General features: G+C 43.5%; 8 protein-coding genes across 23 annotated transcripts in view; 2 read left to right on the top strand and 6 right to left on the bottom strand.

Moving 5' to 3' along the window:
- sh3glb2b (SH3-domain GRB2-like endophilin B2b) overlaps positions 1–35,575 on the bottom strand; it is a 69,837-nt gene extending 34,262 nt beyond the window's left edge. For 2 of the 8 annotated variants that reach the window (XM_065017279.1, XM_065017280.1), the window contains exons 1-8: positions 35,437–35,575; positions 29,880–30,021; positions 26,971–27,099; positions 20,746–20,879; positions 11,054–11,146; positions 9,004–9,066; positions 6,635–6,709; positions 4,692–4,715 (exon numbers count right to left, since the gene is read on the bottom strand). In XM_065017279.1, coding sequence (XP_064873351.1) covers positions 4,692–4,715; positions 6,635–6,709; positions 9,004–9,066; positions 11,054–11,146; positions 20,746–20,879; positions 26,971–27,099; positions 29,880–30,021; positions 35,437–35,499 — 723 coding nt within the window. In that variant the 5' untranslated portion in view covers positions 35,500–35,575. The remainder of the gene's footprint in view (positions 1–4,691; positions 4,716–6,634; positions 6,710–9,003; positions 9,067–11,053; positions 11,147–20,745; positions 20,880–26,970; positions 27,100–29,879; positions 30,022–35,436) is intronic. The other 6 variants (XM_065017281.1, XM_065017282.1, XM_065017285.1 and 3 more) reach the window with 4 other exon arrangements.
- A 15,139-nt stretch (positions 35,576–50,714) lies between these two features.
- pip5kl1 (phosphatidylinositol-4-phosphate 5-kinase-like 1) lies at positions 50,715–60,763 on the bottom strand. Its single transcript, XM_029648215.2, has 10 exons — positions 60,665–60,763; positions 58,621–58,821; positions 55,935–55,985; positions 55,525–55,679; positions 54,393–54,517; positions 54,249–54,283; positions 54,104–54,159; positions 53,882–53,994; positions 53,485–53,647; positions 50,715–52,741 (listed from the first exon to the last, which is right to left on the bottom strand). Exons 1-10 carry the CDS (start codon positions 60,677–60,679, stop codon positions 52,279–52,281), a joined length of 1,377 nt encoding a protein of 458 aa, XP_029504075.1. The 5' UTR covers positions 60,680–60,763; the 3' UTR covers positions 50,715–52,278.
- A 312-nt stretch (positions 60,764–61,075) lies between these two features.
- dpm2 (dolichyl-phosphate mannosyltransferase subunit 2, regulatory) lies at positions 61,076–66,990 on the bottom strand. Of its 2 annotated transcripts, none has more exons than XM_029648204.2 (4): positions 66,884–66,990; positions 65,696–65,785; positions 64,388–64,490; positions 61,076–62,695 (listed from the first exon to the last, which is right to left on the bottom strand). In XM_029648204.2, exons 1-4 carry the CDS (start codon positions 66,884–66,886, stop codon positions 62,643–62,645), a joined length of 249 nt encoding a protein of 82 aa, XP_029504064.1. In that variant the 5' UTR covers positions 66,887–66,990; the 3' UTR covers positions 61,076–62,642. The 2 variants fall into 2 exon arrangements, with proteins under 2 accessions (XP_029504064.1, XP_029504055.1); XM_029648195.2 differs by lacking the exon at positions 66,884–66,990 and adding an exon at positions 66,569–66,865.
- Positions 66,991–73,296: 6,306 nt separating this feature from the next.
- On the bottom strand, positions 73,297–98,915 carry LOC115119384 (uncharacterized). Of its 4 annotated transcripts, none has more exons than XM_029648161.2 (20): positions 98,653–98,908; positions 92,451–92,872; positions 90,405–92,070; positions 89,904–90,182; positions 89,358–89,792; positions 88,769–89,218; positions 88,072–88,677; positions 87,711–87,965; positions 87,368–87,613; positions 86,983–87,240; positions 85,939–86,238; positions 84,920–85,189; positions 84,739–84,822; positions 81,980–82,124; positions 81,706–81,767; positions 80,698–80,909; positions 80,360–80,610; positions 74,871–74,990; positions 74,589–74,745; positions 73,297–74,428 (listed from the first exon to the last, which is right to left on the bottom strand). In XM_029648161.2, the coding sequence occupies exons 2-20, from the start codon at positions 92,818–92,820 to the stop codon at positions 74,100–74,102; spliced, it is 6,495 nt and encodes a 2,164-aa protein (XP_029504021.1). In that variant the 5' UTR covers positions 92,821–92,872; positions 98,653–98,908; the 3' UTR covers positions 73,297–74,099. The 4 variants fall into 4 exon arrangements, with proteins under 4 accessions (XP_029504021.1, XP_029504027.1, XP_064873349.1 ...); XM_029648167.2 differs by having other exon boundaries at positions 73,297–74,395; positions 98,653–98,907; XM_065017277.1 differs by lacking the exon at positions 98,653–98,908 and having other exon boundaries at positions 92,451–94,755.
- Positions 98,916–106,172: 7,257 nt separating this feature from the next.
- On the bottom strand, positions 106,173–183,256 carry eeig1b (estrogen-induced osteoclastogenesis regulator 1b). Its single transcript, XM_029648154.2, has 12 exons — positions 183,169–183,256; positions 182,255–182,597; positions 126,187–126,307; positions 125,244–125,273; positions 115,351–115,467; positions 114,860–114,906; positions 114,350–114,522; positions 114,036–114,140; positions 113,379–113,631; positions 110,790–110,914; positions 110,571–110,640; positions 106,173–110,453 (listed from the first exon to the last, which is right to left on the bottom strand). The coding sequence occupies exons 2-12, from the start codon at positions 182,398–182,400 to the stop codon at positions 110,408–110,410; spliced, it is 1,233 nt and encodes a 410-aa protein (XP_029504014.1). The 5' UTR covers positions 182,401–182,597; positions 183,169–183,256; the 3' UTR covers positions 106,173–110,407.
- Positions 183,257–186,601: 3,345 nt separating this feature from the next.
- Positions 186,602–188,900, bottom strand: naif1 (nuclear apoptosis inducing factor 1). The gene is made up of 3 exons (XM_029658977.2): positions 188,317–188,900; positions 188,006–188,050; positions 186,602–187,597 (listed from the first exon to the last, which is right to left on the bottom strand). The coding sequence occupies exons 1-3, from the start codon at positions 188,759–188,761 to the stop codon at positions 187,086–187,088; spliced, it is 1,002 nt and encodes a 333-aa protein (XP_029514837.1). The 5' UTR covers positions 188,762–188,900; the 3' UTR covers positions 186,602–187,085.
- Positions 188,901–196,847: 7,947 nt separating this feature from the next.
- slc25a25b (solute carrier family 25 member 25b) lies at positions 196,848–252,802 on the top strand. Of its 5 annotated transcripts, none has more exons than XM_029648145.2 (10): positions 196,848–196,932; positions 234,247–234,373; positions 234,711–234,798; positions 239,175–239,210; positions 239,636–239,747; positions 243,606–243,764; positions 245,101–245,253; positions 246,580–246,855; positions 247,004–247,154; positions 249,876–252,802. In XM_029648145.2, exons 3-10 carry the CDS (start codon positions 234,734–234,736, stop codon positions 250,058–250,060), a joined length of 1,137 nt encoding a protein of 378 aa, XP_029504005.1. In that variant the 5' UTR covers positions 196,848–196,932; positions 234,247–234,373; positions 234,711–234,733; the 3' UTR covers positions 250,061–252,802. The 5 variants fall into 5 exon arrangements, with proteins under 5 accessions (XP_029504005.1, XP_029503974.1, XP_029503980.1 ...); XM_029648114.2 differs by having other exon boundaries at positions 196,848–197,688; XM_029648131.2 differs by lacking the exon at positions 196,848–196,932 and adding an exon at positions 230,704–230,952.
- Positions 252,803–258,829: 6,027 nt separating this feature from the next.
- pkn3 (protein kinase N3) lies at positions 258,830–279,345 on the top strand. The gene is given in 23 exon segments (XM_029648102.2): positions 258,830–259,142; positions 259,973–260,252; positions 260,590–260,744; positions 262,794–262,923; positions 264,252–264,403; positions 264,841–265,063; positions 265,363–265,545; positions 269,335–269,444; positions 270,357–270,500; positions 271,246–271,321; positions 271,412–271,598; positions 271,867–271,966; positions 272,257–272,324; positions 272,504–272,579; positions 272,775–272,866; positions 273,022–273,198; positions 274,483–274,545; positions 275,014–275,090; positions 275,338–275,480; positions 275,780–275,887; positions 277,803–277,883; positions 277,981–278,157; positions 278,159–279,345. Coding segments are annotated over 23 exon segments (2,847 nt in total). The 5' UTR covers positions 258,830–259,121; the 3' UTR covers positions 278,183–279,345.
- The last annotated feature ends 9,013 nt before the right edge of the window (positions 279,346–288,358 follow it).

Here is a 288,358-nt window from a genome sequence, read left to right as displayed (position 1 = left end):
TATTACGTTTGCAATCACAACAAATAATCTGCTCAGACCCCCACCAAGGATCATCAAAAGTCGTAATATAAATTCTCGGACAACCCAAAGATTCCAAGATGCCCTTCCAGACACCCTCTGTCTACCCAAGGACGTCAGAAGACAAAAATCAGTTAACCACCTAACTGAGCAACTCAATTTAACCTTGCGTAATACCCTAGATGTAGTCGCACTGCTAAAAACAAAAAAACATTTGTCATAAGAAACTAGCTCCCTGGTATACAGAAAATACCCGAGCTCTGAAGCAAGCTTCCAGAAAATTGGAACGGCAATGGCGCCACACCAAACTGGAAGTCTTCCGACTAACTTGGAAAGACAATACCGTGCAGTATCGAAGAGCCCTCACTGCTGCTCGATCATCCTATTTTTCCAACTTAATTGAGGAAAATAAGAACAATCCAAAAATGTATTTTTGATACTGTTGTAAAGCTAACTAAAATGCAGCATTCCCCAAGAGAGGATGGCTTTCACTTCAGCAGTGATAAATTCATGAACTTCTTTGAGGAAAAGATCATGATCATTAGAAAGCAAATTACGGACAACTCTTTAAATCTGCGTATTCCTCCAAAGCTCAGTTGTCCTGAGTCTGCACAACTCTGCTAGGACCTAGGATCAAGAGAGACACTCAAGTGTTTTAGTACTATATCTCTTGACACATTGATGAAAATAATTGGCCTCTAAACCTTCAAGCTGCATACTGGACCCTATTCCAACTAAACTACTTTAAGAGCTGCTTCCTGTGCTTGGCCCTCCTATGTTGAACATAATAAACGGCTCTCTATCCACCGGATGTGTACCAAACTCACTAAAAGTGGATGTAATAAAGCCTCTTGAAAAAGCCAAACCTTGACGCAGAAAATATAAAAAACTATCAGCCTATATCGAATCTCCCATTCTTCTACAAAAAGGTTAGAAAAGGCTGTTGCGCAGCAACTCACTGCCTTACTGAAGACAAACAATGTATACGAAACGCTTCAGTCTGGTTTTAGACCCCATCATAGCACCGAGACTGCACTTGAAGGTTAAATGACCTTTTAATAGTGTCAGTCTGAGGGTCTGCATCTGTCCTCATGCTCCTAGACCTTAGTGCTGCTTTTGATACCATCGATGACCACATTCTTTTGGAGAGATTGGAAACCCAAATTGGTCTACACGGACAAGTTCTGGCCTGGTTTAGATCTTATCTGTCGGAAAGATATCAGTTTGTCTTTGTGGATGGTTTGTCCTCTGACAAATCAACTGTACATTTCGGTGTTCCTCAAGGTTCCATTTTAGGACCACTATTGTTTTCACTATATATTTTACCTCTTGGTGATGTCATTCGGGAACATAATGTTAACTTTCACTGCTATGCAGATGACACACAGCTGTACATTTCGATGAAACATGGTGAAGCCCCAAAATTGCCTTCCCTGTAAGTGTTTCAGACATAAGGAAGTGGATGGCTGCAAATTCTCTACTTTTAAACTCGCCAAAACAGAGATGCTTGTTCTAGGTCCCAAGAAACAAAAGGATCTTCTGTTGAATCTGACAATTAATCTTGATGGTTGTACAGTCGTCTCAAATAAAACTGAAGGACCTCGGCATTACTCTGGACCCTGATCTCTCTTTTGATGAACATATCAAGACTGTTTCAAGGACAGCTTTTTTCCCATCTACGTAACATTGCAAAAATCAGAAACTTTCTCTGCAAAAATGATGCAGAAAAATGAATCCATGTTTTTGTCACTTCTAGGTTAGACTACTGTAATGCTCTACTTTCCGGCTACCCGTATAAAGCACTAAATAAACACGGCTGCTAGAATCTTGACTAGAAGCAAAAAATGTGATCATATTACTCCAGTGCTAGCCTCTCTACACTGGCTTCCTGTTAAGGAAAGGGCTGATTTCAAGTTTTTTTTTACTGCTAACCTACAAAGCATTAAATGGGCTTGCTCCTACCCAACTTTCCAATTTGGTCCTGCCGTACATACCTACATGTACGCTACGGTCACAAGACGCAGGCCTCCTTACTGTCCCTAGAATTTCTAAGCAAACAGCTGGAGGCAGGGCTTTCTCCTATAGAGCTCAATTTTTATGGAATGGTCTGCCTACCCATGTGAAAGACGCAGACTCGGTCTCAACCTTTAAGTCTTTATTGAAGACTCATCTCTTCAGTAGGTCCTATGATTGAGTGTAGTCTAGCCCAGGAGTATGACGGTGAACGGAAAGGCTCTGGAGCAACGAACCGCCCTTGCCGTCTCTGCCTGGCCGGTTCCCCTCTCTCCACTGGGATTCTCTGCCTCTAACCCTATTACAGGGGATGAGTCACTGGCTTACTGGTGCTCTTCCATGCCATCCCTAGGAGGGGTGCGTCACTTGAGTGGGTTGAGTCATTGACGTGATATTCCTGTCCGGGTTGGTGCCACCCCCTTGGGTTGTGCCATGGCGGAGATCTGTGTGGGCTATACTCGGCCTTGTCTCAGGATGGTAAGTTGGTGGTTGAAGATATCCCTCTGGTGGTGTGGGGGCTGTGCTTTGGCAAAGTGGGTGGGGTTATATCCTGCCTGTTTGGCCCTGTCTGGGCGTATCGTCGGACAGGGGCCACAGTGTCTCCCGACCCCTCCGGTCTCAACCTCCAGTATTTATGCTGCAGTAGTTTATGTGTCGGAGGACTAGGGTCAGTCTGTTATATCTGGAGTACTTATCCTGTCTTATCGGGTGTCCTGTGTGAATTTAAGTATGCTCGCTCTAATACTCTTTCTTTCTTTCTCTCTCTTGGAGGACCTGAGCCCTAGGACCATGCCTCAGGACTACCTGGCACGATGACTCCTTGCTGTTCCCAGTCCACCTGGCCGTGCTGCTGCTCCAGTTTCAACTGTTCTGCCTGCGGCTATGGAACTCTAACCTGTTCACCGGATGCGCTACCTGTCCCAGACCTGCTGTTTTCAACTCTCTAGAGACAGCAGGAGCGGTAGAGATACTCTGAATGATCAGCTATGAACTGACATTTACTCCTGATGCGCTGACCTGCTGCACCCTCGACAACCACTATGATTATTATTATTTGACCCTGCTGGTCATCTATGAACATTTGAACATCTTGGCCATGTTCTGTTATAATCTCCAACCGGCACAGCCAGAAGAGGACTGGCCACCCCTCATAACCTGGTTCCTCTCTAGGTTTCTTCCTAGGTTCTGGCCTTTCTAGGGAGTTTTCCCTAGCCACCATGCTTCTACACCTGCATTGCTTGCTGTTTGGGGTTTTAGGCTGGGTTTCTGTACAGCACTTTGTGACATCAGCTGATGTAAGAAGGGCTTCATAAATAAATTTGATTGATTGAAATAAATTTGACCTAATATCATTACCCGTTCAAAGGCACTTAACATCTTTTGTCTTACCCATTCACCCTCTGAATGGCACACATACACAATCCATATATCAATTGTCTCAAGGCTTAAAATCCTTCTTTAACCTGTCTCCTACCCTTCATCTACCGATTGAAGTAGATTTAACAAGATACTTCAATAAGGGACCATAGTTTTTTACCTGGATTCAGTCTATGACATGAAAAGAGCAGGTGTTCTTAATGTTTTGTACACTCAGTGTATATGCACACATGCATGTACAGTGAGCTCCAAAAGTGTTGGAACAATTACATTTATTTAGTTTTTGGGGCTGTACTCCAGCTTTAATTTGAGGGTGTTTTCATCCATATCAGGTGAACAGTTTAGAAATTACAGCACTTTTTGTACATAGTCCCCCCATTTTAGGGGACCAAATGTCACACCCTGACCTTAGAGAGCCTTTTTATGTCTCTATTTGGTTTGGTCTGGGTGTGATTTGGGTGGGCATTCTATGTTCTTTATTTCTAGGTTTTGTGTTTCTATGTTTTGGCCGGGTATGGTTTTCAATCAGGGACAGCTGTCTATCGTTGTCTCTGATTGGGAATCATACTTAGGCAGGCTGTTTTGCCACCTTAGGTCGTGGGATGTTGTTTTTGTTAGCTCTGAGTAGCCTTCAGAACGTGACGATCGTTGTTCTTTTGTTTGGTGTTCAAATTAAATAAAGAATCATGAACATGTACTGCGCTGCAACTTGGTCCACTTCTTCCGACGGGCGTTACACGAAAACCATTGGGACAAATTCACTAATGTGTATTAAAGTAGTAAAAAGTTATGTATTTGGTCCCATATTCATAGCACGCAATGGCTACATCAAGCTTGTGACTTCACATATTTGTTGGATGCATTTGCTGTTTGTTTTGGTTGTGTTTCAGATTTTGTGCCCAATATTAATTAAATGGTAGATAATGCATTAGTCACTTTTATTGTAAATAAAAATATTCATGTTTCTAAACACTCTATTCTGATTTACAATAAAAGTGACTCCAAAATGACCCAATACATTATTTACCATTCATTTAAACCTATATGGATGATAATACCCTCATATTTAAGCTGACAGTCTGTACTTTAACCTCATAGTCATTGTATCATTTCAAATCCAAAGTGTTTTAGTTGACAGAGCCAAAACAAACCCAAAAAATTTTTCACTGTCCAAATACTTTGAGGTCACTGGGGACACGGACACACACACACACACCTCTAAAGCAGTCTATGACCTTTTTAGTCTGTGTTGTTGAACACCAATCTTACTAAGTGATACTTACTTTGTCCACTTCCTCACTCCACAGCTAGAATAAGCAGCATGACAACAAGGGAGATAAGAGCAATTCTCAGACCAACAATGACAGCACACAACAGACCTTGTGGGGTTCTACATCCACATAATAATGTCTCCCCAGAGCAGTCTCATGAGTCTGTCTCAGGAGCAATGGCCCCATTCCCTTTCTGACTCATTGATATGTTGAAAGACTAGCTGTGTAGTAAGATGGGAGGAATCCTCCTATAACAATAAAAGTCTAGTCATGTCTGGAAGAGGCCAATGATTTGAAAACATGAGTAAGTAATCAGATTATTTTGTTGAAACCATTATTAGGTATGTGATGCAAGTAAAGAGTCACTTTTAAATGTAGGGCAGCAGTTCACACTGGACACAGGCATTAGTAATTAGCTATTCCATAACTGCATGTACTTATCAACTGTAATAGCCCTGTTACAAAGGTATTTATTACACATGTTATTAGACCGCTCCTTACTCTACTATACGTTACGATAAGTATAGCCAAATGACATTTCTGTGGGACTAGCAGAATTAAAATGACAGGAGGACACGTAGTTTGTGTGGACAGTACACAGACGGCACGACAAAGCCCAGGGAGCCCAGTGAAGTGCTCTATTGAGGTTTCCCATCAGTGTGGCTGAACCATCATAGGAATATCATTTATTACATTATATTTCTATGGGAAACATGCCCCTGGAATTCTAAGCAGCTAAGGAATTGATTCTCGAAGGAGAAATACAACCTCATTGAAAATAAGAATTTGTTCTTAACTGACTTGCCTAGTTAAATAAAGGTACATTTTTAAAATAAGGGAAAACGTGAGAGGATGTGAACACACACAGGGTTTTGGTCACGAAGGGGATTCAAATTTTTCGGTTTTTCAACAACGGCCTACTATACACAACCATCTGTTTGACAATTACAACGACAGAATCTCTCATTATAGACAAAGACACACAACACCGTGACACAACAACTGACAAAACAAATAATTTGGTCCAACGCGTTGGACTGAAAAGAAAATGGCCAGGCACGTCTTCGTCACTGGCATTCATCATAAACACGACTACCATGAACAAACCCTTCTCCTCCAATACAGACTGACGAATGTGACAGAGTTACCTAAACAGTAGCGATAACAAAGACAGTGACAACATCAGGAGCAAAACAGATATATGAAAGTGGAACGTAGGACCATTCTTGTTTGGCTAACTGCATGGTGGCAAAAATTAGGTAGATAAGAGATCTTAACACCTGCAATCTTCTGGCCAGTTGTCCACCAAAGGGCTATCTGCTATCCCGATATCTGTCTCCGGGGGTCATCCCCCAATTATAATTTAATAAACCTTCGTATTTGCATTCAGTCTATTGTTCATTCAGTAAGTCTCTCCATGATTGAACTAATTCATCAAGTCTGTGGTCAGTAAAATCAGGTGCTGAACTTTGGCTGGATTCCATCAGAGCGTTGAGGCGATGGGGGGGGTCACATTGTGGAGGGGGGGGGGCTCCAATACATACACACCCTCTAAGGGCCTCGAGAACAGGCGATGGGGAAAGTAACACCCTACTATACCACAGTACCATTGAGCTAGTACCTACACTGCTGAAAATAAAAAGGTGCTTCATTGCAATTTTATATAGCCATATATAATAAGCCATTTAGCAGACGCTTTTATCCAAAGTGACTTACAGTCATGCGTGCATACATTTTATGTATGGGTGGCTCCAGCAGGGATTAAACCCAATACCCTTGGTGTTGCAAGTGCCAAGCTATGCCAACTGAACCACACTGATCTGTATGAAGCAAGCCATGGAACGCTTGTTGGTTCTGTATAGCACCATTTCTTCTAGCAGTGTAGGGCGGGGGTTACATCCCATCTAGTATTGTTGATAATATGCTATGAACAGTGTAAACCTATTTATATATACCTTCCTCTGATCCATCACATTGGCCGACTCTTTGGAATCTTCCAGATCCCAACTATCCCAGCCACCACTGCTTTGCTGTTTTTAAGTTTAAATTTAAGGTTTAATTTATTTGCACCAAAGAAAATAAGTGATAGACAACAATATAGATAAAAACAATATCACAAAAAAATATATACAAGTATAAAAAAAATGTTTTAAGTTTGTTAAAACAGACAAAACCTTCTAAACCAAAAATGTACAAATTAACTGGTCAGAAATGACAAAAAATAATAAACAGTATATGTTTTGTTTGGATGTGTTGTGTGGATGTGAGTGAGAGAGATGGGCTATATTTAAAAAATATATATATACACACTGCTCAAAAAAATAAAGGGAACACAAACAACACAATGTAACTTCAAGTCAATCCCACTTCTGTGAAATCAAACTGTCCACTTAGGAAGCAACACTGATTGACAATACATTTCACATGCTGTTGTGCAAATGGAATAGACAACAGGTGGAAATTATAGGCAATTAGCAAGACACCCCCAATAAAGGAGTGGTTCTGCAGGTGGGGACCACAGACCACTTCTCAGTTCCTATGCTTCCTGGCTGATGTTTTGGTCACTTTTGAATGCTGGCGGTGCTTTCACTCTAGTGGTAGCGTGAGACGGAGTCTACAGCCCACACAAGTGGCTCAGGTAGTGCAGCTCATCCAGGATGGCACATCAATGCGAGCTGTGGCAAGAAGGTTTGCTGTGTCTGTCAGCATAGTGTCCAGAGCATGGAGGTGCTACCAGGAGACAGGCCAGTACATCAGGAGACGTGGAGGAGGCCGTAGGAGGGCAACAACCCAGCAGCAGGACCGCTACCTCCGCCTTTGTGCAAGGAGGAGCAGGAGGAGCACTGCCAGAGCCCTGCATAATGACCTCCAGCAGGCCACAAATGTGCATGTGTCTGCTAAAATGGTCAGAAACAGACTCCACGAGGGTGGTAATGAGGGCCCGACGTCCACAGGTGGGGGTTGTGCTTACAGCCCAACACCGTGCAGGATGTTTGGCATTTGTCAGAGAACACCAAGATTGGCAAATTCGCCACTGGCGCCCTGAGCTCTTCACAGATGAAAGCAGGTTCACATTGAGCACGTGACAGACGAGACAGAGTCTGGAGACGCGGTGGAGAACGTTCTGCTGCCTGCAACATCCTCCAGCATGACCGGTTTGGCGGTGGGTCAGTCATGGTGTGGGGTGGCATTTCTTTGGAGGGCCGCACAGCCCTCCATGTGCTCGCCAGAGGTAGCCTGACTGCCATTAGGTACCGAGATGAGATCCTCAGACCCCTTGTGAGACCATATGCTGGTGTGGTTGGCCCTGGGTTCCTCCTAATGCAAGACAATGCTAGACCTCATGTGGCTGGAGTGTGTCAGCAGTTCCTGCAAGAGGAAGGCATTGATGATATGGACTGGCCCGCCCATTCCCCAGACCTGAATCCAATTGAGCACATCTGGGACATCCATCCACCAACGCCACGTTGCACCACAGACTGTCCAGGAGTTGGCGGATGCTTTAGTCCAGGTATGGGAGGAGATCCTTCAGGAGACCATCCGCAACCTCATCAGGAGCATGCCCAGGCATTGTAGGGAGGTCATACAGGCACGTGGAGGCCACACACACTACTGAGCCTCATTTTGACTTGTTTTAAGGACATTACATCAAAGTTGGATCAGCCTGTAGTGTGGTTTTCCACTTTAATTTTGAGTGTCACTCCAAATCCAGACCTCCATGGGTTGATAAATTTGATTTCCATTGATCATTTGTGTGATTTTGTTGTCAGCACATTCAACTATATAAAGAAAAAAGTATTTAATAAGAATATTTCATTCATTCAGATCTAGGATGTGTTATTTTAGTGTTCCCTTTATTTTTTTGAGCAGTGTATATATAACCTTTATTTAACTATATGGAGGAGATTATTGAATAGTTTGGTTCATCAGGCGGACCCCCAGTCTTTGCTTGAAGTTATTGAGGGACGATGGGGTTTGGGCAATGTGAAGATAAGAATTCCAGAGTATGGTACCTCTGTATCTGATAGAGAATTAGGTTGAGGATAGCTTAGTCTCTGTCTCCTTCTACATGTCTGTCTCTTCCCTAACAGTCTCACCCAAGTTATTATCCACAAAGACTAGTTATATTCAGAAAAGCTAACCTGTGACATAGGCCATGAAGTGCACTAAACTTGTGTTGAAAGACTCAAATAAACCAGAATTTGTACATCTAATGCTGTGTGTTTGTGTGCGCGCGCCATTGTACATATTCTATGGAGTATAGCCTGTGTGTTTTTGTGTGTATGCATCTCTCAACATGAGTCTCCGTCTGTGGGCGTCTTACCGCAGATGCGCTCGCAGACAGAACATAATTTCGAGGCCTAGTCTCCTGAAAATCGGGCTCGGCCTACAGGCAGAGGAGGGGGTAACAAAGTCATACAGTCATGCATCGCATCAAAACAAGCAGCTCCAACAAACAGCACACTGAGGAAGAAGAATGAAAGGGAGAAGAAATGAGAAGAAGAAGCAAACGGTCAGTTCCCACAAGAGTCTGGGATGGAGAAGCAAAGCTGCAGTTCATGGAATATGGGGGGCTCCAATGTGTCCTCTATACAGACAGAAGCTGCCTTAGCATGCTAAGCTAATTATGGCTACATACAGAGGCTCCGAGAGTTCTACAGACCTGGTTGACAGTAGCAGCCTTATAATGCTAAGCTAATTATGGCTATATACAGCTGCTCCCAGAGTTCTACAGACCTGGCTCTGACAGTAGCAGCGACTCAAGGGCATGAGCATTCTCCCATACAGAAGGCCTCAGCTCAGGGCCTATATTCATAAAGTGTCTCAGAGTAGGAGTGCTGATCTAGGATCAGTTTTCCCTGTAGATCATAATGAATATGATTATATGGACAGATCCTAGATCATCACCTCTACTCTGAGATGCTTTGTGGATATTGGCCCAGGACTGTGCAGTGCAAGTAGCAGTGCGGTGCGCAGCCTATTTGTGTTTTGTGATGTTAAGAAGAACTTGGATGGCATGAGTAACTTGTCTTTTGTCACGCAGAGCCAGTGATGAGAATTAAATACTACCTCCACACCATGAGGCATGAATGGATTAGAAGAGTTTACACAAATATTTATTTGCATCATGCGCCATGCACATTTTCAAAGTCAAGGTCCAATTTTCAGGTATCATTATAATGGTGGCAGACATCTTGGTTTTGCATTGTCTTCTGTTCAAACCTGACCATTGTACCTGTGGAATGGACAGCAGACTGGCTGGATACCCCCCCATCACTCCCATCAGTCTTCAGGATGTGTGAGTGTGGGAATGAGCAGGGCTTTCCAACTGAGGGGACAATGGAGTATTGTTCAAAGGGTCCTCATTGTCCAGACAATGAGGCGGGTAGACCTTGGAGATGGTAGTGGAAACACTGAGGCCACATAAAACAAAAGTCTAAAAATGTACAGTCTCAGTTCCACATCATCAAATTTGTTGCGCCAGTGTACCATCCAAAACATTTTGTTCGGTGAAGTCAACTAGAAAAAAAAAGAAAAAAAAATGTTCCACCTCTCATATGACCATCTCTAGGTGTCATTACTGAAATAATCCCATTCAACTTTTCTTTGGGACTATACTACTGTATAGTTGTGGTGCATGGATGGTCTGAAAGAAGAGAGGGAGGATGCCCCAAACAGCACTCAATGAAAAAAATAAAAATGGGAGAAAAAGAGGCAAGCGAGATCGCTGGAAATACAACACTCGTCAATACTTACATCTCCCTCACACTGCGCAAATGATAACAGAGAAACATGTTAGTCCAAAGTTAGTCAACAGAGGGCACCGTTGGCCTCCACGTGCAAAACTGAAGAGAATGAGCGAGGGTGAAGGGGGATGTTAGTTTGGGAGAGACAATTGTCATGCCCCATGTAAGGTTTGCAGAGAAGATGAGTCAAAGGTAGACCCCTAGACATTGATGAAAATCCTCCACCCCTGCCCACCCCTATGGCCATTTCTATTGGTGTAGCTGGCTTAATGGTCTATGGATTTCTGTTGATGTCCCAGTTGGAGTTGATCTAAGTTGACAACACATTTAAGAAAGCTTTGGGGAAGGACAAGCAGTGCGCTCGTATTATGTGAGTTAAACTGTGTTGTGTTCATTCTCCACTTATAGACCAGAGCATCTAATCAAAAGCATACAGTGATTGGAGGTAGCAGCTGTTGAATAACTAAACTGCTTTACAATCACCTTTGAGCCAAGAGAACTCAAATCATTTTCATCAACTCTAGAACTGTATGTCAGGAATTGTATGTTCCATGTCAGGCCTGAAATCAATCAAACTGGGACCGCCAGTCATAAGGGAAGGGGTGTCTGAGGATGAGGAAGACTCACTGCTGCTTTAGCCTCGGCTTGCTTGGCTTTCTTGACACGTGCTTTACAGATGTCCAGGTCCAACCGCCGGTTCTCTAGGAGACGTCTCTCTTTCTGCACAGGGGAGGAAGACAAGGAGGAAGTGAGTGACACAAAACCAGACCACCACCACTCCTCCCACTACTTCTCCACTGTGCTACCCCAGAGCCACTTGTATCCACTTGGTAACAGCTCCACATTGCCCTCTGATATTGCTGGGTGGCATTTTTTGCCATGTTGCTTATATTACGGACGTCATGTTGCTTGCTTAGCGAGTACCCCCCCCCCATTGAGCTCATGCCCGGCTTGAACTCAGCACGTGACCGCCCTCCTTGACAACGTTCCAACAGTTTGAGCCTATAAAATAACACAAATGGAATCATATATTAACCAAAAAAGTGTTAAATCAAAATATATTTTAGATTCTTCAAAGTTGCCACCCTTCTTTACCGTGATGACACCTTTGCACGCTCTTGGCATTCTCTTAACCAGCTTCACCTGGAATGCTTTTCCAAGAGTCTTGAAGGAGTTCCCACATACGCTGAGCAGTTGTTGGCTCCTTTTCCTTCACTCCGCGGTCCAACTCATCCCAAACCATCTCAATTGGGTTGAGGTCGGGTGATTGTGGAGGCCAGGACATCTGATGCAGCACTCCATCACTCTCCTTCTTGGTCAAATAGCCCTTACACAGCCTGGAGGTGTGTTTTGGGTACTGTTGAAAAACAAATGATAGTCCCACAAGCGCAAACCAGATGGGATGACATATCGCTGCAGAATTCTGTGGTAGCTATGCTGGTTAAGTGTGTCTTGAATTCTAAATAAATCAGTGTCAGTGTCACCAGCAAAGCAACACCATATCACACCCCCTCCTCCACACATGCAGAGATCATCCGTTCACTTACTCTGCGTCTCATATAGACACGGCGGATGGAACCAACAACCTCAAATTTGGACTCATCAGACCAAAGAACAGATTTCCACCAGTCTAATGTCCATTGCTTGTGTTTCTTTGCCCAAGCAAGTCTCTTCTTCCTATTGGAGTCCTTAAGTAGTGGTTTCTTTGCAGCAGTTCGACCATGAAGGCCTGATTTATGTTGTCTCCTCCGAACAGTTGATGTCAAGATGTGTCTGTTACTTGAACTCTGACACATTTATTTGTGCTGCAATTTGTGCTGCAATTCCACAAATGAACTTTTAACAAGGCACACCTGTTAATTGAAATGCATTCCAGATGACTTCCTCGTAAAGCTGGTTGAGAGAATGCCAAGAGTGTGCAAAGCTGTCATCAAGGCAAAGGGTGGCTACTTTGAAGAATCTCAAATATATTTTGATTTGTTTGACACTTTGTTGGTTATACTACATGATTCCATATGTGTTATTTCATAGTTTTGATGTCTTCACTATTATTCTACAATGTAGAAAATAGTAAAACATTAAGAAAATCCCTTGAATGAGAGTAGGTGTGTCCAAACCTTTGACTGGTACTGTACATTAAGGCCGTCACAACAAAAAGACAGTAACAGCAGCGGAATAAATTTAACTACACATACGTTTGTATCATCACAAACTCGAGAGCAACATCTGTCCCGTGAAAACCTCAAATCAAATAGTTATATGACATGCAGCATGATCAAGCAAGTTAATATTTGACAGTTTACCCAACAACTATTGATTCTGAACAATAATATAAATGCAATATGTAAAGTGTTGGTTCCATGTTTTATGATCTGAAATAAGAGCGTCTGCTAAATGACTTAAATGTAATGTAATGATAAAATATGTCAGAAATGTTCCATATGCACAAAAAGCTTATTTCTCTCAAATGTTACATCGCTGTTAGTGAGCATTTCTCCTTTGCCAAGATAATCCATCCACCTGGCAGGTGTGGCATATCAAGAAGCTGATTAAACGGCATGATCATTACACAGGCACACTTTGTGCTGGGGACAATAAAAGGCCACCCTAAAATGTACAGTTTTGTCACAACACAATGACACAGATGTCTCAAGTTGAGACATCTTCATTTCTCTACCATAAGCTACCTCCCAACGTTATTTTAGAGAATAACTGTAGACTAGTTGAACGCCAATGCCACCCTCCACTCTTTCATGTTGGCAAAACAGTATATGGCCCTGTCATACAGTACGCTTATAGTTTTTGTTTTCATAGGCTCCCTAGCTAAAATGCTTCCTCGTATGGGCAACAATGAACCAATTGAGTTCGCTAGCTAGCTAACGTTAGTTAATGTGAGCTTACTAGGCTACATACTGAACTTCAATCATCTGAGACCAGTGGCACAACATAACACTGTTTTGCTAACACAGACTGGAATATGTTCCGGGATTCTTCCGATGGCATTGAGGAGTACACCACATCAGTCACTGGCTTCATCAATGACGTCGTCCCCACAGTGACTGTACGTACATACCCCAACCAGCAGCCATGGATTACAGGCAACATTCACACTGAGCTAAAGGGTAGAGCTGCCACTTTCAAGGAGCGGGACTCTAACCTGGAAGCTAATAAGAAATCCCGCTATGCCCTCCGACGAACCATCAAACAGGCAAAGCATCAATACAGGACTAAGATCGAATCATACTACACCGGCTCTGACGCTCGTCGGATGTGGCAGGGCTTGCAAACAATTACAGACTACAACGGGAAGCACAGCCGAGAGCTGCCCAGTGACACGAGCCTACCAGTCGAGCTAAATCCCTTCTATGCTCGCTTCAGGGCAAGTAACACTGAAACATGCATCAGCTGTTCAGGACGACTGTGTGATCACGCTCCACTCAGCCGTTGTGAGTAAGACCTTGAAACTGGTCAACATTCACAAGGCCGCAGGGCCAGCCGGATTACCAGGACGTGTACTCCGAGCATGCGCTGTCCAACTGGCAAGTGTCTTCACTGATATTTTCATCATGTCCCTGATTGAGTCTGTAATACCAACATGTTTCAAGCAGACCACCGTCCCTGTGCCCAAGAACACCATGTAACCTGTGTGGTATCCCAGGAGGTCTACCCTGGGGGATGGTAATAGAGGGGAGGTACGTGAGGCGACATTGGCTCCCTCTGCTGGGAATACGGGAGCTTGGCACCCCGACACGGACAGCTAAGTGGAGGTAATTAGAGGAAAGTGCCAACCAGCGGTGGAGGCTAAATAAAAGGAGCTCGATGGCACACCGCGGGAGAGAAGGGAGAGAGATGGATACCAGTTAAGAGAGAGAAGGAAGACAGAGCAAAACCTAAGTTATTTCTTTGATATATTTATTTTCTGTCTTAATAAGTAAAGTTGTTTTTCGTACTAAAGCCTCCCTGTCTCTGTCAATCTCTGCACGCTCAACCCAACACCCCACGGTTTACCACATATGGTGGAGAATGCAGGCAACTCAATAGATTTGGGTGCCGTGGGGTCGAGTGTGCGGAGATTACCATGGAGGAGCTAGTGGCTCAGTTCATCCTCAGCCAGCAGAAGCAACAGGCTCTCCAGGAGCAAGCGCTGGAGGAGCATCCGCAACAAAACCGTAGACTGGTAGCGGAGGTAGCCCAGTTGAAGGTTGGGAGGGCTCAGGAGTCTGGCCCGAATCAGTTGTTGGTTCAGTTAAGGGAGGAAGATGACGTGGAGTAGTATCTGTGCACCTTCGAGAGGACGGCACAGCGGGAAGGATGGCCCAAGCCCCAGTGGGCCAGCCTGTTGGCACCCTACCTCTCTATGAAGGCCCAGAAGGTCTACTTTGATTTGAACACTGACCAGGCCGCAAATTATGAGGGACTCAAACGAGAGATACTAAGCCGTTATGGGTTCAATCTCGCACGCCATGCACAACTGGTCCACGACTAGGCCTTTGACCCCACCCTGTCCCCCGGTGCACAGATGAGCGACCTGGTGCGGCTGACCACGGGCTGGCTACTGACGGAAGTACTGTCCCTCCCGATGCTCGACAAACTTGTCCTGGATAAATACCTTCGGGCCCTGCCCTAAGAGATGAAGAAGACTGTGAGCATGCAGAACCCCCAGAGCCTGGAGGAATTGCTGACAGCGGTGGAAATTCACCAAAACACCCAGGACCTGCTGAGAGGGGCCTGTACAGAGAGAGGAGACGCAGCGAGGGGGGCGACCAACACAAAGAGAGGCGAGGACTGACGGGGGCCCGGACGGAACCAGCCGAGGCTGGACCCCGATCAGAGACGCTGTCCTAGACGGACCTCCCGACACGGGAATCCTCACGGGTCAGTTCGGGAGGGCCCAATTAGAAGACCCAAATCTCCAGAGCGCTAGGGGCCAGGTGATTGCGGTGGATGGCGTACTGTTACCTGGGGTAAGTGCTTGGCGCTACCCCCACTTCGCAATCAAGCATAATTTATTGTATCAGGTAGTAAAGCATAATGGGGAGAAAAAAGATTTGTTACTGATACCCAGCCAGTATGTTAGGACTGTGTTGCAGCTTACCCACACCCACCTGCTTGGGGCACACCTGGGGATGGAGAAAACCAGAGAGTGGATCGGGAACCGATTCTACTGGCCTGGAGTCAAGCACGCCGTGGAGGACTACTGCCGTAGTTGCCCGGAGTGCCAGATCACAGCTCCGAGGGTGCAGTATCGAAACCCTTTGGTTCCCTTGCCCATTATAGGAGTGCCATTCAAGCGGGTGGCAATGGATCTGGTGGGTCCGTTGGTGAAGACCGCAAGGGGACACCAATACATCCTGGTAATCATGGATTACACCACCCGGTAGCCTGAGACAATCCAGCTACGCACGGCGGCAGCAAAAGTTATAGTATGGGAGCTCTTCCATTTATTTAGCCGGGTGGGTATTCCGCGGGAAATCCTGACGGACCAGGGCACCGCGTTCATGTCTCGGGTGATGAAGGATGTCTGCAATCTGTTACGAATCAAACAGGTGAAGACCAGTGTGTACCATCCACAAACCGACGGGCTGGTGGAACGCTTCAATAAGACCCCGAAACAGATGCTGAAGAAGGTCATCGAGAGAGATGGGAGGAACTGGGACCAGATGCTGCCCCACCAAATGTTTTCAGTGCGCGAGGTACCCCAAGCATCCACGGGGTTCTCCCCCTTTGAGCTCCTGTATGGCAGTCAGCCCCGCAGGCTGCTGGACCTAGCCAAGGAGGTCTGGGAAGAGCAGCTGAACCCCTTCGCAGGGTAGTAGAACATGTGGAGGAGATGAGGGAGAGGATGACAGTGATTTGGCCAGTGGTGAGAGAGCGGATGGCCCAGGCGCAACGTGCCCAGGAGCGTGTCTACAACCGGGGGGCCCAACCACGAGGGTTCCAATCCAGTGAGAAGGTCTTGGTGCTGATCCCTACCACGTAGAGTAAATTCCTGGCTACGTGGCATGGGCCCTACGACATCGTTGAGCGGGTATGTGACGTCAACTATAAGGACCGCCAAACCTGGACGGCGAAAACCCCTCCAGCTTTACCATGTGAATTTACTGAAGAAATGGCATGCACGCGAAGCGCTGTGCGTAACGTGGACCCGGCCACAGCAGGGCCCGCCCTCGGTCGAAGTGGCAATGGGGAAGATCTCAGCCCGACCCAACGACAGGAGCTCAGAGAGCTGGTCCAGCCGAATACGGCCGTGTTCTCCAAGGTGCCGGGGCGCACGGACCTCGTGGAACATCAGATCCACACCCTTCCGGGAGAAAAAGTGCGTAGACGGCAATACCGGATTCCAGAAGCCCGGAGGGTGGCTGTCCAACGGCAAGTGACGACAATGTTAGAAATGGGGGTACTGGAGGAGTCACACAGTGAGTGGTCTAGCCCCATAGTGCTGGTTCCGAAACCGGACGGAACCGTCCACTTCTGTAATGACTTCCGGGGCCTGAACGAGGTCAGTAAGTTTGAAGCCTACCCCATGCCCCGGGTGGACGAACTGATCGACCGCTTGGGGATGGCAAGATACGTCAGCACCTTGGACCTGACGAAGGGGTACGTATCTCGTGCCACTGGCAGCGGCCTCCCAGGAGAAGACTGCCTTCTCCACCCCGGGGGGGCTATACCACTACCGGGTTTGCCTTTCGGGCTCCACGGGGCACCAGCGACATTTCAGCGAATCATGGACCGAGTCCTGCGGCCGCACAGTAAGTACGCAGCGGCTTATCAGGATGACATCATTGTGCACAGTGACAATTGGGAGTCACATCTGTGTAAGTTACAGGCCGTGGTTGATGCGCTAAGGGATGCAGGTCTGACCACGAACTCCCACAAGTGCAAGCTGGGCTACGCTGAAGTGGAGTACCTGTGATATCAGATCGGGAGGGGAAATGTGAAAACCCAAGAAAGAAAAAAAATCGCTGCCATTAGGGGATGGCCGTTACCCCGAACAGAGAGGCACATAAAATAATTCCTGGGGTTAGCAGGCTACTACAGTAGACCCAAACGGTATGATAGACGGAGGACACAGAGGTGGCGTTCCAGGCCCTGAAGGATGCGCTGTGTTCGTACCCGGTACTTGTCACCCCGGAGTTCTCAAAAAACCTCCTGGTCCAGACAGACGCGTCTGACACTGGGGTAGGGGCCGTTTTGTCCCAAGAGCAAGAAGGCGAGGAGCACCCCATCATGTATGTCAGCAGGAAGCTCCTCCCGAGGGAGAAGAAATACTCAAGGAGTGCCTCGCCATGAAGTGGGTCCTCGACACCCTCAAGTATTACCTCCTCGGGAGGAAGTTCACCCTGATTACTGACCATGCCCCCCTTGTGTGGATGGCAGGAGGTAAGGACACAAATGACAGTGTCACCCGCTGGTTCCGCGATTCTCTTTCTCTGTCACCGACAGGTCAGGGGCGCAGCACGGCAATGCAGACGCCCTATCCAGAAGGGATGCAAACCTAGCCATGAGCATGCCTCCCTCCCAGTCAGGGCTAAGGAGCGGGAGGGGGGTGGTATCCCAGGAGGTCTACCCCGGGGGATGGTAACAGGGGAGGTATGTGGGGCGACGTTGGCTCCCTCTGCTGGGAATACGGGAGCTGGGCACCCCGACACTGACAGCTAAGTGGAGGTAATTAGAGGAAAGTGCCAACCAGCCGTGGAGGCTAAATAAAAGGAGCACGATGGCACACCGCGGGAGAGAAGGGAAGACCGAGCAAAACCTAAGTTATTTCTTTGATATATATATTTTCTGTCTTAAGTAAAGTTGTTTTTCGGACTAAAGCCTCCCTGTCTCTGTGTCAATCTCTGCACGCTCCACCCAACACCCCACGGTTTACCACACCTGCCTAAATGACTACCGATCCATAGCACTCACGTCTGTAGCCATGAATTGCTTTGAAAGGCTGGTCATGGCTCACATCAACACAATTATCCCAGAAACCCTAGACCCACTCCAATTTGCATACCGCCCAAACAGATCTACAGATGATGCCATCTCTATTGCACTCCACACTGCCCTTTCCCACCTGGACAAAAGGAACACCTATGTGAGAATGCTATTCATTGACTACAGCTCAGCATTCAACACCTTAGTGCCCTCAAAGGTCATCACTAAGCTAAGGACCCTCTGCAACTGGCTCCTGAACTTCCTGATGGGCCACCCCCAGGGGTGCGTTCTCAGTCCCCTCCTGTACTCCCTGTTCACTCATGACTGCACGGCCAGGCACGACTCCAACACCGTCACTAAGTTTACCGATAACACAACAGTGGTATGTCTGATCACCGACAACAATGAGACCGCCTATAGGGAGGAGGTCAGACACCTGGCAGTGTGGTGCAAGGACAACATCTCCCTCAACGTGATAAAGACAAAGGAGATGATTGTGGACTACAGGAAAAGAAGAACTGAGCACGGCCCCATTCTCATCGACGGGCTGTAGTGGAGTAGGTTGAGAGCTTCAAGTTCCTTGGCGTCCACATCACCATCAAACTAACATGGTCCAAGCACACCAAGACAGTCGTGAAGAGGGCACGACAAAACCTATTCCCCCTCAGGAGACTGAAAAGATTTGGCATGGGTCCTCAGATCCTCAAAAGGTTTTACAACTGCACCATCGAGAGCATCCTGACGGGTTGCATCACTGCCTGGTATGGCAACTGCTCGGCCTCCGACCGCAAGGCACTACAGAGGGTAGTGCGTACGGCCCAGTACATCACCGGAGCCAAGCCTCCTGCCATCCAGGACCTCGATACCAGGCGGTGTCAGGGGAAGGCCCTAAAAATTGTCAGAGACTCCAGCCACCCCAGTCATAGACTGTTCTCTCTAATCAAATGGCTACCCAGACTATTTGCATTGCTACCCCCACCCCGCTCTTCAACGCTGCTACTACTCTGTTATTGTCTGTGTCGTCACTTTAATAACTCTGCCTACATGTACATATTATCTCAATTACCTCGACACCGGTGACCCCCACACATTGACTCTGTACAGGTAACCCTTGTATATAGCCCCGCTATTGTTATTTACTGCTGCTCATTAATTATTTGTTATCCTTATCGTTTACTTTTTGGGGGGTATTTTTTTAAACTGCATTGTTGGTTAAGGGCTTGTAAGTAAGCATTTCACTGTAAGGTGTAATACCTGTTGAATTAGGCACATGTGACAAATAAAATCTGATTTGATTTGAAATGCTTGCTGGCATCAATCAATCAAATGCTACGGCCCCAACATGTAATACTCTTTTGTTCCAGACAGCATCAGATACATGGGCTCCATATACTGAGACAGAGGGGCGCTGTTTCTCTCGCTCGGATGATTTCTCTGGTGAGATTCAGCCCATTGCGAATTGACAGAAAAGTACAAAAACACAGAGACGAAAGCGAAATGATTTTATATATTATAATTTTTTATTGGTCAAATATTTGGGGAAGCCTGGCTTCCTTGAATACACGCCACTGTCCATCCTCAATATTTCAAGCTAGCTGTGGCGTGAGCTTAACCATCTAGACTCTAAGCCCTGTCTAAGCCAGGTGGGGGGGCTAACATATGGAATGGGGGGTTGCTAACATATGGAATTGTTTAAGATGATCACATACCAAGGATTATTTAGCTATTTGACTTTGAATTTTAAGACCCCTTACTGCTATTAGCCAACAGAATTGCATTGAATAACAGATTTTGTCCCCAAAAAAATCTAAAGAAACTTTGTCTGAAGTGTCTGTCCTATATCTGAGAGATATAAGAAAGATCAGTAAAATATATATATATTTTTACATGTATTTATCCCCTTATTTTAGACACGAAACTATCTCCATACATACTTCCATTCATTTTTAAAACTGCTACCGGGAACCCTCAGATGAGTCTTGTGAGCGTCCTAAAGCAAAACGTAAAACACAAATCGTGTTCGTGAGTGTCTCAGCTTTCCTCTTGGTTCATATTAGTGTGTAGCCCAAACCGTTCGGACGCGACATACGATTTTGTGAGAAGACCCATTTTTGGGATGTCTCATAGTCTGACAAACACCGCTCTAGCTCTGCTGCATTTCACCTCAAATGGGGACGATATCGGCAGATGACGTTGATTGAGACGCAGTCAAAAAACATATCTCGAGCTTAAACAGGGGATTTTTTTTATTATGTTAATTACATTTCCCCGGGGGACGACCACTGTAGGCTAAGGTACGTTCTTAACTACACGAACACTTACATTTATCTTCAGCTTGAAGTGCCTAAGGGGTAGAGTCTAGGGATGAGGGGCTAGGAGTTTCACAGTATACTCACAGATATGGTTCTCCAGTCTCCCTCCAGGAAGTTGCGGAGAGGAGTGAGGAAGTTGATAGCCGAGGTCTGGAGGAACTCCCGCTCCGCCCCGCCCAGTCTACTCTGGTACTCCCCCACCGTGATCAGGGTACTGCCTGTCACACACACACACACAATTAGGTTCATGACAGAAGTGGATGAGTAGGTTGATGACAGAAGTGGATGAGTAGGTTGATGACAGTGAATATACATGACTGGGCATTCATAATATGGCCAATTCCTTTTTAGTTCCAGTCCATTCAGGAGACAAAGGGACATACCGGACCGGGACATTTAATTCCATGACATTCGTTCAGTTTCCTAAATTAGAATGTCACACCGGGAGTTAGAATGAAACTGAGCCCAATTCATCAGATCAGAACTGCCCAGCCATTGACCCAGTGGAAGGAGGAGCGAGCCAGGTCAGAGACTCCGTCCCCTCCACTCCCAGTGAAAAAAACCTTCCAGTACAATAGTCGAATTCAACAATGTCAATAACAACATTTTCAATTCAACTTTTGCTTTCAAAAGCAGCACAAACATACAACATGTAAGAATGAACAATAGCCATTGAATTCTACCCTGCTGATATACTGTACGTTATAGGGATGAAATGTTTACTCTAGAATGCCCTTGAAGCCAATCGGAAACAGTATTCAACAATGGTATAAACATAAATCGTTATAGCCATGCATTATATCAACCCTCTCCCTTGTTAGGTTCTAAATAAACAGAGTAAAAACTACTGGACAACTAAGGGCAAGCTCAAATCAAGTTTATTCACCCAATGGGTCAGACAGCTGAACAGACAAAGACATGATCTCACCATCACAAGTACACTGCTCAAAAAAATAAAGGGAACACTAAAATAACACATCCTAGATCTGAATGAATGAAATATTCTTATCTTTACATAGTTGAATGTGCTGACAACAAAATCACACAAAAATTTTGTGTCAATCAATGGAAATAAAATTTATCAACCTATGGAGGGTCTGGATTTGGAGTTACACTCAAAATTAAAGTGGAAAACCACACTACAGGCTGATCCAACTTTGATGTAATGTCCTTAAAACAAGTAAAAATGAGGCTCAGTAGTGTGTGTGGCCTCCACGTGCCTGTATGACCTCCCTACAATGCCTGGGCATGCTCCTGATGAGGTTGTGGATGGTCTCCTGAGGGATTTCCTCCCATACCTGGACAGTCAGTGGTGCAACGTGGCGTTGGTGGATGGAGCGAGACATGTTGTCCCAGATGTGCTTAATTGGATTCAGGTCTGGAGAACGGGCGGGCCAGTCCATAGCATCAATGCCTTCCTCTTGCAGGAACTGCTGACACACTCCAGCCACATGAGGTCTAGCATGGTCTTGTATTAGGAGGAACTCAGGGCCAACCGCACCAGCATATGGTCTCACAAGGGGTCTGAGGATCTCATCTCGGTACCTAATGGCAGTCAGGCTACCTCTGGCGAGCACATGGAGGGCTGTGCGGCCCCCCAAAGAAATGCCACACCATGACTGACCCACCGCCAAACCGGTCATGCTGGAGGATGTTGCAGGTAGCAGAACGTTCTCCACGGCGTCTCCAGACTCTGTCACGTCTGTCACATGTGCTCAGTGTAAACCTGCTTTCACGACGTCGGACCCTCATACCACCCTCATGGAGTCTGTTTCTGACCGTTTGAGCAGACACATGCACATTTGTGGCCTGCTGGAAGTAATTTTGCAGGGCTCTGGCAGTGCTCCTTGCACAAAGGCAGAGGTAGCGGTCCTGCTGCTGGGTTGTTGCCCTCCTACGGCCTCCTCCACGTCTCCTGATGTACTGGCCTGTCTCCTGGTAGCGCCTCCATGCTCTGGACACTACGCTGACAGACACAGCAAACCTTCTTGCCACAGCTCGTATTGATGTGCCATCCTGGATGAGCTGCACTACCTGAGCCACTTGTGTGGGTTGTAGACTCCGTCTCACGCTACCACTAGAGTGAAAGCACCGCCAGCATTCAAAAGTGACCAAAACATCAGCCAGGAAGCATAGGAACTGAGAAGTGGTCTGTGGTCCCCACCTGCAGAACCACTCCTTTATTGGGGGGTGTCTTGCTAATTGCCTATAATTTCCACCTGTTGTCTATTCCATTTGCACAACAGCATGTGACATGTATTGTCAATCAGTGTTGCTTCCTAAGTGGACAGTTTGATTTCACAGAAGTGTGATTGACTTGGAGTTACATTGTGTTGTTTAAGTGTTCGCTTTATTTTTTTGAGCAGTGTATATATACACCCCACTTAAGAACAAGTCTCCTCCTTTTCTCTAAACATGACATTTTTATTGCTAGGCAGGAAGTAGTAATAAATTGTTCCTTCTCCCTTAATGTGACCTGACCTCGGCCCCCATTCCTCACTAATCCACAGCTATCCACCCTTATCAGTGAACGCAACCATCTGATTGCCTTTGCCTTACTCAGTAACATTCCAAGCCCCTGGCTCATTTGCAACCTTAACTGACCACCAATTGTGCAAGTTCTCCCACTTAAAAAGATGAGAGGCCTGTAATTTTCATCATAGGTACACTTCAACTATGACAGACAAAATGAGAAAAAAAATCGAAAATCACATTTTAGGATTTTTAATGAATTAATTTGCAAATTATGGTGGAAAATAAGTATTGCAAATTACAGGCCTCTCATCTTTTTAAGTGGGAGAACTTGCACAATTGGTGGTTGACTAAATACTTTTTTGCCCCACTGTATACATTATACCTACAAAAAGCCATTAACTTCTGGTGTAGCAAGTATTTCAAATTACAACCCAACAACTGAAGCAAGACTGTGGCCCTTCTCCTTTCCTAAGGATACCTGATGTCTAACAATAACATGTTCTGACAGAATGTAAACGTTCTGCATTACCCTCTCTCCCTTAGTGACTTGATTAAGTATATTTATAAGTCAGAACTCATCACCCTCAACTCAGCATCTCTCCGTGCTTCACTGCATTAACCACTCTTTACTGCTGTTATAAAGGATTGATGGATGGATGGATGGATAGATAGATAGACATATAATCGTTTTGAGAGACTGGTGATTTTCAGTAAGAAACTGCCGCTGGAGAGAATTTCTTGGGACTACACACACACACACACACACACACACAGCGTGCTAAGCCAAGCTGCTAAGTTGTGAGGCATGGTATCATCAAACCGCTGTGTAAAGGGTCAGATTGTTTGTGAGAGGAGTGGGTATCCCGCCAGCTTCCAAGGTAATCAAAGTCAGCATCAGAGCGATAACTCCTAGACACAACTATCCATTATCACACTGGCTCACAGTCTATGGGAGACAAAACAGTCGCAAGCTGCATTTCTTGGGAATTTATATCATAACTGGCGAGTGTTGGCCATCCTTTTCATTCAAGTTGGATTACTCCTGGGCTGCAGCACCCAAAGATAATAATTGATATACTGGCCCACAATGCTCTGTCAGGGGTTCTTAAACCTTTTCAACTAAAGAGACAAATTACAAAATGAGCGTCCTTCCGTGACCAAATTCCTCCTCCAAAGTAGAGGTCGACCGATTAATCGGAACGGCTGATTAATTAAGGCCGATTTCAAGTTTTCATAACAAACGGGAATCTGTATTTTTTTAAATTTTAATTACACCTTTCTTTATCCTTTATTTAACTAGGCAAGTCAGTTAACACATCCTTATTTTCAATGACGGCCTAGGAACAGTTAACTGCCTTGTTCAGGGGTAGAATGACAGATTTTTACCTTGTCAGCTCGGGGATTCAATCTTGCAACCTTACAGTTAACTAGTCCAACGCTCTAACCACCTGATTACATTGCACTCCACGAGGAGACTGCCTGTTACACGAATGCAGTAACTACCAAGGGTAGTTGCTAGCTAGCATTAAACTTATCTTATAAAAAACAATCAATCATAATCACTAGTTAACTCCACATGGTTGATGATATTACTAGTTTATCTAGCGTGTCCTGCGTTGCATATAATCGATGCAGTGCGTATTCGCGAAAAAGGACTGTCTTGCTCCAATGTGTACCTAACCATAAACATCAATGCCTTTCTTAAAATCAATACACAAGTATATATTTTTAAACCTGCATATTTAGTTAACATTGCCTGCTAACCTGGCTCGTTGCGAACAAAGACAGCCAACTTCGCCAAATGGGGGATGATTTAAGAAAAGTGCATTTGCGAAAAAAGCACAATCGTTGCACGACTGTACCTAACCATAAACATCAATGCCTTTCTTAAAATCAATACACAGAAGTATACATTTTTAAACCTGCATATTTTGCTAAAAGAAATCCAGGTTAGCAGGCAATATTAACCAGGTGAAATTGTGTCACTTCTCTTGCATTCATTGCACGCAGATTCAGTGTATATGCAACAGTTTGGGCAGCCTAATTTGCCAGAATTTTACATAATTATGACATAACATTGAAGGTTGTGCAATGTAACAGGAATATTTAGACTTATGGATGCCACCCGTTAGATAAAATACGGTTCCGTATTTCACTAAAAGAATAAACGTCTTGTTTTCGAGATGATAGTTTCCGGATTCATCCATATTAATGACCTAAGGCTCGTATTTCTGTGTGTTATTATGTTATAACTAAGTCTATGATTTGATAGAGCAGTCTGACTGAGCAATGGTAGGCACCAGCAGGCTCGTAAGCATTCTTTCAAACAGCACTTTTGTGCGTTTTGCCAGCAGCTCGTCACTGTGCTTCAAGCATTGAGCTGTTTATGACTTCAAGCCTATCAACTCCCGAGATTAGGCTGGTGTAACCGATGTGAAATGGCTAGCTAGTTAGCGGGGTGCGCGCTAATAGCGTTTCAAACATCACTCGCTCTGAGACTTGGAGTAGTTGTTCCCCTTGCTCTGCATGGGTAACGCTGCTTCGAAGGGTGGCTGTTGTCGATGTGTTTCTGGTTCGAGCCCAGGTAGGGGCGAGGAGGGACGGAAGCTATACTGTTACACTGGCAATACTAAAGTGCCTATAAGAACATCCAATAGTCAAAGGTATATGAAATACAAATTGTACAGAGAGAAGTTGTCCTATAATAACTACAACCTAAAACTTCTTACCTAGGAATATTGAAGACTCATGTTAAAAGGAACCACCAGCTTTCATATGTTCTCATGTTCTGAGCAAGGAACTTAAACGTTTGCCTTTTTACATGGCACATGTTTACTTTCTTCTCCAACACTTTGTTTTTGCATTATTTAAACCAAATTGAACATGTTTCATTTTATTTGAGGCTAAATTGATTTTGATGTATTATATTAAGTTTGTTGTAATTGTCATTATTACAAATACACATATATATATATATATATTTTTTTTTTAATTCGGCTGATTTATCAGTATCGCCTTTTTTTGGTCCTCCAATCATCGGTATCGGCGTTGAAAAATAATAATTGGTCAACCTCTACTCCAAAGTCCCAAATGAAGAAGAAATAGTGTGTGATTATATTGTATTCTCATAACTCGCGACCCACATTTCACATGCCTAGAGCAGAGTTTAAGAAACCCTACTCTAACATACAGTACAATGTCTCCAACCATTACTTAGATAGTTGAGAGAAAATCCCTTAAAAATGTGCCTAGAAAGAGAACCATTAAGAGGTTCCACTTCAGTGCAAGAATGCTCATATCGTGTTCAGGTTGAACACATTTTCTAATAGACTTGGGCATCCCCATCTGGACAACTTGAGTCACTTTGGCCATGGTCCACATCATACATTGTAGTTGGGCATCAGATTGCTATGTCACAGATGAGGATATCTGATATACTAAACACCTATTCGGGCGTTATGAGATCTGGTAAGCGACTGCAATATAGTCGGCCTGGAACGCGGCCATTATGTTCTGAATAAAATGGAGGCCTGGGCAGCTGATGGCATTTAGAACACTGGGTGCTGCCATGTTGTTTGTTTTTGTGCCAACCACACACAGACAGCTGAGCACCTGGTACAGTGTGGGCAGCATTGCCAGCACGCCAGACACATTGGCATCAATACATTATGTAGATTTCAATGAATACTAAGGTTCAGGAAGAATGACTTTCAAAAACAAGAGGGTGTTGCAGAACAAATAGCAGAATAGAGTGTTACGGCACCTCCTGCGGCTGTCAAACGCATGTTAGTGACAAAACGGCAAAAGACCCAGACCTCCACTAGTTCCACCTACCATATGGGGTCCCTGGGCCAAAGTCTTTAGCAGCATCCAGCATATACTGTCCCAGCAGCTCTCCATTGGTTGTCCTGGATGGGATCTTCTTATCTAACTTCTCATAGAAAAACTCCTCTATACGCGCACCTGTGTAAAAGTAAAGAATAAGATAGTTCACACCAGATAGCAATTAGGTACCTCAATCAGTAAATGTAGTGCTTTTCCTTTGTGCCAAAAACCCAATAAATAAAAAAAGATGCTAGAAAAAACGACCAATTTCAAGGTACAAATAAGCACAAGTAATATAATGATGTAACACCTCAACCCAACCCCCTGGAAAAACATGAATCACCGGTCTTCTCAGTCTTTATCTATTCCCTTTCAGAGGCATTCATTAATTAGCCTACATAATTTATCACTAGAGAAACGTCCTTCAGGTACAATGAAATGACCTAAATGTCTCTTCCATTTTCAAAGCGATGAGTTTTAAAACCATACACCAAAACAACTCTACTGAGCAATAATGTACGAGTTATTGATTATGAACGTAATAACGTACATATGGACAGACAATGAATAACACGACTTAACATTTGACAATTCCTATCTACAATGTTATACTGCTTGACGTTGGAAAGTGAAAGGCAACATTGATCAATGCACTACAGAAGACACAGCATGGGAGTGAAATGGTGGGGGTGGCAGTTCTCTGGAGCCTATCCAGCTTTCTGCACACAACATTTAGCAGATAAACAAAGGCTTGTTTTTTACCCCCTACAAACACTTTTACAAGATATACACACACACACAACGGGAAAAGCACATCAACAAGTACAGACACACGATGACACACACTCCTTTGTGTATGTGCTTCTTGATGAGAATAAGGGTAGGGGAGAGGTTGGTGGTTCCTTCACAGATTTGTCCCAAATGGCACCATATTCCCTATACACTGACTGTACAAAACATTAGGAACACCTACTCTTCCATGACATGGACTGACCAGATCAATCCAGGTGAAAGCTATGATCCCTTATTGATGTCACTTGTTAAATCCATTTTTAAGCCTTGAGACAATTGAGACATGTATTTTGTATGTCTGCCATTCAGAGGGTTAATGGGCAAGACAAAATATCTAAGTACCTTTGAATGGGGTAATGATAGTAGGTGCCAGGCGCACCGGTTTGAGTGTGTCAAGAGCTGCAACACTGCTGGGATTCACGCTTGCAACAGTTTCCTGTGTGTATCATGAATTCAGCCAATTTGACACAACTGTGGGAAGCATTGTAGTTAACATGGGCCAGCATCCCTGTGGAATGCTTTTGACACCTTGTAGAGACCATGCCCTGAACAATTGAGGCTGTTCTGAGGGCAACTCAATATTAGGAAGGTGTGTCTACTGTAGGACTGTGGTAAAAAGTAGTGCACTTTGTAGGAAATAGGGTGCCATTTGGGTCCATCCTCCTCTGCACAGATGGGCACTAAACACAATTAGCCCTCCTACCCCAGTTTACCTTGCCTAAATCATTACCGTCCCAAATCTGATTTGAACACATAAGTCTCTTCAACTAATCTTGGTTACCCAGAAGTAAAATTCTTGCAAAAGTTGTAACTTCCCAAATAATCTGTCCACGAGAGATGACTCAACTAACTTTCGTGCAGCACCTCAATTGAATTTGACATCGATGACACTATTTATGCTGAAGTTGTATTTATGCTGAAGTCGGAGCAACCAAACAGGCCTTGGATTTGGCCTTGCATGGAAAGTCACCTTAAGAATGAAAGTCCCTTACGGAGTGAAATTTTGCAGAGAAAGAAGGACCAATTGGAGATATCTATAACCAGCCATCATAGGCAATCATGTGAGTACAAGAGCCTAGTCCTATTTCAGGACCTAAACCCTTCCTCTTTACAGTTCAAAGATGCTAAAGGACTAAGCAAAAGTTGTAAACCATATGATAAAGTAGAACATGGCATTGACCTATCCAGCTCCTTCAGATCTGTGATCACTGAGGGGGTACAGTATGTGCAGGGTTTAGGTCCAAAATGAAATCATTCCACACATTCCAACTGACCCCCATAGGAAGTCTTATGGGGGTGGGGAGCCTCAAGTATGCTGCTACTACGACTACTGCTACTACTACTACTGCTGCTACTACTACTACTGCTACTACTACTACTACTGCTGCTACTACTGCTGCTGCTACTACTACTGCTGCTGCTACTGCTGCTGCTGCTACTACGACTACTACTGCTACGACTACTACTACTGCTACGACTACTACTACTGCTACGACTACTACTACTGCTACGACTACTACTACTGCTACGACTACTGCTACGACTACTACTACTGCTACGACTACTACTACTGCTACGACTACTACTACTGCTACGACTACTACTACTGCTACTGCTACGACTACTACTACTGCTACGACTACTGCTACGACTACTGCTACGACTACTGCTACGACTACTACTACGACTACTACTACTGCTACTGCTACGACTACTACTACTACTACTCCTGCTGCTACTCCTGCTGCTACAACTACTACATACTGAGAGTGGAGACAGACTTACCAGTGTGGTCAACTGTAGCATGGAGGGTCAGAAAGTCAATGGTTAGTTTTCTAACATACTAGGTTTCTTTCTCTCAAAGGGACCAATGCCACAAAGTACTGTATACTTCAATAGAACTTCTTTGGACATATGCATGTAGGCAAAACACAGCCAAAGAAAAACACTAGCTAGGGCTCAGAACCCAAAACACAGAATGGCATCACCATGAAGGCTCCTTTCAAGCCTGGTCCCAGATCTGTTTGTGCTGTCTTGTTTGGCAGTGGCAATGACCATGGGAGTTGACCGGACAGCACAAACAAGTCTGGGACCCAGCTATATGTTGCTTTAGGACTGGGTCTTACTTGGATTGGGCTGCAACAAGACCTCTGTTTGCCTGAAGATCTTCTCAGTCCAGTTCTTCGTGCAGTCGGCCCGGGCGATCAGATTCTCCAAGTGGGCATCGAGCTCAGTCTTTTCCGCAGAGCCCAACTTCTCTTCTGTGAACTTGGAGACAAAAAGGAATAAATCATATTTACTGACAAAACATACACTTAAATAATGTATGCGAAGACAGTATACGTTATGACTGGCAAAAAAAAAACATTGTTCTGTAAGTCAGTGGCAGCTGGGCAAATTGTGACCAGCCGAAACGGTTCTGTCTGGCTCTGAAATGTTTCCGTGAATGGCCCATTTTGAGCAGCTTGTGACTGCTAAGGCCCTCTAAGCCTAACCTCTCGAACTACAACACAAAGCTAAGTTACAAAATGAACCTAAGCTCAACCACCACGTCGTGTCTGTGTGGGTGGAGGGAGGGAGGAGCGGAACAGACAGACAGAGAGAGAACTGTGAGGATAGCAGAGCGCAGAAGCTCCCTGAGTGACCGCTCTATAATTGTGCAGCAGCCACACTGGTAGTCCATCTGGCATCACAAGACGTCTTGAGCTCCCTCATTCCATCTGGCATCACAAGACGTCTTGAGCTCCCTCATTCCATCTGGCATCACAAGACGTCTTGAGCTCCCTCATTCCATCTGGCATCACAAGACGTCTTGAGCTCCCCCATTCCATCTGGCATCACAAGACGTCTTGAGCTCCCCCATTCCATCTGGCATCACAAGACGTCTTGAGCTCCCTCATTCCATCTGGCATCACAAGACGTCTTGAGCTCCCTCATTCCATCTGGCATCACAAGACATCTTGAGCTCCCTCATTCTTCTGGCATCACAAGACGTCTTGAGCTCCCTCATTCCATCTGGCATCACAAGACGTCTTGAGCTCCCTCATTCCATCTGGCATCACAAGACGTCTTGAGCTCCCTCATTCCATCTGGCATCACAAGACGTCTTGAGCTCCCTCATTCCATCTGGCATCACAAGACGTCTTGAGCTCCCTCGTTATGACTCATGATTAACCAATCACTTGAAGACTTTCACTTCTGCTCCACTGCAAAATGGCAACAAGAAGAAGAAGTCTATCATAAGGCTATAATAAATGTACCTTTGCTTGAAATACCACCTTATCTGGCGTGAATATAACACCCAACCCATTTCATACGCAGTACATTGAAATACATGCCATATCTACTCCTAAAAAGTACTACAACCACATCCCTAATAATGTGCTGACAATATCAAGCCATTTCAAAATCTATATTTCTTGGGCAACTAAGTGCATAATGTGGTTTGCCATCAGCCACAGAGCTAGTCTCACAGCACAGTAGGACTACATCAGACGTTCTTTCTATGCATTGGTGCGGTAAGGTTTATTTCTCACAGGGGGATTTTTGGCATGTGAAGACGGGAGCTGGAAATGGCATAAAAGGGCTGTTACAATGGCTGTCACTGGTAACCCAAATCCAAATAATCCGAACATAGGATAATGCTTCAGTGATTACCATTCTTACGGAATGGTAATATTTGGCCATATTTTCCTGTTCGTGGATCACATGTGGTCGTCAACAGAGGTGACTGGTGGGAGTGAACCATCTGTTTCTTCTCGAGTGACCCTGCACTTTAGGTTGAATCACAGTCACTGATTGGTGGAGAAAGCCTGCCCCTTGCATTTCACACAGTAAAAAGCTGATACTACTACTAGCCATCTAAAGTGAGCTCTAAAAGTATTGTGACAGTGACATATTGTTTTGGCTCTGTACTCCAGCACTTTGGATTTGAATGATACAATGACTATGAAGTACAGACTGTCAGCTTTAACTTGAGGGTTTTTTCACCCATATCGTGCAAAACGTTTAGAAATTACAGCCGTTTTTGTACATAGTCCCTTCATTTCAGGGGACAAAAAGATTTGGGACCAATTCACTTATATGTGTATCAAAGTAATCCAAAGTTTAGTATTTAGTCCCATATTCCGTATTTAGTCCCATATTCCTAGCATGCAATGATTACATAAAGCTTATGACTCTACAAACTTGTTGGATGCATTTGCTGTTTGTTTTGGTTGCGTTACATATTATTTTGTGTCTAACAGAAATTAATGGTAAATAATGTATTGTGTTATTTTGGAGTCACTTTGATTGTAAATAAGAATATGTTTCTAAACACTTCTACATTAATGTAGATGCTACCATGATTATGGATAGTCCTGAGTGAATCATGGATAATGATAAGTGAGAAAGTTACAGAAGCAGAAATATCATACCACCATTACAATAACAGGGAGGGTATAATATTTAAGCAATGAGGCATGGGGGGGTGATATATGGCCAATATACCACGGCTAAGAGTACCTGGATACAGTTCTTAGCGTGGTATATTGGCCATATACCACAAACCTGAAGTGCCTTATTGCTATTATAAACTGGTTACCATTGTAATTAGAGCAGTAAAAATAAATGTTCTCATACTCGTGGTATCACATGATGCTGTATTGTTCACTTGCTTTACCAAAACCTGTACAGTTTGGACTTGTTTGACCATTGAAAACCTACTTTGCAGGCTATTCAATCCATTGGCAGCCATGTAAGCCCTGTGAAAACATCCAATTCCTAGAAGCCAGAGAAACACTAAATTCCAAATAGGCCTACTTTATACCACTCCAAGTTGAAAAAGTACTGAGAGTGGTAGCATACTAGTCCTGTTGTGGATAGGCCTAATGATAATATTTTTTAACATTTTTGTCATTTAAACACACATTTTTAAAAACGTTTTTATAATCTAACTCACAACCCTTGCGCTGCAACAGCCATGCTCTACCAACTGAGCTACACAGTGGGATCGGTTTAATGGTAAATTGCACAGAAGTTCCAACTGAAATGTATCTTAACCCAACCCCTCGGAAAGACACACATACACAGTGTACTAAACATTAAGGACACCTTCCTAATGTTGAGTTGCGCGCACCCCCCTCCTCCCTCATTTTGCCCCCAGAACAGCCTCAATTCGTCAGTGCATGGACTAAACAAGGTAATGTGCTGAAAACATTCCACACAGGGATGCTGGCACAAACATGTTGAGCGTGAACAACGCTCAAGCTTTTAAAAAAATTAAGTTTTTTAACCCGTCTCCTCCCCTTCATGTAGACAGATTGAAGAGGATTTAACAATTGACATCAATAAGGGATTATTGATTTCACATGGTCAGTCTATGTCATGGAAAGAGCAGGCATCCTTAATGTTTTGTCCACTCAGTGTATATATACAGTGCATTCAGAAAGTATTCAGACACCTTGACTTTTCCACATTTTGTTACGTTACAGCCTTACTCTAAAACATATTAAATTGTTGCTTTTCCTCATCATTCTACACACAATACCCCAAAATGACAAAGCAAAAACATGTTTTTAGAAATTTGGCAAATGGTTTAAAAAAATAAAACATTTACATAAGTATTCAGACCCTTTACTCAGTACTTTGTTGAAGCACCTTTGGCAGCGATTACAGCCTTGAGTGTAATGCTACAAGCTTGGCACACCTGTATTTGGGAGAGTTTCTCCCATTCTTTTCTGCAGATCCTCTCAAGCTTTTGGATTGGGAGCGTCGCTGCACAGCTATTTTCAGGTCTCTCCAGAGATGTTTGATCGGGTTCAAGTCCGGGCTCTGGCTAGGCCACTCAAGGACATTCAGAGACCTGTCCCAAATCCACTCCTTCATTGTCTTGGCTGTGTGCTTAGGGTCGTTGTCCTGTTGGAAGGTGAACCGTTACCCCAGTCTGAGGTCCTGAGCGCTCTGGAGCAAGTTTTCATCAAGGATCTCTCTGTACTTTAATCCTTTTATCTTTCCCTTGATCCTGACTAGTCTCCCAGTCCCTGCCGCTGAAAAACATCTCCACAGCATAATGCTGCCACCACACTTCACCGTAGAGATGGTGCCAGGTTCTCCAGATGTGACACTTGGCATTCAGGCCAAAGAGTTCAATCTTGGTTTTATCAGATCAGAGAATCTTTTTTCTCATTGTCTTAGTCCTTTAGGTGCCAAAAGGCTTTTGGCAAACTCCAAGCGGCGGTCATGTGCCTTTTACTGAGGAGTGATTTCAGTCTCTACCATAAAAGGCCTGATTGGTGGAGTACTGCACAGATGGTTGACCTTCTGTAAGGTTCTCCCATCTCCGCAGAGGAACTCTGGAGCTTTATCAGAGTGACTATCAGGTTCTTGGTCACCCTTCTCCCCTCCGATTGCTCAGTTTGGCCAGGCGGCAAGCTCTAGGAAGAGTCTTGGTGGTTCCAAACTTCTCCATTTAAGAATGATGGAGTTCACTGTGTTCTTGGGGACCTTCAGTGCTGCATAAATGTTTTGGTACGCTTCCCCAGATCTGTGCCGACACAATTCTGTCTCGGCACTCTACGGACAATTCCTTCGACCTAATGGCTTGGTGTTTGCTCTGACATGCACTGTCAACTGTGGGACCTTATATAGACAGGTGTGTGTCTATTCAAATCATGTCCAATCAATTGAATTTACCACAGGTGGTTGGACTCCAATCAAGTTGAAGAGACACCAAGGATGATCAAATAAACAGGATGCAGCTGAGCTCAATTTCGAGTCTCACATAAGGTATTTTTCTGTGTTCTTTTTAATAAATTTGCAACAACAAAAAAACAATGTTTTGCTTTGTTATTATGTGGTACTATGTGTAGATTGGTGAGGGAAATCCATTTAGAATAAGGCTGTAATGTAACAAAACGTGGAAAAAGGGAAAGGGTCTGAATAATTGCCAAATGCACACACACTCATACAGGTTTTGGAGAGGGGGCTGTTGTTGTGGGGGGGGGGGGTTAAATGCCTTGGTCAAGGGCACAATTGCAGGCAATGGCATCTAGGATTTGATACCCTTCGGTCCTGGGATTCAAACTGGCAACCCTCCGGGCTCGCCTCTCTAATCGCTAAACTACTGTACCTGCCGGATGACAGGAAAACAGGTCAATCCTATGATTAGAATAGGACCAATGACTGAGGAATAAGACATAGGCTGCTACACATACCATTATTAGTCCCCACTCAATACAGCATAAAACAAAAAATTTCGCCTTTTTTCAGTGAGGACTGCAATGACAACCAGTGGCATGATGCATAGAAATGTATAGCAGACAGGTCTAGTAGCCTAGCCCTACAATTCTCTGACAGGAGTGTAAAGTAACGGTTAGAGGAGTCGCCGCCCCGTATCCTGGTGACCGTCACATGCACCCCTCGGCGCTACGGTCGAAAACAGACATAAATAATGGAGAAGGGCTTAACCAGAATTATCGGCTTACAATGGCGTTAACAGTGAGAAAAACCTAAACGAAAAACATTCCCTATTCTTAAATATTTTTGAAGTAACCGTTTATATTTGGTGTTTACAGCGTTATATGAGAAAGACGACCCATTACAATCCGTTTCGGGATAAGATAATTACAGACTACGCACCACGGTCAGAGCACGACAAAAACAATTATTCATGGGATTTCAAACAACACATTTGCTAAATACCTGGACTGCACGAGTGAAGAAGACTCCTGCATCAGAAGTAAGCTTTTTGAGATTGAAATCCATCGTATCAGTGTGTGCACCGCTTCTTCGGCTTGTTACTGTCCCCTGCAAAGGGAGTCCTGTCGCGCAGATGCGATGATGTATTACACAAACGCACAGCCTGGTCTCAGACTAGATGTAACATAGTAAAAGTACATCCGGGATGATGCGGTACACAAACGCACAGCCTGGTCTCAAATTAGTGTGATATGTTACGTTTGGTATGGTTACAGAAGACAGAAGGTTACTTAAGAAATCTTGAGTCTATTGACCGTGAATCTAACTAACATAATTTTAAAAATCCCCATCAAAATCCGTCAGTTTAAACTAGAGATATCAAGTTTTTTTTTATTTGGGCCGCAGCTCAATCCATTGCATCCACTAATGCCGGCCTTCTGCATCTACTGTACGGTGGGAAGTGGCTGAGCTACAGCTGTGTTTGTCAGAACATGAGACATCCCGCAAATCGGTCTTCTCACGAAAACGTCTGTAGCATCCTAGCGGTCAACAAATGACTCAATAACAAGATGGTGTTCTCCGTTTTATTCTACGACCCCCACAAGTGTCACAGAACTTGTTTGAAGGTAGCCCATACAAACAAATGGAAGTATGGAGGTACAGTAGTTTTGTACCAACAAAAATAAACGGTTAAATATGTGTCCAAAAAATATATATTAAAAAATGTATATATATTTCCTGGGCTTTCTTATATCTCCTAGATATAGACCTCTTTCTGTGTTTGCAAATATTGCCGCACGAGGGGGATGCATGCAAGTTGGTGGAATAACACAGGGGAGTTCTTCTAAAACGCCAGCAGAAAAAGCCTCTATTTACATGTTGCTTATGAGTGCATTTCACGCTACTTTTGGATTATAATTGGATTTTAAGGCTCATATGAATGTTCTGCTTAATTTAATGTTTGTGTCATCATCGCAAATCAACTGCATTATACATAGAAAACACTTCAACTTCAACCAGTAAAATATCTCTTTGGCTAGCTTTTGCTACATCTATGTCAATGAATGTTAGCATTCTAGCTAACAACCGCAGCATCCAAAATAGTTATTAAGCAAAGATCACAACCAAATATAATCTTAGCGACTGTTCATGCAATAATCAGAAAATCATTGTAAGCATATGAGAACACCAAAAAGTTATTTTGTTTAGAAGTAATAAAAACTTAAATCTAGGCTATGTTGAATGGGTGCAGATGGCAATGGCTTTCTTACTGCAGCCTAGAGTCTCGCCTAACGTCAGTGTCGTGTACTGGAAAGGGGTCAGGACAGACACTTCAAAACCATATTCCTTATGATGATGTATTTTTTACTGTCTTTTTTGCCATTTATGAATGTATTATACAATGTGTTTCTATGGGCTATAGTAGTAAAGGCTCAATTCAATATTTTTATCAAATCATTTTGTAATTTTTGGGGCGGATACTTAAAGGGGTCATAAAATCTAAATCAAATAACTAAATGATACACAGTATGACCATCTTAAAACAATTCCATATGTTAGCTTAGTACCCCCCAACGGCTTAGACTTGGATTAAGGTAAGGTAAGGTAAGGTGGTTGGGTGGGTGGGTGGCCATTCAACATGAATGTCTAGCTACCTATCTTGCGTTTTTGAATCTCATCGCGGACAACTTTAGTATTTTAGCTAATTAGCTACACTAACCCTAACCTTAACCCCTAACCTGTAACCTAGCTAAAATTAACCAGCTAGTTAACATTAGCATTAGCCACCTAGCTAACACTAGCCACAACAAATTGGAATTCGTAACCAGTGCTTGACTTGGGCCGGAGCTGTCCGGAGCGTCGTACCGGCATCTTAAATGTTTTGAGGTGCAAAAGGTTGACTCCTCTATAAAACAAAGTAGCCTATTGCCGGCACAGGTTCACACACCGAGGCAAAAAAGGTTGACCAAAGCGGAATGAAGGTGGGATCTGCATTGAATAGCAATGGAGAGCGGGCATTCATTTCCTGATTCTGCATTGTTCAAGTTTATTTGCCGCTAGTCTGTGAATCTATGCGTGACAGTAGGCTGTTCAAGATTGCACACATTGAAAATGTTCCAGCCTAAATGCGCATGATGCGCTGTTCCAAATGGTCAAATTAGGGTTTGTAAGGTCATTAAAAGTTATGGAAATTAGTTTAATGACTTTGTTCATGTAATTCATGATAATTTAAATATTACCAATCACTTAAAAATCTACGTCAGCCTTTATCAGAATGACCCTTCAGTGCGTGTCTGCGTGTGTTGCGTGTGTGTCTGTGGGAGTGGGCCATTGCCAGAGGAGAGAGAGCACTACATTTCAGCAGCAGGTATAAAATAATGACAGGCAACAGACTAACTAGCAGTTATCTCGCTAGTTAACTATAGCTAACTAGATATGTATCCATTTGATCCCTGATTCATTGAATGAGGGTATCATTTTATAAAGACAAAAGTATTTGGTTGTAATGTTGCAATATTTTACTGTATATCAAGAGTGGCAACCATCCTCCAGGGTAGCTACTTGGTATGCAGGCTTTTGTTCAAGCCCTGTACTAACTACATTTCTATTTTGTATTTATTAAGGATCCCCATTAGCTTGGGTTCCAGCAACATTAAGGCAGTTATATACATTTGAAAACATTACATGACATTACATTTCATAGCACTTTACCCAATACATTTAGTGTGTTCCCTCAGGCCACTACTCCACTATCACATATTTACAATACAGCATCCATGTGTACATGTGTGTAGAGTGTGTGTCTTATCATGTGTATATGTGTCTGTGCCTGTGTGTGTGTGTGTCTTTTCACAGTCCCTGCTGTTCCATAAGGTGTATTTTTTATCTATTTCTTAAATCTGATTCTACTGCTAACATCAATTACCTGTAGAATAGAGTTCCATGTAGTCATCGCTCTATGTAGTACTGTGCGCCTCTCATAGTCTGTTCTTGACTTGAAGATTGTGAAGAGACCTCTGGTGGCATGTCTTGTGTGGTATGCATGTGTGTCTGAGCTGTGCTAATATTTAAAAAAGACACCTCTGTGCATTCAGCATGTCAATACTTCTTACAAAAACAAGTAGTGATGAAGTCAATCTCTCCTCCACTTTGAGCCATGGGAGATTTACATGCATATTATTAATGTTAGCTCTCCGTGTAAGGACCAGCAGTGCTGCCCTGTTCTGAGCCAATTGTAATTTTCTAAGGTCCTTCTTTGTGGCACCTGACCACAAGACTGAACAGTAGTCCAGGTGATACAAAACTAGAGCCTGTAGGACCTGTCTTGTTGATAGTGTTGTTAAAAAGGCAGAGTGGCGCTTTATTATGGACAGACTTCTCCCCATCTTAGCTACTGTAGTATCAACATGTTTTGACCATGACAGTTTACAATCCAGATTTACTCCAAGCAGTTTAGTCACCTCAACTTGCTCAATTTACACATGATTTATTACAAGATTTAGTTGAGGTTTAGGATTTAGTGAATGATTAGTTGCAAATACAATGCTTTTAGTTTTTGAAATATTTAGGACTAACTTAGTCCTTTCCACCCACTCTGAAACTAACTGCAGCTCTTTGTTATGTACTGCAGTGATTTCACTCGCTGTAGTAGCTGATGTGCATAGTGTTGAGTCGTCCGCATACATAGACACATTGGCTTTACTCAAGGCCAGTGGCATGTCATTAGTGATTTTTGTTTTTAAGTAAGGGGCCTAGACAGCTGCCCTGGGGAATTCCTGACTCTACCTGGATTATGTTGGAGAGGATTCCATTAAAAAACACCCTCTGTGTTCTGTTAGACAGGTAACTCTTTATCCACAATATAGCAGGGGGTGTAAAGACATAACACATTTTTCCATCAGTAGACTATGATCGATAATGTCAAAAGCCGCACTTAGGTCTAACAACAACTCCCACAGTCTTTTTGTCATACATTTTTCTCATCAGTCATCAGGCAATCATCAGTCATTCTGTGTAAATGTCATGCTTGTTGAATGTCCTTCCCTATAAGTGTGCTGACAGTTTGTTGTCATTTTGTTTACAGTAAAATAGTATTGTATTTGGTCAAACACATTCTTTTCCAAAAGTTTACTAATGGATGGTAACAGGCTGATTGGTTGGCTATTTGAGCCAGTAAAAGGGGCTTTAATAGGTAGCGGAACTGTTTTTGCTTCCCTCCAGGCCTGAGGGCACACACTTTCTAGTAGGCTTAGATTCTTGGGTAGCGGAACTGTTTTTGCTTCCCTCCAGGCCTGAGGGCACACACTTTCTAGTAGGCTTAGATTGATTATGGCAAATAGGAGTGGCAATATCATCTGCTATTATCCTCATTAATATTCCATCCAAGTTGTCAGACTCCGGTGGCTTGTCATTGTTGATAGACCAAAAAAATATTCTCTTCTTCCACACTCACTTTACGGAATTCAAAATTACAATGCTTGTCTTTCATAATTTGATCAGTTATTCTTGGATGTGTAATATCAGCATTTGTTGTTGGCATGTAATGCCTGATTGCTACTCTTGCCAATGAAAAAAAATCATTAAAGTAATTGGCCATATCAGTAGGTTTTGTGATGAATGAGCTATCTAATTCAATGAGTTTGCCTTTTTGCCCAAAAAATTCATTTAACATGCTCCAAAGCTTTTTACTATCATTCTTTGTCATTTATCTTTGTTTCATAGTGTAGTTTCTTCTTCGTTTTATTCAGTTTCATCACTTTTCTCAATTTGCAGTACACTTGTGCAGCCGGACTTATTTGCCATTCCTTTTGCCTCATCCCTCTCAAACATACAATTTTTCAATTCCACATCAATCCAAGGGAATGTAACAGTTTTTACAGTAATTTTCTTAATGGGTGAATGCTTATTAGTAACTGGAATAAGCCATTTCATAAATGTGTCAAGTGCAGTGTCTGGTTGCTCCTCATAGTCCCCGCGATATGCACATTTTCAGGGAATTCAGGAACCAATATACACAGTCAGTTAGGACAGCAAAGGCTAGCTTTTTCAAACTGAAATTTGCATCCTGCAGCACTAATTCCAAAAAGTTTTGGGACTCTGTAAAATCAATGGAGAATAAGAGCACCTCCTCCCAGCTGCCCACTGCACTGAGACTAGGAAACACTGTCACCACTGATAAATCCACAATAATCAAGAATTTCAATAAGCATTTCTCTATGGCTGGCCATGCTTTCCACCTGGCTACCCCATCCCCGGCCAACAGCTCTGCACCACCTGCAGCAACTAGCCCAAGCCCTCCCTGATTCTCCTTCACCCAAATCCAGACAGCTGATGTTTTGAAAGAGCTGCAAATTCTGGATCCCTACAAATTAGCTGGGCTAGACAATCTGGACCATCTCTTCCTAAAATGATCTGCCGCCATTGTTTCGTATCGTCTGAGATTCCTCCCCTTCTTCACTCTAGACCCAAACTGTTACAGACCTATAACCATCCTGCCCTGCCTTTCTAAAGTCTTCAAAAGCCAAGTGAACAAACAGATCACTGACCATTTAGAATCCCACCGTACCTTCTTCACTATGCAATCCAGTTTCCGAGCTGGTCATGGGTGCACCTCAGCAACGCTCAAGGTCCTAAACAATATCATAACCACCATCGATAAGAGACAACACTGTGCAGCAGTATTCATCGACCTGGCCAAGGCTTTTGACTCTGTCAATCACCACATTCTAATCGGCAAACTCAACAGCCTTAGTTTCTCTAATGACTGCCTCGCTTGGTTCACCAACTACTTCTCAGATAGAGTTCAGTGTGTCAAATCAGAGGGCCTGTTGTCCGGACATCTTGCAGTCTCTATGGGAGTGCCACAGGATTCAATTCTCGGGCCGACTCTTTTCTCTGTATATGTCAATGATGTCACTCTTGCTGCGGCTGATTCTTTGATCCACCTCTACGCAGATGACACCATTCTGTATACATCTGGCCTTTCTTTGGAAACTGTGTTAACAAATCTCCAAACGAGCTTCAATGCCATACAACTCTCTGTCTGTGGCCTCCAGCTGCTCTTAAATGCAAGTAAAACTAAATGCATGCTCTTCAACCAATCGCTGCCCGCACCCACCCGCCCGTCCATTATCACTACTCTGGACGGTTCTGACATAGAATATGTGGACAACTACAAATACCTAGGTGTCTTGTTAGACTGTAAACTAACTCTCCTTCCTGACTCACATTAAGCATCTCCAATCCAAAATTAAATCTAGAATCGGCTTCCTATTTCACAGCAAAGCATCCTTCACCCATGCTGCCAAACATATCCTCGTAAAACTGACTATCCTACCGATCCTTGACTTCGGCAATGTCAAAATAGCCTCCAACACTCTACTCAGCAAACTGGATGCAGTGTATCACAGTACCATCCGTTTTGTCACCAAAGCCCCATATACTACCCATCACTGCAACCTGTATGCTCTCGTTGGCTGGTCCTCGTTACTTATTTGTCGCCAAACCCACTGGCTCCAGGTTATCTATAAGTCTTTGCTAGGTAAAGCTCCGCCTTATCTCAGCTCGCTAGTCACCATAGCAACACCCACCCATAGCATGCGCTCCAGCAGGTATATTTCATTGGTCATCCCCAAAGCCAACACTTCCTTTGGCCGCCTTTCCTTCCAGTTCTCTGCTGCCAATGACTGGAACGAACTGCAAAAATCACTGAAGTTGGAGACTTATATCTCCCTCACTAACTTTAAGCTTCAGCTGTCAGAGCAGCATACCGGTCGCTGCAGCTGTACCAACCAACTACCTACCTCATCCCCATATTTTGTTTTTCTGTTCTTTTGCACACCAGTATTTCTACTTGCACATCCTCTTCTGCTCATATATCACTCCAGTGTTAATTGCTAAATTGTAATTACTTCGCCACTATGGCCTATTTATTGCCTTACCTACTTACTTCATTTGCACACACTGTATACTGCTTTTTCTATTGTGTTATTGACTGTACGTTTGTTTATCCCATATGTAACTCTGTGTTGCTGTTTTTGTCGCACTGCTTTGCGTTTATCTTGGCCAGGTCAAAGTTGTAAATGAGAACTTGTTCTCAACTGGCCTACCTGGTTAAATAAAGGTGAAATATTTATTTTTATTTTTAATTACACACAACAGGCCAACAAATATTCTTTACATCAACAACATAGGAATCACTACAAAAATGATTGTACACACAATATTAGGCCCAGCCCTTGGATTTTCCTAGATATGGCTACTATATTTTGATCACTACATCTGATGGATCTGGATACTGCTTTCAAGCAAATTTCTGCAGCATTAGTAAAGATGTGATCAATACATGTTGATGATTTAATTCCTGTGCTGTTTGTAACTACCCTGGTAGGTTGACTGATAACCTGAACCAGGTTGCAGGCACTAGTTACAGTTTGAAGCCTTTTCTTGAGTGGGCAGCTTGATAAAAGTCCATATTTAAATCACACAGAAAATATACCTCTCTGTTGATATCACAAACATTTTCAAGCATTTCACACATGATCCACATTGTAGCCTAAACATCTGTGCTCAACAGGACCTTGATAAGCAGACTTGGATGTTTCAGGGCTGGATCAAAAGCCAAGCCTGCAGACCCATGTGCTTTCTAGATGGAGGGTTGACAACATGTGACTAACAGTGCAGTTCTACTTTGTGGGGGGTTAAGTGCCTTGGTCAAGGGCACAACAGCATTAGATGGTTTGCCTACATTGGATCAGACACAGCAGCCTTCCAGTGTCAATAATGCTTAACTCTTCATGTGGGCTATAATACTAGCCATGAAAATTTGGTTAAAATACATGGAGAAGTCATGGAAAATGTGTATGAACACTTAACAGTGAATAATCAGAGGTCTCTATGGTATTGTGTCATTAATGAATTTTGGTGAAAATACTTAGATGAAGACAGCTCCTGGATGAAGACAGCTCCTGCACTTCTTTCATCCCATGTCAAGCACTCTTTCATCCCAAGTTTCATGCGTTTTGCAGATATTGTACGAATTGCAATTTGTTACATATTGTACGAAATGGATGATGTACATGCACAAATGAATACATACCATACGAAACCTGACATATCATGCTATTTGTAGTGTCCCGGATTTACATTTACTATGTTACATGTACTGCTGAGTCCAGGTTGAAACTCAGGACCAGGCACTACATCCATTGGCTATGTTGTCCGAAATCCTCTACCTGCTTAGCCTTAAAGGAGTCCACACTAATTTCCACCTCCCACACCTCTGCAAGAAGACACGATTTCATCCACCGGTCCATCATTCATTTACATATTAGCCTACAGTCGGGTCACTACAATATGCAGATACAGATTGCACCTTCAATCAATTTTTGAGTATTAAGTAGGTCTAATAAATCACCTATTGATGATCAATCGGCCTATAATGAATTGATACAATTATTCAATGCCATGTAAAAATGGTTAATAATGATTTTTTAATGCCAAAACCCCTATTGCAGCGACCTCATTAACAGGTTCAGACTTCTTGCCATAACGGTTAAGATGTTGGCTTGACAATCACTTGACCTGGAGTCGTGTCCCGGTCGGGACTACCCCGCTAATTTGTTACATTGGTGTCAGAAGTGAAACGGCAGCCGTGAGGCCATCAGAGAGGCGTGTACAGGTGACGGACTTGGCATATAGAATAAAATATTGTGCAGTATCTGTCATAAGTTTTCACATATCAGTATGGCTTATAAAGGAACATTGATTGATACATACTGTATCTGTTTTGCAGGATATACTCTCTGAATTGGGCTATTACTTTTCTATTAGCCTAGTGTCATATCTGATGTGCTTCTGGGTCTGCGCTATTTGCTTTTTGGGGTATTAGGCTGAGTATCTGTAAAGCACTTTGTGACAACCGTTAATGTAAAAAGAGCTTTGTAACATAAATGTGATCGTTTCACTATCAGAATACCACACCTGAAGTTACCCCTGGATTGGTATTCTAATCTATACTATTATATTTGAGTTCAGAAATACAAACATTCCCTCTGTAGGCCTAACCATCGCCCTTCTAAAGGTTCTCTGGTGTTGCAACGACTGCAGCCGCGGCCCGCTAGCTGGCTAGAGCATATCGGACTGTTAACTTAAGAGACCCATCGGACAAATTCTTTGGTCACTATACCTATTTTGCCAATTGGCCTGGACCCTTTTACCACACGGAGCCCTGCTGATCCATCATGACTGGTCTACCGACGTAACCGCACGAGGGGGCTACAACTGACTTCTTCCGTTGCAACGTCCCTCTAAGGCCCTTCTGCTAGCTTGCTAGCCCTGTAGCTGCCTGAATCGCTGTGTCTCCAGTCCGCCAAGCCACTCACTGCACCCCTATGATCACCCGGCTACGCATGCCTCTCCCTAATGTCAATATGCCTTGTCCATCGCTGTTTTGGTTAGTAATTATTGCCTTATTTCACTGTAAATACTCCTTAGTTAACCCTTTAGTTCCACCTCCCACACATGCGGTGACCTCAACTGGTTTAAATGATGTTCCTAGAGACAATATCTCTCTCATCGTCACGCAATGCATAGGTCTACCTCAACTGTATTCACATCCTACCATACCTTTGTCTGTACATTATGCCGTGAATCTATTCTACAGTGCCCAGATACCTGCTCCTTTTACTCTGTTCCGAACGTACAAGACAACCAGTTCTTATAGCCTTTAGCCGTACCCTTATCCTACTCCTCCTCTGTTCCTCTGGTGATGTAGAGGTTAATCCAGGCCCTGCAGTACCTAGCTCCACTCCCATTCCCAAGGCGCTCTCATTTGTTGACCTCTGTAACCGTAAAAGCCTTGGTTTCTTGCATGTTAACAGTAGAAGCCTCCTCCCTGTTTGTTTTATTCATTGCCTTAGCACACTCTGCCAACCCGGTTGTCCTAGCCGTGTTTGAATCCTGGCATAGGAAGACCACCAAAACCCCTGAAATTTCCATCCCTAACTATAACATTTTCCGACAAGATCGAACTGCCATAGGGGGCGGAGTTGCAAACTACTGCAGAGATAGCCTGCAGAGTTCTGTCTTACTATCCAGGTCTGTGCCCAAACAATTTGAGCTTCTACTTTTAAAAATCCACCTTTCCAGAAACAAGTCTCTCACCATTGCCGCTTGCTATAGACCACCTTCTGCCCCCAGCTGTGCCCTGGACACCATATGTGAATTGATTGCCCCCCCATCTACCTTCAGAGCTCGTGCTGTTAGGTGACCTAAACTGGGACATGCTTAACACCCCGGCCATCCTACAATCTAAGCTTGATTTCCTCAATCTCACACAAATTATCAATGAACCCACCAGGTACAACACCAAATCCGTAAACACGAGCACCCCCATAGATATCATCCTAACCACCCCTCATCACTGTCAAATACTCCCTAAAACACTTCAGCGAGCAGGCCTTTCTATTCGACAAGGTATCATGGAAGGATATTGACCTCATTCCGTCAGTAGAGGATGCCTGGTTATTCTTTAAAAGTGCTTTCCTCACCATCTTAAATAAGCATGCCCCATTCAAAAAATGTAGAACCAGGAACAGATATAGCCCTTGACCAGCACAAAACCATCCTGTGGCGTACTGCACTAGCATCGAATAGCCCCCGCAATATGCAACTTTTCAGGGAAGTTAGGAATCCAATATACCCCTACCCTGGTCAACAGCCCTGCTTCCCTGTCATTCCATCTCCTGCCCCCCCCTCCTCCTTTCTCTGGGAGGGGGGGCATATCTTAAGGAATGAGTGTTTTTGGAGAGACTTACAGGTGCTATCTGTGAGTGTGTGTTTGTGGGGGGGGGTGTAATGTCTCTGAGGTAAAAACAGCCCCAGCTAGAGGAGGTAGAGGAGGGGAGATAGTGGAGCAGACAGATAGAGACACACGTCTCGCAACAACACAGAGTCTCAGAGGCAGAACACTGTGTGGAAATCACAGGAGCAGTTCACCAGTCCCAGGTCAAATACATACTGTACATGGAATATCTGCATGATCAGTACAGTCTACTCTCAAGACATTGCATAGCGTATGTAAGAAATGAACTGTATCACTCCTGACTTACACATTTCCAAAAGCTGTCTTAAAATGTAGCAAAGAAATACTGTCTGTAAAACACTTTTCTTTCCATTGTCATTCAGTCCTGTTAGACTACAATGTTGAAGCAGCCTCCTTTCTCGAGCTACCCTGCCTGGTCTCATAGACCAGGCATAACATAGTAAATATACATTCGGAACACTGAAATTAGTATGATATGGTAAGTTTGGTATGGTTACATAAGACAGAAGGTTACTTAATGCAAAAATGAGCAGAGGGTGGTTGGTTGTTTTAGCACCTCCTTTCACTAGCTACCAGGGGACATTACCAATGCTGTAGAAACTTCCTTTCACTAGCTACCAGGGGACATTACCAATGCTGTAGCAACTTCCTTTCCCTAGCTACCTGGGGACATTGCCAATGCTGTAGCAACTTCCTTTCACTAGCTACCTGGGGACATTACCAATGCTGTAGAAACTTCCTTTCACTAGCTACCTGGGGACATTACCAATGCTGTAGCAACTTCCTTTCACTAGCTACCAGGGGACATTACCAATGCTGTAGCAACTTCCTTTCACTAGCTACCAGGGGACATTACCAATGCTGTAGCCACTTCCTTTCACTAGCTACCAGGGGACATTACCAATGCTGTAGCAACTTCCTTTAACTAGCTACACAGGGGACATTACCAATGCTGTAGCAACTTCCTTTAACTAGCTACACAGGGGACATTGCCAATGCTGTAGCAACTTCCTTTAACTAGCTACACAGGGGACATTACCAATGCTGTAGCAACTTCCTTTAACTAGCTACACAGGGGACATTACCAATGCTGTAGCAACTTCCTTTCACTAGCTACCTGGGGACATTACCAATGCTGTAGCAACTTCCTTTCACTAGCTACCTGGGGACATTACCAATGCTGTAGCAACTTCCTTTCACTAGCTACCAGGGGACATTACCAATGCTGTAGCAACTTCCTTTCACTAGCTACCAGGGGACATTACCAATGCTGTAGCAACTTCCTTTCACTAGCTACCAGGGGACATTACCAATGCTGTAGCAACTTCCTTTCCCTAGCTACCTGGGGACATTACCAATGCTGTAGCAACTTCCTTTCACTAGCTACCAGGGGACATTACCAATGCTGTAGCAACTTCCTTTCACTAGCTACCAGGGGACATTACCAATGCTGTAGCAACTTCCTTTCACTAGCTACCTGGGGACATTACCAATGCTGTAGCAACTTCCTTTCACTAGCTACCTGGGGACATTACCAATGCTGTAGCAACTTCCTTTCACTAGCTACCAGGGGACATTACCAATGCTGTAGCAACTTCCTTTCACTAGCTACCAGGGGACATTACCAATGCTGTAGCAACTTCCTTTCACTAGCTACCAGGGGACATTACCAATGCTGTAGCAACTTCCTTTCACTAGCTACCTGGGGACATTACCAATGCTGTAGCAACTTCCTTTCACTAGCTACCAGGGGACATTACCAATGCTGTAGCAACTTCCTTTCACTAGCTACCTGGGGACATTACCAATGCTGTAGCAACTTCCTTTCACTAGCTACCAGGGGACATTACCAATGCTGTAGCAACTTCCTTTCCCTAGCTACCTGGGGACATTACCAATGCTGTAGCAACTTCCTTTCACTAGCTACCTGGGGACATTACCAATGCTGTAGCAACTTCCTTTGACTAGCTACCAGGGGACATTACCAATGCTGTAGCAACTTCCTTTCCCTAGCTACCTGGGGACATTACCAATGCTGTAGCAACTTCCTTTCACTAGCTACCTGGGGACATTACCAATGCTGTAGCAACTTCCTTTGACTAGCTACCAGGGGACATTACCAATGCTGTAGCAACTTCCTTTCACTAGCTACCTGGGGACATTACCAATGCTGTAGCAACTTCCTTTGACTAGCTACCTGGGGACATTACCAATGCTGTAGCAACTTCCTTTCACTAGCTACCTGGGGACATTACCAATGCTGTAGCAACTTCCTTTCACTAGCTACCTGGGGACATTACCAATGCTGTAGCAACTTCCTTTGACTAGCTACCTGGGGACATTACCAATGCTGTAGCAACTTCCTTTCACTAGCTACCTGGGGACATTACCAATGCTGTAGCAACTTCCTTTCACTAGCTACCTGGGGACATTACCAATGCTGTAGCAACTTCCTTTCACTAGCTACCAGGGGACATTACCAATGCTGTAGCAACTTCCTTTGACTAGCTACCAGGGGACATTACCAATGCTGTAGCAACTTCCTTTCCCTAGCTACCTGGGGACATTACCAATGCTGTAGCAACTTCCTTTCACTAGCTACCAGGGGACATTACCAATGCTGTAGCAACTTCCTTTCACTAGCTACCAGGGGACATTACCAATGCTGTAGCAACTTCCTTTCACTAGCTACCAGGGGACATTACCAATGCTGTAGCAACTTCCTTTCACTAGCTACCTGGGGACATTACCAATGCTGTAGCAACTTCCTTTGACTAGCTACCAGGGGACATTACAAATGCTGTAGCAACTTCCTTTCACTAGCTACCTGGGGACATTACCAATGCTGTAGCAACTTCCTTTGACTAGCTACCTGGGGACATTACCAATGCTGTAGCAACTTCCTTTCACTAGCTACCTGGGGACATTACCAATGCTGTAGCAACTTCCTTTCACTAGCTACCTGGGGACATTACCAATGCTGTAGCAACTTCCTTTCACTAGCTACCTGGGGACATTGCCAATGCTGTAGCAACTTCCTTTGACTAGCTACCTGGGGACATTACCAATGCTGTAGCAACTTCCTTTCACTAGCTACCAGGGGACATTACCAATGCTGTAGCAACTTCCTTTCACTAGCTACCAGGGGACATTACCAATGCTGTAGCAACTTCCTTTCACTAGCTACCTGGGGACATTGCCAATGCTGTAGCAACTTCCTTTGACTAGCTACCTGGGGACATTACCAATGCTGTAGCAACTTCCTTTCACTAGCTACCAGGGGACATTACCAATGCTGTAGCAACTTCCTTTCACTAGCTACCAGGGGACATTACCAATGCTGTAGCAACTTCCTTTCACTAGCTACCAGGGGACATTACCAATGCTGTGGATGTCATAAGGTGAACGCACCAATTTGTAAGTCGCTCTGGATAAGAGCGTCTGCTAAATGACTTAAATGTAAATGTAAATTTACAAAATAGTCTCCAACACTCTACTCAGCAAATTGGATGCAGTCTATCACAGTGCCATCCATCTACCAAAGCCCCATATACTACCCACCACTGTGACCTGTATGCTCTCGTTGGCTGGCCCTCGCTTCATATTCATCGCAAAACCCACTGGCTCCAGGTCATCTATAAGTATTTTCTAGGTAAACCCCCGCCTTATCTCAGCTCACTGGTCACCATAGCAGCACCCACACGTAGCACGCGCTCCAGCAGGTATATTTCACTGGTCACCCCCATAGCCAATTCCTCCTTTGGCTGCATTTCCTTCCAGTTCTCTGCGGCCAATGACTGGAACAAACTGCAAAAATCACTGAAGCTGGAGACTCATATCTCCCTCACTAGCTTTAAGCACCTACTGTCAGAGCACTGTCAGAGCACCTGTCCATAGCCCATCTGTAAATAGCCCATCCAACTACCTCATCCCCATACTGTTATTTATTTTATTTTGCACCTTTGCACCCCAGTATCTCTACTTGCACACTCATCTTCTGCACATATATCACTCCAGTGTTTAATTACTATATTGTAATTATTTTGCCACTATGGCCTATTCATTGCCTTACCTCCCTTATTTGCACACACTGTATATAGACTTTTTCTATTGTATTATTGACTGTATGCTTGTTATTCCATGTGTAACTCTGTGTTGTTGTTTGTGTCGCACTGCTTGCTTTATCTTGGCCAGGTGCAGTTGTAAATGAGAACGGGTTCTCAACTAGCCTACCTGGTTAAATAAAGGTGAAAAAATAAAAAATAAAAAGAGCAGTGGTTCCCAACTAGGGACTTGAGGGGGTACTTCAGGTGTACTCTGGGCAGAGCAAAATTCAGTTGGTGGTACAGTAAGCAAAAAAGGTTGGGAACCACTGAACTACCTTTAGAGAGAGGGTACCTTCAGAGAGTTAGATACAAGCCCGTAAGCAAATAAGCAAAGTTCACACACACACACCTTAACTAAAAGTTATTTATGCATTGAGCAAAGGTTTCAGCACACGGCTATTATAGACAGAAGGCACAAACATGACTTTACCAGGGGTCAACAAGTTGAGCCAGGAGAGAGTATAGATGGTGGATTAGACTTAGCCATCCACACCATTACAAAGTAGCTTACATTAGTGAATATGTTGTAAAAATGACCACATAACTTAGTCCTCAAATCAGGGTATTTTATTTCCCCAACTTTGTGTGTATGTTTTTTATGCTACATCTTACATTCAAATAGGATGTAAAGTCAATTCTATTCATGGATAGAATAGATTTCTGTTTCTAGACAACTCAAACCCTGTAAATACAGTGCCTTACTTTCAAACAACAGTCAGACCCAGACAGAGTTGTGAAAAACAATCCTCATATTTCCCTGACTGACACAGGGTGTCGAGGGTGAGGTATAGAATGGAGCACCTCAAGAGGTTTAAAGCACATTTGTGTTATATTTTCTAACAGCAAGACTAAGTCTTTAGCCTACATTTCACCATAAAAACTGGGCAGTGTGAGTAATATCCCTTCTGATAGTTCAATTTGTGTATTTTCAACTTCCCTACGGTGTTACCTAGAGTGTCCAGGTTCTTCCCTAGGTAAGTCAAAAATAAGATACAATTTCCAGAAGTGAACTTTCCCTTTAAAAAAATGTGTTGGTCATCATAAGAACCAGGCAGTCTTATAAAGGTTGTGTTTCCCTGTTCAGACATTGCATGCATCAACCAATGGTTGCGTGCCACATCATCGACTGTGCAGTCGGGCACCAGATTGCTATGACATATGATGTGGTTAGCTGATATGTAAAATACTTATCCAGGCATTGTAAGATCTGACATGCGTTAGCAATGTCTGAGCAGGGGAACAGAACCTTTATGACTACCGTTTGTCATCACTTTTAAACGTTAACCCTTTATACTGACCTTGCCATGACCGCACAAAGAATACAAAATAAAAAAAATAAAAAGATATATATATATATACATACACACTGCACAATCATATCGGGAGAGTATATTCACTTGGTCAGTTGAACAGTGAAAACACAGCTTTTAAAAATACAACAAAATTGCACAGGGATAAACACTTCAAAGTACAATTGTAAAAATAAAAATAAATCCATATCAGGTGGCAAATTTGTACAATTATTTTGGTTTTCAGCATTCACTTGCTAATTGAACTTCAACAATTAAAAAACGATTATACTTTGGAGAATCAGCTAATTAATTCATAGCACTTGATTATAAATGTCGCACCTTTTTCTTTGTTTACTTAACAAAGAATATGAAAAGGAAACCCATGAATTTGCAATGGTGAATATTATATTTGTATATAATGGTTTATATTTGTTTTAGCTTTGGTCTGGAGATGTGGAAACATGAAAGTAACTGCTCCTTGATCAATCTGAAATTATAGTGCTTTAAAAACATAGCTTCATGTCTCTGGTCAGTGTCCAACTTGTGTGCATGCAAACGTTTGTTCTTGGGCAGACAGTCTGCTACTGGGACTAACCATCCTCATCCTCCCCTTTTTCTGAGTCTACTTGGTGTGGTCCTGTACCCACTGGCAGAGCCTAAGGCAGTAAGAGGTGGGGCTGACGGTGGAGAAGGCCTGCCCTGGGTGCCGCAGTCTCTTCCACCAATGCTCCAGCCTCTTCTTGAAGCTGTAGACAGTGAAGATGTCAATGATGCCCACAAAGTAGCGATGCTCCGGTCCGTCAATGACGTGTAGCGGGTTCTTGAAGTTGGGCAGCAGCCGGCGGTTCTGGGCCTGGAAGTCCCTGAGCACCATCGAATCTGTGACCGACCCGGCCGGCTGCTCAGTACAGGTTCTCCCGGAAAGGGCACTGCCCGGGTCACTTCCTCCCCGTGATTCGGCAACGCTGCCACTTCCTGTCCCGCCATCCATCTCTGACACCGACAGGTTGGAGTCTTCCTCTGGGACCACCCCTGGAACAGTGGGCATGCCCGCATGGGTGGGGCTTGAGCCAGTGATCACTGACCTGAGAGGTTAAAGTGGAGAGGGGGTAACCAGAGTCAATAGAAACCAACAACCATCTGAAAAGGTTAAAGAGGAGAAGGGGTAACCAGAGTCAATAGAAACCAACGACCATCTGAAAATGTTAAAGCGGAGAAGGGGTAACCAGAGTCAATAGAAACCAACAACCATCTGAAAAGGTTAAAGAGGAGAAGGGGTAACCAGTCAATAGAAACCAACAACCATCTGAAAAGGTTAAAGAGGAGAAGGGGTAACCAGAGTTAATAGAAACCAACAACCATCTGAAAAGGTTAAAGCGGAGAAGGGGTAACCAGAGTCAATAAAAACCAACAACCATCTGAAAAGGTTAAAGAGGAGAAGGGGTAACCAGAGTTAATAGAAACGAACAACCATCTGAAAAGGTTAAAGCGGAGAAGGGGTAACCAGAGTCAATAGAAACCAACAACCATCTGAAAAGGTTAAAGCGGAGAAGGGGTAACCAGAGTCAATAGAAACCAACAACCATCTGAATAGGTTAAAGAGGAGAAGGGGTAACGAGAGTTAATAGAAACCAACAGCCATCTGAAAAGGTTAAAGCGGAGAAGGGGTAACCAGAGTCAATAGAAACCAACAACCATCTGAAAAGGTTAAAGAGGAGAAGGGGTAACGAGAGTTAATAGAAACCAACAGCCATCTGAAAACGTTAAAGAGGAGAGGGGGTAACCATCAAGAAAGAATTGAAAAAAAAAAAATACAATTTCCACCCACTTTTTTGTGCGCATGATAAGGGTGGCAAAAGAGAGGCCCTGGTGGCGTTCGTCCTGGTGCAGGGGCTGATGGCCCACCAGGAGGCTGTAGTCCAGCACGTTGAGTCTCTGCAAGAACGACGTGTCAATCTCCACCTGCCGGAGCAGCCACGGCCGCTGCTGGTCTATCAGCACAAACATATATATGAATTAACTGCATGTACCACTTACTACCTGTTACAGTGTAATAATATGGGTTATTAAAATGGATGTTACTCTACTATAAGCATGACCAGACTGGCCTATCTCAATTACTACAATATACCTGTAAAGTATTTTTTTCATTGTAGTCAGTCATCTGGTACACATGTGACATAACGCTTGCTGTAACATACTATGACAGGATTCGTTCCTCTTACCCAGAGTGATATACTGGCCCTTGAAGTTCAAGTCCTTGAGGACAACAATAACCTGGCTACCCTCAGGGGCGGGGTCTGTCCACCGGCTCACCTCACAACCCTTGATGTCATACCTGCAACAAAAGACAACAGAGAACAAAGTCAGTATAGCAGTATTGCTACCAGAGCCTGTAATATAGTCCCTACTCCAGACTTTTTGGTTTAACTCTGAAACAGGCTTACCTGGCATTTATTCGATCGTCAGGATAAAAAACACTCTGCATTACAATAAAGTACTTCTGTGAAAAGGGTAAGACAAGGCATGAACAAAGTTGTAGATAATTACACACACTATGCCTATGAATAACAATCTATATTCAGTATGTACCTTCCTCCTATGGGAAATGTTTATCCTGTGGACACCTTGAAAACAAACCAAACCGAAAGTGAGTCAAATGCAAAGCTATGGTAGCTAAGAGAACTAAAAACAGATACAAAGATTTTCCATGAGAGTCCATCCTGTTAGTCTTACCTAAGAACTTGACCAGCAGTGAATGGGGATACTTCTCTAGGTGCTCCATGTAGATTCTCAGATTGGACAGGAGGAATTTCACCTCTCTCTTATTCTGGGTCTTCAAGAAAAAACACTTATCGTTCCTGGAAGAGAAAGACAGATGCAGAGATCAGGCTCAGAACAGAGCGGCACATTTTGCTCTTAATTCTAATCAGAGGTGTCACGAATCTCGCCGAAGATGGTGCCTCTTCCTGTTCGGGCGGCGGTCGTCGTCGCCAGCCTATTAGCTGCCATCGATTCCCTTTCCGTTTGTTTCTGTTTATTGGGTTTAATTGAGTACACCTGTTTTGAGTTAGTGTTTGTTTGTAGGCTATTTAAGGGCACTAGGCCCGCTGGGTATTTGTGCGGGCTTGTTTTCTGTTATCTGGTGTATGAGTGTTATCAGTATTTTTCCGGACAGTTTTAGTCCGTTGTATTTTGGGACGGGTTGTTTCATGCGCCCTGGTGTTTTGCATGTCGTGGCTCCACAGTCTATGGAATAAAATATCCACGTACTGAATTACCTGCTCTCTGCGCTTGACTCCTCCACTCACCATTGTTAGAAGTTGTAACAAGAGGGCTGATATAAATACTATGCATGCCAGTCTCTCTTGGCTAAGAGGTGAGGAGAGTCTGACTGCATCACTTCTTCTTTTTATAAGAAACATTGTGTTAAATCCCAAATTGTTTGCATAGTCAACTTATACACAGCTCTGACGCACACACTTATCGCACCAGACATGCCAGCAGGGGTCTTGCGGCACAAAATCTATCCCCTATTTGACCTAGATAGTTTGTGTTTATGCATCGATATGTAGGCTACGTGTGCCTTTAATAAAAATGTATATAGTTCGGTCCTTGAGCTGTTCTTGTCTATTGATGTACTGTATTATGTCATTCTGTATTATGTTTCATGTTTTGTGTGGACCCCAGGAAGAGTAGCTGCTGCTTTTGCAACAGCTAATGGGGATCCATAATAAAATACCAAAATAGGACTAACAAAGGAACTCTTCTATATTTTCACTATTGCTGTATGTCTATGTGTGGTGAGAGAGATATACTCTAGCAGGAAAGGGAGAGATGAAGAGAGGAGTAGAATATGCTTACTCACGTCAGAAAGAAGTCAGCCTTGCTTTTGGAGTTGCTGATGAACTGCAGGTATGAGCCATCGAAGGAGAGAGAATGCTGATACTCCTTTTCTGTCATTCCCAGGGAGCGACGCAAGCTGGCAAACACTGGCCCTGCAAATGTCTCCATTTTAAAGTCCTACACACACACAGAGACAGAGAGAGAGAGAGTTATTTTGAGTTCAGATCTGATTGGTATCATCAGCAAACAGTAATGGAAATAAGGTGATAGATACTGCAGCAAGGTCATGGATGTAGGTCAAACAACCAGCCCAAGAATAGATCCTTGAGGAACTCCACACGATATCTTGGCTCTATTTAGATACCTGCTGTTTGCACAGACAAACTCCTCTGTATCAGTAAGAGATAGAGAGATTTTTGGAAATCAGCATACCTTATGTATTTGAGTGACTTCCAATCTGTAATCATCTTCTGACAATTCATCCTATGATAAAAAAAAAATTAAAAAATGGAATAATGGTTACCTGTAACATATACCAATTATGCAAAGCAATAAACATTTCTACAATCACTGTGGGTCAGATACATCTAACATTTTGCATCCTAAAAAGAAGGCATTTGTTTTATGTTTTCACTATTTTAAATGTTGTATTCACTACTAACATTCTGTGAATGTTCTACACAGCTACATTTTTAAATATGAAAAAAAAGACAATTAACAGCAATGACAGTCCAACAACAAAAATGTACAGATACCTTTCCTGTTGAACTCCTCTCAACTTTTCATGAAATCTAAACATTGCGACACAAAATGAGTTAACACACTACCAGAGGTGGGTCAACAGGGTGTGTGTGTGTGTAAGATAATACGTGAGTAAGAGACAACAGACTGGACATTCATGTATCACACTGCTGAGTCAGCAGGCTCCATTTGAATGTGTGTGTGTGTGTGTGTGTGTGTGTGTGTGTGTGTGTGTGTGTGTGTGTGTGTGTGTGTGTGTGTGTGTGTGTGTGTGTGTGTGTGTGTGTGTGTGTGTGTGTGTGTGTGTGTGTGTGTGTGTGTGTGTGTGTGTGGAAAAAAATTAAAATATATAAAAATCGTATTCAGCACCATAGGATCCGGCACAGCAACCAAACGCCAATGTAAAATGGTTTCTGCAAAGAAGTTCTCATGATTACACCCAAATCCAAGTCCCACTTGGCTCTAATATCAGCTTGGTCGCAGAGCATTTCGTATTATTCTGTTCGTAAATCCAAGACAGTCCATGTTTTTTAACCTTTATTTAACTAGACAAGTCAGTTAAGAACAAATTCTTATTTACAATGACGGCCTACTTGTAAAGCTACTCCGGCCAAACCGTCCCCTAGCCCGGACAATGCTGGGCCAATTGTGCACCGCCATATGGGACTCCCAAATCACGGCCGGTTGTGATACAGCCCGGGATCGAGCCCGTGTCTGTAGTGACGCCTCTAGCACTGCGATGCAGTGCCTTAGACACCTGCGCCACTCGGGTGGCCATAATATTATATGTTATGATATATTACGTTATGTTTGGTATGGTTACATTAAACAGATGATTACTTAAGCCAAAGGTTGAGAATTCTAATCTCATCACAGACAACTTTAGCATTTTAACTAATTAGCAACTTTTCAACTACTTACTACTTTTTAGCTATTTTGCATGTTAGCTAACCCCTCCCCTGACCTTAACCCTTTTAGCTAACCCTTCCCCTAACCTTAACACTTTAACCTAACTCCTACATTTTTATTTAACCCTAATTCTTAGCCTAGTTAACGTTAGCCACCTATCTAGAATTCATGACATATTGTATGTTTTGCATATTCGTAACATATAATACGAATTGAATTCGTAACATATCATACCAAATGGGTGATAGACATCCACAAATGAATACATGCCATACGAAAAAGTAACATATGGGGTGTCTCGGTTTTACTTACAGAATAATACCAAATGCTCTGAGATCAGGTTGCTAATATAATCCTGTTTTGTCCCCCTTCTCCATTGTAGGGACAACAACAGTGTTTGTCAGTTAAACAAAGCAAATGCACAAGCTACTAATAGCCACCTCCCCTAGCTCAGCCAAATACTCTGTTCCAAACCGGATACTTAGCAACTTTCCATCTGACCTTGGTGCTGATGACTTTTGGTCGATCTGAGGGCACCGGATGGGTGAAAGCAATATGGTAACGCCTCAACGCCTTCTCAGATCCGCACGGGCAAGTCATCAGAGCAAATAGTAGGGAGCAGGTTTTCAGTTTGTAATCGAAAGACGCCTCAATGATGTAAAGTCAAAATTGGGCATACGTCTTAAACAAAACAATTGTTGCAGAGAAGGTGCCATTGTAGCTAGTAGTAAGCTAACAAGCGGCTAACAAACTATGAGAACCATAACAATTTGAGCCTTTCTTATTGGAAAAGTCCAGGTAATCACTCCCTGTTCCAGTCCATTTTCTTCCGTTTGCTGCCTAATGAACATGACCCAGGGTTCTTCTGTATGGGGCCATAAGCCATGAGTAATACAGGTGGATGGAGCATGGCTCTATCTGATGAGCTCCTTTTGTTCATGTTACATCCCCACCCCTGTTGACCTTCTCATGGTCCTCTGGGCGAACTTGATGGAGGTGGAGTAAGTCAACAGTTACCCGCTACCAGGAAATCAAAATGTATCCAGTAAATAACCAAACATGAAAATGTTGACAATGGCATATGACAGGTGTATGTATATTGTTGTTTGTTTGGACCATTTAAAACTTGTTTTTGACTAGTTTCAGACCACTGTACATGGTTATGCACGCTGACAACACGATGCCCAGATCAAACTGTCTATCCCTTGTGAGCCTTGTAAAACATCTTAATCTACCACGTGTTTGCACTGGGTGTGACGTTTGTAAAATACCTGTACACAGGGCATTAAACACAAAGGGTTAAAAACAAGGTGTAAGTGAAGACAGTCTCGTGTTCTAACTTTGTTTTAAGTGTTCTATCCTCCACTGAAATAAACAGGTCAGATTTTTAACGTGGTGCAAACATGCTTAGTAAAATTTACTTAGAATACTTGCACCACACCTAATGTGACCCGTGGTTGGTGCTCACCGGTGGTGGGTTGTCGATGGTGGTCTGCACGGCTGCAGAGAGACCTTCCTTCATCATTGAGGTGAGGCTGTAGAACTCGTGCTGCTGGTCAATCTCAAACAGGCCCAGTAGCTTCCACTGCTGCCTCAGGCCCCCCCACATCGTCCTCTTCACTGTCCCAGTCCTCCGTGTCACCCCCGCCGGAACCCCAGACATCTCCATCTGGGGTGGGGATGCCACACACACACCAGAATGAGTGCTCAAGCACCAGCAATTGCAACCATCTCTACAAAATGCCACATCACTAAAAGGGCTGTTTGTCTCCATTAAAATGTAATGCCATTTACAAAAAAAGACAACTACGCAGGTAAGACCAGTTGGACCACGCAAGTTGGTCTTCCTATCGATTGACGTGAGGTAACTCATTGCTGGGCAAACCAGAGGTTGAAAATAAGTCGTGGCATGCAGAAAGTGACCACTGCAACAAAAGTGCAATGGCTCTATAGGCCTCAGAGAATGGAGAGCTTTTATTGGCCTGATATTAACTGACAGTGAAATCGAACAGGCCACATAAATTTGACCACAGAAGCCTTTCCTGTTAGGAACAAGCGAGTAGAGGGTAACTAAGGACTGTGAATATAGGCTAGTGTAGAGGGGCGGACTGGGACCAGCAATCACTAAGGACTGTGAATATAGGCTAGTGTACAGGGACAGACTGGGACCAGAAATCAGCCCTGACATTTCTAGCACACCTGACCCTTCTTTTCGTTGAGGCTCCCACACTGGCCCATTTTTTTCCTCAAGGCCCCTACACCGGTCCATTTTCTTCCTCGAGGCCCCTGCACCAGGCCATTTTTTCCTTGAGGCCCCCATTATTAGCCAAATAATTAAGGAGTGTGAATATAGGCTAGTGTAAAGGGGCGGACTGGAACCAGAAATCAGCCCTGACATTTCTAACACACCTGCCCCTTCTTTTCCTTGAGGTTCCCACACTGGCCCAATTTTTCCTCAAGGCCCCTACACCAGGCCATATTTTCTCTGAGGCCCACATTATTAGCCAAAAATGGATGATTTTGCACAAAAAACCTGAGTTAGACAGGCCCACTGGGCTAAAAAGGAACCAGCCCATCTGGCATTTCCCAAAATGACAGATGGCCAGTCCAGCCCTGCTAGTGTATCCCTCCTTCCCCCACATGGGATATGTAAATATGAACCATCAGTGATCATGGATCAACCAGCTGTCTCCTTGACAACACGCAGGAGAGGAACAAGTCTGTTCAAGTCCCTAGGGCCTAGATGAAGCTGTTGCTCTCAATGCGCCCCTGCAAGCCCTAGGGGCACTTTATCTGTTCAAGCACAGTGGCTGTAACTAATGAGGTCCTTGTTTTGGAGAGTACCCAGCTTCAAGCATCTATTAGCAAAATAACCATTTAATTAGTAGTTTTATTATGTTAAATCATGATGAATCAAGGATAAACCATTGATAAAATATAGGGTAGAAAATATGTTGTTTTTATCAACATGCAGAATCTTTGAAAGAGGACTCCATCCAATTTGAGTATCTGCACTGCTCTATATTGACCCACTGACCAGTGGAACAGAGTTGACACCACACCCACAGCAGTATACCAGCATAATAAAGTAGGCCTACACCTTTTGCCATATAGTAATACTCTATACATGTGTAGGGTATACAATCATATATGGGATATTATAGGACTAGCCATACAATAAAACAATAGGCTGAAAAGGGTTATTGCATGCGCATAACGGTGATATACAGCCAACCATTTCTGATAATGTTGGCCGGATGGTTTGAATATGGTGTTATTCTTTCCTGCCTAAATTAAACTTTTCACACACAATTCGGATACATCCTTCTGTCGTCTATCCGCTGCCTGTCATTGCGCGCATGGGATACCGACGGGTAAATTTAGCACGACTAAAAAAACTACAGTAGGCTACGTCCATATAGTCAAAAGCATATCCTAACAAAACATGCAATATTAAAATAATATTTGCGTTAACATTAGTAATAGATATTCCAAAATATGAAGATTCTTGCCTCAGTTTGGCTCATCGATGCCACTAATTCAGGTCCTCCCGTGTCTGCTCTATAGTTCCCGAGATCAGCGCATTCCTCCTATCCACGATTGACATAGCAATCCGTTCTTTCAATGAATGCGCGCAAGCGGGGATGTGGCGATAATGACACTGCGCGGAACCCCCAACAAGCTGCACCAGAAATCTCCTTTCACAAAGCATTAGCTCATGTCTGTGACCTGAAAATAACGCGGGCACACAGATGATAAAAAACGCCATATATGACACATTTTATGAGGAATAGTTTGTGATCAATGATATGACCTAAATCGTAGATGTATAGTCTACACAATAAAACATGATTATTTGAATCAATTCTCATTCATAGACCACATTCTAAACATTGAAATCCTGAATGAATTGTGCGAGAATGATCAATATAAACATTTTATTTTGTGAATACAGAGGACCTTAACCCTATACACCATCAACATTTTTAGACCTTGTTTTGTTCAACAGACTTTAGAAAATCGTCCATCATATCGGATGCTAAGTTATCTTGTACTTGAACTAGCCAAGCACTTAATGGTATTTAAAAGAATGACAGATTTCCTAATTTGCCACAATGATTATTTAAAATACCAAGTGCTTGTGTGGACATAATACATATGCTTGGATATCAAGTTGGGCCCTTTCAGTCTGTGAAGACTACAGTTACTAACTAAACAATTGACATTGGTCATTCTTAGCAACTAAGAACTCAAAATAAATCTTTAAGTCTTAAAACAGTGCCTGAAAAGACATCCAAAATGTGGTGAAATGGGACGCCAGTGAAACTTTGATCGAATCTGATATAGTACTCCCCAAAATCAGCTAATCTAATTCTTCTCCACATTATGAAGCCAGGATTTTATCTAGGGCTGACCACATACAGTGAAAGTGAATACTGACACATCGATTTCATCCCTTTTTTTCCTTTGCCTCCAACCCCCTTCGATGTGTGGAACAGATGTGGGTGGGGCTAGGCCTACGTAAGAGTTCAAATTTCAAAAAGATTCACAAAAGCTCTGACGAAGGCCTCACGCGTAAGCTTATTAAAGATCAGTGATACTATCAAGAGCAGTGTGCAGTTTCCTTTTTCCTTCATCTTGTTCAATTGTTGCCATGCACCTGCAAATAGGATTGCTCAGATGTGCGAGTGCCTTTTGAATTTTGTATCCCTGGCAAAGTGACAATGCTCCTTAAGGATAAATATAGCATCTGCAGCTATGCAGGGATTGACATTAAGGGTTGCCCTATTGCCTGGGTCAAGTGAAGTGAGCAGTTGCACAAGTTTGGCCTGCTCTGAGTTTGCCCCAATGGGCATGTAATGAAAAATAAATACATATAGAAATCAAACTGAAAAGAATTCCAGTAGCCTAAAGCTGATCTTTCTGGTTCATTCCCATTGTTTACACAAAAGAAAAACTATTTATGGCATTTATGGCAGTCGGGCAAGTTGAGCCTGCTATTCATGTTTTTACTGATAACAACCAAAATACAAAGAATTCCAGTACTGATCTGATTCCTTCCCTATGTGTAGGTGACAGGCAGGCCATAAATGGCAGTTTGTGTGTAAATAACTAATTTACATTTTCAGGGAAGTGATCGTAATCATTTGGCAACCAAAAAAAAGACTTCTGACTTGCCCGATGGGCAAGTGCCTTTCAGGCTTTAATGTCAATCTCTGACATGCATTGCCAACCACAAGGTTGTGGGTCTGAATAAGGAGAAGGGATAGGTGTTGGTGTACAGCAGCTCTTCAAGTCTTGTCTTATGTCTTTCAGTCATTAGATGTTTTCATCAGCTGTCAGAGAGAAGCCAGACTTTATTTTTGATTTCTCCCAACGGAATGTAAGGCAAGACGCTGGACCAGGGAGGTTCTAGTGAAGCTAATGTTAGCATAACTACTAGCGCTACATCCTGACCCGTCTGACAGCGTCTCTGTGACACCATCCCTCTTAGTCCACCTTAGGCTTGCGGTTCTTCCTGGTGACCACGCCAATGAAGGTACCTGAGGAGAGGAGAATATCTGTGGTTACTCTTAAAACGAGAAGAATAAGGTCACTGTTCTCATCAAGACCAGACTGAACTACAGTGGTGGCCAAATATATTGGCACTCTTGCACTTTTCTTAATTAATTCCCCATTTCTTCTAAAATAAGTTGATTTAAAAAAATAAAGTTTGGTCTCCACACCTTTGTTCTATTGTCAACATTGCAGAACCAACATTTCTTTGGGAGGGGAATGTTAATTAAGAAAATGTAAACAAATGGCATATACCCCGAGCTGACAAGGTAAAAATCAGTCATTCTGCCCCTGAGCTAGGCAATTAACCCACTGTTCACTGGGTGCCGAAGACATGGATGTTGATTAAGGCAGCCCCCTGCATCTCTCTGATTCAGAGGGGTTGGGTTAAATGTGGAAGACACATTTCATTTGAAGGCATTCAGTTGTACAACTGACTAGGTATCTCCCTTTCCCTTATATAAAAAAAATGGTTTTGGATGGGATTCAGATCTGGAGCAGTCGCTGCCCACTCCAGAACAGTCCAGTGTTTATTATTGAACCATTCCTGGGGGATTTAAAAATAAAATGTATGTGTGTTTGGGTTGTTGACCTGCTGGAAGACCCACGACCTTCAACAGAAACCCAGTTTTTAGACACTGGGTTGAACAATGCACTCCAAAACACCTTGATAATCTGCTGTTTTCATTATGTCTTGCACACGTTCAAGGCCCCTAGTACCAGAGGCATCAAAGCAAAGCATTCAAAGCATTAGTGAACCTCCCCCATGTTTGATTGTAGGGAGGTTGGTCTTTTCTTTGAATGCTTAATTTGGTCATTGGTAAACATAGGAAGACTCCAATGCTGAAAGAGACAAGAAAGACCATTTGAACTTTTGAACCATTTGAACTCCCATCTAAACATGCCTAAATCCTGGGGAAATGTTCTGTAGACCAATGAAACAAAATTTGGCAATACATCAACACTATGATTACCAATAACCAAATAAGCATTCAAAAATGTTCTGGAGTGGCCAGTGAGGAATCCAGATCTGGATCCCATCAAAAACCTTTGGGGAAATCTGAAAACAGCAGTTGGTGGAAGGCAACATTCAAAACATTGAAGAATTGGAGTCATTTGCAGCTAAAAAAGGTGGCCAAATTCCCAGTAGAAAGGTATAGCAAGCAGCTCATAGATGGCTAAAATACTTTGTTTTGTTGTTATCTTCGCAAAAGGATGTTTAACCAAATATTAGCTCCTGGGTGCCAAAAATTGTGTCCATGCCATTTGTTTAAATTTTCTTAATTAAACATTGTAAACTTATAAGTTCCCCCCAAAAAAATGGTTCTGCCATGTGACAATCCAATAACAACGTGTGGAGACAATGTTTTTTATCTTCTAAGTTCAACTTATTTTAGAAGAAATGGGGAATTATTTAAGAAAAGTGCAAGGCTACCAATATATTTGGCCACCATTGTAGGTGCCACATATTCACCAATTTGGGTGTATTGCATATGGATCTGTTCATGCCCAGTTAGGCTGTTCTGTGATTTGTAGACCATCAGATGTCATCTCAGCTGCACCTAGCTCAGGGAGGTCCTTGTGAACAACCAGAATGCCTTATATCCTATGTATGTCCAGTCCTTTTAGATGGACAGGCTGAGAGTAGGGAACAGGCAAGGGAGCATTCAAGAACTCACCTACACAGAGCAGCAGTATCAATGCTGCAATCCCAGGTAGAATGACAGAGTACTCCCGTGGAAGGAAATACTGGTGGACCACATGATCGCTGTCCACGAAGGGCTGGAAAAGGTACAATATCCCACGAGTTAGTAGACACAAACAATACATAATCTTCTATTGGATTTCTGGCAACGAGTTTAACTTGCAAATTACAATGCAAAGTCAACATTCTCGAATGTGTGGACCTCCAACGATCTTTCTAGTACCATTTGAAAGTTGAAATTTCATTCCCATTTTAGTACATTTATCAGCTAAAACATGACACCCACCCTGTTTTCAAGAGCATGTTGTGTCTCAACCGATGGCCGGCACAACACAATAAAGTTAGATGACGTAAAATAGGGCCTAAACTACAACAAATTAGTTGGTGTTTTTAGATCATTTACGTTATAACATGTTCTTTTAAATTTAAAAAATCTCAAATGATAAAATAGTTTGCTAACTCTGTTTGTAAGCGTTTAAATTATATCAATCTCAACCGTTTGTCTTTTCCAGTGATGAAGACATGTATATCTCATGGTATGGTGGTGTATGCAAAATGGGTCAACTTTCAGCATCTTTATTTCTTTAATGTTTCGGCATTCAGGCCCAAAAAGTAGCTTTCTGAGCACTTCTACAATGGGAAAATATTTTTCTAATCAAAAGGCGGGCTGTCAAAAGATGATTCAATTCAAATGGATGGACTCGTTGGCAAGACATCACAAACCAATTTTGGACCAGAATAGCAGTTCTAGGCTATACCTAGCTACAGATTGTTATACCAGATAATGTGATTTAACCAAATAGTTTTGGTATCCATTACTTGGCGTTACAGGATAGATACTGTTTGGTGTAGGACAAAGAATTTTCGACCAACCTTAGCAATACTGTCTTAATCGTTGATTCGTGGAAACAGGAGAACGACGCCAGTATCACCAAGGTTGGTCGAAAATTCTCTGTTCTACACCAAACAGTACCTATCCTGTAACTCCCAGGAATGGACATAAAAGTTAAATCACATTATCTGGTGTAACAATCTGTAGCTAGGCTATAACTACCACACAGGGGGCTGCTGAGGGGAGCACAGCTCATGTCTGGAACGGCACAAATGGAATGGCATCAAGCCCCCATGTAAAAAAAAAATGTTCACCTTTATTTAACCAGCTGGCTAGTTGAGAACAAGTTCTCATTTACAACTGCGTCCTGGCCAAGATAAAGCAAAGCAGTGCGACAAAAAAAAACAGTTACACACCCAATTAAGGTGCTACCAACCTCCTGTGACCTACCAGTATGATGACCCAGATTGTGTAGTATGTAAATAATAGGAGGCTGAAGCCAACCAGGCCCATGCCAACTGCTCGATCTGTCCCTGATGCCTGCAAGAAATTAAGACAAAATGTATGAGTGTGAGGTTAAACTGAGAAAATACTGTATTACGCTATTATTGAGATAATAATAAAGTACCACCATATGAGTCATAATACCCATAAAAGTGTGCAGTCAAACAGGGAAATGGTTCCAATCATTTTTCAGCCGTTCACTTGTCCTATAGGGGATTTTCTAAACACTTAATATAGGGGCTGCGTTTTGTGTAGGCTTACCCTCGCGTGATGTTTTGATAACCGTGTAAATCTCTCTTGGACAAAGTGACTTTTATAAATATATTCGCCAGTATTTACCCCTAACAAAAGAAACGCTAAATATCTGCTAATGTGGCTATCATAATGAACCACAAATGCCATGATGATCTGGAGACTGCCGAATCGAGGCAACGCTAAGAATCTCTGGATTAACTATCTAATGTTGGCTAAATGTAGTAATAAAATTTCTTTAAAATGTACCTGTTAGCAAAGGTGCCAGCTAAAGATGACATAGAGCTGTAGAGCTGAATATATTGACAAGTCACCTTGTCTGAGGGATTTACATGGTTATCTAAACGTCACGCCAGGGGATGCCTAGATTAAACACAGCCCTTATTTTAAGTGTTCCTAAAATACCCTATGGGAAACAATGAATGGTGGAAAATTGGAACCATTTCCCTGTTTGACCGCTAGGTTTTATGGGTATTATGATACATCGACTGTGGGGTTCTATAGGCTAGCTATTATTAGAACAGCATTATAGGTCAGCCTGGTTGGATAGTCAGGCAAGGTAGTTACGTTTCCTTTCATAATCCGTCTGGGTGATAAAATGAACCATGCACGACACATGAAAACGACGATAGTGTGATAGCTAGCTGTCTGTAACTACCATACAGACATGAGGGATTACAGCTAGTTAAGTAATGTTAGTATCTAGCTAGCTAGCGAGTTCGTGCAACTCTTCTGGCTTTCACTTAGTCTCTGTAGATTCCCTAACGAAATTGTATCAGCTATTCCGTAGAAATTTAAATTATCTTGTGGCTATAAAATAAATAGTAACACTATACAGGTTATATTACAAAATGGCTAGTAGCCCTGGCAATTATCTTTTACCATTTCTAACGTGTTGTTTCCGCGTTTGAATCACATCCGCAAACTGCGAGCGTGACCCGGATGATGAAGAAAATAGGTAAACGGTCTGTCCATACCCTCGCCTAAACCCAAAATAGGTACATGTTCGGTGCATACCCTCGCCTAAACCCTACTCAAACCGTTTAAATTCAATGCGGTCACGTCTTTTGGAAGTCGCAAGGATTCTGTTTAGACTACCACAAACAGTGATGCCAATTTAGCAATTTTGTTGCTAGATTTAGCAACTTTTCAGACTACCCAGGCAACTTTTTTTATAACGGCACCTAGCAACAAATGTAGCTACTTTTAAAAATGTATTTGTAACTTTTGAAAAGTGACTTAAACGCTAAAATGCACGCATTTTCCCTCTAAATTACACAAACAAGATTTTCTCTGTCACACACTCGGTCACAATACACGTGCCCGGCGACCTCAGCAGCAGGCGCTCAGCTCGTGCACAGCCAGCAGCAATTTCTGCAAATTGCAAATCATTTTTGGCTGACTGCAGCTGCCTGTGCACGAGCTGAGCGTCTGCTGCTGACGTCACTCACAATGCACTTTTGCAGCCAGGCATGATAACTAACTACCAATACACTGCTTAAAACTATAATTGTTCAGAATGTGTAGGTTTACTAGATAAAAAGAAAAGTAAAATGTAATCGTTCAATAATTAAGTGTCGCGTTTAAAAATAAAAATATCTGATCATATAAAATGTGTTGCATTTATTACTTTTACAAATAAAAATGTGATAAACAAACAAATCTAAACTAACAAATGTCAAATCATATTTTTCACCGAGATGGCCAGTCAATTTGAGTAACGTTATTGTGTATTCTACATAATGACGCTAAGCCAAGCAGACCAGATCACCTTGCCATAAATAAATACAATTGAAGTCAATTATCTTCAAATTTTATCATGTTATTATTAAACCTGCTAGCTACATACATTGCTAGGCTTACTGTTCTTCAGTTTGTCAATGACAATATCAAACCTATTTTTTTATTTTTTTTATTTCATCTTTATTTAACCAGGTAGGCTAGTTGAGAACAAGTTCTCATTTACAACTGTGACCTGGTCAAGAAAAAGCAAAGCAGTGCAACACAAACAACAAAAACACAGTTACACATGGAATAAACAAACATACAGTCAATAAAACAATAGAAAAAAAGTATATATACTGTGTGTGCAAATGAGGTAAGATAAGGGAGGTAAGGCAATAAATAGGACATAGTGGCTAAATAATTACAATTTAGCAATTAAGCACTGGAGTGATAGATGTGCAGAAGATGAATGTCCAAGTAGAGATACGGGGTGCAAAGGAGCAAAAATAAATAACCGTATGGGGATGAGGTAGTTGGATGGGCCATGTACAGGTGCGGTGATCTGTGAGCTGCTCTGACAGCTGGTGCTTAAAGTTAGTGAGGGAGATATGAGTCTCCAGCTTCAGTGATTTTTACAATTCGTTTCAGTCATTGGCAGCAGAGAACTGGAAGGAAAGGCGGCCAAAGTAGAAATTGGCTCTGGGGGTGACCAGTGAAATATACCTGATAGAGAGATTGTTACGGGTGGGTGCTGCAATGGTGACCAGTGAGCTGAGATAAGGCGGGGCTTTACCTAGCAAAGACTTATAGATGACCTGGAGCCAGTGGTTTGGCAACGAATATAAAGCGAGGGCCATCTAACGAGAGCATACAGGTCGCAGTGATGGGTAGTATATGGGGCTTTGGTGACAAAACGGATGGCACTGTGATAGACTGTCATGACATTGCCCTCTTTGGGTACAGCAAGCCCCCTATCTCCTACACCCAGGCTGCTGTGGTCAGAGAGAGGTCGTAAATTCCTGGAGATGATCTCCTCATGGTCACAGTATAGAGACAGAGTGAATTTTCATAGAGAACAAAGGAATTTCTTCCACCTCACAGAACTTGTTGTCCGAGCAACATTTATGTTCTGGTGAAGGTATAAAAGATCGGTGAAGAATCCAGCTACGAACTGGTCCATTTGGTACAATATTGTGAAACTCATGGGAGACAATATGGCCACATTACCATAACGCTGTTTATATAATAGCCTCAGATATGAGGCTTACATCTAATTGTTGTATAACGAGAGGGCCAAGGTTTGAGACCAGACTGCTGAATCTTTTAACCATCCCACGTGGTTAAACTCTTAGACTATCGATACCGACAGAATAAAAACAAGTCTGATATTAATTACTAGTCTGCAGCTAGGAATTCGGTATCATTGAACGCGAAGACCGACAACTGCCGAAACATCTATCCATAACGACATGAATGAATGTCACTCTGAACTATCCATTCTAACCACGATGGAGAGGGCGGACAAACTCTCCAACAGAAACAAACTTTTCAACAGAGACCCCGACGACACACTGAGCGTAAATATATATATTGATTGCAATTGTTCCCGAATGAGTGGGCGTTCATGTGCAAATGATTAGCATTTAAATTGTTATAATTATCAACTGTGTGTTGTCATCTCAGTCGACCCCCACTCCCCTTTTGTCTAATAAGCCACCATGCCGGTTTAGCCCACTAGGACACATTCCCCTATCATTTCTTGTAACCATATTTACTTTGTTTGTTTGTGCACTTCTGTGATTGTTTAGTTAGTTAAATGATTTAAGACAATTGATGTATGGATGACTCATAGTGAAGACTGGGTTCGTGCAGATAACCAACAATTTACAACATTTGGAATGAGACTAACGTGAGGTAAAGAAGAATTCATTGATCAGATATGAAAATAACTGAAAAGTTATATTAGGGAAATTATAACTTTGTAATCTGAATATTTTCCTTGGTGCCCCGACTTCCTAGTTAATTACAGTTACATGATTAATCAGTTAAATCGCGTAATAATAATTACAGAGAATCTTTGATAAAAACTAAGTATTCAGTTAATGATAGTAAAGGCACGGCAACTGCATCCAATTTGCTGAGTAGTGTTGGAGGCTATTTTGTAAATGACATCGCCGAAGTCAAGGATCGGCAGGATAGTCAGTTTTACGAGGGTATGTTTGGCAGCATGAGTGAAGGATGCCTTGTTGCGAAATGGGAAGCCGATTCTATTCGATTTAATTTTGGATTGGAGATGCTTAATGTGAGTCTGGAAGGAGAGTTTACAGTCTACCCAAACACCTAGGTATTTGTAGTTGTCCACATATTCTAAGTCAGAACCGTCCAGAGTAGTGATGCTGGACGGGCGGGCAGGTGCGGGCAGCGATCGGTTGAAGAGCATGCATTTAGTTGGTACTTGCATTTAAGAGCAGTTGGAGGCCACGGAAGGAGAGTTGTATGGCATTGAAGCTCGTCTGGAGGTTAGTTAACACAGTGTCCAAAGAAGGGCCAGAAGTCTACAGAATGGTGTCGTCTGCGTAGAGGTGGATCAGAGAATCACCAGCAGCAAGAGCAACATCATTGATGTATACAGAGAAAAGAGTCTGCCTGAGAATTGAACCGTGTGGCACCCCCATAGAGACTACACGAGGTCCGGACAACAGGCCCTTCGATTTGACACACTGAACTCTGTCTGAGAAGTAGTTGGTGAACCAGGTGAGGCAGTCATTTGAGAAACCAAGTCTGCCGATAAGTATGTGGTGATTGACAGAGTCGAAAGTCTTGGCCATGGTGATGAATACAGCTACACAGTATTGTCTCCTATCAATGGTGGTTATGATATCGTTTAGGACCTTAAGCGTGGCTGAGGTGCACCCATGACCAGCTCGGAAACCAGATTGCAGACCTTAGAAAGGCAGAGTAGGATAGATATAGGTCTGTAGCAGTTTGGGTCTAGAGTGTCTCCCCCTTTGAAGAGGGGGATGACCGCGGCAGCTTTCCAATCTTTGGGGATCTCAGACGATACGAAAGAGAGATTGAACGGGCTAGTAATAGGGTTTGCAACAATTTCAGCAGCTAATTTTAGAAAGAAAGGGTCCAGATTATCTAGCCCTGCCGATTTGTAGGGGTCCAGATTTTGCAGCTCTTTCAGAACATCAGCAATCTGGATTTGGGTGAAGGAGAAATGGGGGAGGCTTGGGAAAGATGCTGTGGGGGGTGCAGGGCTGTTGACCAGGTTAGGAGTGGCCAGGTGGAGAGCATGGCCAGCTGTAGTAAAATGCTTATTGAAATACTCAAATATTGTGAATTTATCAGTGGCGACAGTGTTTCCTAACCTCAGTGCAGTGGGCAGCTGGGAGGAGGTGCTCTTATTCTCCATGGACTTTACAGTGTCCCAGAACTTTTTGGAGTTTGTGCTGCAGGATGCAAATTTCTGTTTGAAGAAGCTAGCCTAACTCCCTGTGTATATTGGTTCCTAACTTCCCTGAAAAGTTGCATATCGCGGGGGCTATTCGATGCTAATGCCGTACGCCACAGGATGTTTTTGTGCTGGTCAAGGGCAGTCAGGTCTGGAGTGAACCAAGGGCTATATCTGTTCCTGGTTCAACATTTTTTGAATGGTGCATGCTTATTTAAGATTGTGAGGAAAGCACTTTTAAAATAATAACCAGGCATCTTCTACTGACGGAATGAGGTCAATATCCTTCCAGGATACCCGGGCCAGGTTGATTAGAAAGGCCTGCTCGCTGAAGTGTTTTAGGCAGCGTTTGACAGTGATGAGTGGTGGTCGTTTGACCGCAGACCCATTACGGACGCAAGCAATGAGGCAGTGATCGCTGAGATCCTAGTTGGAGACAGCAGAGGTGTATTTGGAGGGCAGGTTGGTATCTATGAGGGTGCCTGTGTTTACAGATTTGGGGTTGTACCTGGTAGGTTCATTGATAATTTGTGTGAGATTGAGGGCATCAAGCTTAGATTGTAGGATGGCCGGGGTGTTAAGCATGTCCCAGTTTAGGTCACCTAACAGCGCGAGCTCTGAAGGTAGATGAAGGCAATCAATTCAGGGCAATGGTGTTCAGGGCGCAGCTGGAGGCAAAAGGTGGTCTATAGCAAGCTGCAATGGTGAGAGACTTGTTTCTGGAAAGGAGGATTTTTAAAAGTCGAAGCTCAAATTGTTTTGGCACAGACCTGGATAGTAAGACAGAACTCTGCAGGCTATCTCTGCAGTAGATTGCAACTCCGCCCCCTTTGGCAGTTCTATCTTGTCGGAAAATGTTATAGTTAGGGATGGAAATTTCAGGGGTTTTTGTGGCCTTCCTAAGCCAGGATTCAGACACGGCTAGGAAATCCGGGTTGGCAGAATGTGCTAAAGCAGTGAATAAAACAAACTTAGGGAGGAGGCTTCTAATGTTAACATGCATGAAACCAAGGCTTTTTTGGTTACAGAAGTCAACAAATGATAGTGCCTGGGGAATGGGAGTGGAGCTAGGCACTGCAAGGCCTGGATTAACCTCTACATCACCAGAGGTGCAGAAGAGTAGGATAAGGGTACGGCTAAGGGCTATAAGAACTGGTCGTCTAGTATGTTCGGAACAAAGAGTAAAAGAAGCATGTTTCTGGGCGCAGTAGAATAGATTCAATGCATAATGTACAGACAAAGGTATGGTGGGATGTGAATACAGTGGAGGTAAACCTAGGCATTGAGTGATGATGAGAGAGGTATAGTCTCTAGAGACATCAATTAAACCAGGTGAGGTCGCCGCATGTGTGGGAGGTGGGACAAGAGGGTTAGCTGAGGCATATTAAGCAGGGCTGGAGGCTCTACATTGAAATAAGACAATCACTAACCAAAACAGAAATGGACAAGGCATATTGACATTAGGGAGAGGCATGCGTAGCCGAGTGATCATAGGGTCCAATGAGTAGCTGGACGGGCTGGAGCCATGGCGATTCAGACAGGTACCAGGCCGGGACTAGCAGGCTAGCAGAAGGGCTTTAGAGGGACGTCACGATGGACGAAGTCTGTTGTAGCCCCCTTGTGCGGATTACGTCGGCAAACCAGTCGTGATGGATCAGCAGGGGTCTGTGTAGTAAAAGTGTCCAGGCCAATTGGCAAAATCGATATAGTAGCCCAAGAAAGCGACTGATGGACCACCTCAGCTAACAGTCCGGTATGCTCTAGACGGCTAGCAGATGGGCATTCAGGGGACGCCGTGACGGAGGGGCCTGTTGAAAACCCCTTGGGCGGTTTACGTCGGTAGTCCAGTCGTGATGGATCGGTGGGGTTCCATATCGGCAAGAAAAGGGGTCCAGGCAAAATATGTATTGTAGCCCAAGGAGTGGCTGATGGACCTCTTCAGCTTGCCGGGAGATAGGCCTAGCATAGGCTAGCTCCAGGCTAGTTGGTGCTTGCTTCGGGACAGGGACGTTAGCCAGGAGAAGCTCATCAGGATTGCAGCTAGCTAGCTGCTATTGGGCTAGTGCAGTCTGTTGACGGCTGTTTATTGTATAAGAAGAGTTCAATAATGCAATTTACATTCTAAATCATGTATTTAATCAACTAAATATTAGGTTTAGGACTACCAATATTGTAGGTTATTGCTCAGTGTGTACCCTAATCTTTATTACATAGAAAAGCACATTTAATAAAAATAAATAAAAAACAAGCACAACAGTGTAGGCTATTGGTTAATATCAAGAATTGGTTACTATGTGATGCAAACTGTGACTATTAAGAGGGAATAACAGCAAGTACACTAATGATGAGGGTTTTGGCATTTTTGTCTTTCCTGATGAAATGAGGATAGCAATAATCATACATACGAGTTTTAGGATTTGCGGCAAAGATTTGTACCGTTATGACAGTGAAAGGGTAGAACAATAATTGGCCATGGATTAGATTCATGGTTTTATCCGAATGTGTGGATGAGACAACACCAAGATTCAAACAGGTAGAAAAAGTAATTGGTCATACTTTACATATTATTCTGGTGGTTGAAAAAAAAGTTTACAAATATAAATATACATTGAACTACAAAGTTGTCGTTGGTCATACTGTACATATTTCAGTGATTTAAAAAAAAGTTTTAAAATATAGAAATATACATAAAATCTCAAAATATATTGTTCAACTGAACTTGATTTTTTCCCCAAAAAGTTTACAAAATTAAAGACAATTGCAATACAATATATTTGTTCTCTAAATGCTCTGTTCATTATATCAATTTCAATGGATTTGATTTTCCCTGAGTTTTGGACCTTGTAAAAGCATACTCCCATAGTTTTTTGCAGGTAGCCACCACACTTCCATCATCTCCCACCCTTTGCCAAAATGCTACAAGAATGGCTGCAGCAAGGAGGTCACTCGATCGTCATTGCGTGGCAGTCTCTCCATGAACTCTTTGGTGGCCTTGATGGAGTCATGCATCCCCCAGGTCTCCACCATCAGCTCTGCAAGCTCCTCAGGGCTTTTTCGTCCCTCCAGAGCACTCTTGGGGATTGGCTTTTGTTCCTTATTCCTCATCATTGACTTAAGCTTCTTAATTTCGTCCTTTGACAGTTCTCTCAGTATGTCACACAGGTTCTTTATCCACTGCTGCTCATTGAATCTTTTTATCTTAGCAGCATTATCTGATGAAAGTAGGGGAGGAGACATGGTGAGACCTGTGTGGCCAGGAATTTATTTAATGCAGCAGACAGATGAGATAACCATGTTATCAGATTGAAATGTAATGTAGGATAACAGTACAGGTTTAAAATTAAATCTGTGTATATGATAAAGCAAATATCCTGTCTGACTGGTTGGTAAGAAGGAAACGATTACCCCGTGGTGTGTTGAGAATCACTCGGCGACTCCAGCGTTTCCTCGTCTTTAGCTTTGTCTCCAGAATTTTCATTTTGAGTTCTGTGATACTACGGTTCAAGAAGACCTCAAAGGTGGCGTGTTGGTATGTGCAATGTGCAATGTGCAAAGTGTATTTCTGAAAGAGTAAGTGATGGGACAAAAAGGAGAGATCGAGAGATGGACAAATGGTTAGTCCTAATGGAAGGCAGAATAACATGTGACATTATTAGCAAGATGTCTCTGGTTTTCTGTTCCACTTACTTTGGGTTGAACAAGAAAGCCTTGTTTGAGGTCAGAAGTCACACTATATTTGGCTGTGGGTGTCAGCATACAGGATGAGCTGGTCTTAATGAATGTGAACTCTTTGTGCTGATTTTCCACCTGTGAGAAAAATATTTAGACTCAGACAGATAAAATAGGGTTTAGGAATGCTGAATCCCAAACCAGGCCTTTCATCTTCCCCCTCGCCCCTCGATTTGCACGTTCACATGCGCCTCCATCATTATACACAAGTGTCCAAATGCTGAAGGAGTGAACATTAAAGAGGGTGGGAGGGGCTAATTAGACCCGTAATTGGATCCTCTTGCCACTCTGGAAGTCACCCTCTTAGTTTTGTCAGCTACACGTGAAAATGGAGGGAACTCCGAGTGAGTTGGTAGGGGCAAGGGGCTGGTTTGGAATTCACAAGGCTTAGTTATTTTATTTTTTCTCCCTCATGTTACAATTTAAACAGACTCAGCGATATGATGTTGCAACGAGCATAAGGATGAACTGCAGATTCTGCAGATGAGGTTGATCCAATACGTTGAAGTAGCAAAAAATATCCCATGTGCACTTCACACTGCTGCAACATGATGGTCGTGTTTCCCTGCTCAGATGTTACATGCATCAACCAATGGTTGTGTTCCATGTCACCGACCGTGCCATTGGGCACCAGATTGCTATAACATGATGTGGTTAGCTGATACGTAAATTACCTATCCATTCGTAAGATCTGGCATGCATCAGCAACGCATGGGCAGAGGAAGACGCCCGATATCTGCAGGACCAGAACAGCAGAGAAGTGTAGCCTCGCGATTCACATGCTTAGTTGTTGTGGAAATCGGCCCGATATTGCAGTTTACTTTGTGCATCACTGACTCGTAACTTTAAGTCGAGTTACACATTAATATAAATTGTAAGGATCTGGGCCTGGTTTCCCTTTAGTGAAGGACCTTAAGCTCACAAGTATTTTAACGTTCCTGTAACGGCTGGAGATGTCACGTGTTTCCCAAAACACCACGTAGAGAGAACGGTCACTAAGTGCGTCGTTTGAGCATTTGTCGATACTGATAGGATCGAAAGAAAGGGAGCGCTACTCTCGGATCAGCTTTCTCCATTCAAATCTTACCTTCAATGTATAATTATTCCACAATACTGATGACGGCTCAGCTCCTAGATAGAATCAAATGATGATTTGAAAAAAGTCGCAAGCTGCACACACTTCATCAGTCTCTCGTTCACAATTTGACAAGCACTTGACAAGCATCAGTCCCTCAAATTTCCCGCCGGCATCTGCCTTGTGTGGCCATAATGCCCACTAAAAATCCATGCCTTTTGCGGCCAAAGTGGTCGTTTGGCACTCAGGTTGAATCTAATAAGTTAAAAGCTAATTATAATTCCAGGGAAAGCTGTGCACTCACATGGCTCTCTCAGATGTAGCCAATGCCAGTCACATGATCAGGTCATTCTCACAGGCATTTTAGCTAAGAAGTAAGCTACAAGTGAATGAAGACAGACACATCGGGAATGCAACTCTTATGGAATTCCGAGGGGCATATTGAAGATGTTAGAACTGTCCACATTTAGCCTACTTTTCATCAGCCAACAAGATGAGTAGGCCTAACGAACAGCCAAAACACTAGCCTACTATCCCCAATTTTTATTTCATTTTTGACCTTTATTTAACTAGGCAAGTCAGTTAAGAACAAATTCTTATTTTCAATGACGGCCTAGGAACAGTGGGTTAACTGCCTGTTCAGGGGCAGAACGACAGATTTGTACCTTGTCAGCTCGGGGATAGCTCCGGTTACTAGTCCAACGCGTTAACCACTAGGCTACCCTGCCGCCCCAATAGGGAAAACGTTTACCTATTCGATTGGTCAACTTGTCCTTCTGCACAATAAATAAATATTCCAAACATACTCTGGGACAGTTGTAGGAGGCAATAGATCCCAAATTAATACAACCACTTGCATCAATTTTTTTTAAAGCAGTAAGGATGATAGTTTAACATTTGAAGCTAAACTATTAGTCTATTTTTTCACATTATAAGCGCAGCAATGCGCACACAACAGTAAGTGCGAATATTCCAAAATGCAATCAATTAGCGGTTCTCAAAAGATGAAAATTATCTTCCCCAAACTTGAAACTCATGCACAGCCTATGTATGTATGACAGTTAAGCTCTACACCGCTTATAAAGCGGATTAATGTGCTTAATTTTAAGAAGTTATTAGACCACTTATTTAGCTGTGATACAAACCTTATTAAAGCATATAGGTCTATGGGCTAGGATATATGAGGTGTGCGACCATGGTTTGAAAAAGGTCACAAAAAAAAGGTAAGCACAGTTTCTTATAATAAATTATTCACAAGTGATAGGCTAATATTGTCACCCGTCAGACTATTCTTAATTTAATGTTTTCTTTACATATGCTAAATCATTTATATGTGTGAAATTAGTTTTGATTTAGAATGGACCATTATCATGCACCTGTCTTGGAACAGGGGAAAAACAGAAGAAAAAAATACACGTCATCTATGCACCTAAATAGCAAATGGAGGATGCTTTTCCCGTGGTTCATTTTCATGCCAGCCAGGTAGGCTATACTCCTGTTGTAAAGTGAAGCATTGTGCTTAATATTAGGAAAGTTGATGAATAAATAAATATTGTAGGCCTAGCCTATAGAAAGCTGATGGGATACTCCTCTTTTTAAGAGGCAATCAAAACTCTGTTTTCTCATGCAATTGCATAGCCCATAGAAATGTCGCGCAACATGGGGTAGGTAGGGTAGCATCTAACGATGCACTTAGCTGTTCTACCAGTGGTCTGAGGCGGTCTGTAAATAACAATTGTTTTCAAGTGCAACTTTAGTAACGATGGTTTCGGGAAACAGCTCAGAGATATAACGATGCTCCTACAAAGGTTCCCTTTAGCCGTAAAGGGAAACTTCATCTCCAGCACCACCCCAACATACAGTGGCAAGAAAAAGTATGTGAACTCTTTGGAATTACCTGGATTTCTGCATAAATTGGTCATCAAATCTTTATCTAAGTCACAACAATAGACAAACATAGTGTGTTTAAACTAATAACGCAAATTATTGTATTTTTCCTTATCTAAATTGAATACTTCATTTAAACATTCGCAGTGTAGGTTTGAAAAAGTATATGAACCCCTAGGCTAATGACTTCTCCAAAAGCTAATTGGAGTCAGGAGTCAGCTAACCTGGAGTCCAATCAATGAGGCAAGATTGGAGATGTTGGTTAGAGCTGCCTTGCTCTATAAAAACACTCACACAATTTGATTTTGCTATTCACAAGAAGCATTGCCTGATGTGAACCATGCCTCGAACAAAGATTAAGAATAGTTGACTTTCATCAAGCTGGAAAGGGTTACAAAAGTATCTCTAAAAGCCTTGATGTTCATCAGTCCACGGTAAGACAAATTGTCTATAAATGAGAAAGTTCAGTACTGTTGCTACTCTCCCTAGGAGTGGCCGTCCTGCAAAGATGACTGCAAGAGCACAGCGCAGAATGCTCAATGAGGTTAAGAAGAATCCTACTGTCAGCTAAAGACTTACAGAAATCTCTGGAGGATGCTAACATCTCTGTTGACGAGTCTACGATACGTAAAAGACTAACAAGGATAGTGTTCATGGGAGGACACCACAGAAGAAGCCACTGCTGTCCCAAAAAAACATTGCTGCACGTCTGAAGTTTGCAAAAGTGCTCCACCACGCTACTGGCAAAATATTCTGTGGACAGAAGAAACTACAGTTGAATTGTTTGGAAGGAACACACAACACTATGTGTGGAGAAAAAAAAGGCACAGCACACCATCAAAACCTCATCCCAACTGTAAACTATGGTGGCAGGAGCGTCATGGTTTGAGGCTGCTTTGCTGCCTCTGGGCCTGGACAGCTTGCTATCATCGACGGAAAAATTAATTCCCAAGTTTATCAAGACATTTTGCAGGAGAATGTTAGGCTATCTGTCTGCCAATTGAAGCTCAACAGAAGTTGGGTGATGCACAACGACCCAAAACAGAACAGAAGAACAGAAGAAAATATGCCTTCTGGAGTGGCCCAGTCAGAGTCCTGACCTCAACCCGAATGAGATGCTGTGGCTTGACCTCAAGAGAACAGTTCACACCAGACATCCCAAGAATATTGCTGAACTGAAACAGTTTTGTAAAGAGGAATGGTCCAAAATTCCTCCTGACTGTTGTGCAGGTCTGATCCGCAACTACAGAAAACATTTGGTTGAGGTTATTGCTGCAAAAGGAGGGTCAACCAGTTATTAAATCCAAGGGTTCACATACTTTCCCCACCCTGCACTGTGAATATTTACACAGTGCGTTCAATAAATAAATGACATTTTATGACCAATTTATGCAGAAATCCAGGTATTTTCAAAGGGTTCACATACTCGTTCTTGCCACTGTATGTGAAAAATGCACATTTTTGTTTTGTAGTAAAAAAGCTTGTGGAAGATAAATGTTTCCAATGACCAAAAAATGTTTTGTCACGTGCCAAATACAACAGGTATACAACCTTACCATGAAAAGCTTATTAAGTAAATATTTGCAAAAAATATATATAATAATCGTCAGTGTGCATCGTGTGATGTTGACAGTTTGTACCCAGATGGATTAAAATTGTAACCGTTAGCTGCATTGACTTCAACTAAACACTTCATGTAGTTGTTGATCAGTCTCTCACATCTCTGAGGAGGAATTCTGGCCCACTCTTCCATGCACAACTTCTATAACTCTACCACATTTGTGGGTTTTCAAGCATGAACCGCTTGTTTCAAGTCCTGCCTCAACATCTCCATTGGGATTAGGTCTGGACTTTGACTAGGCCATTCCAAGCCCTCAAATATGTTGCTTTTTAGCCATTTTCATGTCGACTTGATTGTGTGTTTTGGATCATTTTCTTGCTGCAAGTCCCAGCTTCAGCTCAGACGGATGGCCTGGAGCCCACTTTTCTGGACAACATGGGTCCCATTATGCCTGGAGAACACCAAACACTGCATTCCACAGTCAGAACCTCATGTCAAAGGTCAAGCATGGTGGTGCTGGTAGTGTGATGGTTTGGGGATGTTTTGCTGCCTGGGAACCTGGGCAACTTGCCTTTATAGAAGGAACCATTAATTCTACTCTGTATCAGAGAATACGGATGGCCTCCATCTCTAAACCTCCCTCCCTCTCTAAGTGAGTAGGCATTTCCTACTAATTGATTGATGTCGTCATTGGAAGCACAATCTTTCTCTCTTTTTTTAATACAAAACACTCCATTTTCACATACAGTATGTTGATGTTGGGATGGTGCTGGAGATGATGAATATGAAGTATATATATTTTTTAATTTATTTCCCTTTATTTAGATCATTTTGGGAAACCAGGCCCAGGTAACTAACCAGTTATTCATAAGTTGACAAAATATTTGAAAAGGGAGAAGTTCATTTTCAGGGACTTGGACGTACCTGGTCTGGCGGCATGTCTCGGGGCAGCAGGAACACCCAGAGCCGTTGCTCTTCTGGAGTTGCTTCAGGCTCAAGGAACAGTAGCACCTGTCCTTGGATACGGTTGCTGTTGGATTGTTTTTTACGAGCTTTTCCATAATTTGAAAGCCCACTAATGCTTACAATCACGTGTGAGTGTGTCACCTTGGGTATTAAGAATTCCCTGTTCTTTCTGCATATGTGGGCCACAAGAAGGTTCTCAGCTGCAGACACTGGGAGAGATGAAATGCATGAAACCAATTTTTCATAATGTGTGGTGTTTCAATGCAGATTGGTGAAGACAACAACAATTCACTCACCCTTAACCTCGCAGTGAGGTAGATGTAGTTGGTACATATGTCCCTCTGGACTCCTGAATTGAAACAGGGGGCCTGCAGGCTCATAGCTGGTGTTAGCAAGGATATCCCTGTCCCAGTGGACCACACTGTACTCCACAATTCCTGCCCCCCTCATCCCAAAAACCAGCCCTGTAGCTCTGCACTGAAACCTGCCACGAGACCCACACTGGAACCTGGGGAGCACCATGATGTATTTTATTCTTATCTAACTAGACAAGTCAGTTAAGAACAAATTCTTATTTACAATGACAGCCTAGGAACAGTGGATCAACTACCTTGTTCAGGGGCAGAATGACAGATTGTTTTACATTGTCAGCTCTGGGATTTGATGTAGCAATCTTTACTGGCCCAACGCTCTAACCGCTAGGCTACCTGCCACCCCCATGAAATGTACGGAGAATAAAATAGATGTGGGGCAAGTCTAAGAGTAACCAATGAGGGACGTGCCTTAAGATGGCGGCCTCCATGCACTTAATTACCACAAATGCCTTGTTTGCTAAGTTTTCTGTATTGAAGCTTGCTCTCATTACTCTTTTTTTGTATCTGCATTGGCAGAGTATACATCAATCCAATTCTAGCTCCCAGACCACGGCCATTGATTAGTGAACAGGGGTAAAACATAGGCTGGTATTCAAGCAATTGCAAAGAGTGGGTTTCCAGCTAATGCTTTCAGAAGTGTGTTTGATTTGCACTGCAGCAAGTCCTGGATGCATGGGAGTTAACACTTGATTTAGAAACTGCCAGTCTTGTGGCATGATTAATTCAGTTTTGACTGCAAACATGACTAAGAAGTCCTCCAGCATACAACCAGACAGCCAATTTAAAATGCACTAACTCACTACCTCCAATAAATTTGATCCCGAACATAGGCTTGCTTCAGCAATGTTTGGGCTGTGATTGGAAATAAAACATGAATACGCAAAGCCTAAAAACATAGCTGTAATGGATCATTAAACCCAAAGTAGTTACCTGTAGGTAATCTTGTCTGTTATTGTTTTGTCAGGATCAAATTCTTCAATGAGGGGTTTTTTCTACACAAGTGGAAGACAACAGTGAGTTTAGCATATGCAAAACACATTATGTCTAAGTGAAAAATCCATTGAAAAAAGTTATTTATATGGCAATCACATCACGGGCAATAATTGAGAAACATGTCATATGGACTATTTTACACCAAAATAATTGTGTGAAAACACAGCTTGTGCTGTTCAATTTAAATCAATAACTCTACTGTTGAAAATACTTTAGAGGTCTCATTTGTCACAGCGGTAGATCCCAGGGAAGTAACGCGCTGATCGTGCCACCCAGGCTCCACATGAGCTGGCCACAGTTTGTAGCGGTTGTCCGCCAATAAGATGTCAAACTCAGTAATCATGTTGCTGGAGAGCCTGTGGAGAGGAATGATTCTACATTGTGACAGTTGTGGAGGCAGGCAGAGCCATAGATTTAGAGAATTCAACCAACTTTTAGAATGGATGCAATGTTAGCGCCTTTATTGTCAAACGTTTGATGATGTTACAATATGAGAGCGTCTCTGACCATTCCCTATGAAAAGGCCCGCTGCAAACAGAAAAACAGAGTTAAAAATAACTTTTTTATTCACTCGCATTTGTGAATGTGGATCCATTCTGAATTGGCTCTAAATCAATTTATTACTGTTTTTAACAACATTTCAGATAAGCATGCCCGTTTTAAAAAACGGAGAGTTCAAAATAGATCTCACCTGAATTATCTGAATTCATACGCAATAGAGATGCTATTATTATATTAACACTCTAGCTGACTGTACATGTACTGGAAATCCATATAAATTCTAGAAAACTGAAATAATTAAAGTGTGGTACTTCTACTCTTCCCTTAGAAATGAATGTAGAGTCTGGCCCTATTACTGATAACTGGTAGCGTTAATGAATTTAAATCAACATTTTATTTCTGCAGGCTCTGACAGAATTCAAAAACCTACTCAGTATGACAATGTACTGGATGTTGATGGGGGAATTTTACTGAATAATTTTGAAAATGTCGGTCAGGTTTTTCCTTTCAGCAATTCAGACAATGAAGTCCTTGATGGGTTGTTGGCATTCGACATGAAATAAATCTACAGGGGCCGACCATTTGGCTAAATGGTCTGCTCAAGTGTACAGAGTCCCTCATTGTGGGCTCAATAACCCAGATCTTTAATTTAACATTAATCAGGAAATATTCCTCAAGTGTGGAAATCAACTTATGTGCTGCCACTGCATAAGGGCTTGTTGTGATCTTGACAACTATCGTCCCATATCAAGGTTTTCATATCAAGGTTGCAACTTCGTTCTTTTTTTGAATGTACATCAATCGGGATTTAGATCAGGGCACAGTACTATTACTGTAACCACATCAGTTGTAAATGATACTGTCAATGCTTTGGATGCTAAAATGAATTGTGCTGTCCTACTTACAGATTTGTCAAAAGTCTGATACAGTTGATCATTCTATCTTATTGAGTAAGTTGTCTGTGTTACACCTTGGCACTGATGCCCGTTTGTGATTTCAATTATCTTAGTGACAGCCTCCCTCGCTATTATGATAGACTGGGTTAAATCCACATTTCTTGAAGTGCTTAAAGGGGTACCCCAGTGTTCGACTTTGGGGTCATTGTTGTTCACATTGTGTATAAATGACATTGGAAATACTGTTAACACCTGTAACATTCACCTCTATGCAGATTACAGTTATTTATCCCTGTGCCTCTTTAGTGCAGCAGGCCATTCGTGACATTCAGTATGATTGACTCATTCCAAAAATCACTTACTGATGTTACATTTGTGTTAAATGCAAATTAAACCAAGTTTATGCTGTTCTCTAGGTCTCCTAATGTTGACCTTAAGGACTTGCATATTTGCACTCCAAATGGAGCAAGGTTCTCACTATAAGTACTTGGGTATCTGGATTGATGACAAGTTGTCTATTGAAACACGCATTGAAAACTTGACAAAGGAGCGGAGATCGACGATTGTTTTTTTATATAGAAATAAATCCTGCTTCAATTCTGAAAATAGAAGGAAGATTGTTCAAACAACGCTTCTCCCTGTAATAGACTATGATGACATTTATATGCACGCGCCAGCCTGTTTTGAAACCATTGGACTCAGTATTCCATTCAGCAATACGTTTTATCACTGGGGATGGTTTTAGGACTAGTCATTGTATTCTTTACAAACATGTGGGACGGACCTCTGTTTGTAAGAAGAGAGCTGCACTCTTATTTACTTACATAGCAGTCTTGCAGAAACTTCCTCTGTACATTACTTCATTGAGACATATAAATTAGCAAACCCGGTCTCAGGGATGGATAACTCTGGAAATCCTTTGGTCTCCACAGAATTGGGAAAATCTGCTTTTAGTTATTTTGCCCCTTTGATTGGAGACTTATGTTACAGAATATGATTGCTTTTCTTAAATATGTTTAATCTTGTGTATTATGTGTTTTATTATAGTGTGTTTTATTTGTAATGAGTATGTAGGGCTGTTGTTTTATTTATAAACGTATACAGGACTCTTGTAAAATAGTTCTCAATGTGACTCCCTATTTACATAAAGGTTAATAAATAAGTCTACTATGTTGTAGTGTCAACAAATTGCATATTTCCTTTCTCTGGACATTTTCACAGGTTTCAAAAGCTATCCAAAACAAACAGTCCAACCTGAAAGTGTAAATTATCACTTAGCATCAGCTATGGAGGAGTGTCGGGCCACTCTGGGAATGTTCTGACAGAAACATCAACATCCCAAAAAATAATTAAGATGCACTTCGGTACTGAACCGTTGTCTATGACTCTGCCTTCCTCCCGAGCCATTCGGAGAGTTTGGTTGTTGTGGTTTCTATGCTACCTAGCTATAATGCTAAGTTAGCTAGCTAGCTAACAGTTACGTTAGCAGGCTAGCTATCCAACTTTTTAATAGTTGCTAACTATCTAGCTAACGCTGCTATGTTAGAACAACAAGCAAGAATGTTTTACTCACCATACAGTTTCTGTGAAGCTATTGCCGATCATGTATAGGTTAAGTTTCACAGCACCTTTGTCGGTGATTTCATTATTGCAAAGACTGAAAGAGAGAACATAATGTAGTTTTACGGTCTTAAAAGTGCAATCTGGAATAGTTATTGCTGTTCAATGGACATTCCACTTGATATTGTCCTTACTTCAGGACTTGAACTTTGTGCAGATGTGGGAGCAGCACGTCCAGTTGTGTGTCAGTGAGGTGGCAGTCACTGAGGTCCAGCTCGGAAAGCCCTTCCGAGTGTTCTAGAACCAAGGCAAGTGTTGAACAGGCCCTCGAGTCTAAAGGGCTATGACTGAGGTCCACCTTCTTTTCTAGGGCTCTGGAGAGTAATGAAGCAAGCCTCACTGACCTGTCGCAATCTTCCACAAATATCAAGTGCAGGAGTTGCAGCAGAAGAGGTTTTCCAAAGCTATTGTGTAACAAAGTTGTTGGGGAATAATCAGAATTGGTTAGTAACATAGGTAAGATGTTTTATATTTATCATATGTTTGTAAGTTACTTCTCATCAGAATGTTATTTTTGTATAATACTGTGGCGGGGTTGCAGTTATCTGTGTCAAGACTAAGTTGCTTGGGCCGGAGAGAGGGGAGAGGTCAAGCGTGTATCTCTTGGCTCCACAATGTCTGTGTGCCAGTCAGTGTGTCTCTGTGATCTTGTCAAGATAGCATGGATTTGATATATGCCTGTTGATATGAGGATTTGTTTATGGTTCTGAGTTTGAGAAGAGAGCATAGTTTAGGAGACAAAGCTGAACGATAATTTATGCCTATGCTGTCTGGCTGTGTGTGTCTTTGCTATAAAGGATCTCAGTAACAATGTGTGAGGGACTCTCAGAGAATTCATTGATAGACACTGAATTGATCTGAGAGTCACAGGGTTGTGATAGAGCTCATATAATTAAAGATGGACTTTGTGATAACTAACTCTGACTTGTGTGTGGTTTGCTCTCATGATTTGGTAAATAGAGGACATTTCCACGACAAAGTCAAACAATGTCATTAGCCTACTGGATGTTCAAATGTAAAATTCACAAGATCACAGAATGTTTGTGTGCAATTGCCATTTACTGCAGGAGTAAACGTTGGATTCAGGAGAGGACATTATAAGTAGTCAGACAAATGTTAAAACAAGGAATCTTTCTTAAGACAGGCATCTCACCTCATATGAATCCTGTGCAAAACATGAAACAGCTCCTCTATTCCTTCATCCTCAACATGGCAGTCGTGTAGGATCAGCTCTGTGTCACCATCAGCTTCCTGGATGGCCGCGGAGATTACCCTACAGTCTCCAAAACTGAGGCTCAAAACAGTCTTCTCCTGCCCAAACAGGTCCATGGCAGAGGAGCAGGAGAGGTCCAGTTTGTGATGCAGCAGTGTCAGGAGTGCAGGTGCCACTCCTCTCCTCCTTCTCAATCCTGCACAGGTATGGAGCAGCTCCAGCAATAGTTTCCTTTCGACCCTGCAAGGTAAGCAGAAATTGGTGGACAAGTACAATGGAACAGTATTCTATTACAGCTTGGTCTCTCCGACTACACAAAGGATAATACAATTTTTTGGTGGGGGTTACAGCCAATACCTATGATATGTTGCAAATGGTCTGGTTACTTCAGACAGAAACGAAAGTTGCATGTTCGAATTGCGTTGGGGACAACTTTAGCATCTTAGCTAATTAGGAACTTTAGCTAACCACAACCATAGCGTTTTACAAGCATGTTAGCTAACCCTAACCATGTTAAGCTAACCTGCTAGCAGGGCCTCCCGGGTGGCGCAGTGCTCTAAGGCACTGCAGTGCCAGCTGTGCCACCAGAGACTCTGGGTTCGAGCCCAGGCTCCGTCGCAGCCGGCCACGACCGGGAGGTCCATGGGGCGACGCACAATTGGCCCAGCGTCTTCCGGGTTAGGGAGGGCTTGGCCGGCAGGGATTTGTCTCATCGCGCTGATAGTGATGTTAAGCTAACCGGCTAGCTAAAATTAGCATCAAATGCCGCCAAGACATATGAAACTGTAAGACCGCTATTCCAACGCCACAGGACCATTTGTAACATTTCATATAAATTAAAGGAACACAAAAAAACATAATATAATGCAAATGGGTGTGCGACCAGGTTGTCTGTTCACGTCGCTCATACCCAAAAACACAAACTTCAATCAAGTAAAAGTCACATTCAAGGTAAGGGATGCTGATAGACAATTGGACAGTGACCTGAGCTCAGAAACTCTGTATAGAAGAGTCAGAATGCTCTCCATTTCCTCCTTTGGAATGATGGTCAACAACAAGTTGAGTTTGACACCGTCACTGTAGTGCAGGGCAAAACGAAGCGCTTCACAGTCATCATGGTTCAAAACCAGGTTGTTCAGGTCGATCCAGTCATCTGATGACTTCACTAAACTGTTCACCAAGTGACCAGCACGTTGCTCATGTATTTCTCTCAGAGCTGTCCTCTCAAACTGGGAGCTTGTCCTGCAGACACAAAGGAATACGGTACCAAGTGATATAATTACTATAACAGGAAAACAACATTTTCATTGTTGGAATCATGCAACATATTCGATATGAACTAGAAATCAATATCTTGTGTCACCCAGACCTTTGAAAGTGAACATTCTTCAGCAAAGGGAGGAGATAAGGTATGTATTGGTCTCTGATTCTGCTCCTCCTGAGGTTGATGGTGATGGGTTGTGTGGTGGTCTTCAGCAGGTAGTGAAGCACATCCCAGTCCAGTGTACAGTTAGACAGATCACTACCCGACTTTTCCAGAAAGCATTGGGTCAGTTCCTCATCCTGAGCCTCATACACCACAACAGCCAGCTGCTGCCGAGTCTCCTTACTCAGTCTGTCATGGAAACATACACAAACCCATCTTTCACAAACCCATCTCACAAAACAAAAGTCCATATTTTTTCAAGTGTGAAGAAGATCTAGAAACTTGCCTGATAGTGAGTGGACCCTGATGACACAACAAGGTAGTGAGAAGGAAACCCTGGATTGGACAGTCTATCAGATTTAAGACCCTTACAGTCCAAACTCTAAGGAGTAAAGCTAAACCACTGAGCACTCTACACTGCACCCCTTCTTTTGGAATTGGCCTAGACAAGACAAGAGTCAGCTCCTCAATGACCATTGGTCTTCGGCATGTCATTGACCTTGCCAATCTGGCCAGCTTTGCTGTTGACATTTCGTTTACCCTGGAAGTCAATACAAAAAAAAGAGGACTTATTCTGCAAATCATGATCAAAATGCTTTTTTTTATCCCCACCATTCTACATTAAAATACCACTATCAAAATCATACTTAAGTTTGTGAAACTCTTTCACTTGCTTGAAGAGTAATGCAGCTCCTTGTAATGAGATACTATCTGGGATGAGACTGACGTTGAGTTTTTCTCCAGGGGCAGATTGGCCTAGGACTGCACCTACTGCCTTGCAGGTTACAGTGGGCAACCACCCTGACAATGTGATGGTGTAGTCTAGGGCCTGGAGGAGTGAGGAGGCTAGCTGTGCATCCCATTCTGAGCCGACAGGGAGTGCACCCCACAGAGACAGCTGGAACTGGTCATCACAGCTTAGAGAGCCCTTTCTCTCCGAGAGGTCTATGGACCAGACTGCAGGGGCTGACTGATAAACAGGAAGTAATGCGTGACAAACTTTTCTGCCTGTTTGAGTCTCGTAGTCTTTCCCATGTGAGAACAGATCTAACAGAAACAAGCACCTTTCTGGAGAGTCGTCTGAATGAGCAAACCCAAGAACTGACAACAGTTCCTCAACAGAGCTCTGTCCTGTCTCAGTGTTGTCCAGATCTCCATGATCAAGCAGGTGCAAAAGGAAGAATCTCTTTAGTTGCTCAGAAGTCAGTGTAGGCATCTTCACCTCTGTATCACTCTCATCTTGAGGAATAATCCTGCCAGAAAACAATGTGTTAGGCCATGAAAGGGTGGAACAACTATTATCACCTACTGTATGTGTTTGAAAGGGACTGACCATTGACCTACCTCAGTTGTGAAATATATGGTAGGCACCGAAGAAAACTCTCTATTTTGCTTTTATCAGTTTCTAGCCAGCCCTTCAGTCTAACTGGTTTCTTCTCTGTTTGGAGTTTCAGCACCTCAAGTAGGATGGAGGCCTTGTCTGTACCGAGGTCAAGGACCCAGGCTGCAGGCTGAGCTGACTGAAAGACTGTCAACAATGATGGGAGAATTTGGCCCTCCAATTCAAGTTCAAACGACTTTGCAGAGGAGTATAAATCTAGCAGAAAATCACTCTGTTCGTCTTTGTTATCACTCGCAAAAGGGAAGTTTGAGTAGCTGCATACTGTCGACAGCATCCTCAGTGTCTCCTCTCCTGTCTCAAGCTGACGCTGCTTTGCAAAACAGAATAGTTTCAAAAGGCCTTCAATGGTTCCTTTAGTGTCATCATACTGGATCAGAATGCAGTCATTGAACCTGTTCATAGAGAACTTTTTTTAATGACCACACTCCATTAGGACCTTTATGCTAAAGCTATAGACAATGAAAAGTGTTAGCCTGTAAATCGCATAAACAAAATGGGTTTCAATCAGACAAATAACAAAACATAACTTGCCTTAGCTGTGAAATATAAGGCAAACAATGAATGAGGCTCATGTCACACTCATCATTTGACCACCACAGCTCCACTGGTTTCTTCACGTTTTGGAGTTTCATCACATCAAGGAGGACAGAGGCCTTCGTATCAGCAAAGTGTATGTACCAGACTGCAGGAAATGACTTGAAAATTGGCTGCAATGTTGGTAGAACTGCTACACCTTCATCAATCTCATATTTTCCTATATGTTGGTACAAACTCAAAATGAATTTGCTCTGTTCCTCTAAAGAATATGTGCTAGCCAGACAAAGCACTGCTTGCAGGTCCTCTACCCGTTTCAGTCCTGTCTCCATCTGGTACAGAGCCCCGTGCAGAAAGATATCCTGCTGGAATGACCTCACCTCCATTTTCCATGCCACTAATGATCGTCTCAGATCAACAGGTTCAACAAACCTAAAATAATGGTTTTATACAATGGTTATACAGTTATCATAATGATGTTTGAGCTCAGCTACATAATAAACAACCTACATAATGACCCTCCAGTACATTTAATGTACCCACCTGATAGCCTCAACGTTTGGCAAATGGTCAAATATGCTCTTTCCCAAGGAATTAGCTGCATGCAGTGAGTTGTCAACCAAATGTAGACAGAGTTTGACCTTCTCTGGTCTCTTGTGCTTCAGGACCTCTCCCACTCTCTCCCACACATTTTGGTCCTGTTTCTCCATGACCCTTAAGTGAATTTCATATTCACACAGTCTTAGCAAGCCTTCAGAGTCACTCGGGTTCCCTGAGTGAAGAGCAGCTTTCCACACCTGACATCGTGTAGTGGGATCCAATCTATTAACACAAGTTATGTTACTGTAATTATCTAAAGGCAAGATGATAGTGTTCAAACCATGTTATGTACCATGTCAATGTGATACTTTCAGAATCTGATAAAGTATTGATACAATATCTTACCAATTAGTATGAATATACTGTCTAAACTCTTCCAGCCAGAGCTGAGAGCACTTCCAAAGCTACAAGAATAGTGGAAAGGATCACTGATAGCAGACTCACCTGAGACATTGAAGATTTTTCAAAGAGCCCAGAATCAGCCTCAATCCTGGATCAGAGAAAGTGCAGTCAATCAGGTACAGACAGACATTCTTGTTTGTGGACTGGTTGATCACATATGACACAGCACAGCACTGTTGAGGATCGAGATATTGTCCACTGAGATCAAGCTCATACTCCACTTTTTGTAGAAGGAGTGAACAGGCTTCGGGTGACTGGTGCTCATACAAGCACTGGCAAACGAAGAGGAGATCAGCATCCATCTCGGTATGGGACTCATCATGTCCCTGTAGTATTGCAGGCCCGAGGAAGGTGTCTATGACTTTCTCAAGGTATATGTCAGATATTTCCCTTATCTGGTCCTCTGGCACTACACAGTTAATCAATTCAGCAATGTCACTGGACAAGAGTCCACAGAGGAAGGACACAATGTACTTCAAGTACTTTCCTTCTTCTGTCTGACACTGTTGAAGGACGGAGGTGATGTTTCCAGGTGTCATCAACAGAAAAAGAGCAGCCCAAAACTCCTGCATCGTGTTGTGGAGAAAAGCAGACGAATGGCCAGTTGACGATTCCTTTGCTGCACTGGACGTCAAGAACGCATGTTGAACACTGTTGTCCTTGCAATCCATTTCTGTCAAGTTTACGGTTTTCGCAAGTAATGCTTGGAAAGAGTTTATAGCTAGAAACTTGATGTCCCCCATATTGTCATGAATGTACTTATCCAGATACTCAACATTTTGGTCACCATGTCTTTTCATGCAATGACGAAAGATCCACACATACATTTCTGTTATGGTGCATGGGTGGTTTTTAGCCTCACAGGGACTAAATGAAATACAAGCAGTCACTATGAAAGCGTACATTGGGACATGGCATAGACTGAATAGTGCGTTGTTGCTCGCAACACTACAAACATAGTCATCCTCAGTGCCCAACATCCACTTTAAGTAAGCATGGATGGACTCATTGTTGAATCCTTGGACCTCCACTCTGTAAGACGGCCAGTCAGATAAAAAGTCGCAGTCTTCTGCCTCTGGTCTGCACGTGGTCAGAATCTTGGCATCACACAGAAGTTCTTTTGCCAAAATGTTATTTAGCACGGGGTTGCCAATCACATCCATGATCCCATCAAACACAAAGATTACATTTTCTGAATTATTTTGAATATCACACAGCACCACATCCTCTGTGCCTTCCTCTGGTTTAAGGTATCTTTCAAACAGCAGAGACCTCAAGGATGAGGGCTGTGAAGAGTGAGACATTGATCTCATCGAAGGCTCATCAAAGTAGAACATATAACTCTCTTGAGGATTCTCATTCTCTGCCCAGATATTTAAAACTTGCTGGACAACAGTTGTCTTTCCAATGCCAGGTTTACCAACAAGTAGAATCTTTTTCTCACTGCTTTCCAGTAAGTGACCAGGGGACAGTTTTCCCTTGTCTCTTGGAATGTAAGTCTTAAGTTTCTTAGAGCGTGCTTTTTTGTACTTGCTTTTAGTTTTGGACAGCTCACTCGAGTCGGTGTCCAAAACGACAGGAATGTAAGTAAAGGGTTTGCATTTTGCCTTGTCTTTGAGGAAATGCATGTGCTGGTCCCATTTTGCGTGAAGAAACTCAACAGCTTTTGTTCGCAGCTGCCTTTTGTACCTCTCACGAGGCCCTGATTCTGGAGAGAAAACAGACAAGAATAATGAGAAAACACTAACATTTCCTTACATTTTCCATACAATGACTACTTCAACCTTGTGATGCTACAAACTTGTTGGATGCATTTGCAGTTTGTTTTGGTTGTGTTTCAGATTATTTGAATGAAATGAATGGTAAACTATGTATTGTGTCATTTTGGAATCACTTATTGTAAATAAGAATATAATGTTTCTAAACACTTCTACATTAATGTGGATGCTACCATGACTACGGATAATCCTGAATTAATCGTGAATGTGTGAAAGTTAGAGGGTCAAAGATCATACCCCAAGACATGCTAACCTACCCTGTAATCTCAACTCTATTGTCGTATACTAGCAGCTGGATCACGTTACGTACCAGAGACGAGGCCACTCTGTAAATCTGGGTCATCTGTAAACGAAAAGCAGCTGATCCATTGATGTAAATCTGGGTGGCGAGGTTGATTCTGGGTAGGGTTTGTTTTTGGTAAGGTTTGGTTCCTTGTGTTGTACAATATTTTTAACAGTTCATAACTGGCATATTCCCCTTTCTTGATAATCATGTCCAGCATCTTTCTGGTTTTGACAGACCTCTTTTTATGGGATTTAATTTCTCTAACTTGTTTTTCGCTGAAGATGTTATTCTTTCGCAACTCATCAACGACCAAGGAGCGTTTCTGGAGGTGACCCTCAAGAAGAGCTCTGCCATTTTGGACATACTCAAAAGCAGACTGCTGTGTGCTTGCCATGTTGTGGGTTTCCTTACAGCTTCATATCTGTAAACTTTGTCTGCCTTCGTACCTGTAAAATACAGTGTCAGACATAATGTTATGAAGCTACATTAAAATTCCTCAAGCATACAAGTATTTTACACCATTTTAAAGAAAATCCTTGTTAATCCAGCCACAGTGTCTAATTTCAAAAAGGATTTACAGCGAAAGCACCACAAACGATTATGTTAGGTCACCACCAAGCCACAGAAAAACACAGCCATTTTTCCAGCCAGAGAGGAGTCACAAAAAGCACAAATAGAGATAAAATTAATCACTAACCTTTAATGATCTTCATCAGATGACACTCATAGGACTTCATGTTACACAATACATGTATGTTTTGTTTGATAAAGTTCATATTTATATAAAAAAATCAGAGTTTACATTGGCGCGTTACGTTCAGTAGTTCTAAAGCATGCGGTGATTGTGCAGAGAGCCACATCAATTTACAGAAATACTCATAATAAACATTGATAAAGATACGACTATTATACATGGAACTTTAGATAAACTTCTCCTTAATGCAACCGCTGTGTCAGATTTCGGAGAAAGCAAACCATGCAATAATCTGAGTACAGCCTTTAGACAACAAAGCTGCCAAAAAGATAGTCAACATTACTCAGAAATAGCATTTTAAATATTCACTTACCTTTGATGATCTTCATCAGAATGCACTCCCAGGAATCCCAGTTCCACCATAAATGTTTGATTTGTTCGATAATGTCCATCAGTTATGTCCAAATATCTTCTTTTGTTAGGGCATTTGGTAAACAAATCCAAAAGCGTGTTCAGGTCGCGCCGAACGTTGGACGAAAAGTTAAAAAAGTTCCGTTACAGCCCGTAGAAACATGCCAAACTAAGTATGGAATCAATCTTTAGGATGTTTTTAACATACAACTTCATTAATGTTCCAACCGGACAATTCCTTTGTCTATGCAAATGAAGTGGAACGTAGCTACCTTTCACGTGAGCGCGCCAGACTGAGGCTGTGGCACTCTGCCAGACCACTCACTCAAACAGCACTTATGAGCCCCTTAAGAGTAGAATCCTCAAAACAGGTTCTAAATACTGTTGACATCTAGTGGAAGCCTTGGGAAGTGAAACATAACTAATATCCCACTGTATCTTCAATGGGGGCTGAATTGAAAAACTACAAACCTCAGATGTCCCACTTCCTGGTTGGATTTTTTTCTCAGGTTTTTGCCTGCCATGAGTTTGGTTATACTCACAGACATCATTCAAACAGTTTTAGAAACTTCAGAGTGTTTTCTATCCAATACTAATAATAATATGCAGATATTAGCATCTGGGACAGAGGAAGAGGCAGTTCACTCTGGGCACGCTATTCATCCAAAAGTGAAAATGCTGCCCCCTATCCCAAAAAGGTTAAGAACACCTACTCTTCCATGACATTGTCTGACCAGGTGAATCCAGGTGAAACCTATGAACCCGTATTGATGTCACCTGTTAAAACCACTTCAATCAGTGTAGATGAAGACAGAAGGATCTTTAAGCCTTGAGAGAATGGAGACATTGTATGTATTAGAGGTCGACCGATTAATCGGAATGGCCGATTAATTAGGGTCAAAATCAAGTTTTCAATAACAATCGGAAATGGGTATTTTTGGGCACCGATTTTAAAATATTTTTTATACCTTTATTTAACTAGGCAAGTCAGTTATAAACACATTCTTATTTTCAATGACGGCCTAGGGACAGTGGGTTAACTGCCTTGTTCAGGGGCAGAACGACAGAGTTTAACCTTGTCAGCTCGGGGGAACCAATCTTGCAACCTTACAGTTAACTAGTCCAACGCTATAACCACCTGCCTCTTGTTGCACTCCACGAGGAGACTGCCTGTTATGCAAATGCAGTAAGCCAAGGTAAGTTGCTAGTTTGCATTAAACTTATCTTATAAAAAACAATCAATCATAATCACTAGTTATAACTACACATGGTTGATGATATTACTAGTTTATCTAGCGTGTCCTGCGTTGCATATAATCGATGCAATGCTGGGGGATGATTTAAGAAAAGCGCATTTGCAAAAAAAGCACAATCGTTGGACGACTGTACCTAACCATAAACACCAATGCCTTTCTTAAAATCAATACACAGAAGTATATATTTTTAAACCTGCATATTTAGCTAAAAGAAATCCAGGTTAGCAGGCAATATTAACCAGGTGAAATTGTCACTTCTCTTGCGTTCATTGCACGCAGAGTCAGGGTATATGCAACAGTTTGGGCCGCCTGGCTCATTGCGAACTAATTTGCCCGTATTGTACGTAATTATGACATAACATTGAAGGTTGTGCAATGTAACAAGAATATTTAGACTTCGGGATGCCACCCGTTAGATAAAATACTGAACGGTCCCGTATTTCACTGAAATAATAAAGTTTTGTTTTCAAAATGATAGTTCGACCATATTAATGACCAAAGACTCGTATTTCTGTGTGTTATTATGTTATAATTAAGTCTATGATTTGATAGAGCAGTCTGACTGAGTGATGGTAGGCAGCAGCAGGCTCGTAAGCATTCATTCTATAACAGCACTTTTGTGCGTTTTGCCAGCAGCTCTTCGCAAGCACAGCGCTGTTTATGACTTCAAGCCTATTAGCCTAATGGCTGGTGTAACTGATGTGAAATGGCTAGCTAGTTAGTGGGGTGTGCACTAATAGCGTTTCAAACGTCACTCGCTCTGAGACTTGGAGTGGTTGTTCCCCTTGCTCTGCATGGGTAACGCTGCTTCGAGTGTGGCTGTTGTCAATGTGTTCCTGGTTCGAGCCAAGGTAGGGACGAGGAGAGGGACGGAAGCTATACTGTTACACCGGCAATACTATAGTGCCTATAAGAACATCCAATAGTCAAATGTATATGAAATACAAATGGTATAGAGAGAAATAGTCCTATAAATACTATATTAACTACAACCTAAAACCTCTTACCTTGGAATATTGAAGTCTCAGCGGTCTTAGTGCCAGCATCTGTCTGTGGTGGAAAATAAACAGCCACGAAAAGTATAGCTGAGAACTCTCTAGGCAAGTAGTGTGGCCTGCAGTTTATTACAATATACTCTACTTCAGGCGAGCAAAATCTAGAGACTTCCTTAGATTTCGTGCACCAGCTGTTGTTTGCAAATATGTTCCGACTGCATGGTCGGAACTAGAAGCACAAACATTTCACTACACTCGCATTAACATCTATTAACCATGTGTATGTGACCAATCAAATTTGATTTGCAGTTGTACATCACAAGCATTGTAACTGTGGCATCACCCGGGAGAGATCCTCATTTTGTTCCGGCTGCAGATTGGAGTTTGGTTTAGTAAGGGTCTCGGACTAAGGCGATTGGATGCACGTTTGTAAAGAATCCCCCCTCATGATTGGAGTGGAGACACTTCAGACTGGTCAGGCAAATTTGTTCTCCGCACTGATCAAAGTTTATTGATACTGCCACCAACTATTAACATTAGCATTTTCTAACCAAAACACAATTTAATTCAATGTCCCCCAGTTTGCATACTCTGAATTTCATGTCCAAATAATCTCTAAGTAACTTCAAACCAAGTCATCAAGTTTTGAGTATTGACCTTTAAAAGAATGCCTAGAAGGCCAGCATCCCGGAGTCGCCTCTTCACTTTTGACATTGAGACCGGAGTTTTGCCGGTACTATTTAATGAAGCTGCCAGGTGAGGACTTGTGAGGCGTCTGTTTCTCAAACTAGACACTAATGTACTTGTCCTCTTGCTCAGTACTTGTCCTCTTGCTCATATCTCTTGCTCACTTTCTATTCTGGTTAGAGCCAGTTTGCGTTGTTAGGTGAAGGGAATAGTACAAAGCGTTGTATGAGATCTTCAGTTTCTTGGCAATTTCTCCCATGGAATAGCCTTCATTTCTCAGAACAAGAATAGTCTGACGAGTTTCAGAAGAAAGTTCTTTGTTTCTGTCCATTTTGAGCCTGTAATCAAACCCACAAATGCTGATGCAGATACCCAACTTGTCTAAAGGCCAGTTTTGTTGCTTTTTTAAAATCAGCCCAACATTTTTCAGCTGTGCTAACATAATTGCAAAAGGGTTTTCTAATGATCAATTAGCCTTTGAAAATGCTCAACTTGGATTAGTTAACACAACGTGCCATTGAAACACAGGAGCGATGGTTGCTGATAATGGGCCTCTGTCCGCCTATGTAGATATCACATTTTTTTATCTGCCATTTCCAGCTACAATAGTAATATATATCACCATGACCTACTGCTGCTTATCAGGAATTGAACAGGCTGTGAGTGAACAAGTAGGTGAGTGAATGCCATAATATGACATTTGAAATATATCTATTCCTTTGAAACTCGTGGTTGTAATGTTTACTGTTCATTTTATATTGTTTATTTCAATTTTGTTTATTACATATTTCAGTTGCTTTAAATAAAGCCATTTGAATTGAATGGTGGAGAGGATGAGGGCCAGAGGGGTGTGTGTGCGTTGGCCAGGGGGGTGTGTGTGCGTTGAGAGCACTGGTTGAACGAGTGCTACAGCAGAGGTAGCTGTGTCGCAGAACAGCACGCACGTCGTGACAACTTTTTACCAGTTGTAGGTAGTCTATTTAGATTGGTCATAAAACATATTAACGCGCTAGAACTGATAACGGTGACAAAGCATTGGAAAACGACTTTAGGCGCACTACAGCTCGTTAGATAAATTCTCTCTGAGGTGGTTTAAAGTGAACTGCATTCTAATTTCGACTTTTCTCATGGACAACAGTGTCAAGGAAAGGGTTTTACTTATACTCCGTTCTAGGGTCTAGAGCGCATCGCGAGTAGAAATTTGAAATTGAAGTTATGGAACTCCCTCGCGTACGTGTGTTATGGGAAAAAGTCCACAATGAAAATTACATTAAATGTGGAGAATAATAGGCAACATTTGCATATATTGGCCATCAAGTAGGCTATTAATTTCTATGCCATGGCAGGCTACTGTAACCTACCATTTGATACAATAAATATATTGAAATATAGATATAAATATCGATATCACTGGAGTCATTGCAAATCAATTTGTGCCACTTGTGTAGCCTACCTGGAGCTGGCAAATGGATTTAAAAGCCATATACCACACTTCCTCGGGCCTTATTACTTAATCATAGCTGTCAAAACAAGTCAAATCGAAATCCATTGATGGAAAATGATCTGGAATAATTATTATTTTGACATTAAACTGAATTTTGCTCCTTAGTCTACGTCATTAAAAATGACGTCGATATTACTTTTTAATTAACTCATAACTTTATGGGGCGAAAAAAGGTTTATTGGATAAATGTTGCAACTCTTCTCTTGCGTCACAGAAACTTGAGATAGTTTTCAGCCCTTGGCGGGTTTTCAGAGGCCCCTGGGTTAGAAACCATGCCCACTTCCCCACAACTAACGTTGGGCGTGCAATGTTCATACCGGTTTTCAGTTTCCCTTTTAGGTTGACTAACCGCCATGGTTTTTTCTCACTATTAAGGCATGTCAAACATATTAGCTGGTAATATCAGGACTTTGAGTCGAGTGCAAACTCTTATGCACGCGATTTACCTCGATATGAAATCAATCCATTAAAGTGAAATGAGAGCCCCTAACAGTAACGTTGCTTGGCTACACGTCTTTCAAGTAAATCCCCCTTGCTCTCTTACAATGAAACTACAAACAAAGTTCAACCATTTCATCTCCATCAGTTCACGCAATATAAAATAAAAGTGATGGCGTTGACATTACTGTAAATCTGCTGAAAACAACTTAGCTAGGTATCAATGATAGATCTTGCCTACCTTTTATGCTCAGGTTGTCCTGTCATCAGAATTCAGTGTAAAGCTATTTTTGTGAGTGCCACTACTTGAGATATCATAGCCTCCGTATAGGTTATGTTACTGTAGCCCTAGCCTTCTCCGAGCTGCCAACTCTCAAGCATTGGCCGGGAGACACACGTTTTATCTCACGCATTGAAAATTACTGCTTTAATTTGTCTAATAAGTCCATTATAGTCAGCGTATTAACTTTTCAACAAATCGTTCTGAAATCGGAACATCTTCGCCTGCTATTTAACATCAGGGCTCTGTCATTGGCCAGTCGTGCCACCCACGTATTTTAAAGAAACGCCCCTTAAGATTAGAGCGGCATTTTTTAAATGTTGTATTTATTTTATTTAACAGTAACACGTAAAACACGAAAAACAGAGGGATTACACAAAGAAATATGGAAGACAAAAACATAAGAATAATACAAATCCACATCAAATCAGATTTACTTTTACTTTTTGCTCCTTTGCTCCCCAGTATCTCTACTTGCACACTCATCTTCTGCACATGTATCACTCCAGTGTTTAATTGCTATATTGTAATTATTTAGCCACTATGGCCTATTCATTGCCTTATACCTCCCTTATCTTACCTCATTTGCACACACTGTATACAGACTTCTTCTACTGTATTATTGACTATATGTTTGTTATTCCATGTGTAACTGTGTTGTTTGTGTGGCACTGCTTTCCTTTATCTTGGCCAGGTCGCAGTTGTAAATGAGAACTTGTTCTCAACTAGCCTACCGGTTAAATAAAGGTGAAATTTTTAAAAAATAAGTGAAAAAAATAGACATGTAGTGAATACATTTTTTTTGTATACGTTTTAATGATTCTAAATCGTTTTTCAAATCAGAACAACATTTTTTTTAAAGGGACTTTTTCTACATACATTTTGATTTGTGTTTTCCTAATAAAATAAAGAGATTTATGACATACTGACATTCAATTATGGAATCAGTGTAGTAAAATAATGTCAAACTTAGATATTTCAATGGTTGTATGCATTTTCTTGACAATATATAGTTTTACATCAGTCCAGAACAGCTCACTATGTAAACAATTACAGAGTAAGTGTTCAATAGATTCTGTTTCTAGTTCACAAAAACTGCATTCTGTTAACATCAGGTATATATTTAGAAATCAAGCTATTACACTAGTAGAATCTATGGATAATCTTAAAGATCTCCTTTACATAAATGTGTGTGGAGTGAGCCAAGCACGGCGCCAGTTTACATCAAACGATGATGCCCAAAAAAATATAGCAGAAGGAATAGAATTTCTGTAGAAAATATCCCTTACTAAACGATTGTTGAATTTCTTATCTAGTAAACCTATGCCATTCACCTGGATATCACTTACAATAGATGTTCCAAAATAAGCATTATTCTGAAGTAAAGATTTTCTCACTAGGTATAATTGTCCTTGCTTGAAACCTCAAAGTTGTAACTTTACATAAATTCTCTCCACATCAATAGATTTACACAAATATTAACTAATTAGCTGACAATGACAATGTTTTTCGAGAACCAGTTACGGTAAAATAACATCTTATTTCTATGTAATATTGACCCATTATTCCATACAATCATTTATGAGGTGAAAGTTGTGTTTATACAGCAAAGGCCAGCACATTAAAGCCTGCTTGTGAAAAGCCGCCAATTTCACAGGAAGTTTACCCACAATATAGGGACATTGTAGTAAAAAATTAAGCCCTCAGAGCTTCTGAAACAAAATGAGGTATAATATCCCAGAAACTACGAGGATTTTTTAAAGTGCCTTTTAACCCAGTTGACTTTTGAGATCTGATTAAAGAGATTGAAGTCTAAGACATTTAGACCGCCATCACAAACCCTGTTGATGATAACATCTATTTTTATCATGTGGCTTGTTTTTCCATATGAAGTTGTACAATGGCCTAAGGTACAACAAGTGGATTTGTGAGTCAATCGATAGCCCCTCAGCTTAGGATAAAATCCCTCCCTAACCATGAGGATAATTTATTTTTGATAGATTTGTAGATTCAGTTACAGGATTCAAATTAAGATCATTCAGAGCCTTAACATTTTTGGTGATCTTTACACTGAGGTAGGTTACAGTATATTTTTCAGAGATGTTACAATCTGCTGGATTGACAGCTCCTTTCAGAACAAACATCTCACATTTGGAAAGATTTAATAGCAAACCTGAGATTTTGGAGAACTGCTTCACAATATCCAATGCTAATCTAGTTTGTGACACATTTTTCCAAAAATGTGAGGTGTCATCCACCAGTTGGGATATCTTGATCTCTGGCCTGGAATGTAATGCCTTCAAATTGACTTTGATAAACTAAGGAGCATAAGATTTGAGCTACTAACAAAAATATAAGGTGGAATTGGACAACCTTGTCGTATTCCTTTGTAAATGTTAAACCTTGTGGATATTCCATGAGAGTTTGATTCAGCTATTGCCACCATTATACAGAGTTCTAATAGCATCATCAACAAAAAACTAGCAAACTTCAAATGCGTAAGACAATCAAAGATAAAATTGTGACTTAAGGTATCAAACGCTTTCTGAAAATCCAGAAGATAACAGAGAAGTCATCCAATAGATCACAATACTCAACCAAATCTAACACCAGCCTCAGATTAGATGTATTGTGCCCTTTCATAACTTTGATTGACATTCATCAACCAGATCATTCAAGCACGTCTTTAACCTTTCCGCAAAGATTGAGGCTATAATTTTCTAGTCGTTATTTAGGTGTGATTGGATGGCAATTATCAATAATGAAGAGATCCTTGTTTGGTTTAGGTATAAGAGTAATAACCCCTTCCTTCAGAGAGGCAGGTAGTTCTCCCTTCTTTATAGCCTGCTTAAAGGTTTCAAGTAAACATGTTGCTTTTTCTTCAGAGGTTTATCTATCACAACCTGTAAATTAGTTATTTTTTTATTAAGCAACTGTCACGGTCGTCCTCCTCTTCATCTGAAGAGGAGAGGCGAGAAGGATCGGAGGACCAAAATGCAGCGTGATATGTGTTCATGTTGAATGTTTAATTAAAGAAAGAACTGAACACTGAAACACTATACAAAAACAGTAAACAAAATAACAACCGTGAAGCTAATGCGAGCTGCGCTGAAACAAGCCATCAAACATAGACAATCACCCACCAACAAACAGTGCAACCCAGGCTACCTAAGTATGATTCTCAATCAGAGACAACTAATGACACCTGCCTCTGATTGAGAACCATACTAGGCCAAAACATAGAAATACCCAAATCATAGAAAAACAAACAGACTGCCCACCCAACTCACGCCCTGACCATACTAAATAAATACAAAACAAAGGAAATAAAGGTCAGAACGTGACAGTACCCCCCCCAAAGGTGCGGACTCCGGCCGCAAAACCTTCACCTATAGGGGAGGGTCTGGGTGGGCGTCTGTCCGCGGTGGCGGCTCTGGCGCGGGACGCGGACCCCACTTCACCATAGTCTTAGTCCGCCTTATTGTCCGCCTCCGTGGCTTTCTAACCATGGCCACCCTTCTCAATGACCCCACTGGACAGAGGGGCGGAAGCTCTGGACAGAGGGGCGGGGGCTCTGGACAGAGGGGCGGGGGCTCTGGACAGAGGGGCTGGGGGGCTCTGGACAGAGGGGCGGGGGCTCTGGACAGAGGGGCGGGGCTCTGGACAGAGGGGCAGGGGCTCTGGACAGAGGGGCGCTCTGGCTGAGGGGCTGAGGGGCTCTGGACAGCAGCGCCGGACAGGCTGAGGAGACTCCGGCAGCAGCGCCGGACAGGCGGAGACTCCGGCAGCAGCGCCCGGACAGGCGGGAGACTCCGGCAGCAGCGCCGGACAGGCGGGGAGACGCCCGGACGGCAGCAGCGCCGGACAGGCGGGAGACTCCGGCAGCAGCGCCGGACAGGCGGGAGACTCCGGCAGCAGCGCCGGACAGGCGGGAGACTCCGGACAGGCAGACTCCGGCACAGCGCCGGACAGGCGGGAGACTCCGGCAGCAGCGCCGGACAGGCGGGAGACTCCGGCAGCAGCGCCGGACAGGCGGGACCACCTGCAGGGAGGAGACAGAGAGACAGCCTGGTGCGTGGGGCTGCCACAGGAACCACCAGGCTGGGGAGACCTTCAGGAGGCTTGGTGTTAGGAGGCACCTGAAGGACCGGGCTGTGGGGGAGCACTGGAGCGCAACCTTGGCACCACTTCCCCAGGCTGGACAACTACTCTAGCCCGGACCCTCCACAGTGCAGGCACAGGTTGAACCGGGCTGTGGGTAAGCACGGGAGATCTGGTGCTTACTACACGCACCTCTCCCTTAGGCTCCACTCCCACATTTGCCCGGCACGAGCGGAGCGCAGGCAGAGGACGCACTGCACCCTCCCAGCGCCCCGGAGACACAGTACGCAGAGCCGGCGCAGGATACCCTGGACCAAAACTGCGCACCGGCGACCAGACGCGCTGAGCAGGAACCATACGCCCTGGCTCAATGCCCACACTCGCATGGCACTCTCGGGGGGCTGCCCTATAGCGCACCGGGCTATGGGCACGTACTGGCGACACAGTGCGCTTAACCGCATAACACAGTGCCTGACCAGTAATGCGCTGCTTATAATAAGCACGAGGAGTGAGCTCAGGTCTGCTACCTGGCTTAGTACCACACCTCGTCTGCCCTGCCCCCCCCAAAGACAATTTGGGGCTGCCTCTCGTACCTGTCGCACTGCCGTGCTGCCTCCTCATATCGCCGCCGCTCAGCTTTCGCTGCCTCCAGCTCTGCTTTGGGGTGGCGATATTCCCCAGCCTGTGCCCAGGGTCCCTCTCCGTTCAGTATCTCCTCCCATGTCCAGGAGTCCTGTGATGCTGGCCGCTGTTGCTGCTGCTGCTGTTGTCGCTGTCTTTTACCACGCCGCTTGGTCCTTGGTTGGTGGGTGATTCCGTCACGGTCGTCCTCCTCTTCATCTGAAGAGGAGAGGCGAGAAGGATCGGAGGACCAAAATGCAACGTGATATGTGTTCATGTTGAATGTTTAATTAAAGAAAGAACTGAACACTGAAACACTATACAAAAACAGTAAACAAAATAACAACCGTGAAGCTAATGCGAGCTGCGCTGAAACAAGCCATCAACATAGACAATCACCCACCAACAAACAGTGCAACCCAGGCTACCTAAGTATGATTCTCAATCAGAGACAACTAATGACACCTGCCTCTGATTGAGAACCATACTAGGCCGAAACATAGAAATACCCAAATCATAGAAAAACAAACATAGACTGCCCACCCAACTCACGCCCTGACCATACTAAATAAATACAAAACAAAGGAAATAAAGGTCAGAACGTGACAGCAACCCCATATTGGATGTCCATAATGGATAAATCTTGACAACAAGACCGACTGAACTCTTCCCTAATCGAGTTAACATTCTCTATAGAATCAAGGAGATCATTAGTCACTCAAACTGTTATCTAAGGAGTAAAGATTCTCATGAAACTTGTTGGTAAAGTCTGATAACAACTCTCTATCCTCAGAGGTTACCCCATTAATCTTAAGATTCCGAAGTGTGTTGAGTTCCCCTCTCCTCTTTCCAAATTAAAAAAGTATCTATAAATATAAATGCAATTTCGCCTTTCAATATAACATTGCATTTTCAAATTGGCATCGATTTAACCAGCCATAGTAGAGCAATACCATGCCACCTAAACATTAACACTTTACATTTGAGTTGTTTAGCAGACGCTCTTATCCAGAGCGACTTATAGTTAGTGCATTCATATAAAGATAGCTAGGTATGTGTTTCCTCCGACACATTGGTGTGGCTGGCTTCCGGGTTAAGCAGGCATTGTGTCAAGAAGCAGTGCGGCTTGGTTGTGTTTTGGAGGACGCATGGCTCTCGACCTTCGCCTCTCCTGATTCCGTACGGGAGTTGCAGCGATGAGACAAGACTGTAACTATCAATTGGATACCATGAAATTTACGAGAAAAAGGAGTCAAAAAATAAAAAATTGCTAGGTGGGACAACCCACATATCACAGTCATGGTAAGTACATTTTTCCTCAACGTAGCTCTCAGGAAATTGAGCAAGTAAGAAGGAAAAGAGTCAAGTGCAAGTGTTAGTTCACAAAATAAAAACGTTCTGCTTAAAAAAAATGGGGGTGGGGTGAGGAGGGGGTGCGGGGGGGGGTTCCTGTGGGATTATTTAAGATACTCTTTGAAGAAGTAGGGTTTCAGATGTTTTTAGAAGATGGGCTGGGACTCTGCTGTCCTATCTTAAGGGGGAACTGATTCCACCATTGTGGTGCCAGGACAACGAAGCGCTTTGACTGGGCTGAGTGGGAGCTGTCCTTCCATAGGGGTGGGAGGGCCAAGTGGTAGCAGGACAGAGTACTCAGTTTGGGGTGTAGGGTTTGAACATAGCATGAAGGTAATGAGGGGAAGCTGCTCTTGCTGCTCCATAGGCAAGTACCATGGTCTTGTAGTGGATGCAAGCTTTGACTGGAAGCCAGTGGAGTGTGCGGAGGAGCGAGATGACATGGGAGAACTTGGAAAGGCTGAACACCAGGTGGGCTGCAACGTTCTCGATAAATTGCATGGGTTTGATGGCACAAGCGAAGAGCCCAGCCAACAGTGAGTTGTCGTAACCCAGATGGGCAATTACAAGTGCATGGATTAGGACCTGCGCCGCTTCCTGTGTGAGGTAGGGCCGTACTCTACAGATGTTGTAGAGTATGTATCTGCATGAGCAAGTCACGGCTTTAATGTTTGCAGAGAACGACAGGGTCCAGGTTCACACCAAGGTTATTTGCACTCTGGGAGGGGACACCGTGAAGTCAACCGTGATGGAGAGGTCTTAGAGCGGGAAGGTCTTCCCCAGGAGGAAGAGCAGCTCCGTCTTGCCGAGGTTGAGCTTGAGGTGGTGGGCCGACATCCAAGTGGAGATATCTGTCAGGCACGCAGAGATGCGTGTCGCCACCTGGGTGTCAGAAGGGGGGATAGGAGACACCATGTGAGAATATATTTCGGAGCCAAGTGACTTGGTGTTTAGAGAGAAGAGGAGAGGACCTAGAACCTAGCCCTGGGGGGCACCAGTAGTGAGAATATGTGGAGGATTATGGAGGAAGGAGAAGGTGGAAAAGAGACTCCTAGGGTTAGAGGGAGAAGCTTGAAATTTAGAGCGATAGAAAGTGTCTTTAGCAGAAAATACAGAGGAGGGAGTGAAAGGATTATAGGTCCTCCGGAAGCTTAGTTGAAATTACTATTGCAACATGTTCCTTGGTAAATGTGAATGATAGTGGTACCAGCTAGATGATTCATTGCTTAATCACATGTAAGTGATTGTTGTGTCTTGGAGATACTGTATACTTGTAACTCAGACATAATTCCACTACAAGATGGAGTCAAAGTAACAGCATGATCATTATGGAGTTACTGTATGGCCTCCTATATGAAATTGAGAGGTACATTGTATTATGAATGTGTAATAAATCAGCCAACAAGTTTTTTTAGATACCCAACAACAGCTTTATTTCCCCAAAATATGACATTTAAATTGTTCAAATAGACATTTACCATCTTGAATAGGAAACATTACAATGTGTGTACAGATATAGTTCCAATTCATCATGTCACAGTGTCCCTCCACATGTGAGTTGAATGTGATAGAATAAATGCATTTTAGGAGAAAAAAAAAGATGAAAACTTTGGAGCAATACCTGTGTGTGTGTTTACAATAAATGTCTAAATAATTCTGGAAAATCAGAAAAATAGTCATTTCAATAGTCGTCTATTGATATAAATTCATTAACTGTTGACTTTTTTAATCATATACATCTCTTATTATTAATATTATAATTCTTAAAGTCATGAGTTTGGGTGGACCTCTCGGAGAGTCTTGGACTCGTGTGCATAGTTTTAAAATCCCTTTACAAAGATGAACAAAAATAAAAGAAATAGAGGATAAATAATTGAAATAGATCAAATGTTATGTCAAGTTAGTAGTCCAGACCTAAGTGCTGTTATCATGAATATCATACCAGCCAAGGTTCAGACAGAGAAATGGTATATCTGGTCCCCATTAAATTCTGGTTCCCCTACCTACTGAGCTGATTAGCCTTAGGAAAGGTCCATGTGAGTTTGCAAATGATGATATTCAAAGAAATTATTGATTTTAAATATCTGATTGAACAATGAAAGTGATTTACAGTACTCGGTCTTTCAGAGAGCAATCTGTCTTGACTGCCATCCTCTTACCTACCAAGTTCTTCAACCCACAAAATGTAGGTGATATAGTGGCTGAAAAGCGATGACAAATATCTGATGATGTGTTGCATCAAAGAAACCTCACCCTCCATAGTGATGTGTTGATTAATTCATATTTCAAATATGCAGCAGAAAATCCTTAGCGCTCCATTCATGACAGCAGAACCTCATGTTAACATATTGGTTCAAATCGTTTGTTAGAAAAATCACAGGTTACAAATAGTCAAGAATGTACGAAAACAGAACCCAAACAATTTAAGAAATATACAATGAGCCCTCTTGTAAAAAATAAAAACAGTAGCAGGGGAATCAGAAATAACCAATTATTACAACTCTTTAGTGTATAATTTTTTTTTTGTATACTTGATTTTTCAATGTTTCAAAGTAGAGCACAGGTACAGGTTTACCAATACATCTCTGCTGCATAGAACAAATAAACCAGCCAGCTGGTAAAAGTTCAAACAAGTCAAATATGAATCAAGTGTTTGCCATTATAACCATTACCATGAATAAAATGCTTGGGACTACACTACTACGAGATAGACAGTGTAACAGTGTAATGAAAGAAATCAATTGGTTTCGTTGTAAAAGAAGCTCACGCTAAAATACAGATTCACTGTGTTACAGAGGGCTTGTATAATCAAAGTTGATGAAATAGAGTTGAATGGTCCTTATCAGCTTGACACATACACATAATGCTAAGAAAACCTGTCAACATTTCCCCATGCATGTGTATGCACGTCAGTGAAGTTAAAGTTTATGCATTCATTGTTTCTTTTTTTTCACGTACAGTATGCACACAGCATCTACAATGACAATGATGCAAAGTGGAGAGTGAAATACACACAAAAAAGCACATTGCAACAGCACACACAGCCCAATTGTATTTTTAAAGGGCCAGTCAGGAGACATTTTTCTCTGCGCCTCTGAATGTCAACTCTCAGTATGCTGTGAATGTCTGTGTCCCAAATATCACTGTATTCTCTATACAGGGCTATGTTCAAAAGTAGTTCACTATGTAGGGAATAAGGTGCCATTTGGGACACCTTATGTCTGTTGTAAAAAACAACATCCTTGTTAGGAAGCTATGTTGAAGCTACAGGTGTGTAGATGAAAGCCTATATTGCACTTTTCCTTTAAAATACATTTCAAATGAACAGACTAAGGGCGATAAGACAGGCTAAGGCGTGAGCATTAGGTCCATTTTCCTGCTGAGGGCTTTCAGATCAACTGAAACGTTACTCAGGGGTCAAGAACCGTGAGACAGGTGAGTGGCAAGCTCTTCAACTTGAACACGCACAGACACACACACAGACACACACACAGACACACGCACAGACACACGCACACACACACACGCACAGACACACACACAGACACACACACACACACAGACACACACATAGACACACACATAGACACACACACAGACAATGCACAGAAGTACACACACACACACACACACACACACACATGGACATTTCCTCTTTTCCACTCCCTCCCTAAAAAAGATATGCGCAGGCACAAACACACATACAAGAGGCCATTGTCATATGGGGATGAGAGGGGAGTTTCTACTCAAAATCCTCCATTGTTGGCTCTGACTACACCATACCCACAATGCAATGTTCTTCTAACGGGATCAAAATCCGGGGGCGACAGAAATAAAATTACATTTCTCCCCTGCAAATAGAATAGCTTGTTCAATTAAATGAAGATGACCAGATACCACTGTCAGTTTTATCATTAGAGCCCTTATTCAATTGTCAGTTCATTACGCTTGATAACGACTGGTGATATTGAGGCTTAGTGGAAGGGCAACAGTTGGACAGTTCTAGCCAAGCCCACATAGAAGGTATTTCACAAAGAAGGATTACTAAGTTAGCCAGCCATCTTTAGTAACCCACTTCAGTAACCAAACAATTTAAGGGCCCCCACTCAATCAAAATCAGTGACCTGGCTTGCATTGAGAAAGCATATTTGAAATAATATGCAGTCGAGTTTCCTTTTGAGTCTCACTGTAAGCATTGATTTGTTGAGAACACAAATACAAAAGGGCTTTCTTGCAGATCAAAAGATTATTTTTTTTCTCCCAGAAACCTAGTAACTTAATTCTTTGACAACTCCAGTCCTTGACAACATGGAGGGATGTCATGGGCATGGTAACACAAAATAATTGGGTCTGACATACAGGACAAATGAGCGACAGTCAAGGGACAAAACTACTGAAACAGACAGACAGACAGACAGACAGACAGACAGACAGACAGACAGACAGACAACAAAGACAGAAATGTCCCCCTCTGATTTTCCAACTTTTCCACTTACGGTATAGTCACCAAGCCAGCTGGTGAGCTTGAGGATAGTGTCCCACGTTACGGATGTAAAGAAGACTATGTACAAGATCCAGGAGAGGAGAGGATCAAGGGCTTAGACTACAGTAATCGATTACCCATCCTGCCTGCATTTACCTAGACTCCAGTACTTGATTACCAATCCTGCCTGCATTTATCTAGACTACAGTAATCGATTACCAATCCTTCCTGCATTTACCTAGACTAGAGTAATCGATTACCAATCCTTCCTGCATTTACCTATACCACAGTAATTGATTACCAATCCTACCTGCATTTACCTAGACTAGAGTAATGGATGAATCATTGACCATGCCGTATGTACAGTTGCATATGGCCAGCCATATGTGCACACGTTTCTCTTTCTGAGGTCCGTATTTCAACATGATCTTTGATCATATTATATATAAGCCTATATTCTAAAACATTTTGTCATTTATAATATATTCTATAATGTATATATAATTTTATTCTATAACATGGGTTCTTTGGGCTATACCGTAATTTTGACCCCAGGTCTGGTACGGTTTCTGAAATCGGGGGATTGCAAGGGGTCATCAAATATAGAACATTTCACATTGAAAACCACCCATTCAAGCCTAGTTCAAATGGCCTGTTCAATTTCTCTATTTAGTAGTTTGTAACCAAGTCTTTCTTTGATAAAGTAATCTCCCCTCATTTGAATTTATATTTGTTATTTGAATAACTAAATGTATCCCCAACCATTACCATACACAAACATTGTTCAAAAATTATACAAACAGGGTAAATCATAACATTCCAACTTTTTGAGGCAGCCACATTTGCCTCTAACGCAACCTGTGTGGCAAGCTTTTTCCTGATTTTCAGTGTTTCACTACAACTCCCACGGTGCAATGGTTTCCCATTTCTCTCTCTATCAAGTAGTTGGCATACTTTACACCTATGGTCCCCCAGATGAAAGCATGAATATAAAAACTTTTCTACATGAATGGATTATTCATAAATTACACCTCCCACCACCATCACCGTAAATATCTCATTAAAGGGTTACATATGTTGTTTAGTGGTGTTTGTTGAAGTGGTGTAACTCAAAAGACAGGGGTATGTGCATTTGTGTGAACACATACACACTCATCGCTAGTGGCTCTCGATCACCACTGGCTCAAAGACGCCAGCAGTCACCCTACAGCAAACACAGAAGAAGAGGAAGGGATTCATTCATTTATTTCACTACCATCATAAATGATCTTTTTGATCATGTAATAACATACTGTACACAGACATTCTGGCACAAACTCACTTGTTCCCCAGTTGTAACCCACTTAGGGCTGTAGTCCCATCTTTGCTGACAAACAATCTGAGGTTGCTGTCTGTGTATGGAAGCAAGAATTAAAGCAAAAAAAGAGAGGGAGCGAATAGGTAGAGGAGAAAACAGTGAGGAGATGAGAGAGAAGCAAAACATTATCACTGTGTGGTCATGCTCACTGTTCCATCAACACAACCTTCTTCCTACCCTTACCTTCTTCATGGCTGCTGACATCGCCAAAGTTCTGGCTCTGGATAATCTTGTCCACGATGTCGTCGGCGTCGATGCGCGTATCATCCACCCAGGTGGGTTGACTCTCAACCGTGTCCTTCTTCCTCCTGGCATGTCACATGACAGGGTTAACCCAACAACATCTGATTGAGGCTATTTTCAAAGGTTGTTGACTATTGAATGCTAATCAGGTCATACTTGTCTCCATATTTGACGTGTACCTTTTTGACACGGTACAACCAAAACGGTATTCGATATATTACTGCCAAAAAGTCATTGGTTGAAGTGCAGGAATAAAGCACTTCTGAGTAGCGTCTACTGTCTGCATGCTTTTCCTTTCTTTATATTCAGGGTTTTTGGCCCAGCAACAATTTAGATTTTTGGGAACAAATGTCATGACAAAGAAATACAAATATATGTGTGTGTGTATATACAGTACCAGTCAAAAGTGTGGACACACCTACTTATTCCAGGGTAATTTCTTCATTTGTACTATTTTCTACATTGTAGAATAACAGTGAAGACATCAACATTATGAAATAACACATGGAATCATGTAGTAACCCAAAAAGTGTTAAAGAAATCTAAATAGATTTTAGATTCTTCAAAGTAGCCACCCTTTGTCTTGATGACAGCTTTGCACACTTTTGGCATTCTCTCAACCAGCTTCATGAGATAGTAACCTGGAATGCATTTCAATTAACAGGTGTGCCTTGTTAAAAGTTAATTTGTGGAATTTTTTTCCTCTTTAATGCGTTTGAGCCAATCAGGTGTGTAGTGACAAGGTAGGGTTGGTATACAGAAGAGAGCCCTATTTGGTAAAAGACCAAGTCGAATTGCTGCAAAAAAAACACTACTAAAGGACACAAATAATAATAAGAGATTTGCTTGGGCCAAGAAACATGAGCAATGGACATTAGACCGGTGGAAATCTGTCCTTTGGTCTGATGAGTCCAAATGTGAGATTTTTGGTTCCAACCACCGAGTCTTTGTGAGACGCAGAGTACGTGAACGGATGATCTCCGCATGTGTGGTTCCCACCGTGAAGCATGGAGGAGGAGGTGTGATGGTGTGGGGTTGCTTTGCTGGTGACACTGTCAGTGATTTATTTAGAATTCAAGGCACACTTAACCAGCATGGCTACCACAGCATTCTGCAGCGATACACCATCCCATCTAGTTTGCGTTTAGTGGAACTATCATTTGATTTTCAACAGGACAATGACCCAAAACACACCTCCAGGCTGTGTAAGGGCTATTTGACCAAGAAGGAGAGTGAAGGAGTGCTGTATAAGATGCCCTGGCCACCACAATCACCCGACCTCAACCCAATTGAGATGGTTTGGGATGAGTTGGAACACAGAGTGAAGGAAAAGCAGCCAACAAGTGGTCAGCAAATGTGGGAACTCCTTCAAGACTGTTGGAAAAGCATTCCAGGTGACTACCTCATGAAGCTGGTTGAGAAAATGCCAAGAGTGAGCAAAGCTGTCATCAAGGCAAAGGGTGGCTACTTTGAAGAATCTAACATATATCTTTCTGCTTACTACATGATTCCATATGTATTATTTCATAGTTTTTATGTCTTCACTATTATTCTACAATGTAGAAAATGTAGAAAAACCCTTGAATGAGTAGGTGTGTCCAAACTTTTGACTGGTACTGTATATACATTGAGTGTACAAATATACATTGAGTGTACAAAACATTAAGAACACCTGCTCTTTCCATGACAGACTGACCAGGTGAATCCAGGTGAAAGCTATGATCCCTTATTGATGTCATCTGTTAAATCCACTTCAATCAGCGTAGATGAAGGGAAGGAGACAGGTTAAAGAAGGATGTTTAAGCCTTAAAACATTTGAGACATGGATTGTGTATGTGTACGATTCAGGGGGTGAATGGGCAAGACAAAATATTTAAGTGCCTTTTGAATGGGGGATAGTAGCAGGTGCCAGGCGCACCGGTTTGTGTCAAGAACTGCAACGCTGCAGTTTCACGCTCAACAGTTTTCCGTGTGTCTCAAGAATGTTTCACCACCCAAAGGACATCCAGCCAACTTGACACAACTGTGGGAAGCATTGGAGTGAACATGGGCCAGCATCCCTGTGGAATGCTTTCGACACATTGTAGAGTCCATGCCCTGATGAATTGAGGCTGTTCTGAGGGCAAAAACGGGGGTGCAACTCAATGTTAGGAATGTGTTCTTAATGTTTTGCAAAATCAGTGTATATGTGTGGTGTGTGTGTTTTTATAAACTGGGTGGTTCGAGCCGTGAATGCTGTTTGGCTGACCACCGTGGTATATTAGACCGTATACCGCAGGTATGACAAAACATGGCTTTGTGGTATATGGCCAATATACCACTCCTAAGGGCTGTATCCAGGCACTCGGCGTTGCATCGTACTTAAGAACAGCCCTTAGCCGTGGTATATTGGCCATATACCACACCCCCTCGGGCCTTATTGCTTAAATATGTGTGTGTGTGTGTGTGTGTGTGTGTGTGTATATTTGTGTGTGTGTGTGTATTTGTGTGTGTGTGTATATTTGTGTGTGTGTGTGTGCTGTAGCTTGCCTGGAGGGTCTGTTGGAGAGCAGGATGGGCCGCGGTGGCCGCGGGGGTCTCTCACACTTGGTGCCAGGCTCTCCGGTTGTCTGGGGGTCTGCTGCAAGGGGGTGGGGGTTGGCGAGGGCGTGTGCATGTGCATGTGCGTGGAGGGTCTGGGTGGGGGTGGCCAGGCCCCCAGAAGTGCTACTGCTTGTGGAGGTGTTACGCCGGTGTGTGAGGTCTGTTAGGCTGGAGGAGCGAGAGTGCTCCGTACTGTAACCTGGAGGAGAGGGGAGGATGGGAAGACATACAAGTCAATTATACACACACACACACACACACATGGGGTTATCATGCCAGACTTGATATTATTTGTCCATAATGATCCTCCCCCGTCATGAAATCTTTTAGATCAAATCACTGGAACCTAATTGAGTTTGTCCAGGGCTAAGATATCATCTATGGGCGAATGGAGACCCTGACTTGAGTAGCTATGGCCCCATGTCAAAATGCTCCAGTGCGAAGTTTCCTCTAGGTACAGATCTAGGATAAACTTCCCCCTAAACCTAACCTTGACCATTAGTGGGGAAAATGCAAAACAGGCCCAATATCAGCGCCTAGGGGCAGCTTCACTCTTCTCCTACCAACATACACAACATGGCAATGCAAAAGAGGCTGACTGACCTGATATCTTGCTCTGCTGGCTGGCATAGCTGGAGTTCCGGGAGTGTCCTATGTGGAAGACCTCATCTGGGCTGGGCAGGCTCTGCTCCAACTGCTCGGGTAGACCTGGAGCCACAACACAACACACAGGATGTTAGCTTTCTGTGGCACAGAATTACACTTTTTCACAAAATACACAGTAGCGTGTTACAAATGGCACATCATATAGACAACACAGGAGTCAACTTATTGAAATAACAATCAAATTAAATAGATACAAATAAATCATCATGTGTAAACAGTCAGCTGTGATTGGGTGTGATTGTCTGTTGTACCAGAGTTGAGGGGAGCTGAGGGGAGCCTGGGTTTGAGGGGCCGTCCTGATGATGTCCTGATGACGCCCCCTGGGGGAGGGTTTGAGTTGGCATCGGTGCCCTCGCCTTTACAGTCCAGCTGCAGGGAGGGGTCCTGGCCCGGGATCGAGATGGACTTGGCTGTGCTGGGGGGCCTAGAAGGTCAAAGGTCATTGTGTAATTATGTTCAAAGTAAGCATTGAAAACACAGATTAATTAAGTAATATTTGATCATATTTGTCACAGCAGAACTAAACAACCATGGGTACTAAAGAGAATGAAAAGTACTAAGTTGACAAAGGTTAAGAAAACCAAAGTTTGAATGAGAGTGAGAGGAGGTAATCTTGTAGAATTAGGTCAATGGTAGAGCGCCTATCAGTGTTCCTTAAGTGTGACTTAAAGCAACAAAATAATCTATTTTAGACTCTATTTCGCAAGCTACGTTGATGGTATACATTTTGGCCAAGAGGTGGCGCCAGAGGTCCAACTCACGTTTTGAAGCAAGGATCCCCCGACAAAAGTGTAATTCCAATAGTAACCTAGAAATTTTTTAATAACATTATCATCATCAACATAATCACCATCAACATCATTGTATATTGTTACAACAAAACACTGCAGCCTTTGTAGTAGAATAACTACTGTTCACTTCCTCAGTGTAATACAATGTTTCTATGGTCAAATGAAAGTATGTATGGTATGTGAGTAAGCTCTATAAAAGAGTCAGGTTAGAAATAAGCCAAGAGAGGGGCACCTGGCAATATCTTTCTATTCATCCATCAGATAACCATTTAGGGGCCCTGCAAATACCTATCCAATGCCTAGTGGGAAGGAAAACTGTTTATTCAACCTGAACCATTCCTGAACAAGTCTCAACATGGTCTTGCTCTCTGGGTTTCGCCACCACGTGTACAAAGGACACATCTTTGCACATGGGGTTTTGATAAGCTCATGTGAATGTGTGAGTTTGTGTGTGTAGTTACCTTGAGAATGGAGTTGTCCTGACGAGTGTTCTTAGTGTCGTAGCCCTCGAGGATACAGCAGCGCACAGTGGAGCCTGAGCCAGCAAACTCCGCCATGTTGAGGTCAGCAAAGCCCAGCTGGAGAGAGAGAGACAGAGAGAGAGAGAGAGTGACAGAGAGAGAGAGAGAGAGAGAGAGAGAGAGAGAGAGAGAGAGAGAGAGTGATAGAGAGATGATGTTAACAAATATGTTTCATGAAAACTGTGTACTATGGTCAGGTGTTAACACACCTGGTCCCCATTGTAATAAGGCATGTTTTATTTCAGTGTGTGTGGTTTCAAACTAGCTACCCATGAGATATAGAGACAAGGGCGTATAAACACATCAAGCATGGAGTGTACGCTTTCAGCGTGCCATTTCAGTCTTTCTACTTTACTGGGGGGTAAGTGAGCAAAGGGTTAACACACCCCCACCCCCCAATGTGCCATTACATAACTATTGGCATGGGAGGCTGGTGAGGTCACCCAACTGTAAATACTCTCACTCCATTAGGGGCTATTAATGTCCCTTACCTCATGTATGTCTCTCAGTCTTCTTACCTTCTCTCTCTCTCTCCCTTATCCCACTATTATCTCTACCTCTCTCTCTCACTACTGTCGCTCCCCCTGTCCCCGAGCCCTCTCCCCACCCCCTCTCTCTCACTACTGTCTCTCCCCTGTCCCCGAGCCCTCTCCCCACCCCCTCTCTCACTACTGTCTCTCCCTCTGTCCCCTAGCCCTCTCCCTCCTCTCTCCCCACCACTCCACCCCCCCTCTCTCTCTACTGTCTCTCCCCCTGTCCCCCTGTCCCCTAGCCCTCTCCCTCCTCTCTCCCCACCCCCACTCTCTCTCTCACTACTGTCTCTCCCCCTGTCCCCTAGCCCCCCCCCTCTCTCACTACTGTCTCTCCCCCTGTCCCCTAGCCCTCTCCCTCCTCTCTCCCCACCCCTCTCTCTCTTTCACTACTGTCTCTCCCCTGTCCCCTTAGCCCTCTCCCTCCTCTATCCCCACCCCCTCTCTCTCTTTCACTACTGTCTCTCCCCCTGTCCCCTAGCCCTCTCCCTCCTCTCTCCCCACCCCCTCTCTCTCTTTCACTACTGTCTCTCCCCCTGTCCCTTAGCCCTCTCCCTCCTCTATCCCCACCCCCTCTCTCTCTTTCACTACTGTCTCTCCCCCTGTCCCCTAGCCCTCTCCCTCCCTCTCCCCCCTCTCTCTCACTACTGTCTCTCCCCCTGTCCCCTAGCCCTCTCCCTCCTCTCTCCCCACCCCCTCTCTCTCACTACTGTCTCTCCCCCTGTCCCCTAGCCCTCTCCCTCCTCTCTCCCCACCCCCTCCTCTCTCTCACTACTGTCTCTCCCCTGTCCCCTAGCCCTCTCCCTCTTACCCTTTCCTCCTTATTCAAAAATTGATTAAATTGTTTTCCCTTATCAATCTACACACAATACCCCATAATGATAAAGCAAAAACTGGTTCAGACCCTTTACTCAGTACTTTGTTGAAGCAACTTTGGCAGCTATTACAGCCTCGAGTCGTCTTGCAGTATGATGCTACAAGCTTGGTACACCTGTATTTGGGAAGTTTCTCCCATTCTTCACTGCAGATCCTCTCAAGCTCTGTCAGGTTGGATGGGGAGCATTGCTGCACAGCTATTTTCAGGTCTCTTTAGAGATGTTCGATCAGGTTCAAGTCCGGGCTCTGGATGGGCCTCTCATGGACATTCAGAGACTTGTCCCGAAGCCACTCCTGCATTGTCTTTGCTGTGTGCTTAGGGTCGTTGTCCTGTTGAAAGGTGAACCTTCGCACCAGTCTGAGGTCCTGAGCACTCTGGAGCAGGTTTTCATCAAGAATCTCTCTGTACCTGAGTCTCCCAGTCCCTGCTGCTGAAAAACATCCCCACAGCATGATGTTGCCACCACCATGCTTCACTGTAGGGATGGTGCCAGGTTTCCTCCAGACGTGACGCTTGTCATTCAGGCCAAAGAGTTCAATCTTGGTTTCATCAGATCAAAGAATCTTATTTCTCATGGTCTGAGAGTCTTTAGGTGCCTTTCGGAAAACTTGGGCTGTCATGTGCCTTTTACTGAAGAGTGGCCACTCTACCATAAAGGCCTGATTGGTGGAGTGCTGCAGAGATGGTTGTCCTTCTCCACAGAGGAACTCTGGAGCTCTGTCAGAGTGACCATGGGGTTCTTGGTTGCCTCCCTGATCAAGGCCCTTCTCCCCCAATTGCTCAGTTTGGCCGGGCGGCCAGCTGGTTCCAAACTTCTTCCATTTAAGAATGATGGAGGCCACTGTGTTCTTGGGGACCTTCAATGCTGCAGAAATGTTTTAGTACCCTTCCCCAGATCTGTGCCTCGACACAATCCTGTCTCGGAGCGCTACGGACAATTCCTTCGACCTCATGGCTTGATTTTTGCTCTGACATGCACTGTCAACTGTGGGACCTCATATCGAGAGGTGTGTTCCTTTCCAAATCATGTCCAATCAATTGAATTTACCACATGTGGACTCCAATAACGTTGTAGAAACATCTAAAGGATGATCAATGGAAACAGGATGCACCTGAGCTCAATTTCGAGTCTCATAGCAAAGGGTCTGAATTCTTATGTAAATAAGGTATTTCTGTTTTTCTAAAAACCTGTTTACGCTTTGTCATTGTGTGTAGATTTCTGAGGATTTAAAAAAATGTAATCCATTTTAGAATAAGGCTGTAACGTAACAAACTGGAAAAAGTCAAGGGGTCTGAATACTTTCCGAAGGCACTGTATGCCATAACATAATATGTGACCAGCCAGTGAAACCATTGCTGACCAGGTACGGTGCTGTTGTACCCTTGGTTCAACTAAGAGACAATTACAGCAGGATTTCAACAGCATATTTTTTGAACTTATAGTTGTTGTCTTCTGTATAAATGAGTTTAGCGTTCAGGATTCCACTCACTCAATTCTCGCTACAATCTTAATCAATCTCCAAACTGCTCCAGAAAATGTCCCAGAGGTCTTTATAATAACGTAAATATTTAATAATAAAAGTTTATTACCTTAAAGGGATGTTCCACTCCATATATAAAAATCTAATCAAAGTTTATTTGTCACGTACCCAGATGAGCAGATGTTTAAGCAGGTGCTGTCACGTTCTGACCTAAATTTCCTTTGTTTTGTATTTATTTAGTATGGTCAGGGCGTGAGTTGGGTGGGTTGTCTATGTTTGTTTTTCTTGGTGTTGGGAATTTCTATGTTTCGGCCTAGTATGGTTCTCAATCAGAGGCAGGTGTCATTAGTTGTCTCTGATTGAGAATCATACTTAGGTAGCCTGGGTTTCACTGTGTGTTGGTGGGTGATTGTTTCCGTGTCTGTGTTTGTTCGCCACACGGTACTGTTTCGGTTTTGTTCACGTTTATTGTTTTGTATTCATTGAGTGTTCAGTTCATGTTTTTAAATAAACAACCATGGACACTTACCACGCCGCATCTTGGTCCGATCCTTGCTACACCTCCTCTTCAGACGAAAAGGAGGAAAACCCTTACAGAATCACCCACCTACCAAGGACCGAGCGGCGTGGTAAAAAACCGCAGCGACGACAGCAGCAGCAGCAGCAACAGCGGCCAGCATCACAGGACTCCTGGACATGGGAGCAGATACTGAACAGAGAGGGACCCTGGGCACAGGCTGGGGAAAATCGCCGCCCTAAAGCAGAGCTGGAGGCAGCGAAAGCTGAGCGGCGTGGTAAAAAACCGCAGCGACGACTGCAGCAGCAGCAGCAACCACAGCGGCCAGCATCACAGGAGGAATGGACATGGGAGGATGTATTGGACGGCAAGGGTTGCTACACCTGGGAGGAGATCCTGGCGGGAAAGGATCGCCTTCCATGGGAACAGGTGGAGGCAGCTAGGAGAGCGGAGGCAGCCGGAGAGAGGAGCCAGCGATGTGAGGAGCCAGCACGGCAGTGCGACAGGTACGAGAGGCAGCCCCAAATTATTTTTGGGGGGGGGCACACGAGGTGTGGTACTAAGCCAGGTAGCAGACCTGAGCTCACTCCTCGTGCTTATGATAAGCAGCGCATTACTGGTCAGGCACCGTGTTGTGCGGTTAAGAGCACGGTGTCGCCAGTGCGTGCCCATAGCCCGGTGCGCTATAGGGCAGCCCCCCGAGAGTGCCATGCGAGTGTGGGCATTGAGCCAGGGCGTATGGTGCCTGCTCAGCGGGTCTGGTCGCCGGTGCGCAGTTTTGGTCCAGGTTATCCTGCGCCGGCTCTGCGTGCTGTGTCTCCGGGGCGCTGGGAGGGTGCAGTGCGTCCTCTGCCTGCGCTCCGCTCGTGCCGGGCAAATGTGGGAGTGGAGCCAAAGGGAGAGGTGCGTGTAGTAAGCACTAGATCTCCCGTGCTTACCCACAGCCCGGTTCAACCTGTGCCTGCACTCTGGAGGGTCCGGGCTAGAGTAGTTGTCCAGCCTGGGGAAGTGGTGCCAAGGTTGCGCACCAGAGCTCCAGTGCTCCTCCACAGCCCAGTCTTTCAGGCTCCTCCTAACACCAAGCCTCCTGAAGGTCTCCCCAGCCTGGTGGTTCCTGTGGCAGCCCCACGCACCAGGCTGTCTCTCTGTCTCCTCCCTGCAGGTGGTCCCGCCTGTCCGGCGCCGCTGCCGGAGCCTCCCGCCAGTCCGGCGCCGCTGCCGGAGCCTCCCGCCTGTCCGGCGCCGCTGCCGGAGCCTCCCGCCTGTCCGGCGCCGCTGCCGGAGCGTCCCGCCTGTCCTGCGCCGCTGCCGGAGCCCGCCTGCTCCGGAGTCCCGCCTCAGCCCAGAGCCTCCCGCCTGTCCGGAGCCCCTCAGCCCAGAGGCGCCAGAGCCCCTCAGCCCAGAGGCGCCAGAGCCCCTGTCCCTCTGTCCCGAGCTCCTGTCCCTCTGTCCCGAGCTCCTGTCCCTCTGTCCCGAGCTCCTGTCCCTCTGTCCCGAGCTTCTGCCCCTCTGTCCCGAGCTGCCATTGAGAGGGGTGGCCATGGTGAGAAAGCCACGGAGGCGGACAATAAGGCGGACTAAGACAATGTTGAAATGGGGTCCGCGTCCCACACCAGAACCGCCACCGCGGACAGACGCCCACCCAGACCCTCCCCTATAGGTCAAGGTTTTGCGGCCGGAGTCCGCACCTTTGGGGGGGGGTACTGTCACGTTCTGACCTAAATTTCCTTTGTTTTGTATTTATTTAGTATGGTCAGGGCGTGAGTTGGGTGGGTTGTCTATGTTTGTTTTTCTTGGTGTTGGGAATTTCTATGTTTCGGCCTAGTATGGTTCTCAGAGGCAGGTGTCATTAGTTGTCTCTGATTGAGAATCATACTTAGGTAGCCTGGGTTTCACTGTGTGTTGGTGGGTGATTGTTTCCGTGTTTGTTCGCCACACGGTACTGTTTCGGTTTTGTTCACGTTTATTGTTTTGTATTCATTGAGTGTTCAGTTCATGTTTTTAAATAAACAACCATGGACACTTACCACGCCGCATCTTGGTCCGATCCTTGCTACACCTCCTCTTCAGACGAAGAGGAGAAAAACCCTTACAGGTGCAGTGAAATGCTTGTGTTTCTAGCTCCAGCAGTGCAGTCAATGTCTAACAGTACCTTGCTAGAAACAAAGTATGTCGGCGCCATCTTGTAAGCTTACATACAAAATGGCTGGATCAATAAATGCAGCTGCAAACATTGTGACAGCTTTCACAACCATTACACAGACAAACTCAACCTTGGGTAAACATTACTTTTTAGGCTGTTGCCCTGACAACATAGAGCCTTTGAAGTCACATGACTCTCTCTCTTGTGACATAATTACACAATTAAGGCACCATGGTCGCTTATGAGACCACATCAGACACTGTTAAAACAGAAACCATGATAGAAACTTCATTGTAAGTCCTTTTCTAGGCCTTGGTTTTATAGTGTAAGATAACTCAAACCTTGTCTATTAAAGACATGTATTTGAGGTGTCATAGCTTGCCAGAAGCTCCCGAGTGGCACAGCTGTCTAAGACACTGCATCTCGGTGCAAGAGGTGTCACTACAGTCCCTGGTTCAAATCCAGGCTGTATCACATCCAGCCGTGATTGGGAGTCCTATAGGGCGGTGCACAATTGGCCCAGCGTCGCCGGGGTAGGCTGACTTGCCTAGTTAAATAAAATAAGATGTTATTATTGGTAATGTCATGCTCATTATGACAGTGTAAAGTTATCTTTATGACAGGCATATACAGTGGGTGGGTGGCAGCAAAGCTCATCAGTTACACATTATGTCCACGTTTTACCACTTTACACATGGTCAGTAATGGTCATTATTGTTACAGGTAAGTGTGAGTCACTCCTGTTTGAGGACACATTTGGTGACCAAGTGACCCCTGGGAAAGACCACTGGTAGATCATAAAGTTTCGAGCAAAAAGCAGCTTTAAAACTAGAGAGGAAGCTTAATGCAATCACACACACACACACTCACAATATGTTTTGTCCAGCAACATGGTCAAGACACCATATGATTGTGTCGGTTGTGGTTCGGCTGACTAATGGTTACCAGTAAAAGAAGTGCCGTGTTGCTTTTTTTCCCCTTTCTTTTTTATATCCCCAGACTTCTGCTTTCGGGGGCTATAATCAAACAGCCTCGCCGGTCATCTAAACTGAGTCGCACTAGAATCTCCATATTATCCTACTCCTTCCTTTTATGTGGTCAGAAGACAAGGTTTCAAAGCACACGTGCAGATCAGAAAACCTTGTCTTATTCTATCCATTTTCATTCACAAACTGTAAGCGGGGTCCCTTCCCACAGCCACTATATCTCTGACAGACACTGGGGTGGAGTGCCATGTGTCTGGCCCGCAAGACTGTTAGTTAGTTGGGCCGACATCGGCCTGTACTATTGAGAGGAAGAAGGACTGGACAAACACAGAAGACCGAGAACTAGTAGACCTTTTCTATAGTACTTCCTCTTGTCCCTATGTCCCTCTGTGTCAAACTCCTACAGGCCTGGAGAGGTCAAAGACCCTCTATCCTCCCATGCCACATGCCCTCTCTCTGTCTCTCACTTTCTCTCCTGTTCTTTCAGCTGACTCAGCGGACTTTCCGGTGCAGTGCCTTCTTCCCGGATGAACGGGGTCAGCAAATATGGAGGAAACGAGAGGGACAGGGAAGCACTAGCCCAATGACAACATCCAGCCACACACACACACACACACACACACACACACACACACACACACACACACACACTTCCTTCTCTAATGGGTGACCATGTCGTCACACTTTCCTCTTCCATAAAGAAACTGGTGTCATAAAGACTTGAAGGCCACCAGTCACATGCCTTGTCAATAAGCAGCACTAGAATCACTAGAATCATGTGTGGCCTCTACGCTGTCTCTTTACACTATGAGTGCTTCATAGTTCCCTTGCACTGTTATCAACATCAAAAAGGACAATCTGTTTCCCAACTAAATCTTGTGAGGCAAGAGACTAAATGCAGAACTTCTTCTAAGGCACAAGTCTACACACTTTGAAGAGGCTATTACCATGTGTCAGTCATTTCTAGAAACCCAAAGGACCTATTAAGCAATGTTTTGTTTACAAGCAAGCATCGTTTTTTGTTTGTGTGTGTGGGTACATCTTCCCATTCTAAATCAACAAATATGGTAGCTTAATGGCTTAAACATGTTTTTACCATTGTGATAACATTGTGCCACCAGTAGCAATAGTAACAACAATGACGATTACACCAATGAGACATTTTTGGTCAATTCGATTTTCTTAGATTTGAGCATTTGTGGCCTCCATTTAAGGTCATAAATCTCAAAAAATATATATATATCCTAAAGTGATATGATTAATAATTTTGCCCACAATGTTATTTCCCTTCATTTAAATTGACTAACTTTGTATTTAGACGTCAAATTATCAATGGAATCCTCAAATTTATGGCATAGTAAAAGGTGTGATTAGCTAATAATTATAGATCCCATGACAACAGTTTGCTACTGGAGAGAATGCTCAAGGTCCTTGTATATCTTTGTAATAAGTTATTTTCAAGGTGGTAACACCAATAACATAAAACTGAGGGACACACTATACTAGTAAATAAAATAGTTATTTATTAATAGCCTTGTTATTTTTTATCAATACAATATATTAAATACATTTTTTCACTTTCTAGCATTCAAAATAATAGCTAGATAACTTTAAATCCCCCAAACATGTCACGACAACTCTACACATCACTACTGAGACAAGACAATTTGCTTTCCCTAAGCACTTTAAACAATGCATAAACATAAGGTTTTGCAGTATAAAGGACTTAGTATTATTGATAATCATTTCGACATAAACAAAAACGTGCATGATCTGTAACTGCTTGTCATTAGAGAGTGTTTTTCATGGCTGCAAAGGCAAGGTAAGCAAATGCTACCGCAATTTAAGAATGACCCTAACGCTAAAGTCGTGATCTTGACAAACTTAACAGTGAGAGATGACCATGAAAACACACAGGACTGATGGCTATAGCTATGTTCAACAAGTATATTATTCTACCGGCTTTATCTAGCTCTAGTTACGATATTCTACCTTGCCTCGCTGGCTTGCTAGCTCGATAACCATGCGACAACATGTTTGTTAACTTGCATGAGCTCCATTTAAAGTCGCATGTGATCGTAGCCACTGCTAGGCAAATGAAGAGGTTTCTGATGACGAACTGCGCGTGCAACTTTTAATGACACATCTGGGAAATGGGTCTATTGGTAATGGTCCACCAGGTGACCAATCCCTGACTGGGTCACACCTAACAACTTAGGTCAGGGTCACACCCGACTGGGTCACACCTAAAAACTTAGGTCACTGGGTCACACCAAAAACTTAGGTCAGGGTCACACCTAAAAACTTCAGGTCAGGGTCACACATGACTGGGTCACACCTAAAACTGAGGTCAGGGTCACACCTGACTGGGTCACACCTAAAAACTGAGGTCAGGGTCACACCTGACTGGGTCACACCTAAAACTGAGGTCAGGGTCACACCTGACTGGGTCACACCTAAAAACTGAGGTCAGGGTCACACCTGACTGGGTCACACCTAAAACTGAGGTCAGGGTCACACCTGACTGGGTCACACCTAAAAACTGAGGTCAGGGTCACACCTGACTGGGTCACACCTAAAAACGGAGGTCAGGGTCACACCTAAAAACTGATGTCAGGGTCACACCTGACTGGGTCACACCTAAAAACTTAGGTCAGGGTCACTGAAGAGCTAAAAGGTTTCTTCACACAGTTTACTGTCAACTAGTGGAAACACTATAAACCACAAACACTACAGCTGGAAAAGCAGTAAGGAAGGAAAAAAGTTGTCCACGTCACTGCACTGTTTTCCCCACCTTCCCCAAAAGTCCCATCCTGTGTCACAAGGCTTTGTCACATGTACGTCATACTAGTTGGCTTGAGTTATGGACCCAATTCCCTTTTACATGACTTTAACCACAGTGGTTTTACTGTTATTGGGGCTGTAAAATGTACTGTATCACACACACACACTGACTCATCTGCTCCAGATATACTGTACATATGGTGTATGTTTTTGGTTTACACTATCCTTGTGGGGACCAGAAGTCCTCACAAGGACAGTAAAACAAGCACAATTGCTATTTTAGGCTCAGGGGTTACAATTAGGGTTAGCATTAGAGTTAGGCTTAGGGGTTATGGGAATCAATTGTTTGGTACCCACAAGGATAGTAAAACAAGTGTGTGTGTGTGTGTGTGTGTGTGTGTGTGTGTGTGTGTGTGTGTGTGTGTGTGTGTGTGTCAACTGTACAGAAATGCCCAACAGGGAAACCAAACAACATTAGTAGAGGCATGCTAAAAGAGGACATTTTTTAGTCTTACCTTTGAAAACGTCTTTCCTCCTTTGAGCTCCTGCAGTGACAAGAATAAGTGGATGAAATGCATGAAGCACAAACACATTCTTTCCTTCTATAGTCTATTATTGTACATAAAGTTAAGCAGCTAGAATTCATATTTTAAATGATTTCTAACACGAGGAGACTAAATAAAACAAAGGAAGAATCCTTTTTTAACAGTTTGATTATAAATGATCATGTTAAGCTTGTCATGCTCAATAGTATTACAGAATGTGGCTTTAACAGTGAGCACTTGTATGCTACACTGTTGGAATCCCCACTCCCTACAGATAAACTGATCTGAGATCTGAGGACTCCATGTCATAATAGCAGATATGCAGCTGTGTGATTATAGCCATGTCCTGATCTCCAGTCAGCAGTTACCGATTCGTGAAAGGGAAATGTTTCGCAATCCCATATTTGCTGATACCATGGTAACGAGAGGAGTAATATAACTAGCATTGTAAACAACATGCAACAAAAGAGTCCATAGACAGATCTAATCTGTCTGCAACAGTGTGGGAACTAAGGGAACTAATCATATTTCAGACATTGAAAAACACCTGCCAAGGTTGATCCAGTGTGTAGGTGTGTGAAAGGTGTAGGAAGGTCTCATTCAGTTACATCAGAGTTAGAGGTAAAAGGTTAGGGAGTAGGCTTACATTACCACAGAATGCCTTATACAGGAGTAATTATAGATCAATTACCTTGTATCTGGTAATAAGGTACCTATGACACACTTTTGAGGCAGAGAGAGAACTTGGGCAATGACAAGCAGTGAGGAAAAAGATGTCCAAAATAACTATACCATTTAAAAAAGACAGGACACAAGGCAACTTTTTCTCACTGAGTAGAAAATGTCACCAGTAGAGTATCATCATTAGGCACTGTAAAATACTATAGCAGGGGTTGATGGGAGATGTAGTTACCTTGCGTACAGAGACCCTGCAGATGCAGGGGTCCAGGACTCCAGTGGTGGGACTGGCACTCATCTTACAGATGAAGGAGAACTTCTTCTTCCAACGAACACAGTTCTGTTGGACCTCCTCCCTACAGACAAAGAGAGAGAGAGAGAGACAGAGAGAGAGAGGGGGGAGATGGTTAGGGTCATTCATCATCATCAATACATTTTTTGGGTCATCATAATTGACATCATTGAAGTCATCACCACTACCATCACAACATTATAATTTTCCTGATTACTATATTTATCATCATGATCTTCATCATCCTCAACATTAACATAATCTTCATCAATCATTATTCTTTTACCATTATAATTAGCAATATTGTCCGTTTCTGGAGCTGTGTTTATGGCCACCCTCTGGCAAAAGCTTATTGTACAGTACATAATCAAGACCCATGACCAAAAGCACAGCAAATGAAAACCACCTGCTTTGCTGTTGTAAAGGGACTATTACACACTTCGGATACATTATCCTGCCAAATATAGAGTTCTGCTGCGTGGAAAGCCCCTTACTTTTAATGTTGAATGCTACTGCCTCCAACTGCTAAGTAAAGATTGAAACCTAAAGTCAGATTCCACACAACTTAAAGTGCATGCGTGTGACTGTTCAAGTGTGTCTCTGGTCACTTAGTGAGCTTTTACGTAACTAAACGCCTCGGGGCTCAGGGCTTCTAAGAATCCTTTTCCCATCCTCTCTCTTTCTCTCTCTCCCTCTCTGTCTCTCCTTCCCTCTCTCTCTAAAGTCCTTCCTGTTGAGCCATGCCCACAGACAAACAGCTACAGTGTAGAGGCAGCCAGCCAGTGGAAAATCACTGCATTGTAGTCCTGCCTCAATGCTCATCAGTTTGTACAGGGGCCTTGAGAAAGCCAGAGGACAGTGGCTGCGTTCCAATACTCTTAAATGGCCTCCTTTCTTTTATGATCTCTTTATCACGGGTGATGTGAAACAACTGGATAGGTTGAAACAATGTTGCTTTCATCTGCCAAGAGGAGACGAGGGCTGTGTTCCGAATCGGGTACCACCTGTTTAGTACTTGCATACTGCATGAGTATGCACTTTCTCAACTATCACGACTACAAGTACATACTACTTTGAATACTATTTAGCATGTTAATATTTTGTTTTCCTACAAACAATAATGAGTCGTTAGGTCGTCCCGTGTCGTCACAAAATGGTCGCCTAAAGCTGTCGGGATGTTGTGTCATAGTCCCCTGGAGGTTTTGTCTGCTTCCTGGTTTGTCCTGGGGACATCGCCGATGATGTTTTTAGGACCCAGAGAACGTTCCCTTGGGACCATCATACAACGTATTAAGGACTAGTAAAAGGAAAGTCCTGAAAATGTCCTAAAAAAGGTCCTGACACGGTCCTCAGTGACGTCCAGTTAACTTACAGGGAACTACATAAACATCCCCCAGAGAACGTCCCCTTAGATTGTTCTCAGGACGTCAGTGGGATAACGTCGCACCAACACTTTGTATATTGTTTTTGCCCCTATGCTTTCCTTTAACGATGGGATATAACATGTCAAATAAACACTTCCTGGATAGTGTGCAACTGTCTCATACTAGTTCTTTCCGGCAAATGTGCCGTGTCTTTCTCAGAACAGCTCCCACTCCTTCTATTCCCAGAAGAACCCTGGAGGTCAGATAAGACTCCGTCCTCAGTCGTCAATCTCAGCTGTCAATCACAAATCAATTAGTTCCCCAGTGAATCAGATGCTGAGATAACGGGCGAGCTGCTGAGGTTGCCCTCTGCCTTATTGGTGCCGCTCTCTTTTTATTTCATTCTCTCCATCTGAGTCACTGCAGCAGAACAGTGAAAGTGGGTCAGTGTGTCCTTTTCTCACTCCACAAACACACATACAGTACACTCATGCAACCTTAGGCAGACTGTAGTGCCCGGTTTATATTATGCTCAGAGAGAGAGAGAGAGAGATAACTGAAACCTACTTTGCAGATCAACCTTTGAACACAGTCTGTCATCCCAGTCATAAGACATGTTGTTAAGGGAATGGGTGCAGCAGGACATGTTGTTATGTGAATGGGTGCAGCAGGACATGTTGTTAAGGGAATGGGTGCAGCAGGACATGTTGTTAAGGGAATGGGTGCAGCAGGACATGTTGTTATGGGGACGGGGTGCAGCAGGACATGTTGTTATGGGAATGGGTGCAGCAGGACATGTTGTTATGGGAATGGGTGCAGCAGGACATGTTGTTATGGGAATGGGTGCAGCAGGACATGTTGTTAAGGGAATGGGTGCAGCAGGACATGTTGTTATGGGGACGGGGTGCAGCAGGACATGTTGTTAAGGGAATGGGTGCAGCAGGGCATGTTGTTATGGGGACGGGGTGCAGCAGGACATGTTGTTATGGGAATGGGTGCAGCAGGACATGTTGTTATGGGAATGGGTGCAGCAGGGCATGTTGTTATGGGGACGGGTGCAGCAGGACATGTTGTTATGGGGACGGGGTGCAGCAGGACATGTTGTTATGGAAATGGGTGCAGCAGGGCATGTTGTTATGGGGACGGGGTGCAGCAGGACATGTTGTTATGGGAATGGGTGCAGCAGGACATGTTGTTATGAGGACGGGGTACAGCAGGACATGTTGTTAAGGGAATGGGTGCAGCAGGACATGTTGTTAAGGGAATGGGTGCAGCAGGACATGTTGTTATGGGGACGGGGTGCAGCAGGACATGTTGTTACGGGAATGGGTGCAGCAGGACATGTTGTTAAGGGAATGGGTGCAGTAGGGAATGTTGTTAATGGAATGGGTGCAGCAGGACATGTTGTTATGGGAATGGGTGCAGCAGGACATGTTGTTATGGGGATGGGTACAGCAGGACATGTTGTTAAGGGAATGGGTGCAGCAGGACATGTTGTTATGGGAATGGGTGCAGCAGGACATGTTGTTAAGGGAATGGGTGCAGCAGGACATGTTGTTAAGGGAATGGGTGCAGCAGGACATGTTGTTGAGGGAATGGGTGCAGCAGGACATGTTGTTATGGGAATGGGTGCAGCAGGACATGTTGTTAGGGGAATGGGTGCAGCAGGACATGTTGTTATGGGAATGGGTGCAGCAGGACATGTTGTTATGGGAATGGGTGCAGCAGGACATGTTGTTAGGGGAATGGGTGCAGCAGGACATGTTGTTATGGGAATGGGTGCAGCAGGACATGTTGTTATGGGAATGGGTGCAGCAGGACATGTTGTTAAGGGAATGGGTGCAGCAGGGCATGTTGTTAAGGGAATGGGTACAGCAGGACATGTTGTTAAGGGAATGGGTGCAGCAGGACATGTTGTTGAGGGAATGGGTGCAGCAGGACATGTTGTTATGGGAATGGGTGCAGCAGGGCATGTTGTTATGGGAATGGGTGCAGCAGGACATGTTGTTAAGGGAATGGGTGCAGCAGGACATGTTGTTATGGAAATGGGTGCAGCAGGGCATGTTGTTATGGGAATGGGTGCAGCAGGACATGTTGTTATGGGAATGGGTGCAGCAGGACATGTTGTTATGGGAATGGGTGCAGCAGGGCATGTTGTTATGGGGACAGGGTGCAGCAGGACATGTTGTTAAGGGAATGGGTGCAGCAGGACATGTTGTTATGGGAATGGGTGCAGCAGGGCTGTTGTTATGGGGACGGGGTGCAGCAGGACATGTTGTTATGGGGACGGGGTGCAGCAGGACATGTTGTTATGAGAATGGGTGCAGCAGGGCTGTCTAGAGCACTGAGTCAAAACACCTCACTGCAGTCCCTTCAAGACCAAACTGAGCAGCCATGAGAAGAAGAAAAATAATATGAGTCAAGTAACACACATCACAGCATCTATTTCTAAAAGACTTTCCCATGACACTGGTTTCATAAACCAGGGAGAAGTGGGTTTCACCTTATTCTCCAGTCTTGGGTATTTTATGTTACACAAGTGTCAACTTCACGTATGACTATTAACACACTGAGTCAGAGGGTGATTACTGTCAATTCTTTACATTTGAGTTGTTTAGCAGAAGCACTTGTGTTCAGATAGCTAGGTGAGACAACCACATCACAGTCGTGGTGAGCACAGTTATCAGCAAAGTCAGTGCTGATAGGAAAAGACAAGTGCAAATATTTTGTGTGTGTATTTTTTTATAATATTTTTGGGAGGGGGGGGGCTGACTGAGATGTCTTATTTTATAGTGTAACTCAGAGCGTTTGAACTATTTTCCAGATATGAAAAAAAAACAGACAATCATTATATCATAGATTAGATAGATTATATTTGGATCAAAATTCCATGACGTACAGTAAGCCATTGTTGGCAGAATAGATGATTGCAGTTCAATGCATGAGTAATATAATTCACCAATACATTTCTTGGTAGTCCAAAAAATATTGTTATCAGGTTGTAAATCACAGCTGGCCTGGTACATTGTTTGCTGCCTCCATTCGGGATGCGCTGTCAGTTTCAATGACTCAATATTTTGGACAAAAACGGATTAATATCACTAAGGCTTGGAATGTCAATACATTCCAAGCCTTACTAGCAAGGGTAATGATCACAAGTCATACCGTGGCTAATAGGCTATTTATTTAGCAAGCTGAAAACACAGAGCCATTAGACAGAACGTTAGATAACTAGCTAGCTAGCTTCTGGGAGGATGCCATGTAATTAGAGGAGTGAGTGAGTGACCAATTTTTGTTCCCCTCATATCGTTTTTCGGTGGCTACAGCTAGAGACGCAGGTGTCATTTGGTTAGCTAGCAAGAAATGTGAACCGCTTTGCTAGCTAGCTATGCTGAAATTGAACGACTGTTATCCAGTTAGCATATCTCCTACGTTCGTAAATTCACTCTGGCTATATACTCAGATTTCTGAGCACTCTCATCTGAGTATGCCAGAGTGCAGAATATCGGATGAATTTATGAACGTGCAACAAACGCTGAATATGACCGTTCTCAGTAAATAGTGCATTGTGCGCTCTGAACGCTCGGAAAGAGAAAACCCTCTGTATTTACCAACATACAATCTGACAACACAATTTACGAACAAACCCTTAGTTGTCAATTAAATGTACTGAGTGGGAGCTGACCTCTCGTAGGGGTGGGAAGAATGGAGAGACCAAGAGACCAAAGGTGGCAAAACGGACTGCTCAGGTTGGGATGTAGGGTTTGACCATAGGCTAAAATTGTGTTTAGTCCTGTACAGGGCAGTTAACCATGTTTACTGACCCCTGTAAACTAGCACTCCCTATGAAACTGAGCAAACAATTGGAGGTATGCAACAAACACCAACACATCACCTTTAACTATTGAATCCTTTCAGATCAGTAGTCATGAATCACAGTAGTGGAGGAAAGGAGGAAAAGAGTATTGGTGCTACACTCCCAATCTGACAACAAGGGTATATCCATACAGAGGCCACACTTTTTATCAGAAAATGTTAACTTTCACTACTTCCTCCATTTTTGCCAGAAATGGCTCTGAACTATATGTTTCTTGTTCATTAATAGTGAGTGAGGTTTTGTGGTCAGCGAGGCCTTTTCCACTTTTTTGGGGGGTGTCTGTCTCTTGCTCAATCTTCCTCTATTTTATCTTCCTCTCTTAACTTTATTCTGCCCTCCGACAGACAGACAGACAGACAGATACCAGAGACAGTGAGCCCAGATGTAAAACATATATTTGTTTTTCTAAAAAGGTAATTCATCAGTTTTTGTCCGTTTTGTGACTCAGTGTATGTGTGTATATGTTCGTGGGTTTGCATGCATTTTCACAACACTAATTCCAGTGACCTCATCTTAAAATAATGAAACAAACAGTGGGGTAAATGACCATATTCCAGGTGTGTTTGCATGAGGCAGTTTTGTTGTCATGGTAACAATAAAACATGCACCTGCCTGAGCAGTTTTGTGTATGATGTCACAAGCCAACACTGTGATATCACCTGCATCATAAGGAACCAGAGCTTGGAAGGCCATGGAAACAATCAGAAACATTCTCAAATTCCACATTCTAAATTAGCCAGATTCAACATTCCCTTCATAACCACCTAAATCTTCTGAGAAGACCTGTTGTTTTTGAAACATTCTGAAAATCTTTGGAATTGCAACAATGCTAGTGGAATTCAATATGGTTCCGCATGTTGTGCACTTTAATTTTTTTATTTAACCTGTTTTTAACCTTTATTTAAACTAGGCACTTTGTGCCTGACTAATAGGAGTTTGACTTGGACTATGACAACTTTGACTCGGAGGAAGAAGATGGGCCCAGAGAGGTCGGTCGCTTCATCCAGCCTAGACGTCCCCCTGTCCTCCCTTGCTGGTCATAGAGCCCTAGTGGCCAGGAACCATGGCGTTGTCCCAAGGGCTGAGCTGGAACAGGCAGTGGCCCAGGCTAGGCAGGCAGTAGCTCCTGTGGAGGTCATGCAAGACACTTGTTGTGTGTCTGTTTCTGTGGTATCTGGGGTGGTTGGGAGCAGAGTAAAAGACACATTTCCAAGTACTATTCTACTCCATGTCTCTATAGTGTCAAAGGCCTGCTTTAGCAGAGCTGTAGAATCAGCCACTTCTAGCCTCCCTGGAGTCTTTTCAGCCAGAAGACATGCCCCTCCAAGAGGACGAGAGGATCAGAGGACTGACACCTGACTCACCTCTAGAGTTACCATCACCTGATAGAGGCCCAGGGAGTCTGACCCCTGACCCTCAACTGATCCAAGCTGCTGCCAGCTAGAGGGCAACCCTCTGAATAGGAGGAAGTATGAAGAGGACAGTGTGCTAGCCCCAAGTGTCTCACGGAAAAGGACCCGAAGAATCAGACCATAGCCCGGGAACCTCCAACTGCATCGATCCAAAGAGACCAGTGAGGAGAGTGACTCGACTCAATCGAAGTCAACCAATCTAAACCTGTTGCTGTTGTTGAGTGTTAAGTGTAGCATTTGTTATTGCACATAGAGTGGAAATAAACACATTTCTTTTTTGGGGGGTCCTTGTGTTCCTTATAACTTAAAATAGGATTTTGATGATTGCTCATTGAGCAATGTCAAAGCAATGAATATTGTAGTTACAACACAGAAACACAAACACACAAATTAATATGAAAAGGTTAAAAATCCGGCAGCAGTGGGAATGGCAGGGCGGAAGGAGGGAGTCTGTAGAAATTAGACGCACAATCGCACGCACACACACAGCACAGATCTGCTGACGTGGCCGTGCGAGCCAGTAGGGCTGCTGCACTCACTGGGGACAAACCAGCTCCCGGAGAGGGGAAAGAGTTGACACACGGATGACCAAAGGCACATACACAAATGGGTGAACACACACACACACATACTTTACAGTTCGCAAGAAAGACCCATACCGCATAACACAATGTACAGTAAGTACCTCTATTAGAGGTCAACAGTACATAGAAACCAAGCTGCATGTGCTGTGGAACACAGACACGCAAACAAAAACACACACAGACACGTGGGCACCCAAATACAGATGGAACACATCTGTCTTCAATCTCAGCTGCCAAAATGTAAAAGCTCATGATAGATTCCAGGGAACATCTGGATGGAATGGAGAAAGAGAGAGAGAGAGAGGGAGGGAGGGAGAGGGGGGGGGGATAGCTGGAGACAGAAAGAGAGAGAGAGAGGGAGAGGGGGATAGATGGAGACAGAGAGAGAGGGAGAGGGGGATAGATGGAGACAGAGAGAGAGAGAGAGAGAGGGAGGGAGGGAGAGGGGGATAGATGGAGACAGAGAGAGAGAGAGAGGGAGGGAGGGAGAGGGGGATAGATGGAGACAGAGAGAGAGAGAAGGAGAGGGGGAGAAAGAGGTCACCCACAGCACATTGCCTACAACAGAGCCTGGACCTGCTCGAGCAGTACTGCCAGATCTGGGCCTTGGCAGTGAAACCCCAAAAATACTAAAATAATGATTTTCCAGAGAAGATCCAGATCTCAGGGAATTAGAACAAAGTTCTCAATTGGTACAAAATATATAGAGTACTGCACACACTAGTACTTAGGGTTCAAATTAAGCTCAACTGGACACCTTAATGATGCAGTGAATGAACTGAGAGAGAAAGCACGCTGGGCATTCTACGCCATTAAAAAGCTAATTCAAATTGAAATACCTAATTGAATATGTCATTGAACCAATTGCACTTCATGGCAGTGAGATGTGGGGTCCACTTGCAAAACAACCATCCCATTGAAACCCTGCATGCAGAGTTCTGTAAGATTCCCCTACATGTCCAGAGGAAAACTACAAACAATGCATGCAGGGCAGAATTAGGCCAATATCCACTAATAATAAAAACTCAAAAAAGAGCAATGAAGTTTTGGAAACATCTAAAATACAGCGACCCCCTCTCATATCATTACCAAGCCCTGCAATGCCAAGAGCTGAGTAAAGAAAATAGTCCCCTCATCCAGCTGGTCCTGGGGCTGAGTTCACAAACCTGTTCTACTAACACACTGAAGCCTCAGGACCAGAACACTCAATCAATCAGAATAAACCAAATTACAACACAGTCAAAACAAAACTATATTGCTTATTAGCAACTTCCGGGTTGGAGCGAGCGGTCGCATCTGCACTCGGTCCGCAGGTAGTATTACATTTCATTACATTTCATTATAGTACAACGGTTTGATTTGTCTAATCTTAGCAATTTTTCTTCTTAGCTAGCTACATAGCCGTCTTTGTATCATAGATAATTGCGTAATTATCGTATTTCGTCGTCCTAACGCAGTCTACACCGCCCTGCAGCTAGCTAGCTAGCTAACGTCTACCGTTAGCTAGTCCACCGTCTACCGATTAGCAGCACAACTTACACTCAACTGAACGACTTGATTAGTGTAGTGTTAGCTAGCTACATAGTTGTCTTTGCTGTCTTCGTATCCAAGATAATTGTGTAGTTTAGAGTGTGTAGTTTTAGAGTGATTATCTTAATTTACCGAGGTTAGCTAGCCAGCTATTCGTCGTCCTTAACGTAACAGAACTTCCGCACTCAACAATCCGGTCGCATTTCGCTTCGCTCCACAGGTAGTATCACATTTTTCATTTCATTACAGTACAACGGCTTGGTTTGTTTGATCGTAGCTAGCTACATAGCTAGCTACATAGCCGTCTTTGTATCAAAGATAATTGTGTAGTCTTGAGCGATTTCCTAGGTTAGCTAGCCAGCTATTGTCGTTCTTTTAACGCAACGTAACGTAAATCAACACTGCTAGCTAGCCAGCTAGCCCCGAATAGCAGCACAGTAGAAACCATTACACTCAACGGAACGACTTGATTAGTGTAGTGTCAACAACGCAGACACTGCCAGCTAGCCTACATAGTCAACAACGCAGCCTCTGCCAGCTAGCCTACTTCAGCAGTACTGTATCATTTTTATCATTTTAGTCAATAAGATTCTTGCTACGTAAGCTTAACTTTCTGAACACTCGAGACGTGTAGTCCACTTGTCATTCCAATCTCCTTTGCATTAGCGTAGCCTCTTGTGTAGCCTGTCAACTATGTGTCTGTCTATCCCTGTTCTCTCCTCTCTGCACAGACCATACAAACGCTCCACACCGCGTGGCCGCGGCCACCCTAATCTGGTGGTCCCAGCGCGCACGACCCACGTGGAGTTCCAGGTCTCCGGTAGCCTCTGGAACTGCCGATCTGCGGCCAACAAGGCAGAGTTCATCTCAGCCTATGCCTCCCTCCAGTCCCTCGACTTCTTGGCACTGACGGAAACATGGATCACCACAGACAACACTGCTACTCCTACTGCTCTCTCTTCGTCTGCCCACGTGTTCTCGCACACCCCGAGAGCTTCTGGTCAGCGGGGTGGTGGCACCGGGATCCTCATCTCTCCCAAGTGGTCATTCTCTCTTTCTCCCCTTACCCATCTGTCTATCGCCTCCTTTGAATTCCATGCTGTCACAGTTACCAGCCCTTTCAAGCTTAACATCCTTATCATTTATCGCCCTCCAGGTTCCCTCGGAGAGTTCATCAATGAGCTTGATGCCTTGATAAGCTCCTTTCCTGAGGACGGCTCACCTCTCACAGTTCTGGGCGACTTTAACCTCCCCACGTCTACCTTTGACTCATTCCTCTCTGCCTCCTTCTTTCCACTCCTCTCCTCTTTTGACCTCACCCTCTCACCTTCCCCCCTACTCACAAGGCAGGAAATACGCCGACCTCATCTTTACTAGATGCTGTTCTTCCACTAACCTCATTGCAACTCCCCTCCAAGTCTCCGACCACTACCTTGTATCCTTCTCCCTCTCGCTCTCATCCAACACTTCCCACACTGCCCCTACTCGGATGGTATCGCGCCGTCCCAACCTTCGCTCTCTCTCCCCCGCTACTCTCTCCTCTTCCATCCTATCATCTCTTCCCTCTGCTCAAACCTTCTCCAACCTATCTCCTGATTCTGGCTCCTCAACCCTCCTCTCCTCCCTTTCTGCATCCTTTGACTCTCTATGTCCCCTATCCTCCAGGCCGGCTCGGTCCTCCCCTCCCGCTCCGTGGCTCAACGACTCATTGCGAGCTCACAGAACAGGGCTCCGGGCAGCCGAGCGGAAATGGAGGAAAACTCGCCTCCCTGCGGACCTGACATCCTTTCACTCCCTCCTCTCTACATTTTCCTCTTCTCTCTCTGCTGCTAAAGCCACTTTCTACCACTCTAAATTCCAAGCATCTGCCTCTAACCCTAGGAAGCTCTTTGCAACCTTCTCCTCCCTCCTGAATCCTCCTCCCCCTCCCCCCTCCTCCCTCTCTGCAGATGACTTCGTCAACCATTTTGAAAAGAAGGTCGACGACATCCGATCCTCGTTTGCTAAGTCAAACGACACCGCTGGTTCTGCTCACACTGCCCTACCCTGTGCTCTGACCTCTTTCTCCCCCTCTCTCCAGATGAAATCTCGCGTCTTGTGACGGCCGGCCGCCCAACAACCTGCCCGCTTGACCCTATCCCCTCCTCTCTTCTCCAGACCATTTCCGGAGACCTTCTCCCTTACCTCACCTCGCTCATCAACTCATCCCTGACCGCTGGCTACGTCCCTTCCGTCTTCAAGAGAGCGAGAGTTGCACCCCTTCTGAAAAAAACCTACACTCGATCCCTCCGATGTCAACAACTACAGACCAGTATCCCTTCTTTCTTTTCTCTCCAAAACTCTTGAACGTGCCGTCCTTGGCCAGCTCTCCCGCTATCTCTCTCAGAATGACCTTCTTGATCCAAATCAGTCAGGTTTCAAGACTAGTCATTCAACTGAGACTGCTCTTCTCTGTATCACGGAGGCACTCCGCACTGCTAAAGCTAACTCTCTCTCCTCTGCTCTCATCCTTCTAGACCTATCGGCTGCCTTCGATACTGTGAACCATCAGATCCTCCTCTCCACCCTCTCCGAGTTGGGCATCTCCCGGCGCGGCCCACGCTTGGATTGCGTCCTACCTGACAGGTCGCTCCTACCAGGTGGCGTGGCGAGAATCCGTCTCCACACCACGTGCTCTCACCACTGGTGTCCCCCAGGGCTCTGTTCTAGGCCCTCTCCTATTCTCGCTATACACCAAGTCACTTGGCTCTGTCATAACCTCACATGGTCTCTCCTATCATTGCTATGCAGACGACACACAATTAATCTTCTCCTTTCCCCCTTCTGATGATCAGGTGGCGAATCGCATCTCTGCATGTCTGGCAGACATATCAGTGTGGATGACGGATCACCACCTCAAGCTGAACCTCGGCAAGACGGAGCTGCTCTTCCTCCCGGGAAGGACTGCCCGTTCCATGATCTCGCCATCACGGTTGACAACTCCATTGTGTCCTCCTCCCAGAGCGCTAAGAACCTTGGCGTGATCCTGGACAACACCCTGTCGTTCTCAACTAACATCAAGGCGGTGGCCCGTTCCTGTAGGTTCATGCTCTACAACATCCGCAGAGTACGACCCTGCCTCACACAGGAAGCGGCGCAGGTCCTAATCCAGGCACTCGTCATCTCCCGTCTGGATTACTGCAACTCGCTGTTGGCTGGGCTCCCTGCCTGTGCCATTAAACCCCTACAACTCATCCAGAACGCCGCAGCCCGTCTGGTGTTCAACCTTCCCAAGTTCTCTCACGTCACCCCGCTCCTCCGCTCTCTCCACTGGCTTCCAGTTGAAGCTCGCATCCGCTACAAGACCATGGTGCTTGCCTACGGAGCTGTGAGGGGAACGGCACCTCAGTACCTCCAGGCTCTGATCAGGCCCTACACCCAAACAAGGGCACTGCGTTCATCCACCTCTGGCCTGCTCGCCTCCCTACCACTGAGGAAGTACAGTTCCCGCTCAGCCCAGTCAAAACTGTTCGCTGCTCTGGCCCCCCAATGGTGGAACAAACTCCCTCACGACGCCAGGACAGCGGAGTCAATCACCACCTTCCGGAGACACCTGAAACCCCACCTCTTTAAGGAATACCTAGGATAGGATAAAGTAATCCCTCTCACCCCCCTTAAAAGATTTAGATGCACTACTGTTCCACTGGATGTCATAAGGTGAATGCACCAATTTGTAAGTCGCTCTGGATAAGAGCGTCTGCTAAATGACTTAAATGTAATGTAAATGTTATTGGGAAACACAAACACAAAGCAAAATGCAGTGCTATCTGGCCCTAAATCGACAGTACACCATGGCAAACTATTTGACCATGGTTACTGATCAAAACCTTAGAAAAATCTTGACAAAGTACAGGCTCAGTGAGTACAGCCTTGCCATTTAGAAGGGTAGACACAGGAAAACCTGGCTCCATGTAGAGGAAAGGCTGTGTAACCACTGTACAACAGCAGATCCTGAGACGGAGCTGCATTTCCTGACAAAATGTGAAAAATATAAAACAATTAGAGTGTGTCATTTCCCCAACATTGAAACAGTGTAAATATCCAAAATAAGGTTTGGCAATATATACATTGTTACGTCATGCCAATAAAGTAAAGTAAATTGAATTGAATTAAATTGAGAGGGGGATAGAGAGAGACAGAGAGAGGGAGGGAGAGAGAGAGAGAGAGAGAGAGAGAAAGAGAGAGAGAAGGAGAGGGAGAGAGAGAGAGAGGAGGGGGAGAGAGAGAGAGACAGAGAGAGGGAGAGAGAGAGAGAGAGAAGGAGAGGGAGAGAGAGAGAGAGGAGGGAGAGAGAAAGAGAGAAAGAAAGAGAGAGAGAGAGAGAAGGAGAGGGAGAGAGAGAGGAGAGGGAGAGAGAGAGAGAGGAGGGGGAGAGAGAGAGAAAGAAAGAGAGAGAGAAGGAGAGGGAGAGAGAGAGAGGAGGGGGAGAGAGAGTAATTGTTATTTTCTAGTATTATTATTATTGTTATTATTATTATATTATTATAGTAGTGATACGGGTAGTAGGGGTGATGGTAACTATAGCAGTTTAATGATGGTGGTGGTAGTACTAGTATTAATGATGATGGTAGTTGTAGTACTAGTATTAATGATGATGGTAGTTGTAGTACTAGTATTAATGATGATGGTAGTTGTAGTACTAGTATTAATGATGATGGTAGTTGTAGTACTGATGTAATAGTGAGGATGACAGTTAGTTATAGTAAATTATTCATCGTTTCAAGTTCCATGTTTAGACTTTTATCATCCCTATTATTTATTCTGTTTCTACTATTGACTGTTACCATTTTATTGTTGTTATTGTTTGTATTTTTTTGTATTATGATTTACTACCATTTTATATTATTATTCATTATTTTATTACAATGTATATTGTATACATTGTTGCTTTGGCAATATTGACACAATGTTTTTCATGCCAATAAAGCAGCTTGAATTAGAATTTGCGAGAGGGGAGAGGGGGGGAGAGAGGGAGAGAGAGAGAGGGAGAAGAGAGAGAGAGGGGGAGGAGGGAGAGAGAGAGAGGGGAGGAGAGAGAGGGAGAAGAGAGAGAGGGAGAAGAGAGAGAGAGAGGGGAGGAGGGAAAGAGAGAGAGAGGGGAGGAGAGAGGGAGAAGAGAAAGAGAGAGAGAGAGGGGAGGAGGGAGAGAGAGAGCAGGGGAGGGGGAGAGAGAGTGAGAGAGAGAGAGCAGGGGAGGGGAGGGGAGAGAGAGTGAGAGAGACAGAAAGAGAGAGGGAGAGAGACAGACAGAGTACAGTAAGAGAGTGGTTATATACTCTGAAGACACATATGCATGCAAACACCTGGAAAATTGTCATTTACCCCACTGTTTGTTTCATTGTTTTAAGATGAGGTCACTGGAATTAGTGTTGTGAAAATACATGCAAACCCACGAACATATACACACATACACTGAGTCACAAGTTTACATTGCCTCTCATTAACAATGCTGAGGAGTTCCTTCAACGGTAACCAGAGCCAGATGAAGACATGATAAAAACCGAACGGGCAGATTCATGTTCTCACACATCACCCAAACATCTGCTAAACACCCAGCCAACCTTTAGCTGGGGTGTAATTCAATGAGGTGAACGTTGTGTATTATGTGTAATATTGAGCCCTTCTGAAAAGAGCCCTGGAATCATTCCAAGAGATAGGGTTGTCACTAGTTACTGGTTACCACAGCCACAAATGGCTAAACCCTGCCTATTTCAATTTTTTTTCTTAAAATCTGATTTTAAACCTAACCCTAACCTTAACCACACTCTTAACCTTATGACTATCCCTAACCTTAATTTTCCCCCCAATATAGGCCATTTTGACTTTGTGGCTGTGGTAACTAGTGACAACCAAGCGATAGAGGAAGAAGGGAAAGGAAGAGACCTACTATCCTCAAACGTGATTGGAAGAGAACCATGTGGGGGCGTGAATGAATAATTCAAAGGCTTTCTGTCCATGTTGAAAAACAGGAAAGGTAACAGGAACACAACACATGGTAGTACTGTGGAACGATGACTCATGTATCTCTTTAGGCTTCTGCATCCTTCTGTTCACACAGAACAAAATGAGTGGTGGATGGAGAGAGAAAAAGACTGAAAAGTAGAGGAGCGTGACCTGCTTCTTTCCCGTGCTCCTTTGACCCTCTTCATTTTCTGACAGTTCATAGTTCAATTTAACAGACCCTCTAATCCACAGCGATTTACAGGAGCAATTAGGGCTAAGTGCCTTGCTCAAGGGCACATTGACAGATTGTTCACCTTGTGGGCTCAGGGTTTCGAACCAATTGCCTTTTGGTTATGGGCCCAACGCTCTTAACCACTTAAGCACTTTTCCAGGAACCACTTCAGTTCCAGTTCCAATCTCTACTCCAACTCTCACTTGATAGTTATTGTTGGGATCATCTAAAGGACTTGGACAGGTGTTCATATACACAGGGAGCGGAGAGCACGCGCCTTGACACGAACACCATGCAGACATGCTAGCTATGTAGCTTGAGTAAGTGCTAAAGCATGCTAGATAAACACTGCCAGCCACGCTCACTGATAGTCACTACTGACAGCACGGTTATAGTGCACTCCTAATCCTGACCTGACCATACCATAAAATACCAGGTATCACACACACACACCATGCATGTACGCACGTGTGCATGCACACACACACACACACCTGCCAAAATAATGTGTCAGTTTGTCCAATAAAAGCAGGAAGTGAATGTGTGTCTGTCAGAAAGAAAAAGAGAGAGACAGTGAGGGAGAGACAGTGAGAGAGAGAGACAGTGAGGGAGATGCAGTGAGGGAGAGACAGTGAGGGAGAGACAGTGAGAGAGAGACAGTGAGGGAGAGACAGTGAGAGAGACAGTGAGGGAGAGACAGTGAGAGAGAGACAGTGAGGGAGAGACAGTGAGAGAGACAGTGAGGGAGAGACAGTGAGGGAGAGACAGTGAGAGAGAGACAGTGAGGGAGAGACAGTGAGAGAGAGACAGTGAGGGAGAGACAGTGAGGGAGAGACAGTGAGGGAGAGACAGTGAGAGAGAGACAGTGAGGGAGAGACAGTGAGAGAGAGACAGTGAGGGAGAGACAGTGAGAGAGAGACAGTGAGGGAGAGACAGTGAGGGAGAGACAGTGAGTGTGTAGGAAGGAGTGGTGATACTGTAGTCATTACTCAAAATGTTTACAGTTCAACGTGGCACAGGACTCTTCCTGAGAACTCGTTGGTAAAAGGCAGCCTTGGGACATGCCCCCCATCTCCCTATATTTCCCTATTGTATCCTATTTCTTCCATCTGTTCACAATAAAATACCCACTTTTTTTTCTACTTCACAAAAGTAAACATCTGGCCAGTAATAATGACTATGGCTTTTTCACCCTCTCCTTCTCCCTTCTCCTCATCCCTCCTCCTCTTTCCTTTTGCTCAATTTACCCAACGTCCCCCCAAGGGGTTTGGCAGGATTAGAAGAATAGAGAATGGGACAGAGAGAGAGAGAGAGGGAGGTTTTGAACCATGAGTTTCTCTGGCACGAGCCTGTTTAGCTATCATGTCTGCTCAAAGTAGATATACTGTACTGTATTTTTGGCACTGAATTTTCTGAGGCACAGAATAGAAAAAAACTCCCATGTGAGACAGTGACCTAGATTTCCCAACAGCTAACAGAATCATCAAGCACGCCTGAAAAGTGACAGCATAAAAATAACTGAAAAGGTGCCTACATTATAACCTAACCTGGTCTCAGATCTGTTTGTGCTGTCTTGCCAACTCCTAGGGTCAATTGGCAAGACAGCACAAACACATCTAGGACCAGGCTACCTATATCCAAATAGAAGATGATCGTCTACTGACAAGACACCAACTAAATTCTGGCATCAAACATTTATAAGTGTTCCAATTGGGAAGTTGTCATTTCTATTTAAATTTCTACTGGTTCTCTTGTTCCTGGTAGTGTCTTATGGTGTCTACTGGTTCTCTTGTTCCTGGTAGTATCTTGTGGTGTCTACTGGTTCTCTTGTTCCTGGTAGTGTCTTGTGGTGTCTACTGGTTCTCTTGTTGCTGGTAGTGTCTTATGGTGTCTACTGGTTCTCTTGTTCCTAGTAGTGTCTACTGGTTCTCTTGTTCCTAGTAGTGTCTACTGGTTCTCTTGTTCCTGGTAGTGTCTTGTGGTGTCTACTGGTTCTCTTGTTGCTGGTAGTGTCTTGTGGTGTCTACTGGTTCTCTTGTTGCTGGTAGTGTCTTGTGGTGTCTAATGGTTATCTTGTTCCTGGTAGTGTCTTGTGGTGTCTACTGGTTATCTTGTTCCTGGTAGTGTCTTGTGGTGTCTACTGGTTCTCTTGTTCCTGGTAGTGTCTTGTGGTGTCTACTGGTTCTCTTGTTCCTGGTAGTGTCTTGTGGTGTCTACTGGTTCTCTTGTTCCTGGTAGTGTCTTGTGGTGTCTACAGGTTCTCTTGTTCCTGGTAGTGTCTTGTGGTGTCTACAGGTTCTCTTGTTCCTGGTAGTGTCTTGTGTTGTCTACTGGTTCTCTTGTTCCTAGTAGTGTCTTGTGGTGTCTACTGGTTATCTTGTTCCTGGTAGTGTCTTGTGGTGTCTACTGGTTCTCTTGTTCCTAGTAGTGTCTTGTGGTGTCTACTGGTTATCTTGTTCCTGGTAGTGTCTTGTGGTGTCTACTGGTTCTCTTGTTCCTAGTAGTGTCTTGTGGTGTCTACTGGTTATATTGTTCCTGGTAGTGTCTTGTGGTGTCTACTGGTTCTCTTGTTCCTAGTAGAGTCTTGTGGTGTCTACTGGTTCCAAGGTCGGTCAGCCAGACTGATTTGGTAATGGAAGCACATGACAGTTGCATAACAGGTTTGTGTATACTGTAACTCTAACCAGAGATGGTGATAGTATTACAGCAATGAGGCAACAGACTCAATCAGAACAGTCAGTCAGAGCTTCAGCCAGTCTGTCTATGGGTCCAAAATGGCTCGCTATAGAGTGCAGTGCACTACTTTTGACCAGGACCCATTGAGCTCAGGTCAAAAGGAGTGCACTGTGTAGGGAATAGGGTGACATTTTGGGACACAACTGTCACAAATACACAACATAACTAGAGGAGAGAACAAGAAAGAGATATAGAAGAGAGAGAACAAAGAGATAGACAGGATGGGATACAGGGAAAGAGAGCACAATGGGGATGGAGAGATATGGGGAAAAACCGAAAGAGGAGATAGCGAGACAAAAAGAAATGAGGAAGCAGCCGGAGAGAAGGTATACCAGTCTAGAAGGTATACCAGTCTAGAAGGTATACCAGTCTAGAAGGTATACCAGTCTAGAAGGTGTACCAGTCTAGAAGGTGTACCAGTCTAGAAGGTGTACCAGTCTAGAAGGTATACCAGTCTAGAAGGTATACCAGTCTAGAAGGTGTACCAGTCTAGAAGGTATACCAGTCCAGAAGGTATGCCCTGAGCCGCCAGAGTATACCAGTCTAGAAGGTATACCAGTCTGGAAGGTATACCAGTTTAGAAGGTATACCAGTCTAGAAGGTGTACCAGTCTAGAAGGTGTACCAGTTTAGAAGGTGTACCAGTTTATAAGGTGTACCAGTCTAGAAGGTATACCAGTCTAGAAGGTATACCAGTCTAGAATGTGTACCAGTCTAGAAGGTGTACCAGTCTAGAAGGTGTACCAGTCTAGAAGGTGTACCAGTCTAGAAGGTGTACCAGTCTAGAAAGTATACCAGTCTAGAAGGTATACCAGTCTAGAATGTGTACCAGTCTAGAAGGTGTACCAGTCTAGAAAGTATACCAGTCTATGCCAGTGTGCCCTGCAGCCCAATGCGGGCACTACAGGACATGGGTACATGACAATCTTAATCAAATAAACAACCAATCCCTCAGGTCATGCCAAAGCCTACCAGCAGTCTGTGACACGACTATCATGACCATGAGAAATTCAATCTGCACCCCTATTCCCATTTGATTTAAAGAAGTGTGTGAGAGAGAGAGAGAGAGAGAGAGAGAGAGAGAGAGAGAGAGGGTTAGTGTGTGTGATTGTCCTTTGTGGTGCTGATGCATTTTCTTTCAAAGCCTCCCTGCCTCACTTCATTAACTTATGGTGATTGTTGAGCCACACACACACACACAGGACAGTAGAGCAGAACCACCCAAGTGGCTGATTGATTACTTCATTAGAGGAGACACACTCCAATAGAGACAGACAGAAAGACAGGCAGGCAGGCAGACACAGAAAACCAGAAACACAGAGAGACCGACAGAGAAACACAGAGAGACAGACAGAGAAAAACAGAGACACAGAGAGACAGACAGAGAAAAACAGAGACACTGTCACGTTCTGATCTTTATTTCCTTTGTTTTGTATTTATTTAGTATGGTCAGGGCGTGAGTTGGGGTGGGCAGTCTATGTGTGTTTTTCTATGTTGGGGTTTTGAGTTCAGCCTAGTATGGTTTTCAATCAGAGGCAGGTGTCGTTAGTTGTCTCTGATTGCGAATTATACTTAGGTAGCCTGGGTTTCACTTTTGAGTGGTGGGTGTTTGTTTTCCATGTGTGTGTTTGTTGCCACATGGTACTGTTTCGGTTTCGTTCGTTTCACGTTTATTGTTTTGTAGTGTTCAGTTTATGTCAAATAAACGTTATGGACACTTACCACGCTGCGCATTGGTCCTCCTCTCTTTCTCCCGAGGACGACCGTTACAGAAACACCCACCAACAAAGGACCAAGCAGCGTGGTAACAGGCAGCAGCAGCAGCGGCAAAGAACACAGGACTCCTGGACATGGGAGGAGATTCTGGACAGCAAAGGACCCTGGGCACAGCCAGGGGAATATCGCCGCCCCAAAGCAGAGCCCTCCGCTGGCAGCCCCCCGCACCAGGCTGTCTCTCCGTTTTCTCCCTACAGATGCTCCCGCCTGTCCAGCGCTGCCAGAGTTTCCCGTCTGTCCTGAGCCGCCAGAGTCTCCCGTCTGTCCTGAGCCGCTAGAGTCTCCCGTCTGCCCTGAGCCGCCAGAGTCTCCAGTCTGTCCTGAGCCGCCAGAGTCTCCTGTCTGTCCTGAGCCACCAGAGTCTCCCGTCTGTCCTGAGCCGCCAGTCTGTCCTGGGCCGCCAGAGCCGCCAGTCAGCCAGGAGCCGCCAGAGCCGTCAGTCAGCCAGGAGCCGCCAGTCTGTCCTGGGCCACCAGAACCGCCAGTCAACCAGGAGCCGCCAGTCAGCCAGGAGCCGCCAGAGCCGTCAGTCAGCCAGGAGCTGCCAGTGCCGTCAGTCAGCCAGGCGATGCCAGAGCCGCCCTTCACTCCGGAGCCTCCTGCCTGTCCGGCGCTGCCGCAGTCTCCCGCCTGTCCTGCGCTGCCGGAATCTCCCATCCATTCGGGACCCATTTCTAGGGTCCCCAGTCTGAGGTCGGCGGCGAGGGTCGCCGTGTTTAAGAGGCCACGGAGGCGAACAATGAGGTGGAGAAAAACTGTGGTGAAGTGGGGTCCACGTCCCGCGCCAGAGCCGTCACCGCGGACAGATGCCCAACCAGACCCTCCCCTATAGGTTCAGGTTTTGCGGCCGGAGTCCGCACCTTTGGCGTGAGTTGGGGTGGGCAGTCTATGTGTGTTTTTCTATGTTGGGGTTTTGAGTTCAGCCTAGTATGGTTCTCAATCAGAGGCAGGTGTCGTTAGTTGTCTCTGATTGAGAATCATACTTAGGTAGCCTGGGTTTCACTTTTGAGTGGTGGGTGTTTGTTTTCCGTGTGTGTGTTGTTGCCACACGGTACTGTTTCGGTTTCGTTCGTTTCACGTTTATTGTTTTCTAGTGTTCAGTTTATGTCTTTAAATAAACGTTATGGACACTTGCCACGCTGCGCATTGGTCCTCCTCTCTTTCTCCCGAAGACGATTGTTACAGACACAGAGAGACAGACAGAGAAAAACAGAGACACAGAGAGACAGACAGAGAAAAACAGAGACACAGAGAGACAGACAGAGAGACAGATAAAGTGGGAATAAAAATACAATATAATACCAGGGTAAGTTCATTCTAAGCCTACCTACCCTATGTATTTGGCCCAGTTACATCATGAGACCTACAGAACCAGTAATCTATTTATCATAGGGCCTGTGATATTGTATTTCATATCCTGAATTGAATTTGGAATTGACCCAGATCCTTGCTATTGAGATATCTCCAGCTAGAGTAGAGAAGGACGGATATGGAGAGATTCACTTTAATCAAGGGCATTCTGATCAAGGGCAACTTATGATAAAATATCAAAGTAAAATACAGGCAAAAAATAACAACACAGTCTTGTATGTTTAAAGAGACACCTTGACTGGGTGTTGATTCTAGTCTACAGTGTGCCCTGGGGGCATCTCGGTTGTCTGTGTTGTTCGAGCTCTCTCTGATAGGTGCATGACAACACTGAATATCAGGAAGAGCATTCTGGGAAAGTGGAGCATACCACACAGTTGTTGTTTTTTTACATTTGCAAAAAAAAAAAAAAACGTTTTTTGCTTTGTCATTATGCAGTATTGTGTGTAGATTGATGAGGGGGGGAATTATTTAATACATTATAGAATAAGGCTGTAATGTGGAAAAAGTCAAGGGGTCTGAATACGTTCCGAATGCGCTGTATTTAGAATATATGTTTCTAAATATATGGCTCTGCCTGAGATGTATGGGATACAGGGACTTGCAGCATTCTCACTGTCATGTAATTCTCTTATAGTAGTAGTGCCATGTTCCTTCCCACACAGTCATGTAACTATAATCAGGAAAGGTTTTGTGTTATTACATACAACCGGGAAGAACTTTTGGATTTCTGAGCGGGGGTAACACACCAGCATAACCAGCATTGGTAACACACCAGCATTACCAGCATTGGTAACACACCAGCATTACCGGCATTATGACCAGGAATATGACTTTCCCGAAATCGGATCCATTTTTCCAAAACACAGCTGGCGGAAAAACAAGTACTCGGAGTGGACTTTTAGTCTGACTCAGGAGGCGCACACACCACCCACCGCTTCCGAGTATATTCCTCGCTAATATTCCGTCTCTGGATAATAAAGTTGACTAGCTCAGGGAGAGGATTTTCTTCTAGAGAGACATCAGGGATTGTAACATACTCTGGGCCAGACAAGGATGCATGCTCAGCCCCCTCCTGTACTCCATGTTCACCCACAACTGTATGACCACGCACGATTATAATTGAATCATCAACTTTGCAGACGACACAACAGTGTTGGTCCTGATTACCAACAACAACGAGACAGTCTACAGAGAAGAAGTGAGGGCCCTGGGAGTGTGATGCCAGGAAAATAACCTCTAACCCAATGTCAACAAAATTAAGGAACTGATCGTGGACTTCAGGAAACAGCAGAGGGAGCACCCTCCTATGCACATTGACGGGACCACAGTGGAGAAGGTAGAAAGCTTCAAGTTCCTTGGCGCACACATCACTGACAAACTGAAATGGTCCACCCCACACAGACAGTGTGGTGAAGAAGGCACAACAGGACTACAGTCAAGTAGCTAGTCAAGTAACTACAGTCATTAAACTACAGTCATCTAACTACAGTCAAGTAACTACAATCAAGTAACTAGTCAAGTAACTACAGTCATGTAACTACAGTCAAGTAACTACAGTCATGTAACTACAGCCATATAACTACAGTAAAGTAACTACAGTCATGTAACTACAGGATATAACTACAGTAAAGTAACTACTGTCATGTAACTGCAGTCAAGTATCTACAGTCATGTAACCAAGTTGTCCAATAGTCAAGTTCCCTTTCCATACAGTCAAAGGAGATATGATCACCATGCACAGGGCTGACACACACACACACACACACACACACACAATCTGATACAGCAGGAGTGTTATCTGAAAGGTTGGCTTGGCTCTGGCTTGCTCTCTACACTACTATGCATTACAGCTCTGACGACAGCACTAGCTGAGCCCTCCCTCCCTGTCTGTCTTTCTCACACACACACACACACACACACACACACACACACACACACACACACACACACACACACACACACACACACACACCACAGTGACTCTGAGAAAGAGGGAAAATGTAACATATAGAAAGGTGAAATATAACTGGTATGTGGTAATTCTAATTCCCCTGATTTGAGTGGAGGTAATGCTTGAGAATAACAGTTAACAGGTTGTGCAGTTAGTGAAGTTTGTGGAATGGCACGATGGTCATGTTCAGACAGCTCTGGTAAATACAGATGTTATCAGTTACAGCTTAGCCCCCTGGATGATAAGGTATCTAAACACTGTGGATTTGTCCCAAATGGCACCTTTTTCCCTATATAGTACACTACTTTTGACCAGGGCCCATAGTGTACTATGTAGGGAATAGTGTGCCATTTTGGACCCATTCCATTACTGGAGGGATTCAGAAACTTAGCCTCAGGGAGAGGGAACACTATGCACTGGGCTATTTGTGTGTGTGTGTGTGTGTGTGTGTGTGTGTGTGTGTGTGTGTGTGTGTGTGTGTGTGTGTGTGTGTTGCCCGGAGGTAGTCAGGAACATGCAATCTTGAGTGGAACTAAAAGTTGTTCTTAAATTGTTATTCAACTCAATCTGAGAATAATCTTGTTCAAACTGCCATGGTAGGCTTGACTTACCTCTCTATATGATGGTTAAAACAATAAGCCTTGAAAACACACACGTACAATTGCACACACACATGCACAGGCAAATACTTCACACAAGCACCTCTCAAGGCAATCCATCTCTCCAAATAATCAGCTTAGTCCTGGGGAATGTGTTAGGGTGCTCTGGGGGAATGGGGGACTGTGCAGGGTCAGGCTCAAGCATGTAGACCACACTCACTGAACTATGGTGAGGTGGATTTACTCTGTGTGTGTGTGTGTGTGTGTGTGTGTGTGTGTGTGTGTGTGTGTGTGTGTGGACGTGTTTAACCCACAAGAAGAGTAAACAAACATTTGACCAAGTGGGGACATTTTGTTGGTCCCCACAAGGTCAAATGCTATTTCTAGGGGGTTTAGGGTTATGGTTAGAATTAGAATTAGTGTTTGGGTTAGGAGCTAGGGTTAGTTTTAGGGTTAGAGTTGGGAGCTAGGTTTAGGTTTAAGGTTAGGTTTTGGGGTTAAGGTACGGGTTAGAGTTTTGGGGTTAGGGAAAATAGGATTAGTTGTACAAGACTGTGTGTGTATATGTGTGTGTGTGTGTGTGTGTAGTCTGAGCACGTGTTAAAGTAAGCCATGTCTCATGTCCAATGCACAGGGGTGTATGTTTGATCAGTACCAAATGGTGCTTGGGTTCTGGGCTGAGAGATGAATAAGGCCCAATGGTACAGTAGAATACAGTATATCACTGTCAACTCAATACAGCTGTCAACTGAATAAACTGTCAACTCAATACAGCTGTCAACTGAATACACTGTCAACTCAATACAGCTGTTAACTGAATACACTGTCAACTCAATACAGCTGTCAACTGAATAAACTGTCAACTCAATACAGCTGTCAACTGAATACACTGTCAACTCAATACAGCTGTTAACTGAATACACTGTCAACTCAATACAGCTGTCAACTGAATACACTGTCAACTCAATACAGCTGTTAACTGAATACACTGTCAACTCAATACAGCTGTTAACTGAATACACTGTCAACTCAATACAGCTGTTAACTGAATACACTGTCAACTCAATACAGCTGTCAACTGAATACACTGTCAACTCAATACAGCTGTTAACTGAATACACTGTCAACTCAATACAGCTGTTAACTGAATACACTTTCAACTGAATACACTGTCAACTCAATACAGCTGTTAACTGAATACACTGTCAACTCAATACAGCTGTTAACTGAATACACTGTCAACTCAATACAGCTGTTAACTGAATACACTGTCAACTCAATACAGCTGTTAACTGAATACACTGTCAACTGAATACAGCTGTCAACTGAATACACTGTCAACTCAATACAGCTGTTAACTGAATACACTGTCAACTCAATACAGCTGTTAACTGAATACACTGTCAACTCAATACAGCTGTCAACTGAATACACTGTCAACTCAATACAGCTGTTAACTGAATACACTGTCAACTCAATACAGCTGTCAACTGAATACACTGTCAACCAAAGCTATGCAGAATGTGAGCAGAGAGGGCAAAGACCCTTCCATCAAAGCTCTGTGTGCATTAAATCCCATGGGAATAATACGACACTCTTTTATTATGCACCCAGCATTAAGAGTGTAAAGGCATTTTCATTCCATTATATTATAATAATAATACATTTTTCATTACAATCTCAAAGAGTTTATTATGTATTTCCTTTCTGTCTTCACTCTTATCTAATCACTTTACTTCAAATGAAGAGGGACTGTGTGATGTGTTCTCCCAAGCAAGTTGCTCTCCAACTTCACAAAAAGCATCCAGGATTTTCCCTGGCGGTAAGTATAGCCATGTTTTTCTCTCTCACGTGCTCTTGGCGCCCACGCTGCCCTCTATTTCTGGCGCAAACAAATCAATGGGGAGAAAGAGGGAGAGACAGCACAGAAATTACAGGGTAATACCTAGTTAAATAAAGGTTATAAGAAAATGTATACAAAAATACTGGGAGGAATGCAGAGTAAATAAAAGGTTAAAAAGAGGGGGTGACGAACAAGTCTGCAACCCCATAAATCTTGTTCCAGTGGAGCTATATGCTCCTGTGGTGAACTTGCACATGGTGTTCTGGGAGAATGAATTGTTAAAAGTGTTTAGGCCTACCCTTTACTCTGATTACATTTCAACGCAAGCCAATGTAGCGATTGAAAATATCTATTCCACCAGTGAATAGGGAGTTTTCAGTGTGGAAAAGCTCAAGAGTGTGGTTAGTTTCCAGAATTACTACATTTATGTAAAAATCCCCATGCAGCAATAATGTAGAAGCATAAGGCTATGGAAAAACAGATGATATTTCAAAATATTGTTAAAGAGAAAGGTGTGCAACCCTAACTTGCTTACTTACAGTATTTATATAATTCAAATATTTAGATTATTTGGATTCAAAATTTAGATTTGGGAACCCTTCCCTAGTCTGTGAATGAATAAGCACATAGTAACACACACCCCTACGCCCCATTCATGTGTCCATCATCCGATTCCTGTATCCTACACCCCATTCCTGTGTCCTACGTCCCATTCCTGTGTCCTACGCCCCATTCCTGTATCCTACGCCCCATTCCTGTGTCCTACGTCCCATTCCTGTGTCCTACGTCCCATTCCTGTGTCCTACGCCCCATTCCTGTGTCCTACGTCCCATTCCTGTGTCCTACGCCCCATTCCTGTGTCCTACGCCCCATTCATGTGTCCATCATCCGATTCCTATATCCTACACCCCATTCCTGTGTCCTACGTCCCATTCATGTGTCCTACGCCCCATTCCTGTGTCCTACGCCCCATTCCTGTGTCCATCATCCGATTCCTGTATCCTACACCCCATTCCTGTATCCTACGCCCCATTCATGTGTCCATCATCCGATTCCTTTATCCTACACCCCATTCCTGTGTCCTACGTCCCATTCATGTGTCCTACGCCCCATTCCTGTGTCCATCATCCGATTCCTGTATCCTACACCCCATTCCTGTATCCTACGCCCCATTCATGTGTCCATCATCCGATTCCTTTATCCTACACCCCATTCCTGTGTCCTACGTCCCATTCATGTGTCCTACGCCCCATTCCTGTGTCCTACGCCCCATTCCTGTGTCCTACGTCCCATTCCTGTATCCTACACCCCATTCCTGTATCCTACGCCCCATTCCTGTGTCCTACGTCCCATTCCTGTGTCCTACGCCCCATTCCTGTATCCTACACCCCATTCCTGTATCCGTCACCCCATTCATGTGTCCTACGCCCCATTCCTGTATCCTACACCCCATTCCTGTGTCCTACTTCCCATTCCTGTGTCCTACGCCCCATTCCTGTGTCCGTCACCCCATTCATGTGTCCTACGCCCCATTCCTGTATCCTACACCCCATTCCTGTGTCCTACTTCCCATTCCTGTGTCCTACGCCCCATTCCTGTGTCCTACACCCCATTCCTGTATCCTACACCCCATTCCTGTATCCTACGCCCCATTCCTGTGTCCTACGTCCCATTCCTGTGTCCTACGCCCCATTCCTGTGTCCTACGCCCCATTCCTGTATCCTACGCCCCACGTTAAATTAGGTCCTCTTAAATCACACTTTCCCTAGGAGACGGACTGGACCAGGCAGAGAGGCAGGCCCAACATTACCGTCTTTAAATACAATATTCCTGCCGGAGCCTGCGTTGGTGGATTCCTTAGTAATGACAGAGGGAAGCCTCTGGTTTAAGGGAACATCGCTAGTGGAACGTGGAGCATCAGGCATCAGTCAAACTCTGTTTATGTGTGTGTACTGTATGCGTGTGTATATTTTTGTGTGTGTGTGTGCACGCACACACATGAGTCAAGTGACAGCAGGTGACCTCTGGGTTGAGTCCATATATGACTCATCTAATTTGAGTCTATAATTTGACTTTCTATGTGTATAAATTTGTTTAACTATTTAGTAATGCATTAACTATCTGCACAGTCCTGAGTCTAACCTGACCTTTCCAACTCAAGTCCTCTTTGGAGTGGGAAATGGCATTCCGAGCTGCCTGGAGGACAGATAAGCCCGGGGATGGGAATCGGAGCGTGCAGGTTCTAACTGACTGGGTACGGGGTCGGAGAGAGGTCCAGAACGGTGGAACAGAGTGCGGCTCTAAGTGTTTTAGTAAACATAAGATTGAAAAAGATCAGGAGACAGAGAGACATCTCAGAGCCACTGAAATTAAGAAATGGAAAGAGCAGGGGAGGAAAGAAGACAACACAAAGGTTCAGAGTTGAAAGAAATGGTAATCCTACTTCTGGTTATAGTTACTTAGGAAGGCCTTTGTCTCCACATGAATATTGCAAACATGAATGGGGCAAACTCACGATAAACCACATAACAAACACACTGAATGTTTATGTAATCCATTTGTCAGTTGACAGATAGGAGGCAACCTTCATGTTGAGAACTAACATAGACAGTCTGTTCATTAACTCAACTCTGACCTGGGGGCATAAGGCAAGGGTGCCTAATGTCCCCATGTACACCTTGAAGAAGCCAGTCAGTCAGCTTGGGAAGTTGCAGAGGGGGAGGAGGCGCAAAATTCCCATTTCCCAGCAGGCCTGTTGTTTTAGGAGCTGTGTAAACTGCCCAGTCGGCACAGTCCATTTTCCTCTCCTCCAACTGTTAGAAAAGAGCTGTCATTTTGACTGTGTCAGTTTAACAATAACAATAATAATAAATTAAACTTTTATAAACTATTTTCATTACAATCTCAAAGCACTTTAAGCAACAACAAAAAAACATGCAAGTGTTTTAAACTAAAACAAATTGTTAATGGCCAATCATGGCACCTCATGGTCGCTGAATCAGCGCTTCTCAGTAGTAGTCTCTGAAGTCAGACACCATGGGTAGAACTCCACCACTACCAATGTGTAGCATCCACCTGGGTGAAGAATCAACAGCCGCAAAGGTGCCAGAAAAGCAAACTGCACATCAGTCCAGAATAGTCCGCCTTGAAGCTAACCACTGGGGAAAACTGTTCAAAACTTAAACTTCAGCATCTTCAACGAGCCTGCCATCTACAAACACCATCCCCTTACTGTGAATCAAAACATAGATAGCTAGCTAGTTTTCTAGGACGTTAGCTAGCTGAGGTTCTTGATGACAGTGACACATTAGTTAGGCAAAACCAACTGACTTGCCAGCCATGCCATGCTGATACCTAACACATTAGCTAACAAAAACAAAAATGCAATCAAAAGTACTTAAAAATGATTAAATATTTACAAATTTACAGGAGCTCTAGTTTAGGCTGCTATTCTGGCATCATGGCAACGATGGCAACAAGCACTTAGACAACGCTTAACAAACGCTTTTTGTTACACAACACAAACATAGACAGGTATTCCTATCTAGAATACGACAGTGGTTCCTTCACTGAATTTCAAGTTATCCAGGAAAAATACCAAGTACATGAAATACCTCAAGTAGCTTCAATGGGCTAACAGTAAAAAAGAGTGAAGTGCAGACAGAAAGTTGATAGCTTGGCACTTCGTAAGTAAATGGGAGTGTGTGTTTATGCAGTCAAGTGAAAAGAGTGGACAGGGGAGGGAGAACAGAGGAGGGAAGCGAGAGAGGGAGGCCGACCTGTAGAATTCTCAAAAAAACACACACTGCACATTACCACACACAGAGACTGGACATTCCCACTTGTCTCCAATACCACCTCACCAGTGACAACGGGACAGACTGGACACACAGTGGTGCTGGCTGACCACCTCACCAGTGACAACGGGACAGACTGGACACACAGTGGTGCTGGCTAACCACCTCACCAGTACACCTTTGACCTTTGAAATGTGACTGAGTGAAACCAGCAGAGCTCAGACAAAAGCCCCATCCACTAAAAACTCATAGCACCTACTCCTTAGCCCCTGCTCCATAGCCCCTACCCCATATCCCCTACTGCTTAGCCCCTACAGCTTAGCCCCTACTCCTTAGCCCCTACTGCTTAGCCCCTACTCATGTTCTCATGTTCTGAGCAAGGAACTTAAACGTTAGCTTTCTTTCATGGCACATATTGCACTTTTACTTTCTTCTCCAACACTTTGTTTTTGCATTATTTAAACCAAATTGAACATGTTTCATTATTTATTTGCGGCTAAATTGATTTTATTGATGTATTATATTAAGTTAAAATAAGTGTTCAGTCAGTATTGTTGTAATTGTCATTATTACAAATACATTGCAAAAAACAAATCGTCCGATTAATCGGTATCGGCTTTTTTGGTCATCCAATAATTGGTATCGGTATCGGGGTTGAAAAATCATAATCGATCGACCTCTAGTCCCTACCCCGTAGCCCCTACTCATTTGTCCCTACTCCTTACTCCCTACTCCTTAGCCCCTGCTGCTTAGTCCGTAACCGTAGCCCCTACCCCTTAGCCCCTACTCCTAGCCCCTTAGCCCCTTAGCCCCTACCCCTTAGTCCCTACCCCTTAGTCCCCACTCCTTAGCTCCTACTCCTTAGCCCCTACCCCTTAGTCCCTACCCCTTAGTCCCCACTCCTTAGCTCCTACTCCTTAGCCCCTACCCCTTAGCCCCTACTCCTTAGCCCCTACCCCTTAGTCCCTACTCCTTAGGCCCTACTCCTTAGCTCCTACCCCTTAGCCCCTACCCCTTAGTCCCTACTCCTTAGCTCCTACTCCTTAGCCCCTACCCCTTAGCCCCTACCCCTTAGTCCCTACTCCTTAGCTCCTACTCCTTAGCCCCTACCCCTTAGCCCCTACTCCTTGGCCCCTACCCCTTAATCCCTACTCCTTAGCTCCTACTCCTTAGCCCCTACCCCTTAGCCCCTACCCATTAGTCCCTACTCCTTAGCTCCTACTCCTTAGCTCCTACTCCTTAGCCCCTACCCCTTAGTCCCTACTCCTTAGTCCCTACTCCATAGGCCCTACTCCTTAGCTCCTACTCCTTAGCCCTATACTCCTTAGCCCCTACTCCTTGGTCCCTACTCCATAGCAATCAAATTCCTTTCAGACATACTTGAAGTGCCTCGGGGGGAAGAGTCTGCTAGGGGTAGTTTCTGGACTCTGAGGAGGAATGAGGGCTGACGCAGAGCAGCTGGGCAACACCAGGGAACCTCCACTCCCTCACAACCTGAAAACTCCCAGACTAAACAACAGAGCAGACAGGGAGAAGCCCATGAAGCCCCAATGACTCAGCTAATATAGGCCTAAAGCAGGGAAAGGTAGGGAAGCACACAGCCACTCCTCACATTCTGAGAGAATAGATTCACAATTCAGTGGAGGCTGCTGAGGGGAGGACGGCTCATAATAATGTCTGGAACCGAGAAAATGGAAAAGCATCAAACACATGGAAACCATATTTGATACCGTTCCACTAATTCCACTCCAGCCATTGCCTGTCCTCCCCAATTAAGGTGCCACCAACCTCCTGTGATTCACAGGAGTGAGTAGAGCGAATCAAATGAGGTTGCCATAAGGTTGCTCTGAGATAAAAACTTGGTTTCTGTGATTAGTTTTCATGTGTGCCAAGAGTGTGCTGTGTGTCTTCCTTTCTCTCCACCCTCCACTCCCGGGGGCTTAATTTAACCTAGGGGGGTTGAGAACACCTCATTTCAGACAGGGGCGAAAATATTTTTTCATTGCCATACACACCCTACTGAGGTACACACACACACACACACACACACACACACACACACACACACACACACACACACATTTCATGAGTCCTACTTCCTTCCTATTTGTGTATGTAAATTCTCACACGTTTCATCTCTTCCTCTTTTCTGCCCTGTGAATGGCATGACGACCCTTTCATCTTCTTCATCCCTTCCTCTTCCACTCCCAAAGTTCCCGGGGCCCCGGCACCACCCCCCCTCCTCGATGCTGAGAAAGGTGGAGGGAGTTACACACCCAAAACAGCTGTTTCCAGAGGCTCACTGGAAGGCTCACTGGAAGCCTCATCCTCTATGCATTCATTCAGTCTGTGCATCAGAAAACAGCTATGTTTTTAGTTTCTCAAACGATCAATAAGGGATTGAAAAACACTGGTCTATAGAGAGAACTCAGAGAAGTCACTACACTACATCACTGAACTGAATGCAGTGTGTGTGTGTGTGTGTGTGTGTGTGTGTGTGTGTGTGTGTGTGTGTGTGTGTGTCTCTATAGACCAGTGTTTCTAAATGTATCTTTTCTCAGTAATGTCTTTATCGTTATGTGTCGGAGCCCAGGGAGACTAGCTGTCTCCATTGGCGTTGGCTAATGAGGATCCTAATAAATCAAATCAAACACACACACGTAACAGCTGGCCTGGGAGAGAGTTCTTACAGTCATCAATATGCAGGTTGAGTGGCAATTTACTAATGGTAGAACACATGGTAGAGTTGCCCACCAAACCTCACCCACCCGGACACAATTGAATGATGCTTTACATTGACATGAGCTTGGGTGCCTATGGACACATGCGCATGGACACACACACCTCCCTCGCTGCAGCCCCTATTGATTTTCTCTGTGAGAGCCATTTCATTCTACACACACAACAGTGAAATAATACAACATCAATATTCCCTGGCTAGGTTCCAGTGTAGGTCACAGTGTTCTCTAATAAGGAGCCACATGCCACAGGACAAAGAGACACTGACTAATCAGCTGATGTCATTCCACTGGTTATGACACTGCCAGATCACAGGTTAGAGTGACAGCCAATAGGGACAAAGAGATGCCACTACATAATGAATATTCATGTGTATGTTGGTCTGCTTTATTTGATTAAATAAAACAAATAATACGCTGTGGAATAACTCAATTACCCTAAAGTTCAATAGTAAGTGCAGTTATGCAGTACTTATAAATTATGTAATTATTTCTTTGTCTTCAGTGTACTTGGACAAAAAAGACAATAACAGCTGCATTAACATGCCTGGTAAAATAACCACATCATTTATTCCTTCACTTGTAAGTGCTTCCTTCCCAGAAACATGAAAACCAGACAGCTCTCTGTGCCGTGCAAACTGGCAGTCCCCCCCCACACACACACACACCGCAGGGGGAGTGCAAGCAAGGAAATGGGGCAATAGGCTAAAATGTGCAAGCACCCATCAACAAGACCTGCAAGAGGGAGGGAGGGCATTACATACAATCTGTAATCCTGATCAACATACAGTAAAATATGAGATAGAAATGCTGTTTCCACATCAGCATTAATTAAAAAGCACTAACAGTTTCCTAATCTCATTCTCTCTCGCCCTACTGAGGCAGACAGACACACAAACACTTCTCTCTCACTCAGCTGTAGCCAGGGTGGTCTAACTCACCAGAAGTCGTATAGTCTTAAAGCCAGGGTGGTCTAACTCACCAGAAGTCTTAAAGCCAGGGTGGTCTAACTCACCAGAAGTCTTAAAGCCAGGGTGGTCTAACTCGCCAGAAGTCTTAAAGCCAGGGTGGTCTAACTCACCAGAAGTCTTAAAGCCAGGGTGGTCTAACTCACCAGAAGTCTTAAAGCCAGGGTGGTCTAACTCACCAGAAGTCTTAAAGCCAGGGTGGTCTAACTCACCAGAAGTCTTAAAGCCAGGGTGGTCTAACTCACCAGAAGTCTTAAAGCCAGGGTGGTCTAACTCGCCAGAAGTCTTAAAGCCAGGGTGGTCTAACTCACCAGAAGTCTTAAAGCCAGGGTGGTCTAACTCACCAGAAGTCTTAAAGCCAGGGTGGTCTAACTCACCAGAAGTCTTAAAGCCAGGGTGGTCTAACTCACCAGAAGTCTTAAAGCCAGGGTGGTCTAACTCACCAGAAGTCTTAAAGCCAGGGTGGTCTAACTCACCAGAAGTCTTAAAGCCAGGGTGGTCTAACTCACTAGAAGTCTTAAAGCCAGGGTGGTCTAACTCACCCGAAGTCTTAAAGCCAGGGTGGTCTAACTCACCAGAAGTCTTAAAGCCAGGGTGGTCTAACTCACTAGAAGTCTTAAAGCCAGGGTGGTCTAACTCACCCGAAGTCTTAAAGCCAGGGTGGTCTAACTCACCAGAAGTCTTAAAGCCAGTGTGGTCTAACTCACCCGAAGTCTTAAAGCCAGGGTGGTCTAACTCACCCAAAGTCTTAAAGCCAGGGTGGTCTAACTCACCCGAAGTCTTAAAGCCAGGGTGGTCTAACTCACCAGGAGTCTTAAAGCCAGGGTGGTCTAACTCACTAGAAGTCTTAAAGCCAGAGTGGTCTAACTCACCCCAAGTCTTAAAGCCAGGGTGGTCTAACTCACCAGAAGTCTTAAAGCCAGGGTGGTCTAACTCACCAGAAGTCTTAAAGCCAGGGTGGTCTAACTCACCAGAAGTCTTAAAGCCAGGGTGGTCTAACTCACCAGAAGTCTTAAAGCCAGGGTGGTCTAACTCACCAGAAGTCTTAAAGCCAGGGTGGTCTAACTCACCAGAAGTCTTAAAGCCAGGGTGGTCTAACTCACCCAAAGTCTTAAGCAACTGACATTTGAAATGGCTGCAATCACCACACACGGCATGCTACGTATTTACACATTGTTTCTGAAGAGGTGTGTGTGCTCTAAGCTTTCAGGCTAAGAGGTGTGTTTTTGTGTATTTTGATCTAAATAATTTGTATTAAACGGAAATGATTTTGATCTAAGAATGATTTAACCACAACAACAGCCTGGTGAGTTGATTTAACCAGGCAAGTCAATACATTCCAATACAACAACAGCCTGGTCAGTTGAAACAAAAGCTAGTGCTCCTACTCTCTAATTCTCTAACTCTCCTACTCTCCCACTCTCCTACTTTTTCAAACCAAGGCCTCCCTCTGGCCCCTTTCTTTTGCTGGCTCCATTCCCTGTCTCGTGTCCCTGGCTGCATCTCTCCCTCTCTCCCAGATAATTTTTTTCTTGCAGAGGAATCTGTGGAATGAGGCTTGGCAGGCTGCTGCTATACACTCTGGGCCTGCCACACACACACACACACACACACACAGATAAAGTTGTGTGTGCATTGTGTGTGTGTGTGTCTCGATATCTCCACCCTACCAATTACGTGACTAACCTGCCAACTTCCCACCAGGAGACCTAATGAATTATGCACGAGCGGATCATGAATATGCTAACGTCCCACCTGCTGTGTCTTCTACCTGTGTGGGCTGCCAGAAGGCATGGTGGGATACTAATAGAGCCAGTAGACTGCCACTGTGGTGCTTCCTTCAGATGTTTATGAAAACCACCCATGATACGGCTAATAGGCAGCAACTGTCCTTCAGATGTTTAAAAACCACCCATGATACGGCTAATAGGCAGCAACTGTCCTTCAGATGTTTAAAAACCACCCATGATACGGCTAATAGGCAGCAACTGTCCTTCAGATGTTTATGAAAACCACCCATGATACGGCTAATAGGCAGCAACTGTCCTTCAGATGTTTATAAAAACCACCCATGATACGGCTAATAGGCAGCAACTGTCCTTCAGATGTTTATAAAAACCACCCATGATACGGCTAATAGGCAGCAACTGTCCCATGCATAGTCTTGGTGGTTAAAAATATGCTGTTCAACTTTGGGACCATTCAATTCATGTGTGGATATGATATTTTTTATACTAATTCAACTCTAATGTCATTGTGGAGGAAATGGTTGAGCCATTTTCCTATTTGCATTGCTAGTCTGCAATGAACTGGGTTAATCGCGAGTCAGTGTCAGTGTGTGTGTGTGTGTGTGTGTGTGTGTGACTGTGATTGTGTGTGTGTGTTTAGTGAGAGGAACAGGGCAGGAAGGAAAGCTGAGCAACAAGCACACAAGATGATGATGATTACAGCAGATCAGAGACAGCCCATAGAGCAGGGATCATCAACTAGATTCAGCCGCGGGCCAATTTATCTTGAGCGGATGGTCGGGGGGCTGGAACATAATTACAAATCATCTGGTTGAAAATTGACTGCAAGAATCACAAACAGATATAATATCAAATCAAATTTAATTTGTCACATACACATGGTTAGCAGATGTTAATGTGAGTGTAGCAAAATGCTTGTGCTTCTAGTTCTGACCGTGCAGTAATATCTAACAAGTGATCTAACAATTTCACAACAACTACCTTATACACACAAGTGGAAAGGAATTAATATATGGATGAGCAATGGCCGAACGGCATAGGCAAGATGCAGTATATGGTAGAGTACAGTATATACATATGAGATGAGTAATGTAGGGTATGTAAACATTATATAAAGTGGCATTGTTTATAGTGGCTAGTGTGGACGGACCACTAGAGGGCAGGCTGGGCTCATGGATAGTTGCCCAACAGAGCCTGGGAGACAAGGTAACCAGAGTCAATTAAGCACAGCTGACGGTACTAATGAGATACTCTCCTTCCCCTATAAAAGAGAGAATGGAACCAGCAGAGAGTGGGGGGAAACTATCTCTGGAAGATGGCCACTGAGAGAGAGAAGCTGTGCTGAAAGAACCACTAAGACGGTGACAAAACCGTGATTTATGTTTGTTGTAGTTTAAAGATTATCCTATTGTGTTCTTGTTTCATCTGGAGAAGAAGATGTGTGTTTTTCCTTGGAAGATTTTTCATTGATTATGTTTGAATGTTTTTGTTGACAAAATACTCTCAATAGAGAACCGTGTTCAATCAGAAAAACCTTTTTCCTGACTCGTTTATTCCACCTTCCCGCTTTAGAGTGACGCCTAATTACTTGGTACGCTCACATTGGTGGAGGATGCAGGCATTAGGTGGACGAGTGACACAAGGATAAGTGAGTAAATCAAGATTCTTCCAGTAGACCCGGAGGAACCATTCAAGAACCTGGAAAGGGAGTAGGACATGTGATAGAGACTCTCGTAGTGGACAAGATATTGAGAGAATTACCCAGTGACTTAAAAAGGGTTGTGGGGCAAGCCAACCCGTTGTCAGCCGACGACATAGCCCAGGCGGTGGAAACATATCGGTCTACGGGGGAGTTGTTAAAAAGTGACAAGGAGGAACGGAAGGAGTCTTGCAATCCCGTACCACGACTCACCCCGGCGCGCTCGCCACCGAAACGTCCAAGCCCCTCCCGGAGGTGGGAGAAGTCAGCCACCACACAGCAGGGTCGGTGTTATAAATGTCAGTCTCCCAACCATTATGCCCCACAATGTCCTAGCAAGGATGAGCCCATGGTCACGGAGTCATCACTGCCTACCCCCACCCATCCCGTTTTGAGGGGGCAGGATCAACACTGTTGGTTAGCAGAGATAGCCCCAGCCTCAGAGATTCCGGTGCAAGTCGAAGGACAAGATGTGGTAGCTATTCTCGACTCGGGAAGTATGGTTACGTTAGTAGAGGAGCGGATGGTGGCCTCCGCAACACTGCTACCAGACAAAGTAGCCGTATCCTGTATCCATGGAGACACCCACTATTACCCCACTGTGAATCTGCCTATTCTCACTCCAAAAGGAAGGTGTACAGTCAGGGCCGGGAAAGTGCCGCAGCTGAAGGTGCCATTATTGATCGGGAGAGACTGTCCCTTATATAAGGAGCTTCGGCAGATGACGTTATGCACGGGAAGAAGGGGGACAGGAAAGAAGAGAAAATCCAAGCCCGAGGTAGTAGTCCTACAAGGAGACGTAGCCGCGTCCTCGTCCTCTGCAGCAGAGGAAGAAATAGCGACCCAACGTTTACGACAGATATTCCAAGAAACCACCGATGAAGACACATGTGAAGGGCTATACACAACGCAGGAAGGAAGGAGCAACCAGGCGCTAAGGGATATATTTGAAGCTCCATCCGAGGAGGGAACCTGGAAGGGATTCTCCTCGGTCACCCCTGATGGGGATGTGGAACAACCTCCACATCCCTCTACCGAGGTCGACCTGCCCCAGGAATTAAAGGGACAGTTCGGCACCTCGCAGCATAGAGACCCAGACCTAAGGGAGGCCATGAGGAAGGTGAAGGTGATCGACGGGAGGAACGTCGACGGATCAGGTGAGCCCCCTCTTCCTTACTATGCAATCAGGCGGGGTCTCTTATACTGGGTCGTTCGACGAAGGGGGGAAAACCAGGAATTACTAATGGTGCCTAGGCCATACAGAGATACAGTTCTACAGTTAGCCCATTCCCACGTCCTAGGAGGACACCTGGCACGAGACAAGACTATTGACAGAATCATGCAGAGATTCTATTGGCCCCGGGTCACCCGGTATGTGGCCAGGTATTGTAGGACGTGTGATCAATGTCAACGTACAGCCCCACGGCCACACCTACGTAACCCTTTGATTCCTCTCCCCATCATAGAGACTCCCTTTGAACGCATAGCTATGGACCTCGTAGGACCCCTCCCAAAATCCGCCAGAGGACACGAGTACATCCTAGTGGTTATAGATTACGCTACCAAGTTCCCGGAGGCCATACCCCTGCGTAACATGTCGTCAAAGGGAATTGCCAAGGAGTTATTCCTGATGTTCTCTCGTGTGGGCCTCCCCAAGACTATCTTGACTGATCAAGGAACCCCGTTCATGTCCCGGTTGATGAAGGACTTGTGTCGGTTATATCAGGTTCAACAGATACGTACAAGCATATTCCACCCTCAAACAGACGGGTTGTGTGAACGCTTGAACAAAACGATAAAAAGCATGTTGAGAAGGGTGGTGTCCCGAGATGGGAAAAACTGGGACATGCTTCTCCCACACTTAATGTTTGCCCTGCGAGAAGTACCCCAGGCATCCACTGGATTCTCTCCGTTTGAATTGCTCTATGGCAGACCCTGTCAAGGAATCCTCGACTTAGCCAAGGAGACCTGGGAGACCCAACCATGCCCCTTTCGATCCACAATAGAACACGTTACCCTGATGAGAGACCGCCTGTCAGCAGTGTGGCCCATAGTCAAGGAGCATATGGAGAAGGCCCAAAGGACCCAAGGCCGGGCCTATGATAAGTCTGCGACCCCCGTGAGTTCACCGTGGGAGAGAAAGTGATGGTGCTTGTGCCCACGGCCGAACATCGCTTGCTGGCGCAGTGGAGAGGGCCCTACGAGGTAATGAAAAGGGTCTCACCGGTCAATTACCTCATCAAGCAACCTGACAGGAGGAAGAAGGTCCAAATCTATCACATAAACCTGCTGAAGACATACCATGGACGAGAGGAGGAGGTGGCTTTGATGGCCCTGGAGGGCAAAGGAAAAGAGGAGGCTCTACCACAGGTGCGCCGTGGCCAAACTCTCCTACCGGAGCAGTCAAGACAGCTAGACAAGCTGATTATGAACTTCGGTCGAATATTCTCTCCATTCCCAGGACAAACAGATGTCCTGTTCCACCATATCCACACTGAACCCGGCAAGAAGGTGCATATCCGCCCTTACAGGATTCCTGAGGCTCGCAGAGTCATCGCTAAGAAAGAGGTGAGGGAGATGTTGAGGATGGGCGTGATCGAGCCCTCGACGAGTGAGTGGTCCAGTCCCATAGTCCTGGTCCCCAAATCCGATGGTAGTATGAGACTCTGCAACGACTTTAGGGGCGTGAATGCCATCTCTACATTCGATGCGTATCCCATGCCCCGCGTGGATGAACTCTTGGAGCGCTTAGGAAAGGCCAAGTTCATCACTACCCTGGATTTGACGAAGGGATATTGGCAAGTGCCGGTGGCTCCGGAGGATCGCCCAAAGACTGCCTTCGCCACTCCAGAGGGGCTTTTCCAGTATGTGAGGATGCCCTTCGGACTGCACGGTGCCGCTGCAACCTTCCAACGCCTCATGGATGCCATTCTACGGCCCCATCAAGAGTATGCAGCGGCGTACATAGACGATGTGGTCATCCACAGCGAGGACTGGGATAGTCACCTCCTGCGATTACGGGCGGTGCTCGTGAGTTTGGAAGCCACAGGGTTGACAGCCAATCCAAATAAATGCTGCCTGGGTTTGTCCGAAGCGGAATACCTGGGGTACACCGTGGGGAATGGGAAAATACGCCCACAGGCAGAGAAGACCAGGGCAATTCGTGACTGGCCTCGACCCCGGACCAAGCGAGACGTTCGGGCCTTCTTAGGGATAACAGGATATTATCGCCGTTTTATCCCGGGATATGCAACCATTGCCAACCCCCTCACAAACCTCATCAGGAAAAACCTGCCAAACCAGGTAGAGTGGAAAGACGAGACGGAAGAGGCCTTTCAATTGTTAAAAGATGGCCTGTGTTCTGATCCCGTTCTACAGGCTCCGGACTTCTCACAAGAGTTCATTGTGCAGGTTGACGCCTCGGATACAGGGCTCGGGGCCGTACTAGCTCAGGGTAAAGGTGAAGCAGAGAAGCCGATTCTCTTCATTAGTAGGAAACTCAGCGATCGGGAACAGAGGTATGCGACCGTAGAGAAAGAGGCCTTAGCCATCAAGTGGGCCCTCGATTATCTCCGGTACTACCTACTGGGTCGGAGGTTTGAATTAGTTACTGACCATGCGCCCCTCACGTGGATGGCTGGTAAGATAAACAATAACAACAGAATAGCCAGATGGTTTTTGTCTTTACAACCATTCTCTTTCCATGTCATCCACAGGGCCGGATCGAGGAACGGGAATGCAGACGCGCTGTCCCGACGCGACCAAGACTGTGCGTCTGGCGCCCGACCCTCCGGTTCGGTCCTGGGGGGGAAGGTATGTGGACGGACCACTAGAGGGCAGGCTGGGCTCATGGATAGTTGCCCAACAGAGCCTGGGAGACAAGGTAACCAGAGTCAATTAAGCACAGCTGACGGTACTAATGAGATACTCTCCTTCCCCTATAAAAGAGAGAATGGAACCAGAAGAGAGTGGGGGGAAACTATCTCTGGAAGATGGCCACCGAGAGAGAGAAGCTGTGCTGAAAGAACCACTAAGACGGTGACAAAACCGTGATTTATGTTTGTTGTAGTTTAAAGATTATCCTATTGTGTTCTTGTTTCATCTGGAGAAGAAGATGTGTGTTTTTCCTTGGAAGATTTTTCATTGATTATGTTTGAATGTTTTTGTTGACAAAATACTCTCAATAGAGAACCGTGTTCAATCAGAAAAACCTTTTTCCTGACTCGTTTATTCCACCTTCCCGCTTTAGAGTGACGCCTAATTACTTGGTACGCTCACACTAGTGATACATTTATTACATCCAATATTTTATTATTAAAGTGGCTAGATATTTGAGTCTGTTGGCAGCAGCCACTCAAATGTTAGTGATGGCTGTTTAACAGTCTCATGGCCTTGAGATAGAAGCTGTTTTTCAGTCTTTCAGCGGGGTGAACAGGCAGTGGCTCGGGTGGTTGTTGTCCTTGATGATCTTTTTGGCCTTCCTGTGATATCGGGTGGTGTAGGTGTCCTGGAGGGCAGGTAGTTTGCCCCCGGTGATACAGCCCGACAGAATGCTCTTGATTGTGCATCTGTAAATGTTTGTGAGTGTTTTTGGTGACAAGCCAAATTTCTTCAGCCTCCTGAGGTTGTGCCTTCTTCACCACGCTGTCTGTGTGGGTGGACCATTTCAGTTTGTCCGTGATGTGTATGCCGAGGAACTTAAAACTTTCCACCTTCTCCACTACTGTCCCATCGATGTGGATAGGGGGGTGCTCCCTCTGCTGTTTCCTGAAGTCCACGATCATCTCCTTTGTTTTGTTGACATTGAGTGTGAGGTTATTTTCCTGACACCACACTCCGAGGGCCCTCACCTCCTCCCTGTAGGTCGTCTCGTTGTTGTTGGTAATCAAGCGGGGTGGAGATGTTGTTTCCTATCCTCACCACCTGGGGGCGGCCCGTCAGGAAGTCTCGGAACAGGGCGGGGACGAGATCCAGGGTCTCGAGCTTAATGACGAGTATGGAGGGTACTATGGTGTTAAATACTGAGCTGTAGTCGATGAAAAGCATTCTTACATAGGTATTCCTCTTGTCCAGATGGGTTAGGACAGTGTGCAGTGTGATTGTGTCGTCTGTGGACCTATTGGGGCGGTAAGCAAATTGGAGTGGGTCTAGGGTGTCAGGTAGGGTGGAGGTGATATGATCCTTGACTAGTCTCTCAAAGCACTTCATGATGACAGAAGTGAGTGCTACGGGGCGATAGTCATTTAGCTCAGTTACCTTAGCTTTCTTGGGAACAGGAACAATGGTGGCCCTCTTGAAGCATGTGGGAACAGCAGACTGTGATAAGGATTGATTGAATATGTCCATAAACACACCAGCCAGCTGGTCTTCGCATGCTCTGAGGACGCGGCTGGGGATGCCGTCTGGGCCGGCAGCCTTGCGAGGGTTAACACATTTAAATGTTTTACTCACGTTGGCTGCAGTGAAAGAGAGCCCGCAGGTTTTGGTAACGGGCTGTGTCGGTGGCACTGTATTGTCCTCAAAGCGAGCAAAGAAGTTGTTTAGTTTGTCTGGGAGCAAGACATTGTCGTCCGCGACGGGGCTGGTTTTCTTTTTGTAGTCTCTCATTGACTGTAGACCCTGCCACATACCTCTCGTGTCTGAGCCGTTGAATTGCGACTCTACTTTGTCTCTATACTGACGCTTAGCTTGTTTGATTGCCTTGCGAAGGGAATAGCTACACTGTTTGTATTCGGTCATGTTTCCAGTCGCCTTGCCCTGAATAAAAGCAGTGGTTCGCGTCTTCTGTTTTGCGCAAATGCTGCCATCAATCCACGGTTTCTGGTTGGGGAATGTTTTAATAGTCGCTGTGGGTACAACATCACCGATAAACTTGCTCACCAAATCAGCGTATTCATCAATGTTATTGTCCGACGCTATGCGGAACATATCCCAATCCACATGATCGAAGCAATTTTGAAGCGTGGAATCCGATTGGTCGGACCAGCATTGAACAGACCTGAGCACGGGCGTTTCCTGTTTTAGTTTCTGTCTATAGGCTGGGAGCAACAAAATGGAGTCGTGGTCAGATTTGCTAAAAGGAGGGCGAGGGAGGCCTTTGTATGCGTCGCGGAAGTTTTACCAGCCGGTCGCGCATTCGATATGCTGATAAAATTTAGGAGCCTTGTTTTCAGATTAGCCTTGTTAAAATCCCCAGCTACAATAAATGCAGCTTAAAGATATGGGATTTCCAATTTACTTAGAGTCCAATGAAGTTCTTTCAGGGCCGTCGAGGTGTCTGCTTGTGGGGGAATATACACGACTGTGATTATAATCGAAGAGAATTCTCTTGGTGGATAATACGGTCGGCATTTGATTGTAAGGAATTCTAGGTCAGGTGAACAAAAGGACTTGAGTTCCTGTATGTTGTTATGATCACAACACATCTCGTTAATAATAAGGCATACACCCCCGCCCTTCTTCTTACCAGAGAGATGTTTGTTTCTGTCGGCCCGATGCGTGAAGAAACCAGGTGGCTGTACCGACTCTGATAACGTTTCGCGAGTGAGCCATGTTTCCGTGAAACAAAGAAAGTTACAATCTCTGATGTCTCTCTGGAAGGCAACCCTTGCTCGGATTTAGTCTACCTTGTTGTCAAGAGACTGGACATTGGCGAGTAGTATACTCGGGAGCGGTGCGCGATGTGCCCGTCTACGGAGCCTGACCAGAAGGCCGCTCCGTCTGCCCCTTCTGCGGCGCCGTTGTTTTGGGTCGCTGGCTGGGATCCGATCCACTGTCCTGGGTGGTGGACCAAACAGAGGATGCGCTTCGGGAAAGTCGTATCCCTGGTCATAATGTTGGTAAGTGGACGTTGCTCTTATATCCAATAGTTCCTCCTGGCTGTATGTAAAACAAAATGATTTCCTGGGGTAACAATGTAAGAAATAATGATACATAAAAAAAACAAAATACTGCATAGTTTCCTAGGAACGCGAAGCGAGGCGGCCATCTCTGTCGGCCCCGGAAGTGGTTATTAGACTAAAACATAATCATTACAAACCTTGCTTACATTTGTATACAATCACATGCCTCTCTACTATGCGTGGGAATACTAGGGAACGGATTTCTCAAATTAAAATCACTTGGTGCTGATTTCCTGGTGTTTTTACAAAAAAAAGAAAATTTGCTCAGAAAACTGGGGGTGGGGAATAAAACCATCCAAGGCCAAATTTGATAACCCTGCCATGGCGTGTCACTGGACACACACACACACACACACACACACGCACTGTTAAGCGAAATATTCAATGTCAAAATGCAAAATAATCAATCAATATCTGTTCTCAAATAAGTTCATTAAAAAGATTACTCATGGTATGTTTGTATATGGTATGTGTGTAAATAACTTCCCTTGGCCCATGAGGTTTTTCCGAAACTCATTATAGATTTATACAACTTACTGCCAACTTATTGGTGGGAACAGGTTCTCAGGTGCTTTCTAAGTGGAATGAGGACATAGAAGGTGCAACACATGCTCCCCCAGCGATAGCTTGTACCACAACAAACATATGCATCCGATACATGTGACTTGGTTTTTGTGATATGAGTGCAATGTAGCTATAAATTTAACACAATCTGAACTATTCCATCTTGGATGGATGCCAGTTATATGACATGGGAAAACATGGGGAAACTGTGTTTGTCAATTGTTGTGACTTAGATGAAGATCCGTTCAAATTTGATGTGAAATTTATGCAGAAATCCAGGTAATTCCAAAGGGTTTACTTTTTTTTTGCCACTGTATACACATTCACACACACTACATTCACACTCCCACAAAAAACTAACACACACTACATTCACACTCCCACAAAAAACCAACACACATTCACACACACTACATTCACACTCCCACAAAAAACCAACACACATTCACACACACTACATTCACACTCCCACAAAAAACCAACACACATTCACACACACTACATTCACACTCCCACAAAAAACCAACACACATTCACACTCCCACAAAAAACCAACACACATTCACACTCCCACAAAAACCAAAAAAACCAACACACATTCACACACACTACATTCACACTCCCACAAAAAAAAACAACACACATTCACACACACTACATTCACACTCCCAAAAAAAAACACACACACACAGACACATTCACACACACTACATTCACACTCCCACAAAAAAACCAACACACATTCACACACACTACATTCACACTCCCACAAAAAACTAACACACATTCACACTCCCACAAAAAAACCAACACACATTCACACTCCCACAAAAAACCAACACACATTCACACTCCCACAAAAAACAACACACATTCACACTCCCACAAAAAAAACAACACACATTCCCACACACTACATTCACACTCCCACAAAAAAAAACACACACACACACACACACATTCACACACACTACATTCACACTCCCACAAAAAACCAACACACATTCACACACACTACATTCACACTCCCACAAAAAAACACACACATTCACACACACTACATTTACACTCCCACAAAAAAACAACACACATTCACACACACTACATTCACACTCCCACAAAAAAAACACACATTCACACACACTACATTTACACTCCCACAAAAAAACAACACACATTCACAGACACTACATTCACACTCCCACAAAAAAAACACACACTACATTCACACTCCCACAAAAAAACAACACACATTCACACACACTACATACGCACACACACATAACACAAATGCATACAGACACAACACAAACATACTTACATATTACACTCACACACTTTTACACTGATCATTTGCTGTTGCTACTCTGTTTATTTTACTCTTATTATTATCTATCCTGATACCTAGTCACGTTACCCTGCCTTCATGTACATATCTACCTCAAATACCTCATTATTATCTATCCTGATACCTAGTCATGTTACCCTGCCTTCATGTACATATCTACCTCAAATACCTCATTATTATCTATCCTGATACCTAGTCATGTTACCCTGCCTTCATGTACATATCTACCTCAAATACCTCATTATTATCTATCCTGATACCTAGTCATGTTACCCTGCCTTCATGTACATATCTACCGCACATACCTTATTATTATCTATCCTGATGCCTAGTCACTTTATCCTGCCTTCATGTACATACAGTTGAAGTTGGAAGTTTACATATACTTAGGTTGTGTCATTAAATCTCATTTTTCAACCACTCCACAAATTTCTTGTTAACAAACTATAGTTTTGGCAAGTCGGTCAGGACATCTACTGTGTGCATGACACAAGTAATTTTTCCAACTATTGTTTACAGACAGATTATTTCACTTATAATTCACTCTATCACAATTCCAGTGGGTGAGAAATGTACATACACTAGTTTGACTGTGCCTTTAAACAGCTTGAAAAATTCCAGAAAATTATGTCATGGCTTTAGAAGCTTCTGATTGGCTAATTGACATCATTTGAGTCAATTGGAGGTGTACCTGTGGATGTATTTCAAGGCCTACCTTCATAATCAGTGCCTCTTTGCTTGACATCATGGGAAAATCAAAAGAAATCAGCCAAGACCTCAGAAAAATATTGTAGACCTCCACAAGTCTGGTTCATCCTTGGGAGCAATTACCAAACGCCTGAAGGTACCACGTTCATCTGTACAAACAATAGTACGCAAGTAGAAACACCATGGGACCACGCAGACGTCATACCGCTCAGGAAGGGGACGCGTTCTGTCTCCTAGAGATGAACGTATTTTGGTGAAAAAAGTGCAAATCAATCCCAGAACAACAGCAAAGGACCTTGTGAAGATGCTGGAGGAAACAGGAACAAAAGTATCTATATCCACAGTAAAACGAGTCCTTTATCGACATAACGTGAAAGGCCGCTCAGCAAGGAAGAAGCCACTGCTCCAAAACCGTCATAAAAAAGCCAGACTGCGGTTTGCAACTGCACATGATAGTACTTTTTGGAGAAATATCCCCTGGTCTGATGAAACAAAAATAGAACTGTTTGGACATAATGACCATCGTTATGTTTGGAGGAAAAAGGGGGTGCCTTGCAAGCCGAAGAACACCATCCCAACCATGAAGCACGGGGGTGGCAGCATCATGTTGTGAGGGTGCTTTGCTGCAGGAGGGACTGGTGCACTTCACAAAATAGATGGCTTCATGAGGAGGGAAAATTATGTGGATATATTGAAGCAACATCTCAAGACATCAATCAGGAAGTTAAAGCTTGGTTGCAAATGAGTCTTTCAAATGGACAATGACCCCAAGCATACTTCCAAAGTTGTGGCAAAATGGCTTAAGGACAACAAAGTCAAGGTATTGGAGTGGCCATTACAAAGCCCTGACCTCAATCCCATAGGAAATTTGAGGGCAGAAGTGAAAAAGCGTGTGCGAGTAAGGAGGCCTACAAACCTGACTCAGTTACACCAGTTCTGTCAGGATGAATGGGCAAAAATTCACCCAACTTATTGTGGGAAGCTTGTGGAAGGCTACCCAAAACGTTTGACCCAAGTTAAACAATTTAAAGGCAATGCTACCAGATACTAATTGAGCATATGTAAACATTTATCTGGTACTGGTATTCCCTGTATGCACAGTAGCTCCATATTGATCTGGTACTGATATTTTGTATGGATTTAACTCCTCTTTGTGTATCTATTTTATTCAAACGGTTTATTATTATTTTTTAAATTTGCTTAGTTGGGAAGGGCTCATAAGCAAGCATTTCACAGTAAATTTTACACCAGTTGTATTCGTATTTAAAACACAAACAAAACAACAAGATACATGGAGAGTAGTGTGTGATTCCCCTCAAAAGGACATTGAGCTACTGTCTTTCTGCGATTCACTGCGCTGTCAAAAGAGACAAGAGAGTGAGAGTGAGGCAGAGAAAGAGAGTGAGGCAGAGAGAGAGAGAGAGAGTGAGGGTGGGTGGGAGAGAGAGAGAGAGAGGGAGAGAGAGAGAGCGAGAGAATACAGAGTAGTAATGTTCTGGGACATTTATTACATAACTCCCAGCGCCAACCCTTGTCCCTGTACACACACACACACACACACACACACACACACACACAGTTGTTGAGACCAAGGATTGCCTGATACAAGGAGATTGAGCCAACGCCACCATGGGACTATGAAAAACAGCCATGCCAATTATTTTGCTCACACAGTTCTGGAAAAACCCTTTGAAGCACACAGCTATACCTATGTTAAATAACCTATTTTGAGAAGTGTGTTTGAGTTTCAAGTTCCTGTGTGTACACAAGGAATATGTATACTGTGAACAGCCATACAGTTTAACCATGGAATTGGTCAGTACAGCTCTGGTCACTGTGCTCAAACATGCACAGACCAGACAATACAAGACCAAATAATACCAGACAATACCAGACCAGACAATACCAGACCAGACAATACCAGACCATACAATACCAGACCAGACAATACCAGACCATACAATACCAGACCATACAATACCAGACCATACAATACCAGACCAGACAATACCAGACCAGACAATACCAGACCAGACAATACCAGACCAGACAATACCAGACAATACCAGACCAGACAATACCAGACCAGACAATACCAGACCAGAAAATACCAGACCAGACAATACCAGACCAAATAATACCAAAAAAATACCTGACCAGACAATACCAGACCAGACAATACCAGACCAGACAATACCAGACCAGACACTACCAGACCAGACAATACCAGACCAGACAATACCAGAACAGACAATACCAGACCAGACAATACCAGACCAGACAATACCAGACCAGACACTACCAGACCAGACACTACCAGACCAGACAATACCAGACCAGACAATACCAGACCAGACAATACCAGACCATACAATACCAGAACAGACAATACCAGACCATACAATACCAGACAATACCAGACCAGACAAAACCAGACCAGACAATACCAGACCAGACAATACCAGACCAGACAATACCAGACCAGACAATACCAGATCAGACAATACCAGACCAGACAATACCAGAACAGACAAAACCAGACCAGACAATACCAAACAATACCAGACCAGACAATACCAGACCAGACAATACCAGACCAGAAAATACCAGACCAGACAATACCAGACCAAATAATACCAAAAAAATACCTGACCAGACAATACCAGACAATATCAGACTAGACAATACCAGACAATACCAGACCAGACAATACCAGATCAGACAATACCAGACCAGACAATACCAGAACAGACAAAACCAGACCATACAATACCAGACCATACAATACCAGACCAGACAATACCAGACAATACCAGACCAGACAATACCAGACCAGACACTACCAGACCAGACAATACCAGACCAGACAATACCAGAACAGACCATACAATACCAGACAATACCAGACCAGACAATACCAGACCAGACAATACCAGACCAGACAATACCAGACCAGACGATACCAGATCAGACAATACCAGACCAGACAATACCAGAACAGACAAAACCAGACCAGACAATACCAAACAATACCAGACAATACCAGACCATACAATACCAGACAATACCAGACCAGACAATACCAGACCAGACAATACCAGACCAGAAAATACCAGACCAGAAAATACCAGACCAGACAATACCAGACCAAATAATACCAAAAAAATACCTGACCAGACAATACCAGACAATTTCAGACTAGACAATACCAGACAATACCAGACCAGACAATACCAGATCAGACAAAACCAGACCAGACAATACCAAACAATACCAGACAATACCAGACCAGACAAAACCAGACAATACCAGACAATACCAGACGAGGCAATACCAGACCAGACAATACCAGACAATACCAGACCAGACAATACCAGACCAGACCATACCAAACAATACCAGACCAGACAATACCAGACCAGACAATACCAGACCAAACAATACCAGACAATACCTGACCGGACAGTACCAGACAATACGAGACCAGACAATACCAGACCAGACAATACCAGACAACACCAGACCAGACAATACCAGTCAATACCAGGCCAGACAATACCAGTCAATACCAGGCCAGACAATAACAGACAATACCAGACCAGGACAAAACCAGACCAGACAATACCAGACAATACCAGACCAGACAATACCAGACCAGACAATACCAGACAATACCAGACCAGACAATACCAGACCAGACAAAACCAGACCAGACAGTACCAGACCAGACAATACCAGACCAGACAATACCAGACCAGACAAAACCAGACCAGACAAAACCAGACCAGACAATACCAGACAATACCAGACCAGACAATACCAGACAATACCAGACAATACCAGACCTGACAATACCAGACCTGACAAAACCAGACCAGACAAAACCAGACCAGACAATATCAGACAATACCAGACCAGACAAAACCAGACCAGACAAAACCAGACCAGACAATACCAGACCAGACAATACCAGACCAGGACAAAACCAGACCAGACCAGACAATACCAGACCAGACAATACCAGACCAGACAATACCAGACAATACCAGACCAGACAATACCAGACCAGACAAAACCAGACCAGACAGTACCAGACCAGACAATACCAGACCAGACAATACCAGACCACGACAAAACCAGACCAGACAATACCAGACCAGACAATACCAGACCAGACAATACCAGACAATACCAGACCAGACAATACCAGACCAGACAAGAAAATACCAGACAAGACCATTTATGTACTGTAACTGTTATCTGCATTAGGCCCCGTATGTAAAACCCCAGCCTTCAACCTCATCCTCTATGCAAAACCCCAGCCTTCAACCTCATCCTCTATGTAAAACTCCAGCCTTCAACCTCATCATCTATGTAAAACCCCAGCGTTCAACCTCACACTCTATGCAAAACCCCAGCCTTCAACCTCATCCTCTATGCAAAACCCCAGCCTTCAACCTCATCCTCTATGCAAAACCCCAGCCTTCAACCTCATCCTCTATGCAAAACCCCAGCCTTCAACCTCATCGTCAATGCAAAACCCTAGCCTTCAACCTCATCTTCTATGCAAAACCCCAGCCTTCAACCTCACCATCTACGCAAAACCCCCAGCCTTCAACCTCATTATCTATGCAAAACCAGCCACCACAACCGGCTACAACAGGACAGCCATTGACACCTGTGTGTGTGTCAGAGAGCTTAAAGTGTTATATATAGGCGCCACACACCGGGTCGCTACTAGTGGCATACGGTGAGACATCTGTCTTCTACTTAGAGTAGAGTTCAACTGACCTTCTTTACCAGTGACACATCCTTTGTTGTGCTTTGAAGAGTTTATAGGGTCAAGGATGTAAATTATGACACCAAGACCTCTCTAATACTACTACAATGACTTTGACTTATGACTTTGTATCTATTTTATATGGCAGTTAGGTGCTTTGCCTTTGACACATTTACAGTTTGCACCCAGACTACAAATGAGATTGGTTGGTTTGCAGAGCTGACAATCAAAGAGAAGCAACGTTAGGTCTGAGTCCTTCGATTCAGCGTTGCCTTGACAACATTACAGCAACATCTCCTCGTTGCTACCAAGTTGCCAACTCAGTCTCCTCCAGAGTCGAGACACACATCAACGTCTCTTTTTAAATTCAGGCCCTTTCATACATCCATATAGGCCCGAGAATCATTGATGCAACAACAACCCTTTAAACACAGTCCCTGAGGGCTGGCAATAACATTGGCCAGTTCTGTAGTATCTAACCATGTATCTAATCCACTGTTTCAACCCTACACCCCGGACAATATTACATGAAGTGTTTTGATGACAGAGTTCTCCATTAAGCAAGGCAAAGGCCCACCCGGGGGAAATGGGGGGGGGCACTGGGGAGACAGAACTGCATAATGCCCTGACAGATCTCGCTCTCTTTCTCTCTCTGCAGAGGCTAACTAGACACTGGTGTCTTCATCAGACAGTCATGTTAGGGGAGATAGTGGTGGATGAGATCATACAGTCAAGCAACATGGGATGAGAGGGGGAAGGAAACAAAACAACCACAGCAGAGGACTAGGACTATAGGGCTGTAGCTAGTGAGGGGCTATGGTGAGGGGCTATGGTGAGGGGTTATGGTGAGGGGCTATGGTGAGGGGTTATGGTGAGGGTTTATGGTGAGGGGCTATGGTGAGGGGTTATGGTGAGGGTTTATGGTGAGGGGCTATAGTGAGGGGTTATGGTGAGGGGCTATGGTGAGGGGTAATGGTGAGGGTTTATGGTGAGGGGCTATGGTGAGGGGTTATGGTGAGGGTTTATGGTGAGGGGCTATGGTGAGGGGTTATGGTGAGGGGATATGGTGAGGGGTTATGGTGAGGGGTTATGTTGAGGGGCTAGGGTAAATGGACTTGGGCTAGTGTAGAGCTATAGTCACTGGGGTTACATTAGGGTAAATGGACTTGGGCTAGTGTAGGGCTATAGTCACTGAGGTTGCATTAGGGTAAATGGACTTGGGCTAGTGTAGGGCTATAGTCACTGGGGTTACATTAGGGTAAATGGACTTGGGCTAGTGTAGGGCTATAGTCACTGGGGTTACATTAGGGTAAATGGACTTGGGCTAGTGTAGGGCTATAGTCACTGGGGTTACATTAGGGTAAATGGACTTGGGCTAGTGTAGGGCTATAGTCACTGGGGTTACATTAGGGTAAATGGACTTGGGCTTGTGTAGGGCTATAGTCACTGGGGTTACATTAGGGTAAATGGACTTGGGCTAGTGTAGAGCTATAGTCACTGGGGTTACATTAGGGTAAATGGACTTGGGCTAGTGTAGGGCTATAGTCACTGAGGTTGCATTAGGGTAAATGGACTTGGGCTAGTGTAGGGCTATAGTCACTGGGGTTACATTAGGGTAAATGGACTTGGGCTAGTGTAGAGCTATAGTCACTGGGGTTACATTAGGGTAAATGGACTTGGGCTAGTGTAGGGCTATAGTCACTGGGGTTACATTAGGGTAAATGGACTTGGGCTAGTGTAGGGCTATAGTCACTGGGGTTACATTAGGGTAAATGGACTTGGGCTAGTGTAGGGCTATAGTCACTGGGGTTACATTAGGGTAAATGGACTTGGGCTTGTGTAGGGCTATAGTCACTGGGGTTACATTAGGGTAAATGGACTTGGGCTAGTGTAGGGCTATAGTCACTGGGGTTACATTAGGGTAAATGGACTTGGGCTAGTGTAGGGCTATAGTCACTGGGGTTACATTAGGGTAAATGGACTTGGGCTAGTGTAGGGCTATAGTCACTGGGGTTACATTAGGGTAAATGGACTTGGGCTAGTGTAGGGCTATAGTCACTGGGGTTACATTAGGGTAAATGGACTTTGGCTAGTGTAGGGCTATAGTCACTGGGGTTACATTAGGGTAAATGGACTTGGGCTAGTGTAGGGCTATAGTCACTGGGGTTACATTAGGGTAAATGGACTTGGGCTAGTGTAGGGCTATAGTCACTGGGGTTACATTAGGGTAAATGGACTTGGGCTAGTGTAGGGCTATAGTCACTGGGGTTACATTAGGGTAAATGGACTTGGGCTAGTGTAGGGCTATAGTCACTGGGGTTACATTAGGGTAAATGGACTTGGGCTAGTGTAGGGCTATAGTCACTGAGGTTGCATTAGGGTAAATGGACTTGGGCTAGTGGGGCTATAGTCACTGGGGTTACATTAGGGTAAATGGACTTGGGCTAGTGTAGGGCTATAGTCACTGGGGTTACATTAGGGTAAATGGACTTGGGCTAGTGTAGGGCTATAGTCACTGGGGTTACATTAGGGTAAATGGACTTGGGCTAGTGTAGGGCTATAGTCACTGGGGTTACATTAGGGTAAATGGACTTGGGCTAGTGTAGGGCTATAGTCACTGGGGTTACATTAGGGTAAATGCAGGGGATGATCAACAGACTGCTTATCCCTGTTTTTGTGTCACCACTACTTAACAGGCCACTACTATAAATCAAATCACATCTTATTTCTCACATGCTTAGTAGACAACAGGTGTAGGCTAACAGTGAAATGCTTACAGGTCCTTTTCCAACAATGCAGAGTTAAAGATAAAAATAATTTAAACAAAAATAGAAATTGTAACACAAGGACTAAATACACAATGCATAACATGGCTATATACAGGAATTATAAAATAACATGGCTATATACAGGAATTATAAAATAACATGGCTATATACAGAATTAGAAAATAACATGGCTATATACAGGAATTAGAAAATAACATGGCTATATACAGGGAGTAGAAAATAACATGGCTATATACAGGGAGTAGAAAATAACATGAATATATACAGGGAGTAGAAAATAACATGGCTATATACAGGGAGTAGAAAATAACATAAATATATACAGGGAGTAGAAAATAACATGGCTATATACAGGGAGTAGAAAATAACATGAATATATACAGGGAGTAGAAAATAACATGGCTATATACAGGGAGTAGAAAATAACATAAATATATACAGGGAGTAGAAAATAACATGGCTATATACAGGGAGTAGAAAATAACATGAATATATACAGGGAGTAGAAAATAACATGGCTATATACAGGAGTAGAAAATAACATGGCTATATACAGGAGTAGAAAATAACATGGCTATATACAGGGAGTAGAAAATAACATGAATATATACAGGAGTAGAAAATAACATGGCTATATACAGGGAGTAGAAAATAACATGGCTATATACAGGAGTAGAAAATAACATGAATATATACAGGAGTAGAAAATAACATGGCTATATACAGGAGTAGAAAATAACATGGCTATATACAGGAGTAGAAAATAACATGGCTATATACAGGGAGTAGAAAATAACATGAATATATACAGGAGTAGAAAATAACATGGCTATATACAGGGAGTAGAAAATAACATGGCTATATACAGGGAGTAGAAAATAACATGAATATATACAGGGAGTAGAAAATAACATGAATATATACAGGAGTAGAAAATAACATGGCTATATACAGGAGTAGAAAATAACATGGCTATATACAGGAGTAGAAAATAACATGGCTATATACAGGGAGTAGAAAATAACATGAATATATACAGGAGTAGAAAATAACATGAATATATACAGGGAGTAGAAAATAACATGGCTATATACAGGGAGTAGAAAATAACATGGCTATATACAGGGAGTAGAAAATAACATGGCTAAATACAGGGAGTAGAAAATAACATGGCTATATACAGGGAGTAGAAAATAACATGAATATATACAGGGAGTAGAAAATAACATGGCTATATACAGGGAGTAGAAAATAACATGGCTATATACAGGGAGTAGAAAATAACATGGCTATATACAGGGAGTAGAAAATAACATGAATATATACAGGGAGTAGAAAATAACATGGCTATATACAGGGAGTAGAAATCCATTAACATGTAGGCCACCCTGTCTGGGTGACATATATCAGACCCGCTACGGGGGTTTACAGCTGTTATCCAGATGAGAAGGAATGTTAGGCTCTGGAGTTCCAGAGGTATCTATGGATTTCAACATATCCCCCACACCTGTGATATAAATCACTGCATTTCAATGTATCACACAATAAAACACGGAGACACCCACATGGTGTAAGAAGAGTGTAGGAATGCAATTCATTTAAATGAACCAAGCCCAGGAAGGCTAACTGTCCACCAGCATCTTGTCGGTCTACATTTGACATTTAACTCAAAACAAATGAGTAGGGCAAGAGTTGTTTGGAAAAGGTCACTGCCACCACTGTGTGCCAACTTGAATGCTGAGTGTGAGAGGCAAACGATAGGAAAATACACACAATCACAGCAAGCCTTTCAAAAGAAATACACTGATATAACCATCTGTGGCATTTACCTATCTGCCGGCACTTATTCATAATGTCTTGAAAACCATTGGTGTCAAATGGCAAGTTTAAAAAGTACCCTGAAAAGGTTTTGTTGTAGAAACTGTGTTATTACTGAATTATTACTATGTGTGGTATAGAAACAATGCATCTGTCACAATATGACATGGGATAAAATGGACATATCCCCATATCATTCCATTGATCAAACTGCTAGAATTCTTATTTGGTATCTGCACACAGCAAAGGATCAGAAACAGGCAAAGCGTGACAAATCTGAAACAAAGAAACAAATAAGGCACAAGCCCTGACTACATTTTTGGCGGGGATCCAAGCAGCCAATTGACAGATTGGGAGATCCTATTATTCTCTTAGACAATATACACACTTAGAAAAAAAATTGATATCTAGAACCTAAAATGGTTCTTTGGCTGTACTCATAGGAGAACCCTTTAAAGAACTAGTTTTGGTTCCAGGTAAAACCCTTTTGGTTCTAGGTAGAACCCTTTTCGGTTCTATGGTAGAACCCTTTCCAGGTAGAACCCTTTCCACAGACAGCTTAAGAACCCTTTTGTAACCTTTTTTCTAAGAGTGTATGATGTTTAGAAAACTGATCTTGCTTATAAAAGCTACCTAATAATCCTGAAAGGTGTGATCAAACTGTCATCTATTATGTATGTCTATTCAGGCTAATTCCTCTTGTACCTATATTGATCAAATCAAGCTTTCAGGACATTCAGGCAATAGCCTAGACTGGGTGCCAGTCTGTTTCTGCAAAACATGATAAGGAGTGGCAAGGAGTGGAATGATAGCTAAACAGACTGGTACACAGGCTAGCAATAGCCTACCCCATGCACAAAATGCACAGTGGAAAAATACATGAGAATCGTTTTTACCTGGATGATGACACGGCAAAGTCCCCACCGTCCAACAATCGGATCTTGCAAAAAAGTACCCCATTGACAAACGGTACGGCCGTGAGCTCGTCCAATGTAAAATGGATTTGAAACTTGAACCTCTTCTTTTTCATTAAAAATGCCATTAAGACGGTTGAAACAGGTGAACTGGAATATGTTGGCAGGTTTATTCAGCAGAAATAGTCCTAAATTAAATGTTTGGGATTGACAAACAAAAAGGATAGGAAATTAAACAAAGTATTAATTTCGTTTTTAAATCAAGAGCTTGCAAGTCCTTGATTTTTTGGCTCAGCATCTCTGATGACCCAGTGTTGATTCGGACCTGTAGCAGGAAAAAAATAACAACAGGTGCTTTACGATCATATACTGAAAAGTGCAAGCACATCTTATTGGTTATCCCTCATTTTTCTCACATATAGGTTAAAAGCCTTTCATGAAATATAACAACCAGATTATTGTAGTGATATTCATTGCCAATTATTATACTTGTATTCAATCAGGGCAACTTCGGAGAAAATAGTTTGAAGGCATATCCTACACCCGAACACATGCTTTGTTGAGATGTTCTCTTGGCTTTTCTTTACACCCTGTGTTGGTTATGGGATTTAGACATTATAAAGTATCTACATCATTCCCCAAACCACACGTTAATTCTCAACTCGTGATTTTTAGGTAGTCGGCGTCAGTAAAGTAGATACAAAAAGAAAAGGGTAGTTCCACCCATGATCTATTCGATTCTTCTGCATTACATGAATCGTACCAAGTATTTCTTGCCAACCCTCCACGCAAACACAAGCGCATGTCAACCAGAGAACGAGGTGAATTAACAGAAAGTATACAGACACAATTACAACTAAGACACTCAAATATGTCAAAGAAAGTAATAGTTTTACCTCATATTCAAAGAGGACAACGTGACATCTCACAGTCCAGCAACACTGACATTCATACTTTACTTTGAACCGTTGTGGGCTGTTCTTGACTCTAGTCCCTCCTATCTTCTAAATATAAATCGAGATGCTTATAAGCACCGCCTTCGGCTCAGAGAATCGTGTAGATTACTTTTTGCATTATGTATAATAAATAACCTGAATTGATAGACAGTATTCATAAACGTCTTAGACATTACAATCAATTTATTTTAACCACCCAAAAGTTATATAATTTTCAGTTCATTAATACTCATAAATCCACATTTTATGGGGAGAAAATGATCATGTTCTTCTACTAGCCTATTATCAATATGTGAAAACATCAAAGTACGTTAATGTGTAGAGTACTCGTCTAAAATAAATAACCTTCACACTGTCATGTCAAATTGTGATTAGTTAAATCTTAACATAGAGCGCCATCTGCTGGTAATTGTAACATTGACGTTGCATCCTAATTTGTATTGAGTCAGCGTTAGCCTACATTTTACAGTCAGCCGTGTCAGTGCCAGCAAACTGTATTTTTCCATCAAACCCAACCAAATCATGAGGAAACAAAAAGGTAATTACTTGACACATTGGAAAGAATTTACAAAAAAACAGAGCAAACTAGAATGCTACAGTATTTTGCCCTAAACAGAGAGTACACAGTGGCAGAATACCTGACCACTGTGACTGACCCAAAATTAAGAAAATCTTTGACAGACTCAGTGAGCATAGCCTTGCTATTGAGAAAGGCCCCCAAAGGCAGACCTGGCTCTCAAGAGAAGACAGGCTATGTGCACACTGCCCACAAAATGAGGTGGAAATTGAGCTGCACTTCCTATCCTCCTGCCAAACGTATTACCATATTAGAGACACATTTCCCTCAGATTACAGACACACAAAGAATTCAAAAACAAATCAAATTTGGATAAACTCCCATATCTATTGGGTGAAATACCACCGTGTGCAATCACAGCAGCAAGATTTGTGACCTGCTGCCACAAGAAAAGGGCAACCAGTGAGGAACAAACATCATTGTAAATACAACCTATATTTATGTTTATTTATTTTCCCTTTTGTACTTTAACTATTTGCACATCATTACAACCCTGTATATACATATATGACATTTGAAATGTCTTTATTCTTTAGGAACTTTTGTGTAATGTTTACTGTTAATTTTGAATTGTTTATTTCACTTTTATTTATTATCTATTTTACTTGCTTTGGCAATGTAAACATAAACTCAGCAAAAAAAGAAACATCCCTTTTTCAGGACCCTGTCTTTCAAAGATAATTCATAAAAATCCAAACAACTTCACAGATCTTCATTGTAAAGGGTTTAAACACTGTTTCCCATGCTTGTTCAATAAACCATAAACAATTAATGAACATGCACCTGTGGAACGGTCGTTAAGACACTAACAGCTTACAGACGGTAGGCAATTAAGGTCACAGTTATGAAAACTTAGGACATTAAAGAGGCCTTTCTACTGACTCTGAAAAACACCAAAAGAAAGAACCCCAGGGTCCCTGTTCATCTGCGTGAACGTGCCTTAAGCATGCTGCAAGGAGGCATGAGAACTGCAGATGTGGCATGGTCAATAAAGTACAATGTTCGTACTGTGAGATGCCTAAGACAGCGATATAGGGAGACAGGACAGACAGCTGATCGTCCTCGCAGTGGCAGACCACGTGTAACAACACCTACACAGGATCGGTACATCCGAACATCACGCCTGCAGGACAAGTACAGGATGGCAACAACAACTGCCCGAGTTACACCAGGAACGCACAATCCCACCATCAGTGCTCAGACTGTCCGCAATAGGCTGAGAGAGGCTGGACTGAGGGCTTGTAGGCCTGTTGTAAGGCAGGTCCTCACCAGACATCACCGGCAACAACGTCGCCTATGGGCACAAACCCACCGTCGCTGGACCAGACAGGACTGACAAAAAGTGCTCTTCACTGACGAGTCGCGGTTTTGTCTCACCAGGGGTGATGGTCGGATTGTGTTTATCGTCGAAGGAATGAGCGTTACACCGAGGCCTGTACTCTGGAGCGGGATCGATTTGGAGGTGGAGGGTCCGCCATGGTCTGGGGCGGTGTGTCACAGTATCATCGGACTGAGCTTGTTGTCATTGCAGGAAATCTCAATGCTGTGCGTTACAGGGAAGACCTCCTCCTCCCTCATGTGGTACCTTTCCTGCAGGCTCATCCTGACTTGACCCTCCAGCATGACAATGCCACCAGCCATACTGCTCGTTCTGTGTGTGATTTCCTGCCAGACAGAAATGTCAGTGTCCTGCCATGGCCAGCAAAGAGCCCGGATCTCAATCCCATTGAGCATGTCTGGGACCTGTTGGATCGGAGAGTGAGGGCTAGGGCCATTCCCCCAGAAATGTCCAGGAACTTGCAGGTGACTTGGTGGAAGTGTGGGATAACATCTCACAGCAAGAACTGGCAAATCTGATGCAGTCCATGAGGAGGAGATGCACTGTAGTACTTAATGCAGCTGGTGGCCACACCACATACTGACTGTTACTTTTGATTTTGAACCCCCTTTGTTCAGGGACACATTATTCAATTTCTGTTAGTCACGTCTGTGGAACCTGTTCAGTTATGTCTCAGTTGTTGAATCTTATGTTCATACAAATATTTACACAGGTTAGGTTTGCTGAAAATAAACGCAGTTGACAGTGAGAGGACGTTTCTTTTTTAAATTAATTTATGTTTCCCATGCCTTTTAAAGCCCTTAAAAGGAAATTGACTACGGGAAGGGTACACACCAGTTTGGCCCACGTGTTGAGGATCAGCGTGGCGGGAGGTGCTGTTGCCTACCTTCATCATCTGGGTCAGCTCGTCAGGAAGTCTAGGACACAGTTGCAGGGGGGTTCGGAGCTTTGTGATGAGCTTGGAGGGCACTATGGCTTTGAAGGATGAGCTGTAGTTGATGAACAGCATTCTTGCTGTTTGGGGTTTTAGGCTGGGTTTCTGTACAGCACTTTGAGATATCAGCTGATGTACGAAGGGCTATATAAATACATTTGATTTACATAGGTATTCCTCTTTTCCAGGTGGGATAGGGCAGTGTGCAATTGCGATTGCGTCGTCCGTGGATCTGTTGGTACGGTATGCAAATTGTGGTGTAGGTGATATGAACACTTCATGATGACAGAAGTGAGGGCTATGGAGTGAGTCATTTAGTTCAGTTACCTAGCTTTTTGGGGTACAGGAACAATGATGGACATTTTGAAGCAAGTGAGGACAACAGACTGGGAAAGGGAGGTTGAATATGTCCAGAAACACTCCAATCAGCTGGTCTGCACATGCTCTTTGGATGCTGTAGAGTACCATAAAACATAGAGAACAGGTTAAAAAAGACTAAAGGAAAAACTAATATTTTATGGTATCATTTAAAGAAAGAGTTTATTTTTGTTGCATTGATTTAGAAAATAATTAGCAAATTCTGCACAGAGATAAAAATGTGATGTAACTATGGCCCACTGGCTGTAAAGAAAAAAAAGTATTTAATTCCAAAATCAATCTAGTCATGCTGACTAAGAAGAAAAAGGGTTATGACAATCCGGTATACTCTTTTTAGTCAGTATGGCTAGGGTCAATTACACCAATCAATAGCAGAAAATGTCAACTTCATTTTACAACCAATACAGCAACTTATCTCTATCTAGATATGCATTTCTAGAACTACAACCCTAAACCTAAATTCTTGTTCTAAGGCAACTTATTACAATTCTCTCTCTCACAAACATGAGCAAGCTCACAAATGCATTTCATACACCCTCTCTCATTCACGCACACACACACTTTCTCATTCTCTCTCTCTCACACACAAACAAAAACAAACAAACACACACACACACACTGAGTCTTTATTAGCCTTCGTCTGCTGGTTGTGGAGGCGGGGTCTTGGGCCTCTGTTCTGAACCCTCTGCAGCAGCCCCAGAGCTGTTGTTGGAGTTGTCAGTCCCGCTCTGCAGGAACTTCCTCAGGTCCTTGAGAGCAGGCCTCATCATCTGAACCAGGGCCAGCAGGGCTGCCTGGGTTCCCTCCAGGGCCTGGGCCTGCCTCTCCTGGGCGTAGGCCTGTGCTTCCTGGGACCTCCGGATCATCTGCAGCAGCTCATTCTGGCCCTCCAGGTGCTGGGCAATCTGCCTCACGTGCACATTGGTGACCCGCTGTTCTTGGAGGAGCCGGGCTGAGTTGAGGGCGATGCGGCTCTTCAGCTCCTGGGGCTTGGCCTGGCTGTGTGGCGGAGAAGACGACACTGACGTCAGCATCTCCACCGGATGCGACTCCACAGCGGTCACCACGGTGGGCGTGGCTTCAGTGGTGGTGCAGTACTCAACCACACCGCCTTCTTCCAATGTGTGGTATGTGGTCTCGACTGGTGGAAAGAAAGATGGTTTTGCCTGTAAGTATAGGATTATTCACTACTGGTCTTGGAGATATACAGGCTGATTCAACTATTCATCAAGACCCTTGATTAGCTGAATGATTCAGCCTGAGAATCAGACTGAGTCCAATGTGGCTCTGTTGGTAGAGCATGGTACTTCCAACACTAGGGGTGTGGGTTTGATTCCCATGGGGGACCAGGGCGAAAAAGTATGAAAATGTATGCACTCAGTACTGAAAGTTGCTCTAGATAACAGCATCTGTTAAATGACTGAAATATAAATGTATTAGTGCTGGGGGGGGGGCTGCACACCCTGTTGTTCACCTCAAGTAAAGTGCTAAATTAATTCAAAATAAATTATAATGCCAAACATTTCAAACCTTGGAATAAACTACTTACCATCTAATTTAGTCTCCTCGCATGATGCTGAAGCTGTCTGAAGGCCTATACATATCAGAGAAAGAAAAGGTCAGGAGAGGAAATTGTAAAGAAAAAAAGTGTTTTGAAAAGATTAAGCAATGTATTGAAGCAATGTTTTTCCTTTAATTTTGGGTGGCAATCTGAATAAATGGCTATTGCGACATAAATAACATTATTTACATATATTCACACTATTAGTGTGTAACATTGGAACTGACGAACAGTAATTCACTCTAGCTCTTTATGCAAATTTCATTACAGTCTGGTTAAAAATATTGTGAAAATCGTACTCTCTGTGAGTGTCACGGTGGTGGCTGAACTCATAGTAACAGGTAAAGTTATCTCAGCATCTGGGTCTCCAGTAGGTAAACTGATGATAGTCGCCTCTCCCAAAAGGTTACAAATACGCTGCTGCATAGCAGTGAGGATGACGTGAACCGGAGTGCAGTCGGTAGTGGTCTCCTCAATTGCCGCCCTAGCCTGGGCCACTTTGCGCCTCACCTCGGTCTTCATATCCGACCACTTCTTCTTGACTTCAGCCAACTCTCTTGGGCATGTTGTTACAGCGTTCACCTTCTTCAGAATTTCTATCCACGCGTTATTCTTTGCTATGTGAGTGACTCCAGCATTGAAGTGGTTAACGAGTGTGTGCTTTTGTTTCTCTATTTCCTCCACAATAATTTCGACCTCCCTCTCTGAAAAATTCATTTTTCTTTTTTTTGTATTCGATGCCATATTTGAATAAATTCCTGTTTTTAAAATACAATTGTGCGTATTGTACGCAAAAATAGTAGGATTTACTCAATTGATCTGCGCAACGTAATGGCTTCCAGAATCGGCTTCTTCTTCTTCTTCCTACAAACAACGCTTACGTTCGTTGTGCTTAGATCTCCGCCCAACCTACCAATGTAGCGCCATGATTGGTTACATTCTGAGGTTCCTCCAGTTTTACCTGCTACCGTTGGCTAAACCAAATGCCAATCGTTAATCCTCACAAAACGATTTATTTTTGTAGTAAAAACAACAACAAATTGATAAAATGATAACATTGCATTAATATATACAATAGGCTATGTTGTGATGTGGATGTTTTGTCATGAGATGGTGAGTCTAGTCATTATGTTTTCATTTACGTATTTAAATTCACCGGTTTCCTTGTGGGTCTGACAAATGTACATTTAACGATGGTGATTGGCTACTGGACCTTTCCATCATGCGCATTCCAACACCCTCCCCATTCAGACGTCGCGCTTTTCCAGTCACTCTTTGAACGAGTTCGTTTTGCATGGCCCGGTGCCACAGGGGGAGGAGTTTTAATTTTAGACCATGTCATCAAAGATTTTTATAACTATGCCAAGATAGACCAGTGCCTGTCGTTATCAAATGGAACACATTTGTCATAGAGGGCAGAAAAAGCAAGGAGGTGGGCAGGCCTATTTCTATTTTGTCCTGTTTATCAAAAGTATTGGAAAAATTGTTAATAATCAACTGACTGGCTTTCTTGATGTCTATAGTATTCTCTCGGGTATGCAATCTGGTTTCCACTCAGGTTATGGTTGACTTTTAAAAAATGGTTTTAACAGCTTTCTTTTTAGAAGAATGTTGAATGGTCTTAATGTACTGCTCGAATTCCTTATAGAAAACACAGAAGAGTGTTTTTTATGAGTGAATTTACATTTATGAATATGCAATCTTTCCATAAGCACAATTAGATTTATGAGGTAAAATTGTTTTTCTTTATCCTTATTATGGTTAAGTAAACCGAGCAGCACATTCTCCCATAAAAAAACAAAAGTCATCAAGAATATTAACAATTATAAAACTGAATATCTTTCCATAATTGTTTTACATGTAGACAATGCCAAAATAAATGCTAAACTGTTTCTGGATGCTCAACACAAAAAGTACAGTCAATGTTAATGTCTTTTTTAAGTTTCTTCGAGTAATGATTCACAAGGTAATACAATACTTATGGATCATTCTGAAAGAGACCTAATTTGACCTTGTTAACAAGCAGGTATTTGTGTGGTAATAACCATACTTTTTTTCAACAGATATTAATGACCAATGTAAGTTGTGAAATAAGGAATGGATACAATATCCCTTTGAAATAAAGCACTTATAGATCTGTTGTTTTGAGGGAGCAAGGAGAAACCAGCATTTCCTATTGGTGAGTCAACTGGATTAAGCAAGGGTAGGTCAAGAAGATGAGGTCTGGCTACACCTCTAAACAACATGAGAGTTCCAGATGGAATAGCATCAAATACTATGGCGAACTCTCTAGGTGTAACAGGGATATTGTAACGAGATAAAAAAAATCCTCACAATTGAGTAACAATCCTTCTGCATTAAAAAGTTTACTCACCAGCAGGATATGATTATTAAACCAGTTCTTAAAAAATAAAGACTTGTTTCTATGCAAAATGTCCTTATTGTTCCAAATTAAATACCTATGCGGGGGAAAATTATTTATATATTAACGACCACACTAAGAATACTTGTCTATGAAAAGCAGATCATTTTGTAGGAATCTTATCAATGTTTTAGTTACAAAGTAACATAAAATTGAGGCCACCAAAACGGGGGAAGATATAATGAGGGATGAGATTTCAAATAGAAGTTGGATTCTTTAAAACCTCTAGTGACTCCCCATCCCGGATGAGGGAGCGTAATCATCGACTGACACTAATTAACATAACACAACAGACATAAATATTCCTAGAAAATATTCCTATTCATGAAAATCACAAGTGAAATATATTGAGACACAGCTTAGCCTTTTGTTAATCACCCTGTCATCTCAGATTTTCAAAATATGCTTTACAGCCAAAGCTAGACAAGCATTTGTTTAAGTTTATCGATAGCCTAGCATAGCATTTTGTCCAGCTAGCAGCAAGTAACTTGGTCACGGAAATCAGAAAAGCAATCAAATTAAATTGTTTACCTTTGATGAGCTTCGGATGTTTTCACTCACAAGACTCCCAGTTAGATAGCCAATGTTCCTTTTTTCCAAAAATATTATTTTTGTAGGCGAAATAGCTCCGTTTGTTCTTCACGTTTGGCTGAGAAATCGCCCGGAAATTGCAGTCACGAAAACCCCGAAAAATATTCCAAATTAGCTCCATAATATTGACAAAAACATGGCAAACGTTGTTTATAATCAATCCTCAAGGTGTTTTTCAAATATCTATTCGATAATATATCCACCGGGACAATTGGTTTTTCAGTAGGACCGATTGGAATAATGGATACCTCTGTATTTTACGCGAGAATCACTCTGGGAGCCATCAGGTGACCAGTTGCGCAATGTAGCCGCTTACGGGTATTCTTCAACATAAATGCGTAAAACTACGTCACAATGCTGTAGACACCTTTGGGAATACGGAGAAAAAGTAATCTGGTTGATAGCCCATTCATTGCTCAATAGGGACGCATTGGAACGCAGCGCTTTCAAAACATGAGGCACTTCCGGATTGGATTTTTCTCAGGCTTTCGCATGCAATATCAGTTCTGTTATACTCACAGACAATATTTTTATAGTTTTGGAAACATTAGAGTGTTTTCTATCCTAAGCTGTCAATTAAATGCATATTCTAGCATCTTGTCTTGACAAAATATCCCGTTTACTACGGGAACGTTATTTTTCCAAAAATGAAAATACTGCCCTCTAGTCACAAAAGGTTTGAAATGTTTAGCCCAATTTATCTTAAAAGTATTATTCAAAGTAGGAAAATCTAAAAAATTGAGACCACTATATTCGTATGAGTTCATAACAACAGATTTCCTAACATAATGTGTACGATTTTTCCAGATGAAGTTGAAAAACACCTGGTCAACTGCTTTACCTATTTTGTTGTCAACATGTAGGGACTAGACTGTATAAGTAAGTCTGGAAATACCTTCAGCTTTAGAAAGAAATACTCAACCTTTCAAGGATAAATCCCTCTACAATCAATGGTTCAACTTCTTTTTGTTAAAAAAAATAATAGGTATGAAATTGAATGAGCATCTTTCCTGTTGATCCTTAAATATGGTAATTCCAAGTATGTTACTTTTCCCTTGACTGGAATATTGCATATAGAGGGTATCACACAGTCTTTAACAGCAAACAATCCACACTTATTAAGGTTTAGGCAAAGACCAGATGCTTTGGAAAATATATTTATCACATCGATTGCCCTAGTAATCTGGTCAGCATCTTTCAAAAAGAGGGTGGTGTCATCTGCAAGCTGACTTATGATAATATCTCTGTCAGCAATAGAGATCCCTTTTATATCGCTGGATTTAACAGAACTTGTAAGAAGTTGGGTTGCAAGCAGGAAGAGGTAAGGCAAAATCTGGGCAACCTTGCCTAATTCCTCTTTTCAAATCTAGGAGAAGTGCCATGCTTTAATTTAATGGAACTGTTCCCATTCATATAAAGAGTTATAATAGTACTAGGAGGGGTGCGTCACTTGAGTGGGTTGAGTCACTGACGTGGTCTTCCTGTCTGGGTTGGCGCCCCCCTTGGGTTGTGCTGTGGCGGAGATCTTTGTAGGCTATACTCGGCCTTGTCTCAGGATGGTAAGTTGGTGGTTGAAGATATCCCTCTAGTGGTGTGGGGGCTGTGCTTTGGCAAAGTGGGAGGGGTTATATCCTGCCTGTTTGGCCCTGTCCCGGGGTATCATCAGATGGGGCCACAGTGTCTCCTGACGCCTCCTGTCTCAGCCTCCAGTATTTATGATGCAGTAGTTTATGTGTCGGGGGGCTAGGGTCAGTCTGTTATATCTGGAGTATTTATCCTGTCTTATCCGGTGTCCTGTGTGAATTTAAGTATGCTCTCTCTAATTCTTTCTCTCTCTCTCTCTCTCTGAGGACCTGAGTCCTAGGACCATGCCTCAGGACTACCTGGTATGATGACTCCTTGTTGTCCCCAGTCCACCTGACCGTGCTGCTGCTCCAGTTTCAACTGTTCTGCCTGCGGCTATGGAACCCTGACCTGTTCACTGTGATTACTATTATTTGACCATGCTGGTCATTTATGAACATTTCAACATCTTGGCCATGTTCTATTATAATTTCCACCTGGCACAGCCAGAAGAGGACTGGCCACCCCTCATAGCCTGATTCCTCTCTAGGTTTCTTCCTAGGTTTTGGCCTTTCTAGAGAGTTTTTCCTAGCCACCATGCTTCTACATCTGCATTGCTTGCTTTTTGGGGTTTTAGGCTGGGTTTCTGTACAGCACTTTGATATATCAGCTGATGTATGAAGGGCTATATAAATCCATTTTATTTTATTTTATTTACTACAAAATAATTCCCCAAAACCAAATTTCTCAAGGGAGAGAAATAGAAACTCATGTTCCACTGTATCGAAGGCTTTATAAAAGTCTAAGAAGACAATAAATCTATCTTTGAGGATTAGATCAGAATAGTCAATAAGGTCTAACACCAGTTGGATATTATTAGAGATATGTCTATTCCTCATGAAGCCAGATTGGGTCTCCCCACCTCTTTAAGGAATACCTAGGATAGGATAAAGTAATCCCTCTCACCCCCCCCTTAAAAGATTTAGATGCACTACTGTTCCACTGGATGTCATAAGGTGAATGCACCAATTTGTAAGTCGCTCTGGATAAGAGCGTCTGCTAAATGACTTAAATGTAAATGTATAATTGAGTCCAATACTGCCTTCATTCTTTTTGCAAATATAGAGGCTAATAATATGTTGTAGTCATTATTGAGCAGACAGATTGGACGCCAATTATCGAGGAGAAGCAAGTCTTTCTTGGGCTTAGGTATTAATGTAATCATACCTTGAGTCAAACTGTCAAACTATTATTTGGGTGAATTTTGGTCCATTCCTCCTGACAGAGCTGGTGTAACTGAGTCAGGTTTGTAGGCCTCCTTGCTCGCACACGCTTTTTCACAATTGGCCTAGCGTCATCCGGGTTAGGGAGGGGTTGGCCGGTAGGGATATCCTTGTCTCATCGCGCACCAGCAACTCCTGTGCAACACCGACACATTGGTGCGGCTGGCTTCCGGGTTGGATGCGCGCTGTGTTAAGAAGCAGTGCGGCTCCCGTACGGGAGTTGTAGCGATGAGACAAGATGGTAGCTACTAAAACAATTGGATACCACGAAATTGGGGAGAAAACGGGGTAAAAATTCACAAAAAAAAGAAAGAAATACATCCACAGGTACATCTCCAATGGACTCAAATGATGTCAATTAGCCTATCAGAAGCTTCAAACTTGTATTCATAGGAGTGGACTTTCCCAGCGGCCATAACAATGTTGTTACAGTTGATAACAAGACAAAGAATATTTCTCAAATATTATTTTTTTAATTTATTTTTTTACCCCTTTTTCTCCCCAATTTCGTGGTATCCAATTGTTGTAGTAGCTACTATCTTGTCTCATCGCTACAACTCCCGTACGGGCTCGGGAGAGACAAAGGTTGAAAGTCATGCGTCCTCCGATATACAATCCAACCAGCCGCACTGAGTCTCTGATGGCACAGCTAGCGCTGCAGTACAGCGCCCTTAACCACTGCGCCACCCGGGAGGCCCTCAAATATTTTAATTGATAGATGGCCTCTGGGAACACATCAGAGGTAGCTATCTATAGGTAGCCTATGTTGACCACCAGGCACAGCTTATGACAGTTCTCAAGGAGGAAGGTTGATTTCGGATCCTGTGATGAAAGTGCGCCCTCCAATGAAGTAAGCCGCTTTTCCTTCTTTTCGTGCTTTTTCCATACTGGCCACAGTTTCTCCCTCTTTTCTCTGTCTGCTTTCGAGAGGTCTTCAGCAATCCGCAGATTTTTATCGCTTAGGAAAGTAGATTTCTTGGCTGCTTTCCAAATGGCATCCCCGTATATCCGTGATGTGAATTGGAGAATGACACCTCTGGGCTTGGAGTCACCCTGCCTTCTCGTGCCGAGGCGATGTACAGTGTCGACAACATCTGCTATCTTAGCCTTCTCCACAGGTAGGATAGCTTGGCAGACTTTGATGGTCTCTTGCCGCACGTTCTCCTCATCTGCACCGGGAACTCTATACAGTCTCAGATTCCACCGTCTGGTGTAGCTTTCGAGTTCCGTGATTCTTCTTTGGCACAAGTCCATCTTTCCCTCTCCTTTTCGAAACGCTCTTCGATGTGGGCGACCTTCTTCTTAGCATCCTTAATTTACATGCATGCAAAGTCAACAGTTTTTTTTAAGCCCTCGATTTTCATTGCGTTCCATTTTCTCTATGGCATCGGACCTTGCATTGATGAGCCTAGAAAGAGTGGCAATAACATCATTGGCAGCGGCATCTTGGCCCAGTTCAAACATGCCTATCTTGGAAGCTGGAGGTTTGTTTGGGGTTATAGGCAAAGAAGGAAAATCCTCGTCTGATACGGTTATTGATGTCACCATTGCTCTTGATTCTAAGCAATATTGTGCTGCTATTTTTATTGACTTGGCCAAAGCTTTTGATGCGGTAGATATTTCCATTCTTGTGGCCGGCTAAGGAGTATTGGTGTCTCTGAGGGGTCTTTGGCCTGGTTTGCTAACTACCTCTCTCAAAGAGTGCAGTGTATAAAGTCAGAAAATCTGCTGTCTCAGACACTGCCTGTCACCAAGGGAGTACCCCAAGGCTCAATCTTAGGCCCACGCTCTTCTCAATTTACATCAACAACATATCTCAGGCAGTAGAAAGCTCTCATCCATTTGTATGCAGATGACACAGTCTTATACTCAGCTGGCCCCTCCCCGGATTTTGTGTTAAATTCTCTACATCAAAGATTTCTTGGTGTCCAACAAGCTTTCTCTACCCTTAACCTTGTTCTGAACACCTCCAAAACAAAGGTCATGTGGTTTGGTAAGAAGAACGCCCCTCTTCCCACAGGTGTTATTACTACCTCTGAGGGTTTAGAGCTTGAGGTAGTCACCTCATAGTCACCTCATACAAGTACTTGGGAGTATGGATAGACAGCCTTTCTCTCTACCTTCTTGTCCTTTGTGCTGTTGTCTGTGCCCAATAATGTTTGTACCATGTTTTGTGCTGCTACCATGTTGTGTTGCTACCATGCTGTGTTGTCATGTGTTGCTGCCTTGCTATGTTGTTGTCTTACGTCTCTCTTTATGTAGTGTTGTCTCTCTTGTTGTGATGTGTGTTTTGTCCTATATTTATATTGTATTTATTTTTTATTTTTAATCCCAGGCTCCCGTCCCCGCAGGAGGCCTTTTGCCTTTTGGTAGACCGTCATTGTAAATAAGAATTTGTTCTTAACTGACTTGCCTAGTTAAATTAAGGTTCAATCATTTTAAACAATTTTAAAAGCCAAGCACGAGATAGTGAGATTCTATTGGCAAGTTCTAGCGTTTATTTGCACATTTCCATTAGGGAACTTGCTATGTGAAGTATGCATGAACAATAACTAAATTCACCCTTGCAATAAACAACACCATTTTTTAGAAAGTCTACAAAACACAGTCCACTTTGTTTCTTACAAATTCTAGTTTTAGAAACAGAAAACAGTATGGAGATCAAATGTTCCATCAATTAGAAAATTAGCAGAATGTCTGCCAAAATCCATTGCGCTCCATCTTTTCCCATTTCTGGCCACTGGGCTTCCTCTCATCACCATATTTGGTAGTGAGCAGAAACAGCAACCGAATGCGTCACATTTATACATCCGGTGAAATATCTGGCTCATAGCTGGTTCTTTCTGTGATTCCATTGGTCAAGTGGTAACTCACCACCAACTCGGGGAACCGGGCCATGCAAAACGAACTGTCCCAATTTGTGGCAGGAACAGCCCTCTTACTATACCGGTTTATTATGTGTCATCACTATCAAACCGACCGCCAATTCAAACGGGAGGATTTCGCCGGCGCCTTAGTCAAGACAGGAAAGTGGACCTCTTCACGACAAGTAGAAGGTATCTCTGAAGTGATTTTCTTGGCACTGAAACTTGTCTAACGTTACATTCCAATCCGCGTGCGGCTCAGCATCCACCTCATTTCTCAGCTGTAGCTAACGTTAGCTGGCTAATATGCCAGTTGCTAGTAAACCAAACAGAGTTAGCAGATAATAAGTCAACCGTTTTGGACTAAACAGGCATAACAGTGAAATAAGAAAGTTACATTGCAAAGTCTACAACATTTGACTGTTTTGTCTGTAGTTACTACTTTAGCTATCCTTAACAATGTGGGGTTATAACGCACGTGACATGGTGGCGAAAATAGACGGCTAGCAAAGCTACCACACGTCACCTTAAATTTCGATATTGTAAAAAAATCGTCATTGATTGTAGTAGTTTGACATTATTGGTTCCATCCGTATGATGCACCAGCAAGGGACTTTTGTGTCACCCTTACTCAGCGGGGTCTTTTGTCAATGCCGAACAGAGGATGCTTCTGCCCCGGATGGAGGTGCTGGGGGCGCATCCTCATCATCTTTCACATCCTCACCTTTAACTCGGGAGCGTCCGTTGTCAGTAGAAATCACAGGTTCCTGTGATGACTCCTGTGAGCCATCATACCCATGCGAACTTTGTGGTGGACCCGAGCAGGACCATAGACTAAAAGTGCTGTTTCAAGTCCTGGACGTGAATGGTGATGGGGGCATCTGCGTCAACGACCTGTCCATTGGGCTCAAGAAACTGGGGGTTCATCGCACTGAACTCGAGCTTATGGTAAGTGTGAGGGTTCATATCTCGATATAAAGTAAATCAATGACTTATTGTGATGTAGTAGGTGAGAAGCAGTGAGTTCAAGCAAGCTATTTAGCACTGTGACAGGATAAACAGTTTATGTTGACTCCCTGGTTAAGTGGTTTTTAAAAAACATTTTTGAGTTGGTGGGAAATATGATTTTTCTAGCCCATAAAGTCCTATAACAGATGTCTTTGATTTAAGATTAGTGTCTAATATGGAATGTTGTGAAAATGTGAATTTTCCATTTCTGTAGGTTCCCACTCAGTTGTTCTTATACAGTGCATGTCCCTTAAAGATGCAGTCTGGGATCTTGAGCGCTTACAAATTTGTAAAATGTTATGCAAATTTCAGGACTTAACATGGATGACCGTACACATTTGGGCACAATTTTCAAGGACCCATTTTGGCTTGTGAGCACTACTTTCAAATCTACTAGCTGAAATTATGCAAAAACTCTGGAGCATCACTTCCATGAGACTGTGGTTCTAGGCAGTTACAAAGAAAAAGCCATATCTCAGACTGGCCAATAAAAATTAAATATTAAGATGGGCAAAAGAACACAGACACTGGACAGAGGAACTCTGCCTAGAAGGCCAGCATCCCGGAGTCGCCTCTTCACTGTTGACGTTAAGACTGGTGTTTTGTGGGTACTATTAAATGAAACTGCCAATTGAGGACTTATGAGGCATTTTGTTTCTCAAACTAGATACACCAATGTACTTGAGCCTGTAATTGAACCCACAAATGCTGATGCTCCAGATACTCAACTAGTCTAAAGAAGGACAGTTTTATTGCTTCTTTAATCAGAACAACAGTTTTCAGATGTACTAACATAATTGTAAAAGGGTTTTCTAATGATCAATTAGCCTTTTAAAATTATAAACTTGGATAAGCTAACACAACGTGCCATTGGAACACAGGAGTGATGGTTGCTGATAATGGGTCTCTGTATGCCTATGAAGATATTCCATAAAAAATCTGCCGTTTCCAGCTACAATAGTCATTTACAACATTAACAGAAATACAGTGTTGATATTGATTCATTCGATGTTACTTTAATTGACCAAAAATGTGCTTTTCTTTCAAAAACAAGGACATTTTCTAAGTGACCCCAAACTTTTGAACGGTAGTGTACATAAAACTAAAGAGGGGCTGAGGAGGAGTAGGCTATAGCAAGGATCACCAACCGGTCGATCGCGATCGATCACCAAACGTTTATGTAGAAAAGCTCCTATTTTTTGCGCTCCTCTTTTCTCTTTATTTTTGTCTTGCTCTGTTGGCGGTCAGTGGACTTGATTCAGAAGCCCTGCGCGCCGGGTAGGCAAAGTGTTCCCCTTTTGAACCATTTCATTTGTCTGAAGGGACACATTCCGCCAAGCCGGCAAACCAGGACCGCTGTGGCCTAATCAAGTGCGCCTACAGCGCTGGCCAATCGGATAGCTCAAATCACCGTGCCTACAGCTTCCACGACCCCAGAGCAAATTTTCATACTAGCCTTCGTGAGATTTCATAACTTTTAAAACCATGACCGGAAAGACTGTCAAAGAATACAGCGAAGAGTTTCTGTTTTTGAGTGCGTTCATGTCTGTGTTTCTTCAGCTCTGTCAACCCTGTTTTTATTCAACACTTTTACAAAACATAAAATGCTTTTCTTCCTACTTCCACTCGCGCTGTGATGAATGAGTAACAAAGTTTATTGATAGGTCTGCATTTTTATTATTAGCAGCTCGTAGTGTCTTTTAATATCAATACATATTTGACTTTCTCTGGTCATGGGAACAACATGAAGACTGTGTCCCCTCTCTCCGGTCAGACTCGCCATAGGAAAGGGTAGAGCAGGGACCGTGAGAGGTGGACCCTCTGATGCTCTCCCTCCCTCCGCAGCTACCATCAATCCAGTAAAATAAAAAAGCAAATTATTTAAATTTATGCTCAGCTGTGCCTCTCAAGTGATACAACAACTGATCTATTTTGTTATCAAAGCTCAAGTTTAATATATAATATGGGCTGAGAAGAACAATATTGGCAGGCCGAGCATAGCCAATATGCTGTGCTTGTGTATTAAGCCTACTGCACAAACCTAATTCATACAGAACTGTTTTTATTAGGTTAATGTTGCATAGGCTTACATTTTGTTTAAAGTCATGGGCAGGTCTCGGCTAGCTTTTTGACTGTGAAAGTGATCTTGACTCAAATGTTGGTGACCACTGGGCTATAGCTTAAAGAGATGGCGCTTCCTATTTGTATGTTTCTACATCGGGTGAGCAATAATTTTGTCTTGAGGGCCACGTCGGGATTTCAAAATTCAGACCGATTTTGTTTGGCAAAAGCAATTTGTGGGCCAGAAAAATGTATTTTTTTTAAAAAAAATTTTTTTTACGTGTAGGTCCATAATAATGTCTGCATACTTTCTAGCAGATGTTCAAGAGTTACCTGGAGTGTTTTTACTTCTTTTTTTTACCCAAAATAACAATTTCCCAAAAACCTTCCGAGGGCCAGATTGAATGGGCTCATACAGTGCAAAGTATTCAGCCCCCTTTCCATTTTCCACATTTTGTTACGTTAGCCTTATTCTAAAATGGATAACATTCATGTTTTCCTCATCAATCTAAACACAATACCCTATAATAACAAAGTGACACAGGTTTTAAACTGTTGCAAATTTATTAAAAAAAAAATGAAAACAGATGCCTTATTTACATATGTATTCAGACCCTTTGCTATGAGACTAAAAAATGAGGTGCATCCTGTTTCCATTGATCATCCTTGATGTTTCTACAACTTGATTGGAGTCCACCTGTGGTAAATTCAGTTGATTGAACATGATATACCTTTCCAAACACCTGTCTATATAATGTCCAACAGTTGACAGTGCATGTCAGAGTAAAAACCAAGCCACGAGGTTAAAATAATTGTCCATATAGCTCCCAGACAGGATTGTGTCAAGAAAGATCTGGGGAAGGGTACCAAACACATTTCTGTTACATTAAAGATTCCCAAGAGCACAGTGGCCTCCATCATTCTTAAATGGAAGAAGTTAGGAATCACTAAGACTCTTCCTAGAACTGGCTGCCTGACCAAACTGAGCAATCGGTGGAGAAGGGCCTTGGTCAGAGAGGTGGCCAAGAATCCGATGGTCACTCTGACAGAGCTCCAGAGTTCCTTTGTAAAGGTGGGAGAACCTTCCAGAAGGACAACCATCTCTGCAGCACTCCAACAATCAGGCTTTTATGTTAGTGGCCAGACGGAAGCCACTCATTAGTAAAAGGCACATGACAGCCCGCTTGGAGTTTACCAAAAGGCACCTAAAGGACTCTGACCATGAGAAGCAAGATTCTCTGGTCTGATGAAACCAAGATTGAACTTTTTGGCCTGAATGCCAAGCATCACGTCTGGAGGAAACCTGGCACCATCCCTACGGTGAAGCATGGTGTGGGGATGTTTTTCACTGGCAGGGACTAGGAGACTTCAGGATCGAGGGAAAGATGAATGGAGCAAAGTACAGCAAGATCCTTGATGAACACCTGCTCCAGAGCGCTCCGGACTGGGGTCAAAGGTTCATCTTCCAACAGGACAACAACCCTAAGCACACAGCCAAGACAACGCAGGAGTGGCTTTGGGACAAGTCTCTGAATGTCCTTGAGTGGCCCAGCCAGATCCCAGCTGTGCAGCGACACTCCCCATCCAACCTGACAAAGCTTGAGAGGATCTGCAGAGAAGAACGGTAAAAACTCCCCAAATACAGGTGCACCAAGCTTGTAGCGTCATACCCAAGATGACTTGAGGCTGTAATCCCTGCCAAAGGTTATTTAACAAAATACTGAGTAAAGGGTCTGAATACTTATACAAACTGAAATATCACATTTAGATATCTTATACATTTGCAAAAATGTTCATCTGTTTTTTTGTTTGTCAAGGGGTATGGGGTAGATTAATTAGGGGGGGGGACTATTAATCCATTTTAGAATAAGGCTTAAACGTAACAACAAAATATGGAGAAAGTCAAGGGGTCTGAATACTTTTCGAATGAACTGTTGCCCACCCCTTTAATTATTCCTCTACATATTTTCGCAGAGGGCCTCTAATGCAAAAATGAAGGGCAACAACAACTTTTCTCAAGTAAATAAAATAATATAAGCCAAAAATGCTGGCAGGGGCAACAAAGGAAAGGGGGAGGCTATCCCACCAAAGTGATATGAGGAGAAACACGTTTTTGAATAAGAGGTCAGATGGAAATGTGAGGTCACTTATGGACACGTGAGCTCCCTTTGTCCAAATGCCTTACAAAGCAAAGATATTTGAGACCACCACAGGAAACCAGTAAATTTAGGTCAAATCCCAGACTAAGGCAGGGCTCAGGAATTAGGTAGTGCCACGCAACATTTCATTTACTTAGCAGATGGTCGATCTGTCATCTGTCAAATACAGGATCATTTCTTACTTTTATGACAAATTATCAGGTCAATAACAGCTCACGAGTTTACATTACTAAATTCCTTTCCCTAAATGACATAACCCAATTGATTTAGTTAGGTCTAATATGTAGTCCTGTATGGCTCAGTTGGTAGAGCATGGCGCTTGCACCGTCAGGGTTGAGGGTTTGATTCCTGGGGCCACCCATACTTAAAAATAGTGTATGCACACATGACTGTAAGTCACTTTGGATAAAGGCATCTGCTAAATGTCATATTTATACTGAACATAAATGTAAAGTGTTGGTTTCATGAGCTGAAATAAAAGATCACAGAAATGTTCCATACTCTCATTTTCTGCACACATTTGTTTACATCCCTGTTAGTGAGCATTTCTTCTTTGCCAATATAATCCATCCACCTGACAGGTCTGGCATAGCTGATTAAACAGCATGATCATTACACAGATGCACCTTGTGCTGGGGACAATAAAAGGTCACTCTAAAATGTGCAGTTTTGTCACACAACACAATAGATGTGTCAAGTTTGGAGGGAGTGTTCAATTGGCATGCTGACTAAAGGAATGTCCACCAAAGCTATTGCCAGGTAATTTTATGTTCATTTCTCTATCATACACCGCCTCTGTCGTCTTAGAGAATTTGGCAGTACGCCCAACCGGCCTCACAACCACAGACCACGTGTAACCATGCCAGTCCAGGACCTCCACATCCGGCTTCTTTATCTGCAGGATCATCAGAGACCAGCCACCTGGACAGCTGATAAAACTGAGGAGTATTTCTGTCTAATAAAGCCCTTTTGTGGGGAGAAACTAATTCTGATTGACTGGGCCTGGCTCCCCAGTGGGTGGGCCTATGCCCTCCCAGGCCTACCCGTGAGGCATAGGCCTACCCGTGACTGCGCCCTGCCCAGTCGTGAAATCCATAGATTAGGGCCTAATTCATTTATTTCTATTGACTGATTTCCTTATATGAACTGTAACTCGGTTTAAAAGTTATTCCGTTTTATATTTTGGTTCAGTGTATATATAGAATAGCTTATGCTATATTTCATGGAGGCTACTGTGCACTGTTTGTTAGACCTGCCCTACTGTGTTTTGTATTGTATGGGTGAAGTAGTTGATATTGGCGATATAATCCTGGGTTCCTGGTGGTTTTGAGTATTTGCCAGACTGATTCGGCACGTGAAGGCTTACAATTTTCTAGTACTTTCCCCCATTGTTCAGAGAGCAGTGGCAGAACAACCACATGGATTTGCTTGCCCACTCTATTGGCTGCAGATATGCAAAGGTCACAGGGGCATATTTTTAACACTGCGCTCAGTTTGCTGCCTGTGACATCCACTATCTATGATCTTGTCTCGCACTTTCATATCGGAAAGAAGCAAAGTCATGCTCTTTTTGTTCCTCTTCAAAATGGAGCCCAATAACTTGTTTTCAGTTCCTGACCATCTTCTGAAACATTTGGTTTAATATTAGCCTTGGTAAACCTGCATTTGTTGACCCAAGGTTAACCACGTCCTTGGCCTCTTTTAGATAAAACTGTTTTGAATGGATTTGCTTTTGACCAAAAATATTTATTTGCTCTGCAATCTGTTTTGGTGGTTTGGCTGTCTAGTCAGGTCGTGATTCATATTTCAAATCAAATTTTATTAGTCACATGCACCGAATACAACAGGTAGTAGACCTTACAGTGAAATGCTTACTTACGAGCCCCTAACCAACAATGCAATAAAATAAAATAAAATACGGATATGAATAAGAAAAAAAAAGTAACAAGCAATTAAAGAGCAGCAGTAAATAACAATAGCGAGACTATATACAGGGGGGGGTACCAGTACAGAGTCAATGTGCAGGGGCACCGGTTAATTGAGGTAATATGTAGGTAGAGTTCTTAAAGTGACAATACATAGATGATAACAACAGAGAGTAGCAGCGGTGTAAAAGAGAGGGGGGGGGCAATGCAAATAGTCTGGGTAGCCATTTTGATTAGATGTTCAGGAGTCTCATGGCTAGGGGATAGAAGCTGTTTAGAAGCCTCTTGGACCTAAAGTTGGCGTTCTGTTACCGTTTGCCATGCGGTAGCAGAGAGAACAGTCTGACTAAGGTGGCTGGAATCTTTGACAATTTTTAGGGCCTTTGTCTGACACCGCCTGATATAGAGGTCCTGGATGGCAGGAAGATTGCCTCAGTGATGTACAGGGCCGTTCGCACTACCCTCTGTAGTGCCTTGCGGTCGGAGTCCGAGCAGTTGCTATACCAGGCGGTGATGCAACCAGTCAGGATGCTCTAGATGGTGCAGCTGTAGAACCTTTTGAGGATCTAAGGACCCATGCCAAATATTTTCAGTCTCCTGAGGGGGAATAGGTTTTGCCGTGCCAGTCTTCACGACTGTCTTGGTGTGCTTGAACCATGTTAGTTTGTTGGTGATATGGACACCAAGGAACTTGAAGCTCTCAACCTGCTCCACTGCAGCCCCGTCGATGAGAATGGGGGCGTGCTCGGTTCTCTTTTTCCTATTGTCCACAATCATGTCCTTTGTCTTGATCATGTTGAGGTTGTTGTCCTGGTACCACACGGCCAGGTCTCTGACCTCCTCCCTATAGGCTGTCTTGTCGGTGATCAGGCCTACCACTGTTGTGTCATCGGCAAACTTAATGATGGTGTTGGAGTCGTGCCTGGCTGTGCAGTCATGAGTGAACAGGGAGTACAGGAGGGGACTGAGCACGTACCCTTGAGTGGCCCCTGTGTTGAGGTTGTGTTGTTACCTACCCCAGGGTATTGATGATCTTTGAGGGCACTATGGTGTTGAACGCTGTGCTGTAGCCAATGAATGGCATTCTCACATAGGTGTTCCTTTTGTCCAGGTGGGAAAGGGGAGTGTGGTGTGCAATAGAGAGTGCATCGTCTGTGGATCTGTTGGGGCGGTATGCAAATTGGAGTGGGTCTAGGGTTTCTGGGATGATGGTGTTGGTGTGAGCCATGACCCGCCTTTCAAAGCACTTCATGGCTACAGACGTGAGTGCTACAGGTCTGTAGTTATTTAGGCAGGTTGCCTTAGTGTTCTTGGGCACAGGCACTATGGTGGTCTGCTTAAAACATATTGGTATTACAGACTCAGACAGGGAGAGGTTGAAAATGTCAGTGAAGACACTTGCCAGTTGGTCAACGCATGCTTGCAGTACACGTCCTGGTAATCAGTCTGGCCCTGCGGCCTTGTGAATGTTGACCTGTTTAAAGGTCTTACTTACATCGGCTGCGGAGAGCATGATCACACAGTCTTCTGGAACAGCTGGTGCTCTCATGCATGTTTCAGTGTTATTTGCCTCAAGCGAGCATAGAAGTAGTTTAGGCAGGCTTGTGTTACTGGGCAGCTCTCGGCTGTGCTTCCCTTTTGTAGTCTATAATGGTTTGCAAGCCCTGCCACATCCGACGAGTGTCAGAGCCGGTGTAGTATGTTTCGATCTTAGTCCTGTATTGATGCTTTGCCTGTTTAATGTTTCGTTGGAGGGCTTAGCGGAATTTCTTATAAGCTTCCGAGTTCCGCTCCTTGAAAGCGGCAGCTCTAGCCGTTAGCTCAGTCCAGATGTTGCCTGTGATCCATCGGCCGATTAATCGGTATATATTAATAATACGTATAAAAAAAAAAAATGTAATGACAATTACAACAATACTGAATGAACACTTTTAACTTAATATAATACATAAATAAAATCAATTTAACCTCAAATAAATAATGAAACATGTTCAATTTGGTTTAAATAATACAAAAACAAAGTGTTGAAAAAAGTAAAAGTGCAATATGTGCTATGTAAGAAAGCTAACGTTTAAGTTCCTTGCTCAGAACATGACATATGAAAGCTGGTGGTTCCTTTTAACATGAGTCTTCAATATTCCCAGGTAGGATGTTTTAGGTTAGTTGTTATAGGAATTATAGGACTATTTCTCTCTATACGATTTGTATTTCTATTGGATGTTCTTATAGGCACTTTAGTATTGCCAGTGTAACAGTATAGATTCTGTCCCTCTCCTTGCCCCTACCTGGGCTCGAACAAGGAACACCGATAACAGCCACCCTGGAAGCATCGTTACCCATCGCTCCACAAAAGCCGCAGCCCTTGCAGAGCAAGGGGAACAACTACTCCAAGTCTCAGAGCGAGTGACGTCACCGATTTGAAACGTTATTAGCGCACACCCTGCTAACTAGCTAGCCATTTCACATCGGTTACACCAGCCTAATCTCGGGAGTTGAAAGGTTTGAAGTCATAAACAGCTCAATGCTTGAAGCATTGCGAAGAGCTGCTGGCAAACACACGAAAGTGCTGTTTGAATGAATGCGTACGACCCTGCTGCTGCCTACCATCGCTCAGTCAGACTGCTCTATCAAATATCAAATCATAGACTTAATTATAACATAACACACAAAAATTACGAGCCTTTCGTCATTAATGGGGCGGCAGGGGTAGCCTAGTGGTTAGAGTGTTGGACTAGTAACCGGAAGGTTGCAAGTTCAAATCCCCGAGCTGACAAGGTACAAATCTGTCGTTCTGCCCCTGAACAGGCAGTTAACCCACTGTTCCTAGGCCTTCATTGAAAATAAGAATTTGTTCTTAACTGACTTGCCTAGTAAAATAAAGGTAAAATTTAAAAAAAATAAGGTCGATCCGGAAACTATCATTTCGAAAACAAAGCGTTTATTCTTTCAGTGAAATACGGAACCGTTCCGTATTTTATCTAACGGGTGGCATCCCTAAGTCTAAATATTGCTGTTACGTTGTACAACCTTCAATGTTATGTCATAATTACGTAAAATTCTGGCAAATTAGTTCGCATCGAGCCAGGCGGCCCAAACTGTTGCATATACCCTGACTCTGTGTGGAATGAATGCAAGAGAAGTGACACAATTTCACCTGGTTAATATTGCCTGCTAACCTGGATTTCTTTTAGCTAAATATGCAGGTTTAAAAATATATACTTATGTATTGATTTTAAGAAAGGCATTGATGTTTATGGTTAGGTACATGTTGGAGCAATGACGGTCCTTTTTCGCGAATGCCACCGCATCGATTATATGCAACGCAGGACACGCTAGATAAACTAGTAATATCATCAACCATGTGTAGTTAACTAGTGATTTTGATTGATTGATTGTTCTTTATAAGATAAGTTTAATGCTAGCTAGCAACTTACCTTGGCTTCTTACTGCATTCGCGTAACAGGCAGGCTCCTCGTGGAGTGAAATGTAAGGCAGGTGGTTCGAGCGTTGGACTAGTTAACTGTAAGGTTGCAAGATCGAATCCCCGAGCTGACAAGGTAAATATCTGTCGTTCTGCCCATGAACAAGGCAGTTAACCCACCGTTCCTAGGCCGTCATTGAAAATAAGAATGTGTTCTTAAGTTCTTAACTGACTTGCCTAGTTAAATAAAGGTTCAAAAATTATTATTTTTAAAATCTGCCAAATCGTTGTCCAAAAATACCAATTTCCGATTGTTATAAACTTGAAATTGGCCCTAATTAATCGGCCATTCTGATTAACCTCTCTGGGAAAATGCAGGGCGCCAAATTCAAATAAATTACTATGAAAATCAAACTTTCATTAAATCACATATACAAGATAGCAAATTAAAGCTGCACTTGTTGTGAATCCAGCCAACATGTCAGATTTCAAAAAGGCTTTTCGGTGAAAGCAAACAGGCTATTATCTGAGGATAGCACCATAGTAAACAAAGTGAGGAACCATATTTCAACCCTGCAGGCGCGACACAAAACGCAGAAATAAAAATATAATTCATGCCTTCCCTTTGACGAGCTTCTTTTGTTGGCACGCCAATATGTCCCATAAACATCACAAATGGTAATTTTGTTCGATTAATTCCGTCGATATATATACGAAATGTCCATTTATTTGGCGCGTTTGATCCAGAAAAACACCGGTTCCAACTTGCTCAATGTGACTACAAAATATCTCAAAAGTTACCTGTAAACTTTGCCAAAACATTTCAAACTACTTTTATAATACAACTTTAGGTACACTGCTCAAAAAAATAAAGGGAACACTTAAACAACACAATGTAACTCCAAGTCAATCACACTTCTGTGAAATCAAACTGTCCACTTAGGAAGCAACACTGACAATAAATTTCACATGCTGTTGTGCAAATGGAATAGACAACAGGTGGAAATAATTATAGGCAATTAGCAAGACACCCCCAATAAAGGAGTGGTTCTGCAGGTGGTGACCAGACCACTTCTCAGTTCCTATGCTTCCTGGCTGATGTTTTGGTCAGTTTTGAATGCTGGCGGTGCTTTCACTCTAGTGGTAGCATGAGATGGAGTCTACAACCCACACAAGTGGCTCAGGTAGTGCAGCTCATCCAGGATGGAACATCAATGCGAGCTGTGGCAAGAAGGTTTGCTGTGTCTGTCAGCGTAGTGTCCAGAGCATGGAGGCGCTATCAGGAGACGTGGAGGAGGCCGTAGGAGGGCAACAACCCAGCAGCAGGACCGCTACCTCCGCCTTTGTGCAAGGAGAAGCACTGCCAGAGCCCTGCAAAATGACCTCCAGCAGGCCACAAATGTGCATGTGTCTGCTCAAACGGTCAGAAACAGTCTCCATGAGGGTGGTATGAGGGCCCGACGTCCACAGGTGGGGGTTGTGCTTACAGCCCAACACCGTGCAGGTTGTTTTGCATTTGCCAGAGTACACCAAGATTGGCATATTCGCCACTGGCGCCCTGTGCTCTTCACAGATGAAAGCAGGTTCACACTGAGCACATGTGACAGTCTGGAGACGCCGTGGAGAACGTTCTGCTGCCTGCAACATCCTCCAGCATGACCGGTTTGGTGGTGGGTCAGTCATGGTGTGGGGTGGCATTTCTTTGGTGGGGCCGCACAGCCCTCCATGTGCTCGCCAGAGGTAGCCTGACTGCCATTAGGTACTGAGATGAGATCCTCAGACCCCTTGTGAGACCATATGCTGGTGCGGTTGGTCCTGGGTTCCTCCTAATGCAAGACAATGCTAGACCTCATGTGGCTGGAGTGTGTCAGCAGTTCCTGAAAGAGGAAGGCATTGATGCTATGGACTGGCCCGCCCGTTCCCCAGATCTGAATCCAATTGAGCACATCTGGGACATCATGTCTCGCTCCATCCACCAACGCCACGTTGCACCACAGACTGTCCAGGAGTTGGCAGATGCTTTAGTCCAGGTCTGGGAGAAGATCCCTCAGGAGACCATCTGCCACCTCATCAGGAGCATGCCCAGGCGTTGTAGGGAGGTCATACAGGCACGTGGAGGCCACACACACTACTGAGCCTCATTTTGACTTGTTTTAAGGACATTACATCAAAGTTGGATCAGCCTGGAGTGTGGTTTTCCACTTTAATTTTGAGTGTGATTCCAAATCCAAACCTCTATGGGTTGATAAATTTGATTTCCATTGATAATTTTTGTGTGATTTTGTTGTCAGCACATTCAACTATGTAAAGAAACAATTATTTAATAAGAATTTTCATTCAGATCTAGGATGTGTTATTTTAGTGTTCCCTTTATTTTTTTGAGCAGTGTATTTTTTTTACGTAGATAATCGATAAAATTGAAGACTGGATGATCTGTGTTCAATACAGGAAGAAAACAAACTGAAGCATGCTGTCTGGTCACGCGCCTCTATCTAACAGTACACTTCAAGTGACCCTCGTTCAAGATGGCCGTACCTCTTCATTACCCAAAGGAATAACCTCAACCAATTTCTAAAGACTGTTGACATTCAGTGGAAGCTATAGGAACTGCAAGAAGGTCCCTTAGAAATCTGGATTCCCAATGAAAACTCATTGAAAAGAGTGACCTAAAAAAAAAATCTGAATGGTTTGTCCTCGGGGTTTCGCCTGCTAAATAAGTTCTGTTATACTCACAGACATGATTTAAAACAGTTTTAGAAACTTCAGTGTTTTCTATCCAAATCTACTAATAATATGCATATCTTATCTTCTGGGGATGAGTAGCAGGCATTTCATCTGGACGCGAAAATACTGCCCCCTGTCACCAAGAAGTTAATCGGTCGACCTCTAGTACGTACGGTCACTGAGGGGATGATGTCATCGATGCACTTATTGATGAAGCCAATGACTGATGTGGTGTACTCCTCGATGCCTTCTCAGGAATCCTGGAACATATTCCAGTCTGTGCTAGCAAAACAGTCCTGTAGCTTAGCATATGCTTCATCTGACCTCCTTTTTTTTATTGATCTAGTCTCTGGTGCTTCCTGCTTTAAGTTTTGCTTGTAAGGAGGATAGAATTATTGTCAGATTTGCCATTGGAGGGAGAGCTTTGTATGCGTGTCTGTGTGTGGAGTAAATGTGGTTCAGAGTTATTTTATTTATTCATTTATTGTTATTTTTTTTACCCTCTGGTTGCACATTTAACATGCTGATAGAAATTTGGTAAAACGGATTTACGTTTCCCTGCATTAAAGTCCCCAGCTACTAGGAGCGCCGCCTCTGGGTGAGCGTTTTGTTGTTTGCTTATGGCGGAACACAGCTCATTCAATGAGTGCCAGCCTCAGTCTGTGGTGGTATGTAAACAGCTACGAATACAGATAAACTCTCTAGGTAGATGGTGTGGTCTACAGCTTATTATGAGATACTCTACCTCAGGCGAGCAATAGCTCGAGACATCCTTAGATATCGTGCACCAGCTGTTATTTACAAAAATACATAGTCCCCCGCCCCTTGTCTTACCAGACGCCGCTGTTCTATCCTGCCGGTACAGCGTATAACCAGCCAGCTGTATGTTGATGGTGTCGTCGTTCAGCCACGACTCCATGAAGCATAAGATATTACAGTTTTGAATGTCCCGTTGGTAGTTTAATCTTCCGCGTAGGTCATTGATTTAATTCTCCAAAGATTTCACATTTGCTAGCAGAATGGAAGGAAGTGGGGGTTTATTTGATAGCCTACGAATTCTCAGAAGGCCGCCCGCCCTTTGGCCCCTTTTCCTCCACCTCCTCTTCACTCAAATCACGGGGATCTGGGCCTGTCTCTGAGAAAGCAGTATGACGTTAGCGTTGGGCTCATCAGACTCGTTAAAGGAAAACGTCAGCCTTCTTCTTTGGTGCCATTTGATCCTTTGCAAGGTAAATGATGTACAAATGCCTGCTGGGCAATTTGCAAATGTCATCATTCTGATATCCAGTGAGTTTTGGAAGAAAGGTAAAGCTCTAGTGCTTGTATGCGTTCTCTACAGTTTATTATCTTGACAATAACACAAAAAATGGTGCACAATAGCCAATCATTACAAGCATGGACAATACAAATACTCCCTTCACTGCTGCAGAGTCTGAGACAAGTCCACTGTCCTATGCACTTTTCTTGTCCAATTAGCTGGGTAATTGTAATGTGTGTGTGGTGCCAGCTCAGCTTTTTTTTGTGTGTTTTTCACGCTTAGCTGCTCTACTGTAAATGTAACTGGAGTGCCTCCGAAGGTCAAGCAAGGGGTTTGATCTCAAAATGGGTTTGAGAAAAGTTGTCTTTGATGCTTCTCATATACTGCATGTCCTTGTCCCTCCATTTACTGTACAATATTATGCATTTTACCTGCCATAAAAATTATATAATATCTTCCTAAATCTCCCTTGGTCAAACTCCAATGAAAGGGAATGGGGGATACCTAGTCAGTTGTACAACTGAATGCATTCAAAGGAAATGTATAAGCATTATTGACCTAATGTGAAGTTAGGCTTATATGGAATGGCAAGACCCCATTGTTTTCCGTAGTAGGGTACATGGCCCTCTTTACAGCGTTACGCTGTGTATCAATGCAATTTAATTTCAGGTTCCCTTTCTGGCTCATGAGCGCCCCTAGAGGCAAACATGGAGGGCATCCTATTATATATCTTTAATTGAATGGAGAATTGGTGAAAGCCCAGGAAACAACTAATCGTTTCAACACTTAGGCTAACCTTCACAGTAATGAGCCTAACCTTCACAGTAATGAGATTTGGGCTGAAGGGATCATTGTGGAAGGAAGCATGGTGATTCTCCCTGAGGTAAACTTCACCCATAGACAACATTCTGCCAACCTCTAAGCTCACTCCATTAGCCACTCCATCTCTGTGAATGTCAATGGGATTTCACAGCATTTCCTCACAATGAGTTCATGACTTGTGGCTCTTGTCTTGTATTCTGGCTAACACCAAACACCCAAGTCTTCCTGATGTTGAAGACACGATGTGTTGATGATAAAGGGGGCTGTTCTTTTTTACTGAATTGGTTCTCCTCTGTGTCTTTCACACTCAAATAACCAGATGGACAACCACACACAGCCCCGAGCACGCCCTCTTCAACAACTGTTGGATTTTCAAATCCAAACAATGTGAGATCAAAGCTCAGCCAATTTCTGCGCGAATACTGCATTTCCAACAAACTCGTGTCCAGAGCGAGTCCCGTCAGCCAGGCTACTGTCTTCCTGATGAAAATACTTATATTGTCCAGCAGGGGATGTCCACCTCTGACTCATTATTTTATTGAAAGCAGGGACATACTGCCTTTCGTCAGAATATAAGCATTATGTATATAATTTACACCTGGAACATATGACATTAGAATTATTATTCAGATTGTTTTATATGATCAGGACTGTAATTATGAGGGAGGTACAATTTGATTATGTGGTGATGAAGCAGTAGTATTCTGTCAATACAGTTATTTCTTTCTGTTATTAACAGGTCAGGCCTAGTGCTGTGACGGTCAATGAACAGGTCAGACCTAGTGCTGTGACGGTCAATGAACAGGTCAGACCTAGTGCTGTGACGGTCAATGAACAGGTCAGACCTTGTGCTGTGACGGTCATGGAACAGGTCAGACCTAGTGCTGTGACGGTCGTGGAACAGGTCAGACCTAGTGCTGTGACGGTCGTGGAACAGGTCAGACCTAGTGCTGTGACGGTCGTGGAACAGGTCAGACCTAGTGCTGTCAGACGGTCGTGGAACAGGTCAGACCTAGTGCTGTGACGGTCGTGGAACAGGTCAGACCTAGTGCTGTGACGGTCGTGGAACAGGTCAGACCTAGTGCTGTGACGGTCGTGGAACAGGTCAGACCTAGTGCTGTGACGGTCGTGGAACAGGTCAGACCTAGTGCTGTGACGGTCGTGGAACAGGTCAGACCTAGTGCTGTGGAACACGGTGCGTGGAACAGGTCAGACCTAGTGCTGTGACGGTCGTGGAACAGGTCAGACCTAGTGCTGTGACGGTCGTGGAACAGGTCAGACCTAGTGCTGTCAGACCTAGTGCTGTGACGGTCGTGGAACAGGTCAGACCTAGTGCTGTGACGGTCGTGGAACAGGTCAGACCTAGTGCTGTGACGGTCGTGGAACAGGTCAGACCTAGTGCTGTGACGGTCGTGGAACAGGTCAGACCTAGTGCTGTGACGGTCGTGGAACAGGTCAGACCTAGTGCTGTGACGGTCGTGGAACAGGTCAGACCTAGTGCTGTGACGGTCGTGGAACAGGTCAGACCTAGTGCTGTGACGGTCGTGGAACAGGTCAGACCTAGTGCTGAACAGGTCAGACGGTCGTGGAACAGGTCAGACCTAGTGCTGTCAGACGGTCGTGGAACAGGTCAGACCTAGTGCTGTGACGGTCGTGGAACAGGTCAGACCCTAGTGCTGTGACGGTCGTGGAACAGGTCAGACCTAGTGCTGTGACGGTCGTGGAACAGGTCAGACCTAGTGCTGTGACGGTCGTGGAACAGGTCAGACCTAGTGCTGGAACAGGGAAGTGCTGTGAGGTCAGACCTAGTGCGGTCGTGGAACAGGTCAGACCTAGTGCTGTGACGGTCGTGGAACAGGTCAGACCTAGTGCTGTGACGGTCGTGGAACAGGTCAGACCTAGTGCTGTGACGGTCGTGGAACAGGTCAGACCTAGTGCTGTGACGGTCGTGGAACAGGTCAGACCTAGTGCTGTGACGGTCGTGGAACAGGGAACAGGTCAGGGCCTAGTGCTGTGACGGTCGTGGAACAGGTCAGGCCTAGTGCTGTGACGGTCGTGGAACAGGTCAGGCCTAGTGCTGTGACGGTCGTGGAACAGGTCAGGCCTAGTGCTGTGACGGTCGTGGAACAGGTCAGGCCTAGTGCTGTGACGGTCGTGGAACAGGTCAGGCCTAGTGCTGTGACGGTCGTGGAACAGGTCAGGCCTAGTGCTGTGACGGTCGTGGAACAGGTCAGGCCTAGTGTGCGGTGTGGGAACAGGTCGACCTAGTGCTGACGGCCGGGAACAGGTCAGACCTAGTGCTGTGACGGTGGAACAGGTCAGGCGTGGAACTAGTGCTGTGACGGTCGTGGAACAGGTCAGGCCTAGTGCTGTGACGGTCGTGGAACAGGTCAGGCCTAGTGCTGTGACGGTCGTGGAACAGGTCAGGCCTAGGTCGTGGAACAGGTCTAGTGCTGTGAACAGGTCAGTGCTGTGACGGTCGTGGAACAGGTCAGGCCTAGTGCTGTGACGGTCATGGAACAGGTCAGGCCTAGTGCTGTGACGGTCATGGAACAGGTCAGACCTAGTGCAGTGACGGTCATGGAACAGGTCAGACCTAGTGCAGTGACGGTCATGTTATTGGTCAGCCAAATGACCGTTTGCTACAACACCTTGCTTGTTGTAAAGCATCCATAAAATCAACTGCACAAATGCCAGGCTGTCCCGTCTTCAGTCAGCTGTTCATTCCACAAAAATGGTTGAACGTTTATGACAGACATTTTAGTTTCATGATGGTCTTCATCCATAATCGTTGGTTATACTATTATACGGTAATTGTGCCAGCCCTAGTCAGGCCTCAAATCAGTTCTGTCAAGGGTGAGGTGAATAGTCTGGTCTTAATTGTTGCCAGCACAGCAGGGCTGCAGACATAAATAAGGCCAAACCAAATCTGAGGGGATTTTAAAAATTTGATTAATACTTTCACAGCAGTTGTCTACACATAGTTGGTAGGTTAAACTGCAGCTGTAATATTATGCAGCTTCATATTTAGTCTTGCTAAGAGTGTGCAAAGTTGCCATCGAGGCAAAGGGTGGCTACTTTGAAGAATCTCAAATATATTTTGATCTGTTTCGCAGTTTTTTTGGGCTACTCCCTGATTCCATGTGTTATTTTATAGTTTTGATGTCATCACTATTATTCTACAATGTAGAAAATAGTATTAACAAAAACCCTTGAATGAGTAGGTGTCAACTTTTTATCGGTACTGTATACGCGCACACACACACTACCACACGCACTCTACCCACACGCACTCTACACACACACACACACACACACACACACACACACACACACACACGTATATTGTTGTATGGTGGTATTATACATTTTGTATTGTAGGTCATATTGTGGCTTAATGCTGTTATATGATGTACTGTTTTATATTTTGTTTTGGATCCCTTATAAATACAAACGCTGCATGAGGTAAAAGGTGGCCACACCAGATACTGACTGGTTTTCTGATCCACGCCCCTGCCTTTTTTTTTAAGGTATCTGTGCCTATCTGTATTCCCAGTTATCAATAGATTAGACCCTAATGAATTCATTTCAATTGACTGATTTCCTTTGTGGACATGTCCCTAGACATGAGGAGCACTCACTGACCTTTGCAATGATCTTCTGTTGTTATCTCTGGATAAAATCCCAATGCACAATTTTTTAAATTTTTTAAAAAAAAAAAAATTTGACCTTTATTTAACCAGGCAAGTCAGTTAAGAACAAATTCTTATTTTCAATGACGGCCTGGGAACAGTGGGTTAACTGCCTGTTCAGGGGCAGAACGACAGATTTGTACCTTGTCAGCTCGGGGGTTTGAACTTGCAACCTTCCAGTTACTAGTCCAACGCTCTAACCACTAGGCTATCCTGCCGCACCTCACCCTTGACAATCAGCTAGTGTTGAAGGAAACAAATAAACATTTCCTGGCCAAAAGGTCAACATGGGGAAGTCTGAACACCAAGGTTAAGTCTGCTCAGAAAATGACCAGATTTCAATTGATTTAAATGTTTAAAAGAAAAGTATTGGCAAGATTGAAGCTAATTGACATTCCAAATCATTCACTGAATGAGACATCCTTTAGTGATAAATGGAATTGACTCCAACCCTGTTGGAGACATCGTAATAAAATCAGTAATCCTATAAGTAATGGTAGGATTCAGCTGTAATCGGTTCTACGCTTCAATTTCAAGTTGAAAATGAATGAAAAGAAAAATACATTCAAACTGATACTCAGACGTGCAAGCTCATTCAGAACAGTGTCTTGGATGGAGCAGTCTTCAAAAAAAAAAAAGTATAACCTTTCATTTAACTAGGCAAGTTAGTGAAGAACAAATTCTTATTTACAATGACGGCCTACACTGGCCAAACCCGGACGACGCTGGGCCAATTGTGCGCCGCCCTATGGGACTGCCAATCACGGCAGGTTGTGATATAGGCCTTTGAAGACAGAAAAGATGAAGAGTGAGGAGAGTTGAAGAGGTTTTGCTGATCAGTATGTGTTAGTGGAAAAGAGCATGCAGAGCTGGGTGAGGTTGCCATGGTGATACTGACATTTTGATGGAGAGAATCGAAGAGGAGGGGAAAGAACAGTCAGCAGGTTTTTCCAAGAGTAGAAAGACTTCCCCCAACCCTTAAAAGCCCATTCGATTCAGGATGACAAGTCATAAATTAGTTGCTTCGTTGTATCCTCTATTCTAATTGGTTGTGTAGTCAAGCTCTGGGGAATCTCCAGTTGGACCTATCAGTGTGGGCTGCCGTGATTGGCTGATGCAGCGCTGCAGTGAGAATGCAGGTTTCAGGAGCCTCTTCTTTTTTACTGCATTACTCTGTCCGTCGATACTGAGCCAGCTAACCGGCACAATCTCACTGTAGCTCCTGTCTCAGTCTTAACCTCTCAGTAGATGATATGCAGCAGAGATGCAGCCAAGGTAGTATCGAACTAAACTCGAGATATCAGTTGCAGTTGCATCATTCTTTAGTCTTTAACAGAAGTTACATGTTAGTGATTTAAGAGTTTGTCCATACAATAGTTTTGATTGGAACAGTTTAGTCCTGCATATTTGGCTGCATTAAAGCTACAGCTAAATTAATGTTTTTGTTTGGGCAGAGTAGAACTTATGGTGTGCGTTGATTGAAAGAAAAGTGCCACTAATACTGACTGATACATCTGAGGAAGGATGATGAAAGGAGGAGCACAGCTGAGTGCACACAGGAAAAGGGGCTTTTGGAGCTGAAGCAGTGACGCGGAAGAAACTTGAAGGACCCTCTTGCATTCTGCGGTTGTCCTCACCTGCCCTCGCTGTGAATTCTCTTTCTACCGGCGCAGAACTCTTACCTCGGCTGACACCCACCTTTCTAATTGTGTGTTGGCACCGGCTTTTCAGCACCCCGACGAGCATCAGTCTAGAGACGAGGATGCTGCAGAGTGTGTGGACTTCCCTATGCCAATGGTTTGTGGGAAGGACAGAGTGTGAGCCCGTGGGAACCCAGTCACCGGAGGAGAGCGAAGCAGAGGTTTCCGTCAGTGGAAAGACTGCCAAGAAAACTGGACTCGAGGGAGACCTTGACACATCTGCCAGGGATGACAAGGGCAGGAGTGATGGTGCACCTGCGAAGAAGACCACAGTGTTAATCATGGTGGTGCCCCCTGATGGCTTTCAACAGGTACCGCAGGGACTGAAACAACCGCTTTGTATGTGTGGAGGGGGTGGCAGGTGGAGGGATTGAACTGGCCATTTACTGGCTGTCTCCTTTGCATGGTGGGTGAGCACATTTGAAGTTACAGTAATTAAGACACTGAAAATTCTGGTTCAATTTGGAAAAGGTTTTTGAGTTGAGTATTTCAAAATTCTGTAATGTTCTAGGACAGAATATAGAGATTAAAGGGAGCATGTCGTCTTTGGTGATCTGAAAAACTTGGCACATCTTTCAAAGTTAACGCTGTGTCCACAGGCTGACACTTAACTATAGTGCCACCCTTTCAGAGAGGAGAAGTTTCTGAGAGATGTCACAGGTACTGCATGTCAATTTCACAGCCAAAATACCTAATTCCAGTGAATATGCACAAACAACTTTAGAAATCTTTAGAAATTGGCTCGTGATTGTCCTCTGGGGTGCGATGAGCATTTGTTTAAGTGCTGTCCACTTAAGGGTTACCATGTGCAGTGGTACTCTCTTCGCATTGTGCTATGTAACAAACGTTGGCTCAAGTTATCAGGTGGGTTCAGAACATTGTGTCCAGAAAGGCTTCAAAAGTAGATATAATGTGTGGCTAGTTGCAGGTCTGGGAAAACTGCTATGTATGGACGATTTGTCCAATGCCTGCTTTCAAATTGACTTCACCGCAGATTGCAGAGTAAACATGATAATACGATGTATGGCATTTGACTAATAATATATGCTATGCTTTGGTGGTAAATGGCACAACGGGAGATGGCGGGAACAGCTGTGTATCTGGTTTAACATGCTAGTTAGCTCAGTAAGTGGCTGAATCAATAAGGATACGGGGCATCATATAGTGTTAGCCGTGTTTTGAGAAGTCAAAGCACTTTGGATGACTTTTCTGTTTAGCTGCCACTGCTATCTTGATTTCCTTGCGTCTTGCATGTTCTATATGTATTGTGATTTGATACTGTGATTTTATTGCTATTCAATGTTCCCAATTGGCTCTCTATTTTTAAAAGTGGTTCGGGAACAAGCTGTTTTGGTGCAGGTACAGCCAACTAGTGCAAAAATATCATTACAATACGTACTGACTGACCGCATGTTTTTTTTGCTCTAGAAAAGCTTTTTGACACTTTGGACTGTTGTGGACTGATTATCTGAACTTTCAGACCGGCCTAATGACGGGACTGTATTGGAGAGGGATTGCTGATAACTATATGTTTATGGCCTTTTCTAAGTTGTCTATTGCATAGAGCGGGAGTAAACGGAAGATGGCCTATATTCAAATCAAATTTTATTTGTCACATGTGTCGAATTCAACAGGTGTACAGTGAAATGCTTACTTACAACCAGTGAAATGCTTACTTAACCAACAATACAGTTTTAAGAAAAATACACACACAAAAAATAAATAAAAGTAACAAAGAGCAGCAGTAAAATAACAATAGCGAAGCGATATACAGGGGGTACCGGTACAGTCATGGTGCGGGGGCACCGGTTAGTCGAGGTAATTGAAGTAATATGTACATGTAGGTAGAGTTATTAACGTGACTACGCATAGATAATAACAGAGTAGCAGCAGTGTAAAAGAGGGGGGAGGTGGGCAATGCAAATAGTCTGGGTAGCCATTTGATTAGATAGTCAATGGAGAAGGATGAAAAAAAACATGTTTTTCTGTAGGATCTTAATTTGATCACCCTGTTTCAGGAGAACTTTGAGGTTTTAAAAGGCTTCTGAAGTTTATTTCCACTTACAAATTTCAGACTTGGTTTTCCCTTATGAAAAAAGGTATCAACCACTACAAAAATGTAAATTGAATTATAATTCACATTTCCTGTTGCAGCAGTATTATTTTCCTGCTGTATCAAACTGGCTCAAATTAAGACCCTACAGCTGTAAGACCCCATGTCCCATTCCCAGGGCCGTCCCTAGTTACCACAGCCACAAAGTCATAAACCCTGCCTATTTCCACAATTTATCTTCTTAAAATGTGAGTTTAGGGCCTGGTGAGTTTAGGGCCTGGTGGCCAGGTGGCGCAGTGGTCTAGGGCACTGCATCGCAGCGCTAGCTGTACCACCAGAGACTGGGAGGTCTGTGGGGCGACGCACAATTTGCCTAGCGTCGTCCGGGTTAGGGAGGGTTTGGCCGGTAGGGATATCCTTGTCTCATCGCGCACCAGCGACTCCTGTGGTGGGCCGGGCGCAGTGCACGCTAACCAAGGTCGCCAGGTGCACGGTGTTTCCTCCCACACATTGGTGCAGCTGGCTTCTGGGTTGGATGCGCGCTGTGTTAAGAAGCAGTGCGGCTTGGTTGGGTTGTATTTCGGAGGACGCATGACTTTAGACCTTCGTCTCTCCCGAGCCTGTACGGGAGTTGTAGCGATGAGACAAGATAGTAACTACAAATAATTGGATACTATGAAATGTAATAATATATTTTTTTTAAAGTTAGTTTAAACCTAACCTGGACCCTAACCTTATCCACACTGCTAACCTTATGCCTAACCTTCAATTAAGACAAAAAAATCTAACCAACAATTTGGCTGTGGTAACTAGTGGTAGAGCTGTCCCCGGGAAGGAAAAAAAAAATCTTGATTGACAGAAAGTCGTGTGTTCCTTCGACCAATCGATTGGTCAGAAATGTTTAACTAGTATTTTTCCATATATAGACACACACTAGAGGTCGACCGATTATTCGGAATGGCCGATTAATTAGGGCCGATGACAAGTTTTCATAACAATCGTAAATCTGTATTTTTGGACACCGATTTGGCCGATTAAAAATATATATATATTTTTTTACACCTTTATTTAACTAGGTAAGTCAGTTAAGAACACATTCTTATTTTCAATGACGGCCTAGGAATGGTGGGTTAACTGCCTTGTTCAGGGGCAGAACGACAGATTTTTACCTTGTCAGCTCGGGGATTCAATCTTGCAACCTTACGGTTAACTAGTCCAATGCTCTAACCACCTGCCTTACATTGCACTCCACGAGGAGCCTGCCTGTTACGCGAATGCAATAAGAAGCCAAGGTAAGTTGCTAGCTAGCATTATAAACTTATCTTATAAAAAACAATCAATCATAATCACTAGTTAACGACACATGGTTGATGATATTACTAGTTTATCTAGCGTGTCCTGCGTTGCATATAATCGATGGCGGTGCGCATTTGTGAAAAAGGACTGTCGTTGCTCCAACGTGTACCTAAACATCAATGCCTTTCTTAAAATCAATACACAAGTATATATTTTTAAACCTGCATATTTAGTTTATATTGCATGCTAACCTGGCTCGTTGCGAACAAAGACAGCCAACTTCGCCAAACGGGGGATTATTTAATAAAAGCGCATTTCGTTGCACGACTGTACCTAACAATAAACATCGATGCCTTTCTTAAAATCAATACACAGAAGTATATATTTTTAAACCTGCATATTTTGCTAAAAGAAATCCAGGTTAGCAGGCAATATTAACCAGGTGAAATTGTGTCACTTCTCTTGCATTCATTGCACGCAGAGTCAGTGTATATGCAACAGTTTGGGCTGCCTAATTTGCCTGAATTTTACGTAATTATGGCATAACATTGAAGGTTGTGCAATGTAACAGGAATATTTAGACTTATGGATGCCACCCGTTAGATAAAATACGGAACGGTTCCGTATTTCACTGAAAGAATAAACGTCTTGTTTTCGAGATGATAGTTTCCGGATTCAACCATATTAATGACCTACGGCTTGTATTTCTGTGTGTTATTATGTTATAATTAAGTCTATGATTTGATAGAGCAGTCTGACTGAGTGATGGTAGGCACCAGCAGGCTCGTAAGCATTCATTCAAACAGCACTTTTGTGTGTTTTGCCAGCAGCTCTTCGCTGTGCTTCAAGCATTGAGCTGTTTATAACTTCAAGCCTATCAATTCCCGAGATTAGGCTGGTGTAACCGATGTGAAATGGCTAGCTAGTTAGCAGGGTGTGCGCTAATAGCGTTTCAAACGTCACTCGCTCTTGAGACTTGGAGTGGTTGTTCCCCTTGCTCTGCAAGGGCCGTGGCTTTTGTGGAGTGATGGGTAACGCTGCTTCGAGGGTGGCTGTTGTCGATGTGTTCCTTGTTCGAGCCCATGTAGGGGCGAGGAGAGGGACGGAAGCTATACTGTTACTCTGGCATTACTAAAGTGCCTATAAGAACATCCAATAGTCAAAGGTATTTGAAATACAAATCGTATAGAGAGAGAGTGTCCTATAATACCGAAAACGTCTTACCTGGGAATATTGAAGTCTCATGTTAAAAGGAACCACCAGCTTTGGGACAGACACATCTGTAGCTATTTTCGCAAGGGATAAGAAGCAGTGTTTGACTTGGGCAGGAGCTCACCAGAGCGGAGTACTGGCACCTCACATTTTCTACTGCTTGAGCTCCTGCTCCTCTTATAAAATACTTGCTGAAAAGTATTGCACCTAAATATAAATAGTACCAGCACCCAAATGAGTACCGGAACCTATTTCAGTTCAAGTTGAGCATTGATAAGAAGTAATCAGGTAGGCCTATTTTATCACTTTTCCACTGGATCAGAGCATGACATTTTTGTATTAATATTCCTTTAACTTTATATCAAGGGAATCACATTTGTCCTACTGTAAATACACTTAACAAAAATATTTACATAACATGTAAAGTGTTGGTCCCATGTTTCACAAGCTGAAATAAAAGATCACAATTGTCCATACGCACAAAAAGCTTATTTTGAACAAATTTGTTTACATCTCTGTTCGTGAAAATTTCTCCTTTGCCAAGATAATCCATTCACCTGACAGGTGTGGCATATCAAGAAGCTAAATAAACAGCATAATCATTACACAGGTGCACCTTGTGCCGGGGGACAATAAAAGGCCACTCTAAAATGTGCGGTTTTGTCACACAACACAATGCCACAGATGTGTCGTTTTGAGGGAGTGTGCAATTGGCATACTGACTGCAGGAATGTCCACTAGAGCTGTTGCCAGATAATTTTATGTTAATTTCTCTACCATAAGCCCCCTCCAACGAGGGCGTGGCAGTATACCGTATTTGACTAAACTGGTATTGATGGTAATACTGGTATTGGCGGACCGGTTGGGGTTTTTACTTTACCTTCGAAAACGGTATTTGAGTGTTTGGTTTGTTAAATGTGATACTCCGTGTGTAACATCCCATTTTGATAGTTAGCGACTTGAGTCATCTCTCACTCACTCCATGCTGCTTTCCACACAGACCTATCCCCGTCCCCTGTCACTCAATGGGCACATTTTGTTGTTGCTCGAGCACAAGACACTTCCATTTTAATATAAATCCCCTAGTGTTCTATAATTACACTTAATTTGTTTCTTACATCTGCAAACAGCTTAAGCTAGTTGTTTTTTTCTTATCAAGTTGGGCCTAAATCTTGTTAGTCGCAAATGCTAATCGTTAGTTAGCTGGCATACTAGCTATCTAATAAATGTACTGAATCTGAGCAAACTTAATTAGCTATACATCCTGATAATACCAGTGACAGTGTAGACCTCAATCAGCATGTTGGTATAACAGTATCTTCTAAATTTAAAAAGGAATATGCAAAGCATGAACGTTGCTACATGAAGTAGCTGAGAAAACATTCCGTGTAGCCAAAGATTATAGGGTGCCCTAGGAAACACTTATCAACACTTTGGTTCCTACCCTGTCACAATAACTCCTCCCTGGCATTTTCAGTCGTTGTCATGTCCATCCACACTGTATTGAAAGTGCCCACTATTTTATTCAAACTATATATAATAATATATATAATATAATAATATATATAATAATATATAATTATTCGAACTATAATTATAATACTTTTATTTCCATTATTCCAACAGTTTGCCGAAGTGTTTTGCTGTAAATTGCAAGTCAAATCGCAATTGCCACATTTGGTAAAATAAGGCCTAGATTGTGTGACCATATCGCGCACCCCTATGTAGCAGTGTAAAAATGATCTCAAATGAGTGCGGGAAATGCAAAAATTGAAAATGCTGAAAATATTTGGGGTTGAAGTTGAATTTAACAGTATAAAACCATCAGAATGGAGAAAGACCCATTGAAGTCATTTAGAATGTGTGTTGGCCCTCAAGGGGCACACACTACTCATAAAACAATTGTAGAACTTATTCCAAAACATAAAATATTGTCAATTTTTTTAAAATGTGTTTTTAAAATACTGTGACATCATGTTTTTGCCATATCACCCAGCCATACCTGCCATGTAATTTTAGATAATTTGTCTGTACGTCCAACCGCAGACCATGTGTAACCTTGCCAGCCAAGGACCTCCACATCTGGCTTCTTCACCTGCAGGATCATCTGACACCAGCCACCCGGACAGCTGATGAAAGTATGGGTTTGCACAACCAGAGAATATCTGCACAAACTGTCAGAAACCTTCTCATGGAACTCATCTGCGTGCTTGTCGTCCTCACCAGCTTCTTGACCTGACTGCAGTTCGGCATCTAACCGACTTCAGTGGGCACATGTTTACCTTTGATGGCCATTGGCACGCTGGAGAAGTGTGCTCTTCACGGATGAATCCTGGTTTCAACTGTTAACAGGTAGATTGCAGACTGTGTGTATGGCGTTGTGTGGGCGAGTGGTTTGTTGATGTCAATGTTGTGAACAGAGTGCCCCATGGTGGCGTTATAGTACAGGCAGGCATAAGCTACGGACACAAACATAATTGCTTTTTATCGATGGCAATTTGAATGCACAGAGATACTGTGATGAGATCCTGAGGCCCATTGTCGTGCCATTCATCTGCCGCCTTCCTCATGTTTCAGCATGATAATGCATGGCCCCATGTTGCAAGGATCTGTACACAAAGTTTGTGGAAGCTGAAAATGTCCCAGTTCTTCCATGGCCTGCATACTCACGAGACATGCCACCAATTGAGCATGTTTGGGATGCCCTGGATTGATGTGTACAACAGTGTGTCCCAATTCCTGCCAATATCCAGCAACTTCGCACAGCCATTGAAGTGGGACAACATTCCACAGGCCACAATAAACAGCCTAATCAACACGATGCGTCACACAAGATACTGACTGGTTTTCTGATCCATGCACCTATTTTTTTTATTTATCTGTGGTAATATGCATATCTGTATTCCCAGTCATGTGAAATCCATAGATTGGGGCCTAATTCATTTTTCAATTGCAATATTAAAGCTGCTCATGTTGCGTTTTAATATTTTCATTGTAGCAGCATTTTTAAATGTATTAACCCAATCAACTTGGCTGGTTTTGAATAAGCGTGTTATGTGTAAAGGGTGCATTACATCTCAGCCACGTGAATTCTGGACAAAGCAGAGTAAAAGGGACTGAAATGTTTTACCCTACAAATCATTGACAGCCTAATGGCCGTAATGACTTTGACCAGACGTTTGTTTGTAAATGTCTATAGCCGATCTCTAAAGGGATGACTAGGTTTTAGAATCTAGGAGCAATCTACTATGTTTTAGGATCTAAAGATCTAGCAGCATCTAAACTCTGTACAGGTATTATCCTTGCATGCACGTGTAACAGCTCCTGGATGTGCGTACGTTATTTTGAACAGTGGATTTGTCCTACCTACACACACAGACCCCCCCATACCAAGACCCCTCTCGTCAGCGGCCATTCTTCCTTTACCCTTGGACCCCAGCCAAGTGACTCAGGCGCCGACTGAGATGGCCGCCTCGCTTCGCGTTCCTAGGAAACTATGCAGTTTTTTGTTTTTTTACGTGTTATTTCTTACATTAGTACCCCAGGTCATCTTAGGTTTCATTACATACAGTCGAGAAGAACTACTGAATATAAGATCAGCGCCAACTCACCATCAGTACGACCAAGAATATGTTTTCCGCGACGCGGATCCGGTGTTCTGCCTTACAAACAGGACAACGGAATGGATCGCATGCAGCAACCCAAGGAAACGACTCCGAAAAAGAGGGAAACGAGGCGGTGTTCTGGTCAGACTCCGAAAAAGGGCACATCGCGCACCACTCCCCAGCATTCTTCTTGCCAATGTCCAGTCTCTTGACAACAAGGTTGACGAAATCCGAGCAAGGGTAGCATTCCAGAGGGACATCAGAGACTGCAACGTTCTCTGCTTCACAGAAACATGGCTTACTGGGAAGACGCTATCCGAGGCGGTGCAGCCAACGGGTTTCTCCACGCATCGCGCCGACAGAAACAAACATCTTTCTGGTAAGAAGAGTGGCGGGGGCGTATGCCTCATGACTAACGAGACATGGTGTGATGAAGGAAACATACAGGAACTCAAATCCTTCTGTTCACCTGATTTAGAATTCCTCACAATCAAATGTAGACCGCATTATCTTCCAAGAGAATTCTCCTCGATTATAATCACAGCCGTATATATCCCCCCCAAGCAGACACATCGATGGCTCTGAACAAACTTTATTTAACTCTTTGCAAACTGGAAACCATTTATCCGGAGGCTGCATTCATTGTAGCTGGGGATTTTAACAAAGCTAATCTGAAAACAAGACTCCCTAAATTTTACCAGCATATCGATTGCGCAACCAGGGGTGGTAAAACCTTGGATCATTGTTACTCTAACTTCCGCGACGCATATAAGGCCCTGCCCCGCCCCCTTTCGGAAAAGCTGACCACGACTCCATTTTGCTGATCCCTGCCTACAGGCAGAAACTAAAACAAGAGGCTCCCACGCTGAGGTCTGTCCAACGCTGGTCAGACCAAGCTGACTCCACACTCCAAGACTGCTTCCATCACGTGGACTGGGACATGTTTCGTATTGCGTCAGATGGAAATATTGACGAATACGCTGATTCGGTGTGCGAGTTCATTAGAACGTGCGTCGAAGATGTCGTTCCCATAGCAACGATAAAAACATTCCCAAACCAGAAACCGTGGATTGATGGCAGCATTCGCGTGAAACTGAAAGCGCGAACCACTGCTTTTAATCAGGGCAAGGTGTCTGGTAATATGTCCGAATATAAACAATGCAGCTATTCCCTCCGCAAGGCTATTAAACAAGCTAAGCGTCAGTACAGAGACAAAGTGGAATCTCAATTCAATGGCTCAGACACAAGAGGCATGTGGCAGGGTCTACAGTCAATCACGGACTACAAGAAGAAACCCAGCCCAGTCACGGACCAGGATGTCTTGCTCCCAGGCAGACTAAATCACTTTTTGCCCGCTTTGAGGACAATACAGTGCCACTGACACGGCCTGCAACGAAAACATGCGGTCTCTCCTTCACTGCAGCCGAGGTGAGTAAGACATTTAAACGTGTTAACCCTCGCAAGGCTGCAGGCCCAGACGGCATCCCCAGCCGCGCCCTCAGAGCATGCGCAGACCAGCTGGCCGGTGTGTTTACGGACATATTCAATCAATCCCTATACCAGTCTGCTGTTCCCACATGCTTCAAGAGGGCCACCATTGTTCCTGTTCCCAAGAAAGCTAAGGTAACTGAGCTAAACGACTAACGCCCGTAGCACTCACTTCCGTCATCATGAAGTGCTTTGAGAGACTAGTCAAGGACCATATCACCTCCACCCTACCTGACACCCTAGACCCACTCCAATTTGCTTACCGCCCAAATAGGTCCACAGACGATGCAATCTCAACCACACTGCACACTGCCCTAACCCACCTGGACAAGAGGAATACCTATGTGAGAATGCTGTTCATCGACTACAGCTCGGCATTCAATACCATAGTACCCTCCAAGCTCGTCATCAAGCTCGAGACCCTGGGTCTCGACCCCGCCCTGTGCAACTGGGTACTGGACTTCCTGACGGGCCGCCCACAGGTGGTGAGGGTAGGCAACAACATCTCCTCCCCGCTGATCCTCAACACGGGGCCCCACAAGGGTGCGTTCTGAGCCCTCTCCTGTACTCCCTGTTCACCCACGACTGCGTGGCCATGCACGCCTCCAACTCAATCATCAAGTTTGCGGACGACACAACAGTGGTAGGCTTGATTACCAACAACGACGAGACGGCCTACAGGGAGGAGGTGAGGGCCCTCGGAGTGTGGTGTCAGGAAAATAACCTCACACTCAACGTCAACAAAACTAAGGAGATGATTGTGGACTTCAGGAAACAGCAGAGGGAACACCCCCCTATCCACATCGATGGATCAGTAGTGGAGAGGGTAGCAAGTTTTAAGTTCCTCGGCATACACATCACAGACAAACTGAATTGGTCCACTCACACTGACAGCGTCGTGAAGAAGGCGCAGCAGCGCCTCTTCAACCTCAGGAGGCTGAAGAAATTCGGCTTGTCACCAAAAGCACTCACAAACTTCTACAGATGCACAATCGAGAGCATCCTGGCGGGCTGTATCACCGCCTGGTACGGCAACTGCTCCGCCCTCAACCGTAAGGCTCTCCAGAGGGTAGTGAGGTCTGCACAACGCAGTCGCTCTGGATAAGAGCGTCTGCTAAATGACTTAAATGTAAATGTAATGCATCACCGGGGGCAAACTACCTGCCCTCCAGGACACCTACACCACCCGATGTTACAGGAAGGCCATAAAGATCATCAAGGACATCAACCACCCGAACCACTGCCTGTTCACCCCGCTATCATCCAGAAGGCGAGGTCAGTACAGGTGCATCAAAGCTGGGACCGAGAGACTGAAAAACAGCTTCTATCTCAAGGCCATCAGACTGTTAAACAGCCACCACTAACATTGAGTGGCTGCTGCCAACACACTGTCATTGACACTGACCCAACTCCAGCCACTTTAATAATGGGAATTGATGGGAAATGATGTAAATATATCACTAGCCACTTTAAACAATGCTACCTTATATAATGTTACTTACCCTACATTATTCATCTCATATGCATATGTATATACTGTACTCTACATCATCGACTGCATTCTTATGTCACTAGCCACTTTAACTATGCCACTTTGTTTACTTTGTCTACATACTCATCTCATATGTATATACTGTACTCGATACCATCTACTGTATGCTGCTCTGTACCATCACTCATTCATATATCCTTATGTACATATTCCTTATCCCCTTACACTGTGTATAAGACAGTAGTTTTGGAATTGTTAGTTAGATTAATTGTTGGTTATCACTGCATTGTCGGAACTAGAAGCACAAGCATTTCGCTACACTCGCATTAACATCTGCTAACCATGTGTATGTGACAAATAAAATTTGATTTGATTTGATTTTGACTCACCCAGAAATAGCTGGCCAAGTGAAATGGGAAGTCCGAGAGCTAGGTACCTGGCGGTCACCCAAGAGTTGCTTGGGTGATGCCCCCTTCTGACTCCCCTCTGCCCACCCCCACCCCTTCAGTGGGATAGGTGGTTCCTCTAGCAGGCAGTGGACAAGTGTGTGGGTTTTACAAGCTTGCTGCAGTCAGGCACCCGGCAGTCTCTGGGACTCTCCAATCTCCTGTGCCTGTAATTGAATCACTCCTCACTCTCACCACCTCTATCGTTGACAGAAGACACTTTACTGGAGCAGACTATTACGTCAATGGTGATCTCTATTACTGACACACAATACAGTCTGGAATGGTGATAACCTCTCGTTTAGTCCTAATTCTACAGGTACATGTTCTTTCTTCAGAAGGGGAAGTTTCATGCTGCTTTTTACTTAAGTTTTCTACTTAAAGGGCCCATTTGTAAGCCTACCTGTATACATTTCAAGAGTAAGCTACTAAGTTCAAATAGGCTAAACTTAATAAATCCACCAACCTCATCCCTTGGGAGGCAGGTAGCCTAGTGATTAAGAGCATTGGGCCAGTAATCGAAAGGTCACTGGTTTGAATCCCTGAGCCGACTAGGTGAAAACTGTCAATGCACAAGGCACTTAACACTAATTGCTCCTATAAGTCGCTCTAGATAAGGGAGTCTGCTAAATGACTAAAATGTCAAATGTAATCCCTCTTGACTACACTTTGGTTTAGCATTTGTGCTTCTGCTAGCACTCCTTGGGTTAGTGGTTAGCGTATTAGCGTAGTGGTAGCGTATTAGCTGTGATGGTCTACTGCAGTCAGTCTCATAAAATTTGTCATCAATGCTAATGGTGTGGTATTGTGTCGCCAAAGTTCCTGAGCACATCAGTGGGCCATTTTCCTTTTCTAACAAGATGACTAATATCCAGTGTATTAGCCATCTTGTTGGACATAAAAATTGTCAAATGTCTTGAAAGGAAGATGTTAGACATTTCAAAGTTGCTCCACAATTACAACTGCACTTTAGTGAAACACAGATTTTGTGCATGTCCTTGAACTGTAGGAGATGGTCATCAATGTCAAACTTCAGCTAGTTTAAATATCAAATCCTCCTTGATATAATGGGTTGGGTAACACTTCTCTGTAATAACCCAGTTAAATGTGTTGATCATACAGTGCACCACAGTTTCGGTCCCAAGATCTGATTCCTTGTAATGCTGATGATCTCATGATTTCCTCTGTGTAAGGAAGAGGAAGATGCCTAATATTGCCGCAGTTGGTCACATTCCAGTACGGTAGGATGTGACTTGTGTATTTAAGCCGTTGTAATTAATTACACATAAGAAGCATTTGTACTGAAAGAAAAAGGAGCTTTAAAGGGTTTTCTGGAAAGTTCACCTCTGGTTCCTTCATTTCATTCAAGTGCACAAGTCATTTTTTTCATGAAGGGGCCATTTGTTGGGGGCTAAATGGGAGGGCTCCTTTGTTGGACTGCAGTCTTGTTTGGTTCTCTTGAAATATTGACAGCCTGTGGTGTAAAGATAGTAAGAGGGCGGGATGTTGTGGCATCCAATGAGATTGCTCCTTGGTCCTACCAGCCTCTGTGGGAGGAACCTTTTTTGAGTCCTTTTATCCCATATGTGTCTTCTACCTACCAGCATTTTAGCTTTGCACTGCAGAGCGAGCAAACTTTTTTTTTTCTATGTAACTTATTTATTTATATTTTACACTTACCTAAGAGAAGCATGTTGTGCGTGTGCCTGTGTGTGCCCTTTCCAAACTCAGAACACACTGAATTTGAGTATTTTGAATCAAATGGACTACCAGCTGAACTCAAGTCTCTCTTCAAACTGAGCATATTTCTTCCTTCTCAGGAATTTTCTACGTATCGAAACTGGCGGAAGGTAGATATGCTGTTTTTAAATCTGGAATCTTTTTATAGCTGTATAATTCTGTTTATGTGATCATAGCAATAACACTTGAATGCATTCGTTGGCATTTCGGTATTTCATTCAGCAACTTTCATTCATATGGCAAGACTGGCAGACAGCCCTACAGCTGTAGAATGTGCTTTTTGATTGATTGTGTGAGTGGCCAGTCTGTAGACAGGCTCTCTGCCTCTGAGTAATAACTTGGAAATTATTGTAAATTCATACGAATTTTAATGAACTCTTTCTTGTTATATATAATCTGTCAGCAAGGCATTGTCCTTTGAACCCCCTAGGACCTAGCTTTTTAATGTGCTTCATGCACTGTCCTTATTTTGTCATTTGCTTTTTCATAGGGGTCAAATATGGCCTTAATGATTTATGCCAACAAAATATTTCAGACAATTCATTTCATAACCATGAGTTTGTCTTTAATTCATGTTCTTCCAAACTCTATCCAGTGGCTATGTAGTCAGACTTCATTTAGCCTCTGCCACAGGCTTTGACCTCCCCTTCTGTATGTGAGTGAAGCCTGGGAGCTGACGCTAGACTATACTTGACTCTGAGTCTGAACTGGTTCTTTAGATTATTCATTTAAAGTCAGTGGTTTGGCAGGTATCCTTCAAAGAAGGCTCAGACGCTTCCTGTGGAACGAAGAGTCTAGAAATGTCTAGAAAATCTAAGAAAGCCCAGATTAGTGACATCAAAAATTATTAGAATGTAGGCTAATGCTTTGGTTGATATTTGCTTGTTGTCAAAATAACTTAACCTAAATGTATTCTAAGGGATGAGTGAGAAAATGGCACTATAGTTCTTAAGACTGGACTTTGAACTCATTTCTGTTATTGCCCAGAAATTCTGTACTTCCTCAATAATTAGACTATTATCTGGAAAACTCACTATTTTATAAACAAACTAGTGGGCATCTGTCCAGTTTTATCCTTAACTTTGGTCAATTGCTCCTGGTCTGTTTTTTAGGTTTCAGCTTGCAGAAATGGCCAGCTAGTGCACATGGTTGAGTTTTATCTGATGTTCAGTCAAAGCTGTCTCCTTCTTTTCGAGGGCAAACAAACCATTGTTTAAAGGATTGCTCATGGTCTTACGTCTGAGTTCGCAAACACCCACATTAGCTTAGTTTCCTGGGTCTACTGACTGACCCTGGTTATTATAATTTTTTTATTCTCAAAGTATCGCTATATAATACTATACACAAATTGCTGTCACTCGATTTAGCTTATGGCAGTCAAGTTCCACTTGGCACTATAATTCACTCTGATGCCTTTTGCTACCAACAACAGACTGTTCAATACAGTATAAAACCTAATGTTCTAAAAATAGTCTGGTCCAAAATTGTCACCATTAATAAAGATGATAAAAAATACTGTGTCAAATAAATAAATGTTGTTTAACATGTAATGTTTTTTATTCTAAAAAAAGATGGTGTTTTCAATACCTCACCTTGTGAGCATAACAACACTGAGCCTTTTCTAAAATGTTTTGAGATTGGAGAACACATTGGGAGGGATCTTAGACCATTCCTCCCATACTGAATATTTTCAGATCCTTCATCGTTTGTTTGTTCTTATGGACTGTCCTCTTCAATTCAAACCACAGGTTACAAGTTCAATGGGGTTCAAGTCCAGAGACTAATATGGCCATTGAAAATGTAGATTTTTGTGGATTTTGATTGGTGCTTGGGGTTATTGTCTTGCTGGAAGATTGACTATTTTGCGTCCTGGGGTCCTTGTTAAGGTCAACGGCATCATGAACATTACCCAGTACCAGGACATTTTAGCCAAAAACCTGGTTACCTCTGCCAGGACGCTTAAACTTGGCAGCAAATTGATCTTGCAGCCTAATCTTTCTTCTCCAAGCACACACAAAAATCCACAAAGAAATGCTTAATTGACCACAAAATCAAGATTTTGCAATGCCCATCTGTCTCCAGACTTGAACCCCCACTAAAAACCAGTGATTTGAAATGAAGAGGACAGTCCATAAGCGCAGACTAAGGATATCAAGGATCTGGAAAGTTTCTGTATGGAGGAATGGGTTTCCCAAAGTCAGTACTGGGACCCCCTCTCATGCTGCAAGTTTTTTGTTTTTTGCTCTAGCACTACACAGCTGATTCAAATAATCAAAGCTTGATGAATTGGTTATTTGAATCAGCTGTGTAGTGCTAGGACAAAACCAAAACATACTGGTCTTGGCCAGAAGATTAAAAAATAACTGTTTGGAGATTCCCTTCTGCACTGTTCAACCAATCCAGTAAATGTGGAGGAGGAGTTGAGATGGAGTGTCGCCTAGTTAACGTCCAAAAGAGGAAGTCTCATCACAGGCTCTCTTTCTATTTCCCCTGAAAACCGGATGCATCTGGTGGTTGGGGACACGGCAGAGGCTAGGAAGGAGTTAAAAAGGTGCTGGACTGTTAGCAACACAATAGTCCTAGAATATATAGATATATTGGACCTGTATTTAGGCCATCTACTCTATAAACCTGATGTGATAACCTAAAAGTTTAACATAAGGAGTTACACTAAGGTAACTCTTTCACCTGTCCCTAACATGCCCCCAAAGGTCAGTAGTTCAGATATTTTTGGAAATGCACAGAACCATGCACACACCCCTACAGTCATGGAAATGCACACACAACCATGTGAGTCAGTCCTCATAGATTCAGCTGGCCCAGACACACTCATAAACTCCTCACCCAAAGTTCATAACTGTGAGTCAAGATTGACTGTAAATTGCTGAGAAGAACTCCCAGGCCTAGCTCCGCCTTCTTAATAAAGGCTCTTCCTTGGCTCAGAGCCCATTGGGGTAGGGGTTAATGACTGAAATGCACTCGGCTCCACATGCATTTCTCAACGCCTTCAGCTCGATGGCTCAGGCAGCCTGGGTGCTCTTTCCGCCAGGTTTGAGTTAGAGTTTCATGTGGCTGTGATGGTCTAAACACTCCACACTAATGGATCAGGTGATGCCCACTATATGACCACTCTGGAGCAAACCAGACCCAGATGGCTTGTGGCTGTTACCTTCCTCTCACTGACCTACACGCCTGTCCTCGAATCACTCGGTCCATCTCTTTCTCGTGGCTCACCTTTGTTATAGTTTTAACTACATTTAGGCTATAATTTCCCCTTGCCTCGAGAAATCTCCATATATATATATTTTTTTAACCGTCCTTGACTCACCTGTCTTGTCTTCAACCTGTATGTAAGTTGATAATTAATCCTTATCTAAATGTAAAATGTCTTTCTCATCTGACAGAAAATAGTGAAAGCGGGAGACAAGGACCTGGATGGCCAGCTGGATTTTGAGGAGTTTGTCCACTACCTGAGAGATCACGAGAAGAAACTTCGGCTGGTCTTCAAGAGCCTGGACAAGAAGAACGATGGTACGATGGAACACAGGCTGGAGCCACACAACCACTGCCTGTGTTTACTTGTATCACTACCAGTTACACTTAAACCACTGTTTAGCCTTCAAAGTGCTATAACGTACTAATCACTTGGGCAGCTGGGGGGAAAATGATGCATTGGGTTAAGCTGTGCATACATAATGACATACTGTAACTGAGGAAATTCTGCATTTAGGTTTATTACATTTGATGTACTATTCTATAAGCTGGTATTAAAAGTGTAGTGATATAATATCCAGTCAATGAGATGATATCATCATAATTCAACACATTGCGAGTGGTCGATGTTGATGTTTAATCTTTTGCCCCACAGGTCACATTGACTCGCAGGAAATCATGCAGTCCCTTCGAGACCTGGGGGTTAACATCTCTGAGCAGCAGGCTGAGAAGATCCTCAAAAGGTGAGGCTGTCAACCTGGGCTGACGAGTCTCCCGTCTCACCAACACTCCTGTCTAAACTAATGGCTCGTAGTGTCCAGCGTACATTTAGTCTCTGACTGTCTCTACTTCTCTCTCCTCTCAAATTCAGATTGCTTTATTGATGTGAAATACAATTTGTAGATATTGCCAAAGCAATATAGTGGTACAGCATTTCAGTAAATGCAGTACAATGCAATGAGGATAATGAAATGCAGTTAATTTCAGTAGTAATAATAGTACATATCATGTATGCAGGTTCAACACTACTGATGTTGTATTGTGTAATCTTCGGTTGAAGATCCTCGGGGGAGAAATCCTCTCTCCCCATTTCTCTATTTCATCTTTAATTTAATCTTTAAATTAATGGCTGACTGGTTGCAGTCAGTGTCGTCCATTTACCACTGCCTGGGTCGACTGGGTAACCCGAGTCCACCAGAACATTCCACAGAAGTATTGGTGATTCCCTCGATTACTCTGGGATACCGCCTGTTAATCCTGGTCAGAGTTGCCACTCCAGTCCTATACTGTCTACCCTGATGGCTTTTTTGAAGCTTGGACTTTCAGGGTTCTCGCCGGGATTTTTTAACAAGGTGGTGCTGCTGAGTACGGCGGCAGGAGAGGCCCATAGGAGGGCAGTTACCGCCTTTGGACTCGTAGATTTTGCGTTTTTGAACACCTGTTACTGCCATTTCCTGCAATCTAGAGAAATGTTTTGCCATATATTCAGTACCAGTCAAAAATTTGGACACGCCTACTCATTCAAAAAAATATATATATTTTCTACATTTCTAGAATAATAGTGAAGACGTCAAAACTATAAAATAACACATGGAATCATGTAATAACCAAAAAGAGTGTTAACCTGTTCTGTTAGCGGAACCCCCCGCAACAGCCAGTGAGAGCTCATAATTAAAATTCCTCAAGCATACAAGTATTTTACACCATTTTAAAATACAATTCTCGTTAATCCAGCCACAGTGTCGTATTTCAAAAAGGATTTACAGCGAAAGCACCACAACAGATTATGTTAGGTCACCACCAAGCCACAGAAAAACACAGCCATTTTTCCAGCCAAAGAGAGGAGTCACAAAAAGCAGAAATAGAGATAAAAATGAATCACTAACCTTTGATGATCTTCATCAGATGACACTCATAGGACTTCATGTTACACAATTACATGTATGTTTTGTTTGATAAAGTTCATATTTATATAAAAAAATCAGAGTTTACATTGGTGCGTTTACGTTCAGTAGTTCTAAAACATGCTGTGATTGTGCAGAGAGCCACATCAATTTACAGAAATACTCATAATAAACATTGATAAAGATACAACTATGCATGGAACTTTAGATAAACCGTTGTGTCAGATTTTAAAAAAACTTTACGGAGAAAGCAAACCATGCAATATTCTGAGTACAGTCTTTAGACAACAAAGCAACCAAAAAGATACCCGCCATATTGGGTAGTCAACATTACTCAGAAATAGCATTTTAAATATTCACTTACCTTTGATGATCTTCATCAGAATGCACTCCCAGGAATCCCAGTTTCACCATAATTGTTTGATTTGTTTGATAATGTCCATCAGTTATGTCCAAATATCTTCTATTGTTAGGGCATTTGGTAAACAAATCCAAAAGCGCGTTCAGGTCGCGTCGGACGAAAAGCTCAAAAAGTTACGTTACAGCTCGTAGAAACATGCCAAACTAAGTATGAAATCAATCTTTAGGATGTTTTTAACATACAACTTCATTAACCTGTAGTGACACCCCATCCCGTGAACGGGATCGTTGTCATCATCTGACACTAATTAGCATAACGCAACAGACATACATTTTCCTAGAAAATATTCCTATTCATGAAAATCACAAGTGAAATATATTGGAACACAGCTTAGCCTTTTGTTAATCACCCTGTCATCTCAGATTTTCAAAATATGCTTTACAGCCAACGCTAGACAAGCGGTCACCACAACGCCGAAAAATATTCCAAAATAGCTCCATAATATCGACAGAAACATGGCAAACGTTGTTTAGAATCCATCCTCAAGGTGTTTTTCTAATATCTATTCGATAATATATCCGTCGGGACAATTCGTTTTTCACTAGGACCGATTAGAATAATGGCTACCTCTGTGTTTTACGCGAGAATCTCTCTCGGAGCCACCATGTGACCACTTAAGCAATGTGGATAGAAAAGTAGATCTATCTTACTTTCTCTGTTTTTTTGCCTGCCATATGAGTTCTGTTATACTCAGACATCATTCAAACAGTTTTAGAAACTTCAGTGTTTTCTATCCAAATTTACTAATTATATGCATATTCTAGCTTTTACAGCTGAGTCGCAGGCAGCTTAATTTGGGCACGTTTTTCATCCAAGCTACCCAATACTGCCCCCTACCCCAAAGAAGTTAAACAAATCAAATTATTGTTTATATTTTAGATTCTTCAAAGTAGCCACCATTTTTCTTGATGACAGCTTTGCAGACCAGCTTCACCTGGAATGCTTTTCCCAACAGTCTTGAAGGAGTTGCTACATATGCTGAGCACTTGTTGGCTGCTTTTCCTTTACTCTGCGGTTCAACTCATCCCAAACCATCTCATTTGGGTTGAGGTCGGTGATTGGGGAGGGCGTGTCATCTGATGCAGCACTCCATCACTCCTTCTTGGTCAAATAGCCCTTACACAGCCTGGAGGTGTGTTTTGGGTCATTGTCCTGTTGAAAAACAAATGATAGTCCCACTAAGCTAAAACTAGATGGGATGGCGTATCGCTGCAGAATGCTGTGGTAGCCATGCTGGTTAAGTGTGACTTTAATTCTAAATAAATCACAGACAGTGTCACCAGCAAAGCACCATCACACCTCCTCCTCCATGCTTCACAGTGGGAACCACACATGTGGAAATCTTCCGTTCACCTACTCTGCATCTCAGAAAGAACCAAATTGCACTCCCAGGAATCCCAGTTTGAGAACCAACCAGTATTTGGAACCAAATATCTCACATTTGGACTCATCAGACCAAAGGACAGATTTCCACCGGTTTAATGTCCATTTCTCATGTTTCTTGGCCCAAGCAAGTCTATTCTTATTATTGGTGTCCTTTGGTAGTGGTTTCTTTGCAGCAATTCGACCATGAAGGCCTAATTCACGCAGTCTCCTCTGAACTGTTGATGTTGAGATGTCTGTTACTTGAACTCTGTGAAGCATTTATTTGGGTTGCAATTTCTAGTAACTCTAATGAACTCATCTGCAGCAGAGGTAACTCTGGTGTCTCTCTCTTTCCTGTGGCGGTCCTCTTGAGCCAATTTCATCATAGCGCTTGATGTTTTTTGACGACTGCACTTGAAGAAACTTGAATAGTTCTTGAAATTTACAGCATTGACTGACCTTCATGTCTTAAAGTAATGTTGGGCTGTCGTTTCTCTTTGCTTATTTGAGCTGTTATTGTCATAATATGGACTTGGTCTTTTACCATATAGGGTTATCTTCTGTATATCACCCCTACCTTGTCACAACACAACTTATTGGCTCAAACGCATTAAGAAATTCCACAAATGAACTTTTAACAAGGCACACCTGTTAACTGAAATGCATTCCAGGTTACAACCTCATGAAGCTGGTTGAGAGAATGCCAAGAGTGTGCAAAGCTGTCAAGGAAAAGGGTGGCTACTTTGAATAATCTCAAATATAAAATATGTTTTGATTTGTTGAACACTTTTTTTTTTTTATTACTACATGATTCCATATTTGTTATTTCATAGTGTTGATGTCTTCACTATTATTCTACAATGTAGAAAATAGTACAATTAATGAAACCCTGGAATGAGTGTGTCCAAACTTAACTGGTACTGTGTATATACTTCTTTTTTAAAATTTATTTTTGATTCTTTTTTTACATAGTGGTGCAGCGCCCCTCTTAATTTCTTTGGGGAGAACCCTGCCTTTTACAGTTCTAAGGACCCACACGTGTAATATGTGCAAGGCATATTGATAAGCGGAGGAAACTACAATGATTTACTCTAGTTGAGAACGCTAAGTTTATGTCCTTCTGACTGTGAAGTTGTTTTAATACCAGGAAGTAGATCTATTTTGCTTGCATGTTACTTATTAAACAATTTTTCACCACGTCCAATATGGATATCATGAAATCACTAAGAGTATTTGATTTTATTCCATCCATTTGAAAGATTCTTCCTCAGGCATTAGTTAGGGTGAGCATTATGACATCACCACCAGAGCCCCCCTTGTTATTTTGTAGTTCTAATTGTGTGTTTATGTGCATGTCCCTGCCTGCCCCCTTTCTGTGCCTCCCCTCTCCTTTCTCTCCCCTTCTCTTTCGCCCTCTTGCTGGTCTCAGAATAAGGAAGGGCCTTGTCTGGGCCCCTATCATGTAGTAAGTAATGGAATCATCTCCGTCTGCTTGCCCTGCCTCACAAACGCACATTGTCGTCTTCGCTTCGTATTTGACTCTGTTTGTTTGTTTGTTTGTTTTCTGCCCTATCTTCAAGTCTTATTTAATTGTTACAAAAAAGCCACCGCAAAAACTTGTAGCCCTTTTAATTGCTTGTAAAAAGGCCAAATTAAGACGAATACTGAAAGATTCCCATAACCCAACATAGAAAATGCCCATGGCATGCTTAAATTTGGAAAGTAAAAAAGCAGCATTTAAAAGCATTTATAATTTAATCAAAAAGTTGTGCATGTGTGAGCTTATGACACACGCCCACACATAGACGGTCTGGTGAAACAAAAGAGAAGAGGCACTGTAAAAAGCTATGTTGTAATGGTTCTGGTCTTTTCTGTTTTCTCTGTCAACAGCATGGACAAGAACGGCACGATGACCATCGACTGGAACGAGTGGAGAGACTACCACCTGCTGCACCCTGCTGATAACATTCCTGAGATCATCCTGTACTGGAAACACTCTACGGTAAAATGGAAAAACTGCATGTTTTCCTCTCAGGGTTGTTCAAAAGCTCATTTTGTTTTTCATTGGTTGTTTAAATTTTGTTTTTCATTTAAGTAAAATTAGTGGTCCTGTATGGTAGAGCATGTGCTTGCACCACCAGAGTTGTGGGTTCGATTCTCGGGGCCACCCATTCGTAAAAATGCACGCATGACTATAATTTGCATTGGATAAAAGCATCTGTATGGCAGCGAGAAAGCCCTGCTCTACCAATATTAAAACTACTAGGACTGTATGTTGACACGTTTGGTGTATTTCCTTTCTCTTCCAATTCAAAAGCAGAGTAGTGTTCATATATTATTAATAGTCCCACAGATACAAACACATTCTCTATGTCCCAACGATATTAGCCGTCTAGGCCCTGACCAGGATTCCCGGAAAGACTCCCTAGAGGAGCCAAACTGGTCACTGTGATCCTGCTTAACCAGACCAGATCAACCAAGCAGCTACTGCTGACGTCAATAAGCTGGTCTTTCTGCTATCGTATCCCTTTAGGCCAGACACAGACCTGTAGATCAAATGCCTTTTAACTACTATCACAAGGAATCTTATATCCTGGTCGGTTAGACCCGCTATCCTTGTGCATCTTATATCCTGGTCGGTTAGACCCGCTATCCTTGTGCATCTTATATCCTGGTCGGTTAGACCCGCTATCCTTGTGCATCTTATATCCTGGTCGGTTAGACCCAGCTATCCTTGTGCATCTTATATCCTGGTCGGTTAGACCCGCTATCCTTGTGCATCTTATATCCTGGTCGGTTAGACCCGCTATCCTTGTGCATCTTATATCCTGGTCGGTTAGACCCGCTATCCTTGTGCATCTTATATCCTGGTCGGTTAGACCCGCTATCCTTGTGCAGCTTATATCCTGGTCGGTTAGACCCGCTATCCTTGTGCAGCTTATATCCTGGTCGGTTAGACCCGCTATCCTTGTGCATCTTATATCCTGGTCGGTTAGACCCGCTATCCTTGTGCATCTTATATCCTGGTCGGTTAGACCCGCTATCCTTCTGCATCTTATATCCTGGTCGGTTAGACCCGCTATCCTTGTGCATCTTATATCCTGGTCGGTTAGACCCGCTATCCTTGTGCATCTTATATCCTGGTCTATTCGCTTTGCCATCACAGTACATTTGCATGTGACAAATGTTTTTATTTTGATTAAAAACATTTATTTAACTACAATGGGTAAGTCAGTTGAGAACAAATTCTAATTTACAATGTTGGCGTACCCCGGCAAACCCTAATTGGACGACACTGGGCCAATTGTGCGCCGCCCTATGGGACTCCCTGTCACGGCCGGTTGTGATACAGCCTGGAATCGAACCAGGGTCAGTGGTGTCTTACACCGCTGCGCTACTCGGGAGCCCCACATGGGGGACCAGTATAAATTACAAGACTGGCGCTAAGTGGACTTTAATTTGAGGGGATTTGAAGGGGTTGAAAGCGGTTCTGCAGCTGAGATACAGTGGGTGTTTTCACAATTTGTCGTGACCCCCCCACCCCCTTTTAAGAGCTCAAACTTCATTTCAAGGGACATTCCTGTTTAAATGATCGTAGGGTACCGACTGGCTGATTCCCTGCAGGAGGTGGAACTTCTTCTAAAAAAACCTGATGCTTCTGTTCCTTAGAGGACCCCCCTCTACAGTTGTCAACAAAGTTAAATGATTTCCCAATCGTTTGCTTATATATTTAAATAGCGTTTATACTGGGGTATGATACCGTGCTACGCCACTGCTTAGAACTTAAGTATAACTATAAGAAATCTAAGATGTGTCAAATAAATGATATGCAGCTCAGGGCTCCAGCTGTGCATTTGGTTTACTAATTTGTTAGCTAAGTGGCTAGATGTCAAAATCAAGCCTCTTGGTTACAGCAGAGACTGAATGAATGAGTGACATTTTATTTTTGTGTCAAATCGCCAGTTGGCAACCCATCCCTTACGGGATTAATTGACACACAAACAAACATTCAATCCCCTCCTGGATCAAGATCCCTGTTGCCTAAATATAAGTATTTTAAATATAATTTAAGAAATAGTGCCCCTTGTGTGCACATTGTGTAATACCGTATACCCCAGTATGGTACAGAAACTGTATGAAAATGTGGATACCGTCCAACCCCATTCTGGATGATGATTGCATAATACTGTTGTTCACAGGGTAGAATAAGGAAAGTAGACCCACCAGTCCAACAACTCTGTCAATCATGGGACCTCGCTGGAAGTGTATGTGTGCCTCGTACCTCCCTCCCTCTTATCATGTCAGAGCAGCCTGTGCTGCTCCTTATCGGTCCCATGTCCCAGAAAGTCTTATAGAACTTACCCAGACCGGATGTGGTGCTTCAATGCTTGTCTAATGCCCCAGTCAAGGCCCATAGCTGCCAGTTCAAGGCATAGCAGTCATTAGGTCATGATCATTGCCTTGAAATGGTACACACAGACAATAGTCTTGGGCATCATGTTTTCAATGTTACATTGTTCAGATACAAGACCAGAAATTACTTGTAGAGATAATTGTGACAAATCTGTATGATATATAATCTACACTACCGTTCAAAAGTTTGGGGTCCCATTTTTAAAATAACATCAAATTGATCAGTAATACAGTGTAGACTGCTAATGTTGTAAATGACTATTGTAGCTGGAAACGGCATATTTTTAATGGAATATCTACATAGGCGTACAAAGGCCATTATCAGCAACCATCACTCCTGTGTTCCAATGGCACGTTGTGTTACCTAATCCAAGCTTATCATTTTAAAAGGCTAATTGGTCATTAGAAAACTGTAGTTCTGATTAAAGAAGCAATAAAACTTATTTAGACTAGTTGGGTATCTGGAGCATCAGCATTTGGATTCGATTACAGGCTCAAAATGGCCAGAAACAAATAACTATTCCTTGCGAGAAAATGCCAAGAAACTGAAGATCTGTGTACTACTCCCTTCAAAGAACAGCACAAACTGGCTAACCAGAATAGAAAGAGGAGTGGGAGGCCCCAGTGCACAACTGAGCAAGAGGACAAGTACATTAGTGTTTAGTTTGAGAAACAGGTGCCTCACAAGTCCTCAATTGGCAGCTTCATTAAATAGTACCCGCAAAACACCAGTCTCAACGTCAAGAGTGAAGAGCCGACTCCGGGATGCTGGCCTTCTAGGCAGAGTTCCTCTGTCCAGTGTCTGTTCTTTTGCCCATCTTAATCTTTTATTTTTATTGGCCAGTCTGAGATATGGCTTTTTCTTTGCAACTCTGCCTAGAAGGCCAGCATCCCGAAGTCGCTTCTTCAACCCGCAAATGCTGATGTCCCAGATACTCAACTAGTCAGTTTATTGCCTCTAATCAGGACAACAGTTTTCAGGTGTGCTAACATAATTGCAAAAGGTTTTCAATTAGGCTTTAAAATTAAAAATGTGGATTAGCTAAGACAACGTACCATTGGAACACAGGAGTGATGGTGGCTGATAATGGGCCTCAGTATCTAATATAATTATTGTATATATTTTTTTTACAAATATCAACCCCCCCCACATAATACCCCTCTGGTTTTAGCCTCTAAAAGTATACGGACGTCTGATAGAGCTGTTGAAGGTACTACTCAACAATGTACATGCACTGTAATGTGTATGATTATTACACTGTACTTGCCTATGTTATTTCCATGTAAATACCTACATGCCTTGTCGAACATCGACAGACACGTTTTCGTTGAGTGTTCATGGTCATTTTGAAATGGGTTTGCCTATAGTTGTGTTGATATAGTTTAGGCCAGAGGAGAAACTCCATTGACCGGTCATCTTACCTGCACCTCTTTCTTTGTCCGTCAGATCTTCGATGTTGGGGAGAGTCTGATGGTCCCAGATGAGTTCACCGCTGAGGAGAAGAAGACTGGGATGTGGTGGCGACACCTAGTGGCTGGAGGGGCAGCTGGCGCCGTGTCTCGAACCTGCACAGCACCTCTGGACCGGCTCAAAGTGCTCATGCAGGTAAGGACACTTCCTTTGAGAAGATATGTCAAGAACTGACCTCACGCAAAAGGGACAAGAACTCGGTTCTTTGTATTCACAATGCAAGTGAACCCGGATCCCCTTTAAGGAAACGCTTCTTAGTTCACTTTAACTTTAAACAGCCAGTCAGGATTTTGTCTCGAGTTAAAAACAAACTTGAGACCCTACTTCTACACTAAACAGTAGTAATATCACGTATCTATGTGTTAGTCCTATAGACGGGTGGGTGCGCAACTATGGAGCAAAACAGACTGGTTTGGCTTAGATTGTTTATTGAAAGCAAATATATTTGCATAATGAGCACTTCGCTTACATCGTTACAGTTGTTGGTTAGCTAGCTAGTGAATTTTTGCCATATTAGCATGGATGTGACATCAGTCAAAACACCTCAAAACAACATATGATATTAAGAACAAGATGAAATTAACCACCTACGATTCCCTACATGGCAGCTTCTTGTCGTTGTTGCTAGCTTTCTGGCCATCCAGAATCACAACAACACAGACTTCTGATGTTGTCAGTTAACCCATCTATGGCAGAGAGCCAATTACATAAGGTCTGTCCTTAGGACACCATTTCTGCTAGCAAGTGCAATTCCACTGATATGATGCAGCAGGGATTGAGACACAGATGGGTGACATGGCAGAGTAGGAGGCAGAGTTCAGCTTTCTCACATTTCATTTTTTATTCAACCTTATTTATCCAGCTAGTATCATTGGGATAAAATCTATTTTTCAAGAGCGACCTGGTCCAACCAAGACAGCAGCAGGGGGGAACAATGTTTCAGACAAATATCCGACGTAACAACTTTGACATATACGCCATAAACAAATTATAGATGTAGACAAATATACATTATAATTACATACCCAGATCAATCCCTAAGGCCCGAGCACACCCTCGGGTTGTAACGTGATTGGGTGGAAGAGAGCCAATGCGAGGGAATGTTCATGTGTGTCTGTTGGTCAATGATGTCAGCAGCGCTCGTGTGTTCCACCAGCAGAAGCAGACTGGCATAGATAACAGCTCGGAGTTTGTCCCTCTTTCTCGATCTGTTTATCCCTCGGTTTTTCACTCACATCTAGTTTTTTTATGAGCAGAGAGGGAAATTCTCATTCATTATAGCGTAAGTAGGGTAAGTACAATAATGGCAAAAGACATGAAAATATGAACAATGTTATAAGGATGTGAAGTTGCTTCTAGTTCCTCCCTGTTACAATGCAGTTCAATAACTTGCGTTCACAGTCAATGTGGTGATTTGAATAATGTGAATTTTGTGTTGACTAAATAAATTGTCTCTCGGCTTGGTCTCCAGGTTCACGCCACCCGTACCAACAGCATGTGCATCGCCGGCGGCTTCACCCACATGATCCGTGAGGGCGGCATGAGGTCGCTGTGGCGAGGCAATGGCATGAACGTCATCAAGATTGCCCCCGAGTCGGCCATCAAGTTCATGGCTTACGAGCAGGTAAACCTATCGTTCAGCACCCTTACTTTGACATAACGGGACCCTTTCTAGTGTTGTCAATTGAAGCCAATGAAAGATGTGAAAGATGAAAGATGTGGTATCAACAGCTCTGTAGTTTACTGTCCTTCTGGCAAAAAATGACTCCTTCAGACTCTGTCTAGAAACATACTCGGAGGAAAAATGTTAAGCAACTGTCACTTACCAAGTTTGTCTTAACTTCTTGGCGCTACCCATCCTGTTAGCGGGATCATTTTTGTCAGCAACCGCTGAATAGCATAGCGCCACAGTCAAATAATATTACTAATACTAATTACTAAATATTCATATTCATGAAATCACAAGTGCAATATTGCAAAACACAGTTTAGCCTTCTGTTAATCCACCTGTCGTCTCAGATTTTGAGATTATGCTTTACAGCGAAAGCAATCCAAGTGTTTGTAAGTTTATCGATAGCATAGCATAACATCATGTACACTTAGCATCAGGAAGCTTGGTCACTAAAATCAGAAAAGCAATCAAATGAATTGTTTACCTTTGATCTTCAGATGTTTTCACTCACGAGACTCCCAGTTACACAACAAATGTTCCTTTTGTTCCATAAAGATTATTTTTATACCCAAAATACCGACGTTTGTTTGTCGTGTTATGTTCAGAAATCCACAGGAAAGAGCGGTCACGACAACGCAGGCGTATATTCCAAATAATATCCATAATGTCCACAGAAACATGTGAAACTGTTTTTATAATCAATCCTCATGTTGTTTTTAAAATATATATTCGATAATATATCACCCGAGTTTTTAGGTTTTTCAACAATAGCGGGAGGAACAATGGCGGCTTTACTCAGTTGCGCAAAAACTCACTCTGAGAGCCCCCACCTATCCACTTACACAATGTGATCCTTCACGCTCATTTTTCAAAATAAAAGCCTGAAACTATGTCTAAAGACTGACACCTTAGGGAAGCCATAGAAAAAGGAATCTGGTTGATATCCCTTTAAATGGAGGATAGGCTTACATAGGAACAGAGAGGTTTCAAAATAAGAGGCACTTCCTGATTGGATTTTCCTCAGGCTTTCGCCTGCAATATCAGTTCTGTTATACTCAGACAATATTTTTACAGTTTTGGAAACTTCAGAGTGTTTTCTATCCTAATCTGACAATTATATGCATATTCTAGTTTCTGGGGCTGAGAAATAGGCTGTTTCAAATGGGTACGTTTTTTTAGCCAAAAACGAAAATACTGCCCCCTACACGCAAAAGGTTAACTAGGTCCTCATGTCCTAGTTGTTCAGAACTGACACTAACAATAGTTGTTGTTGTCCAGATCAAACGGTTGATAGGCAGCAACCAGGAGACCCTGGGCATCCTGGAGAGGTTTGTGGCTGGATCCCTGGCTGGAGCCATCGCTCAGAGCAGCATCTACCCCATGGAGGTGTTAAAGACCCGCCTAGCCCTGAGGAACACGGGACAGTTCTCTGGCATCGCTGACTGTGCCAAACACATCTTCCGGAAGGAGGGCATGGCCGCCTTCTACAAGGGCTACATTCCCAACTTGATAGGCATCATCCCCTACGCTGGCATTGACCTGGCCGTCTACGAGGTGGGTGTGAGTGAATGGAGGGAATTGAAAGGAAGTTGTTTAATACTGTTAGTCTCACTGTCATATCTCTTGCTACCACACATCTACTTTCTCTACAACTAACCTCATTGTCTATTTCTTTCATTGTCTCCTCCCTCCCTCCATCCAGACTCTGAAGAACTCATGGCTGCAGCGCTACGCCACAGACAGTGCAGACCCCGGGGTGTTTGTCCTTTTAGCCTGCGGTACCACTTCCAGCACCTGTGGCCAGCTGGCTAGCTACCCCCTGGCCCTGGTCAGGACCCGCATGCAGGCACAAGGTAATCCCTCTGCCCGTTTCTATTTGGAGTTTCATTAGATCACTTGCATAGAATTAATTGGTGACAGTGTTGGTTCATGGACTAACCATAATCGGTGGTACAATGGAATGTGTTAATCGGGGATGCATAATATGTCTGTCTCCGTACTGGTGGAGGGGTACAGGGGTAGTGTATTTTATTACAGATGTTATATATATAGTTGCCATATCAGATAGTTGTCGACATTCTGAGATTTCCATACCCAACTACAACATTTTCTGTCAAGATAGAACTGCCAAAGGGGGAGGAGTTAGCCTGCAAAGTTCTGTCATACTTTCCAGGTCTATGCCCAAACAGTTTGAGCTTCTAATTTTAAAAATTAATCTCTCCAGAAATAAGTCTCTCGCTGTGCCCTGGTCACCATATGTGAATTGATCGCCCCCCATCTATCTTCAGAGTTCCTTCTGTTAGGTGACCTAAACTGGGATAAGCTTAACACCCCGGCAGTCCTACAATCTAAACTTGATGCCCTCAATCTCTCACAAATTATCAAGGAACAGTCACCACCAATAAATCCACGATAATCGAGAATTTCAATAAGAATTTTTCTACGGCTGGCCATGCTTTCCTCCTGGCTACCCCAACCCCGGTCAACAGCTCCGCACCTCCCGCAGCTACTTGCCCAAGCCTCCCCAGCTTCTCCTTCACCCAAATCCAGATAGCAGATGTTCTGAAAGAGCTGCAAAACCTGTACCCGTACAAATCAGCTGGGATAGACAATCTGGACCCTCTCTTTCTAAAATGATCCGCCTCCATTGTTGGAACCCCTATTACCAGTCTGCTCAACCTCTCTTTCATATCGTCCGAGATCCCTAAAGCTTGGAAAGCTTCCGCGATCATCCCCCTCTTCAAAGAGGATGACACTCTAAACCCAAACTGTTATAGACCTATATCCATCGTGCCCTGCCTTTCTAAAGTCTTCGAAAGTCAAATCAAATCAAATCAAATTTATTTATATAGCCCTTCGTACATCAGCTGATGTCTCAAAGTGCTGTACAGAAACCCAGCCTAAAACCCCAAACAGCAAACAATGCAGGTGTAAAAGTCAAGTTAATAAACAGATAACTGACCATTTCGAATCCCACCGTACCTTCTCCGCTGTGCAATCCGGTTTTCGAGCTAGTCACTGGTGCACCTCAGCCACGCTCATGGTACTAAACGATATCATAACTGCCATCGATAAAAGACAGTACTGTGCAGCCGTCTTCATCGACCTGGCCAAAAGCTTTCGACTCTGTCAATCCCCGTATTCTTATCTACTTCTCAGACAGAGTTCAGTGTGTCAAGTCAGAGGGCTTGTTGTCCGGACCTCTGGCAGTCTCTATGGGGGTACCACAGGGTTCAATTCTCGGGCCGACTCTTTTCTCTGTATATATCAACGATGCCGCTCTTGCTGCGGGTGATTCCCTGATGCACCTCTACGCAGACGACACCATTCTGTATACATCTGGCCCTTAGTTGGACACTGTGTTAACTAACCCCCAAACAAGCTTCAATGCCATACAACACTTATTCCGTGGCCTCCAACTGCTCTTAAACGCTAGTAAAACTAAATGCATGCTTTTCAACCGTTCGCTGCCCGCACCCCTCTGCCCGACTAGCATCACTACTCTAGACGGTTCTGACTTATGTGGACAACTACAAATACCTAGGTGTCTGGCTAGTCTGTAAACTCTCCTTCCAGACTCATATTAAACATCTCCAATCCAAAATTAAATCTAGAATCGACTTTGCAACAAAGCCTGCTTCACTCACACTGCCAAACATACCCTCGTAAAACTGACTATCCGACCGATCCTCGACTTCGGCGATTGTCATTTACAAAATAGCTTCCAATACTCTACTCAGCAAACTGGATGAAGTCTATCACAGTACCATCCATTTTGTCACCAAAGCCCCTTATACCACCCACCACTGCGACCTGTATGCTCTAGTTAGCTGGCCCTCGCTACATATTCGTCACCATACCCACTGGCTCCAGGTCATCAATAAGTCTATGCTAAGTAAAGCTCTGCCTTATCTCAGTTCACTGGTCACGATAACAACACCCACCCGTAGCACGCGCTCCAGCAGGTATATCTAACTGGTCATCCCCACAGCCAACACCTCCTGTGGCTGCTTTTCCTTCCAATTCTCTACTGCCACTGACTGGAACGAATTGCAAAAATTGCTGAAGCTGGGGACTTATCTTTCCCTCACTAACTTTAAACATCAGTTATCTGAGCAGCTAACCGATCGCTGCAGCTGTACATAGCCCACCCAATCTACCTACCTCATCCCCATATTGTTTTTATTTACTTTTCTGCTCTTTTGCACACCATTATTTCATCACCATCTGCTCATCTATCACTCCAGTGTTAATTTGCTAAATTGTAATTACTTCGCTACTATGGCCTATTTACTGCCTTACCACCTCACACCATTTGCACACACTGTATATAGACTTTTTTTCTATTGTGTTATTGACTACGCTTGTTTATTCCATGTGAAACTCTGTTGTTTGTGTCGCACTGCTTTGCTTTATCTTGGCCAGGTCGCAGTTGTAAATGAGAACTTGTTCTCAACTAGCCTACCTGGTTAAATAAATAAAAAATGGACTTTGTTTCCAGATCGGTACATCCCTAGTGTTGATGTGTATTTCTTGTCTCTCATCCATCTTCCTCTCATGTTGTGTCCCCTCAGCCACCATCGAGGGCGGTCCCCAGATGACCATGTCAGGGCTGTTTAAACACATCGTGAAGACTGAGGGCGTGTTTGGACTCTACCGGGGCCTGGCCCCGAACTTCATGAAGGTCATTCCAGCAGTCAGCATAAGCTACGTGGTCTACGAGAACCTCAAGATAAGCTTGGGGGTCGTGTCTCGGTGAGGACCAGGAGGAAAGGGAGAGAGCATCTCCCCTAAAAACCAAAGGGTTGTTTTTTGCTTTTCTTTTTGGAGAGAAAAAAAGGAGAGCGAAGAGTAGGAGACTGAGTGAGAAGAGTTGCCAAGCAATGGAGCAGGTGACTTTGAAAGAAGGGGTTGTTGCTGGGGTTGTTGGAAACGTTGTCTCATTCTGTGAATGTTTTGAGGACAGGTGGGTCGAGGTGGATGGAAGGGGGAGATATATACTACAACACAAACAACTAAAACGGGATTCTCCAACCCTGTTCCTGTAGAGCTACTGTCCTGCAAAAACTCCAGGAGGGTAGCTCCAACCCCCCTACCAGGAACAGGGTTGGAGAACTTTGGACTAAATGAAGTAATGGACGGATGTGGACGGACACTGTGACTTGGAGGGAGGTATGGGGATCCTCTCTCATAGATGTAACCTTTAATCATCATTATTTAATGTGTTATTTTGTTATCAGTCCAGAGGCACTTCACCATGAGTCCACTGTTGGCTTTTTTTTAATCAAACACGAAGACGCAGGTTAACTAAAAAGCAATCTCTTCACTGGAACACCAACATTCTCCAACCAGCTTGAAGTTTGCTAATAATAATGTATTTAGGGACCAAGAAGCCGCTTTTGTTCGTGACTGTTTCATTATGGTGGCTGTTGTATGTTTGTGGGAACTGGTGACTGACCAAATCAACTGGGGGAGCACATATCAAGTAAATGTTTGACCCTTCGTCCCTTAGTACTATCCTATAGGTGGCAGTATTGGTTAACCTATCTGGCTTGTGAAAGACAACCAAAGCCTAATTCACGACAAAGGGCTTTTCTGATTGTCATCTAAAATGTTCTTATGTATTATCTGTCCCCCTTTAACGCAGCACTCCCCAATTCGGCAACTATTAGGGCACTAGCTGTGGCAAATTTGCCTCGAGGGAGAAAAACCTCAACTCAGAATTTTGGTTTAACTGATTAATTCCTGTATTGTTTTGCCCCATTCAAAGAAATCCAAACGGTGGTTTTCCTTTTTCTCATTGTTTGACTTGATAAGAATGTTAAACTGATTTGAACTGAAAAGGTGATGCAGGTTGAATGCCCATAGTGTCTTATTGTCCACTTAAAACAGCTGGTAAGAAGATGTGTGTGTGTCTTGATGCTAATTTATTTTTGTATTGTAACCAGATATTTATTTAAATGTGGTCCGTACAGACAGCACTCAAATATTAGATGCTGCTAGCATATAAGTTTAGTTACAATACTATAACAACATATTCAGCAACTGTTTATATATTGTATTTAGCAATTATGATGCAACACACAATGATTAGCCTACCTATTGATCAAGGTTTGAGGTGTTACGTTGTCACTACCTGTTTAACATTTCGGACAGGAAGTCCTGATTTGACATTTGTTTCTCCGGGACCTTCTTTGCACCTGAAGTCAACAGTCTGTAAATGCATGAATTTCCAGGATGCAGGATATTCCATGTCCCTTTTCAATAAGTCTGTGAGGGCGTGGTGGCGTAGTGCGGCCTTAGTCAAAGTGCAAGACACTGGGAGACACAGCATCAGCAAGTGTGGGAGTGCTCTGTCTCCAGGGCCGCAGAATGGAGAAAAATATCTGCAATGGGATAGGGCAATGGTCTGTGTGAATGAGGACCTGTGTGCATGAGGTCTCTCATTTTGCTCCATTACATTTAAACTGCAATGTGCAAACACTTCCACCACCAAGCTTCCTCTCACTGCACTTAAACAAGAAACACTTAATAATGCACTTTAAGGTAATTTTCTTTAACTTGAACTAGACTTGAATCTTTTTTTTTTTTCTGAAATCAAATGAGGGATTGCTAGCATTGCATTGTGATGTTTTTTTTATCATACATTTGACTGAAATGATTCATATTAAAGGCCCAGTGCAGTCAAAAACAAGATTTTCTTGTGTTTTATATGTATATTTCCACACTTACGTTGGAATAATACTGTGAAATTGTGAAAATTATAATGCCCTGTTAGTATAAGAGCTGTTTGAAAAGACTGCCTGAATTTTCAGCTTGTTTTGGTGGGATGGAGTTTGGCCTTCCATGGTGACATCACCATGCTGTAAATTAGTTAATAGACCAATAAAGAGTTCCAAACCTCTCCGCCCATAACAGCACATTTTCTGTTTTCCCCTTCTAACTCAGACCACTCCCAGACAGTCCTAGCAAAATTCTTGCTTGAGAAATTGCTCTTTAATAAGAATCTATTTTTGTTTATTTTTGATCATTTTAATTGAAAACAATCCCAGTAAGGTACTTAATTGTTACCCAGAAATGATTTGATTTTGAGATAAAAAATGGCTGCATTGGACCTTTTAAGTGTTATATGGAGCGTGAATCGAGGCTGATATGTTATTTGTTGTAAGGCTTAATGTCTCAAAAGCTGTTTGTCCTGTATGCTGAAGGCCTTATTTTACATGAGATCCATGAATCGACTTTTTGATTCATGGACTCAGTTTCCAGAGGATGGAGAGAGAAATTGGTCTAAGTCATTTATTTTGTTCCATCCTCAGGGAGAATTTAGTAGTTTGGGGCTTTCAGTGTTCTGAAAAACACATTTTCTCATTATTCCCCCTGTCAATGTTTCTCAGTGTTCGCTAGGCAGTGTCAGTTTCCCTAGTCTTCACTGTCCTCTCACTGCATGTATTTATAAAGGGGAAATTATATGCATAAACATGTTGACACTTGGTTGTCATTATTTGGCTAAAGGCTTTTTCTGCTTGGCACAGCTCCACAAAAATAAGTTATCTTTTACACTTTTGCTTTAGTGCAAATATCAGAGCCTGAATCCATATATTCTGTCCACAAGAGGATGGAAAAGGCTGTGTCTATAGTATTGTACTCCAAGTACGGATACCACTCCATACTGCCTGAAATGTAGCGCATTCTCCTGCATTGACGAGCAGGCAATCAGACTCATCGCTTTTGTAAACTTGAAATGCACTGCACATGGTCCCCCCGTTTATTGCTTTAGGCTGAAATGTATAGTATCTATATATTAGTCTTTTAGATGGTCTCTTTTGAATCAAAATAGCTCATTCATGGTATCTAAATATTTTACAAAAAGTATAGACTAAATCCTGATTATATTTAAAAAGTATTAAAATATGTAATTGAAAACAATTGTTGTCCCTTTGTAGGAGAATACATCTTTGTTGAAGGAATTTAAAGCTAAATGTATTCATGCTTATGTTTTAAAGTAACTCAATATTACATTTTGTATTGAGTCCTGGTTTGAATTGACCACATCTGAATCACTTCACATCTTAAGCACTATACATAGATATTGCATAACAAATGGAGGATCAATGACTATCCCAGCCTGTACCAACCAGGTCTCATCATTGACATGGTGGGAGGGAGGCACAGACTTCATATGGGATAAAACATGACTGAACATGAAACTTGACACATGCAACATATCTTATAATGCTTAGAAATTGTATATCAGACAATAGAAGTGAGAAAAACATAGTGAAAATGTGTCAAATAATCTATTTACAGTGAGACAGAGACTTTGCTTTGTTTGTCACTGTTGCACTAGGATTGCAGCTATGGTGTGTTTGTGGGGGAGACAAGCTACTGGCAGAGCCGGTATCTCTATGAAAAGTGAGCCTTCACCCTGCAGTACTTGTGAATATCATATAGGTGTCAGTATTGGTCAACCTGGCTTGTGAAAGACCACCAAATTCAAGACAAAGGGATGATAGTCATCACACAGCCCTACACCTCCACAAACTTTACACATCATTTAATGGGAATATGCCATGCATGGTACAAAATACAATCTCCAAATGTGTATCTTGCACAGGGGATAAAATGTAAATACATTTTGATTTCTAAACTTTCTGATACTGATACATAATGGGGATTCACCCCATTGTTTTACCAAAAAGGCTCAGACTTTTGTGTTTCCACAGCCCGGCTCTAGTGTATCGCTGGACCATGGCCTCAGTGGACCTGCTCTGACTTGGGACCAAGGCAAGGCCACTGGTATTTTTCAGCTGGCATTTACATAACAATGCATTGCCCGTTGAGAGGCTTGGAAGTCACCGGTCGGACATATTGGCACTCCCCAGTAGGAGCAGTCCTCCCTTGGAATGCATGGAATTCTACAGTATTTCAATTCAATGTTTTAAGGACAACATTACATGTATTTCAGTATTTGTTGTTGTAGTGAGGACAGTAACATTAGTAATCTAGCTCACATATACTTTTAAGGTGTGTGCAATAGAATAAACATGTCAAACATGAATGTAGACATGAATAAATTCATTTCTATAGCTTCCAAAATATGTTTTACAATTGTGGGGGAGTGCCAAGATGGAGGTAAGGTGGCTTCAATACAGTGCCCCCTATCAGTCATCTAGTGTATATATAAATAATTGGCTAACACCTTCCACTGTTAACACCTCACAAAGCAATTGTGTTGATGATGCAGAGGTTGTTGATTCTGCTCTTCATAAGTCTTCAGTGTCAACCCTAGCTATGGAAAAACAGTTCCCCCAAAAAACATTAACATAATGACTGGCAACACAGTGGTGCTGTAATGGAAAACCCCTATAATAGACTCAGTCTGGGGTAAACCCATTGCCTCTGCCTTTGGGGCACTTGTGTAGATCTGGGGGAGGTGGGTGGGTGGATGATTTAGTGGTGGCTCCACCTTGGGTATTTTGCTGTGTTGCTTGTGACTGACCGGTTCCTTTCAGTCTTAGTGTGAGTGGGGATGGTGGTTGGGAGGTGTTTACGGACAGGGTCGCTGTGTCTCTGGACTGCCTCTGTTCCCAGTGGTTATGATGCTCAGTCAGCCAGAAGAGGATGCCCCCAATTACATCACAGCGAAACACAACAGCCTACGTCATAAAAAATATACATCATGCAAGACATTACCTTATTACTCTATTACAAATGTACAATATAAAATCCACACATACCATAAATACCACAACTACAGTGTGTGTTAAAGTGTGTGCATATGTGTGTGTTTGTGTGTGTCTCTTCACAGTCCGCGTTGTGCCTTGGTGTTGTTTTATCTGTTTGTTTTATTTTAAATCTGATACTACTTGCTTGAGTTACTTGACATGGCAGAGAGTTACATGTGTTACAAGTCATGGTGCTATGGCTCTAATGACAACATGCTCAGTCCGATGATGCCGACACGGACCCTCCACCTCCAAATCGATACAGAGTACAGGCCTCAGTGTAACGCTCATTCCTTCGACGATAAACGGGAATCCGACCATCACCCCTGGTGAGACAAAACCACGACTCGTCAGTGAAGAGCACTTTTTTCCAGTCCTATCTGGTCCAGCGACAGTGGGTTTGTGCCCATAGGCGACGTTGTTGCCGGTGATGTCTGGTGAGGACCTGCCTTACAACAGGCCTACAAGCCCTCAGTCCAGCCTATTGCGGACAGTCTGAGCACTGATGGAGGGATTGTGCGTTCCTGGTGTAACTCAGGCAGTTGTTGCCATCCTGTACCTGTCCTGCAGGTGTGATGTTCGGATGTACCGATCCTGTGCAGGTGTTGTTACACGTGGTCTGCCATTGCGAGGACGATCAGCTGTCCGTCCTGTCTCCCTGTAGTGCTGTCTTAGGCGTCTTACAGTACAGTACGGACATTGCAATTATTGCTCTGGCCACATCTGCAGTCCTCATGCCTCCTTGCAGAATGCCTAAGGCACGTTCACGCAGATGAGCAGGGACCCTGGGCATCTTTCTTTTGGTGTTTTTCAGAGTCAGTAGAAGGGCCTCTTTAGTGTCCTAAGTTTTCATAACTGTGACCTTAATTGCCTACCGTCTGTAAGCTGTTAGTGTCTTAACGACCGTTCCACAGGTGCATGTTCATTAATTGTTTATGGTTCATTGAACAAGCATGGGAAACTGTGTTTAAACACTTCACAATGAAGATCTGTGAACTTTGGATTTTGGATTTTTACGAATGATCTTTGAAAGACAGGGTCCTGAAAAAGGGACATTTTTTTTGTTGTTGCTGAGTTTATGTATGGGTGTCTAACCTGTGTGTTAGCTGTTTGAACAGACAGTTCGGTACTTTCAACACATCAATACTCATAAAGACCAGTAGTGATATCCATACTGAATGAAGTAGTTGAGTTTTATTTTACCTTTATTTAACTAGGCAAGTCAGTTAAGAACAAATGGTTATTTACAATGACGGCCTACCCCGGCCAAACCCTAACCCCGATGACACTGGGCCAATTGTGCGCCACCCAATGGGACAACCACAGCCGGTTGTGATACAGGCAGGGCCTGTAATGAACCCTAGTGTCTGAGATTCAGTGCCCTAAACCGCCGCACCACTAAGGAGCAAAGGGACCTCATGGGCACCCTTAGATTGTTCACTTAATTTAAGGGGGAAATTTACCATACAAAGTTATGTGCAACTGACTTAAAGTTAAGGAAACTTTAAGGGAAAAGATGAGGGGGAAATTAACAACGTCCGTAACTTATGCCTGTCCATAGCACAATCCCACCGCCACCATGGGGCACTCTGTTCACCACGTTGACATCAGCAAACCGCTTGCCAACACGACACCATACACACGGTGTACGGTTGAGACCAGTTGGACATACTGACAAATTCTCTAAAACAACGTTGGAGGCAGCTTATGGTATAGAAATTAACATTCAATTCTCTGGCAACAGCTGGTGGACATTCCTGCAGTCAGCATGCCAATTGCACACTCCCTCAAAACTTGAGACGTGTGGCATTGTGTTGTGTGACAAAACTGCATATTTTACAGTGGCATTTTATTGTCCCCCGCACAAGGTGCACCTGTGTAATGATCATGCTGTTTAATCAGCTTCTTGACATGCTACACCTGTCAGGTGGATGGATTATCTTGGCAAAGGATAAATGCTCACTAACAGGGATGTAAACAAATTTGTGCACAAAATTTGACAGAAATAAGCTTTGTGTGCTTCTGGAAAATGTCTGAGATCTTTTATTTCAGCTTATGAAACATGGGATGAACACTTTACATGTTGCGTTTATATTTTTGTTCAGTGTACAATGCTCTTAGTTTATATATATTTAGGACTAGCCTTTTTATTACTTGCCACCCATTCTAAAACTGACTGCAGCTCTTAAGTGTTGCCGGTATTTCACTTACTGTGGTAGCTGACGTGTATAGTCATCAGCGTACATAGACACACAGGCTTTACTCAATGCTAGTGTTAGGTCATTAGTAAAAATATTAAAAAGGGTCCAACACAGCTATCTTGAAGTACGCCAAACTCTACCTGGTTCACGTTAGGGTGTTCTTTAATGGAACACTCTTTGTGTTATATTAGATATACTATATGGCCAAAAGTATGTGGACATGTCCTGCTCATTGACATCTCATTCCAAAATCATGGGTATTAATATGGAGTTGATCGCCCCTTTCCTGCTAAAATAGCCTCCACTCTTCTGGGAAGGCTTTCCACTAGATGTTGGAACATTGCGATTAGGCCTGGCTCGCAGTCGGCGTTCCAATTAATCTCAAAGGTGTTCGATGGGGTTGAGGTCAGGGCTCTGTGCAGTTCAGTCAAGTTCTTTCACACCGATCTTGACAAACCATTTCTGTATGGACCTCGCTTTGTGCAAGGGGGCATTGTCATGCTGAAACAGGAGAGGGCCTTCCCCAAACTGTTGCCAATAAAGTTGGAAGCACAAAATCGTCTAGAATGTCATTGTATGCTGTAGCGTTAAGACTTCACCGGAACTAAGGGGCCTAGTAGGAACCATGAAAAACAGCCCCAGACCATTATCCCTCGTCAACCAAACTTTACAGTTGGCACTATGCATTGGGGCAGGTAGCGTTCTCCTGGCATCTGCCAAACCGAGATTCGTCCGTCTGACTGCCAGATGGTGAAGTGTGATTCATCACTCCAGAGAACACGTTTCCACTGGCAGCAAGCTTTACACCATTCCAGCCGACGCTGGCATTGTGTATGGTGATCACTGATCTTAGGCCTGTGTGCGGCTGCTCAGCCACGGAAACCCATTTCATGAAGCTCCCGACTAACAGTTCTTGTGCTGACGTTGCTTCCAGAGGCAGTGTTGCAACCGAGGCTAGACGAGTTTTAGCACTCGGTGGTGCCGTTCTACCACTTTGCGGCTGAGCATTTGACCAGTACAGTTCTAGCAGGGCAGAAATTTGACAAACTGACTTTTTTTGGAAAGGTGGCATTTATGCCACATTGAAAGTCACTAAGCTCTTCAGTAAGGCCACTCTACTGCCGGTAATTGTCTTTGGAGATTGCATGGCTGTGCGCGTGATTCTATACATATGTTAGCAACGGGTATGGCTGAAATAGCCAAATCCACTCATTTGAAGGGCTGTCCGCGTACTTTTGTATATATAGTGTAGGTAGGCTAACTCTCGATCCACGATAATGGTAGTGGACTATATTACCATACCATCCTAAGTAGTTTTCCATCCAAGTTGTCAGTGCCAGTAGTTTAGTAATTATTGATTGAAAACAATACTGCATTTTTCTAGCACATTTGGGCTATGTTGTTAAATGGAAATCTGTTATGATGTAAATAGAACTTTGTTTTCAGAGAAATAGTTACCTTGGCAGGTGCACAAAAAGGATGATCCAAAATAGCACGGGAGACGATCTGATTGGACATTATTGTGGTTGTGCTTTGGTTGACAGGACATTCAGCCAATCGACATTTTGGAAGGGGGAGGAGTCGATGTTTATTCAAACCATCGCCGTGTGTAATGCCAGGAAGTCCAGACAGTTTGTTTTTGCCACCAAATCTATTCAATGGATGAGGAACTGGTACGTGCGAACGCTTTACTGCGCCTTGGTCACTTTTTGTAACTTTTACAACTTTTAGTTGTCGGTCGTGGTATTTTAACTGGTTATAAAGTTGTTCAATTGTGTTTCTTTCGAGCGAAACTGGACGAGACGCTGACTTGAGCTGTGGTCAGTGTATGGCTATTTTCCCAACCCTCCCAGTTTGAAATCAATAATCGCGTTTCTGACATTTTGAGTCTGACATGGCAGGTTTAACACTACAGGTAAGCACAGATTGTTTTATTTAGCCTAATTGTGCGCCTTTTATCGAACTGTTATTCAGCTAGTAGAAAGAAGCAATGGGTTCACAACTTCACAACTTTTCTTATCGGTTCAGTGTGCTGAGCAGTTGGCTAGGTTGCTAGCAAGCTGACGTCAATTTACTATCTACAATAGTTTCTCTCTCATCATGATGTGTTTCTACCACTGTCTCGTGAAAAATCCTTGTGAATAGCACCAGACAATGAAGGGTTTCTGGTTAAACTGGTTTCCCCACTTTACTTAGCTTTTATTAATTACCTTTTCATAATTCAACAATGCAGCCTGGGAAATAAATAAAGTAGCTAGCAAACTATATCAACCTGTTTGTTTCAAAGGTTTGTGTTACTGTTGACAGTCAGATAGGGGATTTTCCACTTGTAACCAGCCATCAACTCCATTGGCAGACATGCTGGAGAGTTATATCTACTCTCGGTTCTCTACTTCTCAAGCCATAACACTGCTCCATCACCAACTACAATGTACCTTTCTTGAAATATCCAGTGCTAAAAAGCATAAATGAGTAGTTACAGTATTAATTCTGATTTGGCCGGTGGATGTCAGGGTGTGTCAGAAGTGTGGTCAAGATGAATCAGTGTTTCCCTTAGCCTTTAGGCAGGGAGGGTTGTTCTTCTATAGAGCTTTCGTCTACAAATGTTCTGATTGGACAAAAACTGGTGCCACATGCAAACACAACACATTGCCATATACTGGCCCGGTTGTTGCAATTTGCTCTTACATAAACCGTTGCCAACTTGCCACATTCCATTCATCAAAAGTTCCATCCCTCCCAAAGCACCTGCCTGCGGGCCGGTTGGACGGGGACATCCTGGACCCGGAGTTCCAGCAGCGGCTGGAAGACGCACGCACCCTGCTGAGGCAGGAGATCCAGCGGGAGCTGAAGATCAAGGAGGCGGCCGAGAGGCTGCGGCGGGCTGTTACTAACCGTAAGAGCGCCGCCGAAGTGGAGGGCCAGCTGAGGGCGTCGAGCCGCAAGCTGGAGCAACTGCACTGGGAGCTGCAGGAGCTCAACACCCGTGCCATCACCCCCAAGCCCCAGAAGGACAGCCCCACAGGTAATAATCATGACTTCTCAGATCTGGGTTTTTCTGTGAAGCTGACTTCTATGGTTGACAATGACCATAGACATGGGAGTTAGCTTTATAACACACACAGGCTAGTAATAATCATGATTATGATGATCATCATGACAATATTAACTTTTGACAAATTATGCTCAATCTGCAAATTATGCTCAATAAAACAGATCCTATTAGCAGTAGGGACAAGTAATTGTACTTTTTTGTTGCAAGGAATAGGCTAAGACTAATTGTTCACTGTATAGGCTTTTTCAGCAACTGTATCTCAAACTTTCTGTCCTGTCACTCACTGCTTGTGTCTCTGTCAAAGCAGATGGCAGCACGTCGCCTGACCCATGTCGCTGGGAGGAGGTGACATCCCCGCTTGCCGGGCGCATCTGTGCCCTGAAGAAACAGCTCACCATGGAGACCAAGGTGAAGCAGGGGGCCGAGAACATCATCCAGACTTACGTCAGCAGCTCCGTCAAGGTTTGGCACATGCATAGTGTAAATGTGTCTGTCAAATGAGCTTTCCATGTAACACATGCCACTAAGGTGCTGTCTAATGTAGTGGCTTGTATATTAGACACAAGACTCCCATTTGTTTTGTCATTTTGAATGTTCAGTAGGCACACTGTTGAACTCTGCACTGGCAGCTAGTGATTTATACCTCCACTGCTCTGTGCGTTTCAGACTCTGCTTGTGTATGGAGTTCCCACCACATGCACATACTCACACACTCAGGCACACCTCTCTCGCTCTCTCTCACACAGTCACTCTCTCACAGTCACTCACACACTCGCTCTCTCACACACACAGTCACTCACACAATCTCTCACTCACACACACACACAGTTACTCAAACTTTGAGATATGCTCACACCAACATAAACCCAGTCGGCTCAGAAGAAGGGTGTGTATGTGTGGACTTCTCTCCTCCCAGCATTGCAACAGCAGCAGACCATGTGACTCTATGCCAGCCAATGTAGTTGTAGGGTATAGTCAGCCAGGGTCCTTCCAGGCACAGAGTTAAACTTGTCCTTTGGACGGAAGTCTGTTTCCAGAGGGAGAAAAGCAAGAAGGAGGGATGAAGTTGACTGAAGGAGGATGATCTCAGCATGCTGCTGTTCTGAGAAGCTGGGTGTCTTAAGTGTTAAGAGTGAAGGGGACAGATGGACCGAGTATGGTGGTCTGTGTCGCTAGCCAGTGAAGAGTGGATAAACTCTCTGTAAATGAGCAGCCCAGGAAGGACACCCCGACATAAGGGGGGGGGGGTGTAACATATCGCATATTCTTTACAAATGCTGTTGTGAATTAGAGGAAATTGTACCTACACACACTGAAGGCTATAAAGCTGAAACGTCTGTACATGATGCAGTGGAAACAATTAAAAACATTGAATAATGTAGTAAGCGTTATGCGACATCTTTTTGAGTGTGAACCCATTACACCTCTTTGCATTTCAAGGTGAGGCCAGAGAGCGGCTTGTGAAACGATCTACTCTGTACGAATGTGATTAAAAATCTAACACTAGTCATAACCAATTACCAGCTGTAATCCTCACATGAAGGGTTTTAGGGCCATAGGGTCTTGAGGACATTTATAAATTAGGACTTTAGTAAAGAGAGAAATTCTAGCAAAAATGTGCTACTAATGAAAAATGGAAAGTGTGCTTGTGTGGGTGCAGGCTTTTGTTCCAGCCAAGCAGTAAAATACCTGAGGGATCATTTGCACGTTTGCAGCATGAGTTCCTAAAATGAGTAAGGTATGCCCGATTTACTGTAACAGTGAGTAGATCTGCATACTAACAACTGTGGTGCTGCAGAGAGCACCTCACTTTCACAAGCAGACGAGATCCTCTTCTTTATTAGTAGGTTGATCACCTGTCACACTTTCCTGCCTTGAATTGCAATTTAGATTGGTTTGTTGCTAACGCAGCATCTGACCCAAGCGGTAACTACACTGCTTCCCTTCCTCATCTTCTCCATTCATGAGAATGAAAGGATTGGCTAGGTTACACCACCTTGCTTTTACTTTGGAAATTCTATGGGGACACCTCCCGAGAGTGTTCACATCAGAGGAATGGTGCTGCTTGTAAAGGGTTGGCTGAGCTGTCAATTAAAACTTTGCAAGGCAGAGTTCTCGAGGGCCCCATTCATCATGCTGTCGTGGACTTTGAGGGAAGGCGTGTTAGTTGAGATGGGTGTTGGCTACTACGGGGCGGCAGGTGTCCTAGTGGTTAGAGCGTTGGGCCAGTAACTGAAAGGTTGCTGGATCGAATTCCCGAGCTGACAAGGTAAAAATCAGTCATTCTGCCCCTGAACAAGGCAGTTAACCCACTGTTCATAGGCCGTCATTGTAAATAAGAATTTGTTCTTAACTGACTTGCCTAGTTAAATAAAAAATAACACCATGCATGTCAATGAACAAGGGCACTAGGACTGCTGTAAGTGGCCAATGCTGTTAAGGGCTGCTGTATCATGGACAAGTGAGTTGTGTACTAGTTGGATATTTTTTTGTGTGGTCTCCCCTCCCAAGGACCGTAAGATGCTGTCCATGGCCCAGCAGATGCTTCAGGACAGCCGCACCAAGATTGAGCTGCTCCGCATGCAGATTGTCAAAGTCACCCAAGCTAGAGAGGGGGAGCGGGAAGCAACAGAGACAGACGGTGAGATATATACACAGGTTGTGTATGTGTGTGAGCTTGTTTGTCCTTTGCCATGTCTTTGTCTTGGTTATACACTACATGGCCAAAAGTATGTAATTACCCCTTCAAATCAGCTATTTCAGCTACACCTGTTGCTGACAGGTGTATAAAATCGAGCACACAGCCAAGCAATCTCCATAGACAAACTTTGGGAGTAGAATGGCCCGTAATTAAGTGCTCAGTGACTTTCAACATGGCACTGTCATAGGGTGGCACCTTTCCAACAAGTCAATTCGTCAAATTTCTGCCCTGCTTGAGCTGCCCCGGTCAACTATTAGTGCTGTTATTGTGGAAACATCTTGTAGCAACAACGGTTCAGCCGCAAAGTGGTAGGCCACACAAGCTCACAGAATGGGACCGCTGAAGCGCGTAGCATGTAATAATAGTCTGTACTTGGTTGCAACACTCACTACCAAGTTCCAAACTGCCTTTGGAAGCAACGACAGCACTTGAACTGTTCGTCGAGAGCTTCATGGAATGGGTTTCCATGGCTGAACAGCTGCCCACAAGCCTAAGTTCACCATGCGCAATGCCAAGTGTCGGCTGGAGTGGTGTAAAGCTCGCCGCCATTGGACTCTGGAGCAGTGGAAACACGTTCTCTGGCGTGATGAATCACACTTTACTATCTGGCAGTCCGACGGACAAATCTGGGTTAGGCGGCTGCGAGGAGAACGCTACCTGCCGACTGCATAGTGCCATCTGTAAAATTTGGTGGAGGAGGAATAATGGTCTGGGGCTGTTTTTCATGGTTTGGTCTAGGCCCCTTAGTTCCAGTGAAGGGATATCTTTAACTCTACAGTATACAATGACTTTCAACTTTGTAGCAACAGTTTGAGAAAGGCCCTTTCCTGTTTCAGCATGACAATGCCCCCGTGCACAAAGCGAGGTCCATACAGAAATAGTTTGTCGAGATCTGTGTGGAAGAACTTGACACAGAGCCCTAAACCAATCCTACCGAACAACTTTGGAATGAATTGGAACGCCGACTGGGAGCCAGGCCTAATCGCTCAACATCAGTGCCCGACTTCACTAATGCTGTTGTGGCTGAATGGAAGCAATGTTTCAACATTTAGTGGAATGTTTTCCGAGGCTGTTATGGCAGCAAAGGGGGGACCAACTCCATATTATTGGCCATGATTTTGGGATGAGATGTTCGAGCAGGTTTCCACATACTTTTGTCATGTAGTGTATGTGTTACTGTACATTTGGTGTTTTTTCCAGTGCCGTTCTTTTTGATTGTTTGTCCATTGGTGAATAAATGCTCGCCCATTCCTCCTCCCTCTCTGCAGGCCGTCCCTCTGAGACTATCAGTCCTCTAGAGCTGCGGGTGGCTGAGCTACGGCATCACCTGAAGATCGAGGCTGCCGTGGCAGAGGGGGCCAAGAATGTGGTCAAGCACCTGGGCGGGCGCAAGGTGCAGGACCGCCGCGCACTGGCAGAGGTAGGGCACCAGGATATAGCTGAGGTCTTTAGAGGAAATCTGGTAAATACAGGTCTGATTCCTTTTGGGTTGCAGCTTAAAGATGGAATCTGCAGTAGGGGGAAACGGCACCACTGTCCGTCCCACAGACATTGTTATTGTTTTAGTTTTTTTGACGAAGCAGAAGTGAGGAGCGTTGTGCATCAAGGTAAAACAAAAACAAAAATGCTGTACTTATGTTGCCGTTCTATGCAATGATGTCTGAGGGGGAAAAAATAGTTATTTGTTTGCAATAACTTCTTTGTTGTAATATTGCAAAAAGGACGTGGCAGTTTCACCGTTAAGGATTCCGGTTAATGTTTTCTTGGCTGGAAACATTAGTTATGTGTACCTGGTGGGTCACAAGGAAAATCTAAAAGTGTGTTTCTCATGTATCTGACTGTATATGTGTCCCCCAGGCCCAGACAAGGTTGCAGGAGTCGAGCCAGAAGCTGGACCTGCTGCGTCTGTCTCTGGAGCGCCGTCTAGCCGAGCTGCCCGGGGACCACCCCAAACTGTCTGTTATCAAGGAGGAGCTCACACTGGGTGCCTCCTCGCCCTCCCTGGGTCTGCAGCTGGAGCGCCTCAACTCCACCTCTTCCTGTTCGTCGTCCTCCTTCTTCAAACCTGCCACTCTCACAGGTAACGGACAGCGTTGTTACTCTATGCTATAGCGGCCTGATTTAGTTAACTATTCCAAATATGTGTGTGTGGTACTTTTTGGTCTCATTGTGTTATTTTTGTAAGTTTAAAAAAATATATTTTGTTATCGTATAGTATATTGATGTCACCCTGAAGGAAATTACTCGCATGAAAAGACTGTTACAAAATGTGTATATGCCCTTGTATAAAGTTCTGCCAAGGACATGGAGTTTGAATTGCCTTCTCAGGGCAGTAAGCCTGAACTAATGTTCCCTGTATGTTGTCTCGTCGCTCTCCAGGTCGGTTGGAGGTGCGTCTGATGGGCTGCCAGGACCTGCAGGAGTCAGTGCCAGGTCGGTGCCGCATGGCCTGCATCACCTCCACCCCCGGCAGCCCCTCCGAAGCCAAGTCCCTGAAGATGAGGGCCGGTCTCTCCGGACGCAGCACCAATGGCAAAATCACCAAGACCGATGAGCTCTCCAGTGAGTCGACACTAGTCCTATGCAAATGTTGTTTTACATTTGAATTACCTCCATAAAAATACAAGTCATGGAAAACATGCAAATGTTTTGTACTTTTATATCATTCAGGAACAAGGAGTGGTCATTTACTTACTAGCAGGGTGTCCACAGGTCCTTGAGTCGTAGTCTTTTATCTGATTTAAAAGCCTTAAGTTCTAAAATGTCTTAAATAGAGTTTTTAAAGGTTCTCAGAATCTGCGACAGAGATGACTACAGTGTTCCCGTTATATTGTGCTGCTGCTTAATTCTTCCACAGTGAAAAAACCTCAAATAATACTTTCAAGATGTTAGAGAGCTATCCAATCACCTGTTAGAGAGCTATCCAACCACATGTCTCTGTGTGTGTACATGAGTGTGAGTCAGGCTGTTGCCAGAGGAAAGAGCTAGGTAGCATGTACAATTTGATAGACTAACTAGAGCTGGGATGATAAACAAAAAATGACCAACGACTTTTCCCTCCTCTGTTAGAGGAATTCTAAATTCCTATATGTTTTGTAGCCAAAACCAAATTCACACTATCTATTTCATAATAAGTTGTAAATTTATTATTTGCATGAAATAGCGAGAGACCAGTCTTAAAAACAAGTTCAGCATTTATTCTTGATGAGTACTGACCCAAAATACAAAGAACATTTCATTTTAAAGAGAAGATCAAAATGACGTCATCAGTTCTCACACTTTCTCTGATCCACACAATAGCGCAGTGTCTTCATGTCTGGAGATTGTCTTCTACTCCCCTCATAAAACAAACATTCCAATCTGTCTAAAAGATATACTCTTCTCCACTAATGGAACATCAAAGAACATTTTTATCTGTCTAAAGAGATATACTCTCCTTCTCCCTTAAACCCGCAAGGTACAGACAATTCATTCGTTTTACCTACATTTTCAGTCCTAGTTTAACAAAAAAAAACATACATTTCATACCAGAACATAATAGTATTAAAATGAATGGTTCTAATTGAAATGTATGTATACATTAATCATTTCAACTATAATTTCCTCCAACACCTCTTACCGAAGCAATTTAGCTTACGTCAGTGATTGGGCTACACAACGTTCCTGCAGATTTTTTTGGTTCTAAAACCATTCTTTGGTCAACATTAATGTGCATTAATTAACCTGCTTCCTGCAATGAAAGTATCTGTCCTGTCCCTGTTTTGCTGCTGGTGCTCATTCCTTCTCCCCCCTTTACACATGAAGTGAAAGGAAAGATGCATACTGACAGTTGAGCAACATTTCAAATGTAATTACGGGGAAGACTGTTTTTAAAACTACTATTGTGTAAAGAAAAATGTCAAAGTCCATATAGAGGAAATGACACCACTTTACTGATTATGTAATTGGGATGATACTGAGTGTGCCATTTGTGGATAATACATCAAGTAGCCTATATAGGTCTACCAAAAAAGCTTTTGTAGTAAATTACATTTACTGTTTGATCAATTGCATGCTATCTAGCAACAATATCATAGTTAGAGTTAGCAATGTAGCTAATGTTTTGAGTTCCTACTTCCTCAGGTGGTAGATTGTTGCATAGCCTAGGCCAATATGCACCAAAAACATGCAAGCAAATTCATCTCTAAAGAGCCCAAAAATATATCTTGATAATTCTGGATCTTATTTTGACATATTGCGCATCAAAATAGCCATCATGCAGTCCATGAACATGTTGGATTAAATAGCTACAGTTGAAGTCGGACGTTTACATACACATAAGTCAAATACATTTAAACTCAGTTTTTCACAATTCCTGACATTTAATCCTAGTAAAAAATTCCCTGTCTTGGGTCATTTAGGATCACCACTTTATTTTAAGAATGTGAAATGTCAGAATAATAGTAGAGAGAATTATTTATTTCAGCTTTTATTTCTTTCATCACATTCCCAGTGGGTCAGAAGTTGACATACACTTAATTAGTATTTCGTAGCATTGCCTTTCAATTGTTTGACCTGGGTCAAACGTTTCAGGTAGCCTCCCCCAAGCTTCCCACAATAAGTGGGAAGTGAATTGTGGCCCATTCCTCCTGACAGAGCTGGTGTAACTGAGTCAGGTTTCTAGGCCTCCTTGCTCGCACACGCTTTTTCAGTTCTGCCCACAAATTTTCTATGGGCTTGAGGTCAGGGCTTTGATGGCCACTCCAATACCTTGACTTTGTTGTCCTCAAGCCATTTTGCCACAACCTTGGAAGTATGGAAGACCCATTTGCGACCAAGCTTTAACTTCCTGACTGATGTCTTGAGATGTTGCTTCAATATATCCACATAATTTTCCCTCTTCATGAAGCCATCTATTTTGTGAAGTGCACCAGTCCCTCCTGCAGCAAAGCACCCCCACATGAAGCTGCCACCCACATGCTTCATGGTTGGGTGGTGTTCTTCAGCTTGCAAGCCTCCCCCTATTTCCTCAAAACATAATAATGGTCATTATGGCCAAACAGTTCTATAAAAAAAGTAAGATCTTTGTCCCCATGTGCAGTTGCAAACCGCAGTCTGGCTTTTTTTATGGCAGCTTTGAAGCAGTGGCTTCTTCCTTGCTGATAGGCCTTTCAGGTTATGTTGATTATAGGAGTCGTTTTACTGTGGATAGATACTTTATCTGTTTCATCCAGCATTTTCACAAGGTCCTTTGCTGTTGTTCTGGGATTGATTTGCACTTTTCGCACCAAAGTATGTTCATCTCTAGGAGACGGAACACGTCTCCTTCCTGAGTGGTATGATTGCTGCGTGGTCCCATGGTGTTTCTACTTGCATACTATTGTTTGTACAGATGAACGTGGTACCTTCAGGCATTAGGAAATTGCTCCCAAGGATGAACCAGACTTGTGGACGTCTACACATTTTTTTTTACTGAGGTCTTGGCTGATTTATTTTGATTATCCCATGATGTCAAGCAAAGTTTGAAGGTAGGCCACGAAATACATCCACATGTACACCTCCAATTGGCTCAAATGATGTCAATCAGAAGCTTCTAAAGCCATGACATCATTTTCTGGAATTTTCCAAGCTGTTTAATGGCACAGTCAACTTAGTGTATGTAAACTTCTGACCCACTGGAATTGTGATACAGTGAAATAATCTGTCTGTAAACAATTGTTGGGAAAATGACTTGTCATGCACAAAGTAGATGTCCTAACCGACTTCCCAAAACTATAGTTTGTTAAGACATTTGTGGAGTGTATCGTTATACTAAGCTGATAACATTTGGTAATTCTGAAAACATAGTTTGTGATCTAGCTAATGGGTAGCTTAAATCAATGCAGATGGGCAACCTCATGATTCAGCCATCTATAGCCTAGCAACTATGCTACTACATTCATTAGGCGACAGGAGAATGCCAATTGCTAAAATAGCACACCTGCCTGATATGAGCTATGTAGGCTATAACCAGCCCTGAAATACTACTTATTGCCAATATTGGCTCACTTTAGGAGAGGAATATTAGCAGGTGTGTGGTGCATGCAGACCTAAACATTTGTATTGATTTGCATTCCAAGTGGCACTTTAAAAAGGTCAGTCTCACATTCAACTTCATGGAACCTGCAGATAGCCTGTACTAAGAGCAGAAATCCTCACCTTGAAAAGTAGCTAAGGATATGGCTCTATTCTCTTTGGAATGAGAGGCATATGATCATTAAACCCAGTATCTTTGGCTGTGGTAATTTAGTATCCCAGTCAATATCTGACTGGAACAACTAGTTTGTGTCTGGAGGTGTACTGACTATCTGTCCCACTGTATGCTGTCCACAGCGGAGATAATTGCGGTGCTGAAGGTGGACAACAGGATGGTGGGCCGGACACACTGGAGAGCCCTGAGCAAGGACGCCTGGGACCAGAGCTTCAGCATCGAGCTGGAGCGGGTCAGTGTTTTGTTTAACACCAGTAGGAGCAGTTCACACATTCTATTCCTTTTCCATGGAAACTGTATTTTCTCAAAGTAACACTCTTATTGGTGCCATGAGTCATGTTAAATAGTGTAGAAATGCAGGAAATTGGCTTTAGATTGCAAGAATAATTATCGGGAGAACCCCCAGCCTTCAGTTGTCCCCTACACATCTCAAAATCAAAGTTACCGGTACTCCACTTCCAAACAGTTGATCTATCAATGGCACTCTTGTCTCATCGATGCTTAAAGCAAGAGTCTGCTGGCTTTAACAACTCTCAGCTATTGGGATAGCAGTGAGCAATCCCACTGCTAATCCTTTAACACTTTCCACTAATCTCAACCATAGCCCCATGCCAGGCTTTTGGAGGCAATGGTTGAGCTCGAAGACTACTTTCAGCTCCTAGCTCAAGGGCACACGCTACTTTGTCCCCATCCTCTCAATCAATCAATCAAATGTATTTATAAAGCCCTTCTTACATCAGCTGATGTCAAAGTGCTGTACAGAAACCCAGCCTACAACCCCAAACAGCAAGCAATGCAGGTGTAGAAGCACAGGGGCTAGGAAAAACACCCTAGATAGCCCAGAACCTAGGAAGAAACTAGAGGAACCAGGCTATGAGGGGTTGCCAGTTCTCTTCTGGCTATGCCGGGTGGAGATTATAACAGAACATGGCCAAGATGTTCAAATGTTCATAGATGACCACTGAGTCTTAAAATGGCACATCTGAGTGGCGCTGTACTGGTATTTTGGATTGTGCTGCTGAAAGCAAGATTAAGTGTTATTTATTGTAGAGGAAGATGAGGTGTTGCAGTCTGTAAACATTTTCCCTGCAAATCTATTTGCATTTCTTTCCCTAAAAATGACTAACTAAAAGTCTGTTTCCAGTCCAGGGAGCTGGAGATTGGGGTGTACTGGCGGGACTGGAGGGCTCTGTGTGGGGTCAAGTTCCTACGTCTAGAGGACTTCCTGGACAACCAGCGCCACGGCATGTGTCTTTACCTGGAACCCCAGGGCATGCTGTTCGCTGAGGTAACAAGCACCCTTATTTCACAATCACAATAAGACATTGTCACAGTCAATATTATATATGCCACAATAAGTAATATGTCACGATCTCTGGCCTTAATGGCCATGTACTCTTATAAACTCCACCCGGCACAGCCAGAAGAGGACTGGCCACCCCTTAGACCCTGGTTCCGCTCTAGGTTTCTTCATAGGTTCCTGCCTTTTCTAGGGAGTTTTTCTGTAGGCACCATGCTTCTACATCTGCATTGCTTTGGAACAAGTCTCTTAATGTCCTTGAGTGGCCCAGCCAGAGCCCAGACTTGAACCCAATCGATCGAACAACTCTGGAGAGACCTGAAAATAGCTGTGCAGTGTCGCTCCTCATCCAATCTGACAGAGCTTGAGAGGAACTGCAGAGAAGAATGGGAGAAACTTCCCAAATACAGGTGTACCAAGCGTGTAGCGTCGTACCAAAGAAGACTCGAGGATGTAATCGCTGCCAAAGGTGCTTCAACAAAGTACTGAGTAAAGGGTCTGAATACTTATGTAAATGTAGCAGCTTCTTCTTGTTTTTAGCCGATAGGAGTGGAACCCGGTGTGGTCGTCTGCTGCAATAGCATAATTGTTACAATCACCATATGCATTATGTTTGATATGAAATCAACACCATCTCTTCTAGATTATGTTACCTGACCACAACATTGACCACTGCACTTTCTTTTTGATGCTACAACCTCAGTTAACCATTATGTTTCACTGTTTATTGTAGGTGACATTCATCAACCCTGTCATTGAGTGGCATCCTAAGCTTCAGAGACAGAAGCGCATATTCCCTAAAGAAAAAGGTATATGTTCCTGATATTTTTCAATATATCATGACATGGGGAAGCGATCAAACTGTCTTTAGCTGCCTTTACCCCGTACCCCGTTCTCAGGGAAGAATTTCCTGCGGGCGGCCCAGATGAACATGAACTTTGCCACGTGGGGGCGTCTGATGATGAGTGTCCTGCCCCCCTGCAATGGTTCCTTGCAGGCCATGAGCCCCCCACTGGTGGGCTCTGACATGGCCATCACCTCGCCCCCCTCCATGGAGAAGATGGCCAAGTCCACCCCTCCTCTAAGGTAAGTTGGAGGGTGCAACCAGGCCCCTTTTTAAGAAAGACCAACTGTAACATTGATTTTGTGGCCCACATTCACAAATAGTCTCAGAGTAGGAGGGCTGGTATAGGATCACTTTTGTCTTTAAGATCATAATGACCGGAGTATGGACAGGAAGGGCCTGATCCTAGATCAGCTTGAAAGTCAAGCATTTCACTATACTTGTGCATGTGACACTGGTATTGATTACAGTAATGGAAATGTTTTCTGAAGGCTAGTTCTGTCATTGTAGAGATTCTGCTGTGGTGAAATTGGACTTCAGTGAGGAACGCCCCAACAATGTGGGGAAAACTCTCGCATCAGAATCCATGTGGCAAACCACTCTCTTTCAGGTAGGAGACTAACAGGAAAAACTCATTTTTATTTTTAAGATTGCGTTAATATATTAATATAATAGTTTTAAAAATATTTTGTTTCAGGAGTACTACAAAGTCTCCGCTCATAGTTTCACTCATATGAATATGATTGTGTTCTAGACATTCTGTTTCCATGGTCTCACTTTCACAGTGACGTTGCAGTTCTACAGCATTTAGGGGCTCGTACACTTTCATGTTTTTTTTTTGGAGTATCAAATATCTCCGTCTTCAGGTTATTTTTGTTCTCTCTCCCTTCCTTCCCATAGTCCTCCAAAGGTCATTCAACAGAGGATAACAGGCCAACGCCAAAGACTGTATCTCAGCCTACTCCTAAGTATCTCTCTCTCATTCAGTATAACCTCCTACACACACACACACACACACAGCAGTAACCCAAATCCACTACTTATTTTTTAAGTCCCGTCAGGACTGGAAGTGATGTTTGTAACCTAGTTATCTAACCCCCCTCCCTCCTCCTCTTTCATGTTCCCTTCTTGTTTTGTCTGTGTTCAGGAGGGAAGTGAATGGTGGGATGCAAATGGAAGATTTCAACTGCGTCTCGGTTCTGGGGCGAGGACACTTTGGAAAGGTACTGTCACACTCACAACCCAAGGCCCTCATACCTAAAGAATGGAACTTTTTATTTAGTTACACTGGGTTGTATTCATTAAAATGTTTTGCAAAGAAAAACAAAGAGTCCAAGTAGTTCTTCTGTTTGGTGTTCACAACCTTCTCACTGTGTTACATTTACGTGTTGCACCTAAATCCTTCCCACTGCCCCAAGGTCTTGCTGGCAGAGTTCAAGAGGTCAGGCAAACTGTATGCCATCAAAGCCTTGAAGAAAGGGGATGTCGTGATGCGTGATGAAGTGGACAGGTGAGGGAGCACAGTGAGTGGATTCAGACATACCACAGGTTGAGGGGACCGGATCAGAAAGACTAGCAGTTGCGTTCCACCTAAAATATACTATTATTATTATATATGTATTTTTTTGTGCTTGTTCTTTTGTGTGCACATGTCTGTGATTTTAGTCTAATGTGTGAGAAGAGGATCTTCGAGACGATCAACTCCTCCCACCATCCCTTCCTGGTGAATCTGCACGGCTGTTTCCAGACGGCGGACCATGTGTGCTTTGTGATGGATTACTCCCCCGGGGGAGACCTCATGACCCACATACACACCAGCATCTTCACTGAGAGACAGGCTCAGTAAGCCTTACGCAACACACACACAGTCCCCATTATGACAGCAACCTGAGTGTGAAGCGTTGCAATTCCAGACTGTAAGGCAACAAAATATGCTAATAGTGCAAGGGTCGTGTACATTTGCTACAGGAACATGTACAGTTGAAGTCACCAGTTTACATACACCTTAGCCAAATACATTTAAACTGTTTTTCACAATTCCTGACATTTAATCCGAGTAAAAATTCCCTGTTTTAGGTCAGTTAGGATCACTACTTTATTTTAAGAATGTGAAATGTCAGAATAATAGTAGTGATTTATTTCAGCTTTTATTTCTTTCATCACATTTCCAGTGGGTTAGACATTTGCATACACTCAATTAGTATTTGGTAGCATTGCCTTTAAATTGTTTAACTTGGGTCAAATGTTTTGTGTAGCCTTCCACAAGCTTCCCACAATAAGTTGGGTGAAATTTGTCCCATTCCTCCTGACAGAGCTGGTGTAACTGAGTCAGGTTTGTAGGCCTCCTTGCTCGCACACGCTTTTTCAGTTCTGCCCACAAATTTTCTATGGGATTGAGGTCCGGGCTTACGATCTTCGTCCCCATGTGCAGTTGCAAACCGTAGTCTGGCTTTTTTTATGGCGGTTTTTGAGCATTGGCTTCTTCCTTGCTGAGTGACCTTTTCAGGTTATGTCGATAAAGGACTCGTTTTACTGTGCTTATAGATACTTTTGTACCTGTTTCCTCCAGTATCTTCATACGGTCCTTTGCTGTTCTGGGATTGATTCGCACTTTTCGCACCAAAGTACTTTCATCTCTAGGAGACAGAACGCGTCCCCTTCCTGAGCGGTATGACGGCTGCGTGGTCCCATGGTGTTTCTACTTGCGTACTATTGTTTGTACAGATGAATGTGGTACCTTCAGGCGTTTGGGAATTGCTCCGAAGGATGAAACAGACTTGTGGAGGTCTACAAAGTTTTTTTTCTGAGGTCTTGGCTGATTTCTTTTGATTTTCCCATGATGTCAAGCAAAGAGGCACTGAGTTTGAAGGTAGACCTTGAACTACATCCACACCTCCAACTTACCAAAACTCTAGTTTGTTAACAGGAAATCTGTGGAGTGGTTGAAAAACAAGTTTTAATGACTCCAACCTAAGTGTATGTAAACTTCCAACTTCAACTGTACCTACCGGTGACTACAAATAGATAATTCAGGCTAGTCTAATTCTCATACAAAGGGTACAGTAATGAGTACGAGCTTTAGAGTTGATGTATCTAAAATCACCATTATATGTGTGCCTTATTTAGGTTCTATGCCTCCTGCGTGCTGCTGGGACTAGAGTTTCTGCACCAGAACAAGATAGTTTACCGGTGAGTAAGTTCTCTCAGCACTGCTTCCCAGCCCTCCGCCTTCACACACCGAAGAAGCTACTTGTGGGTCATTCTTTCCCGACAATGCAGTTATCAATAGTACTATAAAACATTAAGTCAAGTACAACAAAAACACACTTAGAAATAATAACTCAAAGTAAGCTATATACAGGTTCAATTGATTCTTGTCCCATTTCATCCTGTCATGTTTCTCACCTCCTCTCTCGGGGATCTGAAGCTAAACGACCTGTTACTGATCTCTCTCTTCTCTCTCAGGGATCTGAAGCTAAATGACCTTTTACTGATCTCTCTCTTCTCTCTCAGGGATCTGAAGCTAAACGACCTGTTACTGATCTCTCTCTTCTCTCTCAGGGATCTGAAGCTAAATCACCTTTTACTGATCTCTCTCTTCTCTCTCAGGGATCTGAAGCTAAACGACCTGTTACTGATCTCTCTCTTCTCTCTCAGGGATCTGAAGCTAGACAACCTGTTGATGGACGCAGATGGTTATGTGAGGATAGCAGACTTTGGATTGTGCAAGGAAGGTATGTACGGTACATTATGGTTATGGCATTTCCTTTGACACCCACTGTCCCACCCACTCACTTGATTTATCAAATGAACAGTCAGTGTTATTAGGTTTAGGTTGCACTTTAGTTCAGTCATTTGCTTTTAGCCCTGGGCTAAGCAACGCCTCACTATTAAAAGTGGGACAACCGCGTCAAGCTGTCTTGATGCACACCCCTCCAATCCCGTTAAAAAGTTATCTTTCCCTGTCGTGTGTGTGTGCAGGTATGGGTCATGGAGACCGCACCTCCACGTTCTGCGGCACGCCAGAGTTCCTAGCCCCTGAGGTGCTGACAGACAATAACTATACCCGCTGTGTGGACTGGTGGGGCCTGGGTGTCCTCATCTACGAGATGCTGGTGGGAGAGGTCAGTAAAATAGAGATGAATAATGGAACCTAGAGGATCTTTCTGGTCAGTTGACTCACAGGTCCACTCCTTTGGTGAATCTAGAAAGTATTTTGAGGCCTTGGTTGAATTTCCGTGTTTGGTCCAGAGAAATTAAGAGTTTAGACGTTTCTGGTCAGTTGGCTCACAATGTCCAATCATATTGGGATCCCATTAAGTATTATTCTGATGATTGGTCTTGCTAGAATTAAGATGTTTTTGGATGCTAAAGAGTGAGGTTGGTTGGGCTTTTGTTGCTCTCTCTCTCTCGTCTGTGGCAGTCTCCCTTCCCTGGTGACGATGAGGAGGAGGTGTTTGACAGCATAGTGAATGATGAGGTGTGCTACCCCAGGTTCCTCTCTCCAGAGTCTGTCTCCATCACCCAGAAGGTATGTGGGCCATCACTCAGTATACTGCCTTGTACAGGTCTGGATTAGAGGTCGACCGATTATGATTTTTCAATGCCGATACCGATTATTGGAAGACCAAAAAAGCCAATACCGATTAATCGGACAATTTTTGTATTTCTTTCTTTCTAATAATGACATTTACAACAATACTGAATGAACACTTATTTTAACTTTATATAATACACCAATAAAATCAATTTATCCTCAAGTAAATAATGAAACCTGTTCAATTTGGTTTAAATAATGCAAAAACAAAGTGTTGGAGAAGAAAGTAAAAGTGCAATATGTGCTATGTAAGAAAGCTAACGTATCAAATCAAATTTATTTATATAGCCCTTCGTACATCAGCTGATATCTCAAAGTGCTGTACAGAAACCCAGCCTAAAACCCCAAACAGCAAACAATGCAGGTGTAAAAGCACGGTGGCTAGGAAAAACTCCCTAGAAAGGCCAAAACCTAGGAAGAAACCTAGAGAGGAACCAGGCTATGTGGGGTGGCCAGTCCTCTTCTGGCTGTGCCGGGTAGAGATTATAACAGAACATGACCAAGATGTTCAAATGTTCATAAATGACCAGCATGGTCGAATAATAATAAGGCAGAACAGTTGAAACTGGAGCAGCAGCACAGTCAGGTGGACTGGGGACAGCAAGGAGTCATCATGTCAGGTAGTCCTGGGGCACGGTCCTAGGGCTCAGGTCCTCCGAGAGAGAGAAAGAAAGAGAGAATTAGAGAGAGCATATGTGGGGTGGCCAGTCCTCTTCTGGCTGTGCCGGGTGGAGATTATAACAGAACGTGGCCAAGATGTTCAAATGTTCATAAATGACCAGCATGGTTGAATAATAAGTTTCTTGCTCAGAACATGAAAGCTGGTGGTTCCTTTTTAACATGAGTCTTCAATATTCCCAGATAAAAAGTTTTAGGTTGTAGTTATTATAGGAATTATAAGACTATTTCCCTCTACCATTTGTATTTCATTAACCTTTGACTATTGGATGTTCTTATAGGCACTTTAGTATTGCCAGTGTAACAGTATAGCTTCCGTCCCTCTCCTCGCTCCTCCCTGGGCTCGAACCAGCAACACAACAACAATTAGCGTGCGCTAACTAGTTAGCCATTTCACTTCGGTTACACGAGCCTCATCTCGGGAGTTGATAGGCATGAAGTCATAAACAGCGCAATGCTTGACGCACAACGAAGAGCTGCTGGCAAAACGCACAAAAGTGCTGTTTGAATGAATGTTTACGCGCCTGCTTCTGCCTACCACCGCTCAGTCAGATACTTAGATACTTGTATGCTTAGTCAGATTATATGCAACGCAGGACACGCTAGATAATATCTAGTGATTATGATTTATTGTTTTTTTATAAGATAAGTTTAATGCTAGCTAGCAACTTACCTTGGCTTACTGCATTCCCGTAACAGGCAGTCTCCTTGTGGAGTGCAATGAGAGAGAGGCAGGTCGTTATTGCGTTGGACTAGTTAACTGTAAGGCTGCAAGATTGGATCCCCTGAGCTGACAAGGTGAAAATCTGTCGTTCTGCCCCTGAACAAGGCAGTTAACCCACCATTCCTAGGCTGTCATTGAAAATAAGAATGTGTTCTTAACTGACTTGCCTAGTTAAATAAAGGTATAAAAAAAAAATGGCGCCCAAAAATACCGATTTCCGATTGATTTCCGGCCCTAATTAATCGGCCATTCTGATTAATCGGTCGACCTCTAGTCTGTATACAGGTTACCTCTTTTTATATAAAAAAAAAAAATCATATTACGTTGTCTGAATCAACAACAAACTGCATTGCAAGTACACAAAATGAAAACTGAGTGGGAAAAAAACATACAAAGATGCATAGTGGGGGGGCATAGACTGAGCCAGGCTTTCCTATTGTGCTGCAGCTTCTACAAAAGAACCCTGAGAGAAGGCTGGGATCAGGAGAGCCGGATGCCAACGAGGTCAAGAAACACAGGTTCTTCCAGGTAAAAAGTAGCTTAATTTGGGGCTTTTGTGTAATTTAATTTCAGTTGAGCATTGCCAAGATTTTGGTGTAGTACATTTGATGTATGATGTTCCCAGGGAATGGACTGGGCGGCCTTGCTTCACAAAAAAGTGGTTCCTCCGTTCTTCCCGCGCATCAGGACGCCGGGGGACGTCAGTAACTTTGACGAGGAGTTCACAAAGCTCAAGCCAGTCCTCACCCCCCCACAGACACCCTACTTTCTCACTGCAGACCAACAGGAGATCTTTGCCGATTTTTGACTTTTCCTCTCTGCACTGACCTTTTTAAACATACACTGACGGATGGACAGACCGGACTGAAAGCAGAAACGGTTGCTGCTCCACTGAAGATGTTTCCTTTACTTCATTGTGTCAAACTGCTACCTGTGGCTGAATGAGTACTGACGACACAGGCTATCGTGATGTCCTCTTGGGTAGCCATCTTATCTTCAGGTCCATTACTGTTCATATGCTCTGTGGGTGATGAGAACTCCACCTGTACCTCTACAGCCAATCAGAACTGGGAGCTCGGCCTGCCTTGTTCAAATCTGGATTGGTATGTCGGTGTCTCTGTGTTGGTGTTCGACATGGACTTTTATTACAACTGTATTTGTCTTTTTTCATTTAAGAGGTTCCCACTCCATATTGATAGTATATCAACTAGGTTCGACATTGATATTGCCAAATCAATACTTGACATGACACTGTTTTGGTGCTATGTCAACGATAATCAATAGGCCATATTGTTGCACTTTTTTGTATTAATTTGTGAAACTGAACAAGAGTACTTTGTTTCAAACATTGCACCAATGCAATAATGAGTTTTTTAATTGGTTCTAATTAGAAGGTTATGCATGACCTGCACCTCCTAACACTACACTACATTCGTAAGAATCTTTGCTGTAAATGAAGATAGAAAAATATATTTATTGTAAACCCACTGCTGTTTTGGATCTTACACTGATTGTAGCGACTGATGTTTGTATGTTTAGCCTGGGAATCCAAACTGAATCGCCATTCGTTCCTAGGCTAGTGTATGTTATGTTAATGGAGGAAACGGTCCCTGAAGCTGTTTAAAAAGTGTATTGTGCTACTTTGAAATCAACCTATTCCATGGGTCCATCTTGGGCTGGTTTAGGCCATTGAATGTCATGTTGAAACTGACATCATCCGGAAGTATCTTTCTAAAAAAAATAGTAATTGTAAGTAAACTTTTTGGAAGGATTATAGTTTAAGTATTCCTAGGGAGTCATTTTCATTCCATTCAAGTAATGAGTATATTGCCATTTATATATTATATTTCATATGAATATACATGCTTTATTACTAAAATATATATGCTGTGAATTACAATGAAAAATATGCTGTGTCTAGAGATGAAACAAGTACGTTTTTCTTTACAATGCATGAAGGAAATGTAAATTAATAAATATATCTACTGGACTCTTGAAGCATTTTTCAGAATCAACCATTGTAATTAAATTTTCATAGGAGTACTGCATTTTAAAATTATTTTAAATAAAAATGCATACATTTTGTTCAGAAACGGTTCACACTGAAATCGGCACTCAAGACAACATTAGTGTATATAAAATCACATCACTCATCTTCAAATTTTACTGGAAGAGCCAGAATGATTTTCCAATGTAGTCCATATTACCATTTAATGCTTATTTCTGTTTTTCAGTGCTCTCCTATTGCACAGAAGATAAGCTAACGCTTGAGTTGGGGAACTCAATGCAAATCTGTTTTTACAGATTGCGTGCTATAAAGGTAAATTTCCGATTTGAGACGACAACGCAGGAACATTGCCTTTAAATTTCAATTACGCTGTAAAGCTGAATTTCAGCAATACGGATTGAGTACAGCCCTTAGTCAATCAGCCACTTAGTGGCCACAGAGGCTCTGTCCATGCGGAGTTGATATTGGGGAAAAGACACCAACAATGAACTAAATAATGCTCTAAAAAATGGTTTTATATCATGAGTATATGAAAGTACCTTTATACTGTAAATAACAGTTGGTGTATGACTTAGTAAGCTCAGGCCATAAGTGATTTTCATGTATCTGTTACCCTAACTTTCAAGGGCTTCATTTACACAGGCAGTCCAATTCTGATATTTTTTTCACTAATTGGTATTTTGACCAATCAGATCTGCAGTGGTTGGTCAAAAGACCAATTAGTGTAGGGAAAAAAAAGACCAGAATTGGGCAGGCTGTCTAAATGCAGCCAAGGAATGGTGTGATCTATTCTGTAAATGTGTTTCCTCACACAAGTGTTCTGTCAGCTCAAATTCCTAAAACTATAAATTCCTAAAAAATGTAACTCTTCAGTCTTCTAAATTATTCTTTGGACTGAAGAGGACATTGGAGTAGGTGGGAGTGTCCCACTGGGCACACTGGTTGAATCTACATTTTCACTTCATTTTCATATATTGAAGCAACATCTCAAGACATCAGTCAGGAAGTTAAAGCATGGTCGCAAATGGGTCTTCCAAATGGACAATGACCCCAAGCATACTTCCAAAGTTGTGGCATAATGGCTTAAGGACAACAAAGTCAAGGTATTGGAGTGGCCATCACAAAGCCCTGACCTCAATCCTATAGAAAATGTGTGGGCAGAACTGAAAAAGGCGTGTGCAGGCAAGGAGGCCTACAAACCTGACTCAGTTACACCAGCTCTGTCAGGAGGAATGGGCCAAATTTCCCCCAACTTATTGTGGGAAGCTTGTGGAAGGCTACCCAAAATATTTGACCCAAGTTAAACAATTTAAAGGCAATGCTACGAAATACTAATTGAGTGTATGTAAACTTCTGACCCACTGGGAATGTGATGAAAGAAATAAAAGCTAAAATAAATCATTCTCTCTACTATTATTCTGACATTTCACATTCTTAAAATAAAGTGGCGATCGATCCTAACTGACCCAAGACTGAATTTTTACTAGGATTAAATGTCATGAATTGTGAAAAACTTAGTTTAAATGTATTTGGCTTAGGTGTATGTAAACGTCCAACTTAAACTGTACATTGAACCAACGTGGAATAGACATTCAGTTGATGTCTGTGCCCAGTGGGGTAGTAGAGTTGGAAAATCAACATACCAAGACTAAGGATCTCACTACCATTCACAGCAATTACCTTTCTAATGCAGAGAGAATTTCTGACCTATTTGTTTCAGTAAAACTTTTCCTGCCTCTGACCTTTGTTCTTTTGTCAACTGACACAAATACCATGATTGGGGTCAATTCCTTTGAAATCCACTTACATACTGAACTGGAATTTCTTGCAATCCTGGTTCCAAAGAGTTTGGTCACAAGCTGAAATGATGAGAGGAGTCATAGTTCATTTGGACATCTGTCTCATCTAAAGATTATAGAAATATAATGAATGGAACGGGCTTGGATGTTCTTACCCTGGCAATTTGACTGGTAAACTCATGGCTATGGCTGCCAAGTATTGTGATGCAATAACTTCCATGATATTTTGGAATGTTCAATCAACTGATGTTGGATTGCCATTCTAATGTAGAATGTTCATTCAGATCATCCTAACGATGTGGCTCATGCAATAGATGCAGTAAAGGGGTCAATGGAACGCAGACCATTCCATTGAGAAGATTAGCGCATGTTCAACAAAACTAACAAATTGGATATTTGTCAAATCCTTCATGATTTATGTATTGTAAAAAGGCCCCCAATGTGATTACTTAAGTCCGATGTGGATATACAGTGAAGTCGGAAGTTTACATACACTTAGGTTGGAGTCATTAAAACTTGTTTTTCAACCACTCCACACATTTGTTAACTATAGTTTTGGCAAGTTGGTTAGGACATCTACTTTGTGCATGACACAAGTCATTTTTCCTATAATTGTTTACAGACAGATTATTTCACTTATAATTCACTGTATCACAATTCTAGTGGGTCAGAAGTTTACATACACTAAGTTGACTGTGCCTTTAAACAGCTTGGAAAATTCCAGAAAATGATGTCATGGCTTTAGAAGCTTCTGATAGGCTAATTGACATAATTTGAGTCAATTGGAGGTGTACCTGTGGATGGATTTCAAGGCCTACCTTCAAACTTAGTGCCTATTTGCTTGACATCATGGGAAAATCAAAAGAAATCAGCCAAGACTTCAGAAAAAAAAATAGAGACTTCCAAAAGTCTGATTCATCCTTGGGAGCAATTTCCAAATGCCTGAAGGTACCACATTCATCTGTACAAACAATAGTATGCAAGTATGAACACCATGGGACCACGCAGCTGTCATAGCACTCAGGAAGGAGACGTGTTGTGTCTCCTAGAGATGAACATACTTTGGTGCGAAAAGTGCAAATCAATTCCAGAACGACAGCAAAGGACCTTGTGAAGATGCTGGAGGAAACCGGTACAAATGTATCCATATCCACAGTAAAATGAGTCCTACTACGACACAACCTGAAAAGGAACTCTGCAAGGAAGAAGCCACTGCTCCAAAACCGCCATAAAAAAGCCAGACTACGGTTTGCAACTGCACATGGGGACAAAAATCGTACTTTTTGGAGAAATGTCCTCTGGTCTGATTAAACAAAAATATAACTGTTTGGACATAATGACCATCGTTATGTTTGGAGGAAAAGGGGTGATGCTTGCAAGCCGAAGAACACCATCCCAACCGTGAAGCACGGGTGTGGCAGCATCATGTTGTGAGTGTGCTTTGCTGCAGGAGAGACTGGTGCACTTCACAAAATAGATGGCGTCATGAGGAAGGAAAATGATGTGGATATATTGAAGCAACATCTCAAGACATCAGTCAGGAAGTTAAAGCTTGGTCGCAAATGGGTCTTTCAAATGGACAAGGACCCCAAGCATACTTCCAAAGTTGTGGCAAAATGGATTAAGGACAACAAAGTCAAGGTATTGGAGTGGCCATCGCAAAGCCCTGACTTCAATCCTATAGAACATTTGTGGACAGAACTGAAAAAGAGTGTGGAAACCTGAGTCAGTTACACCAGCTTTGTCAGGAGGAATGGGCCAAAATTCACCCAACGTATTGTGGGAAGCTTGTGGAAGGCTACCCGAAACGTTTGACCCAAGTTAAACAATTTAAAGGCAACGCTATCAAATACTAATTGAGTGTATGTAAACTGCTGACCCACTGGGAATGTGATGAAAGAAATAAAAGCTTAAATAAATCATTCTCTCTATTATTCTGACATTTCACATGTTTAAAATAAAGTGGTGATCCTAACTGACCTAAGACAGGGAATTTTTACTCGGATTAAATGTCAGGAATTGTGAAAACTGAGTTTAAATGTATTTGGCTAAGGTGTATGTAAACTTCCGACTTTAACTGTTTTGGGCTGTTTTTGCTGCATGACATTTATAAGTTGCCTCTTTTCAGGTTTAGAAGAAGTGACTGCTAAATGCTAACTCATTTGTATAAACTAATTAACATACAAAAATCATGCAGTTGATTGGAGAGGATGACATGAGCATGTGTTGGGGTTGACATCCATACACGGTTTTTACCTCAATGTAGTGTGAAATACACAAACAATAGCCTGAATGTAGGCACATTTTGTTGGGAGGTAACGAGGAGATTTGGGATCTTTCCCCCATGTGTTTCCATGGCAATTCCATTGTGTTTGAGTTCAATTGACCTCTTTACCACATCTATGGAATGTATTTTTTGTAATGTCAGTTGAGTTGACTCAACAAATCAAAGCACATATTGAAGGGTAGGCCTACTTTTCCTGCTTTTATTTACCTGGCATGGGTATACTCAAAATGATTGCCAGTCCACCCATTATGCCATCACTGACTTAAATGGAGACTCCAATTCTATTCATACTATTTTTATGGTAAAGATACTTCTAGAAAGGAGGATGTAAACACAATTGGAGGAAAGGCGGGAAAGGCTGATTTCTAGGGAAGGAATGAAGGCCTTGAGTGGATGGTGAGTTAGCATTAAGTCGTCAGATGGGGTCACGTCCCACCCGGAAGTACACCTGCTCCCACACTACAGTGCCGAAGAAGCCCCAGAGGTTGCGAAGCACACCGCGGTCAAACGGGTTCTCGACGGCGCCGCATTGCTTGAGGTAGCAGATGCGGTGGCGCGACATTAACTCCCAGGTGGTAGTGTTGAGGGAGACCATGTAGGTGTAGGAGTGTAACAGTACTCTTCTTGCGTTGTGTACAATCATCAACACAAACTCCAACTTGTAGCACCAGTCAGGGAGATTTATTCTGATGGAAACAGCACAAAATTGGATGTCATGCAATGCACGGCTCACCATCCAACGCTGCACTCACGCACGCTAGTTTGATGCTTGTTCCCTGGGACGATTCTAACTGAAATATCCTCCCTCATAAGCAAGCCACAAAAACCAGCCAATAAGAAGCCATATTGAGTAGGTGAAGGCAAGACTAAACTAAACCCAAAAACCGACTGGCTTAACAATAGTGGCAAGGAGAATCACCAATATGACCCTGTTACACTCCCCCCTACCGAAATCCACTTGCAAACAAAAATAATAAAAATACAAAACTGCACTGCGCAAATATACAGCGAATATACAAATATAGGTACAGCGACACACAACATATGTACTAAATAATCCAGATAAAAAAGTCTATATATTTTTATACTACCCAAAAGAGAACTAAAAGGTAAAGCTGTGGATGCAGACCCTGCTTTAAGTTAGATCAGTCACTAAATATTCCAGTTATTAGACTATTCTCCACGAGAATTAGAGTGAAAAGTGGTTGATCAATCCCCTTAGCCCTCATAGGTAAACATGCCTGTTACATGTTAAGTACACTCAGCAACTTTAAAACATCCAAGTAATAAAATAAACCACCATAAGAGACTTTATCATATTCGTCACATTGCCATCCTGCAACCTCTAATCATGGTCACAATGATGTAAAAGCAAAACAAATAAAAGATGTCAATACCATTGACCCTCTGTATTCACATATTAACCTTCAAGAGCTAACTTTCTGCTGATTCATAATCAGTCTAGACACTGGTTTAAATAGCCTTCCTGCCCTTGACCTAATACGACCAAGAGTACCTTCAACTGCATAAGGAGTGACAGTGTGGTGTACTGTTGCAATAGTGGGTCTGTCAACACAGTCAGTGCATAAGGTAAGGAATGGTCTGAGTTTGGTAGGTCAGTGCGGATATTGTAAGCAGACTGGTCAATTAGCTCACTCACTACACTGTTACGGTCTTGGTCAGATTCTTGAAGACTCTTTGATCGAGGCAGACCTTCCAGTTGCAGTACATCTTCCACAGAATCCAAAAGGTGGAATATCCTGAGCAACCAAGGATCACACATCACCCTCCAGGCTTGTGTCACCTGTTCCTTCAGAAGACTGACACCCTGTTCCTTCAGAACTCTGACACCCACACTCTAGTTCTGTAATCAGCATCATCATCATCATCATCATCATCCACTGCAGTGTCCATGGCAGCTGAGACCACAAGGCTGTCATTCATGTCCTCAGACTCTGTTAATCCAGATGTGTCTGTTCCATCATCAACGGCAGCATGGGGAAGAGGAAGAAAGTTGACTGGCATTATCAGGTTGCGATGTACTGTACTGTGCACACTTCCTCTGTCCAGTGGAGCTGTTCTGAATCTTAAAAGTGTGACTGTCAGCATTCAATCCAGTGACAAGGTAGACAGTATCCTCCCAACGGTCAGTGAGCTCCCGCTTTCCGTGATCCCCCTTGTTTGCCAGCAACACTTGATCACCAATCTCCACTAGTGCTCCTCTGACTCTTGTGTCATACAGGTAAACATGCCTCTTCAACTGCTTCGCTGCAGATGCCTGTGCTGCATTCGTGGCTTCTTTCAGATCTCTCCTCAAGGACTGAACAAACTGGTCATAGTCGACAACTTCTGGGTTCTCTATGACAGAGCCAAAGACTATGTCAACAGGCAGTCTTGGCGTCCTCCCAAACATTAGCAGGAAAGGGGCAAATTCTGTGGTCTTGTGGATTGTACAATTGTATGCAATGAGGGACTTCAGCGCCTGAGGCCATCTGTGCTTTGCTCTCATTGGCAGGCCCCGGATCATGTTTCCCAATGTCCTATTCATCCTTTCGTAGGACCCATTCCCTATCAGATGGTACAGCGTGGTGTGAGACTTCTGAACAGCAGTATGATCTCTATCATTGAATCTCTTGATCCTCTCCCTGAGAATACCTTGTTAGTTACTTTTGATGTTGAGTCATTATACACTAATATTCCACACGAGGGCGGTATTGAAGCTATGGAACATTTTCTTCTGCAACGTGACCCTAATGAACTAACTTCAAGTGCATGCATTGTAACATTGGCTGAAATAGTACTCACGCATAACTATTTCATGTTTCTAAATGATTTCTTTATTCAGACGAAAGGTACTGCTATGGGATCCCCCATGGCTCCTAACTATGCTAATTTGTATGTGGGTTACATGGAGAAACAGTCTATTTTCAATTCTCTCAAAAATGTTTTCTTGCCTCATCATTATTTGGAAACGGTATATTGATGATATTGTAATGACCTGACTAGATCATAAATGAACAATTGTCCAGACAGAGGCCTGAGCTTGCGAATGGACGGTTTATTGAACCAACTTTACACAGGCTACTGTTTGGGCAGTAGCACACGCCAAATAGATAACCCACAATCAACCGTGACCTTCTCTTGTGAAGCCCAGATGTAAGAGAGAGAGAACAAAGGCTGAACCTGGTCTTAACTTCCAATGCCCAACCCCCCCTCCACGCCACTCCGCCAACCACCAGGATGCCCGGCATCAGAACATTCCAGGCATTCCCGTGATTGGCAGATAGCAGGTTGATTGACATGTCGGACCCCATGAACACCGGGTACTGGTCAGTACAACACAACCACCTCTAGCCTAGCACATAACACACAGCTGTCTGTGCGGGGCTACACACCCCCCACCACAAAGTCCCTCGCCCCGAGGGAACAAACAAAGTCTCTGAAGCGACCCGGAGGTCTCCTTTGCCTGCGTGGCCGTGATGGTCGCAGAGTGCCCCTCTGGGAACCAGGGGATGAAGGCAGGGATATGGGGGACAAGGAAGCGGGAACGGGTACATACAGTCCGTGGTTCTGGGAAACGCGGTGACACAGGGGAGACAGGGGAGTGGGCTGTCTGGAGCCTTGTCTGCGGCACCTGAGAGTGGGTGCCTGGAGAATGTCATTGCCAGAGAGGGGAATTGTGGGGGTTCCTGGGGTTTGGGAGAAGAGGCCCCTCTGTATGGGGCTAACCTGTCCCGTGCAGTGCCACCTTTCTCCCCTGGGAGGAAGCTGCACCGGTACACAACCTCCCCTACCCTCTCCAGGACACTGCAGGGTCCCACCCAGTGACTGTCCAACTTGGGGCATCTGCCTTTTTTCCTTAGGGGCTGTAGACCCAGACCAGCTCCCCAGCCACAAAGTGCCTTCCCGGGTGTGCACGTCATAGTTCCTTTTCTGCCTCACACCTGCATTCACCAGCTGCTCTCTGGCGAAGGTGTGGGCTGTCTCCAGGCGGTCCTGGAGTCTCCGGGCATATCTCCGGCCCCGGAGGAACATGAGGGCTATCCAGGGGCCGAAAACGCCATCTCCGCAGGGGTGCGGATCTCTCCCCAGCATGAGGAGGGCAGGCGTGCAGGAGGTGGAGTCTTGGACAGCGGAGCGGCATGCCATGAGGACCATAGGCAGGTGCTTGTCCCAGTCACGCTGGTGTTTGGAAAGACGATGGCCAGCTGCTGTCCAAGCGTTTTGTTGAAGCGCTCCACAAGGCCATCACTTTGAGGATGGAGAGGAGTAGTGCGGGTCTTGTGCATACCCAGCCTCTCACACATGGTGGCGAACACACGGGACTCAAAGTTTCTGCCTTGGTCGCTGTGGATGGACTCTGCAGCTCCAAACCTGCTGAACATCCCCGCTGTCAGGCGTCGACGATGGTCTCTGCCTCCTGGTCAGGCAGAGCATAGGCCTCGGGCCATTTTGTGAAATAGTCCATGGCCGTGAGCACCCAGCGATTTCCACTGTCTGTGGTGGGAACGGCCCAACTACATCCACTCCCACCCTCTCCATGGGAGCCCCCACTGGGAACTGTTGGAGCTGAGCATGAGAGCGGCCTGGGGGCCCTTTCTCGCTGTGCAGTTGTCACAGCTGCGACAAAAGTCCTCCACATCCCTCTTGTGCTGCCCCCAGTAGAAGCCCTGACGGAGAGGCGCAGTGTTTTGTGACCCCAAAGTGTCCAGTCCCCACCCCCATGAGTACTCTGGAGCACAGCCTCCCGCAATGCTTTTGGGACCACCACCTGCCACCTCTCCTCTCCCGTAGCTGACTCCTTCCATGCCCGCTGTAGCACGCCATCAGCCAGCCGCAGTCTCTCAAACTTCGACCACAACCCTTTGGTCGCGAGTGAGAGCGCTGTCACCTCTTCCCATGGTGGCCT

This window comes from Oncorhynchus nerka, linkage group LG4 (assembly GCF_034236695.1).
Source record: "Oncorhynchus nerka isolate Pitt River linkage group LG4, Oner_Uvic_2.0, whole genome shotgun sequence".
In the NCBI taxonomy this organism is placed as follows: Eukaryota; Metazoa; Chordata; class Actinopteri; order Salmoniformes; family Salmonidae; genus Oncorhynchus; species Oncorhynchus nerka.
This window is presented reverse-complemented; position numbering and strand designations above follow the sequence as displayed.

Bases quoted from the DNA above. Each gene is read 5' to 3' on its own strand.
- pip5kl1 (XM_029648215.2), bottom strand. The intron at 54,518-55,524 runs GTGAGTAAGCAT...TTTCTCTTCCAG, and splicing joins AAGGCTGACTTCTTTCTGAC to GAACGATAAGTGTTTTTTCT. The intron at 54,284-54,392 runs GTAAGACTAACA...TTTGTTTTCAAG, and splicing joins ACTGCTGGTCAAGTTCTTAG to GTGTCCACAGGATAAACATT.
- dpm2 (XM_029648195.2), bottom strand. From the start codon at position 66,619: ATGTGTCGTGCATGGTTCATTTTATCACCCAGACGGATTATGAAAGGA. The intron at 65,786-66,568 runs GTAACTACCTTG...AATTTCTTGCAG, and splicing joins GACGGATTATGAAAGGAAAC to GCATCAGGGACAGATCGAGC. The intron at 64,491-65,695 runs GTAGGTCACAGG...TACCTTTTCCAG, and splicing joins CAATCTGGGTCATCATACTG to CCCTTCGTGGACAGCGATCA.
- LOC115119384 (XM_029648161.2), bottom strand. From the start codon at position 92,820: ATGGCAAGCACACAGCAGTCTGCTTTTGAGTATGTCCAAAATGGCAGA. The intron at 89,219-89,357 runs GCAAGTTATGTT...CTCTATGAACAG, and splicing joins CCTTATATTTCACAGCTAAG to GTTCAATGACTGCATTCTGA. The intron at 82,125-84,738 runs GTGAGTAAAACA...TCCTCTCCACAG, and splicing joins AGCTTCACAGAAACTGTATG to GCTCTCCAGCAACATGATTA.
- eeig1b (XM_029648154.2), bottom strand. From the start codon at position 182,400: ATGGCATTTTTAATGAAAAAGAAGAGGTTCAAGTTTCAAATCCATTTT. The intron at 114,907-115,350 runs GTAACTACACAC...AAAAATTTCTAG, and splicing joins AGGACAACTCCATTCTCAAG to GTTACTATTGGAATTACACT. The intron at 113,632-114,035 runs GTCAGTCAGCCT...CCTCTCCTCCAG, and splicing joins CCAGCAGAGCAAGATATCAG to GTTACAGTACGGAGCACTCT.
- naif1 (XM_029658977.2), bottom strand. From the start codon at position 188,761: ATGGCATCGAATACAAAAAAAAGAAAAATGAATTTTTCAGAGAGGGAG. The intron at 188,051-188,316 runs GTACGATTTTCA...TGATATGTATAG, and splicing joins CACCGTGACACTCACAGAGA to GCCTTCAGACAGCTTCAGCA. The intron at 187,598-188,005 runs GTAAGTAGTTTA...TCTTTCCACCAG, and splicing joins CGAGGAGACTAAATTAGATG to TCGAGACCACATACCACACA.
- slc25a25b (XM_029648114.2), top strand. From the start codon at position 197,335: ATGATGCACCAGCAAGGGACTTTTGTGTCACCCTTACTCAGCGGGGTC. The intron at 197,689-234,246 runs GTAAGTGTGAGG...CTCATCTGACAG, and splicing joins GCACTGAACTCGAGCTTATG to AAAATAGTGAAAGCGGGAGA. The intron at 246,856-247,003 runs GTGGGTGTGAGT...CCCTCCATCCAG, and splicing joins TTGACCTGGCCGTCTACGAG to ACTCTGAAGAACTCATGGCT.